General features: G+C 42.5%; 2 protein-coding genes across 6 annotated transcripts; one reads left to right on the top strand and one right to left on the bottom strand.

Annotated features, from left to right (window-relative positions):
* The first annotated feature begins 36607 nt into the window (after positions 1-36607).
* On the top strand, positions 36608-246561 carry ANO10 (anoctamin 10). Of its 4 annotated transcripts, none has more exons than XM_033402069.2 (13): positions 36608-36765; positions 42028-42180; positions 48938-49135; positions 50279-50413; positions 61893-62012; positions 64164-64733; positions 66136-66191; positions 68569-68643; positions 71507-71689; positions 82646-82837; positions 90309-90437; positions 188114-188230; positions 246190-246561. In XM_033402069.2, exons 2-13 carry the CDS (start codon positions 42042-42044, stop codon positions 246253-246255), a joined length of 1980 nt encoding a protein of 659 aa, XP_033257960.1. In that variant the 5' UTR covers positions 36608-36765; positions 42028-42041; the 3' UTR covers positions 246256-246561. The 4 variants fall into 4 exon arrangements, with proteins under 4 accessions (XP_033257960.1, XP_033257959.1, XP_033257962.1 ...); XM_033402068.2 differs by having other exon boundaries at positions 246187-246561; XM_033402071.2 differs by lacking the exon at positions 71507-71689 and having other exon boundaries at positions 246187-246561.
* LOC125960316 (uncharacterized) lies at positions 233750-245517 on the bottom strand. 2 transcript variants are annotated; one of them, XM_049693662.1, is made up of 6 exons: positions 245389-245517; positions 244692-244857; positions 244227-244373; positions 243045-243143; positions 242607-242719; positions 233750-241261 (listed from the first exon to the last, which is right to left on the bottom strand). In XM_049693662.1, the coding sequence occupies exons 1-6, from the start codon at positions 245409-245411 to the stop codon at positions 241165-241167; spliced, it is 645 nt and encodes a 214-aa protein (XP_049549619.1). In that variant the 5' UTR covers positions 245412-245517; the 3' UTR covers positions 233750-241164. The 2 variants fall into 2 exon arrangements, 1 of the variants encoding a protein (XP_049549619.1); XR_007469886.1 differs by lacking the exons at positions 244692-244857; positions 245389-245517 and having other exon boundaries at positions 233750-243143; positions 243238-244547.
* Positions 246562-255902: the final 9341 nt, after the last annotated feature.

Below are 255902 nucleotides of genomic sequence, written 5' to 3'. Positions count from 1 at the left end.
GTGTGGCCTGCCGCCGGCCCTTCCTCGCAGGTGGGTGGCCTAGGGGAGAGGGCGACCTTTAGTCAGTTGATATTCACTGATGTGCGGGACGCTACTCCAGACCCTGGAGTTACTGTAGTGACCAAAACCAGCAACTCCTGTCCACCCCGCGCTGTGTACACACGGGAGGAGTGTAAAGTGTCGGCGTTTAGGTACTTATGAGTTCTTGAGAGGACATCACTAATGTAAATATCAACACTTCTTGACCTGTTTTCAAGCCTTTTAACCGTCAGATACTACCTGCTTTTGTATTTATATCATTTTCTGCCATTCATTCATTTGTATTTACCGTTTGCCTACTATGTCCCCACTCTGTTCTAGGCGCTTAGAAACAATGGATTGAAGTAGGGCTCACTTCTTTACGGAGCCTACGCTAATATATTACCCTTTATTTTATTTTATTTATTATTATTATATTTTTTTTGCGGTACGCGGGCCTCTCACTGTTGCGGCCTCTCCCGTTGCGGAGCACAGGCTCCGGACGCACAGGCTCAGCGGCCATGGCTCACGGGCCTAGCCGCTCCACGGCATGTGGGATCTTCCCAAACCGGGGCATGAACCCGTGTCCCCTGCATCGGCAGGCGGACTCCCAGCCACTGCGCCACCAGGAAAGCCCTACCCTTTATTTTGACGCAGTTCATCCCTCTCCTTCCCTAACTCTCCTCTCTGTCTGCACCCTCTTTTTCTCTCCTCTGAGTCCCCCTAAACCAGACAGTTTCTATCACTCATCTGACACTCAGATTCTCAGCCTTGTCTACTTGTTGTGGCTTTTTAATGGACATTAATCAGTATTCTTCCAACTACACTGGAAGTTCCTTGAGGGTAGGGATGGTGTCTTCCGTGATTCGGGGGAAAAAAAGCAACTCATAATCCCTTGGGCATAGCAATAACTAATAAATATTCTTATTGTATTTGATCCAATTCATAAGTATGTTAGGGAAGACTAGGACATATGAAAACACCGTTCCAGGAATTCATGGTGTTGCAATGTGTCTGCAGAAACTGACTCTCGACTATCTCCACCTATCAGACCATATCCATACTGGGGACACCTCTTTCTATATGGGCCAGACAGGTAATTGAGGACTCTGCTGCGTGGAGTACAGTCCCAGCCCTGTGGTACTGAGTCCAGTATCAAAACCTAAGAATATGGCAGCAACTCCTGCAGCACCTTCAGAAACTTGGACTGGCAAGTATGCGCCCTCAAGACTTTGTGGACCTGGAGCCCACTCTCATAGATGCCTATGGCTGCTGCACAGTTTAAAAAAAAAAATCATTGATCCAATGCTGGAGTTTATCCAGAAACTGACAGAGCAGTGCATAGGGCTATGGGATTTCATGATCTTCCCCAACTCTGGGGATATCTCTGCCCAGGCTTCACTTTGCTGCTGGTGGAGGAGCTGTCCTTGACTATGGCAAGAAGAAGTCCAAGCTGGTGTCACCCAGCCCCTGGGTGCTGCCAGCAGTGGAGGAACCCCTGCTGCTCCATTGTGACTGCCACACCACCCTGGAGTTCCTGGACTGTGTCTTCTTGGGAGACAGTGAGACCAACATCTTTTGATGCAACCTGTACCTGGACAGCTCCTCCTATACCACCCTCAGTCACTGCTTGGCCAGACCTCCATCACTGCCTCCCTGTACTTTGGTGGTGCCCTGAGAGCACACCTCCCAGAGTTCCAGGCCAACCTGGTGCCCTCTTTCCAAATCCACTTCTTTTTGAGGACGTACTAACCAGTTACTTTGATTCAGCAGTACTTATGCTGGGGGATCACTTGCGCCTACTTTGAACTCTCTCTCTCATCAGATGGTCAGATGTGACACTCATCAAGGCAAATTCATAGCCTGCTCTGCCTGCGCTACCCCAGGGCTGTGGCGTCCAAAGAACTAATGCTGCAATTATACCACCAAGACCATTATACCACCATTATACCAGCGTACCATAGAAGGTGATGACTGGTGCCCCACTGGTGTCAAGATTGGCTTTAATTTCTAGCCCCTCAACAGTGATTCTCCAGGAGAAATGCTGAACACCACCACGGCCGTCAGAGAGGGCTGGACCTTTATCACAAGTCTGCCAGGCTAGCACTTGCAAATCAGAATGAGGATAAGGGCATGAAGGGTTTTCTGAGGACTTCGATGGCCTTGCTGCCCTGTAAATGTTGATAAAGTGCTGTCATTAAACGGAGTAAGAGAGCAAGTGTGGCAGGGAAATAATAAGGACGTGGGATAGTAAGGGAAAATGATAGCTGGATCCAGGGAAGGGCTGGATACCAGTCAGCTGTATGACCTGGGGAGGTTTGGAATCACATGATTAGGGCTTCTCAGACGCTAACCTGCATCCACACTTCCTGTGGATCTTGTTAGATGGCAAATTCAGCCTCTGTAGGTCTGGGGTGGCGCCTGAGATTCTGTGTTTCTAACTGGCTCCCAGTGATGCCTGTGTTCCGGCTGCTAGTCAGCAGACCACCCTTTAAATAACAAAGCTCTCGAGCAGCCCTGTCCACTAGAACTTTCTGCAATCATGGAAATGTTCTAAATCCCCACTTTCCAGTATAGAAGCCATGAGTCACATGTATCCACAGAGCATTTGAAATGTGGCTAGTGTGACCAAATTTTTCATTTTAATTAATTTAACTTTAAAGCCACATGTGGCTAATGCTACCATGTTGGACAGCAAGATGCAGATTTATGAAAATGAGAGTTTGAGACCAGACAATTCCCACGGTCCCATCTGATGTCCTTGTGGTTCCAAGATGTTGTTTTCAAAGTGTGTGTGGAGGGTGAGGATAGGAGTTTGATGAGGGGACGGATGTTAAAGTCTGGAGTAAAGCCTGAAGGGTTGGCAGTTCCACCAAATGGAAAATAGTTTGAGAGTTACCTGTTTAAAATGTAGAATATTTTGTCTTTTTGTACCTAAGTTGTCAAATGTATTGGCATAGGCTCTTTGTAATGTTGCCTAATGATCTTTCTAATGTTGTTAGGCTCTGTAGTGATAGCCTCTCTTCAAACCTGATATTGTTCACTTGTACTTTCTTTTTTACCCCTGGTCAGTTAGCTAAGAATTTATCAATTTTATTAGTCTCAAAGAACCAACTTTTGGTAATTTCATGGATTTTGCTTTTTCTACATGTGCTCAGGAGAGCTTTCCATATTAGTGCATATAGATTTACCTCATTTTTCTTAATTGCTACCACGGTATTTCATACTATGGGGGTACTGGAATTTATTTAATCATAGGCATTCTCATTCATTTTTCTTTTCTTTTTTTTCTATTAGAATACTGAAGGGAACCTCCTTTTACACGCCTCTGTATGCACGTGAGAAAGGCCAGGAGCTTCCCCTCCCCCGCAGTTATATAAATGGAATCATACAATGTATAACCTTTTGAGATTGACTTTTTTCCTCTCAGCGTAATTCCCCGGAGATTCATTAAAGTTGTCAAGTGAACGAATAGAATAGTTCATTCCTTTTTAGAGCTGAGTAGTTTTCCACAGTTAGTTTAATCAGTCACCTGTTGAAGGCCATCTGGGTTGTTTCCAATATTTTTGGATATTACAAATAAAACTGGCATAGACGTTTGTGCACAGGTTTTTGTGTAAACCTAAGGTTTTCATTTTTCTGGGATAACTGCCCAGGACTGTAATTGCCGGTCACATGATAGTTACATATTTAGATTTTTTAAAGAAACCACCAAATTATCTTCCAGAATGGCTGTACCATTTTCTGTTCCCAACAGCAAAATATAATTGATCTAATTTCTCCATATCCTCACCAACATTTGGTGTTGTCTCTATTTTTTATTTTAGCCGTCTTGATACACCAGTAGAAATGTCCCATTGTGGTTTTAATTTGCATTTCCCTGATGACTAGTGATGCTGAGTGTCATTTTACATGCTTATTTGCCGTATGTATGTTCTTTTCAATGAAATGTCTGTTCATATATGTCTTTTGCCCATTTTCTAACTATTAAGTTTTGAGAATTTTTAATATTCTCTAGCGACTAATCCTTTGTCAGATACGTGGTTTGCAAATATTTTCTCCCATATGCAGCTTGTCTTCTTATCCTCTTCACATGGGCTTTTGCAGAGAAAACATATTTTAATTTAATGAAATCCAATGTATTGATTTGTTTTATGGCCTATGCTTTTGGTGTTGTCTAAGAATTATTTGCCTAACCTGAGGTCCTGAAGATTTCCTCCTTTGTCTTTTTCCAAAAGTTGTATGGTTTAACATGTTACATTTAAACATTTAAGTCTATGATCCATTTTGAGTTAATATTTGTATAAGGCGAGAGGTTTAGGTCAAGGATTTTTGTTATTTGCCTACGGATATCCAATTGTTCCAACACCATTTGTTGAAATCACCAATGGTTTTTTTTAGTTTTTAAAAAATATTTATCCATTTTATTTTTGGCTGTGCCGGGTCTTAGTTGTGGCATGCAGGATTTTCATTGCTGCGCACGGGCTCTTTGTTGCGGCGCATGGGTTTAGTTGCCCTGCGGCATGTGGGATCTTAGTTCCCTGACCAGGGATCAAAACCTTGTGCCCTGCATTGGAAAGCAGATTCTTAACCACTGGACTACCAGGGAAGTCCTGAAATCACCAATGGTTTTCAATGTATTACTAGGTAGCCTCTTTTTTCTTTCTCCTATTTTTTTTCTTTTTTTAAAAATTGAAGTATAATTGATTTACAGTGTTACATTAATTTCTGGTGAACAGAATATATATTCTTTTTCCTATGGTTTATTCTAAGATATTGAATATAGTTCCCTGTGCTCTACAGTAGGACTTTTTTGTTTATCTATTTTGTATAGAGTAGTTTGTATCTGCTAATCCCAATCTCCTCATTTATCTGCCCCCCCTTTTCCCTTTGGTAACCATAAATTTGTTTTCTGTCTGTGAGTCTGTTTCTGTTTTGTAAGTAAATTCATTTGTATCATTTTAGATTTCCACATATAAGTGAACTACTTATACTAGGTAATCTCTTATGTTCTTATAAAGGAAGTCTGATGTGTGAATGATGGTAGGTGTTTTTCTGGGTTAGGAGATTTGTGGTGGTGCACATGGAGGTGGGGTGCTCAAACCCCTCTTCAAGGAAGGACTTATTACCCCAGCTGCTGTGAGAGTTTCAGTAGAAAAGCTCCCAGCTTACAGTCCTTTCAGGGAGCACATCACCTGCAGAGAACCACCTCACCAAGGTCATGCCCTCTGAGGAAGGCTCACAACTAATGAAGGATGGAGGTAGAGATACTAAAGGACCAACCATTTCCACCCAAAGTGAGATGATTCTGATGAGCCGTTTCTGCTCCAGAACCCCCTGTGGCTGAGGCTGTCTAGCCTACATCACGGCTCAAACTTCTCCCTCTGTCGGATCCCACTTTTCCCCCTCCTTTCCACAGGTGTGATCTTGAGGGCACTCCCTGAACATTATCTCAGAGACTGCTTCCTCCAGATTCCAAACTGTGATACTCGTTTTCATTTTTCTTTAATGATAAGCATGACATTTGGCTTAGGTACTGAGAATGGTGAAAAGGTTATAACTTGATGGTCTTTACACCAGTATTATAGGAATCAGTAACAACAGGAAAACTTGCATCAGAAACTCTACTCTCAAAACACACCACTGCAAAAAAGAAGTGAGCTGAATGGTAGGGAAAGGATAGGTGTGAGAGGTAAGATTAGCACAGGCACGCATGTGAGACAGATCACAAGCGAGATAGAGTAAGAGTTGCATGATGCTGTCCCCTCCTCTGTCACCATGGTTTATAGAGGTTCCAACACTAGAAAGGTAGATGTGTGGGTGAGTATCCAGACGTACAGCAGACCAAATCTCCCCATCAACGTGATCAAAAGTCAGGTGGGCATAACCCTTGAAATAATTTCCATGCTTATACCGGTTCCCATTCTAATGTGTTTCTGATACTTTTCATAACTTCTTAGGAAACCCAAATGTGGATAGAGAGGGAAGTCATAGACGTGATTGTCCAATTTCAACCTCAAATGCCATTGGAGTTGGAGGCAGGAAAGAGAGAGAGGAAAAGAAGCCAGAGGGGCTAGCATTCAATTTGCAGTCATGTCCCCTGGCCCCAGGAAATTTGAAGTCATGATGATCTGGGGAGAGAATTTTAATGGTGTCCCTTTTCTCCACCTTCCACTTCATTTGATTACAATTGAAGAGTCCTAGATTTTTATTTTCAGTAGAATCAGTGTTTTTAAAAAGGATTTTTCTCACACTATTTCACATCTTTTAACTTTTATTCTAGTTGTTTTTTTCTGATCAGTCCATGCTGAACTAATAGGCATTATCATAAACCAGGAAAAATGTTGCCCTCCAAACTGTTGACACTGCAAATGTCAGTGGCCTTTCTGTGTTTCAACTTCCAAGAGCAAAACTCATCTATGTAGTTATTATGCCACTGAACATTTTTAGCAGGGGCCGGTTTACACAGTAGTAGAAAGAAGGTGTTCATACCCATAATTCCCTCTGACATTTATGTTGCCTGTTTATTTATCCCCTCCCCATTTTGAAAATGCATCCTTCAGTGTAAAACAGTTTACTGAATATCCATTCTGTTTAGTCTGCACTTAGGGCAGAAAACAAACAGCAATGGGTGTCTTGGCTCTATTACATTTTCTGACAAGTGGGAAATATCTGTTTGTAATGCAATAAATACTTGGTTCTAAGTAATTCAGCAAACTGGCTTATTTAGCTTTAACTCTGAAGGGATGCACAGAGGGAACAATTTTCACCCATCATTGATTCCACACTGAAATATGATTGTATGTCCGCAGCTGGGGGGAGCTTTGTGGTGGTATGAGTGAATAAGCAGTTAATGAAAACGCTGTTCGGAGTCAGTGCAAAACTAGCAAAGACCTTACTGCTTACCTGGATGGCTAGAGCTGGCTCTTGTCGGTTCATGAGCATCTACTGTTAAATATTCAAGGGTTTTGTGGACTTCCCTGGTGGCGCAGTGGTTGGGAATCTGACTGCCAGTGCACGGGACATGGGTTTGAGCCCTGGTCCGGGAGGATCCCACATGCTGTGGAGCAGCTGGGCCCACGAGCCACAACTACTGATCCTGTGCTCTAGAGCCCACAAGCCACAACTACTGAGCCCGCGTGCCACGGATGCTGTGGGCTGCGCGCCTAGAGCCCGTGCTCCGCAACGGGAGAGGCCACCGCAGTGAGAAGCCTGTGCGCCACGGCGAGGAGTGGCCCCCGCTTGCTGCTGCTAGAGAGGGCCTGCACACAGCAATGGGGACCCAAAGCAGCCAAAAATAAATAAACTTTTTAAAAAAGTAAATAATTGTTATGGGTATTGTTTCTAAAAAAAAAAAGAAGTTTTGTGAGCTGGATGTTAAACCTTGTGGGACTTTGAAATTGGGAGTATTTACACCCCAGAAATTGGCAATCACTTCAAATCAGGGCTCTTTTTTTTTCTTTTGAGAGCTGGTTTACCAACACACCATTGCGTACTCTATCTCAGTGTAGGAGAATTATCAATACAAAGCAGATGGCAGGCCAAGAAATTAAGTTTTCACAGGGAAGGGGGAATAAACACAAGTCAACTAAAAATACACAAAGCAATGGATGACAAAGGTATAACAACGTTCTGTAAAGGTACACGGGTATAGATTAGCACATTTAAGCACTGGAAAGACAGAGACCTGGTTATTAGATCAAGCAAGTGTGGTAATGATTTATGAAAGTGAGTCTCATAAGGCTTGTTTTCTTTTAGGTTGAAATATACAGCACAGATCATAATGATTATCACAAAGTGATAACACGCCCACATAAACACAATCCAGATTATTAAGCAAATTTTCTAGGAGAAAAGGGGACTCTCTGATACAGATTAATGGAGTGGGCAATCCAGGAAGGCTTGCACCAGAAGAGATGGCTTGCAGCTTCACAACACATATCGAGCTTCAAGAATGTCACCTAGGCAATATAACCTACTCTGGATTTTTATTTTATTTTAATAGATGCTGCAAATCAGTTTATGAAGATTTTTTTTGCTGTGCTGATGAATATACGTTTAATAGCTAAATGTAGGGCTTTTCTCCTTTGAAATGTGAATGTGTTGCTTAGCTACCCTCCTCTGTTTTTTGTGTAGTCTCTGATTTACTATAATTTCTTCAGCTGCAGGTGAGGAAAATGGGCTGTTATTAAATATCTTCCGAGTTCAGTAGCACATGCAATGTGTATATTGCTCTCTGATACTTTCGTGTTATTAATGAATTAGTCTCCCAAAACTAGACATTTAAACTATCATTTATGTACATATGTGCATTATTTTCTTGGGGAGAAGTTGTATGTAAGGGATAAGTTTAGTGATGACACATATCTATATGAGAGTTAATCTATCATTTTTTGTAATAAAAATTTGTTTTTTCAGTACAAACCTTTCAAACAAAAATTACACAGTAACATGAGATTATGCTAAAATGATTTACCAAAATAATTAAACTCTCAAAAGTGAACCCATCTTACATGCCCAGTTTTCCTTCCTTGAGTCCAGTAGACCTTTCTGTTCATCACATCTGAATCTGGTCACAGAGCATTGGAGGAACATCAGAGTCCTAGTCAGTGGCTGCAATTGGTTATATTTTCATTAGTTTGCTTACCAGCTTACACTGGGGTTGGTCCCTATCTCACCTGAAGTATAATAATTTCTTGAGAATAGAAATGTGTCTTATACTTCCTTTACAAGTCCCAGAAGTACTTAGAACTTTATTGTAATCTATATACTGTGGGGACCAAATAAACCCTTTTAGTTGACTGAGTTACAAGCAGATTTAAATAACACCTGCAAGGAATTAAAAATGCTACCTGATTAAGCCAACTGATCTTTCCATCGCTCTCAACAGCTCATACAATTTCCATGATACAAAAGAGAAATCAGGGATTAGAGAGGTTCCATTGCTTACCAACAATTATACAGAGAGAACGAAGAGGACTTTTCTCTGTCTCTTTGTGTCATGTGTCCTAGCATGATGGTGGCTGTCCCGTGAAGTGACTGAGCTGATAAAAGGCTATCCCACCACACCCCCACTGCTAAGGCACTCTCCTGGAATTGTGTTTCTAACAGTGGTAACAGATTTGCATCTATTGCAGTGCAGTTGAAAGGAGCTAGCAATTACGGCTTTATCTATGAACCTGACAAGACTAGTTTTGTTGGCCTTCTTAGTGGGAAGCAATAACCACTGGTCTACCAGCTAAAGATACACTTTAGAGCCATAATGCAACTGTCACCAGCCAGAGACTCTGTTCCCATTGCCAGTCAGCCCATGCAAGTAATGCTGTAACTAGTAAATTAGAACAACTGAGACCTCAGCTATCCATTACATTTGTAAATCAATTATACACTTGGGCCATTTAATTATAAGAATGCTGAATCCTCTGTTTTTGCCCAGTTTCACTTCTGAGGATTGGAGCAGATGGATTATTTTTCACCCTAATTGGAAACTTGGAAATCAAGTTGGTGGAGTCATATAAACATTATGTAAAAATATCACCAAAATCTGCTAAATAAAAATGTAGGCTCTTAACCATAAATCTCCCAACCTGTTAGAAAATTAGGAATGATCTCCAGATTTAGGCCATAGAATTTCATTTAAAAATAAACTAAAAATTTGCTTTGATTATGATAGATGATAGATTAATATCTACAATAAAGATGTATGTAGATATAGCCACTGTTTTTTTCTCCTCATGAGTATCTTGTCAGCATAACATCTTTTTTTTGGTTGAAAATGAAAGAAAGGAAAAGAAAGCAATTATCTCTAGACAAAATATATAGAATCCTGGTTGAATTCCAAAGCAAGAGAGAATTTAGGTCTCTCACATTAATTTTTAACCATTTTAACAACTTACAGAAAAAGTAATTGCCAAGCTAACAATTCAATCCCCCAAATCCAGGATGAGATGTTTCATTCTCCTTTTAACTGTGATTCTTAATCTTTTCTTAATTTTTGAATTATCACTGCAGTTTAGCCTTTATTCAAGTGGAAGACTTTTTTTTCTCTTGCGAGAAAGAAAACAAAGAGACGTTAAGTACTTTTGTTTTTTTGGCTGTGTTGGATCTTCATTGCTGTGCACGGGCTTTCTCTAGTTGTGGGGAGAGGGGGCTACTCTTCTCTGAGGTGTGCGGGCTTCTCATTGCAATGGCTTCTCGTTGCAGAGCACAGGCTCTAGGCGCTTGGGCTTCAGTAGTTGTGACACATGGTCTCAGTAGTTGTGGTGCACGGGCTTGGTTGCTCCGCGGCATGTGGGATCTTCCTGGCCCAGGGCTTGAACCTGTATCCCCTGCATTGGCAGGCAGATTCTTAACAACTGTGCCATCAGGGAAGCCCAAGTACTTCTTTTTGAAGTACTCAAAATATAGGTTTAATTCCCAGACCAATGTTTGCACTTTGAAGAGCGTACAAATCAGGATTTGAATTTAAAAACCCTGAACCTATGACAGAAAGATAGTATTGTTCTTTAACATGTAAATAAACTACATTAATTTTTTTTTGTCATCTATGCATGCTCTTGCTTCTTTGGAGTTATTAGATTAAAAATGTACTCAAGGGGCTTCCCTGGTGGCTCAGTGGTTGGGAGTCCGCCTGCCGATGCGGGGGACGTGGGTTTGTGCCCCGGTCCGGGAGGATCCCACATGCCGCGGAGCGGTTGGGCCCGTGAGCCATGGCCGCTGGGCCTGCGCGTCCGGAGCCTGTGCTCCGCAATGGGAGAGGCCACAACAGTGAGAGGCCCGCGTACCGCAAAAAAAAAAAAAAGTAAAAGATACTACCTTTTTTCCCTCATTTTAAATTTTTTCTGCTGAAATACATATGCAGAAAAGTGCACAAAACAATTATCCAGACCAATGCTTTATCATAAAGCAAACTCTCATGAAACCACCACCCAGGTCAAGAAATGGAACATGCCAAACATCCCTAATACCTCCCCCATAGGCCACTCAGTCATTACTCCTCCTCTCTAAAGGTAACTCCTCTCTTAACTTACAATACCACAGTTTAGTTTTGCCTGGTCTTGATCTTTACATCAGAATATGAGCTTTGGTTGTCTGGCTCTTTTCACACAGCATTCCTTCATGTGACTACGGTTCCTATAGATGTTCCTATCCATGGTACAAAGACACCACAATGTATTGATCCAAGCAACTGCTCTTTCTTCAATGACTTGCTTTGTGACTTTAGATCTATTTTAATAGGTTCTTTTTAATATTAGCTTATGATCCTTCCTGTGCCTTGATGAACTGTCCATTCCCATAGAGTTTAAAAAATACACCTTAAGATAAATTCATCTTGATTGTTCGAATTCTCTAGAGGCAATTTTAAAGCTATTTCCAATATAACTTGTACTATTATGATAGTTCATATTGTTTCCAAGGACTATTTAAATAGCAGCGGTTGTGTGCTCTTACGGTGGGTTTTACCTAGGTGGAAGTGGGACCAGCAGGCAAAAGAGAAAGAAGAAAAATCAAAATATGAATATAAATACAAAATACTTATGTTTAACCCTGGGAAGAAACAACAAAATGTCCAGATTGAATACACATCTTATAGGAAAGAATTAAGGGCTGTGTAATTTGTTTAGATCTTCAAATTTTCCCACACGATAAATAAAAACATAGCTCTTTCAAAGTTGAAATTTGTGAGGCACTGACACTCTCTGTACCAGTTCAATTCTTTGGCTTCAATCATAGCAACTCCCTCGGGCCATCGTAAGCAAGAAGAAAGGTACCTGAAGGATACCAGGGGCTATAGAATAGATGGGAGGCTGGATAATGGGGTTAGAATAAAGGCTGTCCTAGATTCCAGAAAGATCCTCAGTAGCCATTTGATAGCAAGAAGAATATGGGCAAGTGCTACGAGTCAGATGGAATTAAATTAGTTTTCAGTCTCTATTCCTCAGCTCAAGATTCACATTCCAAGGCGGAAACAACGAATTGCTTTGACTTGGGTCAAATACCTTCCCTTTAGCTGGGCAGAGGGGGTAGTGGGAGGAGGAGAACTTCAGTGACAGCCCCACAAAACCCTATGCACTAAATACATACCTAAGAGAAATGAAAACTTATGTCTGAAAACAAAAAAAAACCCTATGCAGTAATTGAAGGTTAATCCTAATAAAGGAAACTGAGGGGCAGATAGGAAAGGGAAATGGATGCAAGGAAGCCCCAACTCTGTTTTCTTCTGGTAACTCATTTAAATCCTTTTAAACTAGTTTTATTGAGATTTAATTCACAAACCATAAGATTCACCCGTTTAAAGTGTGATGTCCAGTGGTTTTTAATATATTCATGGGGTTGTAAAACATCACCATTATCTACGTTTAGAATATTTTCATAGCCCCCCAAATGATTTGAATATGTGATTCATTTGGAGTTAATTTTTTACATGGTGTTAGGTAAGGGTCCAACTTCATTCTTTTGCTTGTGAATATCCAGTTGTCTGAGCACCAATTTTTGAAACAACTATTGCTTCCCCGTTGAATTTTCTTGGCATTCCTGTTAAAAATCAACTCACTGTAAGAGTAATGGTTTATACGTGCACTCTCAATTCTATTCCATTGATCTATATGACTATCTTTATGTCCGTACCACCCTCTCTTGATTACTGCAGGAAGTTTGGAAATCAGGAAGTGTGAACCCTCCAACTTTATTCGTCTTTTTCGAGATAGTTGGCTATTCTGAATCCCTTGCCTTTCCATATGAATATTAGGACCAGCTTATCAGTTTGTGCCAAAAAAAAAAAAACAAAAACAAAGGGCAGCTGAGATTCTCATAGAGATTACATTGACTCTATAGATCAATGTGGGGATATTGCCATCTTAAGAATTTTAAACCTTCTGACCTAAGAATGTGAGATGTTTTTCCATTAATTTAAATCTTCTTTAAAAAACAAGGCTGTTTTGTAAGAAATGCTGCCTTATTTATAGTCCTGGCCCCCTTTCAACTCTGGAGGAGTAGAACTAAAGAGAGATACAAAGCAGTCCTGCAACAGCCAGCTCTAGGCTGTGCTGTAGGAAGGAGGGAGATAGAATCTGTTTCTGATGGGTCAGGCCAGGAAGATTCAACCATAGAAAGGTTGAAGCCTGATTGGAAAAAATAAAAATATTTTTCACATTTATAACTCAATGGGTTAAGGCTTCAGTAAACCTGTTCGCACAAAGCTGAGTAGGAGAAAAGCTCTTCTGTCAAGAAATTCATCGGGCTTCCCTGGTGGCGCAGTGGTTGAGAGTCTACCTGTCGATGCAGGCGACGTGGGTTCGTGCCCCGGTCTGGGAGGATCCCGCATGCCGCGGAGCAGCTAGGCCCGTGACCCATGGCCGCTGAGCCTGCGTGTCCGGAGCCTGTGCTCCGCAACGGGAGGGGCCGCAGCAGTGAGAGGCCCGCGTACGGCAAAAAAAAAAAAAAAAAGAAATTCATCATCTTGCCTGCTCCAAGTGACTTTGCTAAGGCTGCCTCTAGCCCCTGTGACATCTCTGTGCTAGTTTAGAAGAAAAGCCCCATAGTTTCTCAAGACACTTTGCTTCCATCTTCAAAAAAATGTTGTAATAAATTACAAACCTACAACATCTACCATATGAACGGTGCCCCTTCCACTGTGATATAGAACGTGCAATGCACAATTGAACACGTGGCTGTTCTTAGAGGAGGAATTTCATGAAGTTTTACAGCATGTCTTTATGACATAAGCTTGTTATCGTTTTAGCTGGCTTTTTAAGTCATCTTGTGTAGGTTTTTCTTCTGTGCAAGATATAAATTCTGTGAAAGTGAGGACAGTGTAGGACACATAGTAGATATTTATTATTTGTAGACTTGGGTTGGATAGCACTGAATAAAGTCTTTTGCAAGACGTTATGAATGGTCCTTTTATCCTAAACTTCGTCCAAATTTCACATCCATTATTTCACCTAATTTTATTGACTTTCAAAAATATCACATTTAGTGCCAAACACCTTTTGTGCAAGAAGCAGAATATTAATTGAACACAGACTTGCTGACATATCAGAGGGACAAGGAATAAGTGATGGGATGAGCACTTATTATTCATTTTATCAAAACGTGCTGCCGGAAGGAGAACGCTGTTGTGTTTCTTGTCAAGGAAATTAACACAAGTGTTTGTTATTATAAATACAACTTCCACGAGTGATTTGGGGGCTGTTGACTTCTTTCAGAGATAGGAAAGTGCTCATTTATTACATTTTAATGTATTCAACTTAATGCACACTATTTATCAGACAGGAAATAAAAGAAGCTGAATTAACACAAAGTCAGAACACAGCTGCCTTAAGATAATTATTTAGGGCTATGGGGAAATGCTCAAAACAGCCTAAAACCTAGAAAATAATGATCCAGTACTTTAATTCTTGCATGTGTACTTTCCCTAAGCCCTACTCTAATCCCTACCCAGAAACCCTTTGATGACAGTCTTGCCTTTTACTGAAGCTATTTTTTTAACTTCCACAAAAGAATTTCTGATTGCATTTTTCCTGTAATTCTTTATGATTTACCCCCCAAAAGTTCAAGTTACTGCAGCTTGTCTCTTTTAAGTTTGATTTCCTGTTGCTTCTTTTTCTAATCACCCAAAAAGGTCACCAGAGGATATCCTTGATGATTTTGCTCTGTAAATCAATGGTTTCCCTCAATTTTCAAAACAGTTTCCTTTCCATTACTTGTTATTTTTCTTATCTTGCACCCACCATGTCCTTTTACTTACGTAGGACATTCCAAACACCTCTGTCTCCAACCCAGACAGTACAACCCTGTTGTACTTGGTGAATTCTGTGTTCTCACTGCTCAGCTCCACTACTTGTGAAATCCTCTCTCCTCATGTGGCGGTGTGTGTGTCAGTCACAGGATGATATGTATGTATATGGGTAAGAAGGACTTTGTCAGGTTATGTATGTGTACAGCCATAACAGGAGTCATGACTAACTCAAAGTGGAGTGGACAAGGGACTAGTCTCATAGGCAGACATCAGTACTGGATACTTTAACATAGGGTATGCATTCTTGTTTTTCTTCCCTAACAGATTTATTGACATATAATCTACATGCCATAAAGTTCACCCTTTGTAAGTGTCCAGTTCAGTGGTGTTGGGGATAGTCACAGTGTTACAGGCCTATCACCAGTATTTAATTTCAAAACATTTTCATCTGAACATTTGCATGTTCAAAAGAAAACATTAGCATCTCTCCTTCCCACAGCCGTAGATGACCACTGATTTATTTTCTGTCTCTACAGATGTGTCTATTCTGGATATTTCATACAAATGTTACCGCACAACATTTGGCCTTTTGTAAATGACTTCCTTAACTTGGCATTTGCCCATGTATATAACGCATCAATACTTAATTCCTTTTTATGGCCAAATAATATTCCATTGTATGAACATATCACATATTATTTACCAGTTGATGGACATTTGATTTGTTTCTGTTTTTTAGTTACTATAAATAATGCTAATAAGAACCTGCTGTATAAAAGAATAAATAAAATTAAATTTAAAATAAATAAATAATGCTGCTATGACCATTCATGTACACATTTTTATGTAGACACACGGTTTCAGTTCTCTTGCGTATATACCTAGGAGTAGAATTTCTGGGTTGTATAGTAACTCTATGTTGAGCACTTTGAAGAATAGCAAAAATATCTTCCAAAGCAGGCACAGCATTTTACATTCCCACCAGCAATGCATGAGGGTTCCAGTTTCTCCACATCCTCAGAAACACTTGTTATTGTCCTTCTTTTTGATTAAAACCACCCTACTAGATGTGAAATAATATCTCATCATGGTATTGATTAGCTTTTCCCTAAGTGCTAATGATTTTGAGCATCTTTTCTTGTGCTTGTTAGCTCTTTCTATATCTTCTGTGAAGAAATATCTGTGCAAATCCTTTCTCTTTTTTTTTTTTTTTTTTTTTTTGCGGTACACGGGCCTCTCACTGTTGTGTCCTTTCCCGTTGCGGAGCACAGGCTCCGGACGCGCAGGCCCAGCGGCCATGGCTCACGGGCCCAGCCGCTCCGCGGCATGTGGGATCTTCCTGGACTGGGGCACAAACCCGTGTCCCCTGCATCGGTAGGCGGACTCTCAACCACTGTGCCACCAGGGAAGCCCTGTTTTTAAATTATTTGTCTTTTTTATGTTGAGTTGCAAGAGTTCTTTATAAATTCTGGATATGTCTCTTATCAGATAAATATCCTGCAAATACTTTCTCCCATTCTGAGTGAGAGCTTTATTGATGGTATCATTTGTCACAAAAAAGTTTTAAATTCTTATGAATACCAGTTTATGTATTTTTTTCTTTGATTGCTTGTGCTTTTGTTGTCATATCTAAGAAACCGTTACCTAACCCAAGGTCATGAAGTTTTAATCCTATGTTTCTTCCTAAGAGTTTTATCATTTTAGCCCTTACGTTCATGTCTTTGATCCATTTTTAGTTCATTTTTTTATATATGGCATGAGCTAGGGGTCCAACTTCATTCTTTTGTATGTAGGTATCCAGTGGTCTTTGCATCATTTGTTGAAAAAGCTATTTTTCTCCATTAGCTCCGTTGCCAAAAATCAATTGACCATAAATGTAGGGGTATATTCCTAGACTCTCAATCCTGTTCCATAGATTTGTCTATCCTTATGCCCGTACCACAATGTCTTGATTACTGTAGCTTTTTAGTAAATTTGAAATCTAGATGTATAAATAAAAGAACTTTGTTCTTTTTCAAGATAGTTTTGACTCTTCAGGGTTCATTGCATTTCCATATGAATTTTGGGATCACTTGTCGAGTATTGTGAAAAAAGGCAGCTAGAATTTTGATAGGAATTGTTTGAATCTATAATCATTTTAGGGAGTAAAATGTGAAATGAGATGTACTTCCATTTATTTAGGCCTTCTTTAATTTCTTTCAATGATATTTTGTAATTTTTAGCATCCAAGTATTCAACTTCTTTTGTTAAATTAATTCCTAAGTATTTTATTTTTTTGAAAAATTGCATATGAAATTGTTTTTTAATTTCCTTTTCAGATTGTTCATTGCTAGCATATAGATATACAATTGATTTTTGTATATTGATCTTGTATCCTGCAACCTTGTATCCTCCTAACTAGTATAAGTCTTGTATTAATTCTAATGGTTTTATTGTGAATTCTTTAAGATTTTCAATATACAAGGTCATGTCATCTGTGAATACTTCTTCCATTTCAAAGTTGTTGTCTTTTATTTCTTTTTCTTGCTTAATAGCCCTGGTTAGAAATTCTAATACAGTAAACCTGTTAATAATGAGCCGATCACTAATATCCAGTGTAAACTTTAATACAGTTTGACAGTAAATAAATGTGAATTTTTTCAAGTTAAAAAAAAAAAGAAGAAATTCTAATACAATATTGAGTAGAAGTGGGAAGGTGGACTTCCTTGTCTTGTTCCTGCTCTATGGGTGAAATCATCCAGTGTTTCACCATCAGTGTGATATTCGCTGTGAATGTTTCTTAGCTGTCCTTTATCAGGTTAAGGAAATCCCTTTGTATGTCTAGTTTGGGGAGTGTTTTTATTTGTAAAGGCTTTTGCCAAATGCTTTTTCTGCTTCCACTGAGATTATCATGTGGGTTTTCCTTTTAATCTATTAATAATGGGTGTGTGTGTGTGTGTGTGTGTGTGTGTATTGGGTGGGCCAAAAGTTTCGTTCGTTTTTTGCATAAGATGGCTCTGGTAGCACTTAGTTGTCCTTTTTTAAATTATTAGTTATTTATTTATTTTTGGCTGCATTGGGTCTTTGTTGCTGCATGCGGGCTTTCTCTAGTTGTGATGAACGGGGGGTTTCTCTTCGTTGTGGTGCGTGGGCGTGTCATTGCCGTGGCTTCTCTTGTTGCCGCACAGGCTCTGGCACACGGGCTCAGTAGTTGTGGCTTGCAGGTTCTAGAGCACAGGCTCAGTAGCTGTGGCGCATGCGTTTAGTTGCTCTGCAGCATGTGGGATCTTCCCAGACCAGGGCTAGAACCCGTGTCCCTTGCATTGGCAGGCGTATTCTTAACCACTGCACCACCAGGGAAGCCCTGAAAAATGTGTCTTCTATTTTTACTTAAAAAACCAAAGGCACTTTTGGGCCCACCCAATATATATATATTATATATTATGTAATATATAATATATACATTATATGTAATATAATATAATATATATACACACTTTATGTATGTATGTATATTTTACAGATTAAACTACCTTTACATCCCTGGGGTAAATCACAATTCCTCATAGTGCATATTCCTTTTAATATGTTGCTGCATTTGGCTTACATTATTTTGTAGAGGGTTTTTATACATCTACATTCATAAGGGATGTAGGTCCAGTTTTCTTTGTTTTGTGATGTCTTTGTCTGGTTCTCTTATCATGGTAATATTGGTCTCATATATTTAGTTGAGAATTGTTCTTCCTCATATTTTTGAAGGAATGTGTAAAGGCGTGGTGCCAAAACTTCTTTAAAGGTTTGGTAGAATTCACCAGGGAAGCTATCTGGACATGGGAAATTTTTTAAATTACTAATTCAATCTCTTTACTTCTTATTGATACAGATGTTAAATATTTTCTTGAGTTAGTTTTTGTCTTTCTAGTAATTTGTACATTTCATCTAGGTTATCTAATTTGTTGTCATACAATTGTTCATAGTATTCCAATATTCTTTTTTATTTCTTTTCTTTTTGTAAATTAATTATTTTGGGGGGGGCTGCGTTGGGTCTTCATTGCTGTGCGCGGGCTTTCTCTAGTTGTGTGAGCAGGGGCTACTCTTCGTTGCGCAGCGCGGGCTTCTCATTGTGGTGGCTTCTCTTGCTGAAGAGCACGGGCTCTAGGCACGCGGGCTTCAGTAGTTGTAGCGCATGGGCTTAGTTGCTCTGCGGCATGTGGGATCTTCCCGGACCAGGGCTCAAACCTGTGTCCCCTCCATTGGCAGGTGGATTCTTAACCACTGCACCACCAGGGAATTCCCAATATTCTTTTTTATTTCCGAAAGGCTAGTAGTGATGACCCCTCTTTCATTCTTGATATTAATAATTTGCATCTTCTCTCTTTTTTTCTTGTAAAGTCTAGGTAATGGTTTGTCAATTTAGCTGATCTTTTCAAAGAGCCGATTTTTGGTTTCTTTGATATTCTCTGTTGTTTTTCATTTATCTATTCATTTATTTCCACTTTAATATTTATTACTTTTTTCCTTCCATTTGATTTTTGTTTAGTTTGCTCTTACTTTTTTTTTAATTTCTTAATGTGGAAAGTTAGGTTATTGATAGGAAATCTTTCTTCTTTTTTAATACAGTTAGTTACAACTATAAATTTCAGTCAAAGCATTAGCTTTATTCCATAAGTTGTGCTATTTCATGTTTTCATTTGCATTCACATCAAGTTATTTTCTAATTTCCCTTGTGAGTTTTTCTTTTATGTATAGTTATTTAAGAGTGTATTGCTTAATTTCCACATATTTGAGAATTTACCAAATTTTCTTTTTTATTGTTGATTTCTATTTTTATTACGTTGTAGTCAGAGAATATTCTTTGTATGTTTTACATTATTTAAAATGTATTGAGTCTTGTTTTATGACCTAGCATACAGTAAATCTTGGAGAATGTTATACGTGCACTTGAGAATAATGTGTATTCTGTTATTGCTGGGTGGAGTATTCTGTAGTTTCTGTTAGGTCTCATTGGTTTGTAGTGCTATTCAAGTCTTCTATTTCCCTGTTTATCTTCTCTCTAGTTATTCTATCCATTATTGAAAGTGGGATATTAAGTCTCTAACTATTATTGTTGATTTTCTCCCTTTGATTCTGCGTTTTGTGGCTCTCTTGTTAACTACATATATGTTTGTATGTGTTAAGTCTTCCAAAGGGATTGAACCCTTTATCATTGTCAAATGTCCTTCTTTTGCACTAGTAACAACTTTGGGCTTAAAAATCTGTTTTTTTCTGATATTAGTATAGCTATTTCAGCTCTCTTTTTGGTCTTGTTGACCTGCTATGTGTTTTTCCATCCTTTTACCTTCCATTTATTTATGTCTTTCAATGTAGTTGAATCCTGTTTTTGTACCACTTTTTGCCTTTTGATTGGGATATGTATTTCATTTGCATCCCATACTATAACTGATAAGGTAGGATTTGCATCCGCCACTTTTTCTTCTGCACGTCTGATGTCTTTTTTGTTCCTGTGTTCCTCTATTACTGCCTTCTTTTCTGTTAAATATTTTATAATATATCGTTTTAATTCCCTTATTTCTTTTACTGTATTTTGGGGCTATTTTTCTCAGAGTTTGCCTTGGAATTACAATTAACATCATAACTTAAAACTACCTAGTTTGGATTAATACCAACTTGATTTTAATAGTATACAAAATTCCAACATGGCTCCAATTAAATGTTGAACAAAACTCCAGCATAGCTCCATTCTCTCCCCCTTCCTTTGTCTATTATTGTTAGGCAAATTACATCTTTACACATTATAAGCACATCGACACAGTCTTATAATTATTGCTTCACAAGTTGTCTTTTCAATCTGAAGAAAAGTACATTTATACTGTCTTTTATGTTTACATATGTATTTACCTTTACTGGTGATCTTTATTGCTTCATGGGAATCTGAGTTCCTGTCTAGTGTCCTTTCATTTCAGCCTGAGGACTCCCTTTAGCATTCTTCTATGGTAGGTCTGCTAGTGATTAATTCTCTCAGTTTTTGTTTATCTGGGAGAGTCTCAATTTCTGCTTCCTTATTACAGGTTAGTTTTGCTGTATATAGAATTAGTTGACAGTCTTTTTTTTTTAACATCCTTATTGGAGTATAATTGCTTTACAATGGTGTGTTAGTTTCTGCTTTATAACAAAGTGAATCAGCTATACATATACATATATCCCCATATATCCTCCCTCTTGTGTCTCCCTCCCACCCTTCCTATCCTACCCCTCTAGGTGGTCACAAAACACTGAGCTGATCTCCCTGTGCTATGTGGTTGCTTCCCACTAGTTATTTGGTAGTGTATATATGTCCATGCCACTCTCTCACTTTGTCCCATCTTACCCTTCCCCATCCCCATGTCCTCAAGTCCATTCTCTATGTCTGCTTTTTTATTCCTGTCCTGCCCCTAGGTTCTTCAGAACTACTTTTTTTCTTTTTCTATATTCCATATATATGTGTTAGCATATGGTATTTGTTTTTCTCTTTCTGACTTACTTCATTCTGTATGACAGCCTCTAGATCCATCCATGTCTCTACAAATGACCCAATTTCGTTCCTTTTTATGGCTGAGTAATATTCCATTGTATATATGTACCACATCTTCTTTATCCATTCACCTGTCGATGGACAGTTAGGTTGCTTCCATGTCCTGGCTATTGTAAATAGTGCTGCAATGAACATTGTGGTACATGACTCTTTGAATTATGGTTTTCTCAGGGTATATGCCCAGTAGTGGGATTGCTGGGTCGTATGGTAGTTCTATTTTTAGTTTTTTAAAGAACCTCCATACTGTTCTCCATAGTGGCTGTACCAATTCACATTCCCACCAACAGGGCAAGAGGGTTCCCTTTTCTCCACACCCTCTCCAGCATTCATTGTTTGTAGATTTTTTGATGATGGCCATTCTGACCAGTGTGAGATGATATCTCATTGTACTTTTGATTTGCATTTCTCTAATTAGTTAGTCTGTTTTTCAGTACTTTGACTCTATCATTACACTGCCTTTTGGTTTCCATGGTTTCTGATGAGAAGTCAGCTGCTAATCTTGTTGAGGGTCTTTTGCACATGAGTTTCTTCTCTCTTGCTGCTTTCAAGATTTTCTCTTCTGCTTTTGACAGTTTAACTCTAATGTGTCTAGTTGTAAACCTCTTTGAGTTTGTTATAATTGGAACTGGTTGAGTTGCTTTGATGTGCAGATTAATGTTTTCATCAAATTTGTGACATTTGGACCATATTTTCAAAAAATATTCTTTCTTTCCTCCTTTTTTCTCTATGCTCACCTTCTGGGACTTCAATTATGTGTATTTTGTCCCTTTTATAATCATGGGAAATAGAACTCCTGGAACCTTCTGTTTTTACATTATATAATAGTGAGACTCTTATGATTTATTCCCAAGGTCAGTAGTCACTGAAACAAACGTAAGTCATAACTTTGAACATGACTCAGCAGTAGAATAATAAACCTCCCATGCAAGTTTCCCACTGGTCAACTAAGCAACTTATAACTGGCAGAGCTATTTGAAAACCTTTGCAAGAGTCTTTTAAAAGCTAAGTACAGAAATATCAGGGTAAAGAAGTATACTCAGGAAATAGCATTTGGGGCTTGGCTATAAGTGATGGGACTAGGGGTTTTGTTTTTTAAGCAAAGATACCAGAGCCTGTACTTGCTCCTGTCTGACTTCAAAGCAATCGTCCCAGAGAAAATACCAGCACAGAGCATTTTAGGAATGCTTTTTAGTGGAACTGTCTTCAGAGTCAGAGAACACTATCTTTAGTGTCCTAGGAGGAGTTCAACCTTAAGCCTTTGAAGATGGACTTGATTTGTGAAACCAATCACAAATTAGACCAGAGCCTTGTATAGCAAATTAGGAAGCTAATCAAGACAAATAATATCACAGTGGATTTCTAAATGAGGTGTGACCTAATTGAGTGTTTTTCAGCTTTACTCTGTAACATTTCTAATTTGGGGATGGTGGAATGGAACCATACTGCCTACCTTTTTGCTGATAGGTCGGTGTGTATTTGTGATGCCGTTGGTATATCAGGCTCTGACAGGACACAGACTGCATGCTCAAAGGGCAGAGAGGCATAAGTGAAAATGGTTTAGGAGGACCTTTTTACAGTGGTGTGGGCGGGACTGAGACAGCACCTGGGCAGGACAGAGCATGGATCTGGAACGGCTAGTGGAGGACCACGCATGTCTACCATTGTGAGCATTGTTCCTCTCCATTCCAAATAATGAAGGAGTGGTTCTATTCCACACTAGAGTTAAAATGTCTATTTGTGGATCTCATTTCTCCCTGATGTTTGTTCCTTAGTCTCTGTGTGCTGCATTATATCAAGTTAATGTCCAAAAATAAATCAAGTTATTCTATCTGAGGAAAATATGGGCTTTTTAATAAATGATGTTGAGACAGAGAGAAAGCCATCTGGAAAAGGATGAAAGTGAATCTAAATCTCACACTGAAATAAACTCCAAATGAATCAGAGACCCAAATGTAAAACATGAAACCAGAGACCTATGAATTACAGGTGAATTATTTTATAACCTGGAAGTGAGGAAAGCATCTCAAAATCTAACAGTAACACAGGGAAAAGACTGATAAACTTTACTACCTAAAAACAAACAAGCAAAATGAAACACCATAAGCAAAATCAAAAGACAAATGATAAACTGGGAGAGAATATTTGCAAGTTATTTCACAAATGAAGGCAAGTACACAAAGAGCTCTTAAAAATGGAGAAGTCCCATATATCTGGAAAAGACAAAAGCTCTTAATTCAAAAAGATACATGCTGTATAGCACAAGGAACTGTGCTCAATTTTTTGTAATGAGCTGTAAGGTAAAAAATTCTGAATCTAAAACTGAATCACTTTGCTGTATACCTGAAACTAACAAAACATTGTAAATCAACTATACTTCAATAAGAAAAAAAAAGATACATGTACCCCAATATTCATAGCAGCACTATTTACAATAGCCAAGACATGGAAATAGCCCATGTGCCCATCAACAGATGAATGGATAAAGAAGATGTGTTATCTATCTATCTACCTATACACACAATGTAATATTATTCAGCCATAAAAAAGCATGAAAAAAAAAATGAAAAAAAAAAAAAAAGCATGAAATAATGTCATTTGCAGCAACATGATGGACCTAGAGATGATCATACTAAGTGATGTAAGTCAGATAGAGAAAGACAAATATCATGTGATATCACTTATAGGTGGAATCTAAAAAAATGGTACAAATGAACTTATTTACAAAACAGACTCACAGACATAGAAAACAAATATATGGTTACTAAAGGGAAAAGAGGGGGAGGGATAAATTAGGAGCTCGGGATTAACAGATACACACTACTATATATAAAATAGGTAAACAACAAGGACCTACTGTATAGCACAGGGAACTATATTTAAAATCTTGTAATAACCTATAATGGAAAAGAATCTGAAAAAGAATATAAAAAAAATATATATATATAAACTGAATCACTCTGTTGTACACCTGAAACTAACACAACATTGAAATCAACTATACTTCAATTTTAAAAAATGGAGAAGCCCCAAAATTGTATAGAAATATGGACAAGAGTCATGAACAGAGAGGAATGTGGTAACAGAGAAAAATAAATGTGAACAGCGAGGAATATGGTAACAGAGAAAAATAAATGTAAGTCGCTCCTTACACATATGAAATGATGCTCGCTTTCCCTTATAATAAAAGAAACACAAATTTGAATTCTCCTGAATCTAAAAGTTTGATAACATACTCTGTTGAGAGTGGAAGTGCAAAATGGAACAAACCCTACAGAAGGGGATTTGGCAAATTTTAACAAAATTACATATGATTAACCTTTGACCCAGCAATCCCACTTTTAGGCCCCTACCCTGAAATTTCCATAAATTTGCACAAGGTTATGCAACATTGTTTGTAGTACCAAAAGATTAGAAGCAACCTAAATGTTCACTAACAGGAGAGTGGGCAAATAAACTATAGTTCATAAATGAGTTGGAGACCAGGCAGTCATAAAAAGACAGGAAAATGTGAACTGAAATAATCTCCAGAACATACTTTTAGATGAAAAAAGTTAACAAACCTCAGTATATAGAGTATGCTATATTTTGTGTTTAGGAAAAAAAGGAGGACAAGAATATATTTAGATATTTGCTTATATTTTCAAAAAGAAGCAATAAAAATGGTTACCTAGAGGAGATGGGAGGAATGGAGTGAAAAGAGAGTTGGAATTGATACTTCTGTGAGTTTGGTTACCTTCTCACACAGTTTTTCTCCTTTTTATTGATATACTTTTTATTATATAAGTTTCAAGTATACAGAATTATAATTTGACATCTGTATATACTACAAAGTGATTACCACCACAAGTCTAGTTACAATCCATCATCATATAGTTGACCCCCTCTTCCCATTTCCCCCAATCCCCTTTCCCTCTGATAATCACTGATCTCTGTATATATGAGTTTGGTTTTGTTTTATTTCGCTTGTTTTGTGTTTGTCAGATTCCACATATGAGTGAAATCATTGGGTGTCTTTCTCTGGGTGACTTATCTCACTTAGCATAATACATTCAAGGTCCATCTATGTTTTCACCAATGGCAGGATTTGATTATTTTTTATGGCTAATATTCCACTATATATATATAAAGAATATAAATAGAATGTAATATATAATATAATATAGAATATTCCTTATCCATTCATCCTTATCCGCATCTTTGTCATCCGTTCATCCATTGATGGACACTTAGGTTGTTTCCATATCTTGGCTATTGTAAATAATGCTGCAATGAACGTAGGGGTGCATATATCTTTTCAAATTAGTGTTTTCATGTTCTTTGGATAAATACTCAGAAGTGTAATATCTGGGTCATATGGTAGTTCTATGCTTAATTTTTTGAAGAATCTCCATACTGTCTTCTATATTGGCTGCATCAATTTACAGTCCCACAAACAGTGTGCAAGGGTTCTCTTTTCTCCACATCTTCTCCAACATTTGTTATTTCTTGCCTTTTCAATTGTCATTCTAACAGGTGTCAGCTGACATCTCATTGTGCTTTTGATTGCGTTTCCCTAATAATTAGCAATGTTGAACATCTTTTCATGTGCCTGTTGGCCATCTGTATGGCTTCTTTGGAAAAATTACTATTTAGGTCCTCTGCCCATTTTTTTTTTTTTTTTGCGGTACGCGGGCCTCTCACTGTTGTGGCCTCTCCCGTTGCGGAGTGCAGGCTCCAGACGTGCAGGCTCAGTGGCCATGGCTCACGGGCCTAGCCGCTCCGCGACATGGGAGATCCTCCCGGACCAGGGCACGAACCTATGTCCCCTGCATCGGCAGGCGGACTCTCAACCACTGCGCCACCAGGGAAGCCCCTCTGCCCATTTTTAGATCAGGTTGTTTGGTTTTATTTGTTATTGAGTTGTATGAGTTCTTTATATATTTTGCATATTAACCCCTTATTAGATATATGATTTGCAGATATCTTCTCCCATTCAGTAGGCTGCTTTTTTGTTTTGATGTTGATTTCCTTTGCTATTCAGCTTTTTAGTTTCATGTAGTTCCATTTCTTTATTTCTCCTTTTGTTTCCCTTGCCTTTAGAGTCAGATCCACAAAGATATTGCTAAGACCAGTGTCAGTGAGGTTACTGCCAATTTTTTTTTCTAGGCATTTTATGGTTTCAGTTCTTACATTCAAGTCTTTAATCCATTTTGAGTTAAGTTTTTGTGTATAGTGTGAGATAATGGTCTAGTTTCATTCTTTTGCATGTCATTGTCCAGTTTTACCAATGCCATTTATTGAAGTGACTTTCCTCTCTCCATTGTATGTTCTTTGTTCCTCTGTCATAAATTAATTGTCCATATATGTGCGGGTTTATTTCTGTCCTTTCAGTTCTGGTCCATTGATCTGTATGTCTATTTTTTGTGCTAGTACCATACTGTTTTGATTACTATAGCTTTGTAATATAGTGTGAAATTGAGGAGCATGAAACCTTCAACTTTGTTCTTCTTTCTCAAGATTGTTTTGGCTATTTGGGAGCTTTTGTGCTTCCATAAAATTTTAGAATTGTTTGTTCTAGTTCTATGAAATATGCCATTGGAATTTTGATAGGGATTGCAATGAATATATAGATTGCTTTGGGTAGTATAGACATTTTAACTATATGCATTCTTCTAATTCATGAGCACAGAATATCTTTTTATTTATTTGTGTCTTCTTCAATTTCTTTTATTAGTGTAATAGTTTTCAGTGTACAAGTCTTTCACCTCCTTGGTTAAATTATTTATAGGTATTTTATTCTTTCTGATGCAATTGTAAATGGAATTGTTTTCTTAATTTCTCTTTTTGATAGTTTGTTATTAGTATATAGAAAGGCCACAGATTTCTGTATATTGATTTTGTATTCTGTGACTTTACTGAATTAATTTATTAGTTCTAACAGTGTTCTTTTTTTACATCAATCCTGTGTCAAGTTCTTTAAACATGTTAGCATGGATAAGGGCAACAAATGGTTCCCTTCACTCAGTATGACAATCTCTAGGTCCATCCATGTCACTGCAAATGACATTATTTCATTCTTTTTTATGGCTGAGTTAATATTTCATTGTATATATGTACCACATCTTCTTTATCCAGTCCTCCATTGGTGGACATTTAGGTTGCTTCTGTGTCCTGGCTATTGTAAATATTGCTGCAATGATCCTAGTTCAGAATTATAACACTATAATAAGCCCCCTACATATGAATGAGTTCCATTCTGAGAGTGTGTTCGTAAGTCCAATTTGTTTGTAAGTCCAACAAAGTTAGTCTAGGTACCCAACTAACACAATCAGCCATATAAATAGTACTGTACTGTAATAGGTTCACAATACTTTTCACACCAATAATACATAAAATACAAACAGGGGCTTCCCTGGTGGCGCAGTGGTTGAGAGTCCGCCTGCCGATGCAGGGGACGCGGGTTCGCGCCCCGGTCCGGGAAGATCCCACATGCCGCGGAGCAGCTGGGCCCGTGAGCCATGACCGCAGAGCCTGCGCATAAGGAGCCTGTGCTCCGCAATGGGAGAGGCCACAACAGTGAGAGCCCTGCGTACCGCAAAAAAAAAAAAAACACACAAGAAATAATGAAAACATTTTTAATCTTACAGTACAGTACCTTGAAAAGTACAGTAGTACAGTACAACAGCTGGCATACAGGAGCTGGCATCGAGTGAGCAGGCAAGAAGAGTTACTGACTGGAGGAGGGAGAGGAGGTAGAGATGGTAGAGCTGAAGGACCGTCAGCAATAGGTGACGGAGGGCAGGTTGCAATTTCACTCATGCCTTACATGATTGGACATGCGACACACGTTTGCATCTTTGAAAGTTTGTAACTTGAAGGTTCACATGTAGGAGACTTACTGTATTAACAATACATTTCTGAGTGAAGTTTGAGATTTCATTCTATTCGTTTATCCGTAGATCATATCCCACAAAGGGTGGATAATCAGAGTACTGAAATAATTCTGTTCTCTGTGTAGCTATGTTGCCACATTTCAAATAAAGTTAGGCTCATTTGTCACAAATTGTTTTCCACTTTAGGGGTTTATTTTTATCTTTTTAAAAAATCTTTTGACTATGTAAGATATTTACATGATTCCAAAGTAAAATCTGTGTGAAAAGATGTCCTAGCTACAGTAATGAAGCAAGAAAAACAACAAAAAAAAATGTTATCCAAATAAGAAAGGAAGGAGAAAAACTGTCACTATTTACAGATGATATATAATATATAGAGAGAACCCTAAAGACTCCTAACTTCTCCGTGATTCTCTTGTTTTTAGTTGACACCTTTCCAATGGAGAAAGAGGCTCAGGTTTTGTTTTTTTGTTTTTGCTTTTTTGGTGTGTTCGTTTCTGCTTTATAACAAAATGAATCAGTTATACATATACATATATCTCCATATCTGCTCAGGTTTTTAAAAAGTTTTTGAGGCTCCCACTATATTAAACAATAAACAAAAAGTCAAAGCAGGGTTATAAAATGTTTAAATTGTTAATTAAATACTTTAAATATCCACATTTAATGCAGTGCATCCTTTAACACAAAAGTACAAGACAATATAATTATACTAATTACAAGATAATGAAAAATATTAAATTCATCATATATAACCATTACTGTTGTGGTCTGTTAAAGGGACACAAACTAAAAGTTACTTGATAGGCGTGTTCTTTCAATCCTGTGTGTATATCTCTATAACTACTTCTGTACCCTTAGAGATGATGTTTTGCTTAAATCTGGAGACTTTTGTGAATGTAGATTATGCACCAAAGGACTCCCTAGGCCCTGTTAATGACCCTTGTAGCAGGTGCAGGCATAACCCACCTATATTCCCTCAGGGCTGTCCAATGGACAGCACTGCATCTGGTAGCCTGAGGGTGCCTCTGGTGCTCCCAACAGAAACTTTAGCCAAAATACCAGAGAAGAAACCTCTTCTAGCCAGCAGTCCTCAGCCAGCTCCCTCATCCATCAGGCAGGAAACTGCGGTGTGTTCTCCACTGGCTCCCAGAGTTGCCCAGGAGTTTCAGCCCCTTCTACCCACAGAGCCACCTGCTTGACCACACCCCCTGCATTCCCCATCTCTCTCCTTCACTCCCCCACCTGTGCTCCCTGGCTTTCCTCCCAAATAAACTGCTTGCTGTGAATCCTTGTCTCAGGCTCTGCTTCTGGGGAAATCCACACGGAAACAACACTGATTTGGGTTTATGTTTTTTGCTTATTTGTTTGTTAAGCATTCACCACATGAAAATATTTACCTGTCACACACTGGGCTCCTCAAAAAGAAGGTGTCAGAGCTTCCAAATTATAGGAACAAAATAAACCCAAACTATAAGTCACGTCAAGTCAAAGACCTTCCAAACATTCCCTTTTTCTATTTCATCTATTTCATATCCCATTCTATTTCTATAGGTTAAAGGACTATATTTACTTTATAAAAGTCAGAATTCATTTTCGTCTATGGACTTAGGTGTACTGGACAATACTTAAATAGAAAGTAATATCTGTAGCATATATTGGAAGACGTCAGATGAAAGGATTTTAAATTACGTCCGGTATACATGAAAGAAGACAGAGAGATGGGTAGGGCTTTCCAGGCTTCAGCGCACCAACGTTTGACGTGAGTGATGAGCAACAGTGGGGGCTCAAGTTAGCCTTAGGCTCAGAAACTTTTGCTTGCCATGAAGGAAGTAGATGCCAGCGACAAGGTGTCCTAAATGATGCGTGAGTTGTTACACGTGGGTTCAGGACCCTTGTCTTGTGGTGGGACCAAAGTGATAATTTTTGCCGCACTCATGCCCAGGAAGACCATGATTGGCAGCAGCATCATGTCTGAGCCCTCACCATGAATGACTCCTCCTTCCATCCCTTAATTCCTCACCTACCTTCTGCCCAGCTCCATGGACTGCTCCTTGTTTCCCTATTGCATGATTTGCTTTCCTGCCTCTGTACCTTTGCTCACGTCTTCCTTCTTCCTAAATGCCTGTCTACTCCTCCACTCCCCACCCCCTGCCCAACACACGCATGTCCCCATCTCCTTTCATTGAAGTCACCTTGGGTGTCACACCTGCCGTTGATCCTCCCAGCAGTCCTTCCAACTCTGAGTAATTTATCCCTCCTCTGATCTCCTATAGTACATTTCTTTTTCCTGCTCTACCTGCAGTTGACACTTGAACAATACAGGTTTGAACTTCACAGGTCCACTTACACGCAATTTTTTCCCAATAAATATGTACTACAATACTACACTACCTGGTTGGTTGAATCTGAAGATACCAAACCACGGATACAGAGGGCCCACTGTAAAGCTGTTCACAGATTTTTGACTGCTGGTGGCCGTTGACCCCTAACCCCAGCGTCGTTCAAGGGTCAACTGCATTCTTTATATTTTAATTGTGAGTGTAGGTGCCTTGCTCCCCTACACGTGGAAGCTCAGTGAGTGGTCACCAGTGGGGAATGCATGAGTAAGGGAATGCAGGAATTTTGAAAGTCACTGGATGAAACTGGAGTATTTGGGGTTTTAGATTTTTTGGTCTGTCTTAATTTTTACTGTTTTTGGTGAGTGGGGATGTGTGAAGAAGGAAACAAGATTCTAGGTAAAGGAAACTTTTTTTTTTTAACTAAAAGACATGTAAAGAAGAAATCCAGTAATCTTTTGTCCTCTTATAAAGTGTGTGTAACTCTGAGGTTTGGCTATATGTGCAGGCTGTAGGATATACTTCCATTGGGAAAACTCATGAGTTGGGCTGGTAGCAAGGCTACTCCTAATTGTTGGGAGATAATTCTACAGGGGTGTGTGTCTGCATATCTTCTGAGTAAAGGCGCTGACATGTTTGTTCCAAACTATCTTTTTGAAGGATGTTTGCATAGCAAACGGCCTTGAGATTGAGCTGGTTTCTCCCTGTGGAGCAGAGGGAAGACCTGTTTTCTGTCTAGGATAATAAATATAACGTCTCCCTCAGGGGTCAAGGTTGAGCAGGCTTGCTACCAGCCCCTTAGAAGTCCACGGTTACCTAAACTCAGAGTTTCTTAGCTATGATGCAAACCTGATGAGTGTGTAGAATCCACTTGGGCTGCTCCGTATTGCTCCCATGGGACTTGGGGACAAGGGGAGCTGACACAAACGTGGAGCTCAGACTCATATGCAATGAGTAATAAAGTCCTCTGTCTCTGACCCAGGAGTCTCCTGTCTTCTGTTGGCATCTATGAAACTGATGAGTTAACTTACTAGCTCACAAGTATGGTAAGATGTCATAGCATTTGTAGTTCTTGACACTAATGATATAGATTTTGATGGTTGAAGATACTCATCTTCATCAAAATCTAATATTTAGGATGATCAGTTCTCCCCAGGTGAGCAATTTCATAGAGGAATTCTGTTACTTCAATGGCTTTATTCCAGGAGTGTGTTAGATACACAGAAGACACAGAAAAGACCTATGAGCCATTTAGCCTGCTCTCTGCTAAGACAAGAAATTGAAATAATTGTGTCCTTGGTTACTAGGCAGATGTCAAATGGTCATTTCTCTACGTTATAGGTTTCCAGTAAAAATAGAGTGGAAATAAAACAACACTTTCCCCAGAATATTCAAAATACTTATATGATCCTTCATCTACTCTAGAAAATAGGTGCTCGTATTCAACACTTACAGGAAGGATGGAAACAGTTTATATATTTCTTTCTAGGAGGAGGAGATAAGTCTTTCAATATGTGAAAGTAAATTTCTGTTTTTCATTTTTAGATATCAAAATGGAAAACATCAAAAAAATGTTTTGTTTAAGTCACCAGTCTGTGATTTTTTGTTTGTTTGTTTTATAGCAGCCAGAACTGACTAAAACACTCATCTTTGACAAAACAAGGAGACACCGAAGCTCCAAACCATACAAAAATGATGGCAGTGGTCCCCAGGACAGTGAGGATAAGTAGGGACACTGGCAGAAGTGGAGAGAGCACACCCATGTCATGAGAGCAGATCTCAGATGGGGCTGGTGGATACTCCAAGGTAAAGGGCTCAGGGTAGACGGTGCACAAAGCCAAATTCCAGCTAGAGGAGTGGCATGCAGAGAATAAAGGTCGAAGCAAAGAGGGCAGGGCTCAGTGAGGACACAGGCAGAAAAAACATATATTTGCAGGAAGCAGCCTGCCAACGAACAGGGAGAGGGGAGGACCGCACTGTGAGCAGCACTCCAAGCCCTCCAGCTGCCTGTTTTTTCACTGACGAGAAGTAAAGCCTGAATCAATTCATTCACCTAATACTGAGCCGTAAGAAAAACTCCTTCCAGCCAGGAACCTGGCCCCTACCAATATCTACATCCTGCAAGTAGCTCACGTGAGAGAAGGTGAGACAGAAAATAAAACATGAACAGGTAGCACTTCAAAAAGAAGTGAAAGGAAAAAAAAAAGGCATCAAAGAATTGAAGGAAAACTGGAAGAAGTCCATGAAAGAACAGACACTAAAGAAAACCCAGCAAGGGCCATGGAGAGCAGGAATGAAAATAGCAAAATAGAGTTTAAAAGGATTAGAGAGAGTAGGTTACACTTAAATAGGGAGATCAGAGTAGGACTCATTGAGGAAATGACATTTTGAACAGTCTTAGAGGAGTGAAGGAGTGAGCTGTTCCCTAGGAAAGAGTGAGCACCTTAATGTCAGATATAAGACAAGAAGGAAGGAAGGAAAATTATAATGGTTTTCAGATTATGGGACTGTAAAATTGGAGATCCTAATGGAATAAACCACTTATAAACTGCAAAAGATTTTATTCAGGGTATAAAATTAATATGCATAAATTAATGTTCATATAACAGGCAACAAGCAAATAGAAGCTATAATGGAAGAAAAAATCTCATTTACACTAGCAATGAGAAAGGTAAATTACCTAGGAATAAACTTCATAAGAAATGGGCAAGATTTATATGAAGAGGTGCTGGGTATAGGTGTTGGAAGCCTAAAAATAGCGTCAGTTTCCCTTGTTAGATGCACTCACTTGAGATCAGGTAGGTGGGAGTTAGGAAACCATCCTGCTGTGGCTCTTGGCCTTGCTACTGGAGAAGTAGGGTGTGGTTTCTTTGCAGCTAGTTCCTGTCTTTATTCTCAAGCTTCCTGGGTGTCAAGAAGCAGCAGTGATTGTGGCAGCTTCCTGATCTAACTCTGAGATCCTAGGATCACAGGATAAGGTGTCCATTCTCCACATTCAGCTAGTGGCTGTGGCTCCAGCCCTGGCATGGACCAAGTAGCCTCAAAAGTTGCAGCTCCCAGTTCAGCAATGTTGCTCCCTCCAAGATATACGTCTACAAGTGCTTTTCCAGCACTTCCTGATGATTCAATAAGGACTTAATTCTCTTTATTAAATCTCTTCCTGTGTAAAATACACAGAGTGATTTCTGTTTTCTGTACTGAAATTGGCCTGACATATTTGATATTGGAAGTGGTTGCAGAAATCAGGCCCTCAAGATGGGAATCTGGGATTGGATCTGACCCGGCTAGGTTTGAAGATAATGGTGAACTTGCCACCAGGGGAAAATGGGATACTGCAAATCTAGGGCATGCAGTGGAAAAAGTTCTGTAATCACCTGTGGTTGCCTGGAATGAACAGTTTACTGAAGGCAAGGAGGCTTCAGTGGCTGCCCTACCAGATAGCTATGATGGGAATGAGGGATTCAAGAACTTTTGGGATGGGTTGGCCTTTTCTGACTGTATTGGAGAGTTTAAAGAAAGAAAATGATATATTGTGAAAGTCCAAAAATACAGAAGTAAATTTAATTATGATAACAGTGGCATTTAAAATCAGTTGGGGAAAGACGGATTATTTAGTAATTGAGGTTGGGCAAATGCGTAGATATCAAAGTTGGATCCACTGTACTTAACTCACATCAAAACAAATTCCTGAAGGGTCAGATTTTTAAAGGAAAAAAGCAAAATCATGAAACATTAAGAAGAAACCATGGAAGGATTTTCAAAGTAATCTAAGAGAGGTGAAGTCCTTTCTAAGTCTAATATACCCAAAAGTAGTAAATAGTAAAACAAAAGCTTGATAAAAGTTGACCAACTGGAAATGAAAAAGGTCTGCATGGCCAAAAAAACAAAATAAACAACAAAACCAACCCAACAAACAAAAAATAAGCAAGTAAAACAGTGTAAGAAAAGTCAAAAGACATGACAAACTGAAAAAAAGTTTTGATATTCATTTCTAAGGAAAGGACCATTCTTACTATTATATAAAGTGTTTCTATATCCAGTAGAAAAGTGGACAAAATACATAAATAGATAATTCATGGCAAATGAAATACAAATGTGCTTTATCACTCATAATAAGAGAAATACAAATAAAAACATTTTGTCATTTATTAAATTGATCAGTTCCAGTTCTGGCTGAAATGGACTATGTCCACTGCAGCCTATGTCCACCACAGATGACTATTAAAACCTCTGGACAAAATATGAAAAAAAGGCTACCACAAGCTGGAGAGAGGGGTGAAAACTCCTGATTGCTTTTTCTTCTCCCCACTCTGTCCTGAGGCCACTCCCAGTCACAGAGCTTCCCTGCTATAGTACAGTGATGTGGATAACTAGACCCTGATAGAAAACCTGTCCCTCTGGTCAGAGGAAATGGGAAAAAGGACACATTGTACAGAGTATGGGGAGAATCCCTGTCGTTTTTTCTCTCTTTCCCCTCAATATTGTCCTGAGGGCAGCCCCAGTTGCAGAGAGCAGCACAACAGATATAAAGTATGGCAGACTCCAGGAGAACCCTATCTCTCTGGCCAGCAGAACTGGAAAAAGGGGGTTCTGGGTGTCACAGATTATAAAGGAAATACCCAAAAGGAGAGTGATGCAAAAGGGAATCCTTAATTCTGTGTAGTGGTTTGTTACACAGCAATAGCTAACTGATACAGGAATCCATGTCATTAACTGAAGTCTGCCCTTTGTGTTGTCCAACAGCTAATTTGTCATACTTAACACAAAGTTTTAATGTGCTAATTGTGGAGATGAAAGGAGACCATCTGTGTGAAACGCATTTTTAACATTTCCATTCAATCTTTTTTCCAATCCTTCCAGTCATATAAATATCAGAAGATGACATTATATGGAGGGATGGCCATAAATTCAAGGAATGAGAAGTTAGGAAGAGTGCAATTAAAAAACAAAAATGTACTGAGTAATCAATGTCTAAACCTGTTGAAGCGCATAAACAATTTGTCCAGATTTTCAGAAGAGAAAGAACTTCTGGCCACACCCATGATGGCCACAGGGGAACTGGCCAATAACGTTGTGAGCTGCGATGACAGGCATCTAGAAAGATCAACAAAGGGCCCCTCGCAAGTAATTAGGTTTCTGTGCCTTGCCCCTGGTCTCCCTGTCTCCTGTCTTGAGTCTGGAAGACACAGAGAAGGGGCAGAGGATGGAAAAGCAGACACGGCTTTTCTGGCGTTGTAGGACCTCGAGGCATCTGTCTAGACTGAACTGCGTGTACGGAAGGAGAAAGGGTTCATACATTGTTTTCTTTCCTTCCTTTGAGTTACTGCATGCCTACTGTGACTCTAACGCTGTTCTAGGCACTGGGGATGTATTAATGGATAAAACAGACAAAAATCCCTGCCCTTGTGAAGCTTACATTCTAGGGAAAGACTGACAATAAATATAATAATATAAAACGTTAGAAGGTGATGAGTGCTGTGGAAAAAAGAAATATGCTAAGGTAAGATAGTGGGGTAGGGAGGAGAGCAGGTATTAAATAGGATGGTCAGAAAGGGCCTCAGTGAGAAGGTGAGATTCGGTTCCCGCTTCCCGTGAGGGAAGGAAGGAAATAAATCATCTCCTTAATTAACGAAGAGCTTGCAAGGCACTGGGAACACATTCCCAGGGCACAGATCCCGAGGTGGGCGGGGGGATAATATATTGGAATTGGGTTTTTCACTGCCTGAAAGTGAATTACAACTAAAATGAGACTTGTTCTTATATTTGAAAGTGACAAGGAAGTTGGACTCTGGACCTTAAGAGACGGAAAAGAGGAAAATGTGAACGGACATATTTCCTTGCAGGTCACCCCTCCATACTCTCGGAGTGACAGCCCAGCCCCGCGAGGCCCCGCCTCTCCACCGTGGTGCCGCCCCCACGCGGAGTGACAGCCCATAAGGCACGCCTCTTCCTTAGCAGTCTCAGCTCTCACTCCCGGCGACAGCCAGACTAGGCCAGTCTAGTGTTTCTCTGGAGCAGCCTGGTCTCTGCCGGGAGTGACTCAGCCCTAAGCCCCGCCTCCCCCACCTCGGCCCCGCCCCCGCCTGCGTGCGAGCGCGTGTCGGCCCCGCCCTGCACGCCCGGCGCTAGGTGGTACCCGCCCGGCAGGCCGCGGCTCGCCTCCCGCGGCGAGAGTCGGTTTCCCGGCCTGGGGGACTAGCAGGCTCTCGGGCCCGCCCCCGAAGACGTGGAGTGCTGTGGCGGCCGGTGAGTGGGGGAGGGGACCTCGGACCCCCTCGCTTTCGGCAGCGCAGAGCCTGGGTCAGTGCAGGTGGTTGAGTCCGGGCTGTCGGGCAGCGGCGCGACGCTTCCAGTGACTCCTCCCGGCCGCCGCCCTTCCTTCCCGGGGTACCTCCCGGGGTTGGCAATCCCGGGAATGGGAAAGTAGGACGGGGAGGGACGCCGAGGTTGGGTGACGTTCGGGTGGGAGTGGCAGTCGCAGGTGGAAGCTGCAGAGGGCCGAGGTTGGTCTGAGGGTGGAGGGTTGATAGAAGAAAGTGGTGAAGCTGAAATCTGGTGGCTGGTGGAGTCAGGATGCGAGGGCTTGGGGGGCTCCAGAGCAACGGGGAATGAGATGAGTGGGGGTGGAGGAGTCGACGAAGCCTAGTGAAGGGCGTTTGAGAGAAGGACCAGCTCACGGGGGCCCATGATTCACGCTTCCCCGACTGTCCGGAGAGCCTGGAGCTTCGGGTATCTCGGCACGGGCGTGACGCTAGTGAGCTTGCGGGGTTGTGCTCTCACATCGGGGTGATCGGGTTTCCAGGCTTTCGACTGGGACACACAGTACAGCTGAAGTATTAGATGAAAGTCAGGGGCAATGCCTGGGACACCTGAGAAACGTGGCTGGAAGGGGTGCTTCTCCTATGGAATGCTTCTAATTTCCCTGGAGCCTTGGCGGCGCCAGCGTTGGTGCGGCGCTGTCTTCTGTGAAACCCTATTCCGGCAGCCCAGACGGTGTATGGAGGTCCCGCACAAAGTTCAGAGTTGAGGTTTTTATTCAGACTCAAAAGCAGTCGTATCACGTTCCCTTAAATCCTGCGGAGTTTTAATTTTAAAAATATCTAATCCTGTGGGGTTTTAAAAAAAAATTTAAATCTTTCTTATCTGGCTACTTTGAATTTTAAAGTCACACCGAGCTAGAGAACTAGATGTTTTCTAAGAGCCCATTCTGTGAGTATGATAAACAATTTAAAATTAGCCGTGGAAAGTAGATCGTATCTGTTCTGACCAGTTATTGCTGAAAGAATTGTAGAATTGCAGATGAAGAATGAAATTGAAAAGATTTAAACTAATGGAAAGGGATAGAAAAGTCCTGGTAAATTGGAGACTGTGTGTGCTTAAAAAACAAACTCAGTGAAACTTTTTTTCACTGTAAGAGAACTTGGAAGATAGAGAAAAGTATAAGAATGAAAATGAAAACTCCATGTAATTTCACCAACCCTAACATTTTTGTGCAATTCTTCTTAATTCTTTTTGTATTTTTTTGTGTATCTAAATGTACGTATTACATAGTTGGGGTCATATTGTTGTATTACTTTGTATTTTGCTTTTTTTCCCTTTGTATTTTTAGCATTTTCCTGGATCATTAAAAATTCTCCCTAAACATCTTTTTAAATGGTGGTATGTTCATCACGTGAATTCATTCTTTTATCACATATTAGCATTTCAGCTGTGTGCCAGGTCCTGTGCTTGGGGAGGAGATTCATTGTTGCTCTAGGTTTTCAGACATTATTCCAGCTCAAATAAGCAAAATCTTGGCAGTGTCTGGGGTACCAAGTGTAGAAAGAGAGTATGAGTGCAGCATCTAATTAGGCCTGGACCTGGGCTGTTGTGGCGAGGCTGTCTTCATTGTGTCGTGTCTCATCTCTCCTACACCTTCCTGTGGAGGCCTGAGGCCACGAGAGGTTCCTAGGTATGTTCCTCAGGGAATGGGCCTCACCAACTCCCCTACATTGTGGGTGTCACTGAGAAACTCTTTAGTGAGGGTGCATGTGTGCAGGGCTGATGTTTCATTCTCAAATCTGCCCTCATCTTAGGTGACTCTGAGAGACGGCTGCCCTAGGTCTCAAGGAGGACGGTCCCACAATTGCTCTCATAATTAACTGCCTCTAAGTTGTCTTACACCTTAGAGGGGGCCTCCGGAGGGGTCCTGTCCCTTCTAGCACTTGCCATTAAAATTGCAAGTTTTCTCCTAGGAAATCCCGCTCATCTTCCTCCTTGATCAGTGTGGCCCTTCATTTTGCTCTCACTGTTGTGTTCCTATTCTGCCTTACGACTGAGAGTAATTTTGTCATTTTGGATTGTGTTTCTCCTTGAGCCTGAAATAAGGTGATTCCTAAACACAGCCTTATGCACTTACTTATTAGTCTTTGAATTTATGATAATTCCATTGATGTTTTTTCTTTACCCAAACTCAGGAAGAGAATAAAGGGTCCCTTATTCTTTTTTTGAACCGTGATAAAATAATGTGAACCACCCCCCTCCATGCTTGAACTCCCAGTGAGTTTCTTTTCATATGTGCATTTCAACCACCAAGGTCAGGATTTAACCCTTACTATAGGCAGGTGATTCCAATAGCTAATGTAAGAGCCACAGGGATCCAGTTCCTTTGTAGGTCTCCTTTAGCCCTGGGTGCAGTTCAATGCGTGATTAAGAAGAGCAGAGTTTGAGATGGCTATCTACTGGTCCTGTGCGCGGAGCATATGGAACGTAGCTGCTCTGTGCTTTACAGTTATTGCTGGCTGCTGGCCTGGCTGACAGTCTGGATAAAAGGGGGAAATTGGCTGTGGAAGCAGAAATCATTCTACCCTCCAGTGCCCAGGAAGTCTGTGTGTTGAATCATTGCTTGTTTTCAGATCAGCCCCAACAGGAACCGTGAGGCCCTCTGCTGTGTCCACGCTTCAAGTCCTCATGCCCCCCCAGGTGGTATTTTGGTCCCATGTACTAGTCTAGTGTGCATGGTAATGGTGCAGCCAGCCTCTGTTAAGACCCTCCAGTGAAAGTGGATTGCAGAACTCAGGTTAGCCCACGCTGCCACGAGGCTTCTTATTTTCCCCACCTTACACTTGGTATTCACGCTGTTGGGCTAGCCAACGTGAAGAGGTGGGATTGGAGCAGGCCTGGATCACGCTGGTCGGTGAACTGCAAGAGTGATGTTGCGTGCAGAACACAGAGGGGGCAGGAATCCCCCAAGGAGAGGGCGTCCCCAGAGGTGTTACTGTATAGTGATGGAAATTCCCTGAGCAGAGGACACAAGAAGGAGGAGGGCACAGAGTTTCAGGGACGGGAACACGGGCAGTGTAAGAGAGGTTCCTGCCACTTAGGTCACCCAGCCTGTAAGTACCCTGTGGCCCAGTGGATGGCACAAGTGTGAAGCAGCTGAAAACAAGCAGTGTTGAAACTTCCAAGAGCATCTTATATACTGGAGCCTTGAAGTGGTTGAGGCTTACCAGGCTCCACTGAACTGCTCAGTGCTGGCACTGGGGTTAGTCTGTGAGACTCTAACAAGTGAAAGCACACAGCTCCACAGCTGTGGCGAGGCCAGCGTTACTTTTGATGGTGAGACTTTAAATTGGCTAAGTTCAAAAAAACGGGGAAAAAAGGTCTTTTGCATACGGTATGGTGTCATTCAAAGAGCATTGGATTTCAGTCTTATCTCTGTCACACTGGTTGTGTGACTTTGGGTTTTATTAACATGAAATAGTGTGGTCTTGGGACTAATGGACCCCTAAGGCTCCTTCTGCCCTAAAATTCTCTCCTAGTCCAACTTCTGCACTGCTTTTGCCAGTCTCATGGATAGGACGTGCCTAGGTCCCGAGTCCTTTCATTCTATATGCCATTAACTTTTACCCCAAACTAAACAATCTTTGAAGCTAGGCGACTTTTTGTATACAAAGTTAGTATGTTTTTAATCTGAGGAATAAAGCAAAATATTATCTTGTATTAGGTGATTTTAAAAGTATCATTTGGTCTCTACTACAGTGTATATTTTACACTTATGTTGAAAATGTGAGCCTTCTATTTTACGAACATAGAAGCCATTTTTTTCTAATCATAAGAGATACCTGCTCACTAAAATTCAAATCAAAAAGAAAAATGTAAAGAAGAAAATAAAACTCATCGTAAATCCTACTACCTAGAAATGGGGATGGAGAAATATATCTGACTAATCACTGATGGACTTTTTATTAGACACACATACCTACACCGTGACTAACACAAGTGTGTGTAATACTCTCATATCACGTGATGAATACATATGTATACACAAATGTGGTTAAGGATGTGAGCTCTGGCATCAGGCTGCCTGGTTTGGAAGCCCAGCTTCCCTGCTTGAGACGGCATGACGTGGACAGGCTACTTTTTACTTCTTTCACCTCAGTTTTCTCATCTGTAAGATGGAAACGTTAAAGTTCCTTCTTCATGGCGTTGCTGTGAGAAATGACTGAGGTAATTCACATAAAAATGTGTAGCCCGTGCTTTGATGCAGTAAATCCTCAGCAAATGTTAGCTAGTGTTGTCATTTTGATATTACTGTGGATGATATATATTCATAAATGGGGTCATACTTTGCATTTTTACCTTATAACGTGTTATGAAACATTCTCCATGTTAATTCAGTTGGATCTGTGTCCTAGTATTAATGGTTCTGTTGTATAGTTATACTTTATTTAGCCAGTATCCTGTTGTTTGACTTTATAGGAAAGAGAGGAAAGACAGAAAAAAAGAAAGCTGTAATGAACATTTATGTACATTTTTGATTTTATTATATGTTTGGTATAAATTCCTAGAACTAGCATTGTTCTGTTGAATGGTATGAGTATTTAATGTTGTTTTTCAGATTGCTACTCTGCTTTCTGGGAAGGTGGTATCAAATCACAACATCTGGATTTTGGCATGGGGCCTTTATGTACAGTTGGTAACAGATTCTGTACTGAAAAAGAGATAATTAATCCTTATCTCCTCCCAGACCGGGGCACGAACCCGTGTCCCCTACATCAGCAGGCGGACTCTCAACCACTGCGCCACCTGGGAAGCCCCATCTTGGCTATTTTTCATCATTGTTTTGTAGGGGAACACTATTTCCTCTGCCTAGAATGCCATCCATTGTCGATCTGGCAAACTCCTATTCATTCTTCTAAATCCTGTTCAGGTCACACCCTTTGTAAATACTTTCTTAGTCCTCTTGTGTGAACACATTTTACACTGTTATCCTTCACTTACCTGAATGTACCCTCTGCCTTATTCTGAGCTGCTTACGGATACGAGTGGTGTTTCCCTCGTTTTTGTATAGGGCCTGGCTCGCACAGGTGCTGTGAGCCATTTGGTGAGCCTGTCATGTAACCCATCTGGCTCGTGAGAAATTTTCTTCTGTCCAGGAAGCCAGAATTAGGTTTAATTAAGAGAAAATACAAATACAGTCTATATTTATTTTTCCCATTATAGCCCATCTTTGCTTTTTATTTTCAGCAAGTTTGTCAAAGATGAAAGTGACCTTGTCAGCTCTGGATACTCATGAGAGCTCTTTCACGCCTCTGGTTGTCATAGAACTTGCTCAGGATGTCAAGGAAGAAACCAAAGAATGGCTGAAGAACAGAATTATCAGTAGAAAGAAAGATGGAGGTGAGTAAAATAAATATCACTCAGATTTAGTCATGCCAGTGAGTAAAACTGTATTTTCAAATGTGTTTCACAGTTTTTTAACTGATATATTTTTAAAATGAATGTTCATTTCTTTGCTCTTTATTATTTATCTAGGACTTGAAAGGAGGTCTTAAATCAACATTAGATTGTAAGTCTCTCTTAGACCGTAAGCAACGTGAGTGGTTTTGTTCACAGCTACAAACTCTGTGCCTATGTACAGTGCCTGGTGCATAGTAGGTGCTTAATAAATATTTGTCAAATGAATGAATATCTTTGAGTATTATTTCTGTGTTGGTTATGGTGCTAAGGGAGAGAGAAACACACTTCTGCCGGCAAGGATGTTACTGTCAGGGTAAAGAGACTGAACGCTAGTTCCAGGAAATTGAGGGAACAGGAAAAAAGGCTAAGGAAAAAGCTCTTACAAAATACTGCATGATACTTAAAAAAATCGTTATGTATACTTGCTGTGAAAGTAAAGGGGGTCTTCCCTGGTGGTCCAGTGTTTGAGAATCCACCTTCCAATGCAGGGGACGCGGGTTCGATCTCTGGTCGGGGAACTAAGATCCCACGAGCTGCAGGGCAGCTAAGCCCGCGTGCCGCAACTACTGAGCCCACATGCCACAACAAGTGAGCCCGCATGCTGCAACTAGAGAGCCCACATACTCTGGAGGCCATGCGCAACAACTACAGAGCCCACGTGCTCTGGAGCCCGTGCGCTACAACTTGAGAGCCCATGCACTCTGGAGCCTGTGTGCCACAACTAGAGAGCCTGTGTGCTGCAACTACCAAGCCTGCATGCCACAACTAGAGAGAAGCCCGCGCGCTGCAACAAAAGATCCCATGTGCTGCAACTAAGACCCAACACAGCCAAAAATAAATAAATATTTTTTTAAAAAAAGAGAGAAGATGATAATTACCAATAGGAAGAATGAGGTATGTAACATTACTACAGTTTCTACAGATATTAAAAGGAAAATAAGGATGTGTAATTAAAAAAAAAGTAAAGGGAAGGACGAGGTGACACTTGGTGATGTTTTTTGGGGTGGTAAGTGATGACTTTATAGAAGAAGCCGAAGGTTAGCCCTCTCCTGTAGGGCACAGAAAGGGGGCTAGATCTGGGTAAGAGGGTGGAGGGAGTTTTACATGAGCAGACACTTCATAAAACTACACAAAACAACCCCTAAAACTTCACTAAGTCTCGAAACACTGGACAAAATGTAAATAAGACTCTTTTAAAAAACGATTTTGACTGTAAATGGAAATGCCTTCTTAAAAATAAAACTTTGTGTCAAAGTGGAATTTTTAATTTTTTTCGAACAATTGAACCAAAAAAAAAAAACCTTTAAAAAGAAGAATACTTGCTTGCTGAAGTCTGAGGTATTTCACTGGACTGGAGTCTCTTCTTTAAAATCCCTGTGGTTGGACTTCCCTGGTGGCGCAGTGGTTAAGAATCTGCCTGCCAATGCAGGGGACACGGGTTCAAGCCCTGGTCCGGGAAGATGCCACATGCCTTGGAGCAACTAAGCCTGTGTGCCACAACTACTAAGCCTGCACTCTAGAGCCCTCAAGCCACAACTACTGAGCCCGTGCACCTAGAGCCCATGCTCCGAAACAAGAGAAGCCATCACAATGAGAAGCCCACGCACCACAACGAAGAGTAGCCCCGACTCGCTGCAACTAGAGAAAGCCCGCACGCAGCAACGAAGACCCAACGCAGCCAAAAATAAATAAATTTTAAAAATAAATAAAAAATAAAATCCCTGTGGTGTAAGAACATTTGTAGTGTCTTAGAGTGAGAGAGCCCAGTGTATTCCCAGTCGTCTTCTCTGCTCTTTGTATGGCTTCAGCAAGGACACATGAGGATGGGGACGGGATGGCATCCTTCTACAATGCTGGGGCAGTTATAAAAGAACATTGCAAAAAAGTATTCTGGATCTTTCAGGTAAAGGTATTGGATTTAACACTCATATTTACTTTTATTCTCTTACAAACTCCTATTAAAATGACAATAAAAGGATCTTTTAAAAAAGACCTAAGTCCACATTGACAAGAAAGGAGAAGATATAACAGCAGCACCATTCTAGAAGCTAGTAAACAGGTGATGAGTAGCGAGTAACTTCTCAGAGTTGAGAAATCCAGAGCTCGAGCTGGCAGGGGAGAAAACTGAGATGCAGTTTGGTTTACACTGCAAAATATTCCTAAAGACTCAGGAATTAGAGACATTAGGGGCCTATAGAGGTAGAAATAAAATTGGTACCAAGAAAAAAAAAATTGGCTGAGATCTGTTTAAGAAATAGTCTGATCCCTAGGTCCCTTCTGTATTACCACCCCAGCAGAAGTCTCTGTTATTCTCTGGAGAGGGTCAGATGCATGGATTTTGGCATGGGGCCTTTATGTACAGTTGGTAACAGATTCTGTACTGAAAAAGAGATAATTAATTGAATCTTGTTACCCCTGTCCTCCATCCCACCAGTCTCATACCTAATTAAGTTTCCACAATGTAATCATCTCGGAAGGAGATTTGAATAATGTTTCCTTGAGGAATCTGAGCAACTCAAGACAAAGGTGCAGAAATCGAGTTGCCCATGGAAAGTAACCCAGCCAGACTACCTTGCATTAAGGGCCATTTTGTTAAATAAATTTATTTATTTTATTTTTTTATTTTTGGCTGCGTTGGGTCTTCATTGCTGGGCGTGCGGGCTTTCTCTAGTTGCGGAGAGCGGGGGCCACCCCTCGTTGAGGTGCATGCGGGCTTCAGTAGATGTGCCCGCGGGCTCTAGAGCGCAGGCGCACGGGCTTAGTTGCTCCGCGGCATGTGGGATCCTCCCGGACCAGGGCTATGACCCCGTGTGCCCTGCATTGGCAGGCGGATTCCCAACCACTGCGCCACCAGGGAAGCCCCAGAGGCCATCTTTGATGAGTTCCATCTAAACCTTCAGAACTTCTGTTCCACTTCTTAGAACTGCTTTCTTAAACATGAGCTTATAACAAAAGATCACCAAACATCTGAGGAAAATCCCTAACGTGAAAGAGAAAGCTAAAAAAGATAAAAGAAAACCATGTAGGAGAAAACGAAAAGAGAATTAAAAACTCAATTCTCAGCGTTATGAGAAGACAAACCACCTTACACATCAAGAGTAGGATATTATAAAATAATCATTTAGGAAAAAAAGCAGCTCATAAAATGAAAGTATGAGAGCAAAATTTAAAAACTCAGTAAAAGGGTTAGAAGACAATTTTGACAGAACCTCCCAGAAAGTAGAGCAAAAAGGTAAAGAATTGGAAAATCTAAGAGAAAAAAAATAGGGAAATTAGAGGACTAGTCCAGGAGGTATACCTCTGAATAAAAGTTCTAAAAAGGGAAGAGAGAAAAAGGAGAGGAATAAATCATCAAAGAGAAACTCAGGGCTGATGTGTGCTTTTTCAGACTGAAAGGGCCCATGCAATGCCCAGCACTGTGGCTGAAAATGGCATATCACTGGAAGGTTTCAGAACCCTGAGGACAGGGAAGATACTACATACTTCCAGAAAAAATAAAGTAGGTTAGAAACACTGGAAGCTAGAAGGCAGTGGTATAATATCTTCATTTCTGAAGGAAAATGATTTCAGTCCAGAATTCTGAACCCACCCAGCTGTCAACAAGGTGTGAAGGCGGAGTGAAGAGAGATTTCTCTAAGAAGATAATGTTAACAGCCTATCTCTCTTGGCAGTGTATTGAGGGAAGACTTAAATAATTGGCAGAGCTTGGGGGATTGAATTAGCAGTAAGTGCATAATAAACCAAGCATATGATAAGATACCAATTTTGGGGAAAACGGTAAGTTGTAGGGAAGGAAAATCATAGCATGTTGTAAGGCGCAACTGTAACGTACGTAGTCATAATAATGAAAATACTGTTCATGGGATGAGAAGGATGATATGACGATATTGTGAGAATGGGGTGATGGAAAGGGTGGGTGGAAATGGTGAAGGTGGGTTGGAAAGAGAGCTAAATCCTCATTTGCCAAGGTTTAAACAAAAATAAATAGCTCTATAAGCATGTTGTTTGGTGACATGAAAAGAAATCACAAAGGAATCACCTGAACAAGTTGAAAGTCATTGCCTTGGTGGGCGGGGTGCCGGTGCGGGGGATGGGGACTATTCTTCAGAACAAGGTGTTGACAAATGTTTCTCTGTGAAGGTTATACCCTTTGATACTCTTCTAGTGATGTCTCAGAGTGCCTTTCCCCTCTCACTCCGTGTCAGTTTGCGTTGTCCAAGCAAGAGATGCCAAACGGGATTATTTTATTTTATTAAAAAAATTTTTAAAAATTTTATTTATTTATTTTTGGCTGTGTTGGGTCTTCGTTGCTGCACGCAGGCTTTCTCTAGTTGCGGGGAGCGGGGGCTACTCTTCGTTGTGGTGCACGGGCTTCTCATTGCGGTGGCTTCTCTTGTTGCGGAGCACAGCCTCCAGGCGCACGGGCATCAGTAGTTGTGGCTCGAGGGCTCTAGAGCACAGGCTCAGTAGTTGTGGCGCACAGGCTTAGTTGCTCCGCGGCATGTGGGATCTTCCCAGACCAGGGATTGAACCTGTGTTCCCTGCATTGGCAGGCGGATTCTTATCCACTGCACCACGAGGGAAGCCCACCAAATGGGATTTAATGCATAGGAGGTTTGTTGAGGGGAACATCTGTAGAAAGATAAAGGGAGAAGCAGCAGGCTTAGACATTGAGAGCCTTCAGACTTTCGTGTAGGTCTAACACTTCAGAAAGGAGAGAGGGAAGAAGGAGGCTTGGATAGGAAGAGCCTCCGACTGCAGCACGGTTCTGAGAACGTATGAGCCAGGCCCAACATTGCCCTTTAAAGGAAACGCATGTTGAGCAGAAATGGCCTCATTCCAGTGTCCCCTGCGTGTTCAGCCTGTGGCTGGGAGCAGCTAGGGGAGCATGGTCTAGGTGTGAGGGTGCTGTGGCCAAAGGGGCAGCAGGAGGCTGCAGTCAACTCTGCTTCTCACAGCAGATTCTTTTGATGGGAGATCTGGGTGGAGCAGGGCACTTCCATGGCTACCATACCCACCAACCTAGTTTTTAACCCTACTTTTGATTTTTGCAGTGTGAAAAGTGCAAAGTAGCATATTGGTGTTGGGGTTTTTTTTTGTTTTTTAATTAAACAGAGCACCCAAATGGATTTATTCAGCTGACTTTTGTTTTCTAGCAACATTTTCTGAAGAGGTGACTCATGGACAGTGACACTTGAAGAAATTCTGTTACGGGAACAAAGGACAGATTTCTTAGGTCAAAAAGACTGCACATAATGCCCTACTCTTGGAGACTTAAAATGCAAATAAACATAAAATATGTTTTGAGTAATTTCACAGTAAAGAAATCTGTTCAACTTCGTTTAACCCAATTTTTTGATGGTATTTAATCACAGATCCCCTTTTCCCATGCAGCATCTAGTATGGGCCATCGAATATGCTTTGGGCAACACTATTGAGGTAGCATTTAAAAAGAGTGGAACTTTAGAAGGGAAAATAGAAAACATACATACAAATCAATGTGATAACTTACAGATAGGTTTGCAATTCGTATGTAAAATGCAACCAAAGTCCAAAGCACTAGCCCTTAATAGCAGCCAAATTAGCAGGACTCACTTTCAGAGAACATGGAGTTAAAATTCTTAACCGTGTGCATTTCCAAAATGCTGCTTCTCAAGAACACTAGGCTAATGCCCTATCCATGGAAGAGAAGAATCATACAAGTGTTTTTCTCTCTCCTTAAACACACACATTGCATTTATCTTAATATGAATGACATTAAGGATTTTATATTTAAGAGACATTTGTGTTTTCTTTAAATTGAATATATCTTATATATATATATCTTTTATTGTATTTTATTTATATCTTTTATTGATTTTTTTATTAAAGTCTTTAGTTCCTCTGTTGTAAATTACCTAAATAATAGTGCCATAGTACGTTAATCTGTTAATCCTTTGGGTAAGTGAAATATAAATTCTGCTATTATCCTGTTACCATCTGAGTAGTAGTTTATAATTCCTGTCAATCCTCTAGAGAGGACAAATAGTAAAGAAATAAATGTACCTTACAAAGTTTGATGTAGGTAGAAATTAAAAATAAGGAAAAAATTCCTTTTTCTCCATAATATTTTAAGTGAAATAATTCCATATACAGTATCAAATCACAATATCTACTCTTAACATTTTGTGAATCTGTTTAAGAAAAATACCTTTAAACGTAATTGCATGTACTTATGGGAAAAATCATTGAGAAATTATTTTGCTCTTTATTATTTAGTATTTAACGTTCACAAAATCTGTTGTAGTCCGATGTAATTGTGTTACGTTTGCAGCATTTTTATTGGGATATTTTATTTCAAATTAATTTTCTTAAATTTTGGTATTTTATTTTTATACTAAACTGTATCCTTTTGCTCCATATTTTTACTGAGAGCTAATAAATATTTGATTCTTGTCTCATATTCTAATTTGAGTAACTGGCAAGCCACTTATTATTCCATTTTCCAATTTTGGCGTTTATTTCCAAAAGCTATAAAGAACTACCATCCCCAGCTTACTTACATTTCTTATTTATTTGGAAGATGGATTTAAATTGTTAACATAATTTATTTGCCTTCTACCAAACTAGGAACATAATATTTATTTAGAAGGCTTTCATTTTTGAAACTTTTATGTTTATCTCTGTCTAAGATTGTGCTTATCTTTTGTTTCTGAAGGTGCTCAGCTGTTGTTTAGACCGTTGTTAAATAAATATGAGAAAGAAACACTAGAAAATCAGAACTTATATCTTGTCGGTGCCTCCAGGATTAGATTGTTACTGGGGGCAGAAGCAGTGGGATTGGTGAAAGAGTGCAGTGATAACACCATGAGAGCCTTCATGTATGGAACCCGACACAACTTCAAAGGTTTTGATGGTGAGTTCCAAGATTGCTTCTACCAGAATCAATTTATCAAAAAGAAGTTTTTGATGAATAGGTCAGGGGTCAGCAAACTTTTTCAGTAAAGGGCCTGATAGTAAATATTTTAGGCTGTGTGTACGATATGATCTGTCGCAGTTATTCAACACTGCCATTGCAGAGCAAAAGCAGCCTTCAACCATAAGAAGTGAATGGGTAAGGCTGTGTTCCAGTAGAATTTTATTTATCAAAGCAGATGGGGTAAGATTTGGGGTTTCAGATTTACTTTGTAACCCCTAGAATAGTTGAACATAAACTAGGATGACACATGTAACTTACATTATTCTACTTCATAGAATGGTGAGTGTTCACTGGATTGATACAAATAAGAAACAGAGTAGTATTCCAGTGTCCTATGATCCCCTATTCTGATTCTGTTCTGGCTTCAAAGGAGGTTCCAGAATAGAATGGTTTCTGGAAAGAACTGAGAAAGCCAGGGTGGCTGTGTTATCAGAGTGGGAGTTTGCTTTCAGAACCAAACTGGTCCCTTTCAGGGCTTTCAGAGTTAGAAGATGTGATTTCGACTTCTGCAGACTCACTCACTCTGGATTTTTATATATTAGTAAATAAATGATCAAGGTGAAATTCACCTCATTTGAGAGGATTCACCTGTCAAGAAACAACACTATTTTCTTATCAGACTCTCTTCTCCCTCATTTATGGGAGGGATGTTAAACTGCAGAAGGGAATGGCCTGGGCTTGAGAGTTTGAAGAAGGAGAATTTGCCATGTAGGCAAACTTCAGTTGCATCCCTAGTTAAAAATACTGTTAGAATTAAAGAATGTATTGCCTTCAGCTCATTGGTATTAAATGAGATCAAGCAAGTGTCTGCCATTTGGATATTTGTACCATATTATAGAATGATTAGTATAATAATTAAAGAATTATATATTATATGAAGGCATTACAGAATATTTTTATTCTTATAAAATATCTAAGGGGCTTTATGTTCTATTTAATTTGTCAGTTTTATACTTTGCTTACTCATGTTTATTATTTATTGTCTATATCATTATTTCATAATCCCAGGTTATTTGAATATTATTAATTTTATTTTGGCTATTACTGAGAAAATAACTGTAAATCTTTGTTTTATTTTAGATGATAATGATGATTTCCTCACCATGGCAGAACGTCAATTCATTATCAAACATGAACTTGAAAGTCTTAGAGCCAGAGATGAAAAAATGATCCCTGGTTACCCCCAGGCAAAGTTGTACCCAGGAAAATCATTATGTAAGTCATCGTATCAACCAGCTTCATGAATATACATTCTAATGCAATTATTTTTGCTTAGTAGACATAAATAACAAATTACAGAGGCTTTTTTCCCCTCTTACTGAAGAGCTTACGCAACTTTACAGTAACTTATTTTTCATAGTCGTATCTTTTGCCTTTAGACCTTAAGTGTATTGCATCTTTAGATCAATTTATTTGTTCTTTATGGTTCTCTGCTTCTTATTTACAAGGTCTCACAGCATTCAGTAAGCTTAAAATTCAGCGTGAACATATTTGCATATTACTCAGTTAAAATTAGCAAAGCTTACCTTATACCCAAACCTTGTAGTATAATGAAAATCTGTGGAGGAATAAAAAACAGAGACACGGTCTTTTCCTGAAGCTCTCTTCCCATCTCCTCTCATCCCACTGGGTATGAACACGTACAAACATAGAAAGGCTTAAGAAGATTCGCAGTGTGACATAATAGCTGAATGCAAATTAGCAGTTTGTAACTTTCTGATTTTGTGTAATTCCATTTGAATTTGCAGACTGAAAGTATTTACTACAATGTGTAATTCCAGATTTGCCTCAAACCCGGATAATGGCAAGGCCCAGAGCATTTTTGCTGCCTAAAATATTCTTTAAACATAGAGGTTTCTGTGTCCCCTAGTCTGGTTTCCTTCCAATAGTCAGTGTCATCCAGGAGGACGGATGTCCAAGAGTCAGCCCATATTCAAAATTTCTCACTTGTCACCAAATATATTTTAGATCTGGTTTGTTGAAACCAAGATCCAATCATACATCACCCATTTGGTTTGGTTATTATATCTCTTAAGTCTCTCTTTTTTTCTATTGTGATGAAATACATATAACATGTTATATATGATTTTTTTAAATAAATTTATTTATTTATTTTTGGCTGCGTTGGGTCTTCGTTGCTGCACGCGGGCTTTCTCTAGTTATGGTGAGCGGGGGCTGCTCTTCATTGCGGTGGCTTCTCTTGTTGCAGAGCACGGGCTCTAGGCACGTGGGCTTCAGTAGTTGTGGCACACGGGCTCAGTAGTTGTGGCTCATGGGCTCTAGAGTGCAGGCTCAGTAGTTGTGGTGCACAGGCTTAGCTGCTCCGTGGCATGTGGGATCTTCCCGGACCAGGGCTCAAACCCGTGTCCCCTGCATTGGCAGGCAGATTCTTAACCACTGCGCCACCAGGGAAGTCCCTATATATGATTTTTAAGTGTACAGTTCAGTGGTATTAAATACATTCATAAAGTTTTACAGCCATCATCACCATCCATCTCCATAGCTCTTTCCATCTTGTAAAACTGAAACTCTGTACCCATTAAACAATCACTGTCCCTTCTCGCCTAAGTTTTGATATCAGGAAGTTTTGTGTTTCTTTTTCGAGATTGTTTTGGCTATTTGAGGTTCCATGAAATTCCATATGAATTTTAGGATGGGTTTTTCTATTTTTGCAAAAGACATCATTGGGATTTTAATAGGGATTGCATTGAATCTGTAGATTGCTTTGGATAGTATTGACATCTTAACAAGATTAAGTCCCGAGTATGTGGGATGTGTTTCAATTACTTTATGTTTTCTTTAGTTTCTTTTAGCATTGTTTTATAGTTTTTATTGTAAAAGTTTTTTACCTCCATAGTTAATTCCTAAGTATTTTATTCTTTATGATGCTATTAGAAATGGAATTTTTTTCATAATTACCTTTCCAGATAGTTCATTGTTAGTGTATAGAGATGCAACTGATTTTTCTGTGTTGACCTTGTATCCTGCTACTTTGCTGACTTCATTTATTAGCTTTGACAGTATTTCTGTGGAAATTTTAGCGTTTTCTACATATAAGATGATATCATCTGTGAACAGGGATAATTTTACTTCTTCCTTTCCAGTTTGGATGCTTTTTGTTTCTTTTTCTTGCCTAATTGCTCAGGCTAGAACTTCCAATAGTATGTTAAATAGAAGAGATGACAGTGGGCGTCTCTGTCTTATTTCTGATCTTAGAGAAAAAGCTTTCATTCTTCCACCATTCAATATGATGTTTGCTGTGGGCTTTTCATAGATGGATTTTATTATGTTGAGGTAGTTACACTCTATACCTCATTTATTGAGTGGTTTTTTTTTTATCATGAAAGAGTGTTGGATTTTGTTAGATGCTTTTTCTGCCTCAATTGAAATGATCATGTGGGTTTTCCCCCCCTTCATTCTGTTAATGTAGTATATTACACAGATTGTTTTTAGTATGTTGAACCATCCTTGCATTCTAGAAATAAATTGCACTTGTCATGGTGTATAATTCTTTTAACATGCTGCTGAATTGAGCTTGCTAGCGTTGAGTATTTTTCCATCAGTGTTCATGAGGGATATTGGTCTATAGTTTTCCCTTCTTGTAGTGTTTTTGTGTGACTTTGTATCAGGATAATGCTGGCCTCATAGAGTGAGTTAATAGTGTTCCTTCCTCTTAAATTTTTGGGGAAAGTTTGAGAAGAATTGGTATTAGTTTTCCTTTAAATATTGGTAAAATTCACCAGCGAGGGTATCAGGTTCAGGGTTTCTCTTTGTCAGGAGATTTTTAGTTACTGATTCAGTCTCCTTAATACTTATAGGTCTGTTCTATTCACATTTTCTCTCCCTTCCTGTTTTAGTTTTGGTAGGTTTTGTGTTTCTAGGAATTTGTCCATTTCATCTAGGCTATCCAGTTTGTTGGTATACAAGTGTTCATAGTACATGCTTACAATCCTTTTTATTTCTTTAGAATCAGTAGTAATGTCCCCATTTTCATTTCTGATCATAGTAATTTATGTCTTCCGTCTTTTTTTCTCAGTTCATCTAGTTAAAGATTTGTCAATTTGTTTTTTGGCTGTGTTGGGTCTTTGTTGCTGTGCGTGGGCTTTCTCTAGTTGCGGTGAGCGTGGGCTACTCCCCGCTGTGGTGTGCGGGCCTATCATTGTCACGGCCTCTCCTGCTGCAGAGCTTGGGCTCCAGGCACATGGGCTTTAGCAGTTGTGGTGCGCGGGCTCAGCAGCTGTGGCTCGCGGGCTCCAGAGCGCAGGCTCAGTAGTTGTGGCGCACGGACCCAGCTACTCCACAGCATGTGGGACCTTCCCGGGCCAGGGATTGAACCCGTGTCCTCTGCATTGGCAGGTGGATTCTTAACCACTGTGCCACCAAGGAAGCCCCCAGATTTGTCAATTTTGTTGATCTTTTCAAAGAACCAACTTTAGTTTTCTTTAATTTTCTCTATTATCTTTATATTCTCTATTTTGTTTATATCTGCTCCAATCTTTTTTATTTTCTTCCTTCTGCTAGCTTTGGGTTTAGATTGTTCTTCTTTTTCGAGTTCCTTAATAGTAAAGTTAGGTTGTTCTTTGAGGTCTTTCTCGTTTTTTTTATTTATTTATTTTTTTTCGGTACGCGGGCCTCTCACTGTTGTAGCCTCTCCCGTTGCGGAGCACAGGCTCCGGACGTGCAGGCTCAGCGGCCATGGCTCACGGGCCCAGCCGCTCCGCGGCATGTGGGATCTTCCCGGACCGGGGCACGAACCCGTGTCCCCTGCATCGGCAGGCGGACTCTCAACCACTGCGCCACCAGGGAAGCCCTCTTTCTCGTTTTTAAATATAAGCATGTATAGCTATCAATTCCCCCCTTAACCTTGCTTTCTCTGTGTCCCATAAGTTCTGGTATGCTGTGTTTTGTTTTCATTCATTTCTAAGTATTTTCTAACTTCCCCTGTGGTTTCTTCCTTGACCCACTGGTTGTTTAAGAATGTGTTGTTTAATTTCCACACATTTGTGAATTCCCCAGTTTTCCTTCTGTTACTGATTTCTAACTTCATCCCGTTGTGGATGATTTATGATGGATGATGGATTTATGTGGATGATTTATTATGATTTATATCTTTTTAAACCTGTGAGGCTTAATTTATGACCTAACATACGGTCTGTCTTGGAAAATGTCCCATGTACACTCGGGAACTAAGAGTGTGTTGGTTCTTTACTGCCTGACTTACATGTAGACTGCATTTTGTAGTCTCCCCTGTCTCTGAGTTCTACTGTAGACATGTATTAAGGATGCTTTTGCTTGCTTTCCTTGTTGACCTGTATGGCTTTTAGGAGGTGTCTGGAAATCTGAGTGCAGGTACTCATCATTCCTGTTTGTCTGCATTTCCAGTTATCTGCATATGTCTGCATATGTCTGTAGCAGGTTGTTTTTGGACATATGTTCTTTCAATTTGTGGATTAAAGATTACCATGATTTCAGAAACATTTTCTTCAGTTACCTTTGAAGATTTCTTTGGCTGTATTTTCTCTCTTCTTGTCTTTAGGTATGCCTATTATATATATGTGAATCTTACATATTCTCTGAAATATTTTAAAGTTTTTATGTAATTGTCTTAGTCGTCTTCACCATTTTCTGGCTTTATTTGTTCAGTTTTTCCTTTTTCAGTAGCTTTTATTGACTTTGTATCTATAGTAGTTTTATTTTTCTCTTACTTCGCTTTTCTAAGCTCCCACCTTCAGCTCTGGTAGGTCTTCCTCTAGTTTTAATTTCAGAGATGTGACTTGCTTTAATTTCTTTAATTCCTTGAAGAATTCTATAATTTTTCATTACTTTATGCTTTAAATTTTTGCTATGTTTCTTCTCTGCCTTTTTTTTAAATGGTCTTCCTTTTTTCCCTTGTATTCTTGCATAGTTCTATGCCAGTTTCTTTGTGGTGTTTACTTATTTTTTAATGAGTCCCTATTTTTTTCAGACCAGCTATTTTGGGAGGAATTGTGTGTGTTGGGGAGAGGGGATGTTGGGGGCCTCCATTCGGGAACTGTGGTGGTCAGGAGGTTGGATTTTGCCTGGCAGTGTGCTCTCCTTGAGTCGTCTTAGAGCCTCCGTGGAGCCCTGTTTCTTATCAGGAGTTTTTGCTGGGTTTGGCCTTTAGGTCTGTCTTTGGCCAACAAAGACCCACAGCTCCTGAGCTGCTCACCTCCATCCCTGGGTTCCAGCGGGCAGCTCTTTTCCCAAGACGGCAGACCCACGCTTTCCTTCCTCCAGCCTCGTGTCTCTTGTCTGGCTGTGGTGCCCGGCAGGGAGCAGACACACGTCAGGGGTCTGCCAGGCGTCCCCTGTGCCTTCATTCTGGGCAAGGGGACAGTGGTTTCCTACCCCTCAGTGTCCAGGAGAACCCTGCCCTCTGCCTGCTGGCCCTGGTTTGCAGGGGCATGGGTGTTCTTAGCTTACCCTGGGCTGACTTTTAAGGCCACTCTTCAAAGTTTGTGATTTCAGTTTATAGTTTGTTTTGTTTTCTTTTGTTCTACTTTCATCAAAGGTAGGGTTTCCTTTTATGTTTCTTGTTTACTTTGTTGTTTTGAATTTGGCGTCATGAACAAGAACAGGGTAGGGGTGTCTTTCTGCCACCATTTGTTACCAGGAGTTACACATTCTGCTTTTAGGCCATTGTTTGGTGCCATTCCAAAATTTCAAATCTTTTTTTAACCTGTTAGTGGGAGGGCATGTTTTCAGACACAGCTGTGCCCTGTATCAGTTAAAAGGCTAAGCCAACTAAGGCACTGTCCTAATTGTTAATGTGAGCATCTCGTTTCTTCTTGTTCATCACGTTAATCAGACCATCACGTGGAAATCACTGCTTCCACCTGTTAAAGAGTGAGTGTATGCTTTCATCAGATGTGACTCAGGAGCAGCAGTTTCCCAAATGCTCCCTGTTGCTTCAAAGACATTTTCACTGAACGAAAACCTTGCCGAAAATATGTAAATGGATTTTTCTTGGGTGTGTAGGTAGCCAGTCTGGCGTCCTGAAGCCGTAATAGAAATAACTTTCTTGTGGGCAGGATGAGGCTTTTGTAATCAAGGATCCCTCCTCCCTCCCTTCCTTCTTCTCTCTTTCTTTTTTGCAGTAAGTATGAAAACAATAAAATCATCTCCGTCGGGATCGTTTGAAATTTTGTATGCCATCTGAGATAAGAATCAAATTAAAGTTGTAGAAGTCTGGATTTTGAAATTCTGCATTATTCTCTTCCTCTGTGTCTTTGAAAGTGTGATCATAATATTTGGTTGAAGAAGGAATGGTATATGCATAAAGTGTGAACTATTTTCAGAGTGCAAATTTTCGAATGAATGAAACTTAGAGTAATTTAAAATCCTAGATTTTCATGAAGTTAATCCATAGAAATGGAGCTGGCCAGGGCTTTCATGAGAGACACTCTCCTTTATCTTAGGTTTAAGTTAATTTTACACGCAATGATTATAATTTTATTTGTCATAATGTTGTGTTTTGATGGAAAGCTTTCATTAAGCAGAGAGCAGCTTGCGTGGTTGTAAACACGAGCTAGGAGCAGGTGACGGTGCTGTGAGTGCTGCATTTCAGGGCTCCCCTCTTCCATCAAACAGCAAACACGTGGAGAACTAGGAATTGGTTATACGTGTGTCTTAGTCATCAGCGGTCATCTTGAGGGGCATCTTCTTTCCAGTTTTCTGTGTGAGCTGTGATCTCTTCATAACCTCAGACTGCCTTTGCCTGTTGATTCCTAATAGTTAATAGTTATGCAAATAACCTAAGGAAAGATTTTCTTTAGAAGGAGGAGTTGAGGGAGCAGATGTGAGAATTTCTCATGTATTAAATTTATCCTAAGGGATATTATTTAGCTTAGGTAAAAGCTCTGTCTCAAAGTGTCTATCAGATGATTCTGATGTTTTGATTGATGGGATATGGCAATCTCATGGTAGGTCTTTAATACTATATTGTTACTCTTTTAGAACATTACAGTAACTACTTCTGAATATCTTCTATATACAAATGGTTAGATTTTTAGAGTGATCAGATATAATCTGTCTTCTAAAATTATTTATTGACCATATGAGGATAATAGAGTGGATGTCAAGTAAATATCATGTAGCAGCCTTGTGTATAAGACAGTGAAACCATCGATGTATGTGTGTGTGTATGTGTCTAGTGCCGGGTACAGCACCATATATCTATATATCTATATCTGTGTATCTCCACACACACTGTGTTTTGCCACGTACATACTTGCAGTTTTTATGTTAAGCAGGGATGAAAACAATGCAGGAATATGAAAATGTATTTTGAAAACACAGGTATCCCTGTGTAGCAGTTTTTTCCTCTTTAAGACAAGATTGGTCTGTTCACAGCTGAGAGCTAGATGCAGGCGGGCCCTGGGGCGGGGTGCTGGGCACAGCAGCGGCTGCGGGGGCAGAGGGACTCTGTCTTCACTGTGTGGCCTCCACTCCCAGTCGGAGCTGATCACCCCTCTGCTGGATTGGAGGCAGCATGACCCGCCCCTCCCCGCTGCACAGAAACGCCGGAAGGAGTTGTGGGAGGGATTTATGCTTTTACTTTTTTTTTTTTTTTTTTTGTGGTACGCGGGCCTCTCACTGTTGTGGCGTCTCCCGTTGCGGAGCACAGGCTCCGGAAGCGCAGGCTCAGTGGCCATGGCTCACGGACCCAGCCGCTGTGCGGCATGTGGGATCCTCCCGGACCGGGGCACGAACCCGTGTCCCCTGCATCGGCAGGCGGACTCTCAACCACTGCGCCACCAGGGAAGCCCTGTGCTTTTCCTTTTACGTCATGTTAAACAGACTGTGTTAGTATTGTTATTGCATTATTTAATTTAGAGGGTCCTACCCACAGCCAGGCTACTCTCCCTTGAATTAGATTTTGGTTAGTTTTGCTAAGTATTAAATGGCTGTAATAGTTATAACCCTAGTCCTTGACAGCAGACCATTCAGCATTCTTAAAGGAAGGAATCTTGGTTTGAATTGTTCCTTTCTTTAAATAGGCCTGCACAGCATCATATTTTCCTTTGAAGGTAAGGCTCAGTTTAATTACATGCTTCACTGACATGAGAAAGTCGAGGGATTGGAAAAAAAAAAAAAACCCTCTATTTTTAGAAGCTGAAACCAGAACCATGCTTTTGGCATTGATGGTGAAGAGAAGCCCAGTAGTTTAGGACTTGTGTATTATATTCGTTCTGAGTCCCTCAGTTTGCAGCCTTATTTTTAGAGGTATACAGGTGGCTTTTTATGCTTGTCTGGAAAGTTTTCTATAGCAGAATGGAGTCATTTCTTTAAAAAGAGCTTAGAAATAGTAAAATAATAATTTAGATATTATCAGTCAGTTCAAAGTTCAGAAACTTGATACAGTAGTTGAAAAGGATAGTAATAGAAGAAAGAATAAGGTACAGCTCTGCATCCCTAAATAAGGGCTAAGAATCAGAACCGGTGTGGGTGATTGACTTTCACTCATGTTAGCTGCAAAAAAACCCACTGAAACACTTTAGAATAAGTCACGTACCACAATGTTCATTGCAGCACTATTTACAATAGCCAGGACATGGAAGCAACCTAAGTGTCCATTGACAGATGAATGGATAAAGAAGATGTGGCACATATGTACAATGGAATATTACTCAGCCATAAAAAGAAACGAAACTGAGTTATTTGTAGTGAGGTGGATGGACCTAGAGTCTGTCATACAGAGTGAAGTAAGTCAGAAAAACAAATACTGTATGCTAACACATATATGGAATCTAAAAAAAAAATGGTTTTGATGAACCTAGGGGCAGGACAGGAATAAAGACACAGACACACACAATGGACTTGAGGACACAGGGAGGGGGAAGGGTAAGCTGGGACGAAGTGAGAGAGCGGCGTGGACATATATATACTACCAAGTGTAAAATAGCACAGGGAGATCAGCTCGGTGGTTTGTGACCACCTAGAGGGGTGGGATAGGGAGGGTGGGAGGGAGATGCAAGAGGGAGGGGATATGGGGATATATGTATGCGTATAGCTGATTCACTTTGTTATACAGCAGAAACTAACACAACATTGTAAAGCAATTATACTCCAATAAAGATGTTAAAAAAATATATTAAAAATGGACTTGACAGCACCAGAGGCTGATATAACTTAAACCATACACCTTTTTACCCTAGTTGTTGATATTTTGAGTATATACCTTTTTCAGTTATTGAGAAGGGGGATTTTATCACAACCCTAGCTTTTTTTTTTTTTCTTATTTTTTGCGGTACACGGGCCTCTCACTGTTGTCGCCTCTCCCATTGCGGAGCACAGGCTCCGGATGTGCAGGCTCAGCGGCCACGGCTCACAGGCCCAGCTGCTCCACGGCATGTGGGATCCTCCCGGACTGCGGCACGAACCCGTGTCCCCTGCATCGGCAGGCGGACTCTCAACCACTGCGCCACCAGGGAAGCCCAACCCTAGCTTTTTAAGACTTTTTTCCTCTGTATAACTTATGCATGAGATATAGTTGTAAGAGGATCCATCTATTAAGAATCCTTTTTCTTTTGAGATCCATACTTTTTCCCGAGTATTTTCAAAATCAATTTTATCTTTTCTAATCTGATAAGGACTACATTCACAAACAGCAGATATCAAAATCAGAAAAAAAACTTCCTGCTTTCAGCAATCGTTTGGTATGATTTTAACAATTGTGCACATATCTGAGAGAGCCGAACACATTTAACGAAAGACAATATCCCCTAGTGATAATATTGATAATTTTTCCTACTGTTAGTATCAGATATCTCCTCTTTATTATCCTTTTTTTCATTTCTAAGAAGTTAGGGTTTCTTTTAAATTACTCTGAAGATTTTATAATAGGGCATCTGTCCTGAGAATACCATCTTTCTTTGTTATATGCAGTATTTGTACATCAGATACTTAAATCATGTTTGTCTTCCACGCTGCGGATATTTATTTGCCGTCCTCATTGAAGGGCCTACTGCCTGATATGCTCATCACTTGTCTTTGGGAACAAGGTAGATAGGAGATAAGGAAGGCAGCCCTCAGAAGAGATGAGCTGATTAAAACAGCTGCTAGGATCTTGCGTGGAAAGTGCTCCGTCTCCCGCAATGTGGCACAGGGCATGCATTTGAGTTCTCCATGAACTGAACACGTTTCCTCTTAAAGACCTGAAGACCTGTCTACCCAGTGAGTCATTCTGAATAATTATGGATGAGAGAATGCCCAGTTTTCATTTATTATCATTAGGGGACACTGTCTTTGGTTAAGTTTGTTTGTCTCTCTGTAACCAACCTGGGTTCTTGGACCCTTCAATCAATAGAAATTGTGAAGAGGCCAGATGAAATTCAGGGAAGGCTTTATTGGGACTCATGCTGCAGCTCAAGGGAACGAAAACAAGTAACAGGTGCCCTTGCTTGTTCCTGGGGGGTGGGGGTGGGGGGAGGTACAAGGTGGTCCCTTAAATAGGGTGAGGCTGGGGGTGGATTGGTGGGTCAGGCTGGAGGCGTGGCTTAGGTTGTCTGCCCAGCGGCTTGGTGGTGCTGCGTGCAGGGGGCATGTGCAGTACTCTGCTTTTGCTCCCGGCTCCTCAGAAGTGGCAGTTGGTTTGTGGCCTTTTTGAATCTTATTTTTCATAATTTGCCCCAACTGCTCTTGACCTGCATAAGGTAGTTTTTAGTCCCTTATAATTTCTTCATATTCTGTTGCTGGAGGAGACATTTGTCCAGGTGCAAACACTCCTGTAAAGGGTCCCAGGTCCCAGCTTGTCTCATCTCCCAGGTATGTGCACAAGTGTTAAAATCATACCAAACGATTGCTGAAAGCTGGAAGTCTTTTTAAATTTTGATATTTGCTGTTTGTGAATGTAAGCCTTTGTTAGCAGATTAGAAAAGGTAAAAATGATTTTGAAAGTACTCAGGATCAGTAACAATGAAAGGAACTGAACATTCTCTTACCTTCACTGTAGTGAGAGGACAGATTGGTAAAATTTTTTCTAAAGGCTGTTTTGTAATATGTGTCCAAGTTTAAGATACATGTGCTCTGCTCTTGGAGCTAGCAATTCTACTTCTAAGTGTATGTACCAAGGAAATAGTTGACAGGTGGGGAAAGTTATATGTATAAGAATTTTAACATTATTTATAATAGTGAAAAAAGGAAACAAGTATTTTTCAATAGAGGATTAGTTAAATTATAGCACTTCATACAAGGGAATATTATGATGCCGTGAAAAAGGTCATTCATGTTCTATTTATATTGTCATTGAAAAATATTCATCATATACTACTACTACATGAGAAGATTACAGAATGATGTGTAGAGAATGATCCCTTTTGTTTCTAAAATAAATATTTATGGATGTATATTTTGAAGTCTGCTTATACACTAAATTGCTATTTACAGTGGTTATGTTTTTGTGGAAGGGAGAGAATAAACAAGGGCCTCTCTAAATTCTATCCTGTGCCTTTCTGTAAGGTTTAAAATTTTACATTGACTTGTATTGCTTTCATAGCCAAAGGAAATAGTAAAGATATTTACATTCTGAAGAACAGAAGAATACACACCTTGGGAGCAGGCAGGATAGCGTTGATCTCTGTGTAGACCTTCTCTCTTCCTGGAGAGTTTGGGTAGCATTTGATGAAGCGTTTCTTGAGCAATCTCAAACCCATCTCGCCTGTTCCTTCCACAGTGAGGAGGCTGCTCACATCTGGCATCGTGATTCAGGTGTTTCCACTGCATGACAACGAAGCCCTGAAGAAGCTGGAGGACACCTGGTATACTCGGTTTACCTTAAAGTATCAGCCCATAGGTATGTGTCAGCGCCTGCTCTCTTAGAGAAGAGGAAGATGCAGCAGTGGTGGTATCCCTCTTGGGTAGATACTTAACGCTGTGCTGGGCAGGGCTCACCAGCTGCATGTCGGCAAAATATTGGTGAGGGGGATAGAGGGGTTACATGACCTATTTGTTTATTTTATTTCTGATACCATTTGAGATGAACTGAATTACAGGCTGTTATTAAATTTCACCAACGATACAGGCAATCCAGAGTGGCCTTCATGACTACGTGTCAGATTTGTTGTAGAACATACTTTATAAGAATCTAGTTTGACCGTGATTATTTTGTGTTTGAAAATTTCTGTTTCTTTAGCGCTAATCAGTGGGCCAAGCTGCGTTCATTCTTAGTGGCAGACTAGCAGGCCTAAACGTCTTTTGAGGTAGTCTTGGTGTGCATTACTGGAACTGTGCATTTTCTCTGAAGACACTTAGAAGAATAACCATTAATTTATTCGGTGTGTGTTGAACATTACTCTGTGTAAACTTCGTCAATATGGATGTTCAAGTTTTTTTGGTTCAGTTACGTCTTTTAAGCAAAAGGATTATATTTAAGATGGTAGTTTTCACCAGAAGCATTACTATCAGTTTTTCTTTAAAGGATATTGCCTTTTTCACTTTGTTTAAAGGAATTCCTCTCAAATTTTCTTTCTAATTGCCATTTCTGAAAACAATTATTATAATATTGTAACAGTGAACATAAATCATTTTTAAGGTCAAATTTTGAAATTGCATTTTGAATTTTTTCTTGTACTCTTTGAAAGGAAAAATGTTTGTTTTTGATAGCTCCAGGTGATGTAATAGTCATTTTATGTTACACTTAGGACATTTTTTCACCTTGTTTAGCATTTAGGTGGCAGTAAATTTAAATATTGCCTCTAGGTCTTGTGAGTGGCTGTATCCAGGAGCTACTACTTAGAAAGTGAGGGGGAAAAAGTGAGTTGGTGGTGAAGGCTGAGCATGGGTGTGGTAGTGGTTTACAGGCCTCTGGGAGTGCTGGGACTGAAGATAGTAGCTGGGGCTCAGGAAAATTTTGAACTTCCCCCTGAGATCAAAAGAGAGAGGTGGTCTGATGTGGAGCCCAGGACCATGAGTGGCTTTTTTTGTTTTGTTTTGTTTATCTTTTAACCTGATTCTGATTTGAAGTTACCTCATCATACCCACTGTTTGAACATGCTCCTGAGTTAGTAGAAGAATTAAGGATGGGGGAAAATAGGACCCCTGTTTACTGTAACCCATCCACATAGACTGATCTGACACATTATCTTAAAAAAAAGAGAAAAAAACACAATGTTTTAACTTCATGTAATTAACCAAGAAATACTAACTCTAACTCTTACACCTCCCTCACCCCCTGCATCCCACCTTGGTCCCAGTGCAAGATGCTTTTGCAGTCTAGGCAGTCACCCATGTAGATGTGGCCGGCAAAGGACACGGTGTTCATGACCTCTTTTGGGTTAGCTAGCTGATGTCGCTTGGCCCTTCTTCTGCCCAGTGCATTTATCTGTAGGAAAGTATAGATAAATGTATTCCATGTATTCTAAAAGTTAATGTGTAGAATATTGTTTCGTGCTTTTGAATAATTTTTCTTCAGTGTATTGAAAAGTTTGCCGTGACATATTGATGAAAGTTTACAGCTTTGAGTAGTGGGGGCAGGTTACTATGGGTGAGGGGTCTTCTTTGAAAATAAGCTCTATAACTCTAGTATTAAAGTGAGAGAAAAGTGGGGAGCATAAAGTAAACCCCCAAATGAAGCTGGTTCATTGGCCACGGCTGAATTTAAACTAGGACCTTGGAGATTGAGGATGAGCCTGAGGTGAGTTTTTCATTGTGAAGAAGGCATCCACCAGATGAGAAGGTGAAGAGAAGCAGCCCCAAAGCAGCCCCAGCAGCCGTGGCCTGAGCCCTGAGCTGGGGGAAGTGTCAGGCTTATTGCTGTAGAGACAAGCGAGGTCTTTGTACTTCATGGAGGATGGACTTACCATCACACACCGATTGGGAAATAAGGGTTTTAAATGATCCCCACTTAAGTAAAAAAGTGAATAAGCTTACTTGAAGTGATTTTTTTTAAAAAAATCAAGTCTTTGCCAATTGGGACTTAAGGTCCTTTTTTTTCCTTTCGTTGTAGATAGTATTCGTGGCTACTTTGGAGAAACGATCGCTCTTTACTTTGGATTTTTGGAATATTTCACTTTTGCCTTAATCCCTGTGGCAGTCCTTGGGCTACCTTACTACCTGTTTGTGTGGGAAAACTATGACAAGTATGTGGTCTTCGCCTCCTTCAACCTGATCTGGTCCACAGTGATCCTGGAAGTGTGGAAGCGCGGCTGTGCCAGTATGACCTACAGGTGGGGGACCCTGGTCATGAAGAGACAGTTTGAGGAGCCCCGGCCAGGATATCACGGGGTCCTGGGTATCAATGCCGTCACCGGCAGGGAGGAACCACTGTACCCCAGCTACAAGAGGCAGTTGCGCATTTACCTGGTCTCCCTGCCGTTTGTGTGCCTCTGTCTCTATTTCTCTCTGTTTGTCATGATGATTTACTTTGACATGGAGGCCTGGGCCTTGGATCTACACGAAAACAGCAGGTCCGAGTGGACCAGTATCTTGTTGTATGTGCCCAGCATCATCTATGCCATCGTGATTGAGATCATGAACCGCCTCTATCGATATGCTGCCGAGTTCTTAACTTCATGGGGTAAGACTCAGTGCTTTGAATTTATGTCTCATTTGCCTATAAGAAATATTGCTTCGATCATAGGATTCACGTAACCGCTACCTTGCAAAGAAGATAGATGTTGCTCTGGGCTCATTCTAGAGACATAAGGAAAAGTCATCGGCTCTGGGAGCTCTGATGATCTCTAGGTCATGGTTCTCACAGCTCTCATTTATTGTTAGTTACTATGTTCTAGGTGCCCTGCTAAGCACTTTATCCATAGTTCCTCATTTTTACCTGCTCAGGACACCATGAAATAGAAGTTATTTCACAGTTTTATGGCTAAAGATACTGAGAATTAACAAAGTTTAGACAACAAATGGTAGACCCAGGCTAGTCCAACCTGTGCTCCTAATACTATATCGTGTTTTATGCTAAGGATAAAATCAGTTGAATTATCTCCACAATACTCTGGCTGAAAGAACTATGTCTGGGATCTGAAAACCAGTTGTGTAGTTGTGTGGGGCCTGCCATTGAACTCAGTGAAGGCAGGTGTTCTTGTTTGTCTCTGTAGTAAAAGAGGAACCTGGTTATAGTTTTAAAAAGGTCTTGATGGGCCATTCACTCATTAATTAATTTATTCATTCAAGCAAATAAATAGGCTATATGAAGCCCTAGGAAGAAGTCTAGGCCTTAACTTCATGGACCAGAAAGGTATTTTAAATTCTTTTTATTAGTCATATAACAACAGCTACCATTTATTTAGTGCTTTCCTTGAGCTGATGCTGGGGTTTGGTAGTATTTGTAATCCTGACGGTGACCCTGGGAGGAGGGTGGTGGCAGCCCTGTTTTGTAGGCAAGGAGGCTGAGTGTCAGGAGGTTAAGTGACTTGCCCAAGGTCAGATAGTGGCTGAGTTGAGGTTCAAATCCAGGTCAGCCTAACATTGCCTCTCTGTGCAAGGTGATACTTCTGTTCAGAATCTTCCTTTTTTGTCCTTTTGCCCTGCTGTCTTGGGACCTGCACAGTGTCTCCTTTTCTTAGGGTGGAAATTTGAGTTTCCTTTGAAGTTAATCCTTATAAACTTTATTTATTGCCCTACTCTTTAGAGATGGTTCTCAGTTTTACTATTACCACGGATACAGGGTCTTTTTCTGGTATCTGTGGGATCATTTGCCAACACTTACTGCATTTCTTTATTGCAGTAATATTTAAAAAATAATTTTGGACCACGGTGCCATGGCAGTATCTTGAAAAATGTGTCTTAAATTTAGTTTCTTTTTTGTTTGATGTTCTTGGCGGTAAGCAGTAGCCTGCCACGTTTACTGACTGAGGCTCTGTTTTTGAACATCTCTGCCCTCAGCACAGTCTCACTTTACTTCATGACAATGCTCCCGTTCTGCTTTCTTACCTGAGAGACATTACCTCTCCTTTTTCATATTTTAGAGAATCACAGATTGGAATCTGCCTACCAGAATCACCTAATTCTGAAAGTGTTAGTGGTAAGTAGATCTTTTATATACAAGTCCATTGTACTTTTGAAACTAACACATAGTACTTAATATTTAGGAGTATAAATATGAAGACTTGATTCTGATTTAAGGTATCAGGTAGTTAATATACTTTGTCCAAGTAGGCAAGGATCGATTAATGTGTGTTTACAGGAACGTTCAACAGTCTTATTACAAATGTGCACATGGTATAAGACTTTAAATGTAGAAATTAGTATTATAGCCAATTTCCAATTATTTAAAAAAACTACTTTATAGACATGTTTCTGTTATTTTCCTTTTGGTGACTTGGGTTTGAATGTTTCATTATTCAACAATCCTTCCAGTTATCCACCTTCTGTTTAGTGATGGAGCATTAAATTACTATTTTTTTTAAATTTTGTCTAAGAAATTTCCAAAGTCCAAGAGGTTCCCAGCATGTTTTGAAGAGTAGGAGGAAAGGGATGGAGGAAAGGCGCTGTGTAACCTGCTTGCTGTTTGTTTAAAGCGCACACATTATGCCTCTTCCCACCATTATTAGAAATAACAAAGAGGTAGCAGCCTGAAATCACCTTGTTTATCTGGAGATTACCTGAGTCGTCTGTAACATAGCTGAGAATCAAGAAAGAGTGCATAAGGAGTCCTCTGAACTATCCACTGGAATTGACTTAACCCAGTCCATGTACTTTTCTCCCAGGCCCTCGCTTAGAAAGAGCCTTTGTTCCAGCTGTAGGAGTCATTCTGAGAGGCTTGTTTATCTCGTTTTTCCATCCTTAAAGGACGAAAAACCACCATTAGGAAGGTGATTAGGTTTCTGGAAGTAGGTAAATTTATAGAGGCAAGAGCCCGGAAGGAAATGGAAAATTCTCATAAATAGGTAATGAGAATTCAACAATTTCAGCAATTTGGACATGAGAAAAGGGGCAAGCGGCCATCCACATCTAAAAAGGCTCCGAAGGCCTCACTCTAGCCGTGTAAAATAATTTATATTCAAAATGTTGGTGCTGAGTCAGCAAGGATGCTCCGTTCAGTGTTCTCTGTGTGAGAAAACAAGCAGGGGAATGTGTAATGCATTAAAAGCTTCATTCAGAAAGATCCCAATGTGGAGCTTTTGCCCTCAGAGGTAAAACACTCCATTTGTCTTAAAGAATTTAGTTATTTGTTAGACTTGATTATTCTCTGATGGTGCCAGATACAATGTCAGGTGACTGTCTTGTAAAGAGACTCATCCCTTAGAGTCTGTTCATCCTCCACTGTGTGTGCTAGGTCTCTCCCTTCCTTTTCAATCTCGTGCGGAGAGCGTTTCTCAGCCTTCCGAGCTTTTGGTTTTCAACTTCTACTCTAACTCAGCACCCCCATCCCTACGCCTACCTCCCCCTACCCTGTGGCCACATTGTGTTACTGCTCATTCTCTCCAGTGACTCCCCCTTCCCTCACTAATGAAGTGCTCATACTGTGCACAGAGCAGTCTTTTGTCTCGGAAAGTGATGCTGCACAGGAGGAGGTAGCCAGCGTGTGGCTGGGGCACAGGAAGGAAACCCATCAGTCCTGGGGGCGATTGCAGGCTCTTGAGCAGGGGAACTACTTGGAGAAATGGCACCTGTTGTGGTGGGATCTCCACCCCACTCCCTGCACCCCTACCCCTGAACCACGTGTCTGGGCAGGGCAGTCTCAGGCCCATGGTGGCAAAGATGCTGCCCGGGCCAGGCTGGTTGTTCTGGCTGATCTCTCTTGCTAGTGGCCCTCGGCTAGCTAGGTGTCTCTCTAGGGGGCGGGGGGATCTCAGGTCCCTTGGCACAGAGAGACTTCTGGGGCTGGACTGCTTGTTGGGGCAGGGCCCTCCTTTCTGGTGCTGCCTGGCCACCCCACCCGGCATCTCTCCGTGGGGCAGGGGAGTGGCAGGGCGGAAGGGAAGGAGAGCACATCCCCTCACAGCTTATTGTTAGTGGGGGTCCTCGTCAGTCTCCCTGTTAGTGCTGCTGGGCTTGCCTGTTGTCAGGACTCCTATTCTGAGCGGGGTGGGCAGGAATGTGTCTCCCTGCTGCCTGGGTTACTAGGTTGGGGGTGGGAGATGCTGGGCCTTGGACACTCTCTTTTGTAAGAAAGTAGTAGGGATGTAAGATGCGCTGGTGCTGTGTTGTTCCTTCAGCCCTGGGGTCCCAAACCTGATCTTTTCCCTCTTAGCACCTTTCAGAGCTCTCCTTTGGTTGCCTCTCGCGATATTTCAAGTTCATAGATGTGCTTAGCGAGGGGGAGTAGGAGAAACACGTCCAAGCCACCTTCTCTGGACCGGAAGTCCCTCATTACGTTTCTTAAATGCGATTTTTACAGTTGTAATGAAGTACTGTGATGCAGTATTAAATATTGCTATCTTTTTTTGTTTTTGCAGTTCAACTTTTTAAATTGCTTTGCCTCACTCTTCTACATTGCCTTTGTCCTGAGGGATATGAAGCTTTTGCGTCAGGTGAGTGTGAAAAACAGAAAGGTATCCATTTTTTAGGTTTTAGAGGTGGTTTCCTATATTCAGGTAATGTAATTGTCTTCCCATTACTATCTTTATAAATAAAATTATTAAATTTTGTGTACTTCTAAGCCCAGTTCTAAATAAACAACCATTAGCAATTGCACCGTGTATTATACTCAACTGGAAAGAAATTTGTTGAAGCTAACCAGCTTACAAAATAAATCACGTAGAGCACAAAATCAAATATAGAGTTCATATCAAAACTTGTAAAAGCAATTTTAACAGCAAAATGGATTCATTAATTGAACTTCTGTGTGTGTCTCAGGTAATGGTATAACCTTAAATAGTTCTTTCACATTTCTTTTTTTTTAAAATTTAATTTAATTTTATTATTTTTGGCTGCATTGGGTCTTCATTGCTGCGTGCGGGCTTTCTCTCGTTGTGGTGAGTGGGGGCTACCCTTCGTTGCAGCACGCAGGCTTCTCATCGCGGTGGCCTCTCGTCGCAGAGCACAGGCTCTAGGTGTGTGGGCTTCAGTAGTTGTAGCACGTGGGCTCAGTAGTTGCGACACTTGGACCCTAGAGTGTGTGGGTTTCAGTAGTTGTGGTGCACGGGCTCAGTAGTTGTGTCTCTCTGGCTCTAGAGCGCAAGCTCAGTAGTTGTGGCGCACGGGCTTAGTTGCTCTGCGGCATGTGGGATCTTCCCAGCCCAGGGATCAAACCTATGCCCCCTGCATTGGCAGGTGGATTCTTTTTTTTGTTTTTTAATAGACTTATTTATTTTATTTATTTATTTTTAGCTGTGTTGGGTCTTCGTTGCCACGCACGGGCTTTCTCTAGTTGCGGCGAGCGGGGGCTACTCTTCGTTGCAGTGCATGGGCTTCTCATTGCAGTGGCTTCTCTTGTTGTGGAGCACGGGCTCTAGGCGTGTGGGCTTCAGTAGTTGTGGCACATGGGCTTAGTTGCTCTGTGGCATGTGGGATCTTCCTGGACCAGGGGAGATGGGGTCAAATGGGATCCGTGTCCCCTGCATTGGTAGGCGGATTCTTAACCACTGTGCCACCAGGGAACTCCCACACATTTCATTTTTAAATTAATAAGTTGTTAAACTTTAGAGACCAGCAGATCCTATGCACTGCTGTATTGTTTCTGAAATGTTTAAGAAAGATGACATATTTTGCTGTGTTACCATTTCTGGATCACATGATATTAGTGGATCACATGATATTAGTGAATAATAAATTAAATTATTGCCTTCTAATTTCTCTTTTTTATACTTGAGCCAACTACCAGTAAGGGCTCTTCCTTCCTGGTTTTAATATACTGTGATTGTTAGCAGAATCTCAAAGCCTAGGCTTCTTAATCTTTATATGAGAGCTTGGGATCATTTTTCAAGGAATTTAAAAATTTGTATAACAGAGAAAGTTAAAAGATTTTGTAGTTACGGTTCTAAGAGCTTGCATAAAAGTAAAATTAAATATTGTGTTCTTAGTATTTAAAAAATTATTTTTGAAAATACTACATTTGAAATAGATAGGTTAGATGTACATACCTTTTCCAATCTCACCATTATTGTATTAGTGGGGTATGACTCCTCATTTCTTATACTTTAGAGAGTCTCCTTTATTTAACAGGGGACAGGGGGTTGGGGGAAGTCTCTTTAAAACATAGAATTTTTTTTTTTTTTTTAAAAACATAGAATTTTAATATCAGCTAAGGTGGTTTGTGATGAAAACACTGATGCCTATCTGGGGAAAGTGGAAATTGACACAGTACCTCTGGAAACTACTTGGGCAACTTTGCCAAGAACGTTAATCCGTCCCTAGTAAATCATCAGAGGTGGGGCGAAGATTCATGTACGTAGGTAAGGGGCAGCATTTATGATAGTCAGGGTTGGGAATAATACTTACATTCAACAACAGTGCATGAGCTAAGTAAAAAAGAATTATTCATGACATGGGAAAGTGCTCACAGTATAGTAAGTGAGAAAAGAAATCTACAAAGCTGTTTATATATAGGATGATTCTACTTTTATTTTTACATATGATTATAAAGAAATATTTAGGGGACTTCCCTGGTGGTGCAGTGGTCAGGAATCCGCCTGCCAATGCAGGGGACACGGGTTCGATCCCCAGTCTGGGAGGATCCCACATGCCAAGGAGCAGCTAAGCCCGTGCACCACAACAACTGAGCCTGCGCTCCAGAGCCCGCGAGCCACAACTACTGAAGCCCGCGCGCCTAGAGCCCGTGCTCCGCAGCAAGAGAAGCCACTGCAGCCAGAAGCCCGTGTACTGCAACGAAAAGTAGCCCCCCACTCGCCTGAACTAGAGAGAGCCTGCGCACAGCAACAAAGACCCAGTGCAGACAAAAAATAAATAAATTAATTAAAAAAATATATTTAGAATGTTAGTAGTGGTTCTGACATGGTTGTGGAATTAAGGGTGACTGTTTTTCTATCTTTTAAGTTTTTCTACAGTGAGGGAGGATATATTAATTTTATAATAATAAGTTGTGGCTAAACTTTATTCAAAGTTGGTGACATCATTTAGACTCACATGTTGCAGCCAGGATGAGATAATAAAAAACACAATTTCAAGTTAATTTGTTCTCCTACCGACTCATAACCAGTTTTTTATTATAATCTTATTTGTATTATAATATTTTTGTATTTTAGTCTGTCTTTCCTGTGAAAGAAAACAATAAATTAGAAACATCATTCTAACACCTAGCTTTTCCAATACTAGTTTTTATAACATAATAGTATACTATTTGTTGAAGATTCTTTTTTTTAACTGCATAATTATACACATGCTTTGGTTTTGTTAAGCCACGTCGCCAAGTATCATTTATGTGCTTCTCTTTAGAGCTTGGCTACTCTCCTGATTACCTCCCAGATCTTTAACCAAATTGTAGAATCTCTTCTTCCTTACTGGCTCCAAAAGAAGCAGCATGTGAAGGTAAAGAAGAAGGTGCAGGCTTTAAAGGCAGACATCGATGCTACATTATATGAACAGGTGGTTCTGGAAAAGGAAATGGGAACTTACTTGGTAAGTTTGAATATTGCTGAGTTAAACATTGATTGAAAGTGAATAACAGTCATGTCCAGACTGTATACAACAAATAAGTAGCCACTCATTGTCTCAGGTGTGACTATTTTGTAAGTGCTTTCCAGCCAGTTTCCTTACCATGAACTACTTTAAAGTTAAAAAGATGGAACTGTGTATCAAAATGCTGCTATCTTGAACCGGAAGTTATGCCTAACATCCAAAGGGTGAGTCCGGTGAATTTCGAGACTACTCTGCTGAGGGTGGTGGGAATGTTTCATAGGTGGCAGAGCAAGGGAGAGGTGAGGTGGCTGTGGAGCCATTGTTTGCTCTGGACACTTTAAACTCAAAGAAAAAAATTGAAGCCCATCGTTAAAAATGGAATGCCAATCTGAAGATTAATTTATAATATAGTTTAAATAGTGCTGTAGTAAATATAAAATAGTTCTTTTAAGACAGAGAATTTCTGAATTATTTTTAGGAACTCCAAGTAGGTCATTGGAGGTTCTTAAACCTAAACATGTATTCAGCAAATGTTTACTGAGCTCTGCCTACATTCAGTATATCTCTTTTGAGGGGGTCAGGTGTTGGGGTCATGTTTGCTTTAGGTCATTGTTTCTTATATCCTGTCCCTTCCTTCTGGGTGTGATATTCTTCTTAGTGAAATAGATCCTTTAGTGAGGGTCCATTATTGTTAAACTTTACTAGTCTTGGTTTTCATCACAAATGAATGAGTCTCCTGATGACTGAATTTCTTGGCTGACTTTCATAGTTTTTCTTGTATGCCTAAGAATTTTAGTTTGTATGTTTATCTTGAGCAGTTTATTCTCTCTCTCTCTCTCTCTCCCTGCTCGCTTCTCTGTCTTATTTTTGCAGTCCCCCCTGCCCCACCCCCTAGTTCAGAACCAGGAGTTTGTAGCCCAGAGCTCGCATCCCATCTTGTGGTGATGGTGGAGATTCTGCAGAGCCAGCAGGTAGCATGCTGTTGACCCAAGCTGTAGTTCCAGGGCAGCAGCTGTGGCTTTTTTCAGGCCCCTTCAAGGGTAGGGGCCACTGTTCTCACCCGTGGTTTTGCTCAAACAACCTGCTTCCAGATACACGCTAGAGGAGTGGTGTGCCTTTGGTTCCCCTGCCTGAAGGATTCAGATCCTGGCCACCGTGCCCAGCCTGTGGACGGAAGCCTGGCCAAGCTTCTGATTACTGTCTTGCACTTTGTTCCGTTTCTCGCTTGGGCGGCTGATTTTTTTGTTTTTGAGTGATGATATTCTTTTGATTAAAATAAACATATATGCACTAGCATTTTCTATTATTGCTGTGTTTGGGGGAGAAGATGATTCAGGGTATAAACTTACAGCATATCTCGACCAGCAGCACTGTTTATACATGAAGTATCAGAGAAACACACACGCAGGCAGTTAAGAGTTAAAGAAAACAGCACTTGGGCGCAACGTGCAGCCGCCTTGCCTGCGTTGGTCGAGTGCTGGCCTACTGTGGGTTACAAGTCAGTCTAATTCACATAGTGTCAGAAGCCTTTCCTCGCTTGTTCTGGGGGGTAGTATTTTGGGCCATATTTATTTTTTCCCTTCATTTTCTCACAGAAACTAAACCACCATTCTTTCCCCCGAGTTCTTTATTCCATCCCCTCTCTCATTGCCCCAGGCCCACCTGGAGCTCCCGGGTTTCCTGATTCCCCCTTCTCCCCTTCCTGTTTCAAAGCAAGCAAACCTCTCACGTCCTCTGCTATTTTTGTCCTGTCTCTTTCCTGCCCCTGCCAATTTCTTGAAATAATTCTTCTCCATATTGTCATCTCTACATCCCTCTTCTCTACCCGCTCTCAACTCTTCTTTATCTCTGAATCGTTTGGGCAGACAGCATCGTCCCCTAAAGTGACCAGAGCCAAGCTCGCAGTCTTCTCCAGACCAGTTCCTCCCCCTTTCCTCAGGCTCAGCGAATGGTACACAGTAATACAGACAATATGCCCTTCACAAAGCTGTTTTAATTCATCTAAGAACTGTATGCTGACAAAATCTTACATCTTACCTTTTTGATATTTCATGATATCCGATAATACGTTTATAAAGGAAGGTAAGGCAGGCACTGCTTTTCTCACGTTAATAATAGGCAGTTGAAGCTCTGTGTTATTTTCTTTAATTTATTAATTTTATTTATTTATATTTTGCTGTGTTGGGTCTTCATTGCTGTGCACGGGCTTTCTCTAGTTGCGGTGAGCAGGGGCTACTGTTCGTTGTGGTACGCGGGCTTCTCATTGCGGTGGCTTCTCTTGTTGTGGAGCACGGGCTCTAGGTGTGCGGGCTCAGCAGTTGTGGCTCGCGGGCTCTAGAGCGCAGGCTCAGTAGTTGTGGCGCACAGGCTTAGTCGCTCCATGGCAGGTGGAATCTTCCCGGACCAGGGCTCGAACCCGTGTCCCCTGCGTTGGCAGGCGTGTTCTTAACTACTGCGCCACCAGGGAAGTCCGAAGCTCTGTGTTATTAATCACCTGGTGACTAAATCAGAAACAAGATTCAAGACTTTGCTTTTCTCTTCAGTCTATTATTCAGCATGGGCTCTCTGATATGAAGTTAAGGAAATGGTATATTAATTTCTCTCACAGGCCCTGGGTCTGTGTGTGAATGCTGGGGTTAACAGTGAGTGCCTCTCCTTAGTAACTTAACTTGCTTGCGGGGCCCCGCGTTATCTGACTGTTTTTCCCTCCTCATCTCCTACAAGTTCCTCCTTTACTCTCTTCGTGGAAATGACATCAGGTTATTTTCTATTTCAACTCTCCCCATATATTTGGAAAGGGGGAGATGCTTTGGGGGCACATTTGTTCTAGATCATTGTTTGCTATGCACTCATCCTTCCCTCCGGGTATATTTTTCTCCTCACTGAAGCCAATGAGCTTAAAATTGTATTTTCTGTAATCGCATCCTGAGTGCTATATATGAATCTAAAACAATGTTGCCAAGCTTTGGGGAAAAGCAGTTTGAGACTTAAAAACCTTGATTCTAAAAAGTCATACTTGCTTACTTACTGTAGAAAACTTGGAAAACGTAGAACAGAGTATGAAGAAAAAGACATTCTCCATAATGTCTCCACCAGGGGTGATCCACTGGGGTCTCCCGACCCTGTTTCTCCAGCCACAGGGCCAGGGCTGTATAGCCCCTCTGATCTCACTGTGCGCTGCTGTTCCGTTCCTGCGAACAGTTCACGTGCAACCGCATAGCTGCGTGAGGCTGAATTTTCATGATCAGTATTCCAACTAGAGCAGCATGTTGCCACACAGCAAATGAGCTGACCTCTAGTGAGCTAGACATTGACGAGGTTTGCCAAAAACGTAATTGAGCGCCGCTCACCGCACTAGACATTTTTTGTTTTGGAAAACATAATGATTTTTCAAACAATATTTTATTAATGTTAATATGCTTTTTATTATTGAAATGAATCAATGAGAAATATTTTTTAAGTTCTGAGTTTTAATTTCTAACACAGTAAATAACACTAGGTATAATAACTCCCATGAACAAAAAGTCTTTGGTGCCCTCAGTGATTTTAAAGAGTTTAGGGCTTTGGAGACCTGAAAGTTTACAGATCTAGAATAATTCCCACTCGTTTTTGTTTTTCAGAGCATTAGCTTTCGTGAAGTGGATTTGTCCCATTTGTTACTCCCTAAGATTCAAGTTCAGCAGTTTTGGAGGTACACCTCCATTGTACCCCATCAGGACGCATTGATGGCAGGTTGACCCTTGTGATTGACTGGGTGACAGTTTGCAAAGGTTCTTTTTCACTTTGTGTTGAATAGGTTATCTGTGGTAGATTCTTTGAGACTATCCTATTCCCTATAAATGGTAGCTCTTTATAAATAGTTTCTAATCATTTGTTGCTGGCGTATAGGAATGTTGTTGGTTTTTGTATTTTTTATCCAGAAACTGCTGAATTCTCCTGTTTTTTTGGTTTTTATTAGGTTTTCTATGTAGACAGTTATTTCACCTACAAATGAATAATGGCTAGGGATTTCCCTGGTGGTCCAGTGGTTAAGACTCTGTGCTTTGACTGCAGGGGGCACGGATTCAATCCCTGGTCGGAGAACTAAGATCTTGCATGCTACATGGTGTGGCCAAAAAAGGCTATTTTTTTTTTTTTTTTGGCAGTATGCGGGCCTCTCACTGTTGTGGCCTCTCCCGTGGTGGAGCACAGCCTCCGGACGCACAGGCTCAGCGGCCATGGCTCACGGGCCCAGCCACTCTGCGGCATGTGGGATCCTCCCGGACCGGGGCACGAACCCGTGTCCCCTGCAACGGCAGGCGGACTCTCAACCACTGAGCCACCAGGGAAGCCCCAAAAAAGGCTATTTTTTAATTTTTATTTTATTGAAGTATAGTTGATCTATAATGTTGTGTTAATTTCTACTGTATAGCAAAGTGATTCAGTTATATATATATATTTTTTCATATTCTTTTCCATTATGGTTTATCACAGGGTATTGAATATAGTTCCCTATGCCACACAGTAGGACCTTCTTTATTCATCCTATATGTAATAGTTTGCGTCTGCTAATCCCAAACTCTCAGTCCTTCCCTTCCCCACCCACCTCACTAATGGCCATTTTGTTTCTTCCTGCAGTCCTTATACTTTTTATTATTTATTTATTTGGCTCACTAATATGTTCAGTACAATTTGGACAGAAGTAGTTATAACAGGAATCTTTATCTTGTTCCTGATTTTTTTTTTTTCTAACCGTTGAGTATTATGTTTGTTCCGTGTTTTTGGTAGGTAACTTTTTATCAGTTTAAGAATGTTTTTTTTCTCTTCCTTATTTGGGAAGAGTTTTTATTGTGGATGATGTTGAATTTTATCAAAAATTATTTTTTTTGCTTCTGTTGCGATCATCATGTTATCGCCTTTAATTAATATTTTCATTTATATTTGTAAGTTTCCTAATGGAGCACCATGTTTGCATTTAAATGATTAACTTCACTTGTTCAGTATTTTTTATCTACATTGTTATGTTGAATATGCTAATATTTTGTTTAGGGTTTGTGCCATTTGCTAGTAATTTTCCTTTCTCAGTCACTGGGATAGGGTCCCTGTGTTATTTATCGTGCAAAACTCTGTTGCTAATGCAGAGCCTGGCATTCAGCGGGTGCTCAGTGTAATGCTGCATAAAGAACAGTTTTAGGAAAAGAGCAGCCCAGCCCCTGCTGTCTGTGTGCTGCTTGTTGCCCTCATCCTGTACTTTATCCTCCTCACATACTCATCATGCGGAACTCTGAGACGTGATGTTTCTCCAGGGATGGTGTGAGGGGCCAGTGGGATGGATCCCCTGGAGCCTGAAACTTTGTGTTCGTACATTCTTAGAATCATCTTAGTAAGTTGGTGTTTTCTAACTTGCAGCTATTGGGGTAGATTGTCTTGTTTAATGTGTTTTTTAGTATGTGATTGTTTACTTTGTTAAAATTGCATTTTTTTTTCCCTCTTGCTGTTGGATTACGTCCCTGGTTTGCTGAATTGACTGACCCCAAAGTGCTCAGAAGTGTGAAAGTACTGATAGAATTACCATGTAAATTCTACACTCTGAATCCGCTTGTGAGGTGGGAACACAGAATGGGGGGGAGGGGCTCCCTGGGTGCTGGATGCTAAAAAGGCCAGGAAGACCTTTGCGTGGCTTCTGGAGGCTGCACCTGCTACATCTGAGAGAAACTGTCTACACATCTCTGCAGAGGCTCACCCTTTTATTTCATGAGCTGAAACAACACAATTTTGAAAGCTGAGCATAGGCTATCAGGATTTCTTAAGATCGAATTGGGGTAAAAATGGCTTGATTGCTAAGAGTTTCACTGTTGATTTCTTCACTCTTCAGAGAAGTAAATCGATGCCATATTGCTGGGCATATTTAAAAATCACATCCGTATGCTGCAGCACACATAAGGACATTCTTTCTGGAGCCAAATGCAACCAAAGAGTTGTTTAGAAACTGCTCACCACTGAACCCCCAGCTGAGCGTCAACCTGCCAGCTCCCAAAGCACATGTGTTTGGCATTGCTCTTTGGCAGGCCTTGCAAACAGCCAGTGAAACTCACTCAAAACCCCTGGGTTCACACTTCATCCAAATACCCAGAGCGTCTGGAAGAAGCACTTCCTGCCATCCCCAGTACTCTGTAATTATGTTTGAGTGTTTTTCTATTTTAGTAAAATATAAAATAAAAAAGGAAACCAACTAGAAGTAGAATCTGACTTATACTAAAGCTCTCAGCTACTGAGCCTAATATGCCTATCTCGGTGCAAGACTGACTCTGAGATGCAGTAATGCTAATTATAATTATTAATTTAAAATATTCATGTTGCTTTAAAATATTATGATGAATAGTCTTCTTAAACTGAAACTGTTGTTGCATGTGCACTGGATGATCATGAGAGCGCCTGAGGATGCTGGAAGTGGGTGCCTGTGGCTCCCTCACCCAATCACTGCACCACATAGAGTGCTGCCCAGCCCCTCTTGGATCAGGCTGTGAGCAGCAGGCCGTTGGGTCCAGTCAAGGAGTTACTCAGGTGACAAGTCAGAGTCACCAATGACCAGGCATCCCATTTCAATGCAGGCGCCTTTTTCCAGTTATTAAAGATCACGAAGGAACTCACCTCTTACCGTTTATATCTCTTACCTACAAATCAAGGGTATGTAATGACTTTTGCTCCTTTCTTCCTTTGGACTAAACCTTTTAAAGCACATCAGAAAGGTTTTTAAATATAGTTTCAGAGGGATTTCGTCATGCTTTCCTGGTTTCCCCCTTTTCTTCCGTGGACTCCTTTTTCTTTTTTGCCTCTGATGTGTCTGCTACTTCCACTAGGGCTATTCTGGGGAGCTTCCTTGTTACTAACAGCTTTTTTTTTTAACTTCTTTAAAAAGTTGAGGTAATAATTCACATACCATAAAATTAACCATTTAAAAATGTACAATTTAGAGGTTTTTAGTAAACTCACAAGGTGGTACAATCATGACCACTATCTAATTCCAGAACATTTTCATCATCGACCCCCAAACTCCCCATACCCATTAGCAGTAACATCTTCCCCTAGTCTGGCAATCACTAATCTACATTCTGTGGATTTACCTGTTCTCTGCATTTCATATAAATGAAATCATATAATAGGTGGCCTTTTGTGTCCGGCTTCTTTCTCTAAGCATAATGCTTTTAACGTTTATTCACGCTGTACCATGTGCCAGTACCCCATTCCTTTTTTTGTGGTTGAATAATATTCCATTGTATGGATACACTACGTATTGTGTATCCATTAATCAGCTGGTAGACATTTGGATTGTTTCCACTTTTTGGCTATTATGAATAATGCTATTGTGAACATTTTTGTACAAGTTTTTGTATGAACACATGTTGCCATATGCTAGGTCGTATGTTAACTCAACGTTTAACTTTAAGGAACTGCCAGACTATTTTCAAAAGTGGTGGTGATTCTATATTCCAACTAGCCACGAGTGGGGTCCCATTTTTTCCCACAGCCTCACTTTTTTTTTTTTTTTTTTAAATGATAGCTATCCTAGTAGGTGTAAAGTAGTATTTCATTGTGGGTTTACTTTGGATTTTCCTAATGCCTAAATATATTGTTCATCTTTTCATGTGATTTTTGGCCATTTGTATCTCTTCTTTGGGGAAATATATATTCACATTCTTTGCCCATTTTTAAATTGGGTCATCTGCCCTTTTGTTATTGAGTTGCAAGAGTTCTTCATGTGTTCTGAATATAAATTTCTTATCAGATATATGATTTGCAAATATTTCTTCCCATTCTGTTGTTTATCTTTTTACTTTCTTGATGGTGTCCTTTGATCCACAAAAGTTTAAAATTTTGGTGACGTTCAATTTCTCTCTTTTTTGTAACTTGTGCCTTTGGTGTCGTGTCTGAGAAACCATTGCTTAATCCAAGGTCAGGAAGATTTACTACTCTATGATTCGTTGAGTGCTTTTATCATGAAAGGGTGTTGTACTTTGTTTTTCCTGTGTCTATTGAGATGATTAAATATATTTATACATGCATACATGTATACCAATAAAACTGTTAATGTGGTGTTTCACATTGACTAATATTTATATGTTGAACCAATCTTACAATCCTGGGGTAAATCCCACTTGATCACAGTGTAAAATCCTTTTACTCTGCTGCTGGGTCCACCTTGCTAGTATTTTGTTGAGGATTTTTATATCTTTATTCAGGGGTGTTGGTCTGTATTTTTCTTATGAAGTCTTTGGTTTTGCTATTGAGGTTGTACTGGCTACACAGAATGAGTTGGGAAGTGTTTCTTCCTCTTGTTCTTTTTGGAAGACTTTGAAGAATTAGTATTCTTCTTCTAGTGTTTGAGAGAATTCACAAGTGAACTGTCTGGGCCTGGGTTTTTCTTTGTGCAAAGTTTTTTGATTGCTAACTCAATCTTTTTACTTTTTTTAGGTCTGTTTAGATGTTCTGTTTCTTCTCGAGTCACTTTTGATAGTTTGTGTCATTCTAAGAATTTACCCATTTCATCAAGGTTATTTAATGTTATTTTTGGCATATAATTGTTGTCATGTCCCAGGTCTCGAGTGAGTCCCTGGGGCAGGCTGCCAAGTAAGGGTCCTTGGCTTCACACAGGAAAGAATTCAAGAGGGAGCCATAGTAAACTGAAAGCAGGTTTATTTAGAGAGATATACACTCCATAGACAAGAGTGTAGGCTGTCTCAGAAGGCAAGAGCAGCCCTGAGTTGTGGTGATGGTTAGTTCTCATGGGCTGGGAAGTTTCATAGGCTAATGAGTGGGAGGAATGTTGTAGCTATCTTGGAGAAGCAGCAGGGATTTCCAGGAGTTGGGGCACTGCCCACTTTTTGGCCTTTTATGGGCGGCCTTGGAACTGTCATGGCACCTGTGGGCGTGTTGTTTAGCATATGCTAATGCATTACAGTGAGTGTATAATGAGGCTCAAGGTCTACGGAAGTTGACTCTTCCACCATCTTGGGCCTAGTAGGTTCTAACCAGTTTTTGTCGTATCCTGCTCTTAATGGTTGTATCAGTCTTTTAATGGTTTCACCCTGCCCCTTCCTTTCTGTCTCAAATTGTTCATAATTCTTCTTACTTATAATTCTTCCCCTTCCCCTTACTGACCCTAAAGGTCAATAGTAATGTCCCTTCTTTCATTCCTGATTTTAGTAATTTGAGTCTTTCTTAGTTTCTTGCACAGTTTAGGTAATGGTTTGTCATTTTTCGTTGATCTCAATCATTTCAAAAAACCGAATTCTGGTTTTATTGCTCTTCTTTGTTTTTCTATTCTTTATTTTATTTATTTCACTCTAATCTTTATTATTTATTTCCTTCTGCTTGCTTTGGGTTTAGATTACTCTTCTTTTTCCGGTTTCTTAAGATGAAAATTTCAGTTTTTTTAAGATCTTTCTTCTTTTTTAACAAAGGCATTTACAGCCATAAATTTCCCTGTGAGCACTGCTTTCACTGTATCTTATTAAGTTTTGGTATGTTTCATTTACCTCAAAGTATTTACTAATTTTTCTTGTGATTTCTTCTTTAACTCATTGTTTTTTTAGGAGTGTGTTGCTCAATTTTCACATAGTATGTGAATTTCCGAAATTTCCTTCTGTTATTGATTTCCAGTTTTATTCCATTGTGGTCAGAGAAGTTACTTTGTATGATTTTTAAGCCTTTTAAATTTGTTGAGAAGTGTTTTATGGCCTAACATGTTATCTATCCTGGAAAATGTTCCATGTACACTTGAGAAGAATGAGTGTTCTGCTATTGGATTGAGTGTTTTATACATGTCTGTTAGGTCTTTGTTATTGTGTTAGGGCATGCCTTCAATACTAAGCCAGGAAGTTTAAAATTCTGCCCTAGCGTTCACTTTCTGCTTGTGCAGAGCTTCAGGGTCAGTCAGAGGTGAGATCTTAGACCTTTCTCAGATCTTTCCTAAGCTTATGTGTGATCTTCTGCATGTGCCTCATCTTCTCAATTCCCAGTAAAATGTGGGAGCTTTGCAAACCCCCTGTGGATATCTCATTCTTCAGCCTTTTCTCTTGGGCTCCCTGGCTAGTCTGTTGTTTGCCCCAGCTGCTACCCTTTACCTGAAGCAGACTGATGTTAAAACATTCAATTAACATCCCTGGGGGAGGAGCCTTTAGTGCTGGGAAGACTCTGTGCAGTTAAATAGAGACAAGGCTTTTGAGTGGGGTCTTCTAGAGCCAGGTCAGATAATGATTTCCCTTTGGGAATGAGGCTTTCAAAGATCTGTGTCCCCACTCTCCTCGCTCTGGCGCAGGAATGCATGCTATTATTTTTCGAGGCTGCTACAGAACTCGGGAGCAGGATATGAAACTAGAGTAAGTTAAAATGCCACAAGGTTGAGCTGTTATTCTTGACTAAATTCTGCCCCGAATGCTGCAAGCCTTTAGTTAATTTCCAGAGTACTGAAAAAGTTGCTTTTGACAAATTTTGTCATTTGTTGTTTGCTTTCATGGAGATGTAAACTTCTGGAAGTTCTTACTCTGCCAGTTTCGCTGGCATCACCACCATCAGTTTTTTAATGGAGGGTCAGGGGCTGAGATGCTGGGGTACCCATGATGTGAAGGGACCATCATGTAAGATTTCTAATAATGATCCTGGATCATTTCTTTTTACTTGGTCAAGAGCAAACTTCTTTAGCTTTGCTGTTATTTACCTTAGGGGAAAAAAGGTAATAATCCAGTGATTCGACATGATATGAGCAGCTAAATCATTTTTTTATTCTGCATTTCAGGGACTTTAATATAAAATTGTCTTTGAATTTAAGTAAATTCTGTTGTTGAGAAGAAGGAATTGGGAGAAACTCTGAGTTTTTTTTTTTGGCTAGATGCTCATGCCTTGAATAGTATTGCAAAAGACTGTTCTTATTAAGTGATGTTAAAACAATGCCTGTTTTCTTCTTTTTTACATTTTCAGGGCACCTTTGATGATTACTTGGAGTTATTCCTGCAGTTTGGTTATGTGAGCCTTTTCTCCTGTGTTTACCCACTGGCAGCTGCCTTCGCCGTGCTAAATAATCTCACTGAAGTTAATTCAGACGCCTTAAAAATGTGCAGGGTCTTCAAACGCCCATTCTCAGAACCTTCAGCCAGTATTGGTGTATGGCAGGTAATTATTTGATAACAAATTACTTCTTTAAAAACAAAATGAGGTATTGTGATTTAAAAAAAAGCTCTATGGAGAGATTTGGGAAAACTGGATTTTATCCTTGCCATGCCACAAACTAGCTGTGGAACTTCAGGTGGTCATTAACTTTCTCTGGGCCATGCTTTCCTTGTTTTTAAAGTTGGGGGCGGGGATGAGCTACAATCTCCACGACTCCTTTCAGATGTGAAACTTTGACAGTTTTCTTGGAGAGTAGACAGCTGGGCCTCTGGTACCCACTGGTACTAATGAGGCCCTCCCCACTGCAGTGTCAGTAGAAATCACTGACACTGGACTTCTACTGGGGAGCCTGGACTTCCACTTCCACTCCTACCTGGCAGTAATGAGATTCCCTTTCAGATCCCTGCTAGGGTGGTCTCAGAGAAAGCCCAGTGGAGAGTCAAGACTTTTAATACCATCCAAGAGGCCACATGAGTGCACAAAGGAGGGACTTGTACCCCTCCATCAAAGGAGATATTAGTAGTAGTCTAGTGGGAAGCCAGAACTCTTGCCCCTCTCCAGCAATAATGACCCCACTCCCTACCTTGGGTGTCAGTGGTGTCCAGGTGGAGAACCTGGACTTCTGCCTCTACCTGCTAGTGACAAGATATTGGCTCCTGCTGGAGTGGTATCAGAGGAACCAACTAAAACAAAAGGTTATACAAAATCTGGAGTCTTATAACACCTACAGTATCGAGGTTTTTATTAAAAAATCACTCATTATACCAAGAACCAGGATGATACCAAACTGAATGAAAAAAATGGCCATCAGCAGATGCCACCACCAAGATGACACACACGTGTTGGAAATACTGGACAAAGATTTTAAAGCAGTCACGGTAAAAATGCTTCAACAAGCAATTACAAACACACCTAAGACAGATGAAAAAATAGACTTAGAACGTCTCAGCAAAGAAATAGACACAAAGGAGAATCAAATGGACATTTTAGAAGTTGAAAATATAATAAACAAAAAGCTCAGTGAATGGGTGCAGTAGCAGAATGGAAGGGATAGAGGAAAGAAGCAGGAGCTGGAAAATAGAAAAATAGAAATTACCTGATCTGAACAACAGAGAGAAAATAGACTGAAGAAGTAAATATAGCCTCAGAGACCTGTGTGACTATAACAACAACAACAAAATCTAACATTCCTGTTATTGGAGTCCAAGAAGGAAAGGAGAAAGAAGGAAGGGCTGAAAAGGCACTTGAAGTAATAATGGCCAAAACTTTTCAAACTTGGCAAGAGACCTAAAACTATAGGTTCAAGAAGCCAAGTGAACCCCAAACAAAGTAGTTCATGCCAAAACACATCATAATTAAACATCTGAAAACTAAAGACAAGGAAAAATATTCTTGAAAGCACTGAGAGAAATGACCTCTTACCTATAGGGGAAAAACAATTAGAATGACAGCCAGTTTCTCATCAGAAATCATGAAGGCCAGAAGAAAGTGGCACAATATTTTCCAAGGCTAAAAAATACTGTCAATACAGAATCCTATATTCAGAGAAAATATCCTTTGGGAAGGAAGGGGAAATCAAGACACTCTCAAGTGAAGGAAAAGTAAGAGAATTTTTTGCTAGCAGACCTATCCTAAAAGAATGACTAAAAGTTCTGTAAACTGAGGAAATGATAAAGGGACAATGTCAGGAAGCAAAAACATGGTAAACAAAAACACAAGTAAAAACAATATATTTTCCTTTTACTCCTGAGTCTTTAGAGTTATATTTGACAGTTGAAGCCAAAAAATACAACACTATTTAATGGTTCTAAGTATATGTAGGAAAAATATTATGACAATTATATTATAAATGGGGAGTGATAAAGGAAGGTAAGATTTCTGTATTTTACTCAAACTAAATGATACAAGTAGACTGAATGTATACATATATATACACACACATATAAAATATAGTATATATATTTGTGTGTGTATGTCTATATATAGAACAACCTCTAAAAAGCTATATTGTTTAAAAGATACACTCAAAAACATAGTTAAGTCAAAATGTAGTAAAAAAAAATGTTGAGGTAACCTACAGTAAGACAAGAAGAAGAAAACAGAGAAATGAAAACACAGAAAACGAAGAAATGGCAGACTTAAGTCGATATTTTGATTAACTGTAAAGGGTCTAAAGACATGAGTTAAAGACAAAGATTGACATAATGGATTAAAATGCATAACTCAACTATATGCCATCTACAAGAAACCCAATTTAAACATGATTAAGCAGGTTGAAAGTAAGAGGGTAGAAAAAATATATGTGGAAAAATTAATTGTAAGGAAGCAGGAGTGGCTATATTAATATCATATAGAATAGACTTCTGAGCAAAGAAAATTACCAGAAAGGAACATTCTTTGATGATAAAAGGGTCAAATTATCAAGACAATGTAGAAATCTTATATATTCAGCAAACAACAAGGTTGTAAAATATGTGAACTAAAAACATAGAACTAAAAGGAGAAATAGATAAATCCACAATTACAGTTAGAGACTTCAACATCCGTTTCTCAACAATTGACAGAACGCTGGATAAAAAATCATCAAGGTTATTGATGAACTCAACAACACCATCAAATTATGAATCTAATCCATATTATAGAACATTCTACTCAACAGTAGAATATACTGTCACCTCCAACTTGATAAGGAGCATCTATTTAAAAAAACTTAAAGCTAACGCCATACTTATTAGTGAAAGATTGAATGCTTTCTTTCTAAGATTAAGAACAATGCAAGAATGTCCACCGTCACTACTTTTACTGAATATAGTACTAGAAATTCTAACTAGCATAGTAAGGCCAATGATATCTCCAATTTACCCACTAGCTGATCACAGGTACATGAGCAAGCCCAGTCAAGGTCAGCTAGACCAGAAAAATTGCATAGGTGAGCACAGCCTAAATTGTCTACCTGCAGAATCATGAGCTAAGTAAATGGTTGTTGTTTTAAGCCAGAGAGTTTGGGATGGTTTGTTACACAGCAATAGCTAACTAATGTAGGAAGACTCAGTATTCTAAATATATCAGTTGTCCATTAATTTACAAATTAATTAATCTACAAATAAGCTTATAAATGTAGCACTATCCTAATGGAAGTTTTTCTTTTAACTAGGTAAACTTATTGTCAAGTTCACAGGGAAAAATAAATGCAATAGAATAGCAAGAAAACTCTAAAGAATAAGGGCAGGGACACTCCTTCCTACATATTAAAGCTTGTTATATAACCTCAGTTGTTAAAGTAGTGTAGTGCTGGTGCATCATTAGACAATCAAACCAATGGAGCAGGATTAAAAGTTCAGAAATTCAGTATATGATATAGGTGAAATGTCAGTTCAGTGGAGAAAATTATTGACCATCCACCAATAGTTTTGGGATAATTAAGTCTCCAAAGTGTGTGTGTCAAGGGGTAGTTTGCTCTTCAGAAGTTAAGAGGAAAAACGGCAAGACACAGAATGGGAGAAAATGTTGACAATACATTTGTCTGCCAAAGAATTTGTATTCAGATTATCTGAAGGACTCACCAACTCAATAATAATACAATTAAATGAAAACATGGACAAAATATTTGAAGAAATGCTTCACTAAAGAATATATACAAATGGCCAATGAGCTCATGAAAATATTTAGAATTAGCTACCAGGGAAATGCACATGAAAACCACAACGCAATAGCACTGTATACCTGTTTTAAAATTAAGAAGACTGATGATGCCAAGTGTTGGCAATGAGGTATAGTAACTGGAACTCTCATACATTGCTGATAAGGATGTACTATAATGGTCACAAAACTAGAATGCAGTTTGTAAAAAAAGTTCAACATACAGCTACCATGCCACCCAGCACTTCTGCTCTTAGAAATCCAGGGGAAATGAAAGAATATGTCCATACAAAGACTGCACAGGAGTGTCCATAGTAACTTTATTCACAGTAGTCCAAAACTGGAAACAACCCAACTTGCTGTCAATAGGTAAATGGATAAAAAAAATAATTATGGTATATTCATAAAATGGAGCACTACTCGGCAGTAAAAAAGGAATAAATTACTGATAACATACAATGTTAAAATCTGTATGCTGCTAACCCAAGATGGTGGAGGAGTAGGAGGACTTGGAGTTCATCTCTTTTCACAAATGCATCACAAATACATCTACAGATGGAACAATTCTCACAGAACACTGGCTGAACACTAGCAGAAGACCTTGGACACTGGAAAGGGCAAGAAAGATCCCCACATAACTGGGTAGGACAAAAGAAAGAAGGGAAAAAGAAGAGGAGAGGAAGCAGGATGGGATCTGCGCACTTGGGGAGGAGCTGAAGCAGAGGAGAGGTTCCTGTATCTGGAGAAGCCCCCTCACCGATGAGGAAATTAGTTGGGACAGAAGGGGATCATCTGAGGCTCTCAGAGGAGCATGAAACGGCTGGTCTGTGGCAGACAGAACAGAGTAAGATCTACACAGATTGTCCGTGCCACAGCCCTGTGCATCCCAGACTGGGACGTGAGTCCACCAGTGCACACGGGGGCTGAGAGCTGGAACGTGGGGATTGGAGAACAAACCCAGGGGGAGGACTGCTGTTGGCTGCGAGGAGACAGCCAGAGGGGATGGGAGAGAGGTAATCCACAACTGGGAATGCTTGTGGAGGAAACCCAGACTGCCATAGAAGCAAGGCGCCACTGTTAAGTGACGCGCAGGGGGTGGAACCACCATTGAAGCCTCTCTCTCCCCATGCGCTGGCCCCCTGCCCCGCCAAGTGCTAGGAAAAGCCCCCACCAGAGCTGACCTTCTCATGCCTGCTGCCAGGTGCTAGGAAAAGACCCCACCAGGGCTGACCTTCTTGAACCAGCTGCCAGGTGCTAGGAAAGGCTCCCACTAGGGCCAGATCTCTCACACCCATGGCTGCCAGCTTTCCCATACACTTGTCGCCAGCAGGGCCCCTGCAAACCAGGCAGCTGTGCCACCTCCACGTCCTGTCCTCACCGGGGCAGACATGAGTGCTCCAGGGCGGTCTCAGGAGCAGACTCCTGTGGATGGCCCATGTGCAGAGGTGGGGCTAAAACCACAGATGAGCCCCAGGGGCGGGGCGACTAAGGAAGAGGAACAAAAACCTTTCCATGCAGCTGCACAAACCGCAGATTAAATCCCTGCAATTGGCTTGGTAAACCCTGTGTCTGGAATATCTGAATGGACGAGTGTTCCCATAACTGAAATCAGTCTAGCTCTAGTTGCTGTGGACTTTGGGGACTAGTACGCATGGGAGTTGGGCCAGGTCAGAGTCTGAGCTGCCCCCACAGTGCCCACAGAGGGACCAGAGACTGACTTAGGGGTTTTGGAGGGCCTCCTGGGGAGGTGAAGGTTGGCTGTGACTCACGGTGGGGAGAAGGACACTGACAGCTGAGACCCCAGGAAAATATAATTATTACTCTTTTTTTATGTTTTGTTCCTTTCTTCTGTTTTTTAAATTTGTTTTTACTTTTTATTTAGTGTAAAAATTTTTAAATACATTTTTAATTCTTTTATATTTCTATTTCTGTGTTACTTTTTTGCTGTTCTGTTTTTTCCTTGTTTTTTTTCTTTCCTTTGTTCTATTTGTTCTTATCTTTTTTATAATTTTTTTTCTCATTTTTGTGTCCTGTTTTCTTTGCTTTTTCCTTCAGTTTGCATTCTGCTTTTTGTCACTAATATATAGTGACAAAAAAACAGATCAGTGTTTGCTTGGGACCAGGTATAAAGTGAGGGGTGGTTTGCTTGGGGCCAGGAATCTTCTGGCGAAAATGGAAATATCCTATTTGTGATGGTGGTTTCACTGGTAAATACACTTATCAAAAGTTAATGAAGTGTATACCATAAATGAGTACAATTTATTTTATGTAAATTGTAACTCAGTATAGGTGATATTTAAAAACCCAAAAGCTTAGTTAGAAATGTATTAAAAATGCAGGAAGCCAGACACTGTCATGTGCTGCCAATGGGAAAGTGAACTGGTCAACCCTGGGGAGTTCAGCTTGGTCTTATCTATCAAAATTATGAACACAGTGGCACCTTTGACTCAACTAGTCCACTTTCAGGAACTTATCCCACTTCCACACTTCTTAAATGACATGTTTGCAAGTTTACTAGTTGTAGCATTATTTGTAATAGCAAGCAATAAGGAAATGGTTACATTAACCTTGGTACATTGATGCAATGAAATACTTAAGCAGTTGTGACTTCAGTCTTTCGTTGCGACTTAAGAATGAGGGAGATCTTTGAGTACTGACACGGAATATCCTCCAAGACATTTTAAGTGACAAAAGCAAGGGGCTTGACAATGTGTATTATGCTGAGAAAAGAGTAAGAAAGTATATGTTCAGGTTTGCTTATATTTACTTGCATACAGTGTCTGGAAAGATACATAAGAAATTAATAATAGTGATTATCTTATGGGGAGAACAGGAGGTGACGAGGGGGAGAAAGGGGACAAGGAGACTCTTCCCTATACACTGATAACATTTTATTTTTGAACTAATTTATAATAAATCAATAAATAGAAATTTAAAGCTATTTTAAGATAAAGTCCTGAGTAGATTTTTTGTAAAGAAAACTGGAAAACTAAGAAGATTACACAAAGGATTTCTAAAATATTATAAGATGGTAGATATTCTTCCTGGGACAAGATTTTATTAAGTTTGGATCCAATCGTGTTTTGTTTTGCTTCTATATTTCTAATAGTTAATTGTATTTCTTAGAATTAGACATTGTTATTAAGTAGTGATCACCAAGTGCTGTACATAAAAAGAAAGAAAGAAAGAGAGAAAGAGGGAAAGAAAAGAAAGAACGATGGTCACAATGTTTCCATAGTCCATACTCAGTAATACACACCAGTTTCCTTCATGGGACCCTGGTTCAATCTACTTAGTAGGTCTCAGTGGGGCCTGGCATCTGTGTTTTTCTGAAGTTCTACAGGTGATTCGGTAAATGCCGCTAGGAAGGGATCATTATCGCTGGTGCTTTGGGTATGGCTGAACCAGATGTGGTATGTGGTCTGTCAAAGTAGAAGGACCGTTTCACGAAATGAATTCTATTTGAAATCATACCTAACTGTTTTTGAATGTGAAACATTCTCTCTGGCGGCCCTAGATTCCCTTTAGCTATGCATAGAGTCAAGTAACTTTAATAGTGTATTTTTCTTGGATGTGTTCCCAATTCAGGTCCCTGGCCACCTCCATTTGGGAAGATAGACATACTGTTTGGGATATTCAACCCAAAAGTAACTGAAATACCTCTAACAGTATGGCTTTTTTGAGCTAACGAAAATCATGGCATTATAGAGAAAAAGTTGTACATGTCCTTGGAATGTTTAGAACTAAGGAAAGACTTTAGATAATACGAAAAAGGATAAGGAAATATGGAAGCAGTCCTTATGGTCTTTAATTTCACATTTTCTTTTTCTTTCAGTTGGCTTTTGAAACAATGAGTGTTATATCTGTGGTCACTAACTGTGCTCTGATTGGAATGTCACCACAAGTGAATGCACTCTTTCCAGAGTCAAAAGCCGACCTCATTTTGATCGTAGTAGCAGTGGAGGTAAGTGAACATTTAGACCTGTTTTAAATAGTCTCTACGTCAGATGCCTGTGTTATTCTAAGGCAGTGATGTCCCTGGCTGTCAGTGATGGGCAGTTTAGCGACATGCATTTACTGGTAAGAAAGCAAAGTGGCTCAGGTAATAGGAACACATGAGGATCCAGGCTGTCCATTCCTGGTTATTGACAACTACAAAAAAGTCACCATGGTGCTAACAGGACTGATTTTTCCAGCCTTTGTGCTGGCCTGTCTAGCGTTGAGGAGATAAATCCTATTTGAAATAGAATTCTATAGATCTAATGGGTTTTTTTTCAGTCTGTTTGAGGGTGAGGGAATCTGTCACTTCCACTTTCTAAAGCAGATAAATCCTAAGAATGCTTTTTGATCATGACTTAAGTCTCATTTGCAATAGGTGTGGGATTCATTGCAAAACACTCTGAAACTCCAAATTGTAACGTGTAGGAAGACTCATAATTTCACATACCAAGTACAAGTAGGCTGTCTGTGTACTTTTTAGATATTTGTCTTGTTTATCATGTTTCTGAATACGGATTACCGTAACATCTTGAAAATTAAGCACTAACCAGTTTGCAAATGGAAGAATTTGCAGGAATTTTTTTGTTGCTAGTGATTATAGTTGTCAGGAATATTGTGATCTTTCATTTTTAGATACTAAAAAAATAGAGCAGTAGTGGAGATTTGTCAAAGTAGAATTTAGTAGGATCATAGAGCAGTGATTCTGGACTTAGGGCTGACCGTAAGAAATGGAATTGTGAACTTGTACATTTCTAATGGTGGCTAAAGAAATATATTCTCCTTTGCTCTGTTTGCTCTTTTAGTGTATTTGATAGGAATCTGTGTTCATGATAAAAGCTGTATGTAGAGTATGCATTTTGGAGAATGATTTTAGACAGCAGCAACTAGGAAGGGAAAGAATGGCTTTGCAGATAAAAGTAGGTCTGTTTTGAATTTTGTGAGTTGAACAGGATTTTGGAGAGCGATTTGCAAGGCAATTTATTACCTGTGGCAGTAAGAGAACAAAACAGAGGTACCTTAGACAGGGGATGGCCAGCTGGCCAGGCTCACAGTGCATCTTCTTGATTTAAGATATGGCCCTTAACTTTGCAGATCTTGGAAGTTGTCTTTGCCAGCACATCCAGAGCTAATAAGGCTTTGTGGCTGACTTACACTTAATCATGAGACTCACAGGGGACTGACCAGAATACCAGGTAGTTAATCTACCATAAGGAGACTTTTCCAGTGCTTATAACCGTAGGTGTTAAAGTAGAAGTGGAGGGTTTCCTTGGTGGTGCAGTGGTTAAGAATCCGCCTGCCAGTGCAGGGGACACCAGTTTGAGCCCTGGTCCGGGAAGATCCCACATGCCGCGGAGCAGCTAAGCCTGTGCGCCACAACTACTGAGCCTGTGCTTTAGAGCCCGCAAGCCACAATTACTGAGCCTGTGCTTTAGAGCCTGCATGCCACAGCTACTGAAGCCCATGCGCCTAGAGCCTGTGCTCCGCAACAAGAGAAGCCATCGCAATGAGAAGCCCACACACTGCAACGAAGAGTAGCCCCCGCTCACTGCAGCTGGAGAAAGCCCGGGCTCAGCAGCGAAGACGCAATGCAGCCAAAAATAAATAAATTAAATAAATAAATTTAAAAAAATAAATAAAAAAGTAGAAGTGGAATTGGTTGTTAGAAGATTTCTTGGTAAATTTAGAAGCAGAGCAGGAGGAGTATAATAGTCTTGAGAGACGCAGGATACCTGAAAACCATCCCTTCCTTCAAACAGAGCAGAGCACTTTCATGAGCCGGATCTTGGTGTCCATCGCCAACTTCTGAGCAATGCTGGATGATTTCAGTACTGCCCACTTCTTGATTTTGCCTTCACTTTCTCTAGACTTTCGGCTGGCCCAGTCTTCCTGAATATTCCCATTTAGACCACTGTCTTCTTTTGTATTGGTGATCTCTTAATCAGATAGCCACACCCTGCTTCTTAATTAATGTGGGAGATATCCTGGCCCATAAGACTGTCCTGTAAATGGCTAACCTCAAGTGTTGCAGACTGATTTTGCTGGTCTAATCCTCATGTATTCACTTAATCTGCAAGTTTTAACGTGTACTTTGTTGTTCCCCTGAGCTAACCCTTATGCCTCCTCTTAGATTTTTAGTCTCTTCATATAGTATTAAAGTAACTGTTTTACTGTCATTATCTAAACTGGTTCCTTAGAGTACAACAGAAATAAGCCTGTATTTAAAAATCTTGTGAGGAGAAACCTTAGGTTTTTTTTTTTTTAATTTTATTTATTTTTTTGGTTGCCTTGGGTCTTCGTTGCTGCGCGCAGGCTTTCTCTAGCTGCGATGAGCGGGGTCTACTCTTTGTTGTGGAGCGCAGGCTTCTCATTGTGGTGGCTTCTCTTGTTGTGGAGCACGGGCTCTAGGCGTGTGGGTTTCAGTAGTTGTGGCCCGTGGGCTCAGTAGTTGTGGCACGCGGGCTCAGTAGTTGCGGCTCATGGGCTCTAGAGCGCAGGCTTAGTAGTTGTGACACACGGACTTAGTTGCTCCACGGCATGTGGGACCTTCCCTGACCAGGGCTCAAACCCCTGTCCCCTGCATTGGCAGGCAGATTCTTAACCACTGTGCCACCAGGGAAGCCCCAGGATTTTTTTTAATTAAAAAGAAAATTTTAGATTTTTTTTTAAAGCTTGATTGAGTATGCAATGTAAAATTGAATAAAAGACAAAACGATCATTATTTTATGTTGGTAACTCAGTGTCATGTTACAACTTTTGTGTATTTACTGCCATCTAGTGTTTCCTTTAAAAACTCATGAGACTTCAACACTACTTTTATTTGTATAATAGTTGCAGAAATTTATTACAGACTGACCAAGAGAATAGCCTACCAGTATGTGAAACCATATGATAGAATCATATGAAATGCCGTTTTCTGGGTTAAAAATAGTCAAATATTGGGAATTTCATAAAATTCAGCCCACAGCATTAAGTCAGTATCTAAATAATTTCTCTTAAATAATCATCATTATCTTCACTTCTGAGACAAATTTAGCTCACTTCTTTGATGTAATTTCAAGGAAAGGATCACTATGTTAAATGCAGAATTACACAAAGATCTCCATTTCCTAAAAGATAGAAATGGCCTAAAATCCTCTAAATATCAAATGTTTGATAATCTTTCATTTTAGCGTTAAATGCATTCACAGTTTTCTTCTAATTTTACACTTGGCAAGACGCAGCAAACATATTGAATGCTAACAATTCACCTACTAAATGCTGTTCTTTTTCTAGGGTGAAAATGAATTAACTCACCTAGCAGTTGCACTGCATTTCTGATGATTAGGTTTTGGTGACCAGCAAGCCAGTCTGCACCATGCATGTTTCATTGGTAGTTTTAAAAATATCACTGAATTGCAGTTTATTTTACAAAAGAACGTAAGTTAGGTAATTTTCTGTCTGGTGCTGCTCAGAAACAGTTGATTCTCATCTCTTTGTAATGACTAAAGGTGTCTTCTGAGAGTGGACTGAACCCTTAGGGTTCTTTTGTGCCCCGACTCACAGGCTTTATTTTCCTGTTTAAAAAAAATTCGTTTCATACTTAAAGAAAAGTTGCAAGCATAATACAGATAATCTCTATATATCCCTTTATTAGGAGTCACTAATTTTGAACATTCTGCCGTATATGTGCTTGCTCTCTGTCTCTTGATTGATTTACATCTGTATTTGTATGTACATATAGATATTTCAAACTATCGAGATTCTGTTTCTGTACTGCCTCTTAATGCACTGTGGCCCTGGGCCAGTCACCTTGTCTTGTAAGCTCGTCTCCTTGACTGCGTATTGAGCCCAGTGCAGCATCCTTTCCAGGGATGCTCTGAGGAGTGTAGTAGAAATGACACATGTGTAACCCTAATCACAAGTGTCTGGGATGGAGCAGGTGCTGAACAAATTGCAGGTCTTGTTATCACTCTTACAAGGCAAGATACTGTACATGTAAAATGCCAAACACAGAGCTGGGCACTTGGTCAAGGTGCAGTGGATGTGAGCTGCAGTTCTAACCATCTCTGCAATGGCAGAATGAAGCTTTTGTTATCTTTATTATCATTCTATCATCATTTGTTAAGCAGGCAGTATAGCAGCATGGTAGTAGCTTGGGGTGTCAGAGTCAGGAGGTAGATGAATTAGAATTTCAGCTCTTCCCCTTAATCTCTGCACACCCTGGTTTCCTTAGACGTAAAATGAGAGCATTGGTATTGTACACAAGAAGTGATGTAACCAGGTCTGACACAGAGGAGGAGGTGAAAAAGTGATGCCTTCACAGTACCACCATTGTTAATGAGTTAATCCTTTAGCAGTTGGTTCATGTCTCCATCAGCTCATTCATGCATTTCCATGGGCTTGGTTCTTCATAGTAACACTGAATTGGTTTTGTTTGTGCTGAAGTTTCTTACTTAAGTATTAATTGCCTTCTCTTAGGCGCCTGTTTCCATCCCGTGATATGATTCCATTTTTCTTCTCTCTTCCTGGTCTTGTTCCCACATCTGAGTTCAGCCCTCCCTCTCCCACCCATCCATCACGCATCAAGTCTTGCTGATTCTGACTTCTGAATATCTGTTGAGTTTCTCTTCCCTGTTACCATTGGCATGGTTGGAGTTTAGGCTCTCACCATTTCTCATCTAGACTTATTTTTTAACAGCTTTTGGAGATATAAGTCACATAACCATACAGTTCACTCATTTCAGATATACATTGCACGCCTCTTACCTGGACTTTTACAGCAGATCCTCACCAGCCATCTGGTTTTCATGCTTTCCCTCCCCTGCCTCGTGCTCTCTACTTCTGGAGTGGTTATTCTAAAATGAAATTCTGATCACATTTCTCCTCTGCTTACAGAAGAAATGCCCAAGTTAAATATCAGGTTCTTTATAACCTCCTTTTCCCCTTCACCTCCCCTGCTGCCCCATCTCACCCTTGGACATGCCGGAGCCCTTCCTACAAGTTGCTATTAGCATTTACTAAAACTGTACGGCAGTCATGTATGTCTTCCACCAGACTGAGCTTCCTGAGAGCAGGGGCAAGGACAAGCACGTAATAATACTCAATAACTGAGAAGTGGCCATTGAATTACTTTAACTCTTTGTTTTCAAGTGATTAAGCAATCGCTTGTTAAATGTTAATGAATGAATGAGTCACATATAGTTGTTTTTTTTCTTCAGTGAACATACAGTTAGTGTTAGCTATTTGAGAATTAACTTCAACTTTTTAAATAAAGATTCTGCTCTACCTTTGGGAAGTACGCTAACAAAACCCCTATGGCAAAATATGAAAATTATGTTATTTATAAGAAAAGGTGAACTGAATTAGGCAGTATGGTGAAGTGATTAAGAACATGGGCACTGGATTCAAATCCTGATTCCAGTTTGACAGGCTATATGTCTTTGAACAACTTTGAACAATTCAGTACAATTGGTATGCATATACTGAATAAGTGCACGTGGTATGCTTACCACAGTGCTTGGCAACATGAAGTATTCAGTATTTGTTAGTAATTGTTGTCTCAGAAAAAAAGATCTGTTCTCATAAAAGTCTCTTCACCTGGTTGAAAGGTCTGATTAAATTCAGAGATTTCAACTTAAAAACTTGCCTAGGAAGGAACCCACAACCAACTCTCCACCTTCTCCACTTCCCAGTGTGGGACCATGTGTTGGGTTCCTAAGAAGGTAAATAAGGTTTTTGACCTTTGGATTAGGGTACTGGGGATGGAATTATTGAACTGGGTTTTTTCCTTCTTCCTTTTGCTTCATCAATTCCTGTGATAATCTTGGTAATTTTCTCATCTTTCTATGGGCTGCCCCCCTCTTCAGTTTGATGAAACATTGCTCTGTGTTCTCTTAATGGTGTGGGACTAATTAAAGACAGTCAAGGTAAATTCTTTCATTGGATATGTATTCATTGGGTGCTTACAATATGCCGGGCATTACCAAGATACAGCCCTGGCTTTAGAAGTGCTCACAGAGAGAATCCTCTGAGAGATAAATCAGTGCAGTAGAAGGCCTCTTTCCTAACCTTCCCCAGCTCTCTCCATCCCCTCCTGACAGACTTCCGACTGGCATAGACTCTCCCAGCTTGCTGGGTGGGAGCCATGGGCAAGATGTCCACTCGCTGAGTTAAGTGCTTACCAAGAAGCACTTTGTTCCCAAATCTGTTTATGTGTGGTATTCTCGTTACTGTGATTGGCATAATTTAATTAAATGGAATGAAAACTGATGAAATGTGTGTGCTAAAATAGAGAAAGCCGTCATTTCCGTGAAAACCTTTGGAAAGACTCCATAAAGACAAATTACTATCAGATGGATAAAGATGAGTCAATTATAAAAGATTAGGGAAAATCATAAAAAATATGGGCAGCTTCCAGATTCTGTTTTTATATTGCTTCACAAGTGTCTTTAAATTTTCACTCTTTGTTAAAGAAAACAAACCTGGGAATCTTTGACATTGTATCATGGGTGTTATTTATGCCTAGAAGACAGTGAGAAGCTCCATCACTGGATCCTACTCAAAGGAAAGGCCTTGGCTCCACATTAAAAGATTTGCAAATAAATGTATACATTTAAATGTTTGTTAAAATAAAATATTAAAGATAGGCATTTTTTTTAATGGGTCCTCATTTTAGCTAACTTTTTTGGTTAACTGAGGAATTACTGACCCAGGTGAGCTGCCTAAAGGAGCTTCTGTCCTCGGGGAATAGGGGATTAGGGGCCTGGCTTTTTTTATTTTTATTTTTTTTTGCGGTACGCAGGCCTCTCACTGTTGGGGCCCCTCCCGTTGCGGAGCACAGGCTCCGGACGCGCAGGCTCAGCGGCCACGGCTCAGGGGCCCAGCCGCTCCGCGGCATGTGGGATCCTCCCGGATTGGGGCACGAACCCGTGTCCCCTGCCTCGGCAGGCGGACTCTCAACCACTGCGCCACCAGGGAAGCCCAGGGGCCTGGCTTTTAAGTTTGTCAATTAACGGGAAATATTGGTTTGTTGAAGGACCCAGTGCCCTTCAAAGTGATGATTAGTATATAATCTGTTTAAATGTGACTTTGTTGATATCCGAGTTTTGCAAATTACTCTACATTCTTTTTTTTTTTTTTTCTTACTCTGCATTCTTTTAAGGTGATAACAGTGGTTATAACCTGTTTCTTATCCTGGAAAGTTTAGGAAAAGTCAGGTCTCTGAAAGAGATCAGTTTATACTCGGAAAGAAGTTGTTTTCAGATAAGAATTTTGGAAGCATTAAGAATTAGAAAGCTTGACAGTTTCTCTACACTCTTAAGTTATAATTTCTACCTTATTTAAAGTAAAATTGCAGAACATCCTGTATATCCATATTCAAACGTAAATACGCCAGATAGCCACAAAGAAAATGACTTGGGTTATTCGTCTTTGAGGACTGTCACTCAGGTCTCCTCTCTGTTGGCACTTTCAAAGCCTCCTGTCAAGTACCTGCTCCCTCTGATATCTCCTATTACATCCTAGCCTGTGCCCCGCCTTCAGCCACAGACCTGCTAAGTGCACTGGCTTCCACTCGAACTTACCTGCTGACTGCCTCTTTGCATGACATTGAACTTCCCTTTCTGATACATAAACCAGTTCACAGTCAAACTTGCCTCCTTTCTCTGCTTTTCTCTTTTATTCCTTTGGAGAATGGGAGATAAGAAAGCATTTTGGTTTCATTTTTTTTTCTAAGATGGAAAGCAAGTTGTGCTTCAGAAAATTGAGAGTAGACTTTAAGAACATAAGAAATCTCCACTCTTTATAGTATTGGATGGGATGTTGAGAAGTACCAATCCAAGGGGAATACATTTGGGGAGGCCTTGTATGGCAGGGGACCTCTTTTGAAGGAAGAGTGGGACATTGGGGCAGCTCCAGAGGGAGGAGTGACTTGGGAATGGTGTGGTCACAGGCCATGTGGGTTTGCTTAGGGAGAGTGAAGAGCATGAATTGGGGTATAGGGGTAATGGGTGGGGAAATGGGTGGAGGGCTCAGAGCTCATGAGGAAAACTTTACATTGCATGTACATTTCATTGTAAAGTGGTCCGTTTTAACATGCTCAGAGGCAGGACTGCAATATTCATTTCCCCTCATTAATGTCAACTCTACTTGGCTATTCCCAGTGATACATGAAAATGAATAGCTTGAAGATTGAATCTACCATATCTCCCCTCCTTTCCTTACTAGGGAGTAGGTGCCACATGTGGGTATGAGGAGGTTGAAGTGGGTTTATATGCCTGAGGAGGCTGACCCTGCGGGTGTAGACAGCATTGGCTGTCCTCTGCCCTGGGCCACACCTGCGCCCTCCTGTGTCTCAGTGGTCCCAGTAGCCGCCAGGTTTCTCTGCTCTTTCCACAAGGGTCCAAAAGCTGGAGTCTGCCACGACCTCTTTTCCATTGTCCTCCAATCCACCTTGTCTTTTTGGTTCCTGCAGTCCTGTTGGTTAGGTCCCAGTTCTTTATGCCTGCCAATCCTTATAGTTTATTTCTTCTGCCAGAAATACAAAACTGTCAGAATAGTTGTTCTTAAGGACCTGTTCTTTCAGCTTTCCATCTGTGCTTTCATATAACTTGTTTTATTTCCGTTTAACATGCTGTTTCTGGGTTGCTGGTCTACACTGGAAAGACAAAGAAGAAAAATTATACTCTTGCCCTCTAAGGAGACCTCAACTCACAGGCAGAGCATTTCAGTAGTCATTTTTGATGCCTATCTTCTTGCTTTTCCCCTCAATTAAAACAGTGCCTTTAAATCCATGTTTCTCAGCATCTGGACCCTGCTTAATCACCCCTCTCCTTTAGGAAAGTTCTCCCACATTAGCAGTACCCAAATCCAAAATGTTGTGTTTGTCCTCTAGGTCGAATCTCACTTCAAGAAACCCTTCACTGTTTTTTTTACACTGTAATTCTGTATCAAAGATTGAACCAGGTTTGAATATCATTTTTTAGTGCCATAGATTTTGATGTATTAATTGGATTTGGTGAAATGGTATCAATTTGACCAGTTAACGATTTTTCTAGTTATTTTTATATGTCATAATTACTCTTTTATTTTGTCGTTATTTCTGTTTTCCTTCTTCCACGCCCCTCCCACTTTAGTCTGTAGCCTAAAATGTTCAAAGGGGCTTTAGTGTCTTTTGTAGTCCCCCAAGGGGCTGTGTTCTAAAGACCGTTAAACTAGAAATCGCGTGAGAGTGTTTTTGCAGACTCCAAGGTGCTTATAAATGTAAGATGTTAATATTACCACTGTAATTTCTTCCTAGGTCATAAAATGTGTTCCCAATCCCATTATGTTATAAATGTTACTAAAAGTGGACTATTTTCAAAGATGTTAAGAATCATGAAAGGAAGGGAGAGAAAGATTTTAAATGTTGATTACTTTGTAAGAAAACGTCTTTTTATCTTACATATTTTAGTTGAAAGCCCTTCTCTTCCAATTGAAAGAATGTAAATGCCATGTTTTACACACACACACATTCATACATACATATATATAGATATATACATATATGTGTGTGTGTGTATTTTTTTAATAAGATATGCCTGTTCTGAGCCTGAAGATCAAGTTTCTCCTCTGGCAGCTTGAGCACAAGGTGGAGGACGAGCTGCAGAAAACGTAAAGACATGATTATCCCCATGCTTCTGTCAGTGGGCCCCAGCTGGGACCATTTCTGCATGTGCACTAAGATTGTAGTGCTTCCATTATCCTTTCTAGTTCAGCACTTCACGGGAAAACTAATTGGCACCATCTGTGCTAATAATTAAATCTGTGATGTGGTCACTGGTGCACAAGGAATTCAGGTTGAGGGAGTGTTTCACAGCAGAAAGGTGGTGGGATTGGAGCAGAAAAAGAATATAATTTATTAATAGTCTTTCATGATGAGTTGTAGAAAAGGAACCACAAAGAAAAAGAGCAGCTGTCTTTTGGGTCAGTGATATCCTTCCACTGAGGTTTTAGGAAGGATGGAGGAGCAGGACTATGGAGAGAGCTCATTGCAGTGTCTTCTCTTTGCTCTTACATCTGTCCTGTAGATTTTTGTCATCTGCATCCAGTCTAAATTCGAGCACTGCAGTTTACTGAGGGTGGTTGTCAGGGAGTTAGCAGTAAGGTGAATGACTACGAAGGTACAGCACAAGGGCATTTTTTGGAGTGACAGAATTGTTCTTTATCCTGATTACGGTGATAGTTCCACAGCTAAGTGCATTTGGTAAAACTTAAAGAGCTGTACACCAAAAGGAGTGATTTTTACTCCATGTAAATGAAAAAGTAAAATTTTAAAAGTATAAAAATTTATTGAAAAACATGCTTTGGAAAATCTTTTGTCTCTGCCTCAGAATATGTTCACGATGAAAGAAGTATTTTTTCCCCAAAAGTAATAAAGAAACAACCTAATACCAATTAATCTAAAATTTGATTTTACATAGCAAGTGGCTGTTTTCAAACTCCAAATAAGATTTCATAATTGAATTTTTAGAGATAGTGCTAAAAGGATTAAGAGAAGTAGGCTTTGGCTTTTCTTTTTTGAGCCCTCATAACTTTGTCTCAACATAAAAGGAGCTGCTCATCTTGAGTATATTTTTTGCTGATGAGAGGAAATTAATGAGGTGAGCCACAGTTCTCAGACATTGGAGAATTCACTGGTCATGCTAAGAACAAAAAGCATCAGCTGTTTTTATATTTTATTGTATTCAGACTGTTTTCTGAATGTGGGTCATGCAAAAAAAATGCAAACAATTATGTGGAAAGTAATATGCACTGCTCTTAAGCCTTTTAAAGGCACAAGGTATTCTTCCTGTGCTTCTAGAATCAGCAGGATTGTAGGACAAATAGGAAGCAGCACAGTAGGAACAAGTAAATGAGGGATGAAGATTGATGTCAGTTAGTGGAATCATTAAAAACCATAAAGTTTGTACTTGGTAATTTTTTTTCTCTGCCATCTATTTTCTTTTCTTTTCTATTCTATACATAGTATGAATAGTGTATATATGTCAATCCCACCTCCCAGGTCATCCCACACCCCCTTTCCCCCTCTGTTTCCATACGTTTGTTCTCCACATCTGTGACTATTTCTGCTTTGTAAGTAAGATCGTCTACAACAATTTTTTCAGATTCCACATATATGTATTAATATATGATATTTATTTTTCTGACTTCACTCTGTATGACAGTCTCTAGGTCTGTCCACGTCTCTACAAATGACCCAATTTCGTTCCTTTTTATGGCTGAATAATATTCCATTGTATATATGTACCACATCTTCTTTATCCATTCCTCTGTTGATGGACATTTAGGTTGTTTCCATGTCCTGGCTATTGTAAACAGTGCTGCAGTGAACATTGGGGTGCATGTGTCTTTTTCAGTTATGGTTTTCTCTGGATATATGCCCAGTAGTGGGATTGCTGGGTCACATGGAAGTTCTATTTTTAGTTTTTAAGGAACCACCATACTATTCATAGTGGCAGTATCAATTTACATTCCCACCAACAGTACAAGAGGGTTCCCTTTTCTCCACACCAGCATTTATTGTTTGTAGATTTTGTGATGCTGGCTGTTCTGACTGGTGTGAGGTGATACATCATTGTAGTTTTGATGTGCATTCCTCTAATAATTAGTGATGTTGAGCATCTTTTCATGTGTTTGTTGGCCATCTGCATGCCTTCTTTAGAGAAATGTCTGTTTAGGTCTTCCACCCATTTTTGGATTGGGTTGTTTGTTTTTTTGATATTAAGCTGCATGAGCTGTATATTTTGCAGATTAATCTTCTGTCACTTGCTTCGTTTGCAAATATTTTCTCCCATTCTCAGTTTTATAGTGTCTGGCCTTACATTTAGGTCTTGAATCCATTTTGAGTTTATTTTTGTGTACGGTGTTAGGCAGTATTCTAATTTCATTCTTTTGCATGTAGCTGTCCAGTTTTCCCAGCACCATTTATTGAAGAGGCTGTCTTTGCTCCATTGTATATTCTGGAGTCCTTTGTCATAGATAAGGTGACCATAGTGTGCGTGGGTTTATCTATGGGCTTTCTATCCTGTTCCATTGATCTATATTCCTGTTTTTGTGCCAATACCATACTCTCTTGATTACTGTAGCCCTGTAGTAGAGTCTGAAGTCAGGGAGCCTGATTCCTCCAGCTCTGTTTTTTTTTTTCCTCAAGATTGCTTTTACTATTGGAGGTCTTTTGTGTTTCCATACAAATTGTAAAATTTTTTGTTCTAGTTCTGTGAATAATGCCATTGGTAATTTGATAGGGATTGCATTGAATCTGTAGATTGCTTTGGGTAGTCTAATCATTTTCACAATATTGATTCTTCCAATCCAAGAACACGGTATATCTCTCCATCTGTTTGTGTCCTCTTTGATTTCTTTCATCAGTATCTTATAGCTTTCTGCGTACAGGTCTTTTGCCTCCTTAGGTAGGTTTATTCCTAGGTATTTTATTCTTTTTCTTGCAATTGTAAATGGGAGTATTTCCTTAATTTCTCTTTCAGATTTTTCATCATTAGTGTATAGGAATGCAAGAGATTTCTGTGCATTAATTTTGTACCCTGCGACTCTACTAAATTCATTGATTAGCCCTAGTAGTTTTCTGGTGGCATCTTTAGGACTTTCTATGTACAGTATCACATCATCTGCAAACAGTGACAGTTTTACTTCTTCTTTGCCATTTTGGACTCCTTTTATTTCTTTTTCTTTGATTGCCAGAGCTAGGACTTCCAAAACTATGTTGAATAATAGTGGTGAGAGTAGGCACTCTCGTCTTGTTCCTGACTTTAGAGGAAATGCTTTCACTTTTTCACCATTGAGAATAATGTTTCCTGTGGGTTTGTCATATATGGCCTTTATTATGTTGAGGTAGGTTGCCTCTGTGCCCACTTTCTGGAGAGTTTTTATCATAAATGGGTGTTGAATTTTGTCAAAAGCTTTTTCTGCATCTATTGAGATGATCGTATGGTTTTTATTCTTCAATTTGTTAATATGGTGTATCACATTGATTGATTTGCATATATTGAAGAATCCTTGCATCCCTGGGGTAAATCCCACTTGATCATGTTGTGTGATCCTTTTAGTGTGTTGTTGGATTCGGTTTACTGGTATTTTGTTGAGGATTTTTGTGTCTATGTTCATCAGTGATATTGGCCTGTTACTTTCTTTTTTTGTGATATCTTTGTCTGGTTTTGGTATCAGGGTGATGGTGGCCTCATAGAGTGATTTTGGGAGTGTTCCTCCCTCTGCTGTGTTTTGGAAGAGTTTGAGAAGGATAGGTGTTAGCTCTTTTCTGTTTGATAGAATATGCCTGTGAAGCTATCTGGTCCTGGAGTTCTGTTGGTTGGAAGATTTTTAATCTTCCAGTTTCAATTTCATTACTTGTCATTGGTGTGTTCATATTTTCTAGTTCTTCCTGGTTCAGTCATGGAAGGTTTACACCTTTCTAAGAATTTGTTCATTTCTTCCAGGCTGTCCATTTTATTGGCATATAGTTGCTTGTAGTAGTCTCTTATGATCCTTTGTATTCCTGCGGTGTGAGTTGTAATTTCTCCTTTTTCATTTCTAATTTTATTGATTTGAGTCCTCTCCCTTTTTCTCTTGATTGAATCCGGCTAAATGTTTATCAATTTTGTTTATCTTCTCAGAGAACCAGACTTTAGTTTTATTGATCTTTGCTATTGTTTTTTTTTCATTTCTATTTCATTTCTTTCTGTTCTAATCTTTATGATTTCTTTCCTTCTACTAACTTTGGATTTTGTTTGTTCTTCTTTCTCTAGTTCCTTTAGGTGTAAGATTAGATTGTTTATTTGAGATTTTTCTTGTTTCTTAAGGTAGGATTGTATAGCTATAAACTGCCCTCTTAGAACTACTTTTGCTGCATCCCATAGGTTTTGGGTCATCATGTTTTCGTTGTCATTTGTTTCTAGGTATTTTTCATTTTCTCTTTGATTTCTTCAGTGATCTCTTGCTTATTTAGTAGTGTACTGTTTAGCCTCCATGTGTTTGTGTTTTTTACATTTTTTTCTTCCCCTGTAATTGCTTTCTAATCTCATAGTGTTGTGGTTGGAAAAGATGCTTGATACGATTTCAGTTTTCTTAACTTTACCGAGGCTTGATTTGTGACCCTAGATGTGATCTATCCTGGAGAATGCTCCGTGTGCACTTGAGAAGAAAGTGTATTCTGCTTTCGGATGGAATGTCCTATAAATATCAACTGAATCTATCTGGTCTAATGTGTCATTTAAGCCTTGTGTTTCCTTATTAATTTTCTGTCTGGATGATCTGTCCATTGGTGTAAGTGGAGTGTTAAAGTCCGCCAGTATTATTGTGTTACTTTCGGTTTCCCCTTTTATGGCTGTTAGCATTTGCCTTATGTATCGAGGTGCTCCTATGTTGGGTGTATAAATATTTACAATTGTTATGTCTTCTTATTGGATTGATCCCTTGATCATTATGTAGTGTCCTTCCTTGTCTCTTGTGAAGGTCTTTATTTTGAAGTCTATTTTGTCTGATATGAGTATTACTACTCCAGCTTTCTTTTGATTTCCATTTGCATGGAGTATCTTTTTCCATTTCCTCACTTTCAGTCCGTATGTGTCCCTAGGTCTAAAGTGGGTCTCTTGTAGACAGCATATATACGGGTCTTGTTTTTGTATCCATTTAGCCAGTCTGTGTCTTCTCATTGGAGCATTTAATCCATTTACATTTAAGGTAATTATCAGTATGTATGTTCCTATTACCATTTTCTTAACGTTTGTGGGTTTGTTTTTGTAAGTCGTTTTCTTCTCTTGTGTTTCCTGCCTAGAGAAGTTCTTTTAGCATTTGTTGCAAAGCTGGTCTGGTGGTGCTGAATTCTCTTAGCTTTTGCTTGTCTGCAGAGTTTTTGATTTCTCTGTCAAATCTGAATGAGAGCCTTGCTGGGTAGAGTAATCTTGATTGTAGGTTTTCCCCTTTCATCACTTTAAATATATGCTGCCACTCCCTTCTGGCCTACCGTGTTTCTGTTAAAGATAAGCTGATAACCTTTTGGGGATTCCCTTGTATGTTATTTGTTGCTTTTCCCTTGCTGCTTTTAATATTTTTTTCTTTGTATTTTATTTTTGTTAGTTTGATTAATATGTGTCTTGGTGTGTTTCTCCTAAGGTTTATCCTGTATGGGACTCTCTGTGCTTCCTGGACTTCAGTGGCTATTTCCTTTCCCATGTTAGGGATTTTTTCGACTTTAATCTCTTCAAATATTTTCTCAGACTTTCTCTTTCTCTTCTTCTTCTGGGGCCCCTATAATTCAAATGTTGGTGTGTTTAATGTTGTCCCAGAGTCTCTGAGACTGTCCTCAGGTCTTTTCATTCTCTTTTCTTTATTCTGCTCTGTGGCAGTTACTTCCACCATTCTATCTTCCAGCTCACTTATCCGTTCTTCTGCCTCAGTTATTTTGCTATTGATTCCCTCTAGTTTTAATTTCAGTTATTGTGTTGTTCATCACTCTTTGTTCTTTAGTTTTCCTAGGTCCTTGTTAAACATTTCTTGTATTTTCTCCATTCTATTTCTGAGATTTTGGATCATCTTTACTATCATCACTCTGAATTCTTTTTCAGGTAGACTGCCTATTTCCTCTTTATTCATTTGGTCTTGTGGGTTTTTACCTTGCTCCTTCATCTGCAGCATATTTCTCTGTCTTCTCATTTTGTCTAACTTACTGTGTTTGAGATCTTCTTTCTGCAGGCTGCTGGTTCGTAGTTCCTCTTGCTTCTGGTGTCTCCGCTCGGTGAGTGAGGTTGGTCCAGTGGCTTGTGTAGGCTTCCTGGTGGGAGGGACTGGTGCTTGCATTCTGGTGGGTGGAGCTGGATCTTTTCCCTCTGACAGGAAGTGTCACGTCTGGTGGTGTGTTTTGGGGTGTCTGTAGGCTTAGTATGACTTTAGGCTGTCTGTCTGCTGATGGGTTTGTGTTCCTGTCTTGCTTGTTGTTTGGTGTGGGGAGTTCAGCACTGGAGCCTGCAGGTAGTTGGGTGGAGCCAGGTCCTGGAGTTGAGATGGAGACCTCCAGGAGAACTCTCGCTGATTAATATTGCCTGGGGCTGGGAATTCTCTGGTGTTCCAGCATCCTGGACTTGGCACTCCCATCCCAGAGCCTCAGGCCCAGCCCCCAGCCAGGGAACCAAGACTCCACAAGCTACACAGCTTGGCAAAACAGGGGAAAAATAAGAAAGGAAAAAGGGTGGGAAGAAAACAAATGAAGACAAACAGGCACACAAAACCTAAGACAAATTGTAAAAGCTAAACCAAACAAAGAAGCAAAGAAAATAACCAAACACATAGACGCACAAAATAAGAAAGAAAAACAGGGAAAGCAAAAAACAAAAGAACACCCAGACAAACAAAAGAATCCCCAAACAAAATCAAACAATTAAAAACAGAACTAACAAAAAATAAAAAACAAAAGAAAAGCCGAATGCAAACTGAAGGAAAAAGCAAAGAGAACAAAAGAAACACACAAAAACAATAAAGATAAGAGCAAATAGAACAAAGGAAAAAAAAGATAAAAACAAAGCAGAACAAAGGAAAGAAAAAAAAAAACACAGAACAACCAAGGAGTAATGTAGAAAAAATATATATATTAAAAAAATTTTAAACTAAATAAAAATAAAAACAAATAATAATTCAAAAAACAACAAAACAAAACATAAAAAAAACAGTGGTAATTATTTTTTCCTGGGGTCCCAGCTGTCAGTGTCCTTGCCCGCACCATGAGTCACAGCCAACCTTCACCTCCCCAGGAGGCCCTCCACAACCTCTAGGTAAGTCTCTGGTCCCTCTGTGGGCACTGTGGGGGCAGCTCAGACTCTGACCTGGCACCACTCCTTTGTGTCCTAGTCCCCAAAGCCCACAGCTGCTAGAGCTAGACTGGTTTCAGTTGTGGGAACACTCGTCCATTCAGATATTCCATAGATGCAGGGTTTACCAAGCCGATCATGGGGATTTAATCTGTAGAGTGTGTGGCTGCAAAGAAAGATTTTTTCTCCTCTTCCTTAGTCGCCCTGCTCCTGGGGCTCATCTCTGGTTTTAGCCCCACCTCTTCGTGTGGGCCACCCACAGGAGTCTGCTCCTGAGGTTGCCCTGGAGCACTCGGGTGTGCCCCAGTGAAGACAGGGCATGGAGGTGACACAACTGCCTGGGTCACAGTGGCTCCAGCAGCAACAGGTGCATGGGAAAGCTGGCGGCCACGGGCACAAGAGATCCGGCCCTGGTGGGAGCCTTTCCTAGTGCCTCGCAGCTAGCATGAGAAGGTCAGCCATGATGGGCTTTTATAGCACCTGGCGGGGCAGGGGGCCGGTGCGTGGGGGGAGAGAGGCTTCAATGGAGGCTCCACCCCCTGTGCATCTCTCAACAGTGGCGCCTTGCTTCTATGGCAGTCTGGGTTTCCTCCACAAGCATTTTCAGTTGCAGATTTCCTCCCTCCCGTCCCCTCAGGCTGTCTTCTCACAGCAAACAGTAGTCTTCTCCCTGGGTTTGCTCCAATCCCCACGTTCCAATTCTCAGCCCTTGTGTGCACTGGCAGACTCATGTCCCAGTCTGGGGCACTCAGGGCTGGGGCACGGACCATCTGTGTAGGTCTCACTCTGTCCTATCTGCCACAGACCAGCCGTTTCACCCTCCTCTGAGAGCCTCAGATGCTCTCCTTCTTTCCCAACTGATTTGTGTGTCGGTGAGGGGGCTTCCCCAGATGTGGAACCGCTACTCTGCTTCAGCTCCTCCTCCAGATCCTGTCCCGCTTCCTCTCCTCTTCTTTTTCCCTTCATTCTTTCGTCCTGCCTGGTTATGCAGGGATCTTTCTTGTCCCTTCTGGTGTCCATTGTCTTCTGTTAGCGTTCAGCTGGTGTTCTGTGAGAATTGTTCCATCTGTAGATGTATTCGTGATGCATTTGTGGAGAGATGAACTCCATGTCCTCCTACTCCTCCACCCTGTTGGTTCCGTATTTGGTAATTTTTAAACAAGTAATTTCAAATTAAAAACATTTTAAACAACTTGGAATATTAAACTTACTCCTGAGTTTAAATTCTATGAGGACTGTTTAAATAGTCTATAAAATATCCTAAGCCAAGAAGCTATTTAAAGGGTTAACCTGAAGAATAGTTTTTAAAATATAAAAGACTGGGGACTTCCCTGGTGGCCTAGTGGTAAAGAATCCACCTTCCAATGCAGGGGACACGGGTTCAATCCCTGCTTCGGGAACTAAGATCCCACATGCCGTGTGGCAACAAAGCCCATGTGCCACTACTACTGAGCTTGCGCGCCTCAACTAGAGAACCCACGTGCCACAACCTCTGGAGCGTACACGCTCTTGAGCACATGCCACAACTACAGAAGAGAAAACCCGCACGCCTCAACAAAGACCCGATGCGGCCAAATAAATAAATGAATGTTAAAAAAAAAAGACTAAATAGTATGTGATTGGGATCCAGTTGAAAGCTGATTTAGGGACTTCCCTGGTGGTGCAGTGGTTAAGAATCCACCTGCCAGTGCAGGGGACACGGGTTCAATCCCTGGTCTGGGAAGATCCCACGTGCCCCTGAGCCTGCGCTCTAGAGCCTGCAAACCACAACTACAGAAGCCCATGCGTCTAGAGCCCATGCTCCTCAACAAGAGAAGCCACCCCAATGGGAAGCTCACGCACCGCAACAAAGAGTAGCCCCCACTCACCACAACTAGAGAAAGCCTGTGTGCAGCAACGAAGACCCAATGCAGCCAAAAATAAATAAATAAATAAATTTATTTTTTAAAAGCAAGCTGATTTATCGGTTGGGTATCATGTATTTTCTGAGTACTTATGTTGTAGCTTTTATGCTTTAAAATAAGGGTCAGTGACTTTTTACAACTAGGGTGCCAAGCCCTACTTATTTATTCTTTTGGGAGAAAGAAGGTTTATAATCTGAAGTCTTTGGGAAGGGGTTTATCTCAAGCCCTTATCAACTGATATCATAGCTATTAATTCACACATTAGCTGAGATTAATGGTATTTGGATTTTCTGGATTTTCCTCCCTGTTCTTTTGGTCCACATATCACTAAAACTTACTGTCATTTGTACTCATCATAATTTACAGTGATACTCCAAGTGGTCCACACACTGGGCTGGGCTGGGAACTGTTGGTTAGTAGTTTGCAGAAAGATAAGGAGCTCATACCAAAATGTAAATTAACAGGCTGCTTCCTTCCTTGAAAATGTCTAGGTATGGAAAAAACTGTCAGTTGAGCTGTAAGTGTGCTTATTGACAGTTGATTTGCCTTCTGGCGCAAGTCCTTCTTTCCTTGTGGACTGGAAACAGTGCGCTGGCCTGCTCTGGTTTGTATCATGGCAGATGAATTCTTCTTTCTCTCCTTTCTAAGCGTGTCATTGGGTTTGGATAACATTCATGCTTCTGAGCAGGAACAGTGCCTGTTTTGTTGTTCCCATCTTGACTCTGAAACTATGGTGTTCCATTGTCCTACTCTGTGGCTGTCCATTTCCAGGTGGACCATGAGACAGTGCGTAGGGGTGGAGGACTGTCCTGCAGAGAGGTCACCTCTACCGTTTGGCTCTGCAGGTTGGAATTGTCCGGAGAGTTGTCTGGGTCAAGGAAATGTACTCTTTAGAGACTGTGCTGCTTATGACCTCAGCTGTTACCTCAGCTGCATTGTTCTCTTGCACGCACACACACACACACACACACACACACACACACACACACACACACACACACGAGTGAACAGAATTTTGAAAACAGCAGCAGATATTCAGTTGGGCATTGCAACCATTGAGAGAAAGAACCAGCTCCAAGCATTCCTTCTAGGCGCTTTTTGTTTTATTTGTATAACTTTTATTCAAGATTTTGGAGAAGCTGTTCTCTCCCATATACATCTTTTGTTTGGATGGTGGTACTTGGCCTCATCTTCCATGTGGCTTGATATATAACAGTATCTTTTTTTTTCTTTTTTTTTTTTGCGGTACGCGGGCCTCTCTCTCACTGTTGTGGCCTCTTCCGTTGCGGAGCACAGACTCCAGACGTGCAGGCTCAGCGGCCATGGCTCACGGGCCCAGCCACTCCGCAGCATGTGGGATCTTCCCGGATTGGGGCACGAACCCGTGTCCCCTGCATCGGCAGGCGGACTCTCAACCACTGCGCCACCAGGGAAGCCCTATAACAGTATCTTTTGATATGGTTTCACTTCTGTTGTTAGCTGGCATCATGGAAACTACAAAGCTGTTTTCTTACAGAAGTAATGATCTTCTTTATTTAAATTTTTTGGTGTTTATTCTTTGAATAGTAATGCATTTATATGATTTAGAACTTGAAAGGTCAAAAACACAGTGAAAAAAATCCCTCTACCTTTTGCTCCCAGTCAAACAAATTCTCTATCACGCAGCCAATGTGATAAGTTTCTTATATATGCTTCCAGGAATATTTAATGTGCTGATAAATACATATGTAAGAATAAGGATTCATGAGCAGAAGTTAGTGAATTTGTTTTACACCTGGCTGTTTAGTACAAATAAGAGTGCTATTGGTAATTCAAAAAATATTTATGTAAAGGAATGCATATGTGAGGACATCCGACGTTACTGAACTTTACAGTTTATGACTTGAATGGTGTTTTTGACCTTTTCAGGACAGTAGAAGTCCTTGCATCATGAGGAAATGACAGGTTGAAGGATAATGACTGGTGTGCTTGTTATTTCAGGTTTGGGTCAGTTTCACCTACAGTTTAGGAAGAGCAAAAGCTGCTTATTAATAACAAATATTTTGTCCTGCTTTTTGCCAAGGATAGTACCAGGATTGGATTGGGGCCAAAGCAAAGGAGCAGTCTATGTAGTTTGTGCGTTTTTAATAATTTTTTTAATAAGAATGAATTTCAAATAGATCACCGTGCAACTACGGGAAAAGAATCAGTTGCAGCAGTCTAATTCAACAAAAATGAATTGGATTAGGGAGTTTTCAAGGGTTTTTCCTTTATTAAATAAGCTTCATAAATTTTAAACAAACGTGAAATAGGTATAGTCTTTTTTTTTTTTACTTCTTTATTGGAGTATAATTACTTTACAATGGTGTGTTAGTTTCTGCTTTATAACAAAGTGAATCAGTTATACATATACATATGTTCCCATATCTCTTCCCTCTTGCGTCTCCCTCCCTCCCACCCTCCCTATCCCAACCCTCCAGGTGGTCACAAAGCACCAAGCTGATCTCCCTGTGCTATGTGGCTGCTTCCCACTAATAATCTACCTTACATTTGGTAGTGTATATATGTCCATGCCTCTCTCTTGCTTTGTCACAGCTTACCCTTCCCGCTCCCCATATCTTCAAGTCCATTCTCTAGTAGGTCTGTGTCTTTATTCCTGTCTTACCCCTAGGTTCTTCATGACACTTTTTTTCCCCTTAAATTCCATATATATGTGTTAGCATACGGTATTTGTCTTTCTCTTTCTGACTGACTTCACTCTGTATGACAGACTCTAGGTCTATCCACCTCATTACAAATAGCTCAGTTTCGTTTCTTTTTATGGCTGAGTAATATTCCATTGTATATATGTGCCACAACTTTATCCATTCATCCGATGATGGACACTTAGGTTGTTTCCATCTCTGGGCTATTGTAAATAGAGCTGCAGTGAACATTGTGGTACATGACTCTTTTTGAATTATGGTTTTCTCAGCATATATGCCCAGTAGTGGGATTGCTGGGTCATATGGTAGTTCTATTTGTAGTTTTTAAAGGAACCTCCATACTGTTCTCCATAGCGGCTGTACCAATTCACATTCCCACCAGCAGTGCAAGAGTGTTCCCTTTTCTCCACACCCTCTCCAGCATTTATTGTTTCTAGATTTTTTGATGATGGCCATTTTTTGATGATGGCCATTTCTAGATTTTTTGATGATGGCCATTCTGACTGGTGTGAGATAATATCTCATTGTAGTTTTGATTTGCATTTCTCTAATGATTAATGATGTTGAGTATTCTTTCATGTGTTTGTTGGTGCTATTTTTTGATGATGGCCATTCTGACTGGTGTGAGATGATATCTCATTGTAGTTTTGATTTGCATTTCTCTAATGATTAATGATGTTGAGTATTCTTTCATGTGTTTGTTGGCAGTCTGTATATCGTTTTTGGAGAAATGTCTGTTTAGGTCTTCTGCCCATTTTTGGATTGGGTTGTTGGTTTTTTTTGTTATTGAGCTGCATGAGATGCGTATAAATTTTGGAGATTAATCCTTTGTCAGTTACTTCATTTGCAAATACTTTCTCCCATTCTGAGGGTTGTCTTTTGGTCTTGTTTATGGTTTCCTTTGCTGTGCAAAAGCTTTGAAGTTTCATTAGGTCCCATTTGTTTTTTTTTAGTTTTTATTTCCATTTCTCTAGGAAGTGGATCAAAAAGGATCTTGCTGTGATTTGTGTCATAGAGTGTTCTGCCTATGTTTTCCTCTAAGAGTTTGATAGTTTCTGGCCTTACATTTAGGTCTTTAATCCATTTTGAGCTTATTTTTGTGTATGGTGTTAGGGAGTGATCTAATCTTATACTATTACATGTACCTGTCCAGTTTTCCCAGCACCACTTATTGAAGAGGCTGTCCTTTCTCCACTATGCATTCTTCCTCCTTTATCAAAGATAAGGTGACCATATGTGTGGGGTTTATCTCAGGGCTTTCTATCCTGTTCCATTGAGCTATCTTTCTGTTTTTGTGCCAGTACCATACTGTCTTGATTACTGTAGCTTTGTAGTATAGTCTGAAGTCAGGGAGCCTGATTCCTCCAGCTCCGTTTTTCATTCTCAAGATTGCTTTGGCTATTCAGGGTCTTTTGTGTTTCCATACAGATTGTGAAATTTTTTGTTCTAGTTCTGTGAAAAATGCCAGTGTTAGTTTGATAGGGATTGCTTTGAATCTGTAGATTGCTTTGGGTAGGTGAAATAGGTATAGTCTTTGACCTAGAAATTCTACTTTAAATAATTTATCCTCAGGAGAGAGAGCTTGAGGGTGGGGTCGCTTAGCTTCAGTGATACAGTTCTTTGGATGAACTTGCTTTAACTGTCCAGTTTTTCAACCCCCTTTTCACTCTCATTTTCTACTGTCATCCCTCTTTCTCCCTTACCTCTACTATCCCTCGTTTCTTCTGCCTTTCACTTCTTATTTCCATCCTCTGAAATGTATTGCCACCTCTTTTCTGCTGACAACCCCCTATTTTAGGCCTCCTTGTTCAGCTCTTCTCCAGCTGTTTCACTGAGGTCTTAAGCCATGTCTTGGGCTGGGAGCAAGCAGAGGTATATTAAGTCCTTCCTGGATTGGGGCTCTGGGTTTGGCCAGAGGCCATAAACACAGAACAGAGAACATCTGGCTGTTGTGGAACAGGAACCACTAGATTCCTAATCAGAGAGCAGTGCCTTTAGAGCAGGGCACATACTTTGTGTGAATTCTTCTTTTCCTGAGGACTGACAAAAGGAACTGAGCACAAAAAACTGTGTTTTTTGAATCCCTGGGTCAGTGATTCCCAGATGTTTGGAGGGATTGTTTTGGTTTACTCTTTGTTTTACTCTTTTGTGGGAAAAAGCATTAAAATAATGTAAATTAAATTAATTTTGCTTTGAATGACTATAAAGATGTAACGAGGGATTTTTGAAGGTGATGGAACTGATCTGTACCCTGATTATGGTGATGGCTACATGAATCTATGCAAGTTAAAATTCATGAAACCCTATCCTAAAAAGGTCAATTTTCTTATATAATATAAAAATAAAATTTAAAAACAAAATAACTTTGTTTAAATAATTTTATGTATTCCTGCAAATAGCGATATAACTTGTGTGTCATTAATTAAGGGATCACTATTATACTGGATGAACTGTCGCATGGCCCTGTCATAAATATTGGGATTACCCCTCCTTCCACAGACACACCAGCATGTATTTTCGTATTTAGTATAAAATCAGTTCCAAATTGAATGAAAATAGCAAGTCAGTGATGATGGCCCTTGGAATTTTTCCCCTAAATGCTTAGGAAGAATTTTGAGCCATTTTTAACTTAGCATAAATTTTGAGAATTTATATGCAAAGTTTAAGTGAAGGAAAAGCATTTGCAGTCATCGAAGCGTCAGTTACTATCGCCTGTTTATTTAGAGAGACTGAGTCCTTGTCCCTTTGACTATTAGATCTTTACTCTCCTCTTTGCATTATTAGTTTCTCTGGGAGTATTTGAGACTTTAATCATGGCTGTTTGTGATTCTGCTCTTCTTCTTGTTGGCAAGATACAGTTGATGTCACACATGGGGTTGCCAAATGAATCAGTAAGTTACTAGTTGGGGACATCTTCATGGTGTCTGTCAGTAACGAGGATTTCTGTTTATTGGGCAAAACATCACTGGACTTGTGACAGTGCTGTCAGCTGTTTAATTAATATGTTTTTAATTACCTACAGTAAACGATAGAATTGTGAGACCACACATTTTATTTTTATTTTTGAGACCTGCTATATGTATTTTTATAGTAGTTACAAAGCAGAAATATAAAATGTTAACTTTTCATATTTTAAAATGTTAATGCAAGAAAAAACTCTGCCGTAGACATCAAAAGATAGAGATTTTTTATCTGAGTCATGAGAGGCCCTTATTTTACTTTCCTTCTCATAAAACAATTTGGAAAATCTGGAATAATTTACAAATCTAAGATTAAAATGAAGTAGACCTTGGTGAATTTTTTGGATAAGGATTAAGCCAGGATTTGTAACTTTAAAGAATGTTAAAATTTTTTTCCAAAGTAAAATGGAGTTTGCTTTAAAAATACATGTTGGTTCTTGGGAGTCTGTCATTTTGTTTTGTCTTCAGAATACTTGAATATTAGTTAAACAGCATGTGGCTGAAGTCAAAAGTTAGAACGCCCATACTTGTGACTATAGACTTATTTTTTAAATTTTTTGCCCAGAGTTTATTAATAATGTGGCACATTTAGGTTTTAGTTAAAATTATATTCAGATTTTGTCTTTTAGATACATACATGCCACTTGAGTTTGAGACTTTTTTGTGACCTAACATAGGATCATGATTTTGAATGTTTCATGTGTGCTTGAGAAGATATATTCCCTGTTAATTAGCATGTAATGTTATCAATATCTATATCTATTTCTCCATAAGCTCCACCCTATTAAACATATTGTTTAGGTCTCCTAAATTATTACTTACTCTTTGTCCACTTGTCTTGGTTTAAGAGTGGTGTTAAAGTCTCCTGTTAAATAGTATGTTCCTGTTACAAAGCATCTACTGTTGTTTCTGGTTTATGAATGTGGTGCTGTGTTATTTGGTGCATAGAGATTCATAACTGCTGTGTTTTCATTTTGAATTGTGACTTTTAACATTATAAATATATTTCTTTGTCATTTTTGTTGCTTTTTGACCTAGATTTTACTTTGTGTGATATTTAAATTGTATTCCCTGCTTTCTTAATATTTCCTTTTTTTTCTAGAGTACCTTTATTTTTAGCCTTCCTGAATCCCTTTGATTTAGGTGTGTCTCTTATATACAGCCTAGAATTGGGTTTTCTTTTGTAAGAAAATTTGAACTATTTTGCTTTTAATTGGTGTGTTCAGTCCATTTGCATTAATTGAGATTCATGATGTGTTGGTCTCAACATTGTCATGTTATTTTACTTATATATACTATGGTATTATGTTATATTTACTGTGTTTCTTTCTCTATATGATCTGTTTCTTTACTCTCATTTTTCATGGGAAGTATTTAGGAAGGTTTCTCTTATACCTTTATAGTTTTACCTTCTATAATGTCCTTAATTCCCTTTGCCTTTACTTAGATTTCTACTATTTAGTTTGTCAATTTTAAATAACATCCTTTGATTATGTATTATCTTTTTGACAATTAATGTGTTCTCCTTTATCCTCTCATTATTTCAGTTATATTGTTCCTACTTTGTCAGAATATTCAGCATTTACATATATCTTTTTTCAGTCCATGGTAAGCAGTTAAACCCCTTCAGTGCTTCCCATCAGTTAACTATCTTGCCAAAGTTTCCCTATTCACCTCTTTTTCTATGAAACTTGTTCTCTAGTAAAGTGCTTCTCAAACAATAATGGGCATGTTAATCATTTGGACCTCTTGGGAGGGGCCTAGATTCTTATTCTTTACAAAGTCCCAGGTAATGTCAATGCTATGGGCCATGAATCCTACTTTGAGTAGCCAAAGATTCCTCAAGAAGAGTATTTAAGTTCTGAAATGTTTAAGACTGGTCTGTTATAGCATTTATGTTTGAAAGACAACTGGCTGGATTAAAAAAATTTTTGGTTAAGTTTTCTTAAAGTTTCTTGAAAATGCTACTGCATTATTGCTTTGGTTTATTGTTGTTTATAAACCTTATGTCAGTCTGATTTTTCTCCTTTTGTGTGTGACTTAGTCATTTTGCTTTGAGGCCCGGGGGTTTAGTATTACTTTTTAAATTTATCTTTAAAATCTAATCATTTTATAGGTATATTTCTCAGAGTTGATGGGTCCAGATCACAGGTACATGGTGGTCCTTTCAATGCAGTTTCAGGTTTCCTTTTATTTCAGGAACATTTTCTTTCTTTATAGTTTTCACTATTAATTGTGTTCTGTTGTTTCCTTTGTCTTCAGGGTCTCCGGTTATATTTATGTTAGATCTTCTATGCCTGTCTTTTATATCAATCACTTTCTTTCATCCTGACATCTCTTTATTTTATTTTTGTCCTCTAGGCTTTTTAAGCCTTTCTTCAATGTTCCTTACTATATTTTCATTTCCATCCATTCTCCCTTGGCCGCTTTGTAATTGAGTTATCATTTCTAAGATGAGTTTGTCTTTTTATTTAATTCTTCACTGGGTTTTCACTCTCACTTTATAAATTCCTGTTTGTTCATTTGATATTTCTGTTCTGAATTTTAAAATTTCTTACTTAAAGGTTTTCTTTCACATTTATATGTGCTTATTTAAGATTATTTCATTTAGATTCAGATACTGAGTTGTAATTTTCATGTAGTTCATGTTTTGTTTATTTGATTGACTTTTGTTTATTTTTTATTTTGGGGGGAACAAAATGAAAAATTGAAATATCTTGACTCTGAGTGTTTTATTCTTGTAGTAATTTTGTATAGGTGTTATCTGCTGTTTATTTGTTCATTTTAAAATGAATAATTTTCCTGGACTAGCAATAGTACTAGTTGGCAAGGATAAGAGGTTTGAGTGGTTAGTCAGTTCCTTAGTTCGAGAGTGCTTCCTTTTCTTGGTAGGGTAAAATGCCATTTTTAAAATGAGTACCTTCTTTGTGGTGAAAAGTGTGAGTATTGCTCTGGAGTATTTCTGCAGGACCATAATTTCTACCTTTTACTTTCTCCTTTCCCATAATTACCAGCTTCCCTGGGTGGCTGATCCTTCATGTAATCTTTCTCCCAGAAATAGTGCCTTCCTAAGATTACGTCTCTGGTTCTGTTCATTTTCAAGCCCCATCCTTTTGATTCTTCAGAAAACCTCTGATCACATCTGTTCTCAGTGTTTCCTCACTCACAGTAGAAATTTCTCTTTCTGGGGGTGATTTTATATGTGATCCAACACCATAAGAACTCTGTTTCTCTCTACCTTTTTTTTTTCGAAGTCCCTGACTTGACTTCCCACATAGCTGTGAGCTCTGGAGCTGGTCTTAACTAGATTTGGGTTTTTCCCTATTTTCATGTATCATGAAGTTGATAGCATTCCCCATCTTCTAGTTATGTTGCAGGCGTGAATAATGGATGGTTTCATTTGTTCTGTCCTCATCGATCTGTTTTATTTTTTTGAGGATGTATGGAGAGATTTGGAGTTAGGTGGCCCCATTATCCTGTGAGAACCCAGAATTCTGTAATAATACTTTATATCTGAAAAAAATCATATTTATTTTGGAAATTTTGGACAGTTTTAATATATAATTCATTTATGAACTAAAGAGTACTTCATTTCCTGTTTAGTTTACAGCATATTTTATATTATTTGGATTATCACTATACTTATCACTCTACTATTTATACCTAGTTTGCTACAAAGTCTATTCTTGTTAATATAACATATCTAATATAGCATAATATGATATATCTAATATGTCATCTATAAGAAGCATGCTAGGCATGTTGTAATGGTTTAATTGGATAAGGGGCATTTTTAAATTGAATTTTATAAACATATAGCCATTGAACAAGATGTGAAAAAAATTCCCAGAAATTCATTACACTTATGAGTCTGTGAATTTGTGAATTAAATCCTTTGTATCTTTGCTCCAAGCCATTAAAGAACAGCAGTGTGTGTGTGTGTGTGTGTGTGTGTGTGTGTGTGTGTGTATGTATGTATTATGTCCATTGTATGTATGTATTTTATAAACATACACTGTTTTTCCACACTTGTTGGAATCAAAAAGCAAGTTAGAAATTATTTTAAACCCTAAGAGAACTTAAGGGACCTCTACTAAAAACACACTGATAGAAGACTGTAGATGCTACACTCTATAATATTTGTAGGATATTTTTAAAATATAAATTTATTTATTTATTTACGGCTTTGTTGCTGCACGCGGGCTTTCTCTAGTTGTGGCGAGCGGGGGCTATTCTTTGTGGCGGTACATGGGCTTCTCATTGCGGTGGCTTCTCTTGTTGTGGAGAACTGGCTCTAGGCATGCGAGCTTCAGTAGTTGTAACACGCAGGCTCAGTAGTTGTGGCACATGGGCTTAGTTGCTCCGTGGCATGTGAGATATTCCCGGACCAGGGATGGAGCCCGTGTCCCCTGCATTGGCAGGTGGATTCTTAACCACTGCACCACCAGGGAAGTCCCAATATTTGTAGGATATTTTAAGTCAATGTTCATAATATTTTAGAGAGCTTTTTATTAAAATGTAACATACATATAGTTACTGGTTATGAGTGTCGAGCTCCATGGAGTTTCCAGAAGTGAACATACTCCTAAGACATAGAACATTTTCCCAGAAGCCCCTTCTTGCCCTTTCTATTACTCACCACCACCCAAAAGCACCCACTTCCCTGACTTCTGCTGTCATTTAGTTTTGTCTCTTTTAAAATTTTATGTGAATTACATCATACAGTATGTTCTATCAGTATGGTTTTCCAGTTGTCTCAGCCTGTTGAAATTGTTTCCCAACGATGCTGCTTTTTAGCAGTTTTTCCCTCCAACTTGTTAATTAATCATCTAGAATCACCGTGTTGGTGTGCACTGTGACACTCTACGTGGCTGGCAGTGAGCTGCAGTGCCCCACAGATGCACCATTTCTAGCATTATAAAAATAATCATAAACATTGCATCTGTAAATCCAGGGAAGAAATTGTCAAAATGATGGCTAATTAGAGAGATTAATAAAATATGAAGATATTTAAAGATTCAGTGACAGAACAAGGCAATTAGTACGTTGCTAATTCTGAAAGTGAGTCTAAAATGGAAGAGATAATGTTCCATTCCATATGTTAGCCATCTCCCTGACTGAAGAGATGTTGGCAGTCTTTTTAAAGCTTCATCGTTTTCATCATTCGATTGGTTTTATTTCCCTAAGTGTGCTGATTTCAGTGACTTTTTTAACTTAATGCTTTCTAAGTATTTTATGCGACTATGCTAGAGTATATTGAATGTTGTCATTTGAAGATAGAAGTGATAGCTCTGTTGCAAAACCAACAAAATAAATAAATCCAAAGTGCAGAGATGATGTTGGCACATTATAGTGGCAGCAGATCCTTGGATTTGAAAGGAATGGTTTCCAGACAGCCTGAGGTTTATATTGACCAGTCTCCATTAAGTTCCTCATAAATTGCTGGCATTTTGATGTTGAAGCAGAAGAAGAAAAGTTTGTAATGGTGAGGAGCAAATTTGAAAACTGGGCCCCTGTTCTTCCTAAATGCATCAGCTCCTGTCCTCTGCCATTTACAGTTTTATTTTAGGAACTTGGAAAGAGGAGAGGAGACAAAACATCTTTTCCTACTTAATAACTCTACTCCCTTTGCATTGCTTCCTCCTCACCAGATGTGGTTAAAGTGCTTTGTGGTATCGGAGAGGGCAAGGTCATTGGCCTCTGACCATGGGGTTGACAGTGTCCCGTGAAGGATGTTTACCCAGCGGATCTGGGGGATTGCACACCTTGTGCCAGGCCCTGAGCAGAGGCAGGCTTGGTCCTTGGCCTCTTGGATCCCTAACTAGTGTGGATACAAAGCACCAAATGGTCACACAGATAGATGCAAAATGGCTGAGGTGCAGAGTGGAGGATGGTTCTCACTCATGCTCAGATGGAGGATGTTTCTGGGGGTCAAGAGTGAAAATGAATTATGCAGTAACTGCAGGGTGCGGGGGACAGATCCTGGTAGCTTGGACCAGGGCGGGCAGTGGCTTTTCTGGAGCGACACATGTGGGAAGCAGTATTCAGAGGCCTCAGTGACGTGTTGGGTGTGGAGTGTGTTAGGGGAGAGGGGATGTCACAAGTGACCACAGGTGTCCAGCTTGGGTATCAGATGGAGAGCCAGTCACTGAGACAGAGGATGCTAAAAGAGGACTGTGTTTTGGCAGAAGATCCTGAATTTGCTTCTGGTCTCACAGTCTCAAGTATTTGTGAGACAGGCAGGAGGAGGCCAGTGGGCAGTCTGATGAGCCAGAAACCCATGTCTGTGAATTGCCTGCATGGGGAATCCATGCTCCCTTTTCCCTCCTCCTTGCTCTCCTGGCCCAACTGATGCACATGGGCCATGCACAGAGCACTTGGAGAAGAAAAGATGTATCTTGGGGAGACCTTCCTGGTCTCTGGGGCTCCAGGAAAACTGCAGCCAGAGTAGATAAGTGGTGTGTGGTGGACTACAGGTGCTAGAATTACCACTTTGAAGTCATGTCTCAGACCCTACGTGGAAAAGGGTTGGGTTAAGGGAGTTGGAGCACTGACTTAGAAACTTGACAAAACTGCTTCCTGAAATTTGCTTTGGATTTTTCCCCCGCCAAGAACCCAGGTCTTCAAAACTAGGTAGAAAATATACTCTTAATTAGAAACGTACTCACACAGCCATTACAGAAACTTGAAGTTTTATCATTATCTGTGTGGAGAACTGCTTAAAGCCTGGGAGGATGACTAAACATGATCCATGCACAGCGCTTGTTTGAGGTGAATGACTCGATTCATCCTTTGCTCTGAGAGATTGGTCTCCTGGTTTTCTTCCCCCCTCTTTGACCTGTGCCTTCTCCACCTTCTTCCAGGATTTCTCCTCCTGAGGACTCATCCCATTCCTCCTCTCCTGTCCCTCCTCACTCCCTGGGTGTCCCCTGCCCTGGTTTGCAGTCTTCCCTGTGACTTCCGCTTTGCTGCAGTACCCCCTGTTGATCATCCACCTGGGCATCTGCACCCAGACTGCCTCTACCTGACTGTCACCCGGTGCTCTCAGTCAGCCAGTCCAAAACCGCGTTCATCTGTCACATCCACCTGGTCTCAACCAGAAGTTGGAGGTGAATCACCCTCACTCCCCAGTCCAGCAGTCGTTTCATCTGGACTAAAGTCTTCTCCACTCACTGCCCCGTGTGTAGCCTTAGAGCAGGCCCTTGCCGTTTCTTGCCTGAGTTACAGCAAGTTCTTAACTGGCATCCTGGCCGGGGGCTCTCCTATCCATTCTGCTGCTAAATGGTTGTTCTAAAACACAAATCTGATCTCATTCTCTCGTTAAAAGCCTTCACTGGCTCTCCAGCATCTTCAGGATTCAAGTTCAGATTGAGTTTTGCAGGCCCCGGATGGAAGCTTGCAGCCCTCCCCAGCTGCTCTCCTCCCCATGCTTTATCATATTCAGCTCCTTCTGGCTCCTCCAAAGGATTGAGCTGAGCTCTTGCTTGCTTGGTGCTCTAGGTGGTGCTTCTTCCTCTAATGAGAACTCATTTCAGGCATATTTTGCTTGAAATGTTAATTTTGCACATTGGTTGGCCTGAAGACATGGTGCAGTGAACATGTCATTTTCTTTGGTCATTGAGTCTCTAAGCCCCCTTCCTGTGTCCAGAGAACCTCTGACCTTATGAGGCAGAGGCCCCTTCCCATTCTAGAAGCAGACGGTGCCAGATGCTCCCTTCGTGGCCTCCTCTGCTTCCAGGGCATGGACGTGGCACACGATACGTATTCAGCTGGTTTTAACCTTGCCACTCCAGACTTTGCACTGGAAGCCAGTGACCCCAAGAAGCAGGTACCATGCAGGATCCACTATGGGGAGGAAGGCTGCGGTGGTGTCTGTTGTAGGGGGTGTTCCGTCTATGCCCAGCAGCTGGGGCCCTGGCATCCTTACTGGATAAGCTCTGGGCGTGATTGTGGACATTGCTTCTGGCTGTGTGACAGCCACACCGGAGTTGTAGACCTTTTGGAGGGTATGTGAGCGCCTGGTACCCTTTTTTTTTTTTTTTTTTTTTTGCGGTACGCGGGCCTTTCACCGTTGTGGCCTCTCCCGTTGCGGAGCACAGGCTCTGGACGCGCAGGCTCAGCGGCCATGGCTCACGGGCCCAGCCGCTCCGCGGCATGTGGGATCTTCCCGGACCGGGGCATGAACCCGTGACTCCTGCATCGGCAGGCGGACTCTCAACCACTGCGCCACCAGGGAAGCCCTGCCTGATACCCTTTTAACACATACTTTCTTTGCTCAAGTAAAACAGAATTGGTGCTTGTGGCTTGCAGATAAGAACCCTGCTTGACTCAGGTAGATCTCCAGCATCAGCACCTGCAAGGACAGAGGGCAAAATGCCATTATCTGTATAACTGCAGTGACACATCCCCGCATTGCTACGGTACTAGAGATGGTTGAGCGTGTGTGTACTAATAGCTGTGGACCTAGTTTTAAAATATATATGTGTATATATTTTATTGTGGTGAAGTATATATACCAAAATTTGCCATTTTAAGTGTACAACTTCGTGACATTAATTACATTCACAGTGTTATGCAACCATCACCACTATAAATTTCCAAAAATTTTTTAGTCACCCCAAGCAGAAACTGTGTATCCATTAAGCAATAACCCCCCAGTCCCCTGTCGCCCAGTCCCTTCTAACCCCACCTTTACTTTCTATCTCTATGAGGGTGTCTATTCTAGACATTTCATAAAAGTGAATTTGTATAATTATTTGTCCCTTTTTGTCTGGCTTATTTTATTTAGCATAATTGTAATAATGCTTCAGTGAACATCCGCATACAAGTATCTGGGTCCCTGCTTTCAGTTCTTCTTTTGAGTATATGTCTAGGAATGGAATTGCTGGATCATATGGTAACTCTATGTTTAATGTTTTGAGGGAACTACCAAACTGTTTTCCACAGCTGCTGTACGATTTTACATTCCTACCAGGAGTGCACAGGGATTCCGGTTTCTCCATATCCTCATCAACACTTATTTTCTGTTTTTTGTTTTTTGAAATTACAGCCATCCTAGCGGTGCGAAGTGGCATCTCATTGTGGTTTGGATTTTTACTTCCGTGATGACTAATGATGTTCAGCATTTTTTCATGGGTGTGGAGTGTCTTGACTGTCTCAGTTGTGTCAGGATCATCTTGCTCAGCTAATCCATTTCTGTAACTGGCATTCTTCCTAGAAGTAAGCATATGGGTTCTCTACCATATATCATTTTATGGCCAGGCCCAGCTCTCAAACATAAAGGTCCCCTATAAATACTAGTAAAGGCTCGACAGTGAGTAGCATTTACAAAATTATCCCTTTTCTTCAAGCTGAAAAAGGGCTGCTATGCAAAACTTACAGCTAACATCCTACCTAATGGTGAAAGACTGTTTGCAGTTGACATAATCTAGTAAATAGAAATTCCTAAGGAATCTACTTAAAAAACTATTAGAACTACTAAATGAATTCAACAAGATTACAGAATACAAAAACAGTATAATTGTATTTCTATACAGTAGCAATGAACAAACCAAAAATGAATTAAGAACACAATTCCATTTACAATAGTATAAAAAAGAATAAAATAGAGGACTTAATACTGTTAAGATGGCACTATTCCCCAAACTGATCTACAGATTCAACACAATCCATAATAATATCCCAGCTAATTTATTTGCAGAAATTGATCCTAAAATTCATATGAAAATGCAAGGGACCCAAAACAATCTTGAAAAAGAAGAACAAAGCAGGAGGACTCAAACTTCCCAATTTCAAAACTTACTGTAAAGCTACAGTAATCAAGGCTGTGTGCTGACGTAAGAAAGGACATATAGATGAATGGAATAGAATTGAGAGTCAAGAAATAGCCCTCACACTTATGGTCGGTTGGTTTTGTTTTTTTTTTACGAAAGTGCCAAGATAATTCAATGGGGGAAAGAACAGTCTTTTCAAAGAATAGTGCTGGGACAACTGGATATCCACATACAAAAGACTGACTCCCACCTAACACCATGTACAAAAATCAACCCAAAATGGATCAATGACCTAAATGTAAGAGCTGGGGAAGAGGGACCTGCAGGATGGCAAGAGAGAGGATTCTTCCAGGCAAGAGAGGCCTGGAAGGAGCACGTTATCACTTCTACTCACAGTTTACCGGCTGTGAAAAATAGCCACGGCTGTTAGGAAACAATGTGGTCACTGGGAGGCTGGGAAATGTGGTCCAGCTGTGTGCCCAGAAGAAAGAGGAGATGGTTTAGGTGCACGGCTAGCCTTCTCTGTTACAAGGAGGTTGCCATTGATTAATCTCTGGGGTGTTTACAGTTTTGAATTTCTGTTCTGTATCGGCTCTCCCTCTTTGAGTCCTACACTTATAAGAACTGAAAAGAAGTAAGAACAGTTAACACTCAATTCCCTTTTCCTTGGATATGAAAAAAAGACTCAAGTTCAGCCAGCAAAGTTTTACACAGCAGTCCTGTTTGCAAAAAATAAATTCTGTGATCTTGTGCATCTGCGGCATGGTGCAAGCTTGAGACCATGATCATCTCTCTTGATCTCTGGCCTGTTTCCATGTGAACGGAAAGGATGAATGTGGTGCTCATTTATGGTATAGAAGCTATCTGAAGCTTTGGAAGATGAGCAAAGAATACCTTATAGGAAAAGCAAACACACTAATAATGATTCATAATGAAAACCAAGTGTATGAATTAGATTTCATTGAAGATCCTCTGGAATGGCCATCAGAAAGTTAGACATGTCTGCATTGGGACCAGAGGGTCCTCACCTCATCGTCAGGATCATGGGAGTTAATTTTCTCATCTGTCTAAGTCAGAGTCTCTTGAGGGCAACTGTTTTGTGAGTTTGTGTATATATATATATATATATAGTCAGTTGAAGAAGAAGTAATCCTCCAGCTATGAGTTTGTAACCAAGTTGTAATGTGCTTTGTAGATATGATTACAGAGACTGATGGAAGAGCTAAAGAGAAACAGAATTCCAGGGGCATCATAAACAAGGCCCAGTGTTGTTCATTTTTAGGAACCTGCACTCTGCAGTGTCTTGAGGAATCTTGCCTGCATATGATGTGATGGAATCCTGAGCTTCTCGGTTACTCCCCTCACCCCAAGCATACATCTGGTTTCTAACGTGTTTAAAATGTATGCCTTTATTTCTAGTTCTATGTTTAAGCCAAGTGTTGCTTTTTAAAAAAATCGTAGAAAGACTATAAACCAGTGCTGGCTGAAGCATGGTCTGCAGACTGGTGTTACTCCACAGAATGTTCATTGCTGGTCCACAGTGAGATAAGCACAGAAACAGAGGGTAAGCATTTAGAAACTTCTAAAGCAGTTTGACATTGCGGCTGCATTTAAGTGTACGATCAGTGGCCTCATCTTGTTGAATGGGGTATAAACCAGTTAAAGAAGTGTTCAACTGCGTGGAACTTGCGTGGTGAGCTGTGTGTTGTGCAAGCTCATTTGTCTCCTCTGGCTGCATAGCCCAGTGCCACAGACTGGGTGGCCTAAACAACAGAAATTTATTTCTCACCATTCTTGAGGCCGGGAAGTCCAAGCTCAAGGTGTCAGCAAGGTAGAATTTATTCTGAGACCACTTCTTTTGGGCTTGTGGGTGACTGCCATCTGGCTGTGTGCTCACATGCCCTCTTCTTTGAGTGCATTCAGAGGAAGGGAGAGAGAGAGAGAGAGGACCTCCCCCGCTTCCCAGCCACCTCCCGCACTCTTTGGTGTCAAGAGGCTAGTTCTGTTTATCAGAGCCCTACCCTTCTGACCTCATTTAACCCAGATTACCTCCTTGTAAGCCCTGTCTATCTCCAAATATAGTCACACTGAGTGGGGGAGGGGGTTTGGGGGCTAGTTAGGGCCTCACCATATGAATTTGGGTGGGACACGGTTCAGTCCAAGTGCATAGGACTGTAGATAGGTCCATAATGGATTGGGAATTTTAAAAATTGGTCCTTCATCAGATGTTTGTGAAGCTCTGCAGGAGACAAACATGGGGCTAATTAACCTAACCACAAGCAAATATTGCTAATATAGAGTCAGGAAACAATTTGCTTTAGCTTAAAAATGTTCGAATATCTATGAAATTTATGTATCTTGACGTTCAGTAAAATCGTTTTGTGTGAAATGTCGAATCTTTAGAAGAGATTAGATTAAAAACTGGGAAAGATGTATTGCGTCGTTAATTCCTGCAGAGGCCTGGGCTCGATGTCATTATAGCGCGGTAGCTGCTCTTGTAGCATAGCCGTCCTGTCTGTGAAGCCGACTCATAAATCTGTGCCCCCGTTTGTGGGCTCTGGCCTCTGGCTGTCTGAGGACACCTCCTCAGAGCCAGTCTGCCCACACCGCCATCTCAGCCGTTCAGAAGGGAGCACAGCATCCTCCCTGGGAGCCCCTGTCCCCCATGCTTGTGCTTTCTTCTTTCTCGGGATTTTAGATCTCAACAAACAGCATCATATCTTCATGATGACTCACTTTGAAACCAGGGGACATTTTTTACTTTTCCTCTTTCCCTTTGGAGATTTCTTTTGTCTACTACCTGCAGATTCTGCTTCCGGAATGACCCCTCCATTGGTCTCCTTTCTAAGGTGCTGGCCACCTCGCACCAGGCCACTGTTGTCATGCCTTGGTGGGGTCGTTCAGTGAACCCCTAACTGCTGTCCTTGACTTCAGTTTCTTCCTCTGCAGTCTCACGTTTGTAAAGCACAGTCCTGACTCTATCGCTTAGAATCTGAAAAGATTTGGCTTGTTTCCCTTTCTTAAAAAATAAAGTCCAGGGGCTTCCCTGGGGCCTCAGTGGTTAAGAATCCGCCTGCCAATGCAGGGGACATGGGTTCGAGCCCTGGTCCGGGAAGATCCTACATGCTGCAGAGCAACTAAGCCCGTGCGCCACAACTACTGAGCCTGCGCTCTAGAGTCCGTGAGCCACAACTACTGAGGCCCACGTGCCACAACTACTGAAGCCTACGCCCCTAGGGCCCGTGCTCTGCAGCAAGAGAAGCCACCCAATGGGAAGCCCGCACCCCACAACAAAGAGTAGCCCCCGCTCGCCGCAACTAGAGAAAGCCCACGCGCAACAACGAAGACCCAACACAGCCATAAATAAATAATTAATTAAAATAAAATAAAGTCCAGCCTCATTAGCAAGGGGTATCAGGTCCTCTGTAATCTGCCTCTTAGGTACTGTCCTTCCTCCCCGCTGTGCCATCACCCCAGCCTTTCAACATGCACACCACATGCATAGTTTGGTATTTTCCTGTCTCTGTGTGTTTCCCTAAATTTCCTTTGTCCTGGATTTTTCTCCCACCCAGCTTCTGCTTGTCACAGGACCCCTGGTCCTTCAAGGACAAGTTCAGACATGACCTTTCCCACAGTTTCCGTGGTCTCCCCATTTAGGATTAATGATTAATTAATGTGCTCCCATAACATGTTGTGGTCTCATGCAGTGTTCCACGGACTCCAGGATGGGACTACAGCTTCAGCTGCAGCCCTTCAGCTATGTGCTTCAACTTTTCCCCATGTCCAGGATGTGCCTTTCTTATTTCTGAGATTGGTGATTTGTATCTTCTCTTTTTCCTCATCAGTCTGGCTAGAAATGTATCAATTTTATTGATCTTCTAAAAGATCAAAAAACTTTAGTTTTCATTGATTTTCTGTATGTTTTACTGTTTTCTGTTTCTTTGATTTCTGCTCTGTTCTTTATTTTTTCTTCTATTTACATTGGGTTTAATTTGTTCTTTTTTTCCCCAGCCTTTTAAAAAAATTTTATTTATTTACTTTTTATACAGCAGGTTCTTATTAGTTACCTATTTTTACATATTAGTGTATATATGTCAATCCCAGTCTCCCAATTCATCCCACCACCTCCCCCCTCCCCCCTTTCCCCCCAAAGGTGTCCATACCTTTGTTCTCTATATCTGTGTCTCTGCTTCTGCCTTGCAAACTAGTTCATCTGTACCGTTTTTCTAGATTCCACATATATGCGGTAATATACGATATTTGTTTTTCTCTTTCTGACTTACTTCACTCTGTATGACAGTCTCTAGGTGCAGCCATATCTCTACAAATGACCCAGTTTCATTCCTTTTCATGGCTGAGTAATATTCCACTGTGTATATGTACCACATCTTCTTTATCCATTTGTCTGTCAATGGGCATTTAGGTTGCTTCCATGACCTGGCTATTGTAAATAGTGCTGCAGTGAACATTGGGGTGCATGTGTCTTTCTGAATTCTGGTTTTCTCTGGGTATATGCCCAGTAGTGGGATTGCTAGGTCGTATGATAGTTCTATTTTTAGTTTTTTAAGGAACCTCCATACTGTTCTCCATAGTGGCTGTATCAATTTACATTCCCACCAACAGTGCAAGAGGGTTCCCTTTTCTCCACACCCTCTCCAGCATTTGTTGTTTGTAGATTTTCTGATGATGTCCATTCTAACGAGTGTGAGGTAATACCTCATTGTAGTTTTCCTTTTTTTTTTTTTTTTGTATTACGCGGGCCTCTCACTGCCGCGGCCCCTCCCGCCGTGAAGCACAGGCTCTGGATGCACAGGCCCAGCGGCCACGGCTCACGGGCCCAGCCTCTCCACGGCATGCGGGATCCTCCCGGACTGGGGCATGAACCCACGCCCCCTGCATCGGCAGGCGGACTCTCAACCGCTGCGCCACCAGGGAAGCGCCCTCATTGTAGTTTTGATTTGCATTTCTCTAATAATTAGTGATGTTGAGCAATTTTTCATGTGCTTCCTGGCCATCTGTATGTCTTCTTTGGAGAAATGTCTATTTAGGTCTTCTGCCCATTTTTGGATTGGGTTGTTTGTTTTTTTAATATTGAGATACATGAGTTGTTTGTGTATTTTGGAGATTAATCCTTTGTCCATTGCTTCATCTGCAAATAATTTCTCCCACTCTGAGGGTTGTCTTTTTGGCTTCTTTATAGTTTCCTTTGTTGTGCAAAAGCTCTTAAGTTTCATTAGGTCCCATTTGTTTATTTTTGTTTTTATTTCCATTACTCTAGGAGGTGGATCAAAAAGATCTTGCTGTGATTTATGTCAGAGTGTTCTTCCTATGTTTTCCTCTGAGAGTTTTATAGTGTCCGGTCTTACATTTAGGTCTCAAATCCATTTTGAGTTTATTTTTGTGTATGGTGTTAGGGAGTGTTCTAATTTCATTCTTTTACATGTAGCTGTCCAGTTTTCCCAGCACCACTAATTGAAGAGACTGTCTTTTCTCCATTGTATATCCTTGCCTCCGTTGTCATAGATTAGTTGACCATAGGTGTGTGGGTTTATCTCTGGGCTTTCTATCCTGTTCCATTGATCTATGTTTCTGTTTTTGTGCCAGTACCATATTGTCTTGATTACTGTAGCTTAGTAGTATAGTCTGAAGTCAGGGAGTCTGGTTCCTCCAGCTTGGTTTTTTTCCCTCAAGATTGCTTTGGCTATTTGGGGTCTTTTGTGTCTCCCTACAAATTTTTGGATTTTTGGTTCTAGTTCTGTAAGAAATGCCATTGCTAATTTGATAGTGATTGCATTGAATCTGTAGATTGCTTTGGGTAGTATCGTCATTTTCACAATATGGATTCTTCCAATCCAATACCATGGTATATCTGTCCATCTGTTGGTGTCACCTTTGATTTCTTTCATCAGTGTCTTACAGTTTTCTGCATACAGGTCTTTTACCTCCTTGGGTAGGTTAATTCCTAGGTATTTTACTCTTTTTGATACAGTGGTGAATGGGATTGTTTCCTTAATTTCTCTTTCTGATCTTTCATTGTTAGTGTATAGGAATGCAGGAGATTTCTGTGCATTAATTATGTATCCTGCAACTTTACCAAATTCACTGATTAGCTCTAGTAGTTTTCTGGAGGCATCTTTAGGATTCTCTATGTATAGTATCATGTCATCTGCAAACAGTGACAGTTTTACTTCTTTTCCAATTTGTATTCCTTTTATTTCTTTTTCTTCTTTGATTGCCATGGCTAGGACTTCCAAAACTATGTTGAATAATAGTGACTAGAGTGGACATCCTTGTCTTGTTCCTGATCTTAGAGGAAATGCTTTCAGTTTTTCACCATTGAGAAAGATGTTTGCTGTGGGTTTATCATATATGGCCTTTATTATGTTGAGGTAGGTTCCCTCTATGCCCACTTTCTAGAGAGTTTTTATCATAACTGGGTGTTAAATTTTGTCAAAAGCCTTTTCTGCATCTATTGAGATGATCATATGATTTTTATTCTTCAGTTTGTTAATATGGTGTATCACATTGATTGATTTGCATATATTGAAGAATCATTGCATCCCTGGGATAAATCGCACTTGATCATGTTGTATGATCCTTTTAATGTGTTGTTGGATTCTGTTTGCTAGTATTTTGTTGAGGACTTTTGCATCCATATTCATCAGTGATATTGGTCTGTAATTTTCTTTTTTTCTAGTATCTTTGTCTGGTTTTGATATCAGGGTGATGATGGCCTCGTAGAATGAGTTTGGGAGTGTTCCTTCCTCTGCAATTTTTTGGAAGAGTTTGAGAAGGATGGGTGTTAGTCCTTCTCTAAACGTTTTCTAGAATTCAGCTGTGAAGCCATCGAGTCCTGGACTTTTGTTAGTTAGAAGATTTTTAATCACAGTTTCAATTCATTACTTGTGGTTAGTCTGTTCTTATTTTCTTTTATTTTTGTGCGGTACGTGGGCCTCTCACTGTTGTGGCCTTTCCCATTGCGGAACACAGGCTCCGGACGCGCAGGCTCAGCTGCTATGGCTCACGGGCCCAGCCGCTCCGTGGCATGTGGGATCTTCCCGGACCAGGGCACGAACCCATGTCCCCTGCATCGGCAGGTGGACTCTCAACCACTGTACCACCAGGGAAGCCCAGTCTGTTCATATTTTCTATTTCTTCCTGGTTCAGTCTTGGAAGGTTATACTGTTCTACAAATTTGTCCATTTCTTCCAGGTTGTCCATTTTATTGGCATAGAGTTGCTTGTAGTAATCTCTTAGGATCCTTTGTATTCCTGCGTTGTCAGTTGTAGCTTCTCCTTTTTCATTTCTAATTTTATTGATTTGAGTCCTCTCCCTCTTTTTCTTGATGAGTTTGGCTAATGGTTTATCAATTTTGTTTATCTTCTCAAAGAACCAGCTTTTAGTTTTATTGATCTTTGCTAGTGTTTTCTTTGTTTCTATTTCATTTATTTCTGCTCTGATCTTTATGATTTCTTTCCTTCTACTAACTTTGGGTTTTGTTTGTTTTTCTTTCTCTAGTTCCTATAGGTGTAAGGTTAGACTGTTTATTTGAGATTTTTCTTGTTTCTGGAGGTAGGCTTGTATTGCTATAAACTTCCGTCTTAGAACTGCTTTTGCTGCATCCCATAGGTTTTGGATTGTCGTGTTTTTGTTGTCATTTGTCTCTAGGTGTTTTTTGATTTCCTCTTTGATTTCTTCAGTGATCTGTTGCTTATTTAGTAACGTATTGTTTAGCCTCCATGTGTTTGTGTTTTTTACATTTTTTCCCCTGTAATTGATTTCTAATCTCATAGCATTGTGGTTGGAAAAGATACGTGATATGATTTCAATTTTCTTAAATTTACCATGGTTTGGTTTGTGACCCAAGGGTGATCTATCCTGGAGAATGTTCCATGAGCACTTGAGAAGAAAGTGTAATCTGTTTTCAGATGGAATGTCCTATAAATATCAATTAAATCTATTTGGTTTATTGTATCATTTAAAGATTTTGTTTCTTTATTAATTTTCTGTCTGGATCACCTGTCCATTGGTGTAAGTGAGGTATTTAAGTCCCCCAGTATTACTGTGTTACTGTTGATTTCCTCTTTTATAGCTGTTGGCATTTGCCTTATGTATTGAGGTGCTCCTTTGTTGGGTGCATATATATTCATAATTGTTATATCTTCTTCTTGGATTGATCCCTTGGTCATTATGTAGTGTCCTTCCTTGTCTCTTGTGAAGGTCTTTATTTTGAAGTCTGTTATATCTGATATGAGTATTGCTACTCCAGCTTGCTTTTGATTTCCATTTGCATGGAATATCTTTTTCCATCCTCTCATTTTCAGTCTGTATGTGTCCCTGGATCTGAAGTGGGTCTCTTGTAGACAGCATATATACGAGTCTTGTTTTTGTATCCATTCAGTGAGCCTGTGTCTTTCGGTTGGAGCATTTAATCCATTCACATTGAAGGTAATTATCAATATATATGTTCCTATTACCATTTCCTTAATTGTCTTGGTTTTGTTTTTGTAGGTTCTTTTCTTCTGTTGTGTTTCCCACTTAGAGAAGTTCCTTTAGCATTTGTTGTAGAGCTGGTTTGCTGGTGCTGAATTCTCTTAGCTTTTGCTTGTCTGTAAAGCTTTGGATTTCTCCGTTGAATCTGAATGAGATCCTTGCTGGGTAGAGTAATCTTTGTTGTAGGTTCTTCCCTTTCATCACTTTAAATATATCGTGCCACTGCCTTCTGGCTTGTAGAGTCTTTGCTGAGAAATCAGCTGTTAACCTTATGGGAGTTCCCTTGTATGTTATTTGTTTTATTTTTTGATTACACATAGTTTGATTACTATGCGTCTTGGGGTGTTTCTCCTTGGGTTTATTCTGCCTGGCAGTCTCTGCGCTTCCTGGACTTGGGTGGCTATTTCCTTTCCATGTTTGGGAAGTTTTCGACTATAATCTCTTCAGATATTTTCTTGGGTCCTTTCTCTCTTCTCCTTCTGGGACCCCTGTAATGTGAGTGTTGTTGCGTTTAATGTTGTCCCAGAGGTCTGTTAGGCTGTCTTCATTTCTTTTCATTCTTTATTCTGTTCCATGGCAGTGATTTCCACCATTCTGTCTTCCAGGTCACTTATCCATTCTTCTGCCTCAGTTATTCTGCTATTGATTCCTTCTAGTGTAGTTTTCATTTCAGTTATTGTATTGTTCATCTGTTTGTTTGTTCTTTAATTCTTGCAGGTCTTTGTTAAACATTTCTTGCATCTTCTTGATCTTTGCCTCCATTCTTTTTCCGATGTCCTGGATTATCTTCACTATCATTATCCTGAATACTTTTTCTGGAAGGATGCCTATCTCTACTTCATTTAGTGGCTTTTCTGGGGTTTTATTTAGTTCCTTCATCTGGTACGTAGTCCTCTGCCTTTTAATTTTGTCTGTCTTTCTTTGAATGTGGTTTTTGTTCCACAGGCTGCAGGATTGTAGTTCTTCTTGCTTCTTGCTGCCTGTGCTCTGGTGGATGAGGCTATCTAAGAGGCTTGTGCAAGCTTTCTGATGGGAGGGACTGGTGGTGGGTAGAGCTGGGTGTTGCTGTGGAGGGCAGAGCTCCGTAAAACTTTAATCCGCTTGTCTGCTGATAAGTGGGGCTGGGTTCCCTCCCTGTTGGTTGTTTGGCCTGAGGTGACCCAGCACTGGAGCCTACAGGTTCTTTGGTGAGGCTAATGGCGGACTCTGGGAGGGCTCACACCAAGGAATACGTCCCAGAGCTTCTGCTGCCAGTGTCCCTGTCCCCATGCTGAGCCACAGCTGCCCCCCCTACCCCCGCAGGAGACCCTCCAAAACTAGCAGGTAGGTCTGGTTCAGTCTCCTATGGGGTCACTGCTCCTTCCCCCGGATCCTGATGCACACACTACTCTGTGTGTGCCCTCCAAGAGTGGAGTCTCTGTTTCCCCCAGTCCTGTTGAAGTCCTGCAGTCAAATCCTGCTAGCCTTCAAAGTCTGATTTTCTGGGAATTCCCCCTCCCGTTGCCGGACCGCCAGGTTGGGAAGCCTGATGTTGGGCTCGGAACCTTCACTCCAGTGGGTGGACTTCTGTGGTATAATTGTTCTCCAGTTTGTGAGTCACCCACCCAGCAGTTATGGGATTTGGTTTTATTGTGATTGCACGCCTCCTACGATCTCACTGCGGCTTCTCCTTTGTCTTTGCGTGTGGGGTATCTTTTTTGGTGAGTTCCAGTGTCTTCCTGTTGATGATTGTTCAGCAGTTAGTTGTGATTCTGGTTCTCTTGCAAGAGGGAGTTAGCGCACGTCCTTCTATGCCGCCATCTTTAACCAGTCTCTCGGGTTTCATTTGTTCTTGTCTTTCTAGTTTCTTAAGGTGGAAGCTGAGGTGTTTCCTCCCAAGTTGTGCTTTAGCAGCAACCCACAAATTCTGGCAAATGTCGTTTTCATTTTTACTCAGTTCAAAACATTTTCTAATTTTCCTTTTGATTTCTTCTTTTTCTTTTAAATTTTATTTTATTTATTTTTATACAGGCGGCTCTTATTAGTTATCTGTTTTATACATATTAGTGTATATATATATGTCAATCTCAATCTCCCAATTCATCCCACCACCACCACCACCACCACTCCACCCCCGCTTTCCCCACTTGGTGTCCATACATTTGTTCTCTATTTCTGCCTTGCAAACTAGTTCATCTGTACCATTTTTCTAGATTCCACATATATGCGGTAATATACGATATTTGTTTTTCTCTTTCTGACTTACTTCACTCTGTATGACAGTCTCTAGATCCATCCATGTCTCTACAAATGACCCAATTCCGTTCCTTTTTATGATGAGTAATATTCCATTGTGTGTGTGTGTGTGTGTGTGTGTGTATATATATATATATATATATATAGCACATCTTCTTTATCCATTCGTCTGTCAATGGGCATTTAGGTTGCTTCCATGACCTGGCTATTGTAAATAGTACTGCAATGAACAATTGGAGTGCATCTGTCTTTTTGAATTATGGTTTTCTCTGGATATATGCCCAGTTGTGTGATTACTGGGTCATATGGTAATTCTATTGTTTGTTTTTTAAGGAACCTTAAAGGAACCATACTGTTCTCCATAGTGGCTGTATCAATTTACATTCCCACCAACAGTGCAAGAGGGTGCCCTTGATTTCTTCTTTGATCCATAGGTTATTTAGAAGTGTGTTATTTTTTTTCCAGATGTTCGTGGGATTTTCCGGAAATGTTTTGCTGCTGATTTCTAGTTTAATTCTATTGTAGTCAGAGAATACACTTTGTCTGATTTGAATCTTTTTAAATTTATTGAGACTTATTTAATGTCCCATAGTATGGTCTTGCTTGGTAAATGTCCCACGTGCACCTGAAAAGAATGTGTATTCTGCTGTTGGTGGCAGAACGGTCCATAAATGTGAAGTAGGTAAGTTGGCTAATGGTATTAAGTCTGTATCCTTGCTCATTTTCTGTCTACCTGTTGTATCAGTTGATGAGAACAGTTTTGAAATTTCCTATTATAATTGTGTGTCTATTTTTCCTTGTAACTCTATCACTTTTTGCTTCCTTTAATTTGAAGCTCAGTTATTAGGCCGTTAATTCTTTTGTCCTCTTCATGAATTGATGCCTTTATTTTTATATGACCTCTTTATCCCATGTTCTTTGTTTTGAAATCTGCTTTGTCTAATGTTAATATAGAAACTCCAGCTTTGTTTTGACTAGTGTTACATGGTATCCTTTTTTAAAACATCCTTTTACTTTTAATTTATTTGTGTCTCTGTATTTTAAGTGTGTTTCTTTCAGGCAGCATATGATTAAGTCTTACTGTTTGAAATAATCTGACAGTTTCTGCCTTTTAATTGGGCTATTATAGCATTTATATTTAACCTGGTTATTGACATGGTTAGATTTAAGCCTGCCATCTTGCTATGTATTTACTGTTTGCCCCATCTGCTGTTTGTTCCCTTTTCGGCCTTCTTATGCATTTATAGAGGTTTGTGTGTATGTGTATGATTCTGTATTTTTCTCCTTTGTTGGAATTAATAGCTATAACTCTTTGTTTTATTGCAGTGGTTAGTTAGGGCTTATAGTATACATCTTTATTTTATCACAGTCTACAGTATATCAAGAGATATAGCACTTCATGTACAGTATGAGACCCATTTCCCTTCTCCTTCTTAATTATTTTCTGGTACTGAATCAGGACTCTCTGAGTGTTCTATCTGATCACCCCTGAGTTAGGTTTTCTTATCTGGCTGGTGGACAGTATATACAGACAGTATTCCAAGTCCTTTGTAAGCAACAGGCACTCTTCCCTCCAACCCATTCAGATGTTGCTTTCCTGGACTGCAGGTGGTTTCCTCACACACGTGGGCTGGTCATTTGTCCACTGAATACTTGAGGGACGCTGGCTGCGGGCCTCACGAGATGTCTCTTTCTGTGCAGTGCTCTTCTCTTTTGTAGTCACCCTTCAGACAGTTGGTACCATTTTCTCCCTGGACTCTTGCCATAACTCGGGGTCTGCTGGGCTCAACCTGGCCTCCTCTCCCCATGCTGAGGCCTGGAGACTCTAGGCCATAAGCTGAAGTGACTGCACGCTCACCTTGTTTCCCATCTCTCAAGGACCACGGTCCTTCATTGCCTGATGTCCAGGGTCTTGAAGAGTGTTGTATCATAAAATTTTGGTTGTTGTTGTTTCATGTGGGAGGGTTATTTCATCTTGGTGGAAGTTGAAGTCACCCATCAGGGTATTTTTAATAAGTAAGAGTGTAATGTTTTCAATAAAGATAAATGTGTAAAAGAATGAAAATAAAATCTTTCCCATTTCCGTAAATGGCAACTCCATCTTCCTAATTGCTAAGGCCCAAGACCTTGGAGTTGTCCTTGACTCATCTAACTCCAACCCCAAATCCCAAAACTTGTTTACTCTGCTTCAGAATATATCCCGAGGGACTTCCCTGGTGGCGCAGTGGTTAAGAATCCGCCTGCCAGTGCAGGCGACATGGGTTCAAGCTCTGTTGCGGGAAGATCCCACATGCCGCAGAGCAACTAAGCCCGTGCACCACAACTACTGAGCCTGCGCTCTAGAGCCCACGAGCCACAACTACTGAGCCCACGTGCAATAACTACTGAAGCCCACGCACCTAGAGCCCGTGCTGTGCCACAGGAGAAGCCACCACAATGAGAAGGCTGCACACCACAACAAAGAGTAGCCCCTGCTCGCTGCAACTAGAGAGGGCCCATGGGCAGCAACGAAGACCCAACACAGCCATACATACATACATACATTAAAAAAAAAAAAAATCCAGAATTACCACCTCCACTGCTAGCACTGTGGTCCAGTCACACTCTGTAAATGTGGACAGATTACTGAACTTCTTTGTACCTCTGTTCCTGATCTATAAAATAATGCATGATAATAGTTCCACCCTTATAACATTGTTAAGGAGAAAAAAATAAGTCAGTATTTTTAAAGGGCTTTGAACAGTGCCTGGCATTATATTATATTATGTTTATTAAATGAAAAGGGGCAGGTCTGGGATTCTTTCTTGTGTCTGGGCTGGCTCCTGACGTGCTGATCTTCCATCTTACCTCTGCTTTTCTCCTGTGCCCAGAGCTATGGTCAGTGCTGGAAAATACAAAACAGTGAGAGGGTGGCCCCCTTCCCAGAAGACACTTGCCAGTTAGTTGGGTGACAGAGCCCAGAGGCATGAAGCCAACAGTAAAGCTGGTAGAATCACGCGCTGACGTGAGTGAGACGTCGTGGGCTGTAGCCATTTGTCGCGGCAAGCATGTTCTCCCATGGGGGGCTCTCACCCTTCTCCCCACTCCCACTCCAGCCTACAGACTGGGCAGTTCTCTAAGGAAAGCACAGTCGGAGCTCGTGACCCCCTGGGTTTATGTGACGAGACTGTGCTTCTTTGCAGTTTAGTTTAGCCCTTGCCCCATGGACCTCATTGTCCTGTGCCTGTACCCAGGAACACACCTTAGAGGGGGGCAGTGCCCCAGCGGCCATGAGGAGCTAGTGCCCTGACCCCCAAGGGCACAGTGAAGAGCCCCCCACACTTTGTGAGAGGTTTCTGAGTTCAAGAAGGCATTTTCTCCCTCCAGAGAAGCCTGCAGGTCTCGTTCTTGTCAGACTACAGACATGAGCTTCTCCGATCCTCTCAGGTATCAGGGCTGGTTCAGGCTGCACATCTGAGAACTGAAAGTGGGAGCTGTGGTGGCAGCCCAGACAGGAAGGCCAGTGACACTAAAAGACGAGCAAAATCCTGACTCTGTGTGTCCGCAATCATGATTTACAGGTGAAGAGAGAAGCTTAGGGTTATTTTATAAAAGATTATTTTCAGGCAGAGATAGGGATTAGACATTAGACAGACATTAATTTAATATGGAAGAGTTTACGCAGACTCCACTCTTGGACTAAATAGAATTGGGAATGTCAGTCTAGAACTAGGACCTTGTTAAAACATTTTTCTGAGATTTTGCAGATACTGTCAAATCAATAGCGTGATATGTGGGCTATATTTTGTGAATTAAAAAAATTCGAATTTGTGTTACTAGAGCAGCAGTAAAAAAGCTAAAGAACCATAATGTATAAGTAAACTATGTTGGAAATATAATAATACTTTTTATTTTGTGCATGTTGCACTCTGTTATTACCATTAACTCTTTTTGCACTATCTTCATATCACTTAAAAGCTCTAGTCTTTAAAAATGAAATCATGAAAGTGATCATGAAATTTTGAATGTTGCATATAAAAATTCACTAATTGGTCACAACCAAACTATACCATTCTTGCTTATTAACAATTTTAATTAAACCACAAAATGGGATAAACATTATGTAGTTAATTTTTGTCATCTTGAAAACAGTATGATTGTACTGAAACAAAATATGATTGTGTCCAACTATTTAAAAAAGATAACCTTTTTTCCATTCTAGCTGGAGATATGAATAGCACATTGTAATCTCTGGCTGACTTAGTAGGATTATTGGAGAGTTTTAATGTAGATCTAGTGGGTTTAATTAACTTTCAGTTGAATCAAATACATTTTCCAACTCTGTAAGCTTGCTGTCTTGCACATAGTGAAAAATTTAGTTAGGTCCAAGGCATTTGGAAGAAGGCGCCTAATCAGACCATGTCAAGCTAATGACGTCATGATTTTTCACACTGAAATTTTTGAGATAATTGTAGGTTCGCATGCAGTCACAAGAAATAATATGCAGAGACCTGTGTACCCTTCCCCCAGTTTCCTCCAGTGGTAACATTTTGTGGAACTACAGAGCCATTTCACAAGCCAGGATATTGACATCGAGACAACCCACTGATCAACCCGTTTTACTTGTACTCACCTGTGTGTGTGTGTGTGTGTGTGTGTGTGTGTGTGTGTGTTTAGGTTTATACAGTTTTATCACCTGTGGAGGTTTGTGTATGCACCATCACCGTCAAGTTACAGAACAGTTCCATCACCATTAGAATCTTGTCCTTTTAAAACCACCGCCCACCCCCCTGCCACCTCTTACCCCTGGGAACCACCAGTCTGTTCTCTATTTCCAAAATTTTGTCTTTTGAAAAAGTGTTATGTAAGTTAAATCATATAGTACATACCCTTTTGAGATTGGCTGTTTTCACTCAGCACAGGTCCCTGGAGATTCATCCAAGATATTATGTGTATCAATAGCTGTTCCTTTTTATTACTGAGTAGTTTTCCATGGTGTGGATGTGCCACAGCTTGTTCAGCCATTTACCCACTGAAGGACATCTGGGCTGACTTCAGTTTGGAGATACTACAAATAAAGTTACTATGAACATTTTTGTACAGGTTTTATGTGAACATGCTTTTATTTCTCTGGGTAGATGTCCAAGAGTAACATTGCTGGGCTGTATGGTCATTGCATGTTTAGTTTTATGAGAAACTGCCCACCTGTTTTTCAGAGTGGCTGTAGCATTTTACATCCCCACCAGCAATGTATGAGTGATCCAGTTTCTCCACATCCTTGCCAGGATGGTGTCATCACTGATTTTTATTTTAGCCATCCGCATAGATTTGTATTGATACCTCATTTTGGTTTTAATTTGCATTTTTCTGATGGCTAATGATGTTGAACATCTTTTCAGGTGCTTATTTGCCATCTCTGTGTCCTCTTTAGTGAATCGTCTGTTCATGTCTTTTGCCCATTTTTAAACTAGGTTTCTTTTTTTAAACAGTTGAGTCTTAAATGTTCGTTATGTAGTCCTTTGTTGGATGCGTGGTTTCCAAATATTTTCTTCCTGTCTGTAGCTTCGCATAAGCTTTCACAGAACGAAAGTTTTCAATTTTGATGAGGTCCCCTTTGTGACTTTTTAATGTTTGGTCTTTTTTGAAAAAATAAGGAGATGTACCTTTAGTAAGATTGGAGCATTTTTCTCGTTTAGTTATTTTTATTCTATTTTATTCTCTTCCTTCGTTTCCCCCACTTTTGTTTTCTCTTAAGCATCATAAATATTTTCTTGGTTACGAAAAGTATTGTATATTATTCAAAGTATAATTTATTTCCAGTGTTCTTAAATAAATACCTTTACATTTTTCTCCTACCCTTTACAAACATCTAGAACATTTCTTCCTCATTTGACCACATTGTTTGTAAGCATTTGTTGGTGACGGTTTATTCGCTTCAGTATTCACATGCTAACTGTAGAATCTTCCCTTTCTTTTCAAAACCAGACCCATGTGCCAGTGGCATTTCATTTTTATCACAGTTAATAGTGACCGAGCGGCTCCCTAGAGCCCACAGAGGAGTTCCCTAAGTTTAATATATTCATGTTCTCTGCTTAGGAGAAGGCCGTCCACATCCATTGGGATTTAGAGACAGGCCTTTCCTGAGTGTCCCTGGTTACCGAGCCACCAGTGACTGTTCTGCACTCCAGCCACCAGCAGAGATTTTTGTTTCCTTTCCTCAGGCCCTTTGTAAAGGGCTCAGTCTTAACTGTGAGGACATCCAGGCAGTGCCGACCCTACAGGGAGGGGCTGGCGGTGGCAGGGGTCGTGCTGGGGTCCCTCACACACTTGACTGTCTGTGTGCGGTGCTGGTTGAGGAAGCAGTCTGGGCAAGGAGGGTCCCGCATGAGCCCTGCACTGCGGTAGGGCCTGAGCCTCGCTGAACCCCTGTTCCTCCCTCCTGTAAAGCAGGGCTGGGGGGACTACAATACCCACCCTGCTTCCCTCAAACATCATTTCAGAAAAATTCTCTCCTCTTTTTTCCTACCTTACCTGGACTCTGATGAGAGGAAGAAGAAAGTACCCAGTGACCTTCCCTGCTGCTAGGGATGCAGAGAGAAACTGTTCATTAACTCTTGGGCGAAAAAGTAACAACGTCAAGTCTATTAGGGAAAGAAAAAAAAAAAAAAAGGCACTGACATACTTTGTCTTCTTATGAAACTGAGGTGACCTCTAGACTCTTCCAGTAAATAGGAATTGTAACTCATTCAGTTAATTCAAGAAGGATTTATTAGCACCTACTCAGTGCCAGACATTTTTCATGGCAGAGATGACACAGCAGCAAACAAAAAAAAAAGAAGAAAAAATTCTGCCCTCATGGAGTGTATTTTAGGGGGGAAGATAGATAATGAATAAGAAAATAAAGTATGCAGCACAAGTGAGTGGTAAGTACTAAGGGGAGAGATTAAGTGAGGAAGGGAGGTGGGAGTGTCGTGAATGGGGGTGGGGATCCAGTTTCAGGGAGTTCAGTCTGAGGAGGCTGCCCAGAGAGGGTGACACTGACTCGGCATCTGGAATGGGACCCGGTGGTGGACCTGGGCCTGGCGTGTTCAAGGTGAGCAAAGAGGCACGTGTGGCTGGATCGGAGTGATCGAGGGGAAGCGTGGAAGGAGATGAGTCCAGAAATACAGCGGAGGGGGTGGCAAGGCAGATCATGCAGGGCTTTTCAGGGCAAGGGCAAGACTTTGGCTTAACTCTGGGTGACGGGAGCCTCTGGAGATTCTAAGCAGGGGGTGGGTGGTCAGACTTACGTGTTAATGAGGTCACTGTGGCTGCTGTGGTGACAATAGTGGGAGGAGGGCAGAGGCATAGAGACCAGTAAGGAGGCCGTGGCAGTGACGTAACGACCAAGATGATGGCGTCTTCAGCCAGGGTAGGAAATGTGGAGGTAGCAGAAGTGGGCGGGTTCTGGATGTATTTTCAAGGCAGAGCCAAAAGGCATTGATAACAGACTGCAGGTGGGATGCAACAGAAGCGAGGCATCAAGGATGGACCCCAGGTTTGGCCTGAGCAGTTTAGAGAATGGAATTGTCACTTCTGAGATGAGAACAACATGATAAATGAGTTGTGGCTAATAAGATCTAGGTAATACTGCAAGAGCGTTTTCTTTTTTTGAAAAGTGGAGGATTAACAAGCATTTGGTGAAGTGTATTAAAGTGTGCTCATTTTAAATTGCAGTTTAGCAGGAACACTATCTTAAATATATTTTATTCATCATAAAAATGGAAGGAATGGTTTTTTCTTGAATTATTTACATGTTAAATTCTTTACCTTTTCTAGCTGTTCTGAGAAACAAGGTACATCTGTCTCTGCTACAAATTGAAACATAAACTTCATTTCTTCTACAAGTGTACTTTATTCCTATTATGCATATTTGTAATATCCTGGCCCTGTGGGAGGAATAAAAAAGGTATAACCTCTGCCCCAAGGGACCGTATTATTTTGTTAAACATAAATACAAGATGGGGAAACTGCAGAATAATGACCAGATAGAAACAAACCCCACTGGCTGACGGTTTTGGTGCCTTGACTCTGTGTGTATGTATGTCACCTGCTCTTCTGGAATATTTGTCACAAAATGACAATGTTTTGGTTCTATGACCTGAAAGATGACTGACTGAAAAGAGCATGTGAAGAAAATGTCTTAGCTCGCTCCTGGTGAGTAAGAAGGCCGGGTGAGGTTTTGCAGCACACCTCTGGTAAAGGGCTTTGATGCGGCATAATTTGGGGTGTCGCTGTACGTGAGTAAACCCTTGGCGATGATGGCAACTCGTGAAAACACATGCTCCTCAGTCAATCCACGAGTGACGTAACGTCCAGGGAATCCAGCCTGTAGGCAGTCTTCGAGCTAAGCTGGAAAAATTCTCTGGTAATTAAAGCAATTTTAATTTGATTCTGATCTTCCCGTTGCAAAAATATGTGAGAGAGAATTTTATTCTGACCAGGGATCCGGTATTCAACATCTTATAGAAATTACCAGACACGTTGGATTTAACTATATTTATTTTCAACTATAAGTGGCACTTTTTAGCGTAAACCTTATACAGTATTAAGAAACCCAGTTACCAGTCACGGAATTTTACTAATGCTGACACCGTCTCATACTGCGCCAGAAAGCTGCTTTTGTGTTCACGTAGTCTATCTTAGTTTCACTAAAACAAATCAGAGAAACTGTCATTGTACTTAGAGAATTCAGAAGAACTTCATTCAGATTTTTACTGTTATCTTTGAAACAGACTTTGGACTATTTGAGAAACTGATTCAAGAATAATTTTCTGAGAAGACTTTCTCCTCTAAACTAGGTGAAATAACCTGATTAAAACAACAACAGCAGCAGCAAAAAGAACACCTTTCTTAGCAGTGGCAGAAAACAGACACCATCACAGCCAGAGCTGTAATCAGTTAGGTACCAATTACATTGCCCACCTGTTTCATAATTGTTATTTACATTTCTTAGTGGAGGGATTTCATGCTTTTTCCCTTGGTTCCTCTATGTTTTTTGTTTGTATTGATTTTTTTTGCACCTATAGATCCCCAACACTTTGTTGTATCGTTATGTAACAAGACTCAAAGCTTCAGTGCAAATGGCAGCCATACTCAGTTTCGCTAAAAAAAAAAATCCCTTTACCTCAGCCGTAACACCGCCTCACGGGAGTGCAGTCTTTAATAGGATGCATGACTGGTCAGTGATGAGAACTTTCTGTACCTGACAGCACTGAAAATATCACGCGGACATAACTCTCAGAGCAGCCGCAGCAGCCTGCAGACTGAGGCCGGATTACCCAGAAGCCTGTTAGCAATGAATCCTTTTTAGTTTCTTCAGAGATGATTTCATAGCCATGTGAGAAAATTAATTTTTTACGTCATGGTACAGCTCACTTCCCTTTGCCTAATGCAGGTCTCTTTTTCCGGTCCCTTCGCATCACGTGGCTTAGCTGTGTCTGTCCCCGAGCTCTTCATTCACTGCTGCTTAAGCTTCTGATTGGTCTTGAAGGGAGCGGATAAACTTGCTTTGTGACTTGGGAGCCATCACATTTGGTCTCTGGGCCTACTCCCCTCTCCTCATCTACTGGGATGACTGTTTGCAGTGAACTATTTGTTAGATTTGGATTTCCCAAGAGGAAAGGAACTAGGCGATACAGAAAATAAAAATAAATGACCAAAATACGGCAGAAACATCCTTTTAAGGATCTGAGGGTATGTAAAGGTGTTTTAAACCACTAGAGGGAGCCCATACTGTTCTGATTTCTGAATCCTATACCGTTTATCTGTTGGATTTTTTTGGCTGTAGAAAAGGATACCTCCAGCCAGTGGTTTACACATCTGTGATTTCAATGGTCTTCTTCAGTTTGCTTTTAAGAGGAAAAGGGAGATCACCAGATCAGAACCACTGTCTACACTGATGTTCTTGTCCCCCTGTGCTCCATGTCACAGAACGTGATGCGGGTGAAGTAATTTGAGCGAGGACCCTGCACTGGCTCTTTGACGGGGGTCCCTGGCTCTCCTCCGTCTTCCCCATAACACTCACTGTCATCTTCCACGCCCCCCTCCCCAACCCAGGCAGATGTAGTCGTTCAGCAGACTGTCAGTCATGTGTAGACATTACACGGGGCTCTGGCCAATTGGAAGGTGAATAATACAACCGTCTCTCTCATCAGGGTAGGAATCTTAGTCTTAGGTGTTGTGTTATGGCCTCTTTCAACCTTTCCTCCCTTTGCTGTCCTCTGAGGAGCTTTGTCCTCGTGATTTCTCAGATATCCTTTACCTCTTCAAATTCTTTAGGTTCTCTATCTTTCCATCAATGGAGTTGTGTTTGTGTTTCATTGTCTGGGTGCGTGGAAAGGATTACTCAAAATACTTGTGTCTTAACATTCAAGTTACTAAAACCCTTGAATGTAAAAAAAACAGTGTTTCTTACACTCAACTTATAAAGCTTACTTTGTTTGTAAACCTAGTAAATTTTACATGAAATCATCCTCACTTTTATTTATATTTTGATTAATATTCAATAAACTTATAAATAAACACATTAGGACTCCCTAAACTATTAACCCCAACACAAAATTAGTTAACATTTAAACTTAATTTGCAGACTTCATGTGTCTGACTCAAACCTGTCAAAGCTTGACAAAGCATCCTTGGAATCTAACAAGCGGAATCTTCTGAGCGTCAGGCAACTCAGATAAAATACAGCTAACCCATAAAAGTCGTAGATTAGATTCTGTTAAGCATTTCAAACATGTTAAAAGAAGGAAGCACAAGATTGCCCAGTAATTTTTAAAAATGTTGTCGCACCCTTATGATAGGACTTACCCAAAGTTGTTCTATCTATTTCATCCCAGGTTCCTCACTCACCTGCCGGGAACAGAATTACTCTTTCTGCTGTAACCCATACAGCAGCTGGGGTTATAGCTTTGGTGAGGCTGTGCCAGGTCACAGGGCTGGGGATGCTTCCAGTTTTCTACCAAAGCCACAGTTTATTGAACCCATCTCACAGGAATGGTCTTACAGTAGTAAGACTTTGTTCACCTTTTTTAAAAAAAAATGTTTGGAATTTATAAAATTTTATACTTCCTACGCCAGCGTATGAGTAGTTCTTCACTGAGAAATTTGAGTTGATTCAGTTTGTTGTTCCCCTCCCCCCATAAGCCTTTTACCCACGCTTCACCTGTTACTTGTTTCTTTGGCCACCATTCTGCATTGACCTATAGGAAGTCATATAGATCTGGAAGCTTATCTAAACCTTCGTAGCTTATGCCAATTCAGAATACATACACTGAAAAAGCTAAGATATTTATTGGGGTAATTTCTGTAACGGGGGTGTGGGTATGTGTGCATGTGTACCTGTGTGCATGCCCATGTCTGTTCAGGGTCTAAAAGACAAATTCCATCTTCAGGTTAGTTACATCCAGGGGTGGTTTTGGTACCAGTATCTGTAAAGTTATAGCTTAGGATAAAAGCTCAACAGATTATACCACCTCATTTCATTGATTCTAAGGGCGCATTTTTTCACATTTTAATGTCTCTGAAATTGGCGGCCTTTTACAGTGGCTGTCAGCAGGTGGATGCCATGAGATGGTTGCCATTGTCAGTACATGGGCACATTGAATCTTACTGCCGGTAGTGTGATTTGGCAACTGTAACTTCTCATGGTTTCAGCCGAAAAGCTGTTAAGAACTCTTTGAAAAAGGGGCAATGAGTCCTGGGTGGTGCTGAATACCTTACTAGTATAAAGAAAAACTTTAAAAATAAATTTGTATCCAACAACTACTTGGCTGTCTTATTAGTGATGATTGGTTGTTCGTTGTATCTTGAGTTTATACTCAGATGATGTTTTCTCTTCTCTGCCAATACTTACACTATTTATTTTATATCTTGTTGCATTAGCTAGGGCCTCCAAAACAATATTGAATAGTAAACACCTCTGTCTTAGTCTTGACTTAAATGGTAGTAGCCTAAGTATTTCACTGTTTAATAAGATGTTATAGGTTTGTAGTAATGACCTTGATCTTATTGAAGTATCTTTTTCTACTTCTGTTTTAGGTAGTTGTTAGTTTACATGCTTGTTTTAGTTAGGAATGACTATTGAATTTTCCCAAATGATTTTTTAGCCCCTGTGTTTTATTGATATGGTTTTAATTTTTTTTTACTTTAAGAAAACGTAAATGTAATAAATTATGTTGACAGCTTTCCTAATGGTGAGTGATTTCTGCATTCTTGAAATAAACCCTGCTTGGTCATTTTATATTATTCAGTTAATTCACTGCTGGATTCCATTTACCAGTAATATGTGTGTGTGTGTGTGTGTGTGTGTGTATGTGTGTGTGTGTGTGTGTGTGTATATATATATATATATGTGTATATATATATATATGTGTGTGTGTATATATATATATATATAGGACTTTGGCATCTATATTTATAAGTGAATTTGGTCTTTTTTTAAAATCAGGTTTTAGTATTAAGTAGATTCTAGCTTCTTTGAATGAATTGGGGTAGCTTTTCGTCCTTCTCCATGGTCTAGACTGGTTTGGGTACATAGCAAGTACCTGTTCTCTTATGATATCTACTGCCCAGTGTTAATAAAGTGCGGGGTTTTACCAAGCTTTTAATCTTTACCATTGTTATTTTAAAATATAACCTCATTGCTTTAAAGGATGATCTCTAAAATTCTTTTTTCCCTGTCTCTTCCAAACTGCCAGGATATGGGTTCTTTTAATGTTTTGCTTCTCATTTTGTTTGTGTTTACGGGAAAGTTTTAGAGTTTCAATAACTCTAAATAATTTCAGGCTGAATGCTTATTGCAAGAGGAGGGAACAAATGAAGGGAAGAGCTATATATACACCATCTAAAGCTTTTGCTGTTAGAGATGTGAGTAGATTTAGTAAGAAAAGGAGAACAGGGCTGGAAGTCAAAAGCCTGCTTCCAGCCCCAACTCCCTGAAAACTGGGTGATGTTAAGCAAGCCTTCTCTGAGCTTCAAGTTGTTTTTTCCTCATCTATGTGTCATGTTGATAACTGCTTAATACAGTTGCCTTGAAGATCAGAAGAAGTAGTATTCAAGGGCTTCCAAATCCTTAAAGCACCGTATTGTTGCAGAAGGTACTTTATGGGATTATTCATTTTTATGTGGGATTATGATTAGTTATAATAGAAGACCTCTTCAGCAAAAGGAGATTTTTGTTTGTAAATGTTTAGGTAGTTGTTTATTTGTTGTAAGACAGTCTTTTTTGATGAGGACCACTAATGACCATGAGACAATAAAAACAGGTTTTAAATTGTATTAAGTAATCTCAATTTTTAAAGATGTTACATTACGCCAATGAGCCAGGCCCAGTAACACTTTAATTTCCTGGCGCCATTAGCAACATTAAGAAAGTGAAAAAAACACTAGCTCATTAATTTTGGGGGTGTCACTATACTTTTCTTGTCCTCATAGAGAGAGAAAGACTTTTTCGCTGACCTTTATTTAGTCACTTGGAAGTAGACACCCCCTTTTTTTTTGGTAGCAAAATGCTTCTTTAACACACACACACAAATAATTTTCTCTAGCATGTACTTAGAATATTAGCTAATTGAATCACCACATGTTTTGAGCGCCTGAAATGAAAATTATTGAAGAATTCGTCCTGTCAGCCTGTGTGCTCTCCACAGCATTACTGTGAAAGCCTGCTGCTTCCTCTTTCACCCTTGGTGTCTTTAGTGGTCCTCACACCAGGTCCCTACTCAGCAGTGCGATACGCTGCAGACACGGAAAGTCCAAATACGTGGCCAGCTGGTCATACTGTTGGGGGAGAGTGCAGTCCTTTGTCTGTAATCAAGCATGGATGACATTGGCTTATGAGTCCGCCGAGCGGTGCAAGGTGCCAGGGCATTGATGTTAGTCGTTCGTGTCTGTTGCGTGGTTGGCAACCAGGCCAAGTGTTGAGTGTCGCCCCAGGGTGCATCCACAGGGGCTGTTAACGCGAGTCTAGTGTGGCTGCTTCTTCAGTGAAGTGCGAATGAAAAGAATAAAACCTGTCACCTGAAGGAAAAGTTGTAAGATCCCCCAAACACTGTAAAAATATATGGTTACTAAGCTCACTGAGAAAAAGGCCTAGGGCCTGGAAGCAGACCTTTTTCACTCTGGCTCGAGTCACTTAGGAGAACATTCTTTCCACTACCAGTGAACAAACAAAGACAAAGAAGAGAATGAATTTTTTTTCTACAGAATGATTGTCTTGCTGGATTTTTGCTTTATGGCATTTGGTGCTGATCACTCATCCGCGTGCAGAGCACAGGAAGCTCAGAGCATACAATCATTTGTTCCTAAGAGAAGATATAATTCAATAATTCTTGAACATGGCCCCAAATTGAATCTCTTAAGGCATAAATTCAATAAACAGTCTCTTTCCCTAACGTCGGTGTCCTATTTATTGGATTGCCTGTCCATTACCCATTTCTTCTGGAAGCTGGCCTCCCTGGTCCCTAACTCAGTGGGTGCAGCCAGGGCTCCCGGTGGGAGCTGGGCCCCCGCCCCCACCCTGTTCCCTGCCCAGTGGTGAACTTGTGAACACCCAGCCCAGGCTCCTCTGTACGACCTTCCTTGGAGGGCTTGGAATGGCCAGCGGGGGGCGCCCGGCTTCGTCTGGCTGCTCTCCTGGCTAGGGGAGTTAACTCAGGAACTATTGTTCCTGGCCGTTTGGGTTGCACATTTGGGGAAGCAGAGAGGGCCCCTCAGGAGGCAGAGAGCGGCCAGAAGTAGGAACTCAGAAAAGCAGAGACGCAGGGCCCAGGCCTGGTTGTTAGCATGTTCATCTGAGTGTGTTGTCCACTGAGATGCCCATTCCAGAGGGCGGGGCTGTCCTGGGAGCAGTTCCTGGAGCGGAGTTGTTCATGAAATAGCTGGTTTCACGCTGGGGGCAGGTGGCATACGTCGGATGACTGTTCTCGTGCTTCTAGCCCTGAGTTACCGTGGTTCTCTACAGGCACAAACTGTGTCTGCCTTAGTACTTGCTATAACTTAAAAACTAGATTTTACACATTTTTCTGCTTATAATCGACCACACGCTCAGTTTCCTTTTCTAATTGTACTTTATTTTTGAAAGTAGCACATACTCATAATTTAAAAACCTGAATATTCTCTTGAGAAGTAATAACAAAATAACAGGTCACTTCCCCTTTCTGATTTCCTAGAGTCAGTGACTTAGCATTTTCACCCTTTCTTCTGCTGGTTACCTGTACATTTCCAAATAGTCTGTTTCTAGTGTTACTGACTCCCTGCTGTGTAACATAAATGCTTTTACACCCACCACATACTTCTTTTTTTTTTAATTTAATTTTATTTATTTTTTTATACAGCAGGTCCTTATTAGTCATCAGTTTTATACACATCAGCATATACATGTCAATCCCAATCGCCCAATTCATCACACCCCCACCCCCACCACCCCGGAGCTTTCCCCACTTGCTGTCCATACGTTTGTTCTCTGAGTGTTTCCGCCCCCTTTTAAAACTAATATCCTGTATTTCTTTTCATGAATGCAGTGTCATCTCTCTGAAGTTTTTTTCTGTTCCCTGCCTGGTCTCTGTCTCCTGCTCCCCCCTTTCAGTGTAGTGGCATTTTCCGTGGTATGGTCTCTGGAGACGAAGTCTCTTGTCTTTCACTGGGCTGGAGGCCTGGCTCTCAAGGCTGGGAGAGAGGGGCCAGCGGGGAGGCTCCTGTCCTCCTCCTGTCCTCCTTCAGCTGGCCCTTCAGAGGTCGCAGAGCCCTGTCTCCCATACTTCACTGGGGTGTGGGCACTGTGGATGGTCATTTTAGTGAGAGTTTTGAAGGAGAGGAGAGTAGAAATAAAAGTTCATCTGTTTATTCCAGAAGGCTCTCAAATCCCAGTATTAGATTTTGATTTTAACCATTTGGTAATTAGCTTTTCTCGTACATAGTCTATTTAATACTGTTACTTAGAAATGCCTGCAGCCGTTGACTCCCCACCCGCCAAGCTCTCTTCGGGTCAGACGAACCAACCCCATTTTACTAAAGGTCATTACTTCCGTGGTTCTTTCCTTATCATTGAGCCCTAGGAATTTGTTAATTTTGGCAACATTCTTGAGTTTTAGATGGGTCAGCTTCTGAATTAATTAGCATCAACATTTAATATTTATTTTTTATTTCTACCTGTACCTACTTGAAGAAGAAAGTAACAACAAAGTTAAAAATATGAGTAGGATAATGAGGTTAAGAAACTTTGATAGACTATCTGGGATGAAAGGGACAGTATGTTCTTACTTATCCACAGAAGACAAAATATTTAATACAGTTGGGCTTTAAATCTTGCCCTTAATTTCTCCTGTCAACTGAATTAAAAAAGGAAAGGTAGTACATCTTTTTTTGTTATTAAGCAAAAGAAAGCATAGAAATTCTTGAGACAATTTTTAAAAAAATTAAACTCAAAGATGTTAATGCATGGTAAGCACTGTTTTGAAGCATTAACTTAAAAAGCAGTTACTGCTTCCCCAGAGACTAGCTGTGGTGAAGTAGCTTCAGGACGTTCCCACCCTCACCCACCTGTGCCTGTGCTGTGCAGGTTGGCTGTCACCTGCCAAAGTCAAAGGCTTCTGTGCAAGTGGAAGTGCTTCTCCTTTTCGTGCTCGTAAACAGCAGCAGGCACCCTCTGTGTTGAGATTATACTTTGTCCAAACACTGAGGCCACGTCAACCCATCTTCCTGGGTGCTTTGCACATGATCACACCCCAAGTTCGTCTGACAGTCAGGGAGCTGTAAGGACATTACCGATAAGGGGTGCTTTGCCGTCAGACCACGCCGGCCTGCTCTGAGCTTACCACAAATACAGTGTTGTGGTCCAGCATCTGGAGGAAGCATTTGAGCCTTGGATCTGTGTTGAGATTGTTTCATTTGATTCATGAGTAACTTGTATGTGATAATATGGTGATCTAACACAAAAAATAACCATCAGCTGGTCTTAACTATGTTCTTAGTAAGATGAACTGGAGGGTCATAGTGGGTGGATCATGTCCTGTTTCATTTTCTATCCCTACCTCCTAGGAAAGTGCCTGATATATGGTAGATGCTTAATAAATGTTTGTTGAATAAATAATTTATAAGTTATTTCCATATTGATAAATAAAAAGGAAAACATACTATATCTTTTCTGCATATCTGGATAAATCTCAGCCAGTGCAGTGCTTTTGGTGTGCCAGCTTTCTTAACAGTTTGTAATACTCTCTCTTCTCAATGGCATGTAATAGGTTGAGTCACCAATTTTAATCTGAGGGATAATGAAGGATTTCTCTATTTCCAGAACAGATGAATACAGGACTTGTCTCTAGGGAGAGCAGTGTAGGATGGGGGTAGGAGACAGGTCAGGAATGGACGGAAGATCTCCTTCTCAGTGTACCCTTTGTGTATTTTTAAAATCATGTGTACACATTACTTTCTCAAATGAAAAAATATCTGACCCATGCTAAAAGAAAAAGAGTGCTATTATTTGTGCCTAAGCTGAGGAGAATGTACTTACCCTGCTAATTACATAAATAGTTGGGCAACAGCTGTGTAGCTCGCCTTTCAGAGCATACCCAGTTGTTCTGGGGACTGAAAGGTTTATCAAGGAGACTTTTTTTTATAGATTGTTCAGTCAGTTGGTTATTACAACATAGTGAAACTCTTGGCTTTTCTCTGGGAAAGACCCCAAGATCTGCCCACTCAGGAGATCTGCCTCTGTTGAGTAGACCAGGGAAGCTACTTACCAATCAGAAAGCGGGTTGCCATCTTTTATTTCTTCTTCCAAAACCCATAGTGTCGTCATCCATGTATTCAGAGCTAGACTTTTTTTTAACAGTTAATCTTAGGTTATCTTATCATTTTAGTGTTTATTAGTGGTACAGTTTGCTTATACACATTTCCACAAAGTGATCTAACTCAGGATTTCCTGATAAGATGGTGAGGTAAGGGGAGAAGATTACAAAGAAAAAGAAAAGTTAGGGGAAAACTCCACTGGTACAGAAACAGTGAGCTAGTAGGGAAGTGTTGCCCACTGCATCCCACAAGCAGTGATGAGTTTTCACCCGCCACAACACATGAAGGAAGGAAGGACAGATCAACTACAGGAAGACACCAAGAACCAATCTGTGACTTCCCTTCCTGAGAAAGTTGGTGCAGTGTCATGAGAATTAACTTTCGCAGATTCTAGCAGACCACTACAAACCCTACTATCTGGAGAGACAAGAGCTGGCCTAGGAGAAGCAGGGGCCATTTCTACCCCAGGATTCAATTAACATTCAGAGACTTGGCACAAGGATACTGCCATGATAAACCAAAGCTTAGGGACAGCCATCGGGTCTACCAACAGTTATTTAGTTATTTTATGAAGCTTTCTTTTGTCCCCACCCCCCTTTTTTTTCATCCGTGCTGCGCAGCATTCAGGTTCTTAGTTCCCCGACCAGGGATCGAACCTGTGTCCCCCTGCAATGGAAGTGCGAAGTCCTAACCACTGAACTGCCAGGGAATTCCCTCCTTTTGGTTCTTAATTAAATGTGATTAAGTACATGACAATTTCAGGGAAAAAGTAGATAAGCTAAAAGAAAAATACATCACTCAAATCTAATACCAGAGAAGACCACTTAACAAAATAAAATAACAGTGAATAAGCAGTGTATCAAAACATCTGATTTTAAGGTAAGTCAGGTAGAATAAATGGTGAAATAATGGTCATGAACATTTTTGGAGAAAATAATGCAGTGGAAGGGGTTTTTCCTATCATATGTTATAAAGCTACAGTCACTAAAAAATCATGGTACTGACACCAGAGTAAATAGAGAAATAAATGGGACAGAATAGAAAGTCCAGGAGCTGTCAAAGTGTAGATATACACAAATTTGGTATATGTTACGGTAGGTATTTCTTGTCAGAAGAAAAAGATGAACTGTTTATTGAATGGTGGTGGGACAACTAGCTAGTCATTTAGGGGGGATAGTTAAAGTTAAATCCCCTCTTTTAATTATATATTAGATGTAAATTCAGTAAAATTAAGGATATAAATATAAAAGTGAAACCAATTAAAGTACTAGAAAGAATTATATGAATATTTAGCTGATCTTTGAATGGGGAACCCTTTTACTATAAGAATGACACCAAAGGAAGAAACTATAAAAGACTCACAAGTCCTTCACAATGTTGAATGTAAGGTTCAAGACCGAAAAGGAGCTATTTGTCCAACATTAGACAGTTGATTAAATGTTGGCCTCTCCTATGGTATACCTTGCCTCTATGAAAATAAAACTGTATATAAAGCTTTATTATTGGGAAGAGGGCCATGATATAATGCTAAGTGAAAAACTTATAAATGTGTATATTTACATGTATGCATTTCTATAGGAAAAGGCCTGATGGTTCTAATCCAAATGTTAATAGCAATATTTTTTCTTTGGCTATGAAGATCTGGGTATTTCTTTCCCTTTGAATTTTCTGTGTCTTCTTTCCTTTTTTTAAAGTTGTGATTATATGTTTAATTAATTTAGTTTAAAACCAGGGGACAAAAAAGTTTTACAAAATAATTGGTGATAATAAAATTGGAGAGAAAAATGGAGATTTAAACTACCCTTTTGACTAGACTAGATAGATTTCTTAGAAGGATTTTGGGTATCCTCTGTTTTATTGCATAATAACTGCATTGCATTATATGGCAACTTGAATCTATAAATAAATAAATAAATGCAAATTTGTTTAAGCATAAAAGCCAAATGTATATATTGCTTCTAAAATAACTCTAAAAGATTGTATTTTTAAATGGTGATTTCTCTTATAGTTGATACTTGATTTATATATACATTCATTCCCTTTAACCAGTCTTTGTTTTGTTTAGTTTCTCTGAATTAAGAAGCAAAGAGCTGTATTAACATACAGAGGTATTATAGTGCACCAAAATTAGTGAATGTGCCTCTGAATGAAAGCTTTGGTGTAGGCAACTTAAAATGTTTTTAAGTCAAAACAGTAATCAAGGAGAGGTTGTTTTAGCTCATAGTCTACCAAGAAGCTTTCTGCTGCCAACAAGAAAACCCCTCATTTCTGGAGAAATGTTGCCCCTTCTGCTTTGAGTCCGCCAATAGTTTATTGACTTGGAGGAAGAGTATTGTTTTTGGATAATTGAGTCTGGTAGATTCTTTTGAGCCCACCAGCTTTCTCTCTTGAGCCATTGTGTTGACAATCTTCCATTAAGAAAAAGGAAGAGATTAGAAAAAATAGAGTGCAAATTTTCTCTGTACTGAAACCTCCCCCTACCCTTTAATCCCTGGTAACCACTGATCTGTTCTTCCCTACAGTTTTGCCTTTTCCAGAATACCTTATGAATGGAGTCATATAGTATATAGCCTTTTGAGTCTGTTTTCTTTCTCTTAGCATAATGCATTTGAGATTCATCTGTGTTATTGCACTTATTAATAGTTCCTTCGTGTTGCTGACCAGTATACCATTGTGTAGGTGTACCACAGTTGGTTTGTTTCTTCGGTAGAAGAGGGAGATTTTGATTGTTTTCAGTCTTTGCTGTTTTGGATAGAGCTACTATAAGCATTTGCCCAGAGTGTTTTGTATGAAATAGGTTTTCATTTGACTTCGGAGTGGGAATGCTGTGTGATAAGGGAATGTTTGAATTTGTTGAAATGTTGAAATGTTGAAATGTTTGAAATTGTTGTCAAATTGTCAGTTGCTTTCCACAATGGCTGTAACATTTTGCATTCTTACCAGGATGTGTGAGTTCCAGTTGTTCCACATCCTTGTCAGCACTTGGTATTGCCAGTTTTTTTTCTCTTATCCATTCTAATAAGTGTGTTGTGGTGTCTGCCCTTGTGTTTCTCTAGTGACTAATGATGTCAGACATGTTTGTGATCACATATTTTGTTTGATGAAGTGACCATGACATTGACTTATGAAGCATCTAGGTCAGTTTTCCTATAGACCGTTCCACAATGTGGATCTGTTCCTTAAGGTACATATTTTTCTCTTTCTTCTTTCCTCCTTCCCTCCCTCTCTCCCTTCCTTCCTTTCCTAAAAACTGGTTCCTCTGTTCTTATATTGGAAATTAGATCTAGAGACTTGATTAGATTAAGTTCAAACAGTTTTGCTGAGAATATTTCATGAATGATGTATATGTGAAGGATTTAAAAAAAATGAATTGGAGCAGATTCAAAGCCACACCTTGATGCTGTCACTCACTGCATTGCAGCAGCTTCCCTAAGGGTGAGAAGAGCTAGAATGATGTCCTTGACTATGTAAGAGGCACAAAAGAGATCAAACACAAGTGGAAAGTTTGGATGTCAATCCAGAGGGAGCAGTGGAGGGTATGGGTCCAGGCAGGTAGTGGGAAGAAGTGGTGATGGGAGCTCACACATGTTCTCTTCTGAAAGCTTCTGTTCTCTCCATGAAATCGCAAGGTCAGTGCTGAAAATGAGGAAGTAGAGAGAGGTGTTAGATGTTTGAAGAGAGAGGAGAAAGTGTAGAATCGAAGAGAGAGGAGAAAGTGTAGAATCAAATAGGAGAGTGGGAGATTGAATGGACCAGGGAAAAATACAAACTCCAGGCCCTGAGAGCCCTCTTGAGAGCATGAGTTTGAAGCGGGGTCAGTTGAAGTTGTGTTTCTTCCTCCAGCCATTGTCGTAAGCATGTTAATAACTAGAGCCGTTCCAGTTAATCGTGGGCTTTCACTTTTGGCGATTTTATCAAAATGTGGGAGTACCCATGGAGTGTATCAGTAACACTGGTTACAGTGTGGAATTTTGACATCCTTGATGTTCAGGCAGGTGGCCTGAACACCCATCCTCTGCAGGAGACGGGCATTAAGAGGCTTCAGATCAAGAGCAGAAAATCTAGAAATCTAGACTTGCAAGGAATATTCCATTTCCTAAGCATAGAATTTTGAAATTTTGAAACTTAGTACTCCCAAAATAGACATTTTATGGTAAGTAAAGAAAAAAATAAGGGTTTTATTTATACTTGATTTTTTTCCCTTAGTATTGCTTTTTAAATTGGATATGCTTTTTCTGTTAGTTAAACCTGAGATTGAATGTTTTATGGTACTTTAAATAGGTTTCCAACTGTGGGAAAGTGTTTTCTGAACATTTTCTGGGCCATTACAGCAGTGTTATGTAAGAGTGGAAATCATTATAACAAGTTGCATGGGGAACCATGTGCAGACATGCCAGGTGCTCTGGGGCTGATCTCTCCCTGGTCTTTGCTGCTCCCTGTGCTCAGTCACTCTGGGTCCTGCAGAAGAACCTGCCATTCCTCCAGGGCATTTCCTGTTGGAGGAAAGTCTTTGGGTTAGAAACGGTTCCTTCATCCATCCTTTCAGCGTTTCCCAGGGGCCCGTGTGCCCACGCTGTGCTGCACACTGGGCATACAGTGGTGACTGAAACAGTTGTGGGAATTATGAAATTAACTTGTACAATAGAATAGACCAGTGTGGAATCCTTTAGAATTATCTGCCCATCCAGCATAGTGCCCACAGCTAATTTTTTAAGCAGTGATATTACAAAATGTATATGAGAAGGTGCTGCTAAAAATTACAAGACATCATAGCCAAGGCAGGAAAGTAATTAATTTTGCTCTGAAGTAAACAGCTTGTGGATTGAAAAGATTTATAATTAAAAGTTAAAATATGACCCCAAATACTTACATTACACTTCCTCAGGCAACTCAAAAGAATACCTGTGTTTAATGCTAAGAAGTCCATCACTATGATGAAAGTTAATTAAAGTGTCAGTGTTTTCCCATGTAGTTTCATAGCTGTATATTGATGGAAGACTGTAAATTGCTCTGTACCTTTACAGTTTTGTTTGTGCATATCTCAATCTGACGTTAATTATTAATTACTACTATTGCAGATAAAATTAGAAGAGTTAAGCATTCTCTGCATCATTTTGTTATGTAGTATTTTAAATTAATTTTATTGAGGTACAATTTGCATACAATAAAATGCACCCATTTTAAATGTTCAGTTTGATTGGGTCTTGACAATTGTATACACCCGTGTAAGTACCACCACAAAAAGATTTAGACGATTACCATCACTCCAGAAAGTTCCTTCCTTTCCCTCTGCGTTTAGTCCCTCGTACTCCCTATCAAAGATTATCATTGAAGTGCGTTCTATCACTATAAATTGAATTGTCTTTTCTATTCATATAAATGGAATAACACAGTGAATACTCTTTGTGTCTGGCTTTTTAAATTCAGCATAATGCTTTTGAGATTCTTCCATGTCGTTGTGTATAGTGTCTTTCTTTCTATGCTGAATAGTGTTTCATGGTATGAATATACCACAATTTTCTTATCCACTTATCAGTTGATGAACATTTTGGTCATTTCCATATTTTTACTATTATGAATGAAACTGCAATGAACATTCTTTTTTTTTTAAACATCTTTATTGGAGTATAATTGCGTTACAATGGTGTGTTAGTTTCTGCTTTATACCAAAGTGATTCAGTTATACATATACATATGTTCCCAATCTCTTCCCTCTTGCATCTCCCTCCCTCCCACTCTCCCTATCCCACCCCTCTATGTGGTCACAAAGCACCAAGCTGATCTCCCTGTGCTATGAGGCTGCTTCCCACTAGCTGTCTATTTTATGTTTGGTAGTGTATATATGTCCGTGCCACTCTCTTTGTCACAGCTTACCCTTCCCCCTCCCCATATCCTCAAGTCCATTCTCTAGTAGGTCTGTGTCTTTATTCCCATCTTACCCCTAGGTTCTTCAGGACTTTTTTTTTTTCTTCTTAGATTCCATATATATGTGTTAGCATACAGTATTTGCTTTTCTCTTTCTGACTTACTTCACTCTGTATGACAGACTCTAGGTCCATCCACCTCACTACAAATATCTCAATTTTGTTTCTTTTTATGGCTGAGTAATATTCCATTGTATATATGTGCTGCATTTTTTTTTTTTTTTTTTTTTTTTGCGGTACGCGGGCCTCTCACTGTTGTGGCCTCTCCCGTTGCGGAGCACAGGCTCCAGACGCACAGGCTCAGCGGCCATGGCTCACGGGCCCAGCCGCTCCGCGGCATGTGGGATCTTCCCAGACCGGGGCACGAACCCGTGTCCCCTGCATTGGCAGGTGGACTCTCAACCACTGCGCCACCAGGGAAGCCCTGTGCTACATCTTCTTTATCCATTCATCCGATGATGGACACTTAGGTTGCTTCCATGTCCTGGCTATAGTAAATAGAGCTGCAATGAACATTTTGAATTATGTTTTTCTCAGGGTATATGACCAGTAGTGGGATTGCTGGGTCATATGGTAGTTCTATTTTTAGTTTTTTAAGGAACCTCCATACTGTTCTTCATAGTGGCTGTACCAATTTACATTCCCACCAACAGTGCAAGAGGGTTCCCTTTTCTCCACACCCTCTCCAGCATTTATTGTTTCTAGATTTTTTGATGATGGCCATTCTGACTGGTGTGAGATGATATCTCATTGTAGTTTTGATTTGCATTTCTCTAATGATTAATGACGTTGAGCATTCTTTCATGTGTTTGTTGGCAATCTGTATATCTTCTTTGGAGAAATGTCTATTTAGGTCTTCTGCCCATTTTTGGATTGGGTTGTTTGTTTTTCTGTTATTGAGCTGCATGAGCTGCTTGTAAATCTTGGAGATTAATCCTTTGTCAGTTGCTTCATTTGCAAATATTTTCTCCCATTCTGAGGGTTGTCTTCCCATATTAGGGAAGTTTTCAACTATAATCTCTTCACATATTTTCTCAGTCCCTTTCTTTTTCTCTTCTTCTTCTGGAACCCCTATAATTCGAATGTTGGTGCGTTTAATGTTGTCCCAAAGGTCTCTGAGACTGTCCTTAGTTCTTTTCATTCTTTTTTCTTTATTCTGCTCTGCAGTAGTTATTTCCACTATTTTATCTTCCAGGTCACTTATCCGTTCTTCTGCCTCAGTTATTCTGCTATTGATCTCATCTAGAGTATTTTTAATTTCATTTATTGTGTTGTTGTTGTTGCTTGTTTCCTCTTTAGTTCTTGTAGGTCCTTGTTAAATGTTTCTTGCATTTTCTCTATTTCCAAGATTTTGGATCATCTTTACTATCATTATTCTGAATTCTTTTTCAGGTAGACTGCCTATTTCCTCTTCATTTGTTAGGCCTGGTGGGTTTTTACCTTGCTCCTTCATCTGCTGTGTGTTTTTCTGTCTTCTCAATTTGCTTATCTTACTGTGTTTGGGGTCTCCTTTTCTCAGGCTGCAGGTTCGTAGTTCCTGTTGTTTTTGGTGTCTGTCCCCAGTGGCTAAGGTTGGTTCAGTGGGTTGTGTAGGCTTCCTGGTGGAGGGGACTAGTGCCTGTGTTCTGGTGGATGAGGCTGGATCTTGTGTTTCTGGTGGAGAGGTCCACGTCTGGTGATGTGTTTTGGGGTGTCTGTGGCCTTATTATGATTTTAGGCAGCCTCTCTGCTAATGGGTGGGGTTGTGTTCCTGTCTTGCTAGTTGTTTGGCCTAAGGTGTCCAGCACTGTAGCTTGCTGGTCATTGAGCGAAGCTGGGTCTTGGTGTTGAGATGGAGATCTCTGGGAGGTTTATGCCATTTGATATTACGTAGAGCTGGGAGGTCTCTTGTGGACCAGTGTCCTGAAGTTGTCCCTCCCACCTCAGAGGCACAGCACTGACTCCTGGCTGGAGCACCAAGAGCCTTTCACCCACACGGCCACTCAGAAAACGAGGAAAAGGGGGAAAAATACTATATCTTGCACCCAAAGTCCACCTCCTCAATTTGGGATGATTCGTTGTCTATTCAGGTATTCCACAGATGCAGGGTACATCAAGTTGATTGTAGAGATTTAATCTGCTGCTCCTGAGGCTGCTGGGAGAAATTTCCCTTTCTCTTCTTTGTTCGCACAGCTCCCGGGGTTCAGCTTTGGATTTGGCCCCGCCTCTGCGTGTAGGTCGCCGGAGGGCGTCTGTTCTTCGCTCAGACAGGACGGGGTTAAAGGAGCAGCTGATCTGGGGGCTCTGGCTCACTCAGGGCGGGGGGAGGGAGGGGCACGGAGTGCGGGGCGAGCCTGCGGCGGCAGAGGCCTGCGTGACGTTGCACCAGCCTGAGGCGTGCCGTGCGTTCTCCAGGGAAAGTTGTCCCTGGATCACGGGACCCTGGCAGTGGCGGACTGCACAGGCTTCCCGGAAGGGGGGGTGTGGATAGTGACCTGTGGTCGCACACAGGCTTCTTGGTGGCGGCAGCAGCAGCCTTAGCGTCTCATGCCCGTCTCTGGGGTCCGCGCTGATAGCTGCGGCTCTAGCCCGTCTCTGGAGCTGCTTTAAGCAGCGCTCTTAATCCCCTCTCCTCGCGCACCAGGAAACAAAGAGGGAAGAAAAAGTCTCTTGCCTCTTCGGCAGGTCCAGACTTTTCCCGGACTCCCTCCCTGCTAGCTGTGGTGCACTATCCCCTTTCAGGCTGTGTTCACGCCGCCAACCCTAGTCCTCTCTCTGCCATCCGACTGAAGCTAGAGCCTCAGCTCCCGGCCCCCCCACCCGCCCCAGCGGGTGAGCAGACAAGCCTCTCGGGCTGGTGAATGCCGCTCTGCACCTGTGCGGGAATCTCTCTGCTTTGCCCTCCGCACCCCTGTTGTTGAGCTCTCCTCCGCGGCTCGGAAGCTTTCCCCCTGCGCCACCCGCAGTCTCCGCCGCGAAGGGGCTTACTAGTGTGTGGAAACCTTTCCTCCTTCACAGCTCCCTCCCACTGGTGCAGGTCCCGTCCCTATCCTTTTGTCTCTGTTTATTCTTTTTACTTTTGCCCTACCCAGGCACGTTGGGAATTTCTTGCCTATTGGGAGGTCTGAGGTCTTCTGCCAGCGTTCAGTGGGTGTTCTGTAGGAGCAGTTCCATGTATAGATGTATTTCTGATGTATCTGTGGGGAGGAAGGTGATCTCCGCGTCTTACTCTTCCGCCATCTTCTCCGACTGCGCTTGCGTCTTCTTGAACATTCTTGTACACACTTTTTCATGTATATATGTCTTCGTTCTCGTGGGTGAAAACCTCAGAATGGAATTGCCGAGTCGTATTGTTAAGTATATGTGTCACTGTATAAGAAATTGTCAAACTGTTTAACAAAGTGATTTTAACATTTCACACTTCCACCAGCAATGGTTGACAGTTCCAGTTGCCCCAAATCCTTGCCAGTATTTGCATTTGTCAGGTTTTTTCTTTCTTTGTTTTAGCCATTCTAGTGGATAGTGGTATCACATTGTGGCTTTAACTTGCATTTTCCTGCTGACTAATGATGTTAAGCACTTACAACTCAATATGAAAACAAATGCACTAAAAAAATGAGCATGATAATTGGATAGAACATTGACAAAAGATATATATAAAGTGCTAATAAGCACATGAAAAGATGCTCAACATTATTAGGCACCAGTCTAGCAATCTATAATAAAATATGGCCAAGTAGGGTATATTTCAGTAATGCAAGGTTGGTTTTACATTAGAAAATTAATTAATTTGTATTTATAGAGTTGATTTCCTAATATTATGCTAGGGATTTTTATTTTTATGCTAGTGGAGGATATTGGTCTATAATTTTCTTTTCTTGCGATATCTTTGTCAAGTTTTGGTATCAGAGTAACACTGTCCTCCTAAGTGTATTGTCCTCCTCTTTTTTTCTGAGAGAGGTTGTATAGGGTTGGTATTATTTATTCCTTAAATGTTTGATATAATTTCCCAATAAAACCATCTGGGCCTGAGAAGTTCTTAAATTATAAATTCAATGTCTTTAATAGATGTAGAAAGCTGTTCAGAGTTTCTGTTTCTTCCTGATACTGTAATTTGTGTCTTCTTTTTTATTGTTAATCTGTTTAGCTAGAGTTTTTATCAATTTCATTGATCTTTCAAGAACCAACTTTTGGTTTTATTGATTTTTCTCTATTGCTTGCTTTCTATTTTACTGATTCCTGCATTTTCTGTTAATATTTTCTTCATTCTGCTTAATTTGGTTTAGTTCTTTCTCTAGCTGCTCTTAATTCTGTTTTATGAATTTCTTACCCTAGATTCCCTAGCTCTTCTACTGAAGTTTCCATTTTGACAAACATTTGGTAATTTCCAAGAATTCTTTCTGGTTTTCCAGTTTTTCCTTTTTCATGAGAGGCTGTTCTCACTGTATGAATGCAAAATTTTCTTAGTTCTCCTTGAGGCTGTTATCTTTTTTTGAAACTGTATCTTCTGTTCCCTGAATTACCTGAATTATGTTTTCTCTGAGGTTCATTTTCTTTCTTTCTTTCACCCTGGGGTATGTGTCTGTCTGTTTCTCTGTTTTTATGAAGGCTTTTCTCAAGTGTCTGGTGATTCTTGGCTATCTGTTTATAGTATATACAGTAATAACTAAATAAATTAAACAAATTAAATTTGTAATGGGAGTTCCCTGGTGGTCCAGTGGTTAGGACTCGGTGCTTTCACTGCTGTGGGCCTGAGTTCAATCCCTGGTTGGGGAACTAAGGTCCTGCAAGCCACGCAACGCAGCCAAAAAAAATTGTATTTAGAATTCCTAATAGTCTCGAGGTGTGGACCAAGGGTTCACATAGAGTGTGCTCATGTAGCAAACCGTGATGGTGGCAGAGTCAGAACTAGTCCACCAGCCTGGAATTCAGTCCCTCCTGTCCTGGCTAAGCCCCCAGCAACACCCACCATCCAGGGCTGAGCTTTTCCAAGGCCCAGAAGGTAGCCTTTCACTTACAACGGTTGGAAGGCTGAGTGGAAGCTTCTGACAGGCACGGACGGGAGGCACTCACCAGCCTCTGGTGCCAGCTCAGAAACACCTTTCTCAGGAGGGTCCCAGGCGGAACCCTGCGGTTCCGGCACACTTCTCAGCCAGGTCACCTCTTTGCCCACACTCACCACTCCCTGCTGCGAGCTTTGCCCACAAGGCCTTCTTCCATTTCAGCCCCCACACGGGTGTTTCCACAGGCCCTCTGGGACTATATTCCATCACCAACACACCTCTTCATGGACGACTCTGTGTGAACCTTGCCCCTCCCTGGTAACGCCACCTTGTCTGTCACCCACCGAACGGGTGGTGCTCAGGTTTGTTGCCCTCCCTTTCCTGGGAAGTGCATGGGGTAGAGCTGGGATCCGAGTGCACGCCCAGTGCTTTTCGCTCAACCACACTGACTCCTGAAGGGGTGGGAGTCGTGGCTTGCAGCAGGATAGAACAAAGATGAAGCGACACGGCAGCAGGAGTGGGCCAGGGAAAGAAAAAGAGAAGCACCACACTAGGTGGAGAATGACAGGGCCAGACAGCCATCGCTCTTGGAGCCGCCAGAGGGCCTTCAGGTGGGGTTCGCCCACCTTGCACTGAATGGTGCCGCCACTCTGCTCGTGTGTTCTTCGGTTCTGCCTCGTTCCATGCAACTCGGATGCTCAGAGACTTTGTCTCATGCCTGTGGAAACATGGATTCAGAAGCTCACGGCATCCAAGAGATTGGTTCAAGACTGATGGGAGATTTCATGCTCTGTGTTTCCTGTCTACTCTTTCATTTGTTGTTAATGAGAATTCATAATTCATGAGAGAATTCATGTAGAAATATTTTCTATGTAGAAATACTTTCAGAATATTTCCTGTTACAGTAAGTGAAAGGAGGGTGTGGAGGAATTTTGTGGAGCATATCAACTTATTTCAACTTAAATTCAAAAACTTTTCAGGGCTTCATTGTTCCTTCTAAGAACAGGAAAGCACGTTTAGTGGAATCTTTGTTAAACTTCTTCTTAGAACAGATTTTTTTCTAAAGTGTGTCTGTCTTAGCCCTTAAAGGAGATTTGGCTGCTGGACAGATCTTGTTGAACAATAGTCACCATTGTAAGGGCTTTCTTGACAAGGACTCCGGGATCAGCATTTGTAACAGGTCTCCAGGGTTTTCATATTTCTATTTTCCAAGTAACAGAGGTCATATGCAGCCCAGTGTGGATTCGTTGTAATCGCCCCTTTTATAGGTAATAAGCTGGGAATGAAATGAGAGCTCCTGACCCTTCTTCCAGCACTCATTCATCCACTGTCTTTGTTGCCAGGAACTCAGTGTCACTCAGAGAAAAGGAGGCAGAGAAACTTGAGCGATTGTTCCAAGATCACACAAAACTCCCACAGGAGTAGGAATGATTGATCAGATCGAGAGCCGCTCTGGCCCCAGGTCTCCCATCGTATAGTCTCCCCGGAGCACCAAGCCTCGTGAGTGGCAGCTTCTCACAACACACAAGTTCATTTGATTGCCACCTGTGCTGATCTCCTCCTCGCAGCAGGTTTTTATTTTAGGATGTAATTTGTAGTTTAGAGATGGAGAGCAAAAAGCGTGTTAGGAACTAGGAGCCTGTAGGAGACATATTTATTCTACAGCGAAACACGAGCACATTTTTGCAGTCAGCTCTGCCTGTCGGGGTGAGCTCGGACACATGTGGATAGCAGTGTCGGCTGTGTGGTATTTCGTGTGCTAAGCTACTCACCACAGTGGCAAGTTCAATTCTATAGGAGTCTTTTATTCTACTTTTCTCTCTGAATTTATTTCAAAGCTTTACTGTCCATTAGATTGAGCATGAGCTAATTTAGCTTTCTAGTTCCTGTTAGATACCGTCCCTACATTGAGATAACGATTGTACCAAAATATGGCAGGTTTACAGAAAGGTGATAGACTGTTGGGTACATTGTCACGGTGCATCATAGATGTCTGTGGAGCGTGATTTACAAGTACTGGAAATACTGGAAAGCTTCAAGTACAAAAAATCCATACTTATTAACTGCTGTTCCCTTCCCCTATGACCACCACCACCTCAGACACACAAAATCAAGTGGATGCTACTCTTTAATTCACGGCACAGGCATCTTTGCTTTTATTTTATTTACTCCCACTTCTGTGGCCCTTCCCTGGGATAGGCACCCACACTGGCATGTTTAGTGTATGTCCCTCCCCGCCACTTGTTTAATTAAATTGTGTTGTCTGTGTGTGTTTGTTAGTTTATGTGCATGGATCTGGGCTCTGAATCTCTACGTAATTATTTTTTGCTCACTGTTATGTTTATGATACTCATCTATGTTGTCATATATAAATCTGGTTCATTGCATTCTACTGCTGCATAAATGTCCATCGTTTGAATGTACCAGAATTTATTTATCCATTCTCCTAGTGATGGACACCTGCCTCCGGCCCTTTGCTCCTAAAGCCATTGCTACATGAGACTGCACAGCCTGGTCTGTGCTCCCTCGTGGATGTGTACACGAGCTTGCACTGAAGCGCAGGTGGAGAGAATGTCCAGGTCTAGGAGGTGTTTAGCATTCTGAAGGTAAAACTGAGTGCCACCAGTGTAATACAGAACTTTTGGAGCTTTCAAATATATACATTTTGTATAAAAGATGACATTCAGAAGTTCAGTTGAGATTCCTGTTCATTATAAACTGCACTGTCTGAAGATTCTATTTTCGTAGCGGCCTTTTTCTTTTCTCCTAATGGCTCTGCAGGTGTTGGTGACTGTCGCTCCTTGCTGTTGTGGCCTCTCCCGTTGCGGAGCACAGGCACCTGCTTCCCAGGGAGGGAGCCAACCCGAGTTATCTGAGGAGTGGGTAAAGTAGGACCTTGAATTCTATTTAAAGAAATTAATTATTTCATTATGTAGCGGGGACTTGAGTGTTTTATTTTTAATGTTAAAAATTCTCTTTGCTTTTCTTCATCTCCATGCAACAGAAATTATAATGAACACAATTCTTTGTTCCTGTTGCACTTGGACCTTGCTGTGGAATGGCTGTGCTGGAGCACATTGCTCTACAGAGTAAATGCTGCCTCGTGGACCACAGGACATTATAATTTGCTTTATATGTGTTTTTTTCATCTTTGTGCCCTAAGACCTAGAGTCAGAGTCTGGTGCCAAAAATGGAAAAAACGTTTGGAACCAATGTTTGATTGATTATGATGTTATGCTTGGAAATTTTGCACACACAGCTTACTCAGAGAAGATCAAACAGGCAGCGCCCATGCAGTTCTGGGAGGGGCCCTCAGATGGTAAAAGGGGAAAAAGAATAACCAGCCAGTCAGATCAGTTAAATTCAGCTGACCCTAAGAGGGATCAGTGGGACGGAAGATGCCCAGGGAGATGGCCCTGTTATTCCGCCAACCAGCCGATTTCCAGTATGCATCCTTTCTCCCCCAGGTCACTCCCCCCCTTCTTTGGGCACTTAAGGGCCTGGCTGCAGACCCCTCTCTCTAATATATATCCCTCTCCATCCTGCACTACCATAGCAGCCAACTTCTTTAACCCCTTTCCTGACCTGTCTACCCCCTGACCTCAGCCCCTCACCTCCAGGCACCCTTGACCTTGTTCCCTCCGTACAGCCATGTGACTGGCTTCAGTTTAAATTCCCAGTCGCTGACCTCAGTGGCCCTCCATGCTGCCTGGCAGTTGTGCATATTTTCCTGGTGCATTAGCTTTCCTGCTCACCGAGATGACAGTTTCATGCCTTCTCCTCGCTCAGACCTCCAGCACCTCCTTCCCCTTCCTCACGCTTGGCTGATGACCATGCTTCTCACCTTACTGAGAAAACAGAAGCATCAGATGAAAACTCCCACCACCTGTATTACTTGCATTTGTCCCCATGTGTTTGGCCACCTCTCCGGTAACTGCGAGGGAACCAAGTCTAAGGACACCTCCCTGCTCGTGAACTGGGTCCCATTCTCACGTCCCTCCAGCAGTGCCCCAGCAGTCACCCCACTCTCGCGTACATCATCTCGTTCCCCCTCTGTGGGATCATTCCCATCGGTGCACGCACGTGCCAGTGTTTCTCCCATTTTGACCTCACATCTCCCTCCAATTTTTGCCCCATTTTTCTTTAAACAAAAGTCCTTTTAAAAAGTTGTCCATGGGCTTCCCTGGTGGCGCAGTGGTTGGGAGTCCGCCTGCCGATGCAGGGGACACGGGTTCGTGCCCCAATCCGGGAGGATCCCACATGCCGCGGAGCGGCTGGGCCCGTGAGCCACGGCTGCTGAGCCTGCGCGTCTGGAGCCTGTGCTCCGCAACGGGAGAGGCCACAACAGTGAGAGGCCCGCGTACTGCCGAAAAAAAAAAAAAAAAGTTGTCCATGATCACTGTCTCCAATTATTATTCTTCATTTTCTCTTGAATCATCACTCCACCTAAATGCCACTTCCCAAGGTCACTAGAGACCAGCAGGCTGTTAATACACAGTCATCTCTATTTTTTTTTTTTTTTTTTGCGGTACGCAGGTCTCTCACTGCTGTGGCCTCTCCCGCTGCGGAGCACAGGCTCCAGACGCACAGGCCCAGCGGCCATGGCTCATGGGCCCAGCCGCTCCGCGTCATGTGGGATCCCGCGAGACCGGGGCACGAACCCGCATCCCCTGCATCGGCAGGCGGACTCTCAACCACTGCGCTACCAGGGAAGGCCCTCTCTCTATTTTTTTTTAACCATTTGTTTCTCATCTGACTTGACTCCCCTCTCCTGGAAACATTTTTTTCATTTGGCTTCCAGGACCCTATGATCACCTGCTTTTCTTCCTGCCACTCTTCTTTAGCTTGGCAGTTCCACTCCTAGGTGTATGCGCAATAGAAATGTAGTAGTTTTTATAATAGCGCCAGAATGGAAACAACCCAAATGTCCATCAGCTGATGAATGGATAAGTAAATGTGGTTAATCCATATAATGGAGCATTATTAGACAGTAAAAAGAAATGAACTGCTAACACATGCTGTACAATATGGTTGAAACTTGAAAACATGACGCTAAGTGAAAAGCCAGTCACAAAGGACCGCATATTGTATGATTCCATTTATATAAAATGTCCAGAATAGGCAAATCTATAGATACAGAAAGCAGACTAGTGATTGCTTAGGGCTCAAAGGGATAGGGGATATTTAAGGGATGGTGGCTGAAGAGAATGGGTGTTTATGGAGGTGTAAGGAAAATGTTCTAAAATTGACTGTGGTGATGGTTGCGCACTTCTGTGACTATACTAAAGGCCATTGAATTGTACACTTTAAATGGGATAATGATATATCACTAAAGCGGTTTTTTAACAAAGGAGAACCAATTTACAAGCCTAGAGTGTTAGGTAAGTTTGTTTTAGAATTGCGTTTCAGCCTGTTTTATTAGTAATGAATTTTTAGCCTTTGGGGGTGGATTTTTTTTTTAATTTTTAAATTTAAAAATTTTTATTGTTTAGCATCTTTATTGGAGTATAATTGCTTTACAGTGGTATGTTAGTTTCTGCTGTATAACAAAGTGAATCAGCTATACATATACATATATCACCATATTTCTTCCCTCTTGGGTCACCCTCCCACCCTGCCTACCACACCCCTGTAGGTGGACACAAAGCACCAAGCTGATCTCCCTGTGCTATGCAGCTGCTTCCCACTAGCTATCTGTTTTACGTTTGGTAGTGTATATATGTCCATGCCACTCTCTCACTTCGTCCCAGCTTACCCTTCCCCCTCCCCATGTCCTCAAGTCCATTCTCTACATCTGCGTCTTTATTCCTGTCCTGCCCCTAGGTTCTTCAGAACCATTTTTTTCTTTTTAGATTCCATATATATGTGTTAGCATACGGTATTCGTTTTTCTCCTTCTGACTTACTTTACTCTGTATGACAGTCTCTAGGTCCATCCACCTCACTACAAATAACTCAATTTTGTTTCTTTTTGTGACTGAGTAATATTCCATTGTATATATGTGCCACATCTTCTTTATGCATTCATCTGTCGATGGACACTTGGGTTGCTTCCATGTCCTGGTTATTGTAAATAGAGCTGCAATGAACACTGTGGTACATGACTCTTTTTGAATTATGGTTTTCTCAGGGTATATGCCCAGTAGTAGGACTGCTGGGTCGTATGGTAGTTCTATTTTTAGTTTCTTAAGGAACCTCCATACTGTTCTCCATAGTGGCTGTATCACTTTACATTCTCACCAACAGTGCAAGAGGGTTCCCTTTTCTCCACACTTGAGGGTGGATTTTTAAGTAGGAAAAATAATTTAGTATCAAACCTTAGGGGTTTACCACGTCGCCAAACTGCCTTACACCATTGGGAGTAGAAAACCACTGACAACAGAAAGCCACTTTCATTCACTTGCTCTGGCTGTACATCTAAGAGTTCCAAAACCCTTTCGTGATCTTGCAATTCCAGCTCCCTGGAGTAAGGATGGAGCCTCCCAGATGCCTTGCTACCAGTTTCCTTGGGAAGCAAACTCTGAGAGGAGCCTAGTATGCAGGACATTCATTAGGGAAAGCTCTTGAGAATCAACACATGAAAAGAGGAGAAAGAAGCAGGAATGAGCAGAGGGAGAAGGTGGGCAGCAGTGCAGTCTCAACGAAGACCTCTGCTGATCCCACAGGGAGCTCTGAAGCTGGGCTGGCCGTACACAGTCGTCCCAAGTTGGGACGAGGTGGCCAAGCTTTTGGTCACCACTCCTCATGAACTAGTCATTGGGTGCAGGCTGCCTCAGGTGCAGGGGGTGACCATCAGCAAGGTGGGTCTCTTCAGTTGAGGTGTGCTTCCAGCAGCTGGGGGAATAAGTCCTGATGGGGCATGTGGGTGGAGTGTCCCAGCATCCTGTTCAATTCCCTTACATTCTGAGTGTTGCTCCTCTCAGAAGTCAACTCCCTAAGCACCTATTTCTGTGAGAATGGACTTAGGGGACGTAGCCCAGAGTAATGTTGACATTGCAGACTTCAAATTTGTGCTGTGATATACTTTGAAAATAAGGAAAGTTTCTTATTATATTGGTCTTAATTTTAAGACTACATAGTATACTACTATTAGTACTGTGTATTATAAAGCCTAAGCAATAGAAAAGAATACTGGACTTGTCAAACATATAATCCATTCACAGAAGTTTTTCAGAACTATTCCACAGTTTAATAGAAGTGCTTTTTAACCTGTTGCTCTGTTGCATCACAAGAGACTACATAAATGTTCTCATTCACATTTTCTAATGCACAGTATTATGACTTTAGCTCATGTGGCTTGAGTATTTTGTTCAGGAATCTTATTTCAAGTTTGTCACTTGATTTTTAAAAACAGATCAAAAATGGCAAAGTTATTAATATAAAATTTCTTTATCATAACCAGGGAACTCTCTAAGATGTCTGCATCTGGTAAGGGTAAAAAGCCGGATATGTAATTTTTCACCAACTCAGGGATCAGATTTTCTATATTTTTATTTTACATTCACAGACATGTAGACAACTGTTTTTCTATTTGACTCAGAAAACAGTGGTAAAAACTAGCAGATCAAAAGTCAATTGCTTACCTATATACCAGAAATAAAAATTGGAATTTGAAATAAAAAACACACCACCACTTACACTAGTACCCCCCCAAAGTTGAATTACTTAAGTATAAATTTAACAAAATATGTACAAGATCTTGATAAGGAAAACTATAAAACTCTGATGAAAGAAATCTAAGAAAATCTACCTGTCTGGATAGTCCATGTTCATGGATGAAAAGACTCAAGATTGTTAACGTGTCAGTTTTTCCCCAACTTGATCTATATATTCAGTGCAATCCCAATCAAAATCCCAGCAAGTTATTTTCTGGATTTCGACAAAGATTCTAAAGATTTTGTGGAATGGCAGAAGACCCAGAATAGTCAACACAATAATGAAGAAGGAAGAACAAAGTCAGAAGACTGACACTTCCTGATTTCAAGACTTACCATGAAGCTACAGAAATCAGGACAGTGTGGTATTGGTGAAAGAAGAGACCTTACACCTTTCACAAAAATTAACTGAAAATGGATCAGAGACCTAAATGTAAAACACAAAACTAAAACTTCTAGAAGATAATACAGAAAATTTAGGTGACCTAGGATTTGGCAAAGACTTTTTAGGTGCAGTTCCAAAAGTATGAAACAAATAATTGATAAGATGAACTTTTTAAAAATTACAGAATTTCTCTGCAAAGTATAATTTTGAGAGACTGAAGAGACAAGCCACAGACTAGGAGAAAATATTTGCAAAAGACATGCCTCCTAAAGGACTTGTATATAAAACATACGAAGAATTCCTAAAATGTAACATAACAGCCCATAAATAAACAACCCAACAGTTTTTTCATGGCTGGTGGGATTGCAAAGTGGTACAGCCACTTGGAAAAGAGTTTGGCCGTTTCTTACAGAGCTAAATATAGGTTTACCGTACATTCCAGCAATTGCCCTGCTAGATATTTACCCAAGTAAGTTGAAAACTTACGTCTACACAAAAAGCTACACATGAATGTTTATGTCAGCTTTATTCATAATTGTCAAAATTTTGAAGCAACCAAGACATCCTTCAGTGACTGACTGGATAAACAAACTATGGTACATGTATACAATGGAGTGCTTTCACTGTTAAGAAGAAATGAGCTATCAAGCCATGAAAAGATATAGAGGAACCCTAAATGCGTATTACTAAGTGAAAGACACCAGTCTGGAAAGGCTTCATGCTCTACGAGTCCAACTATATGACATTCTAGAAAAGGCGAAACTATAGAGACAGTAAAAAGATCAGTGGTTGCCAGGAGTTTGTTAGGGAGAGAAGAAGGATGGGATGAAGAGGTGGCCCACAGATGTTTAGGGTGGTAAAACTATTCTGTATAATACTGCAGTGGTGGATACACGACATTATGCATTTGTAAAAACCCATGCAATGAACCTGAATGTGAACTATAGACCTTAGTTAATAATAGTGTATCAATATTGGTTCTTCAGTTGTAACACATGTACCACACTAACACAAGATGTTAATAATAGAGGAAACTGGAGGAGTGAAGGGTATATGGGAACTCTCTGTACTTTCTATGCAGTTACTTTGCAAAACTAAAATATCTCTAAAAATAAAATCTCTCAATAAAAAGTAATAATAAAAAATCATTACAGTTTAACATGTTCTAGTATAAATTACATTAAATTTAAGCCAGAAGTCAAGTTCTTTGTACTTGTACAGAATTTAGCGTACTTTCTTCTTCCTCTCCTTCCTTTTCCTCCAATCCCTCAGTCTTCTCCGATGCTTTTCATTGTGAACAGAAAGTTCACAAATAAATAAAAGGCAAGTGGCTGTTAAGCATAGAAATAGATACTTAACACCACTGAGTAAGAAATGCAAAGTGAAACTAAACTGAAATATTAGTTGTCACCTATCACTGTTGCAAATCCACAAGAGGGATATTACCCTGAGTCAACAGGCTGTGGGGAAGCAGGCACCCTCATACGCAGCGGCTAGAAGTGCACACTGGCTCAGCACCACATATGAGACAGTTTGGCAAAATCTACTTAAATTACAACAGCTTTGACCCAACAATTCTACATTTGGGAATTTATCCCACAAATATAATTGCATGTGTGCAAAATGATAAATGTGTGGGGATAGTCATTGCAGCGTCCTTAATAATAACAAAATATTGGAAATAACATAAATGTCCATGACTGGTTAAGTAAATTATGGCTGCTTTCTATGTACAAATATGAAAGCACTCTAATATTAATAAGTACAAAAATCAAAATGCAGAACACTTTTGCTGTATGTTCCTTTCGTGTAAAAATGGAGAATAACAATAATATAGTCCTGTTGACTTGAAAAAAACCACACACAACATAAGAGCTGTAAATTGAGATTATCCAGTGTTTTACTGAGGATTATGGCCCAGGGATAGCCTCTCAGATAGCTCTGAGAAACTGTTGTGAAGAGGTAATGGGGGAGGTCATGCACAATACCGACCAGAGTTCTTGGCCTTCCCCAATCAATAGAAATTGATAAAGGGCCAGACAAGAAATTCAGGCAAGGCTTTATTGGGGCTCCTGCAGGGAGAAAAACAAGTAACAGGCTCCCTTGCTCACTCCCTGAGGGGGGGCGAGCTGGTTCCTTCCATGGGGTGAGGGTAGGGGTGTGTCCAAAGGTCGGGCCAGAGGGTTGGCTTAGGTGTTTTGCCCACCCTTTTGGTGCTGTTGTGTGCAAGGGGCTTGCACAGTACCCTGCTTTTGCTCTCCATACCCTGTTTTTGCTCAGGGCTCTTCAGGAGTGTCAGATGGGTTTTTTTGGGTCTTTTTGTATCTTGTTGTCCACAATTTGCCCCAACTGCACATGCATGCAGTTATTTTTAGTCCCTTATAGTTTCTTTGTATTTTGTTACTTGGAGACATTTGTCCAGGTGCAAGCACTGCAGCAAAGGCTCTCAAGTCCCAGGTCCCAGGTCCCAGGTCCCAGCCTGTCTCGAGCATATAGGTGATCTTGGCTAAGGATAATCAAGGTATCAAGGTAATCAAGCACACATCTCATTACAAGGTTGCTGCTAGTCACAGGGAACAGGTATCTTAGTGGTTTTAATGCTGGTCTAAGTGTGGGAAGATGTGAGAATCGAGGTTCATAAAAGATTTCTCCTGAAAATGTCCATTTGCAGGCCTATTCTGCCAGTATTCCCAGAGCACTAAGCGCCACATTCCTGATCTGTGCCATTCCTTTCAGGGTGTGTTGAAGGTCAGTGACTGCGGTAGCAAATGACTTATCAATAATTCTCATAGAACAGGATGGTGAGTCACCTTCTTTAGTTGGCGCTTGTACATGTAGGCACTGGGCACAGCAGGGCACTGGGCAGATAGATGCAAGGGCAAGAAGGAAATTTTTCACTATATGCCTTTTTCCCCCTAACCATGTGACTATACTGCCTTCAAACATGCATTTCAAAAAACAAAGAATTATAAAACGTGAATATTTACTATAAACCTAGAATACCTAGGAAAAATTGCTTTTTCCTATTGTCAAACCTTAGAAATTATTTTTATCTGTATGAAAATCCTTCCCTTGGGTGTTTGCAATATGGTGAGTTGTTAAAGTTATTTTTTAACTGTGAGGGTCGTTTAATGTTCCCAGTGAAAACCTGACTTTGCCACAAAAGTAGTTCAGATTTTTTTTTTTTTTTTGCTTTTCTAACAGTAATGTTCATTAAGCATCTCTAGTCAATTTAAGAAGAGAAAAAGTAGCAAGATAGTATTTCCTTTCAGAAAGTATGTCAGTGGAAAATGTAAAATTTTATCTTCGATCTGTTTTTTAAATGTGTAGCTGTAAAAAGTTCTAGCCCTTTTCTTCTTTGACACCAACTCCCTATTCAGTTGTATTAAGTTATTCTCTTTTAGAGCAGACTTTCCAGTTGGCTTTTTTTTTTCCCCTCCTCTTTCTTCTACATCCACTGCCTCTATGCAACTACTTTTCTATTTCCCTTGCTCTGGCAAAGATGTAAAATGTGACACTAAGGCAATACCTGTCAAACAGGATATTGCTGCTGAGTTCTCCAAGGAGTAGGTATGGATACGGTATCTTAATGAGCCCCGGAAAACGAAAGGTAGGAAGCATTCCTTGCTGAACTACATGGGCTCTTGAGCCCTAGTGTGTAATGATCTTGAGAGCTATCTATATAAATTATTTGGAATTCTTCCACAAGGGAGGTTAGTCTCTTCTCCCCATTTATTTATTCGATCATTTGTTTGTATCAGTATAGGCTCATGGATATTTATTTTATATTTTGGGATATCATCCAATACTACTTTATTTTGTTGCTCAAATTATTCCAGCTTTGGCCATTGGGGGCTCTTTTGGTTGGCTTTTGAGTCTCTTTGACATACCCCCATTGTGTGTGTGTGTGTGTGTATTTGCTTTTTGAGCACTCCCTTATTTTCTGTCACTATAAGATGTTCCAGACTCATTTTATATATTTCCTGCCCCAGTCCTAGAATCACCCAGTTCTCCAAGGAGCTCGGGTTCTTTTTCAATTGGAGAATGGTATTAGAAACCAAGAACTGCATGCATCTCTTTATTTTTAACCTATCTTGAGTCCCTATATTTAAGATGTGTTTCTTGCAGACAGCATATGGTTGAGCCTTGCTTTTTATCCTCTCTGATATTCTCTGTCTTTTAATTGGTGTATTTAGACCGTGCATTTTTTAAATGATTATTGATGTAGTTGGATTAATGTCTACCATGTTTTTCAGTTTTCTGTTTGCTACATTTGTTCTTTATTTCTTTTCTCCCTTTTTTTTTCCTGCTTTCTCTGGTTTTACTTAAGCATTTTGTATGATTCCTTTTCATCTCCTCTCTTAGCCTATCAACTATACTTCTTTTTTTTTTTGCGGTTTGCAGGCCTCTCACTGTTGCGGCCTCTCCCGTTGCGGAGCACAGGCTCCGGACACGCAGGCCCAGCAGCCATGGCTCACGGGCCCAGCTGCTCCGCGGCATGTGGGATCTTTCTGGACCAGGGCACGAACCCGTGTCCCCTGCATCAGCAGGCAGACTCTGAACCACTGCGCCACCAGGGAAGCCCAACTATACTTCTTTTTAAAAACATTGTACTGGTTGCCATAAAGTTTAAAATACACATTTTAAGCTAATCTAATCCACCTTCAAATAGTACTATACTACCTCATATGTAGTGTGGTACATGTATACCTTATAATAAAGTATTCCCAATTCCTCCCTCTTGTCCCTTAAAACATAGCTATCATTCATTTCACTTTTCCATATGCTATAATCACCTAATAACTGTTATTGCTTTAAACAAGCAGTTATCTTTTAGATCAATTAAGAATAAGAAAAATAAAATGTTTTATTTTACCTTCATTTGTTCCTTCTCTGACACTCTTTATTTCTGTAGATCCAGGTTTCTGACCTACGTCATTTTCCTTCTGCCTGAAGAACTTCCTTTAACATTTCCTGCAGGGCACATCTGGTAGCAGTGGGTTGTCATTCATATTCATTCTCGCTCTCTCTTTCTCTCAGACTTCTGGAATAATAACTTATGAAATAATAGAAAGTTTTTACTTCTCTTTCACCTTTGAAAGATAATTTCAGCTAGAGTTTATATCTCTAGTTCACTGGCGATTTCTTTCCACACTTTGAATATTTCATTTTATTCTCTTCTTGCTTGCATGGTTTCTGATGAGAAGTCTGCTCTATTTTATTCTTGTTCCTTTGTAGGAAAGGTGTTTTTCTCCCGTCTTCTCAAGATTTTCTCTTTGTCTTTGGTCTTCTGCAGTTTGAATATAATGACTAGGTATAGATATTTTAGTATTTACCAGCTTCATGTTTTATGAGCTTCCTGGATCTTTGATTTGGTGTCTGTCGTTAATTTTGGAAAGTTCTCAGCCGTTATTTCTTCTGCTCCATTCTCTCTTTATTCTCTTTCTAGTGTCACAGTTATGCACGTGATACACCTTTTTAATACTGTCCCACAGTTAATGGCTAATTTCTTTTTGTCCATTCTTTTTCTCTTAGCATTTCATTGTGTGAAGTTTCATTTGACCTATCTTCGAGAGTGCTGGGTTTTCCTCAACTGTCTCCTGTCATCTGATGAGCCTATCAAAGGCATCCTTCATTTCTGTTAGTCTTTTTGATTTTTAGCATTTCAGTTTGATTGTTTTGTAGATTTTCCATTTCTTTGCTTACATTATTCATCTGTTCTTGCATTTTGCCTACTTTTACCATTAAAGCCCTTAACATATTCATCATAGTTATTTTAAATTCTCTTCCTGATAATTTCCAAATCTGTTATATCCAAGTCTGGTTCTGATGGTTTCTTCAGAGTGTTTTCCTTGCCTTTTGGCATGCCTTGCAATTTGGTGTTGAAAGTCAGACATGCTCTATGGGGCAGCAGATGAGGTAAATAATAGACCTTTAGTTTGAGAATTTACATTAATCTGTCTAGGAGTTGGGCTGTATTCACTGTTTATTCTGGCTATAGGTACCAGAGGCTTTAAGTTCCTCTAATATCCTTGTTTTCGTTTCTCCTCTTTACTATGGGCTTCCCTATGTTTTCCTCCTTAGGGAGAGTCTGTGTCTTACAGCCCATGTAACTATAACCCACTGTTGTTATACTTGAGCCCTGTTGGTGTGTGAGAACATGTTGGGGAGGGGACACATTCTGTAATCTTCCAATTAAATCTCAGTCTTTTAGGGGGGGCACTGTTTCAGGACAAGTGTTCATCCCTGGTATAGCTTTTCCACCCATCCCCATCCCCTTCCCCTTCTCTGTCTGCAGAGTTCCCGGTCTATTTCCTTGAAACCCTGACCTCTGTTGACTTGTTATGTTTTTGTCTTTATTTCTCCCTAAGTGAGACAGGATGGCTGGAGGGGGCTGGAGCAGGGAAGAATTTCCCTATCCCAGTTGAAATCAAGTTTCAGAATTTTCCCTGGCTAAGTCCTTACCCCTGGAGGGTAAGCCATTGTTATGGAGAAGGTTCTGAATAGTATTTCCTCATGCCTGTTCTTCTTCTCCTGCAAGACCCATGAGGGGATCCTTCTTGTATCCTCACCATGGGAACCTGATAGAGTTCCTGGAGGGAAAGCCTGTGGAAGTATGGGGACCCCCCTAAGGCAGCAACCCATAGGGGTTTCTCACTCACGCTAGTCTCACTCAACCACTAGCAATTCATCAAAATTACCAGTTAAGTGTTCCTGCTAGTTTATGGCTCCAGCAGCTTCTGTTCCAGCTTCTGTTGCTTTATCTCTCTGGATACACCTGTCTCTCCAGACTTTTTGGGGTGGTGGTTTGTCCTCACTTCTCAGACAGGTCAAAGAAGTCATTAATTTTCAGTTTGTCCAGCTTTTTCTTGTTGTATTGACAGGAATGATGTCTTCCAAACTCTTTACATGTTGGAGCTGAAACCAGAAGTGCTTGTAAGTCTTTTTTGAAGCGTTTTATTAGGTTTTGTATAAATTTGTCAGTTGCAGAAATAGTAAGTTGAAGCATATGTTCAGTAGTAAATATGACAAATCTTGCTTCAGGGAAACATATAAAGCAGAATGTTTCAATAATTAAGCAAACCAATTATTTGCTCAATGACAGTGGCAGTGAAAAGTCCACAGTGGGTTAGGCAAAAATCTAACCCCCCACCCTCTCCTGCCCAGTCTTTTAGGCTTTTCTTCTTTGCAGATTCTGAGATGCAGTTTAGGACCTTTCTGTCATCCATCACCCAGTTAATTCGCTGATGCCACTGGGATGGTTTGGTGCTTGAAATGTAAAGCCCATTATATTCTGGCACAAGTTCTCAATTTAGAAGTATATTTTTGTTCGAAACATTTGTTCAGAGTGAAAACTGCAGACAGTGACATTGTGGCCTTCCACAGAACATTAGTATATGCATATAAGCAGTATTAACTGAATTGGAATGAAGACTTATGAAGAGCAGAATTAAGAGTTACCATCTTTTCATTTATAAACAGATACGATCTGATTTTTATTATTTTTATTTTTTATCGTTTGTGGTATGCGGGCCTCTCACTGTTGTGGCCTCTCCCGTTGCGGAGCACAGGCTCTGGACGCACAGGCTCAGTGACCATGGCTCACAGGCCCAGCCACTCCGCGGCATGTGGGATCTTCCCGGACCAGGGCACGAACCCGTGTCCCCTGCATTGGCAGGCAGACTCTCAACCACTGCACCAGGGAAGTCCTGGATCTTATTTTTTTAATCCACTCAGCTTCTCATGTCTTTTGATCAGGGAATATAATCTATTTACATTTCAAGTAACTACTGGTAGTAACAAAATTATTATTGCAATTTTATTCATTTTTTCTGTATATCTTATAGTTATTTTGTCCTTTGCCTCTCTTGATGTACTCCTTTGTGTTTTGTTGATTTTTTTTCGGAGTGACTTGTTTTTGATTTCTTTCTCATTTTTCTTTTATGTGTTTTCTATAGGTATTTCTTTGTGGTTATCATGGAGAGTACGTAAAACATCTTATAGTATATATAGTAATCTATTTTAAAATAATAGAAACTTCAGTCATGTACAAAATGTCTACTCCTTTACATCTCCCCTCCAATTTGTTATTGATGTCACAAATTACACAATTTTATAGTTATAGTTATTTTTATGAATTTATCCTTTAAATTCTATACCAGAATGAAAAGTGATATACACACCACCATTACTGTGTACTGTATTTGTCTATTTATTTACCTTCACCAGAAAGCTTTATAATTTTATATGCTTTTGTGTTGTTGTCCAGCATTCTTTCCTTTCAGCTTAATGGGCTCCCTTTAATATTTCTTGTAAGGCAGATGTGGTGGTGATGAATTCCCTTAGCTTTTGTTTATCTGGAAAGGTCTTTATTTCTCTTTCATTTTTGAAGGACAGTTTTGCTGGATATAGTATTCTTGGTTGGCAGGGTTTTTCTTTTAGCCCTTTGAATGTATCCTCTTACTCCCTTCTGGCCTATATTTTTTTCTGCTAAGAACTCTTCTAATAATCTTACGGTAGCTCCCTTGTACATGATGTGACACAGTCTTGCTACTTTCAAGATTCTCTCTTTGTCCTTTGATGGTTTGATTACAGTGTATCTCAGTATGGGGTTCTTTGGGTTCATCTGAGTTGGAGTCTTTTGAGTTTCTTGAATTTGGATGTCCAATTCATTCCTCACATTTGGGAAGGTTTTGACCGTTATTTCTTCAAATAAGCTCTCTCCCCCTTTCTCTCTCTTCTCTTTCTGAGATTCCCATAATGCATATATTGGTAATACTTGCTGATGTCATTAAGTATCTTGAGCTTTCTTCATCTTTCTTGATTCGTTTTTCTTTTTGCTCTTCTGACTCAGTAATTTCAGGTGACCTGTCTTAGAGTTCATGGATTCTTTCTTTTGCTTGAACAAGTTTGATGCTGAACCCATATAGTGAACTTCTCAATTCAGTTATTGCATTCTTCGGTTCCAGAATTTGTTTAGTTCTTTTTTTTTTTATATATAGTTTCTATCTTTTTGTTGGTATTTTCATTTTGTTCACACATCATTTTCCTGATTTCGGTTACTTGTCTGTGTTCTCTTATAATTCACTGAGCTTCTTTAAGATGATTGTTTTGCATTCTTTGTCATGTACTTCGTAGATTTCTGTTTCTTTAGGGTCTTTTTTTGAGATTTATTACTTTCCTTTATTGTGTCATATTTCTGTTTGTTAGTGTTCCTTGTTATTTTTTTGCTGAGATTTGGGCATTTGAAAAAACAGCCATCTCTCCCAGTCTTCACAAACTAGCTTCATACAGGCAAAGACCTCCATCAGTCAGCCCAGCTAGAGATTCTGGGAATGTCTCAAACATTCTGGAGATGTGTCTTTTCTAGGCTTGTGCATGTATTTTCCCAAGTAGGGAAGTCTGCTGGTTTCTTTTTTAGGAGTTTGTAATCTCTTCCTCCCTCTGGTCTCTGTCTTCAGTACTGCAGGTTCTCTGGTATTTCAGCAATCTCTCCTTTGTTTTTATTGGCCCCCCAGGCATCCACAGTATGCAGGATCCTCTCCAGTGCCCTGAGTCTAATGAGACAGAAACCAGTTCCTAGGGAAGTCCCTTGAAAAGAGGGAACGTACATTGAATGTATGTTACACGTCTCTATTCACAAGTTGGGTGTTTTCTCCCAACTGTGCTGAGCTGTGCCAGCTTGGAGGAAAGGTATCATAGGTGAAATCCAACAGCTTTTCTTACTCCCTTACTCATTCTAAGGCAGCTGTTTTTAGCTTTGTGCTTCCCTAGAGTACTGTAGCTTCTTAGCTGTTTTCTGAAGTTCTCATGAAGGCTTTTTGGACTGTATGTTGTTCTTAAGTCAGTGTCTCTGTGGGGGAACAAGGTTTGGGACTTCCTATCCTGTCATACAGCTGACATCACTCTGGTCTCCAAGTCTTTAAATAAGAGTCTGGTATGACCTTAGGCTCAGCTTCTCTCTTGGGCCTGGCAACCCCACACAAGGAACTCTCCCAGAAGATCACATGCTTTCTTTAAAGGGCAGGTTTTCGGCTTTAGTGCAAGAGTAGAACTTGCAGTCAGTCTGTTATAAGGTGGCATGAGAAAGGGCTTCCTATGGCCCCAGCTTTTCTGAAGGTAGTTCTTTAATGCGTTCACTTTGGTGCTGACTCCCTGCCCCAATCCTTTCCTTTTGTGGGGTTGAATCTGACATCTTCTTCTGAGGCTCCTTTGGGAGGACCTGCCTTTGTCTCAGGAGACTTGAGCAGCACTTTCCACTCCATAGGTTCTATATTCAGAAGTTCTGGAAAATTCTCTTGTTTTCCAGTCTTGTTCTTTTTAGACTATATTTCTGTCATTTCAGGGGACCCTGGGGAGGTAGAAGAAGTACATGTGCATGCTTGATCTGCCATCTTAAAATGAAAATCCCTGATTTTTTTTTCCTTAAGAGCCTAATTCCATAATTTTTTTCAATCTCAGCTTCACTAATCATTTCTTATTAATTGGTACTTCACATTTAGTTTGTCTGATAATCAGCAGAGGATGCTTTTCTGAAGGACTTTTCTTTTATTCAGTGAGCTCTGAATGGAAAGAGGTAATGTGGCAGACCTACCACTGTAGAAATCAAATTAACTTTTCAGAATTCCATGAATTCAACTCTAATTTGCATATTCTATTTCAGAAGAGACAGGGTTGGGGACACACTGCTACAAACACAGCTGCTACTGTTGATCATATCATGAATTTTCTAGTTTTTTAAAATAAAAGGGTTCCTCTCACTCTCTGTGCACCTGGCACGAGACTCCCAAGAGTCTGACAGCCGTGCAGTGACCACAGGTGAGCGACACAGTGATGGTGGAGTGGGCAGTACTTTACCGCTGGCACCAGAAAACATGTAGCTTCTGAGTGTCAGTTTTCTCTGGTCCCGTTCTTTTTCCCTTTCCCAACCAAGACACCCTATAATCATTACCTGAACTATAGTGTCATGGGTAGCCAACTTCTTCGTATTTATTAGTTTAAAAATTCTGCCCATCTCCCCACCCCACCCCTCACTGTTTCTCTTCTCCTTTACTTTGTTTAGGATAAATTTTGTGAGTTTCACTCTAAAGGAAGATCGTTGGTGAAGAATCACAATCATGGCCCGTAAAATGTCTTCTCTTTTCATAAAGAGGCTATGAAAAGCCAACCCAGCTATTCATTTTGAGTGTTTTTCTTCAAATCTGAGCAGATTTGTATTTTATCTTAGGCTTTCTCTTATTTATGAAAACAAGTAAAAATAGCTAAAATTCTTTTCACAATTTTTTTCCTCTGTTCAGTTAGTGTAAAGTAGTTCCCAGCCTTGAAACAGATTTTCTGTATGAAAAATATAAACGAGATTTTAAAAATTAATCTTTTGAAGCACGGTGCTATAAATGTTATTTAGGTTTCTAGGCTAGACTACAAAAGCTTATTTAAATCCATCACGATGCTCAACTTGAATTCTGGATCCTGGGTACAAGAACCCACTAAGAAGAAAGAGGGGGGTAATGTATCCCTTCCTGATCATTCAGACAATGTTGGTTCCTCTCTGCTTCTCTTTACCCCTCTTCCTTGAAGCTGCTACCCTGTGTTGCCTTCCCCGCCCCACCCCCAAGGTCTCAAGGTTATCGGGGAGGGGGAGGACAGAGAGAGAGTGTTTGCTAACGCCAGCTAATTAATTAACAGGTATCTGTGAATAGTGATGCTTCTTAACCCTGCCAGAATAGTTTCCCTTTTTAAAGATGGTGTGTGTTATGCCACATAAACCTAAAATTGGTGAAACTTCTGAGAGTGTAGCAAAGTGGGGGGAAAAATCAGTGTGACAAGGTTTTGATAGGTAAGGTGGGAGGAGGCCACCACTGAAGCAGTCTGGCCCTGCATCCTTGTGCTCAGTCATTTGCAGAATGTGTGATTGCTTTTGCCAGCTTCTTGGACTCCCGATTAAAAGCCAGACTCTCTGAGCTGCAGGTTGTTTGGTCTGGGTCTGTTTACTGGGCATGTGGGCAGTGGTGGCCAGGTGGGTTAGGAGCCTGGCAGGGCACGTGTAGTTCGTTTTTTAAATGAGTGGAATCCCTGCGTTCTTTTTCACATAAGTGTTTTTTACCTCGTACAAAAGTAATGCATGTCTGTTAAAGACTAAAGACAAAGAGGTTGCCCAAAGTGCTACCATCCAAACAAAATTTCATTGTGAAGATGTTGATATTTCTTCCAATCTAGTTAATAAAGTTGGCATTTTTATTTTGTTCTCTGAGACACTTTTTTCTTTCTGCTGAAGATTATGATTATCTGTTTTGAGGAAAGGATATTTAATGATGATTTGCGATTAGCTCTGTGAAAGAAAAGTGAGAATGCGATGTGTAATTCCCACCTCTCCTTCCTCATTTTTAAGTATTGAATTGCATATTCTAAGCAATAAATGTGTTTTAAAATTCTTAAGTCTCAAATTAGTGCCTCGTGGTCAGCTCTCTCTCCTCGACAGGGACCACACCAGACCCCCTGTTTATGGCTAAGCCCCTGCCTGGCCCAGCAGCCTGGCTCTGTGCCTTGGAACTTCTTCCAGGAGCTTCACCTTTGGCCATTCTCTTGGTTCCATCCCAAAGCATCTCAACATGTTTAGGACTTATGCCTTTAAAGAACAAACACCTGGCCAGCACAGGTCTCTGTCCAGGTGCCCCCTCGTCCCTCACCCCTCCTTTGCAGGAAGACTCTCTGAACCCTGTGGTCGGCACCTCCCTCCTCCAGCCTTGCCTGCCAGTCCCTTCCCAGCCCACTGAGTCCTGCTTCTGCAACCACTCAGCCGAAGCCACTCCCACCAGGGTCACCAGAGGCCTCCGGGTGGATAAACCTATATGTTCCCCCTCAGGCTTCATGTACTTGACCCTCCGACACCCTCCTTGACTGGCTTCTTTCTCTCCCCTTTGCTTCTGAAACTCCAGAACCTCCTAGATTTCTGCCAGTTGCCGCCTGCTGCTTATCAGGCTTCTTGCTGGCCCCTCTCCCTCGCTCGTCATGCATGTTTCGGTTCCCCCACTTCCATCCTCTGCCATTGTCTTGCCATCTCGTCTTTCCTCTCTCTCACCACACAGCCTTGCAAATCTCGTCCACTCCCATGGCTTTATCTGCCGCTTACACACATACAGCAGTGACCCAAATCTCTGCCTCCTTGCCTCCGCTACCGTACTGCGTGCTGGACATGTCCACTTAGACACTCCACAGACATCTGAAAATCCACAGCCCGCGCAGACCCCTTCTCCCCTCTGGCCTGCCCCCCGTCCTGTGCTTATCAGTTCAGTGCGTGAGTCATGGCGGTCTGGCGAGTCTGCTGCTAACGAGCCCTCCAGTCACTCCTGGAGCTTCAGCCCCACTGCTCTAACGCACACTCAGGTCACCCTGCTCACTTGCCTGCACTTCCACACTCGTCTACGCCCCTTGCCACAGACAGAGAAATCTGATTGAGTCACTCCTGCGTACATGCTTTCAGCGCCTCCTCTGCTGCCTGTGTGCCCGGGCTCCTGGTTGCCTCTGCAGCCCCTCTCTTTTCAGCCCCCATCCCTTTGTCCGTTTGCCCTCTCTCTGGAAGCACTTCAGCCCCCTCTCCTTGCCTGGCTAACTCCTTCTCATCCATCCTGTCTCTGTTCAAACTTATATCTTCAGGAAGCCCTCTCTGACCTGCTGGTCCAAGCGCTCGTGGTCTCATGTGTGTACCCTGCCAGTAACACTCCCGCGTGGCGTTGTGATGGCCTGTCCTTACCCATCTCCCCACCTAGACTGTGCACCAGGACATCAGCCCTTTCGCTGCAGTGGCCAGCACAGCAGTCATGAATGGAGCGATGGACACAGGGCTACTGCCCTGCTGGCTTCTGGTGGCGTGGGAACCAGTGAAGAGTGCCGGCTCTGCAGCTTGCAGGGCTCTTCAAGGAGCGTGACCCTGGGGTTGTTACGTGGGACGTGAAAAGCTTGAAATAAGCAGGTCTACTAGGAACTTTTTTGCAAGTGTAGTTCCAAAGAAAATGATTTCTCTCCATATGGGCTTTTAAAAGCATTTATTATAGAATATTTGGGGGGAAGTAAAGCATAGAGAACCACTCATAAAAGCTCGTTGCTGCATAAGTGTTTTAACCATGTTAAAATGACTTCCTGTTTTAACTAAAACTGTCTAATGAATACCAACGTTTTTTCAATTCAAGAGAGCTTTATGAACATTTCCTATGGAAACTATGAGCACCGAGGTCTGTGGCAGCCTTGCCCAGTCACCCAGCAGCCAGTCCTGGTTCCCAAAGAAGAGTTGACACATCTTACAGGTCCCCTGTAAGGGAAGTGCTTGACAGGGTCTCCTTTCTCAATAATTCCTCCCGAGACTCCAGAGAAGAGAAAATGGGGACAGATTTGCTAAGAGAGATGGGATGGGGCCAGTGACCGGGTCACGGTGGGGCTCTGGCAACTTGAGGACACACAGTTTCTGAAAAATACGGATTTCTTTCCATTCACTAATTTGTTTATTTCTTGTCTAACAATTCTACTGAAGAGGTTAAGTCTTATATAAAGTTATATCTCAGTGCTCCAGTGGAATGAAATAATGACACAGTGTAGCTCTTTCTAAATTATTCATTTGTTCTTTGTTGATTATCTGCAGGTTCCTGTTAATTCAGTTCACTTAGTTCAGAATTATAACACATGATGTCATCTGTTTTCCCTTCTTGTTTTCACACTGTAGACACCTAATCAGTATCTTCCAGTGCCTGACTGCCCATCCCTGGTCCGCTCCAGATCTCCTGCTAATACCAGGCAGTGCCTGGCCTTCCCTGGGGTTCTGCCGGTTTTCAAGTTTTTGTATTGAATTATTGCTTGTTCCGGCACGATGTTGATTTCCTTCATTATTTCATGCTTCTCCCAGGAGATGTCCACATGTTATTTATCCTTTATCCCCCTTTTGAAAATATCACAGTAAGGAATTCACTTATTTTTTTTCAGCTGTCTTCCTTTTCTGTCAATAATTCAATGCAACATTTCTTACAGCCTGTTCCATCTCCTTCACTGATTTTCTTAATGCCTTTTAATTATTTCCTACCTTTAAAATGTATTATCCAGCCTTTAATATTTAGTAATTCGTGCTGTCATCAAAGAGGCAACTTTAAGGATCATTCAGCTTCCTGTGGGTCTTGATCCTGGGTCACAGGATGGAGGCAGAATTAGAGAAGCATCGAGTCGAGGCTGTGCATCTGAGGAGCAGGCTTACCAGGGGAAGCAGTCCTGTTGGCTTATTTCTGCAGAGAAAGGAGCATAATTATAAACCTCATATTATTAAGTTAGAAAACCTCTGTATGGTGTTGGTGTAGAAGGGAAATAAAATAGCCAGGTTCTAAGTTTCCCATGTTATAAAGGATACATTTTACATAATATAAAGGATACACTCTCCATTTCTGTATACATTTCTGCCTCACAATATGTGGAGTCCGCAACACAAGGTAGCACATTGCAGTCGATCAACTCATCAATATTTATTGATTGTCATTTCATGAAAGAAACTGCACCAGACACTACTGGGGATGCAGAGGATACAAGGCACCAAAAGGCACACGCACGTTCCACGTAACTCAGCCTGAAGTACAGCACAGGGGAGGATGTTGTTACACAAAGAGCAGCGTTTGGCTCTGCACACGTTGCACACTAAATACATTGGGGATTAAGACATGCATTAAAAAAAGCATTTGGTGGGAGACTTCTCAGAATAAACTTTATTTTTCACTGAGAGTAGTATATGGTATCATTTTAAGGGAATAACTGATTTTAAAAGAATAAAGCAAAGTAAGTCCATAATTCTTGAATGGGCCACAGTGGGATGGATTAAATATAACTCATGGACCTGGTTGATCTGTGATACATCACAGGCCAGTAATTAGAAGTGACCCAAGATTAACGAGAAGGATCACGGTGCTGAGGTGCTGATTTGTCTCCTCACCCACATGGTCTAATGTGTCCCTGTAACGTGTGCTCTTTCTTGTTTCCAGCACGCACTCCTGGCTTTGAAGTTCATCCTTGCATTTGCCATACCTGATAAGCCACGGCATATCCAGATGAAACTGGCCAGATTGGAATTTGAGTCTTTGGAGGCACTCAAGCAGCAGGTAAGGGCAACTGTCCTGAAAATAAAAATGTATTTCTTTAGCAAATGCCAGGAAACATAAGTCAGAGAACTCACTCTCAGCTTTTACTTCAGCCTTGAAGTTACCAGTTTAAATAAGTATAGAAGATTGCAGTTTTTTAATTTTTACTTATTTATCTTATTTTTGGCTGCGTTGGGTCTTCGTTGCTGTACGCGGGCTTTCTCGAATTGCGGCGAGCGGGGCCTACTCTTCGTTGCGGTGCGCGGGCTTCTCATTGCGGTGGCTTCTCTTGTTGTGGAGCACAGGTTCTAGGCACGCATGCTTCAGTAGTTGTGGCACATGGGCTCAGTAGTTGTGGCTCATGGGCTCTAGAGCACAGGCTTAGTAGTTGTGGCTCACAGGCTTAGTTGCTCCGCAGCATGTGGGATCTTCCCACACCAGGGCTCGGACCTGTGTCCCCTGCATTGGCAGGCGGATTCTTAACCACTGTGCCACCAGGGAAGTCCCTCAGTTGTGTTTATTTTTTTTAATTTTTATTTCGCATTGGAGTATAGTTGATTTACAATGTTGTTTGTTTTAGGTGTACAGCAACCTGATTCAGTTACACATATCCATATATCTATTCTTTTTCAGATTCTTTTCCCATTTAGGTTATTACAGAATATTGAGCAGAGTTCTCTGTGCTATACAGTAGGTCCTTGTTGGTTATGTATTTTAAATATAGTAGTGTGTATATGTCAATCCCCAAACTCCCAATTTATCCCTCCCCCTACCTTTCCCCTTTGGTAACCATAAATTTGTTTTCTAAATCTGTGAGTCTGTTTCTGTTTTGTAAATAAATTCATTTGTATCATTTTTTTTTTTTGGATTCTGCATATAAGTGAGATCATATCTTTGTCTTTCTCTGACTTACTTGACTTAGTATGATAATCTCCAGGTCCATGCATGTTGCTGCTGGCATTACTTAATTCTTTTAATTGCTGAGTGATACTCCATTGTAAATATGGACCACATCTTCTTTAGCCATTCATCTTTCAATGGACATTTTGGTTGTTTCCATGTTTTGGCTATTGTAAATAGTGCTGCTATGAACACGGGTGTGTGTATCTTTTTTTAAAATTAATTAATTAATTAATTTTTGGCTGCATTAGGTCTTTGTTGCTGCGCGTGGGCTTTCTTTAGTTGTGGCGAGCGGGTGCTACTCTTCGTTGTGGTGCACAGGCTTCTCATTGCGGTGGCTGCTCTTGTTGCGGAGCACGGGCTCTAGGAGCACGGGCTCAGTAGTTGTGGCACACAGGCTTAGTTGCTCTGCAGCATGTGGGATCTTCCCGGACCAGGGCTTGAACCCGTGCCCCCTGCATTGGCAGGCGGATTCTTAACCACTGCGCCACCAGGGAAGCCCGTGTTTATAGGCTTTTTGCTGATGGCCATTCTGACCGGTATGAGGTGATATCTCGTTGTAGTTTTGATTTGCATTTCTCTAATAATTAGCGATGTTGAGCATCTTTTCATGTGTCTCTTGGCCATCTGTATGTCTTCTTTGGAGAAATGTCTATTTAGGTCTTCTGCCCAGTTTTTGATTGGGTTGTTTGTCTTTTTAGAGACGATTCCAGTTTAGGATGGCATAACAAAACCAAATTCCTAATAATATGAGCAACAAATAGGTTTAAAGAACTAAACTAAGCAAAACAAAAATATTCAAGCAATGTTAAATGAAGACTAGAGCTGGCATTCAGCAAAAGAACCAGACAGAGATTTCCAAGAATCTCCCTGGGGCAGGTCCACAGTTCCCAAGTCTACCTTCTACAGAAACATTAGGGGAGGAGAAGTGAGGAGTTGGAATCCTGAATAATATCTCACAGAGCACGAGAGAGAACGGGAGAGTGTGGGCAGAAGCAGCAAAAAATGCCGTGGAGGTAGAATCCTCTTCCTGATGATTTACACATTCTACCAAAGGGTCCCCCCCACCCCTGCCCCCAAAAGAAAGAGAGAATTTAAAAAGCCATGCTGGAGTTCACCATTTTGGTGATTTTCTACCTGTAACAGAACGAGAGTCGGGAGACAAAAGATCCCTAGATGCCCAGAGCTGGTCATCTGCTGTCATACATAGGAAGTTAACGAATGAGAAAATCAGTAAGGCAGAGTCATCTGAGGGGACAAGCTCTGGGTCCAGGACCTCTCTGACCCACGCAGTCCTGTATGCTTCCAAACCACCTTTTACAGGAATTTTTCCTTTTATATTTGGGGAATTGGGAGAAAAAAAAACCTTGAAGAGGACCCACTCAAGCCAACCTTCTGATAGAAGCCAGGGCTCCAAGGGTGGTGCTCCAGATAGGGGAACCCCACATTGGGGCAGAACCTGACCCTGATTAGGTGGGGTGAGCCCAGCAGAATAAGACTTGTGATCAGAGTACAGAGAAGAGGGAGAACCCCGGGTCCACCGCGTTTGCTGTCCTGATGTTTGTCACAGTGGGTGAGGAGACTGAATTAGCTGTGTTTCCTAACTGTAGGGCCTGTGGGCTCTGGGCCTGTGGGCTCACCAGTGTGTTTGTCTCTTAGATGGAAACGCAGCGTCATGCTCAGTAGTGAAACACCAGCAACATTCACAACAGTGTCAGGAGACCCATTATCACTACTGACGTTTAGCATGGTTCTGGAGGCGTAATCAATGTAGTTACACAAGAGGAAGAGATAAGTTCAAGGAACCCGGAAGAGGCAACGTTATCATTACTTGAAGATTATAAGATTATGTGTCTGAAAGTCACAAGATAAATTCTTACAACAACAGGAAAATTTGAAAAGAAGCAGGTTGTAAAGTTTGTCTAAAATCATCTGTTTCCTTTCAAAAAAATAGTAACCAGTTTGAGAATATTATTGAGAGAAAAGTCCCATTTACAGAAGAAACCAAAATAAAATCTGTAGGTGGTAATTTATGAAAACTATGTGGATAATCAATGTGAAGAATATTTTTTAAACTCTACTGGGATCAAAAGATTCAATCTTGTGAAAATGTAATGCCAAGTCAAATATATAGAAATAAACATTTGAGAATAGCAAGGAAACTTCTGAAAAAGAAGGAAAATGAGGGCTCTAGCTCTGCCGTATTAAAGTGTATTTTGAATAATTCAATCGTCATGGTAATTAAGTCCATTTTGAATGAGGGGAGAAATGGACAGGTCAGTGGAATAGATCAGAGATTCCATAAATGGACCCAAATAAAAATAGGACTTTATGGGAAAAGTGACGTTTTATGTCAGTAGGAAAAAAGAAAGATTGTTTGTTACATGGTTTGATGATGACAAACAGTTGTTTGGGAAAATTATTACACTTGATTCGACCTCATTTCTTATGTACCTCTCTCCCCTCCACCCAACAAAGTTCAGATGGTTGAGAAATTTAAACGTAAAAAACTTAAACCATAAAAGGTCTATTAAAAAGCATGGGTACTTCTTCCAGTGGGAAATGCCTTTCTAATCAGGACACAAATCCCCGAATTTATAAAGGAAAATATTGATACAGTAAGATACAAGAAAATTTTAAACTTCTGTACCACAGAAAAAAAAAAGAAAATTGAAAAGATAAATTGGACAAACTGGGGAAATAATGTGCTCAGCTCTCACTTGGAGGAGAGGGCAGAGAGGTAGGATGGACGGGGAGGTTCCAAACAGTCTAACGTTCCTTAGACTCTGCGAGGAACACAGACTGTTATGAGGGCCTCAATGTTGAGATTCTCAGCTTAGATGAGTCCTCTTTCCTGAACATAACCGCCTGAGCGCGCTCGGGCGTCCTGCTGGTCCCTCCTGGCTGTCCATGGCCACACCTCCTCACCTCTCACAGGGATCCTTCTTCCACATTGCAGAAGGAAGCCACACCTCTCACCATTTGGAACCCTACCATGTGCCTTGTCCCCAGAGTTACCCCCCCAACCAAGTAACAGAACCTTTCAAAATGGAGGTGTCGGGCTAAGCTGCATTCGATAAAGGCACCCCAGTCTCCTGCCCTCCATCCCCTTAAGAAATGCATTTCCAAAATATAGCTGGAAATTTATGTTCAATGTTTATCAAAATGTGTACTCTGTTTATATAATTATTATCATTTATGCACCAGTAATAATTGTAATGATCAGTCAGTCCAGAAGAAGATTTTAAATACCTATCGTGACACTTCTGGTCATAGGGAATTTTAAAGGCTTCTTAAGTTTCAATTTTGAGCATCTAATGATTGCAGCAAAGTATTAGAAAGAGATTGATGAAGACTTTCAAGCAAAACAAAAATTTATTAAGTTAAGATTCTTTGGGAGAAGTGGAAAGAAAATATTACTTCAAAGAAGAAAAAGAAGGAAAACCAAAATTTTTACTATTAATTGAGAGCATTCATGTATCTTTTGAATGGGTGATGGTGGATATCACGTCACTATAATGTTCAGCATTTCTTGGATATCTTTAAAAGAGTGACCTCATAGTTTATTTTTAAGTGTCAGTATTTACAGTATGCTAGAAAATATATTTTTGCAACTGTTTAATTTATGATGAAAATTTTAGATGTCAACTTAAAATCGTGTGGGAGGGCATTTGGCGTCCAGAAATTTTAAGGGTTATGTAAGCAAAAAAAAATTTGTTTTAATTGAACAGCATTGTCTCTGGAAGAGTTTTGGTAAATCAGGTTTCTCCACTGATTACATTTCTAGTGAGGTTTTAGAGATTGGGGCAGGCTGGCCATGTACACACCTTCGTTCCAGGTCAAGGCAAGGTCTTGCTTCATGTTAGGAAAGCTTTCCTCTCCTCTCACTCAGGATTTCACCCTGCCATGTATTTGTCTAAAAAGCAAAGGGTCTTTCTCGATGTTGGATATGACTAACGTGTCTCTTGTTACTAAACACGTTTACCTGAAAGTCCTACTTCAGAGCTGTCATGTTTGCTTTGGAGGGACTGGTGGATATTAGTGTTTACTATGGATGTGACTAAATAACCTCCCAAGTCATCTCAGCTCCTAGATTCCCGTATCTTCAGATACACCCCACCTGACAGTAAAGCAAAGTCCAAGGTCGACGACAAGTTTTGTTTATGGTCATCTTCACTGGGAAATGAAACATTGACCAAAATTCTATCTTATCTTATATAAAAAAATCTAAGTGATCGTAAGTCTCTTTGGGGTGTTTTCTCCTGAGGACACAGATGTGATTCTCTGATTGACATCCCCTTCTAAGAAAACGTGATTTTGGTGCCGATTTTGCTGTTAAGGTTCTGGTGGGACAGAGATGTCCAATACGTGTCCACTCAGTATATTTATCAAATGCCTCCATAGAAGGGTGTTCCTGGCTTGCGCTAATAGGTGACTTAAATTTGTGCACATGCAGCTCCAGTGTCTCGGATCCATCAAGTAGGCAGGAGGCCATGATGAGTACTTGTGGTTTCCTAGGGCCTTGACTGCAAACCCAGGAAAAGCTTTCCTCTTCCCACTTACCGCCACTGCTTGTTTTTGTTAAAATTACAATCTGAGAATAAAAGGTCCAGAGTAAAACCTGGACAGAAGGTCTTCTTTTGCTCACTCTCTCTCTCCTGCGGGCCCAGGGCTTTGCTGCATGGTTGACACTGCTGCCCGGGCCACCCAAGTTCATGCTGCTGCCAGTCGGAGACAAAGATTTGCTTCACACTTCCTCTTTAGTCTCACTGTTCAGAGGTCCTGAAAAGTCTGAAAGGTCCTAGGTATGGAAGGTCACCCACTTTGTGTGCTTTTCAAAAACGCAAATTCACTGGCGTGTCTTCAGTTTACTTGCTCAACTAGTGTCATTTCTAGGATATAGAATTTTTTCTTTGCTTTTTATTTTTTTTTTAACTCTGACATTTAACTATCTGCTTTGTAAACCAGTGGAGCCTCACCTCCCTGGGCTATTCCCATGGACCAAAGGCAGAGAGAGCTTCTGCCATGTCTTCTGGTCAGTTGTGGACCGTGATCAAAAATGGAGTCACGGAAAACATATTTAAGAATAGATCCCATTAATGCCTAGCCTGTCCCCAGACTCTTTCACTGTGAAGTGACTAGAAATTGACGACAAGCTCGTCAATAGAAATGATTACTCATGAACAATTACTGTATTATGTTTAATTTGTATTTGAATTGCTACCTTTCAACCCAGTTCCCATTTTATGGACAAAATGTGATTGGGAAATGTAAGTCATTGGACAGTTCTTAAATCAGGCTGTGCATCTTGAAAGTAGAACTTGCAAAAAATGCATGAGGCCGGGCCACACACCATGAAGACTGGTCCCCTGAAACTAAGGTGGAGCCCAGATACCTACATTTTCAAAACTCCTCCCATTGCTCCACACCCCTTCCCTCAACCCCTACCTTCCAGCAGAGATGGATCCCAAGCGCCGTCAGGTGAGCAAGTTCTGGGCCAAGTCCTGTCACAGGGAATGAGTTGGGTAGTGTCTTTGCACCTCAGCTTTTTTGTTTTATAAAATGAAGGTCAGTGGGAAGGGCCAGAAATGCAGTTGTTTGACCCAGCACCCAAGTGATTCCAATGCAGGAGCCGTGGAGCCCACTGGGAGAAGTGCTCTGTGGTCCTGGCTATTCCTCCAGCTCATGGCAGGGAGGGGGCCGTGGTGAGTGTGGGAACGAACATGGAGAGGAAGGGTACCCAGGGCAGTTATTTTTTCGGTGTCAGATGGGAAACTGTGGCATTTCTAAATGTATAAGCAAATGAGATATACTTGAAGGTGAGAGGCGAACTGGGGAAAATAAAATTGTTTGCTTTGCAAAGGGCATTTTCAAATGATTAGACTTCAGTTAGTGAGACCTTTACAGAGAATTCTAGACAGTAAATATCATCCTAGTGATGCCCTTTTATTTCTTTTCAAATTGATGTATTCAGCTCTCAGTAGTTTTAAGATCCAGTTAAAAATAGAAAGGAGTCTTATCCAGGTACCATTTGCTCCCTGGATGGCCTGGAGCACAAGGACACAACATCTTCAGTACAGCCATACCTCTGGGCAGCCAGCCCTCTCGGGAGCCAAGCACCCACAGAGGCCAGGGAGCTGGTCCAGATGGAGCCTTTGAGAAAGAGAACAGCCTCAGAAGTCAGTTGAAAGAACAGATAAGGACTCTAAGAAGACACCACATCGCGAATTATGGCCCTCAAGGGCTGCCAATCAAACGTGAGACCCTTGACCAGCAAGCCCGTTGGGCCAGCCTACATTATGTACTGTCTTTGTTTTCTAGGGTTAAGTATATTTAAACTATTTCCAACATTTCCCAAGAGCTTCTGAAGCTTTCTTTCCCTGCCTATTTGTGCTCTCAAGTTATGGTAGCTAGATACGCATTTTTAATGGAAAGTTAAGAGTTTCACAACATAGAATGAGGATGCTAAAGTATTTGACCTTTCAATAGGTAATCACATGTTGATCTGCCAACTTGTAGTTCGGAATGAAATCTTGAATCCAGATAAAGAATTGGCTTCTGAGAAAGCCAGTGGCAGGCAGTGCCGGAGCCTCGGTCCTTGGGGAGGGGATGGTTCATTTCCCAGGGCCTCCAGTCAGCCCCCGCCTAGTAAGCTCAAAGTAAAGGTAAACTGAAGTCCACAGTGTTGCCAGAGTTCAAGCGGCCCCTCTAAGCTGGCGTCTCCCTCTCTCCTGTGTCGGGAGTTTGTCTCACAGCCCTATGCAGCTTCAGGGCAAGCGGCTTGACCCTCCTGTTTCATAATCTCCCCAAACAGTCCTAGCACACATGGGCAGAGTGAGGCTGCAGTGACACAGCGTAAGACACACAGTGTGAAACAGGGCAGCGGCGGGGAGATGAGTTTGGTGCTGGAGGAGGAGGACCACCTCAGGCTTGAGTGCCCTGCATCACTGGGCAAACCAGGAGGGAATTCTGGGATAAAATGGTACCATAAAACCAGATGGGATGGCAAATCAGAACTGCACCTTTGCAGCAGTCCTACCTGTTTTCATGACCCGAACACAGCTGGGCAGTAACGATGACAGGGGCGGTAACAGATGGCACGCAGTGGGAGGGCACGTGAGCCAGGCACCATTCTAAGCCTTCCGCGTGGGCTGGGACTCCTAACGGCAGTTCTCGGAGGTGGGGTCTATTAGCCATTTATTTGCACTTGGTTTTTCACACAGTAGATTTCTCTCTAATTCATAAATGATAACTGTCTTCAAAGTGATTAATGCACCAACAAATACTGGCTCCTGTGCACCTCCTGAGTCCCTTCTGCTGTCACTTCTTTTTTTTTTTTTTTTAACATCTTTATTGGGGTATAATTGCTTTACAGCGTTGTGTTAGTTTCTGCTGTATAAAAGAGTGAATCAGCTGTATGCGTACATATATCTCTGTATCCCCTCCCTCTTGCGTCTCCCTCCCTATCCCACCCCTCTACGTGGACACAAAGCACCGAGCTGATCTCCCTGTGCTATGCGGCTGCTTCCCACTAGCTCTCTGTTTTACATTGGGTAGTGTAGATATGTCCATGCCACTCTCTTATGTCGTCCCAGCTCACCCTTCCCCCTCCCCGTCTGCTGTCACTTCTCCCTTACTTTTGGGTCTAGCAGGATTGCACTGCTCATGGATCCCCCAAGCACCCCTGCTGTAGCGTAACCCTGACCACCCAGACACCTCTTCTCCACCGTCAGTGGCATAGACCCTCCCTCCTCAGGAGAGCGGCCCTCTGCTGTGTGACAGAGGGTCCTGGTGCCCGTTTCTTTGTATCCGCCCCTCTGCCCTTGGCCAGGTGATGCCTTCCTCACCCCTGCGTCTCCTCACCCAGCACAGGGCCTGATGCCCAGTCGACTCTGACTAAATCTCCACTTAATCAAACTGAGTTTGTTGACTCATACATAGTTCAGAAGCTAATATATTAAGTAAATGACAAATGATGTCCTTGGACAAAAAAAGAGGAATCTTAAAATAGGTACTCGGGCAAAAATGGAAACAGTTAGGTCATACTCCTTTCTGGGATCACTAGGGAAGAGAATGCATTCTGAGGAATTACATATGAGCACTTTAGAAGGACTCTATACGTAGCCTTGATGAAGCACGAATCCTATTTTTTTTTTTAAAGACTGTGATTGATATCAGTAAAAAAGGGTGGCTCCCAAAAGACCATAAAATAACCCCAAATCAAGCCAGATAGAATTCTAAAGTAGTTTGTACTTTGCACAGATTCAGACTCTGGAACAATCCTGTCCTTACCACTGTTGGTTAGGGTTTTCTTTTCTCTGCGTCTTTTGTTTTCACTAGAGAAAAAATGATTTAAGGTTCACGGAGGCATCCAGACGTTAAAGTAAGATGCTTCACTAAAAGCTCTAGAAAGCCTCTGATCATTTTTGTCTCCCTAGTAAACAATCTATATAAATTGCTACTTATCTCATCCCCCTGGCCTTCTAGGCAAAATTTAAAATTTGTATAAGGACATGGCCAAATTAGAACCAGATTCATTTTCACTTGTGGAAATTCCTGAAAAGGACATGAAACAGAATAAAGTGTAGCATTTTCCTAGTCACCATAGGAGTAGATGAGAAACAGTGTGGGCAGAATGGGCCTGGGAGCAGAGATCTATTCCACAGAGAAGGGCCTCAGCTTCACTGTATGGTGGAAGGGATGCCCTGTGCTTTGGACCATGTATACATATGTCATTAAAATATGTCTGTATTTGTAAAGAAAGGAATTCACCCTATAATAAATTATTCTAGAGATTTCAGAACGCTTAAGGCTATATGTTTAAGAAGAAAAGAAAGATACATTCTGGTAAGTTATTCAAAGTTCTAAGAGTTCCAATCTCAGATTCTGTACTAGATTAGTAATTACATTGCCTTGAGGGCTGATGTGTGTGAGAGCAGGTCTTCCTTCTCCAGGTAAATGCGTGAGCTGTTAGTTGTGCATCTATTTAACTTTTTTAAAATATATATACCAAATGTTCTGAGATATTAAAAGACTATATTTTTGGCTTCATCAAGATCAAAGATATTTGTCTGTGACTACAGACTAGAAGCATCTTAGAGACAGGATTACTCCAGACACAGAATTCATATTTGTTGAATGAATGAACTTGCCAAATGAATGAGTCAGTAATTAGATGATGGGTCACAGCCCCATCCCTTTGTGCCTTTTTCTGTTATTAAATTCTAGTCCTTTGGCTTTGAAGTTGTCCTCTGTGTGTTAGATTTGAGATTGAGGAAACCATCATTGAGTACTTATAGTGTGGCTTTTTTAAAAATTACTTTCATTTTTAATTACTAGTAAATTGTTAAAATGGAAAACCTCTTTTTAAGTATAATGAATAATATTCATTTCCGTGGATTTCCAATGCTACAGAATCTCAAGGATATGATTCAATATTACTGTATCATGTAATGAATGTAAACCAAAGAGACTGGGCTGAAAATACAGTGATTGATAGGCTAGGAAATTTAGCCTTTAAAGCAAATCCCTAAGAACAGCACATATAGTGATTTGCTTCCTTCTCCTAAGGACGGAATGCAGAAAAGCAAGAAATGTTTAGATTTAAGAACTTTTTGAAATACTGTTTTCCACTGATAATGGCTCTAAGAACATAAGTAGTAAATTCTACTGAATTCATAATAAGTCAAAATTAAAATACGGGTATTAAAATTCAGCAACAGATACTGAGTACATGCTATGATCAAAGCACAAAAATCGGAAGTATCAGAAATTCCTGTCATTCCTATAATTGTCAAATGGTAGAGTTGAAAAGCTTTACAGAAAAGATCCTGTCCCAAACGCTGATTGTACAGACTAAGGAAAGGGTCATTAACTGTGGGTGTTGGCTTCCAGCATGGTCCCCAATGATCCCTGCCTCTTGTGTTTACACCCTGTGGAGTCCCATCCCACCCTCTATCTTGGTTGGTCTGTGTAATCAATAGAGAACTGTAGAAGTGTTGGCATGTCTCTTCTGAGGCTAGGTCATAAGAAAAACACTGTGGCTTCTGCCTTCTTCTCCCTCTTGGATCACTTGTTCTTGGGAAGTTAGCTGTCATGTCGTGAGGACACTCAGTGTTAGAGGAGGTCATCCAGAGGTCATGACTGCTGGTCGGCCCCAGAGACGGACATAGGCAAGCAAGGCTCCTTACCCCCTCCCCTGTCCTTGGGGTGTACGTTCTGCCCACCATTCCCACACTAGGAGCTCTTTCAAGGACGTAGCCCTGAAGGAGTGATTTCTCGTTGAGACCATCTTGTGCATGGGACTGAACCCAGTTAAAATGGCCACTGTATAAACTTTTAAGGTTCTGGTGGGCTGGTGCACAGATCTACTTGTGTTACGGTCGCCCGAGACAAGTCTTTTATATAAGTCCCTTTGTTTATTAAAACTGCCCCCTACCAGTCTGGAGTCTCTTTCTTCAGTCTCTCCTTGCCCTCCACTTGAGGGTGCGTTTCGAATTTCACCCGAGGGACTCCTGAGATTGCAAACCAACACTCAAGCCACCAGTGGAGAGGCCCACATGACTGGGAACTTGAGCAACCACCAACAGCCGCGTGAATGAACCATCTTGGAAGCAGATTCTCTAATCGAGGGGTTGGCAGACTTTTTCTGTAAAGAGTCAGATAGTAAATATTTTAGGCATGTAGGCCATAGAGTCTGTTTTGCAACTACTCAGGCCTGCTATTGTAGTGCAAAAGCAGCCATGGGCAATATGTAAATGAAAGGGAGAGGCTGTGTTCCAATAAAACTTTATTTACAAAAACAGGCAGTGGGCCAGATTTGGCCTATGGGCTGTATCTTGTCATCCCCTCCTCTAGCCTCAGTCAAGCCTTCAGATGACTGCAGTCCCTCTGCCTGTGTTCTGACTACAGCTTCATGAGAGGCCTTGAGCCAGAGCCACCCAGCTGCTTCCAAATTCCTGAGAATAAATACTGTTTTAAGCCACTAAATTTTTGAGTAATTTGTTACACAGTAGTAGATAACTAATGCAATAATAGGTAACTAACCCAGTAAAGAAGGTTGACTGACAGATGAGCCAACTTTGTGAGTTGATAATTGTTGAAGCTAGGTGGTGGGTAGACCCATGGAGTTTCATTATATTATTCTCTCTACTTTTGTGTAGTAAAAGGTTAAAGGGGTTAAAAAAAAAAAAACAGAAAAAGAAAAGCTGTTAGGTAATTGTCTAAAATCAGAGCAGCAATAAATCCTGAAGCCTGTGCTACGCACCCAGGTCTCTGGCTCTGAACCCTGTGTTCTCTTGGCCCCCTCTTCCTGCGTAAAGAGCAACCAGCAAAGCTTTAGCTGTTTGCCTGTATTTTTCCATCAGTTGTTTACTGCCCTAGTACCTCCAACTTAATATCTAAGATCGTTCTTTGGATTTTTACCATTGCTGTTGTTGAGCCATCTTTGAGACTTACACTTCTTGATCCCTCTTTCCACTGTAGACTTTAAAATCAGTCATTACTTAGAGAGGGAGCCTTGTTCAAAGATCTACAGAGTCCAGCCTCGGTGTGGCCTGGGCTGTAATAATACTTACATGTTACCTTCTTATTGAGCTTGGCTGTCAGCGGAGCACTAGCAAATCCGTTCTCTTAATGAATCCTAACACAGCCTGGGAGGGTAGGCCTGGCAGGTTTCACTCTAGCATTTTATAGATGAGGAATCGGAGAGTCAGCAAGTTTAAGTGATCAGACGAAATTCAGCTGGGTGCACGATCTGGCTCCTAGTCCAGTGTTCTTTCTTCCTGCCTCTCCCGTGCGTAAGGAGAAACAGGTAGAATTTGACTTCAGATAAAATCAAGTCACTGTGTGAAAGTGCGCCGCACAGGGCTTGGCACATAGTAGGTTCTCAGTGAGTTTACCTTCCCTTTAAAATCCCTTTGAGGGCTTCCCTGGTGGCGCAGTGGTTGAGAGTCCGCCTGCTAATGCAGCGGACACGGGTTCGTGCCCCGGTCCGGGAAGATCCCACATGCCGCGGAACGGCTGGGCCCGTGAGCCATGGCCGCTGAGCCTGCGCCTCCCGCAGTGGGAGAGGCCACAACAGTGAGAGGCCCGCGTACCGCAAAAAAATAAATAAATAAATAAATAAAAATCCCTTTGAAATTGGAAATCACCCTGATGGGGTTTTAATTGGCAGTATAAATAACTTAATGTGTTAGCTACATGAAATAGATACTTGAAATAACCTGTCTTTTGATTTATTGCGTTGATCCCCAAAATGGTTCATGTGTTGGATTAAGAGAATGGGTCTAGATTATTCTGTTCCTGCAGTTCCCTAGGATAACCATGAAATAAGATTTAGTGTTGGATTTCGAACATCTTATGCTTTCTGTACATTTAACCAGATGTCCTTGGTGATGACATTTACAAATGAGATAAAATTTTGTGAACAGGCGAAGAAAGTGGTAGGAGAGCAAAGAGCAGAATACCAGACCTGATAAAATGCAACTGAATGACGAAATTCAGTTCAGCAGGACATCATCTTCTCTTTCCTGTTTCTTTTCAAAAATCTTTTTAATGTTGTGTTTTCCTATCCTAAACACGTGGTTGGGAGGAAATGAATTTTCCCCCCATAAATGTTTGAGTTTTAATTTCCTTCCTTCCCCCTCCTCCCTCCTTGTCTCCCCTCCTTCCTCCCTCTTCCTTCCTTCCTTCTTCCCTTCCTCCCTTCCTTTCTTTCTTTCTTTCTTTCTCTTTCTTTCTTTCTTTCTTTCTTTCTTTCTTTCTTTTTCTTTTCTTTCTTCCTTCCTCCCCCTTCCTTCCTTCCTTTCTTTTTCTTTCTTTCTTTCTTTCATTCTTTCTTTCTTTCTCTTTTCTTTCTTCCTTTCTCCCCCTTCCTTCCTTCCTTTCTTTCTTTCTCTTTCTTTCTTTCTTTCTTTCTTTCTTTTTCTCTCTCTCTCTTTCTTTTTTCTTTCTTTCTTTCTTTCTTTTCTTCCTCCCTCCCTCCCTCCCTTCCTTCCTTTCTTCCTTTCTTCCTTTTCTTTCTTTCGACAATCCTTTCAGATAGAGTCTACAAGCACTTGCTATCTGCCAGGTAACTTTGTTATCAGGGCTATAACTTTTAATTCTTCATCCCCCCCCCCGCCCCCCACTCCAATTTGGAGAAAAAGATCTTTTATTCGTTATTTGGAAAATAAATGAATCTTAAGTTTCTCTCCAGGTCTTCGTTCAAGTTGCTTAAAGCAATGTCCACGTGGATAGATTTGCAGGCTCTTTTGTTTGAATTGTCTTGGAAAAAAAATGATAGGCATATTTTTAATTTGCAAGTCTGGTTTTAGTCACAGGCACTAGAGAAAATGAGCTGCCAGATGTCTGGGAAGCACAACTCCAACCCCGTCTACTTTCACATGTGATAAATATTGTTTTGGTTAGAGACAGAATAAATCCAGGTTGCTTTTTTTGACTTCTTGGACTAATGGGTTCACCTTTTTTTAAGGTATGTTGTAGAAAACCATTTGCAGAAACATCAATCTAGGTTGTTTAAACTTTATTCAGGATAGCTGTGAACAAATCAGTTCTGAGAAAATGATGTATGATTAAACAATTACAATCAGAACAATTCACTAAGGAATTGTCATTTTTACTCACAGTGTGTACCAAAACATTGACCTTAAATGAAGCATTTAGGACCTCTGAGGACATAAAATGTGCCAGGAGCAGGACGGGTGGTTTGCATGCCTTGGGTGTTAAGAGAACAGCTTTTGGAATCAGGTATACATGTCTCAGGAATCCCAGCTTTACCATTACTGAGTAACCCTGGGCAAGTTACCAAACCTCCCTGGGCCTCAGTTTGATCCTCTGTAAAATGGGCATAATGACAGGAACAAGCACATGGGGTGAGCAAGTAGAGGGAGGCCCAGGCCAGCACCTCTAAGTCTGTGGCTTTTCTACCATTTTCCACCATAGAGCAAATAGGTATAAATAACAGAATTCTTAATTGAGTGCAACGCAGAAGTTCTTGACCATTAGGAAATAAAATCCTCCTTTTTAAAATTCTATCTGTGGAGATCTTGCATAAGAGAAGTAACTACCTTCTTTGGAGATTTCCCTGCTTTCTGGCAATGAGCAGTCTCAGATCCCTCCCAGCCTTCTGATTCCTTAAAAATAGTTGCTATCCAGCTATATTTTAACCCCAAGCAGGTCATACTGAAATGCTAATCAACCAAAACTAATTTGGATTTTGAGTGAATTCTGGAAATGAAGAGTGCTGGCAGGTTACTGGACGGTGGCCTTCCTTCAGAAATTACAGTGGGGCTCTCCTTGAATGGTTCTTCTTGGGCTCACGCTTGAAAGGATAAGTCTTTGCTCTTTCCGTGGCAGAATTCACTGAGTAGTAGATGTGAAATAAATTAGAGCCTAGAGTTTGTAACAAGAATAGTGATATTAGTTCAACGTGATAGAAGTTGATAGAGCTCCAGGTATAGCATTCTGTAGAATCTTTGCGTGCATGTCAGTCGCTATTTGCCTTTCTTTTGCCTCCTCCTCTCCCACTCCCCATCTTCATCTCTTCTTTTTTCTTTTTTCTTTCTGTTTTCCAAGAAAGGAAAAGGGCGCAGTGCACAGAGTAGCCATTCTTTGAATTTGATGTTGTCCAAATACCCTCCTTTCAACCTTCGTTCTTCGTCCTTGTGTTACTGTTTGCATCCTCATTTTTTGGCTTCGTTTCCCTTTAGCAGATTATCCTGCTTTTCCTTCCATTTATCTTCTCATGTGCTCATGCATCCCTTTTTATTCTGCTGGCTCTATCTTCCAACCTTCAAAGCACTTGGTCTCACACCCTTTCCCGGGATGGCCACAGGCCCGGAGGTCTGTGCTGTCAGCTGGCCTTCCCGCTGGGGAAGCTCTCTGTTGAGCATCACGTCCCTCACAAAGCCTGGCCTCTCTGAATGGTGGGGGGGCGTGGGGTTGGGGGGCTTCAGAGCCCTTCCATCTCAGCTGCCAGCGGCCCACGCTGGCCAGGCGTGCTCGGTGAAGCCCTCCCGGTGCCTCCGATCCCCACGGGGGCCAGGGGGACATACAGGCTACTTTCCTGGTAAGAGCAGGTGAGTTGAAAATGGATCTGATTCAGACCCTGCGGTCAGGGATGCAGCCCTACAGCCAGTTTAACTCACTGTTCTCTGAAGAAAATGGTCTGCCTCTGTCAATGATCATAAACGAATTCACTTTTAAATGCTGCTACATTAGATGGCAAACAAGGAGCTTGTCTTTAATTGAACTGGAACCTAAAAGTACATGCATTCTACGGGGGAGAAAACTCTCTGCGCATCCTACCCTGTGACCTCTTTTATAGACAGAGATAGGCACAGAAAAGTAGAAAGTAGGATGAACGAGAAACAAAAAGTGGAGCATTTGAGAGCTCTACCAGAAGTGGCCTCCTGCCGTGTCTAGACTGTTGTAATCCCAAGTACAGGCCTTTTTTATGACTCTAGCATAGTAAAGATTTTGTTTGAGATCACAGTGCACATAATTTTCATTGTTCAAACAAGGCAGGGAATAAAGACAATTGTTTGCCTTGTGTATGGCTTCTTTCATTTGATCAGAAGAGAGGACTCTCACTGTGACTGAGAAGTGATGCCAGAAGGCCTCACCATAGACACAAGCGGTCGATTGAGAAGGGCTGAGTGCCCTCCAGAGCTGGAACTGTGGGCTCCGTAGGGCTGGCTGGGAAGTGGGCTGGCGCCCGGGCCACTGTCTGTTCTCAGCCGCTATCAGCAGTCACGCCTGAAGCGGCAGAAACCACCAGGAGTCTGGGCTGCCATCTCTCGTGGCCTCCTTTCCACGTTCTCTTAAAACTCCCTGCTGCAGCATGTCTGATGTGCCACGTTACCCGCCACTCCTTAGGCTCCCTCAGATTCCTGTTCAAGCCATGTGTTCTTGGTTGGAGGGTGGATACGCGGTAATGAATTAGTATTGCTGTGTGAGGGCAGAGTGGGTTTGATTTTCATTCACGTTTGCTTGTGTGACCTGGTTGCTTTTCCATCCCTGGATTCAGGAATCTTCCTTGAGCCGTCAGTCATCAGCTTGTGACAGCCCAGGTGGCCCTGTTATTTGGACTTGTCAGTTTAAAATACACGCACATGGGAATTCCCTGGCGGTCCAGTGGTTAGGACTCTGCGCTCTCACTGCCAAGGGCACGGGTTCAGGGAACTGGTCAGGGAACTGAGATCCCACAGGCTGCTCAGTGCGGCCAAAGAAAAGAGCTCCACTCTTGCCAACGCCCTGGGCTTCTCACTTAATCTGCCTTCGCCTTGTCGGGCACCTATTTGCATTCGGAGACTCAAAGTAATTAGTCCTCAGCTGGAAGACTGTTGCCAGAATCAGTGTGATCTGCTTTTGAAGGGCTGGACATAAAATGGGGAGGCAAGTTTCTCATACAGGAAAATTACCGGACAAGAAGGTAGTATGGCCCCAGAGTGGCCTGTGCGACCCTTTGATTCTTAATGTAGCATCCAGTAAATCCTGGATTGACGTCTTAGTCACACTGCATTTATGCCTTTCTGGCTTTCCGGAGCCAGCTCCCTTCCAGCATGACTACATGCAAGTGTAATAGCAAATCAAAGCACTTATTGCTTAAGGCTGTAGACGTGATGGTTGAGGTAATAATTGGTTTTCAGTGCACACACCAAAAAAGTGTACACATACCGGCAATCTGCTGAAGAACCTTGTCATGCTGTTGTTACAGAACGTTTTTTTACAGGGAAACCAGTAAGGAAGGTGTTAGCTTCTGTTTATCATATCAGAGAAGAGTTATTCTTCAGACCCCTTGGAATCATATTCTCCACCTGGAAACAGTCACAGAAAACATCTTTTTCACAAATATAGCCCTGTTGTACTCAACGTACATTTTCTCATGCAAATAAACGCAGTGGGCTGGTGTAGATTTTTCTGCATGTTCAGTATTGGATGAAGCTAATAGGATGTAGTGGGCTTGGTAACGTTCCCATCTTGGTAGTTATATAAACGGGACCCTCATTGAAAAGGCACAGTGTGTTTTCTTATGGTTTTGAAGAGCACATCAAAAATAGTTTACTATGCTGCAGGCTTGGAATGTCTATTTTTTTTAAGAGAATATAAATGCAGAAGGACTCAGAATATTGCAGTCACAGAAGGTTCCATTATAATCTAGGTAATGAAATTCAAGTAGTATTGCCCTGCAGAATCAGATATGGGGCCAGCAAGAAAATGTTAATGTTTTAAAATACATTTTAAAATGACAGTAATAGGATATATTTCAAATTACTTAGAGGAAAAATCTTTTTGCAATAACTTCTTAGTAAAATACAGTTGAAAATCAAAACTTGAACAACATTCTTTTTGTTTTACCTTTTTCTCAGCATATGTTAAATATGGAAGATTTTGTGAGGCAGGGAAAGGTTACATAATCTCACAGAATGTAATACGTTTGACTGTTCATTTTCCAAAGCAAATAGTATGGTAGTATCCCAACTTCTCATCTAACACAAATGAAGGACTCAAATCACTCTCTTTCTCCTTCCAGTTTTCTTCTTAAAGGATGGGTCTTCATGAGTAATAATGCTGTAATGCTCAAAAAAGAAAGAATAACATTCAAATGTAATGTAAAAAGTTGTAAAAAGTCAACCCCCCCTTAAAGACACTTAGCTTTGATAGTGCTTTTTCAGTCCAGTATTTTGTTAACATGACATTTACCCCGAGTGTGAGATGTGAATTAGGTAGGTTAGTTGGTTTTTATCTGACTCATGGTTTAGTAATGTCACATGTGTATGTTTTTTGTTTTTTTTTTCTGGTACGCGGGCCTCTCACTGTTGTGGCCTCTCCCGTCGCGGAGCACAGGCTCCGGACGCGCAGGCTCAGCGGCCATGGCTCACGGGCCCAGCCGCTCCGCGGCATGTGGGATCCTCCCGGACCGGGGCACGAACCCGCGTCCCCTGCATCGGCAGGCAGACTCTCAACCACTGTGCCACCAGGGAAGCCCGTGTATGGTTTTTTGTTTGTAATTGTTTTTTTATTGTATATTAAAATTAACTAGTAAAATCCATTCCAGCTCCCTGCAGTAATTAATTAAAAGTAACATGAAGGGCTCCCCTGGTGGCGCAGTGGTTGAGAGTCCGCCTGCCGATGCAGGGGACGCGGGTTCGTGCCCCGGTCCGGGAGGATCCCACATGCCGCGGAGCGGCTGGGCCCGTGAGCCACGGCCGCTGAGCCTGCGCGTCCGGAGCCTGTGCTCCGCAGTGGGAGAGGCCACAACAGTGAGAGGCCCGCGTGTCGCAAGTAACATGAACTACATTTTATGTCTGGGGAAACAGGATTCTGAAAGATAGATGCTCAGGTACAGAGGAAGTAAGAATAGCCCTTCCTTTCTTCCTGATGGCCACGGCCCCAGAGTCCTTCATGTCCAGCCCTCTTCCATGGATGCTGGATATTTGGGCAGTAGTGGTGGTGATGTGTGTGTTTAAATCAGCGTCACCAGATACTGTTGAATACTTCATAGTTAAGGTAACTTGAAAGCAAGAAAAGGCTGGTGTTGGACAGATACTGTAACCAGTCAGGAAATATCTTGAGCTACAGAGCTCTTACCCCGTGATCTTGTATCTAGAATCCTCAGCCAGAAAGTAAAAGTGAAGAACCGGCAGGAAGGAGACCTAGTCCTCCTCCCAGGGAAGGGTGCCCAAGTGGGTCTGTTCAGGGAGTGAGCAGGGAGCACTGTGGTTTGCCTCACTCACCCAGCAGGTACTTTGTGCATCTTTGCGCCTAAGCAGGGCTGTGAGTCAAACACGGGGCAGTGTGAGAGGAGCAGATTTGGACCTCATACATAGTTGCTGAAATTGGGAGAGCTGGTTATAATTCTTCACTTGCCAGACCCTTAAATTATACCTTGGAAGTCCTCAAAGGAGCAAGCACTTAGGTTGAAAATCAAACCGTTTTCAAAATCACAATGTACATTTCTGGTTTCCCTTTTGTCTCTCTTTTCTTTTAGTGCTTTAAAAAGTACAGAAATGATCATTCTAAGGATTATAATAACATAAGCCAAACCGCTAAGATATACTTAATAAATGAACTATGTTTATAAGTCAGTTTTTAGAAGAACTGAGATGATTCTTTTCCATCCATGGGGAACTCTCTCTGACCAAGGACTGCTCATTACGGTAACAAGCAGTGTTTGGGGGTTTCCTCTGCTAGCGTTAGGAACTCAAATCCCTAACTTGTGATTTTAAACGGTATCTGGACTTTGCCAGTATTTTTTTAGTGAGACTTTCTTTTTAACAGGACTGTTGACGGGCTCCCCCCTCACCCTGGGGTGCTCCCCTGCCCTCTGACTGGTCTCTACCTCCCTCTCTCCTCTCTGCAATCCAGTTCCCCCTTTGCTGCCACAGCTCCTGTCCCAAATGTAAGTGTGACTCTGCGTCATGCTCTGCTCAGAATCTTTCAGCATCTCCACATTCCTCAAGAGAATCCTGGCCCCTCGCCATGGCTGCGTGTCAGCCCGATCTCCCTGCTCAAGCCCCTCTGTCGGGCCTCACAGAACTGCACTCTGATCCCAGCACACCCCTGTCCTGTTGCCTTCGCACGTTCTCTTTACTCCACTGCTTCCCTGCGTCCCCTCGTCTTCCCGGCAACACCTCCTCCTCTTTGAAGACTCATGGGTCGCCACCACGGGAAGGCTGTCCTTCGTGGGCACGGGTCCCGCCCCCGTGTGCTCTCTGGTTTACATACCTGTGTCCTGAATTGGCCACAGCCAGAGTGTGGCTCATCTATGTTTGCTTAGTACCCAGCTTGTCGTGGGTGTGCCTTAGAGAGCGACCTGGTGATCCCGTGTTTGCGTTATCTATTCCCAAAGAAGGTGATGCCGTTATCTTAGTGAAGGCTCCTGAGGGACAGGCCCTGTCCCTGGGAGTCAGAGAAGAGTGGGGTTGGGAGAGGAACGTTTTATTTGGAGTTAGAACCCCTGCAGTCAGCTTGGCATGCTCCTTGGGTCAAGTGACCTTGACCAGCCTTCTAGGAGTCTATGATGCTGAGGCCTGGATTCTGGTCTGAGATCTGGGTGGAGAAGCCATGCAAGCTTTGGTGAGTCTCCCAACTGTGGCTTCTGTGTCCCCGTCACTAAACTGATGGCGGGACCAGGCGATCCCTCAGGTGCCCCCGTTGCTACCGAGCACATCCTCTCATGGAGACTCGGTTTGCACACTGTGGGGTGGGGCGACCCCCCAGGCTTCTCCCTTAGGTGTTCAAACGATAGTCGCATGGTCAACTGCACCGTTGTCCAAAAATGCCTGTGTTCCCATAGACGCGGAGGGAATTGGGATGTCGTACATGGAATTTAGTGTTCACTTCGTCTTTTTTGCTCCGTGGGTAACGAGGGATATAAAGCAGCAGTTTGCTTTTGGGAGAGACGTCCAGGACCCCTGTCTTTTTAGAGTGCATTCTGCATACTTTAACTGTCATGAATTGGGTGTCACATGATTTGTCACGTAAGCCCTTCAGTGTCGTTAATAACTGGTGTTCCCTACCAAACGTAAGGTAGATAGCTAGTGGGAAGCAGCCACATAGCACAGGGAGATCAGCTCGGTGCTTTGTGACCACCTAGAGGGGTGGGATGGGGAGGGAGACGCGAGGGGGAAGGGATATGGGAACATATGTGTGTGTGTGACTGATTCACTTTGTTATGAAGCAGAAACTAGTACACCATTGTAAAGCAATTATACTCCAGTAAAGATGTAAAAAAATAAATAAATAAATAACTGGTGTTCCTATCAGCCATGATCTGTGTGTGAGACACAGTTCTGCAAGTACTGCTGCCTTATCAGCATAACAGTATGATGACTGTTTCAAACTTCGCAATAAACAGGTAATGATGGCTGCTTTTTTATCTTAAAGGTTTCAGTATTGCGGCATTTAAAAACTGGCCTCTAAAAATGCGGTCACGATAGTGGTAACTAAATATCCCACTGATTTGTGAATGAGTTGAATGTGGTAAGTGGATGCATTTGCATGTCGTGTGCCTTTGCTGTTTCCGTCTTGTTTCGGGGGGTGCGAGCTCTCCCTCAGCGAGGACCAAGTGCAGCCTGCCCTCCACATGGCAGACGTGTCCCCACGGGATCAGGAGCCCTACGTCATCCTGCTCCCAGCCCACCTCCGTCTAGAGGCCCATTCAGAAGGTGCCGGAAGGCGGCACTGAGTGGCTGCCATGGCAGGTGGGTTGCTCCTGCTTCCCGAGGGCTGCGTTTCTCCAGCTGTGTCTGGTGCAGCGTCATCACAGGCACGGTGTGCGGTTAGCCTGCTCCATTGTCATGATTTCTTTTCTTTCTCCTTTTCCACAGTACACTTTCAAGAATGGTTCAAATTATTTCATCTTAGCTACCGTGCCACTTGAACTAAATTAGAGGAAAATTGTTTTTCTCTTCAGACCCAAAGAAGTAGGTAATTACCTTTGACAAAATAGCTGACGAAAGTATAGCAATATCAGGTAAATTAGCTATGGTAAGTATACGTTTTAGGTTCTTTGGGGAAAACCTACAGGTAAAAAAGTGTTAAGGAGTAGTTTGTCAGTCTCTGATAAATTAACAGAAAGCTTTGAATCTTGATAAAGTCATACCACAGCGGGGTCACAGAAGGGCAGTGGGACTTCCTGGGTGAAGGTGGCCAGTATCACATCATATATATGTGCCTCCTCCCTGTAAACTGCTTCAGGAACCCACGGGCCCTTCTTCTGATTAAGCTACAGGACCCTGTTTACCCCCAGGATTCCTCCAGGTGGGACTGCTTGGAACTCTAGTGTTTAGAGGTCACCAAAGGGGAGAGGTTCTTAAAAGTTAAAGCCACCAGAATCCTGCGAAACCAAGAAGTTTGCCAGAAGAGCCCGGCAACACACGGGAGTTTTAATTTGCCTGAGATCGAAAGCACGTCAGGTCAATCTGCAGACGAAAATTATGGCCCACATTTGAGACATTTTCTAAATCTTCCTTTATTTAAAGCCATAAAAAGTTTGGAGACAATTTCGGCTTGACTGTTTCATCAAGAAACGGTCATCGAGAACGTAGCGTAAATAGCTTCTCCCTTGGGTGCTATGTTTTCTATTGTTCTGTAGCCATGAACACAAGCTTAGTGGCTTGAAACAATACACTTTTGTCATCTTACAGCTTCTCTGGGTCAGGTCAGGACACAGCTCCACTGGGTCCCCTACTCAGGGTCTCACCAGCCTGCAGTCAAGGTGGCGGCCAGGGCTTTGGGCTCATCAGAGGCTCGAGTGGAGAGAGATCTGGTTCAAGCTTCCTAAGGTTCACAGAACTTATCTTCTGTGGCAGCAGGACTATGAGGTCCCTGTCTCGCTGGCTGTCTGCTGGGAGCTGCTCTTGGCTCCTGGAGGCCACCTCCCTTCATTGCCCTCCCCACAGGCCCCTCACAACCTGGCAGTTACTTCTTCACAGTTGGCAAAGAAGACTCTGTGCTTGGAGCCTCTGACCTCACGGGCAGCCTAAGCCCTCTTTTCTCAGGTAGACTGCCTGTCTCCACGTCACTTAGTTGTTCTTTTGGGGTTTTATCTTGTTCCTTCGTCTGGAACATATTCCTCTGCCCTCTCACGTTGTCTGTCTTTCTGTGTTTGTGGTCTCCGTTCTGCAGGATTGTAGCTCCTCTTGCTTCTGGTGTCTGACCCCATCTGGTTCTGGCTTCTTCTTTGTCTTTGGATATAGAACATCTTTTTGGTAGGTTTCAGTCTTTTTCGTCAATTGCTGTTCAGCAGTTAGTTGTGATTTTGGTGTTTTCATGAGAGGAAGTGAGCTCAGGTCCTTCTACTTCGCCATCTTGTCTCCAGCCTGGCTCCCCGGCCTGGTCTCCCTCCCTGGGGGAGGCACCAGCCCATCAGCCATGGGTCTCCACAAGGTGCCCTCAAGATGGTCTGCAGGGCCTGCTCCCAGTGCCAAGGTCACGGTCTCGCAGAGGCACCCATCCTTGGATCCCTACGCTCTCTTTTAAAGGGGTCTCAGCTTGTTAAGTGCAGCCCACTCAGGATAATCTCTTCTTTGGTTAACTTGAAATCAGCTGATGAGGAATGTTATTCACATCTACACAATCCCTTCACCTTTGTCATGTGATGTAACTATCACGGGAGTGACGTCGCATCCCCTTTGTCATACTGTGTTGATTAAAAGCAAGTCCCAGCTTCCACTCACTCTCAGGGGAGGGGATGGTCCAAGGTGTGGACACCAGGAGATGGGAGTCACTGTGTGGTGGGGGACCTAGTATACACCCCAGGGTTTGCACACCAGAGACACTCAGTGAACGTTTATTAAATTGAAAGATTCTATTATAAGCCATTTATTTGGGATGCAGAACACATGTTCTAATAAGAAGAAGAAAGTGATCATTTGTAGTTAAGTTTATAGGTGAGCTGACCAAGCCTATTTAAAACGAAGTGTGGCTAGCCTAAAATATTCCAACGCGATTTACCTTGGGTTTGGAATAAGCCCACGGGATGTGCAGTATGGGAGAGGTGCTTCTGAGGCTCAGGGACCTCCTGCCCGTCAGCGCCTCGCCACACCCACTGCAGTCCTGTTGGGCGATAGGTCACATCTGCTTCCCCTTTGCCACAAACCTGGAGCAGCCCAGCCTCTCGTGCTGCCGTAAGCATCTTCCTGTTGCACCCACGCACCCCCGGCCCAGCCCAAGTCCCCTCTGTGCCCAGGTGACCTTTCTCCTGCTCCCCCAGTCAAAGCCATTCCCCTCGGTAAGGCTCACCTCACCAGGTATTAGACTGAGTGGGATTAGCCTGAAAGCATCAGGTGTGGAGGAAGACCAACCTCCATGGCTCCTCTCTGATAGCTGATGCTGGGTGTTGCCGTTTCCCTCGAAAATGTAAAGTGTCAGTGGCGCTGCTGTGAGTTGCGTGCGGTGCTCTGGGTGCCCCGTGCACAGCTGAGAGCTGTGGCTCCACCCTGGCGGGACCCGCCACCCCCCACTGCCCACTGCTGAGCACTCGCTGTTTGCAAGGGTGAATGTTTGGGCTGGGACGGCGAGTGGAGGAAGAAATATGCCAACCAAGGACTTGAACACTGAGTAGAATGGATTAGAGGCTTCACAGACTCTCCCTCCGGAGAGGACAGAGGAGGCATGTTTAATCCTGGGTTGGTGTGGAAAGTGGCCGTTTGCCTTAAGACAAAACAAGCGTCAGCCCTGGCATCCTTCTAATTTGCCTGGAGCAGAGCTGAAATCCTCAGGAGATGGCGGGTGAGGTCTTGGTGATCTGCTGATTTGTTGTCGAGCATTTCTTCCCACTAGAGACGTCAGCTGTCTGACTGTCCTCAGTGAGGACACCGAGGTGTTTTTAGATTGGCTTGAAGAGAAACATGAATGCTAGTCACGTGTCCCGCCGCAGCAGTCCTCCTCCGGCTGGCCAAGGGTCCCCAGGGGTGCTGGCTGCCGGGTGTGGTGCTAACAGGGCCAGGATGTGGGACAGTTGTGGGATGGGGGGCTTTGGAAAGGACCAGGACTCCCTCAGCCTCCAGCAAGGTGATGGTGTCTCTACAGCACACATAGGGAGGGCTGCTGGGGGTGGAGGAATTGGCACGCTGGTAACCGGTTCACCCTGGAGCCCCATGTGGGCGATTCTACCACTGACATAAAGTTTTAAAATGTACAGAGTAATTCTGTGCACCACTTAGGCGTAATACATCAGGGGGAAGACAACTACATGGGAATGATAAACACCACATCCAGGAGAGTGGTCCCTTCTGGGGGTCGAGGGTGGAGGATGAGACCCAGAGGGGTCTCCGGGGTGGGATGAGTTGTATTAGCAATGTTCATTTCTTAAAGAAATGGGGACGGGGTGGGACATGGGGATCATATAGCATTTTTTCCAATGCAGTGTCTTTGTGAAATATTTTATAATTTTTAATAGAAAGAGTAATACTTCATAGATTTATGAAAATTAGGTTGTTTTGTTTGTGTTCGTTTGCTTTAAGGGAAACTAGCCAGGGAGCAGGTACATCAGGCACCCATCTGCGGTTACGGAGTTGTATAGCTGCCGAGGTGAGGGGAAGGCTGGGTCTGGGGGTGCTGGAGGCTCTGTGCCCCCAGTGCCGCTCTCACCCTGGGCACAGTGACACCCCCCTCAGAGCCGGACTTCCTCTTTAGGAAGAAGGGGTGGTGATGCCAACTTCTCAGAGCCACGGTGCAGATTAAGAAGAAACAGCAGTGCCCACGCCTGGCGCTTACCACAGAGTAAGCGTCAGTTAAACCTGCCTCTCAAAACGTGATGGCTTTTGGACGCTGCTAAGGATGCTAGGGAGGGACTTCCCTGGCGGTCCAGTGGTTAGGACTCCGCACTTCCACTGCAGGGGGCGCGGGTTTGATCCCTGGTCGGGGAACTAAGATCCCGCATGCCCCGTGGCATGGCCGCCCCCAAAAAAAAATGCAAGGGGGGGAAGGTTAGGAAATACAGAAGGATATTTGTATCGATCTTATTTCTTACATGTATTATAGAAGTACCGAACATTTTTACTTTTATGGAAGGGACTCCACTCTGTAATTAGAACAAAAAAGCAATCACGTAGAATAGTGCCAATTTCAATTCATTTATTTTTCCAACCTGAAAATAGTCTGGATCTTTTGTAACAGTCCACTTTGCCCGAAACAAATTGCAACTGCTGGTCTGTGAAATCATTGAACGAATTAAAAATGTGTGTAAACAGCCCGATCAAAACCAACAAGAGAATCTAACGGCAGAAGCAGGAGCCCATTAACAAAAGGAGTGAGTCATGAAGGCTATTTGTGGTATATTTTTGTGTTTACTTTTTCCCCCTTTTAAAAACTTTAATTTTTTTTGTTTTTTTTGCGGTACGTGGGCCTCTCACCGTCGCGGCCTCTCCCGTTGCGGAGCACAGGCTCCGGACGCGCAGGCTCAGCGGCCATGGCTCACGGGCCCAGCCGCTCCGCGGCATGTGGGATCTTCCCGGACCGGGGCACGAACCCGTGTCCCCTGCATCAGCAGGCGGACTCCCAACCACTGCGCCACCAGGGAAGCCCCCAAAAATTTAATGTATTTTTATGCAGAGTGATTTAATGACAGAACTTCAGTCTAAATAGGAAGCTGAAATTTTAGAGTTTTTTATTTTGTTTTTTGAAATGAAACTGTGTACTGCTTTGGATCATGAATATGATGGAAACTGCATGTTTGATGATGCTGGTCCCTGCTACTCCACCCCAGCAGTTCCTTGATAAATGCTGTGGCTAGCCTGTCTTAGTGCAGAAAAAAATACTATAGAAACTTAAAAAAAAAAAGTCTGTGGGACCAAGATTATTGATACATTTAAGGACAAAACAAAATCTTTCAATGTAGTTTTTTAAAACTTAGTACTACTAAGTACTGGGTCGATATTACAAATATATACACATGTGTACTTTTCTTCCAGAAAGTAGATTGAGGCAGACTCAAGTCCATCGTGAAAGATGGTTGAGGAAAAGAAAAAAAAGTTCTTGACATGACAGACTGTGGGCTTGACTCTTGCAAAGTCAGTCACGCGTGGCTTGTGGTTTCTAGCATCCCTAGCTGTGCCCATGCTCGCTGGCTCCCCTTCCACAGAGCTGTAGAGCCAGAAGACCTCTTTTAAAGACGCAGTGTTCTCCAGATGGAGAATGAGACCACACAAGCTCAGGACTTTCCCAGGCTTCCCGGCCAGCCAGCTTTCTATATGCAGTGTGACTGGTCGGCCTGGTGACCTGGCCAGCTCTGCCGTCTGTCTCCGGGGATGACTTAGTGGACGTTCCATGGGAAAGTGAGTTCGCACGTCCCTGACACTTATGACCATCAAGTAGGACTGCCGAGCTCAAAACATCCCATGTACTTCTGCCTCACCCAAAGACCATTTCAAACAAAAGGAAAAATAAGAAAAGCATAATGCATTAAAAATCTCGGAAGACAAGAGAGAGTACCATCAGCTAACCAAAAAAGGCTGAGAAGTTTCTGTAAAAGAGAAAGCAGACTAGGAAAGGGTGACAGAGAACTAGAGCAGAGACGCTGCAGGTGCCTGCTGGGGGCTGAGCGCGGCCCCACGGTGGATGGGGACACGGGGAGCAGGCCGGCATTGGGCGGCTCATCACAGGAACTCCACTTCCCCAAAGAGAGAAAATTAGGGCGGCTTAGGTAGGCAAGGAGCTTTGGAACTGTGAGGGATGTCCAAGTGACTCTGGACTTCCGTGAGCCACAGGGAGGGGCCGCAGGCAAGGCCATGGTACCCGGGGCTGGAAGATGCTAAACCTGCGCCCCCGGGGCTCTCGTTGTGGCTCCTCGCGGGCTGCAGGTCACCTCCTGCCGCCTGCACACACACCCTAAAGAGAGAGAGGCTGGGGGGTAATGCGGTCTCTGCTTCCACAGAGCCCACACCCCTCCCCCCACTCAGAGGGGAGGGCCAGGTGGAGACAGGTGGGACCAGGAGAGAGGACACCCCCGGAGGCTTTCCATTCTCGTCACCTAGTCCCTCTCCCAAATGTGAGTAGCCCACCAAGGATCACCTAGTCCCTTCTTTGAAAAATGTGAAGAAGCCACCAGGGAGCATCAGAAATTTGAAGAAAACCAATAGTATGAGAGAGAGGCAGACAGCCTGTACTAATTTTTGACAAAGGTACGAAGGCAGTGCAGGAGAAAAAGCTCAGTCTTTTCAACAAATGGTGCTGGAGCAATTGGACATCCATGTGCAACAAAATGAACACGGACCACATTTCACGTCAACATGGCCCGTAGACTTAAGTGTAAAGCCCAAAACTATAAATCTGGGGGAAGAAATAGGACAGAATCTTTGCGACCTGGCATTAGGCAGTAAGATTTCTTAAGCTCCTAAAGCATGATCCATAAAAGAACAAATGGATAACTGACACTTCATCAAAATTAAAAACGTGCTTTTCCAAATCTCATCTATACAGTGAGAGAGCTAGAAGAAAAGCAGACGAATCTGCTGGAAAACGGTCCTAGGAGGGACCTCTGGAACACTGATGGTTACTCTCTCTGGGCTGGAGACGTGCTGTGTCAGTTGAGCTGCCTGGCCCCCTGCTCCACCGGGTGGGAACAGAAGCAGGTGGCAAACAAGTCCAGAAAATCGTAGTTTCCTGAAATCAACTGTTTTTAGGGAAAGTCACTTTGGATGCCAGAAAATATGGAAATGGAGGGGATTAGGAGAGCAGTGGTTTGGTGCCAAGCAGCCCTGGATTTACAGCCCACTAAGCTCATTAGCCGCAGGCGTGGGACGCCAGCACAGTTACCACATCTGTGGGAAGCATGGTGAGAATTAGAGGCGGGGAGGCCACGTGACCCCGATGCCAGCACAGGTGGCCCGCAGCGAGCCCCTCTTCACTCAGGTGTGCTGAGTGACGGGGACGCCTCTTGGTGTTCCAGGCCAGCGTGGGAGCCAGTTCTGTCAAATGTGGAAAGTGCATGCAAGTGTAAGATGGTTTGTTTTGTTTCCTATAAATTCTCACTCATCTCCTTGCTAGAAGAGAAGGTCTAGGCTTTAACATTTCAGAAGGGATTAAACATTCCTCTGCAGGATGGAAAAAATTCAAGAAGGAAGCCAGGAAAACAAACATCCCGAGGAGGCCTAGAGTCAAGAGGTGAGGGTGGAAGAATTTGACACGAGGGAAAGGGAAAAATGCAGAGCTACTGTTGGAGTATTTACGACAGATGCTTTCCCCGTAGCGGGTGACTCTGGCCTGCTTGAGAGACAGCTGCACACCAGGCCTGAGAACAAGAAGCAGCATCATAGCCAGTCGGAGGACACCTGCTACTGACCACATGGGCTACTCGCCCAGGTGGAACCAGAGGACGCGAGTACAAGGCTCGTACTGCCGAGTGGAAAGGATGTTGTCTCTTCAGCACGTGTTTCCGAGATGGGAAAGCAAATCTGCCAACACCTGTAACCCTGCCAGTTACCCTAAACTCCCCCTGATTCTCTTGAAAATGAAGTGTGATCGGAAAAAACAGTTATCGTAACCTGTACATCCGCACCTTCCCCTGCCAGCTCGGCCCCTAGGCTTGTGTGCAGAGCAGAACTCTGGGGTGGACAGAGTACTGAGGTGACAGGCCAGCTTGCTTCGCAGATGAGCGCAGATGAGGGAGGAAGAGATCTGGAAATGGAGGAGGGAGCAGAGACCAGAGCCTGGGGACGCTGGACTGAGGGCACTTGGGGAAAGAGACGGGTCGCCTGAGGTGGGCCGTATTGTGGGGCCGAGTGAGACAGGCCACAGCGGGCCAGCTCGCGGGAGGCGCCTCCAGTTGCTTCTGGACTGTGTTGGAGCCGTGTGTGTGTCAGAGAGAGGCCCGGAGCTGCTTCCCTGTGTGCAAGAGAGGTCAAGCCTTTGTAATGAAAAAGAAAGAGAAATAAGTAGCTGCTGGGAATGTCAAAGAACATGATTTGGGTTTCTGAACAAGGCTTAAAATGTCATAGTATAACTAGCAATCCATAGAAAGTACCTCAGAGTACACCAAAAGAATGAGCGTGTCAGAAAACTGGCTGGTGGAATCAAGAGAACTTTATAATTTAAGGGAGAAAAACATGCCCAGACACAGCCTTCAGACTAGGCGGAATTATAAACAATAGATATGACACATTTAGTTGAGAAGGTACCCAGTAATTTACAGGAGAATGTAAGAATGATGAGATTTAGGAACTTTCATAAGCTGGGATAGTTCTGCTTTGTTCCCACATAAAGAATAAAAGTTATTGAATGAACTCGAAGTGTAATACAACAGTTAATCCCTATGTGGGCCTGGCCCAGGGTTAGGGGAACAGCCGGTGATGTCATTAAGAAACTAGGGAGGCCTTCTCTATCTTCCCACCCAGCCACCCTCAGTGTGTTGGCTTTCGTCATGGTCACAGGGTGGATGCCAGAGCTCCAGGCATCACATCTTCACACACATGTCCAAAGGCAAGGGGATAAAAACAGTGCTGCTCTTCAGAGTCTCTTTATATTAAGGAAGAAAACGTTATCCAAAGTCCACCAACAAGACTTACCCTGAAGCCCCACTGGCCAGGATTTAGTTACTGGTTCATGCCCTGACTACTGAGGAGACTGAAGGCACCTGGCATTTTCAGCTTCTAGGGTGAAAGATGGGCTCTTAAAGGAAGGGAGGAGCAGAGACGGGCTGGGAAGGGAAGGCACTGAGTAGCAATAGAAGGGAATACAGCTTGTTCTGATAGTTTTTTTAAACATTTTATTCGCTATTAGAATATAGTTGATTTACAGTGTTGTGTTAGTTTCAGGTGTCCAGCAGAGTGATTCATTTATACATATAAATATATCCATTCCTTTTCAGATTCCTTTCCCATATAGGTCATTACAGAATATTGAGTAGAGTTCCCTTGTTGGTATCCTTTTTGGTTATCTATTTTATATATAGTAGTGTGTATTTGTTAATTCCAAACTCCTAATTTATCCCTCCCTCCGACATTTCCCCTTTGGTAACAGTGACAATTTTACTTCTTTTCCAATTTGGATTCCTTGTATTTCTTTTTCTTCTCTGATTGCCGTGGCTAGGACTTCCAAAACTATGTTGAAAAAAGTGGCGAGAGTGGACATCCTTGTCTTGTTCCTGATCTTAGAGGAAATGCTTTCAATTTTTCACCATTGAGAATGATGTTTGCTGTGGGTTTGTCGTATATGGCCTTTATTATGTTGAGGTAGGTTCCCTCTATGCCCACTTTCTGGAGAGTCTTTATCATAAATGGGTGTTGAATTTTGTCAAAAGCTTTTTCTGCATCTATTGAGATGATCGTATGGTTTTTATTCTTCAGTTTGTTAATATGGTGTATCACATTGATTGATGTGCGTATATTGAAGAATGCTTGCATCCCTGGGATAAATCCCACTTGATCATGGTGTATGATCCTTTTAATGTGTTGTTGCATTCGGTTTGCTAGTGTTTTGTTGAGGATTTTTGTGTCTGTGTTCATCAGTGATATTGACCTGTAATTTTCTCTGGCAGATTAAAGTTTTCAAGAAGCTCTGAGTGTCAGGAAAATGCACAGCTAAGGGGAGCTGCATGAAATGAAGATGTAAAGGAAAGATGAGGGGAAGTTGGGGGGATGTGCTGGATGAAGGGGCCCAAAAAGATCGTAGTAGGCTTCAGTGATGACGGTCCAAAAGGACGAGTTAAAATTTAATCAGGATCAACTGAAGGTCTTGCTTATCTTTTTAGAAAAATCAATCACAAAAGTACAGGCAAAAAACATCTGACCAGACCAAGTACGTGTGAAAAAAGTAGGCCTGTCTCCTTAGCTGCAAGTCCAAATGAGCTAGAGGAAAGGCTGCCAGAGAAGCTTATAACCAGAGGCTGCAGGAAGAGAATAATTTCCAGAAGAGGCACAACCCCAAGGCCTCCTGGGCCCAGTCCTGTCTCCTGCCCAGTCTCTTTCCCTGGATTTCTCTGCCACCTTCATTCTTTGGTGTCACCCTCTCACTGCTCAGAAAGCTCCTCTCGGTGACAGCTCAGCACGTGCCTTCCCTCATTTAAAACTTGGTCAGGTGCTGGCTTCTCCAGTCCTCCCTGACCCGTGGCCCCCAGGCCCTAAGTAGAGTCGACCACCGACACCATGTTTCCCCACCACACTCCTGCCTGTAACACTTACCAGCCCCTCAGCCCTGCCCATCTCGCGGCTGGGCACAAGCTCAGCTGTGAGGGACTCAGGATACCTGGTGCCTGTGTAGTGCCGAGCACGAATAGTAGGTGTTCATGACTGGTCACTGGTCTAGCGAATTAATAAGTGAACGTTCCAGTGTGTTCTGAGCACACCAAGACTAGTGTCTCTCAAACTCTCAAGTGCCCGTGGGCTCTTGTTAAAATGCAGATTCTGATTGAGCTGGTCTGGGACGGAGCCCCAGATGCTGCATCAGGACGGGGTCCCAGGTGAAGCAGCTGTCGCTGCTCCTTGGACCACACTTGGTGTGGCAAGGACCAGAGTGTCGTTAAATTCCAGGCACTGCATTTCAGTAAAGACATTGAAGAATTCAGGAGTGATCAGAATGCTCTGATACTGGGGGAGGATTGTTTTCTGTCTCTCTGTTTTAGGTTCTTGTGTTACCAACTAGTGATAATAATAGCAGCCGGCTCGTGGAGTTACCGCGAGGCCAGTTGGCACGAGGCTGGTTGGCACGAGGCTGGCAGAGTGACAGGCGCACAGTAAACAGTAGCTGCTCTCACTGTTGTCATTTTTGTTACGACTCCAAAAGTGGGACCTGGGACCTGGCCAGAAGGAACATTGGGATAGATGTGGCAAACTATAAAGAAGACCTTCCTAATCATCACAGTGAACCAGAATGGGGAGGGGAAGGGTCTGCTTTGTGAGGGGTGCCCTCCCTCTGACTGGGAATGTTCAAGCAGACTTTGCTGCCCAGCTTGGCAGGAGGGCCGGCGAAGGGCCGATCAGCACAGTCCCTTCCAGTTCTGCTTTGGTATGGAAGGGACCTGCGTTTATAGAGACACATAAGGGAAGAAGCAAACGAGCAGCGCTTTTCTCCCGTGGTGTCCGTCACTCAGGAGCCAGCTCTTCCAGAACCTTCATGTTGTGACTAACAGGAGGGTTTTGTTTGTTTGCTTCCCACAGTTAGAGAAGGTGATGTTGAAAACTAGGAAAGGAGTCAGAAAGAAATGGTAACGTCCCCACATGGTAACTGCAGGAGACAGAAGACCAGGGTGACTGCAGGGAAGGGGGGTGGCCGCGGAGAGTTGGCCAGTGGTTGGCAAAATCAGTCCTTGCACAACGGACTGTGCCTCTATCCCTGAAACACAGGAAGCCACTGAAGGGGCTCGAGCATCTTCACATTTACATTAGGTTACAGCATAGAGGACAGATTGGGAGGTGTAGCCAGAGAGGATACAAGTGGACCAGTAAGGAGGTTGTGCCATCGGTTTCCATGATGGGTTCACGTGGAGGTAGTCAAATGTGGAGAAGTGGACAAAGCTGAGAAATGATTAGGAGATGGAGTCAACCACACTTGGTTTTCGGAGGCTCCTTAGCTGTGCATTTCACTAATTGGGAAGATAACCTAGCTTCAGAAGATGATCTTAAATTTAATTTTGTCAGTTTAGAAACATCCAAGGGAAGATGGCAAGCAGGCATTGGTTATGTGAGTGTTCAGTGAGTTTAGAGGAAAGTCCGGGCTGGCAATAGAGATGTGTGTGTGCTCTGCCCGTAGACGGTGGCCGAGGCCATGGTGTGTGTGATCTCTCTTAGGGAGAGCATGTCGAGCTGCCCTGTCTATGGTTGCCATTAGCCACCTGCGGCTACTGAAATTTAAATTGGTTCAAATTAAATCAGATGAAAAATTCAGCTCCTCAGTTGCACTGACCACATTTTGAGTGCTTAATAAATCATTCCCAGCATCACTGAAAGTTCTGTTGGACAGTGCTAATCTAAAATGAAGCGAGGGCCTAGAATTGATCTTGGAGGAACGCCAGCTGTTGAGGGCCTGCCAGAAGAAGACCAGATAGAGAGGTGTGGGAGGGCAGGAAGGCCAGGTGGGCCATCACGTCACAGAGTCAAGGGCAGAAGTGTCAGGAAGGAGATAGTTGCCAAATGTCAGCTGCGGCTATGAAAGCATCAGATGAAGACCGGGGCATGCCCCTTGGATTGAACCACACGGCACTCAGGGTGATCTTAGGTTAATAGGACCGGGAGCCGATTTGGAGTGGTTGGGAAGCGAGAGCTGAGAAAACAATCAGGATAGACAACTCTATCAACAAGTTTGTCTGGGAAGGGAGGTGAAAACTACAGTGTCAGCTGGAGGGGAGCACGTGGGTAAGAGGTGGAGGGGAGGGTTTTGTTTATTTGTTTAATGAGAGAAGCCAGGATGTTTAATAGCCTATGAAGAATTCTAGGAATTTATCCCCGAGATACACTCACATGTTCATAAGGACGCGCACACACCCGTAACCTAAACATCCTGGCTTACAGGGGGGCTAGTTAAATGAACCGTCCTGTCCATACAGTAGCATTCTTGCAGATATTCAAAAGGAAAAGAACTTTCTACAATTCCCGATATAGGGCCGTCTCCAAGATTTATTTTGCAAGATGCAGAATAGGACATATTATGCGACCCTCTGTATTAAAAACAAGAAAGTCGATATTTCAGAAATACCCTACGCCGATATTTGGGGAAAAAAAGACTTCTGAAAGAATGATCACGAAATTGGTAATGTAATAAGAGGAGGGACTGGGGCACAAAGATGGGGGTGAATTTTTTTCACAATATATTTTTTTAGTGCTTGATTCTTTTCAACTAGGTACGTGCATTTTAAAAATAGAAATATCTTTTAAAGTCGTTCGGAAGGATTCATTTGAGAGAGAGGTTGAGTAATCAGGAGAGGAGAGAGAGAAGTGACCCCCTCCCGCCTCTCTGGCCAGGACCCCTTGACCCTTGATTATGCCATTGACCAGAGCTTTATGAAATCAAGCATATTTTTACTTCAGATGAAATTTGGCGACGTTCCGTCTTAACCATCCCCTATATCTATTGCTGGAGAACAAACGACCCCAGAACAAACATTCACCCCCTCACAGTGTCTGTATCTGCACGTGGCTCCTGGGTGCCTCTCGAGGCTGTAATCAAGGAGTCGGCCAGGGCTGCAGGCATCAGGGCTGACTGGGGGGACACCCCTCCCCAGCTCACAGCCTCTGGGCAGGGACATCAGTTCCTCAGCACGTGGGCTGCTCACACCGGGCAGCCGACTCCCGTCAAGAGCCAGCAAGCGAGAGAGGGAGCCCCCAGGACGGAAGCCGCAGCCTCTTTGTAACCTCATCTCGGAAGCGACGTCCCCTCACTGTGCCGTGCTCTGTTGTCTAGAAGTGAGTCACTGGGTCCAGCCCACAATCTGGGAGAGGGGCTTCCGCAGGGAGAAGGAGGGCATTACTGGGGGCCCTCTTAGAGGCTGCCCACCACCTGTCCCCCAGTTCAGCTCAGTGGAACGCTTGCTGATATGCTTCTGTTCTATCGCAGTTCATCAAAATCATGTCTGCCGTGAACACAAGGGAAGCCGTGCGTTCATCACTATCTGCTTTTCCTCAGAATAACCAGTTGTTCTTTTATCATTCTTTAGTAATGCTTTAGGGACTCCCAGCTGTTTTATACTTTGTGGATTCCATCAACTTGATAAAATTTGGGAAGTTTGATAAAATAGGAAATGACCGTCACTTCACCCTTCAAAATCATTAGGGAACATTTTCCTATACTACGTAAGAAAAAGGCCTTGTTTTTAGGAAGTATATACTGATGTAACTAGGGGCAAAGGGGTGTGTTGTCTGCCACTTACTCTCAAATGAGTAAGAAAAAAATAATATAAAGAGAATGATAAACAGGGAAAAATGGAAGCAGTTGGTAAATCTGAGTAAGCGTATTTAAGATCCTTACACTATGCTTGCAAATTTTCTGTCAGTTTGAAATAATAGCAAAATTTAAAGTTTGGAAAAAAAATTCTCAGGCCCCTCCGCAGACCTGCTAAATGAAAAGTGGGAACTCCTCTTATGAAAGATCCTCAGATACATTCTGATTACTGATCATCAAGGTTTGGGTCTCACTGCCTGAGAGCCCATCTCACTCTGCTCTTAAAGCTGCTGCGTAGGGATTTCCCCGGTGGCGCAGTGGTTAAGCATCGCCTGCCAATGCAGGGGACACAGGTTCGATCCCTGGTCTGGGAAGATGCCACATGCCATAGAACAACTAAGCCCATGCGCCACAACTACCGAGGCTGTGCTCTAGCCCGCGAACCGCAACTACTGAGCCCGTGTGCCACGACTACTAAAGCCTGTGCGCTCTAGGGCCCATGTGCTGCAACTACTGAGCCCACGTGCTGCAACTACTGAATCCCGTGTGCCTAGAGCCCGTGCTCCGCAACAAGAGAAGCCACTGCAATGAGAAGCCTGTGCACCGCAAGGAAGAGTAGCCCCCGCTCACCGCAACTAAAGAAAGCCTGCGCGCAGCAATGAAGACCCAACGCAGCCAAAAACAGCTGCTGCGTAGAGCATCTGAAATCGCCAAGTGGACTTTTGCGTCTTTGGTAGAGGAGGTCGTCCACGGGCTGGTGTTCATCCCCTCACCAGCACCCTTGGCTCTCCTTCAGCGGTAGAATTGGCTCTCTGAGGGACGGGGATTTCGATGGCACAGGGGACTCTAATTTTGAAGCCTAGGGAAGAAAGGAGCCCCCTGGGATGTGTTCGTGGTCGCTGTGAAGGGTAGATGCAGTTGGTCTCAGCACAGAGCTGTGCATCCGCCCCAGCCTGCCTCTTGGGCTCCCCCACAATTCTGGGCCACATCTTGATCAGCCCCGTACAGGGGCCCTGGCTGAGCTTATCTAGTGAGTGACCCTGTCCTGGGGAGCCCACCGTTCGGTAGGGAAGCCACAGGCAGCCCAGGGGGAGCACAGGGTGGGGCCTGGCAGCCTTCCTGTGGCAGGCCAGGGAGGCTTCGTGGGAGGTGTGACACATGAGTGGCTTTGAAGAGCAGCAGGAATTCACAGGTGCATGTAAAGCCGTGGGACCCTGAGACTAGTCACCTGCTGCCAGGTCCCTGTGCTGGTCCCGGGGGTCGGGAGTGAGTGCCAAGCACGGCCTGCTGCCCCGCCCTCGGGGCTGAGGGCGGTAGGGAGGGGACTAGAGAACCAGGAGAAGAGGCCCGCGAGGTGGGTTCAAGGGCCAGTCCGGTGTGCCAACCTGGCCGGAAGCCCAGGGGTCTCCCACTCTCTCCCGGGGGCTGCAAGCTCTTCACAGCATGAAGCATGCTTAGCTCAGTAGTAGATGCCACCAGAGGGGTCAGTGGGGCTCTGCTTCCCGGGGGACGGACAGCAGTCCCTGGAGGGCGGGAGCTCCAGCGCTGTGGGGTGAGCTTGAGTTTGCACCTGAGGAGGGCCTTGCTTGGAAAGAGCCGTCATCTCATTGCGTTGAGGCCTTTGGGCCCTGACTCACCTGCTGGTTTGTGTTGTTCCATTGCCCTCGGGCACGTTTTCCTCTGTGGTCCCGGTTACTCCCTTCCAGCCCAGGACACGTGGCTGCTGGGCTGCGTGCGCCTGGGGAGTGGCTGGCTTTTCTGGCCCGCCCGAGGGAGCCTCGATACCGGTGCCAGTTCCTTTTGGAAAATAGGAGCGGTGGGGCTTTGTCCCTGAGCTTATGTTATTAATCATTATGGATGCTATTCTCGTCCCTTCCAATGGTTGTCATGCCCTCTTAATTAAACCTGTATGAGTAAGAGCATTTATCTGTGTGGCTTGCCACGTACTTACCTGGAATGCTTGGTTCAAAGGGTAAAAGAATATACATGCCCACAACCTGGAACAACTGCATAACTGTTTGGTGCAAGCTTGTTTGTTTGACTTGTCCAAAACAACTTACGGAAACACTGGTTTGCTTCCCCCTCCTAGAGCTGTGTCACTTAACTGTGAATCAGCTGTGGGCTTTGCTAGGTGACTCAGAATCACTTCACCCAAACCTGGCCGCGTGCTCCTGAAACATCTATCCCATCTCCTCTTAACAGAATGACTTGCAGGTCGTACAGGGTAACAGGCAAAAATCATCTGTAGTTTATGACTTTTACCAAGGGATTCCCTGTTAGCAAACAGCTTCTCTCTTATGCTTTCTGCTCTTCTTGGCTTCATGCAACAAAACAGCATTAATGGTGGAGGAAGAACTGAACAGTTGAAGACATGGTTAATTCAACACCTACTGGAAGGATCAGCTTGTGTTTCTAAATAACAGAGCAAGGAGGTTGAGTTCTGACCAACTCGAAACACTGTGACTTTTGGTTAGAGCCTTTGTCAGAACCCAAGTATGAGGCTCAAGCAGGGTTGTGCTGGCTGACAGCTTAACCTGAATGGTGACTGGGATCCGTTTTTCCAAAGGTTGGACTAAAGAGAACACTGATCACGTGGGCTAGATGCTGTCTTTCTAGAACTTTCCAGTCTCTGAAAAGTGTGTCATGGAATCAGAGAAGGAAGCCATTGCTGCTCTCAAAGCATAAACTACAGGCACGTTTTAGACTTAGAAGCGGCGAGTAGAAGCAGGTGGAATTGGAATGAAGCTTCTTTGCTGAGGTGATTTTAGGAGCCTCACGACGTGCGTTTTACTGCTGCTTCCCGTTAAGTACACTCTTCTGAATGTGCCTTGTAGATAGAGCTACAATATTTTAGCCCTAGCTTTTACTGTCTTTCTGAATTCACAATTTTCTTTTCAGTAACGCACCTGAATTTTGGTAATACTGGCCTCACCTAGAGAACCAAGAACATCTTCTAAATTCACCCACATGTGTTTTGGGCCTAAGAAAAATCAGAACTTTTCTGTTTCCATTGGGTGAACAAAGTATGACCCTGTGATATTACATCCAGAATAATAAATTTGCTTTTACTATATTTCCATTATTTTGGAAAGAACCGCAGAGATCCTTGGGACTGTGGTCAGAAACAGAGACGAGCTCATGCACCTGCACTGTGGTCTCGCAGCGCCTCGCTCTGACCCACTTCCCTCCCATCCGGGCATCCTGGGAGCATTGCCCTTCAAGGCCGAGAGGGGCACGTGTGTAATGCACTAGGCAGTCAACCCATGATTGATTCCATAATTAGTTTCAGCGAAATTCTGTAATCACTGCAATTCTGAAGATCCCGTCTCAGCCCATCTAACACCGCACACGCCACAGGCCAAGTCTCGCCAAAGCACTCGCACACCCAGGAGAAGCCCACTGTGGTTTGAGCAGGCTGTACTTGGGGTGGGGGGTGTCAGCCACAAATGCTCCGATTTCTTCATGCAGGCTCTGGGCTCTGATCACACTGGGATCTCGGATTCTTTGCTCTCGAAGACCTAGAGTACACGTCTGCAAAGAATTCATTTCTACTTCACAGACGAAGCTGTGCTGCTGTCCTCACGCAGGTGTTTCTGTTGTGCACACACGTCGTTATGGCCTGTTCCTCTAAGAAACGTTAGCATCCAGTGTCAGATGTCAGTATAAAAGGGGAAGTGGGAAACCCACAGATATTTCCCCTGCGGTTCGGTGCTATGGGGACTCCGGACAGATTTCAATGGCCTGTTGTCACCAACTGGGACAGCATTGTGTCACTTCAGTTCTAGATGTCAGAAACAACTGACTGGCTGCCCGGGTGTGTGCAGGGCCCTGTGATGGAGCAGTGAGGAGTGGGCCGGGCCAGTGCCATCAGCCTGTGTGGCTGTCGGCACTGGGCACAGGGCCTGCCACTCACCCAGGAGGGATGCAGGTGATGGGGAATTCAAGTGGAATGAAAGACGTAGGGGTGAAGCAGGAACTAATCCTACTTCATGAGGCTTAGAGGTGGGAATCAGTGGGAATTATCTGTTCTGAGCAAAAGGAAATCAAGAGGATGAAGGTTCGAGTCCCTGCCTAGCACTTAGGGTGTTTTTCTTGGAGAAAAAGATCATGCATGACCATCAGCTGTTCCTGGCTCCAACTTGACCCAGGCAGTGCCACTCGGCAGCCACGGGCACCCAGGTGGCCATTCCTACCCGCCACGGGACAGGACCCGCCGCCCCGGGGGTGGAGGGACATGTTCATCTCTTGGGCATGGAGGCGATAAAATCCCAGTCAATATTATGATTATTGGCTTGGTTTTGTCATAATGTTGACTTTGAGATATTAGATGACACGAATGGAGGACATAGATGTTTGTGTTTATCAAAGGGCCACACCCTGTTTAGGTGGGGAGAAAACCCAGCACTGCTGGGGACGATCCCAAGGGTGATGGGGAACTCCAGTGCTTTCTCTGCAGCCCGAAGTCGTGCCTGCATTTTACAAGGGCTGACGGGTGAGGCGTTTCTGCAGGCGGGAGCCCCCTCTGCAGGGAGCAAGGGCCCAAGTGCCTGCACAGGCAGGTGCCCAGAAAGGGGTGCAGACACCGTGGGCACAGATGCAGCCACTCACACTCTCCTGCTGTCTTTTTCCTGGTGGTGACCATCAGTGTTTTCTTAGATTAGACGCTATTTCCCCTTGATATTAAGAAAAATGTTTATTTTAAATTAAAAAAATTGTTTTGGTTGAAACCCTGGTGTGGGCAGTGGACTATTTCCTACATTTCGTTTAGTGAACTGTTTACCTCAGCCTTTTATTTTTCTAAACTCTGGGTTTATCTTTCATGCCGCAGTGAAATTGCATCCCCTCGTACTCTGAGACTCGGGACTCACTGAAGGAGCCTTGGGGGGGTTCTTTGGAGCCTCCCCTTGTGGGTCGGTGCCTGTTATCCCTCTGTGTCGGTGCCTGTTCACATCCCGTCCCCCAGCCTGAGCCCTGAGCCCTGAGCCCTGAGCCCTGAGCCCTGGAGTGTTCTTGCCCATCAACTTAGGACACATTAAAGATGAGGCCTGACCAAGGTCATTGTCGCAGATTTGGCTGGTTACAGACCCCTCTGGGTCTCATCTCCCAATAACCCGGGTGACCTGTGTGCTACGCATGGGGCTTCCTGACCTCGACAAGCTCGTGCTGCAGGAGAACACTGCCCCCGTCCTTGGCTCCCAGACAGGAAGGGAGAGGTATGTTGCAGGCCCAGCACACCCTTGCTCGCAGGCCTCTGCCTGCATTCAGATCAAGAGGAGGCTGGTTCCTGAGCATGTGAGGCTGTGAAGTCTTGTCCAGGAAGCACTTCCTGCAGAACAGATGCCGCTGGTCATCTGGATGAGCTGAACAACTGGGTCAGTGTCCTGGTAGCATCAATGAATGGGTCAGTGTCATGGGCTGATGGTAACATATCAGATTGTCAACCTCTCTCTTCTGATAGACCGTCACCCAGGACCATATTGTAGCAGAACCTGGACAGAGGATTTCCTCCTGCATTTCAGTTTGCAAAATAACATCGCACCTAGAGATCTAGTTACTATACTGAGTGATGCCTTTGAAAAAGTAACTCAATTTTTAAAAGAAACTTAGTCATCAGTCCTCTGATGTGGGGGTAAACTGATCACTATACTATTTTTACATGAATACTTGATAAAATACGAAATGCTCTTTTCCCTTTCTTCCACAGAATTGGTGTCGCCTTTGTCTTTTCTGTCCTGCCATCTCGGGTCATCCCTGTCATGTCGCTCTTGCCTTTGTCACCTTCTTGTGTGGTCACAATGCACATTACATGATGTGATGTTCCAGAAGTATCCGTTGTGGTTTTTATATATATATGTGTATATATATATATATTTATATTATTTTTATTTCCTTATGATTAGTCATAGCTTGTTTTTGATCTTAGGGACACTGATTCTTTTTATTTCCAGTTACACTTCTCTCATACAAATTCCGTCTGCCTTCTGACCTGATCCTACACGGTGGGACCAACTGCTCTGGGCCCCGGAGTGGCCAGTGTTAAGGCACCGTCAGCCGAAGCCTGGCCTCGAGCCACTGCTCTATTGTCCCCCTTTGTGGATGTCCTCCAGAGCCCACAACTCTTCTTCTCCACTCTCATATCTGGATGTTTCCAGATTACATCCGTTCAACTCAGCTGCCTCTTAAGCAGCATCCGTTACCACTTTTCTCTCCTCATCTAGTAAAGGAGATGTCGCTGATCGTAACCTTCCTTGTTCTTGGATCATTCGTGAACATTTCTACTCCCTCTTTGCGTGTTTAGTAAATTGCACTGTGTTGCCAGGTTTAGGTTTGCTCATTCTCTACATTTCCCTCTGTTGGAGTTGCTCTCTTAAGCTCTTCACCCATCACTAGCTTTCTTTTCCATGTTTTAGCTGTTCAAGTGCTTGTGATTTTGCCACCTAACTTTCCCACCACATTTTCCACACTTTCTTGTTCTTTGCCTTTGGTTAGAAGCCTTTCTTTAAAACATACTCACACGGATTTCTGTTTATTTTTTAATTAACTCTTAAACTTCCTTTCCAGAATTTTAGGCAACTTTTAAAATCTTGCTTAAATTTGTGCTTAAAGGTCAGAATAGGGTAAACATGGTGTGTTCTAGAGCCAGGTTCCCTCGGTTTAGAGATTTAGCTGAAGCAGAAAAAAGTCTGAGCCAGGTGGGACAGGACAAGATTTCAGCCTCACCAAGAATTTCCAAAATACAGGCAGACCTTCACAGGATGGAAGTGTGGTCCATCCAAATCCGAATCTCACAGCACAGGTGAACCCAGTGGATAATGGGGTGATGTTATAATAGTCCCAAACCAGCACAGAGTCCGGACGCACCATCAGGCAAGAGCCAGGCAGCCGCAGGTCAGTAGCCTGGGCTCTGGAGCCACGTGGCCTGGGCTCAAACCTCCTCTGAGCTGTGTGACCTCGGGCAGGTTTCTCAACCTCCCTGTGCCTCAGTTTCATCTTTAAGTTGTTGATAATGGTGTGCCTCTCGTCGGGCGGTTACAAGGAGCAAATGAGTTAGTATATGTATAGTTTAGAACAGCGCCTAGTAGGTAATGTAAGTGGTGGTCACTGTAAATTAAGTTACATGCAGGTAATAGAATGTAGCAGACTTTAAAAGTTATATCAACAAAGCAAGCTTGGTTAGAAGTGCAGGAAATGGGGAGGGGGGAGGTCAGTAACCAAGACTCCCATGAAGCTGGCACAGAGGAACGTGTATGAAGCACAGGGACTCGGGGACGCTGCCTGAGCCCCACAGCCTGCAGGAAACAACCTGTAGGGAGTGTGTCCACCCCACGCTAAGGCCCGGGAGCCCAAGGAGGGGCTTGTTACACTTACCACTTAGTGATTTCATGTGGATTTTGGATAAATGGGAAGGATCCCATGTTAGGGTGCCCATAACTTGGAGAAAATATTAGCACCCACTGGTAGAGTATGAAAGGACAGCAGTGATGAGCAGCTCTGATGAGGGCTTTTCGCTCCTAATAATGTTTCCCAAACCCAGGGAGGTGGGTCAGCCTCTCCTCAGTTTTGCTTTGTCATCTTTTGTTAGTGCCTTGCAGCCACCTGTGCACCTTTGGGCCTGTAGCACTGGCAGATCTGTAATGATCTTAACAGCCCTGACTGGCTGTAGCTAAATCAGATGCGCAAGCCTCCCTGCTCCAGCAGCGTCAGCACAAGTGCACACCTGAGGGTGGTTGAGAAGCAAGCCTCTGGCTTCTGCAGGGCCCCTCACTCTCAACTGAAAGTAATTTGCATTCTCAAAATATCTGCGAAGTTTTCTTTTAAAGTGCCTTTAACTTTCGGAAATTTCAATCTGAAACCCAAATAATATGCGGAGAACACAGGCTCAAAAGGTGACGTTTCAAAAAATTTATTTATTAAACTACAGTTCATTTACAATACTGTGTTAGTTTCAGGTGTACAGCTTCAGATTCTTTTTTCAGTATAGGTTATTACAAGGTATTGAATATAGTTCCCTGTGCTATACAGTAGACCTTGTTGTTTACCCATCCTACATATAACAGTTTACACCTGCTAATCCCACACTCCCAGTCCTTCCCTCTCCCTTGGCAACCACCAGTCTGTTCTCTATGTCTGTGAGTCTGTTTCATAGATAAGTTCATTTGTGTCATATTTTAGATTCTACATATAAGTGGTATCACATGGTATATGTCTATTCTGATTTACTTAGTATGATAATCTCCAGGTCCATCCATGTTGCTGCAAATGACATTATTTCATTCTTTTTTTATGGCTGAGTAGTATTCCATTATATATATGCACCACATCTTCTTTATCCATTCATCTGTTGATGGACATTTAGGTTGCTTCCATGTCTTGGCTATTGTGAATAGTGCTGCTGTGAACATTGGGGTGCATGTGTCTTTTCCAGTTATGGTTTCCTCCAGATATATGCCCAGGAGTGGGACTGCTGGATCATATGGCATTTCTATTTTTAGTTTTTTAAGGAACCTCCATATTGTTTTCCCTAGTGGCTGTACCAATTTACATTCCCACCAGCAGCATAGGACGGTTCCGTCTTCTCCATACCCTCTCTAGCATTTATTATTTGCAGACTTTTTAATGATGGCCATTCTGACCAGTGTGAGGTGACACCTCATTGTAGTTTTTTAAATTAATTTATTTTTGGCTGTGTTGGGTCTTCATTGCTGCGCACGGGCTTTCTCTAGTTGCGGCAAGCAGGGGGCTACTCTTGGTTGTGATGCACGGGCTTCTCATTGCAGTGGCTTCTCTTTGTTGCAGAGTGCAGGCTCTAGGTACATGGGCTTCAGTAGTTGTGGTGCGCAGGCTCAGCAGTTGTGGCACATGGGCTTAGTTGCTCCGCGGCATGTGTGATCTTCCCGGACCAGGGCTTGAACCCATGTTGGCAGGCAGATTCTTAACCACTGTGCCACCAGGGAAGTCCCCTCATTGTAGTTTTGATTTGCATTTCTCTACTTATTAGCAATATGGAGGATCTTTTCATGTACCTGCTGGCCATCTGTATGTCTTCTTTGGAAAAATGTCTATTTAGGTCTTCTGCTCATTTTTGATTGGGTTGTTTGTTTTTTTGATACTGAGTTGCATGAGCTGTCTGTGTATTTTGGAAATTAAGCCCTTGTCAGTCACATTGCTTCATTTTGTTTATAGTTTCCTTTGCTGTGCAAAAGCTTATAAGTTTGATTAGATCCCTTTTTTTTTTAAATTTCTTTTGCCTTGGGAGACCTAAGAAAATTTTACTGCAATTTATGTCCGAGAATGTTCTGCCTATGTTCTCTTCTAGGAGCATTATGGTGTCATGTCTTATATTTAAGTCTTTAAGCCATTTCGAGTTTATTTTTGTGCGTAGTGTAAGGGTGTGTTCTAACTTTACTGACTTACATGTGGCTGTCCAGCTTTCCCAACACCACTTGCTGAAGAGGCTGTCTTTTCTCCCTTGTACAGTCTTGCCTCCTTTGTTGAAGATTAATTGACTACGTGTATGGGTTTACTTCTGGGTTCTCTATTATGTTCCATTGATGTTATGTGTCTGTTTTTGTGCCAGTATCACACTGTTTTAATTACTGTAGCTTTGTAGTGTTGTCTGAAGTCTGGGAGAGTTATGCCTCCATCTTTGTTTTTTCCCTCAGTTTTGCTTTGGCAATTCTGGGTCTTTTGTGGTTCCATATAAATTCTAGGATTATTTGTTCTAGTTCTGTGAAAAATGTCATGGGTAATTTGATAAAGATCACACTAAATCTGTAGATTGCTTTGGGTTGTGTGGCCGTTTTAACAATATTAATTTTTCCAATCCAGTAGCAGGGGATATTTTTCTATTTCTTTGTATTATCTTCAATTTCATTTATCAGTGTTTTACAGTTCCCAGCATATAGGTCTTTCACACCCTTGGTTAGGTTTATTCTAGATTTTTTTTTTTTGGCGGTGTGGGGGGGGGACACACTATTTTAAATGGAATTGTTTTTTACTTTCTACTTCTGATATTTCATTGTCAGTATAAAGAAATGCAACAGATTTCTGTATATTGTTCTTGTATCCTGCTGCCTTGCTGAATTAATTTATTAGTTCTAATAGTTTTTGTGTGGAGTCCCTAGGGTTTTCTATATAGAGCATCCTTTCACCTGCATACAATGACAATTTTACCTCTTCCCATTTTATTTCTTTTTCTTATCTGATTACTGTATTAAGACTTCCAATACTATGTCAAATAGAAGTGGTGAGAGTGGACGTCCTTGTCTCATTCCAGAATTTAGCAGGAAGCCTTTCAGCTTTTCACCATTGAGTATTATATTGGCTATGGATTTGTTGTAAATGGCTTTTATTATGTTGAGATATGTTCCCTCTGTACCCATTTTGGTGAGATTTTTTATCATGAATGGATGTTGAATTTTATCAAATGCTTTTTCTGCATCTATTGATGATCATGTGGTTTTTTACCTTTCTTTTGTTGATGTGGTGTATCACATTGGTCCATTTGTGTTTCGAACCATCTTTGTGACCCTGGAATGACTCCAACTTGATCATGGCATATGATCCTTCTTATGTGTCATTGGATTCTGTTTGCTAATATTTTGCTGAGGATTTTTGCATCTATATTCATCAGAGATATTGGCCTGTAATATTCTTTTTTGGTAGTATCTTTGGTTTTGACATCAGGGTGATGGTGGCTTCATAGAATGACTTTGGGAGTGTTCCCGCCTCTTCAGTCTTTTGGAAGAGTTTGAGAAGAATAGGTGTGAGTTCTTTGTATGTTTGGTAGAATTCCCCAGTGAAGCCATCCAGTTCTGGACTTCTGTTTGCAGGGTGTTTTTTAAATTACAAATTCTATTTCATTTCTAGCGATCAGTCTGTTCAAATTATCTGTTTCTTGATTCAGTGCTGGCAGACTGCATGTTTCAAGAAACTTGTCCACTTCTTCTAGGTTGTCTATTTTGTTGGCATATGATTTCTTACGGTTTTTTGAATTTCTGTGGTATCAGTTCTTATTTCTCCTCTTTCATTTCTTATTTTATTTATTTGGTTCCTCTCTTTTCTTTGTGGTGAGCCTTTCGTCTTCTCTTTTCTTCTTGATGATCCCTGGGGGCCAGAGTTTGTTGATTTTGTTTATCCTTTCAAAAAAACAGCTCTTGGTTTTTTATTGATTTTTTTCTATTTTTTTTCTCTCTTTTATTTCCTCTCTGATCTTTATTATTTCCTTCCTTCTGCTGACTTTAGGTTTTGTTTCTTCTTTTTCTAATTCTTTTAGGTTGTCTATTTGAGATTTTTCTTGTTTTTTTGAAGAAGGCCTGTATCACTATGAACTTCCCCTCTTAGGATTGTTTTTGCTGCATCCCATAGATTTTGTATGGTTGTGTTTTCATTGTCATTTGTCTCAAGGTATTTTTTAATTTTCTCTTTGATTTCATCACTGACCCATTGGTTTTTTAGTAGCATGTTGGTTAGTCTCCATGTAGTCATTTTCTTCTCATTTCTCTTTCTCTGGTTGATTTCTAGTTTCATGCCATTGTAGTCAGAGAAGATGCTTGAAATAATTTCTGTCCTTTTAAATTTGTTGAGGCTTGTTTTGTGCCCTAGTATGTAGTCCATCCTAGAGAATGTTCCATGTGCACTTGAAAACAATGTGTATTCTGGTTTTTTTAGACTGAGGTCCTGTAGATATTAATTAAGTCTAACTGTTCTATTGTGTCATTTAGAGTCTTTGTTTCCTTTTTGAGCCTGGAAGATCTGTCTACTGATGTCAGTGGAGTGTTAAAATCTCCTACTATTACTGTGTTCCCATCAATTTCTCCTTTTAATGTTTGTTAGTATTTGTTTTAATGTATTTATGTGCTCCTATATTGGATGCATTTATATTATATAATATTAATAACAAGAATATTATAATAAGTATAATATTCTCTTCTTGTATTGATCCTTTCATCATTTTATAGTGTCCTTCTTTGTCTTTCTTTATGGCCTTTGTTTCAAAGTTTATTTTGTCTGATATGGGTATTGCAACCCTCGCTTTGTTTCCATTTGCACGAAATATCTTTTTCCATCCCTTCATTTTTAATCTATGTGGATCTCTTGTAGGCAGCATGTTGTAGGTTCTTGTTTTATTATCCAATCTGTCACTCTATGTCTTTTGATTGGAGTGTTTAGTTCATAGACATTTAAGATAATTTATTGATAGGTATGTATTTATTGCCATTTTAAACCTTGTTTTCCAGTTGATTTTGTATTTCTTCTTTGTTCCTTCTTTTTGTTTTTCCTTTTGTGGTTTGATAATTTTCTTTTGTATTACACTTGAGTTCTTTTCTTATTGGTTTTTGTGAATCTATTGTATTTTTTTTAATTTAATTTTTTTATACAGCAGGTTCTTATTAGTCATCAATTTTATACACATCAGTGTATACATGTCAATCCCAATCGCCCAATTTATCACACCACCACCCCCACCCCCTGCCACTTTCCCCGCTTGGTGTCCATATGTTTGTTCTCTACATCTGTGTCTCAATTTCTGCCCTACAAACCAGTTCATCTGTACCATTTTTCTAGGTTCCACATATATGCGTTAATATATGATATTTGTTTTTCTCTTTCTGACTTACTTCACTCTGTATGACAGTCTCTGGATCCATCCACGTCTCAACAAATGACCCAATTTCGTTCCTTTTATGGCTGAGTAATATTCCACTGTATATATGCACCACATCTTCTTTATACATTTGTCTGTCGATGGGCATTTAGGTTGCTTCCATGACCTGGCTATTGTACTGGCTATTGTAAATAGTGCTGCATTGAACATTGGGATGCATGTGTCTTTTTGAATTATGGTTTTCTCTGGGTATATGCCCAGTAGTGGGATGGCTGGATCATATGGTAATTCATTTTTAGTTTTTTAAGGAACCTCCATACTGTTCTCCATAGTGGCTGTATCAATTTACATTCCCACCAACAGTGCAAGAGTGTTCCCTTTTCTCCACACTCTCTCCAGCATTTGTTGTTTGTAGATTTTCTGATGATGCCTATTCTAACCGGTGTGAAGTGATACCTCACTGTAGTTTTGATTTGCATTTCTCTAATAATTAGTGATGTTGAGCAGCTTTTCATGTGCTTCTTGGCCATCTGTATATCTTCTTTGGAGAAATGTCTATTTAGGTCTTCTGCCCATTTTTGGATTGGGTTGTTTGTTTTTTTAATAGTGAGCTGCATGAGCTGTTTATGTATTTTGGAGATTAATCCTTTGTCCATTGATTCGTTTGCAAATATTTTCTCCCATTCTGAGGGCTGTCTTTTTGTCTTGTTTATGGTTTCCTTTGCTGTGCAAAAGCTTTGAAGTTTCATTAGGTCCCATTTGTTTATTTTTGTTTTTATTTCCGTTACTCTAGAAGGTGGATCAAAAAAGATCTTGCTGTGATTTATGTCAGAGTGTTCTTCCTATGTTTTCCTCTAAGAGTTTTATAGTGTCTGGTCTTACATTTAGGTCTCTAATCCATTTTGAGGTTTTTTTTGTGTGTATGGTGTTAGGGAGTGTTCTAATTTCATTCTTTTACATGTAGCTGTCCAGTTTTCCCAGCACCACTTATTGAAGAGACTGTCTTTTCTCCATTGTGTATCCTTGCCTCCTTTGTCATAGATTAGTTGACCATAGGTGCTTGGGTTTATCTCTGGGCTTTCTATCTTGTTCCATTGATCTATGTTTCTGTTACCGTATGTTTTTAATTTGTGGTTACCCTGGTTTTCAAATATGGTAACCCATAACTATAACTGCTTGCTTTAGACTGATAGTCATGAAAGCTCTACACTCTAAAAGATGTACATTATCCTACTACCCTTCTCCACATTTTGATGTCCATTTTACATCTTCATGTTTATCCATTTGCTGTTCCTTGTAGTTGTAATCACACTCAGAAAATTTAAAAAAAAATTTTTTAATCTATGTACTGGCTTATTTAACTGACCTTCAATCCTTTTATATATCTGCCTTTCCTATTGTGATTTTCCCCTTTCTTATAGGTTCTTGCTTCATTTCTATTTGAAGAAGACCTTTCAATATTTCTTTTAGGATAGGGTTAGTATTGCTGTATTCTTTTAGTTTTTGATTGAGAAATTCTTTATCTCTTCTTTTAATCTAAATGATAATCTTGCTGGGTAGAGTATACTAGGTTGCAGAGTTTTCCCTTTCAGGACTTTGAATAGAGCTTGCTACTCCCTTCTGGCCTGCAATGTTTCTGTAGAGAAATCAGTTGATAGCCTTATGGGGGGGGGTTCCCTTGTAACTGACTCTTTTTCTCTTGCTGCCTTTAGAATCCTAACTTTTGCCATTTTAATTATATGTCTTGGTGTGGGACTCTCTGTACTTCTTGTCCCTGGATATGTTTCCTTCTTTAGGTTTGGAAAGTTTTCAGCCATAATTTCTTCAAATACATCTTGATCCACTTTTCCCTTTCTTCGCCTTCTGGAATTCCTATTATGTGTAGACTGGCACACTTTATATTATCCTATATGTCTCGTATGTTGCTTTCATTTTTTTCATTTGTCTTTCTGTCTGCTGTTCTGTTGGGTGACTTCTGTTATTCTTACAGATCACTTTTCGTTCTTCTGCATTAATTAGTTTGCTATTTATTGCCTTTAGCTCGGTTTTTATCTTGGCAATTGAGTTGTCTAATTTTGATTGTCTCTTTATGGTTTCCAGTTCCTTGTTACAGTGATCTCCATTTCTACTGATAGTCTTTCTTAATTCCTTCAGCATTTTTATTACCTCCTTTTTGAACTCAGCGGTCTGGTAGACTGGAGAGGTCTGTTTCATTGTTTTTTCTTTCGGGGACTTCTTTTTTTCTTTTAATTGGGAGTACTTCCTCTGCTTTGTCATTTTACTTTCATTTCTCTTACGCTAAGAATTTAGGAGAAACAGTTACGTACTGTGGTCTTGAAAGGCTGCTTTTATGTGGGAGCATCCCTTTGTAGACTGTGTAAGTCCAATATTTTTGATGCGAGGGCTACATTTGGTGTGGATGCCTGCCATGACTTTGCTCAGAGTGTGCTGGCCACTGTCCCCTTGATAAGGGGTGTGTTTGGTGCTGTGGTGACCAGAGCCTGCACTGGATATTGGGCGGGGCTTCCTCTTTGGTTGTCACAGCCCTGTCGGGGGTAGGGCTTGCTCCCCAGTTGTTGGAGTAAAAGCCCCCAGGTCTGGTTCTAAGCTGCAGTGTGAGGTAGGTGAGACTGGAGCACTCCCCCTGGAAAGGAGTTGCTGGGTGTTCCTCTGCAGGACCTGTTTGCTGGGACAGGCAACTCTGTGACACCACCCATCACCTGGTGTGCACACCCACAAAATCAGCCTACCCTCTACTGCCAGAGTGCGTGCGTCGGCTCTGCCTGCCTTCATCACGTGCACACTCACAAAGTGGGAGCTCCGGAAGCTGTGCCCGCTGCGAGCATGGTGTGAATGAGGCTTCCATGACGGACCCACGCTCTGTCCCCCACACACCCCCATTTGCGGCCTGGACCACATCCTAGGCCCTTCGGGCTATGTCCAAATAGCCAAACCAAGTCCTCTCCTCGAGTCTGTCCGCTGAAGCCCGAGTTTCAGCACCCAGGCACTGCGCACACCAGTAAGTGCGTGTCTTGGGCTGGGAAGTGTGGTGACGTGGCAGCAGTCAGTGTCGGTTCCTCTCTATCCTGCTTGTAAGCAAGCCAGTCTGTGCACACTCCTCTTGGGCAAATCCCAGGCTCCTGCAGCTACCTATCTGTCCTGGCTGAGCTCCCAGCCGGCGAAGGAGGTTCCCAGGGTAAGGAAACCATTCCTCTTTCATGGCTCCCTCCCAGGAGCACAGGTCCCACCTTGATTCCCCCGCCTTCTTCCCTTTAGTCTTACCAGGTTACATGGGGATCTTTCTTACAGCTTCAGTTGTATGAGATCTTCTGCCCGCTTCCAGTTGGTATTCACTGTCTGTTCTTTCAGGCGACTTCTCTTTTTCTTTTAATTGGGACTGCTTCCTCCACTTTTTCATTTAGCACTTTCAGTTGGTGTTCTATGAGAATTGTTCCAGTTGTAGATGTATTTTTGACGTATTTGTGGGGGGAGGTGAGCTCCACGTCCTTCTGCCCTGCCACCTTGATCTCCTCCTCCCAAAAGATGATTTAAGAAGTAGATATTTTCTTTAGGTTGAACTGACATTTGTCTTCCCCGGGATCAGCTCATGCAGTTAATGAACTCGTGGACACTGGCATCTCACTGGTTGGGTGAGCTGGGCCTGGCCACCAGGTCTGGGAGCTGGGTTTGGACCTTCTTGGAGGAGTCTTGGTTTCCAGCTGGGACCAAGATGATGATCTGGCAACTCTCCTGGTGGCCCTTGACTTTCCCCTGTCATCTTCTCGCCACCCAGCTCTACCTGCATACCACCTTCCCTTCGCCAGAACCACCCCTCAGGGCTTGGGGGGCTGAGATTCCTGTCTCCACTGGGTGACATCCTGAGGGGCTGGACCCAGGTCTGCACTGTTACCAGGGCAGGGAAACCATCTGGAACTCCACAATCCTGAAACTTCTGACACACAGCCCATGTTACGGTGTGTTTCCTATGACCCTATACGTGTGACGGGCACATTTATGGTCCAGAAAGTGACGCTGACTTCAAGAACATGAATGTGTCTCGTTTACGCACCCACGAGAAGGGAGGCTTTACCTGTCTGTGCTGTTCTCGATGAGGTTATCGGCTGAGCTGTCAGCTCTGGCTGCTGCTGTAGGCTTGGAGCTGGGCTTGGTTGCTCTTCCACAGGTATCTGTGGAGCACCGACTTGGTGCCGGAGCTTCTGCAGGCCCTGGGGGCAGTCAGGAGACCAGGTATTAGATGGGATAGAATGTTTAAAGCAGAAAAAAACACAAAGTTCACATAGACAATGAAAAACCAGATGGTCTGAGTGGAGTGCAGGAATTAAAATAAAGGGATGTGACGGTGACGGGAGACTCCTCTGGGGTAAGTGATTTGGGACGGCTTATCTGGGGGAAGACAGGCTGAGGAGCAAAGCTCAGTGGCAGGGCAGGCGAGGCAGATGGTGATGAGCCTGCGGGAAGGAGGAGCTAGACTGGAGGCAGCGGGGCTGTGAGAGAAAAGTGGAGGCTTGAGTGTTCATCTCGAGTCTTTGGGAAACCCCTGTAGTGGCATGTTCTGGTCCCGTTTTAAAACATGGCTTGGGCTGCGTTTGTACAAGCGTGGGAAAGTTTGGGAGGTGGTTTCGGTGCAGCAGGGGCGACAGCCCTAAGGTAGGAGTTGGGAGGAATGGGGTGTGCTTGGCAGGTGGAGTCGACAGGACCCGATGGGGAGGGGCAGAGAGTCATCCAGGGTGACGTCTGCAGTTTGGGTCCGAGTAGCCGGCTGGTAGTGGTCCCTGAGATGGGGGCGACTGGGAGAAAAGTTGGCCGGGGTGGGAGGTGAGGGATTCAGAGCGCTGGCCTGTTTGGGTGTCAGCAAATCTCACACTTCTACATTTTGTCAAATGGTAAAATGAACCAACCCCTCCAGAGGGAGAGGAGGTGGATGTAACTCCCCGCTGGTGCTGTCCCTGCACCTTGCTGCTCCTCCACCCACTGCTTGGGGTTGTCAGAGCCTGATGGCATCGCCAGGCCCAGGACAGATCTGGAATTTTTAACTGTTACTTCCGAACGTTTTCAGCCAGCCTGCTGCTTGTTTGAGGAACTTTCCTCTAGATCTAACAGACAAAAATTGTTTTTGTGAAAATGCGGTACTTCAAAAGGCCTGTTCTCTACTTCCCTTTTCACCTGAATTGCCAGACCCTTGCTTAATTTTGCCCTAAGTACATTACCTCAAACAAGTGACAGGATAGAGGAGACATGCTTGTGGTTGCCGGGGTGGATGGGGAGGGAGGGCACACATGTGCACGAGGGAAGCGCCCGCTCCTGCTGGCCCTGCCCACAGTGGGTGGGGCTTCCTTCCAGGCAGTGGTTCTCTACCCCAGCTGTGCGATAGAATCATCCAGGGGAGCTTTGCTAACCCCCAGGCCACACCCCAGCCCATTAAATCAGGACGGAGTGGGGCAGGGGAAGTAGGGATGGGTGATGGCAGTGCTGTCACCGGGACTGTGCACCTGAGGCTGGCGGGACTCAGGGACCCTGGTCCCCCAGGTGCTGTTGCTGAGCTGAACTGACCTGAGAACCCAGTTCATGTTTGAGCTGCTGTCGTGGGATGAGACGGCCTGGCCGCAGAGGCCCTCAGCCTGGCTCCAGCCGCTCAGCTCCACACTCAGAGAGACTAGAGTCCTCTAGCAAACAAACAGGAAGAGATGAATGCACAGGTTTGGCCTGTCCCCAGCCAAGACCTGCCCAGATAGAGTCCTTCTGGGCAGGTGGTTGTTGCTTTGGGGGAAGGAGTAATGGAATAGCTGCTAACAGATTGAAAATTGCGCAATACTGTAATCAACTGATTTCCTGAGCGATGTGAGTAGAAGGATCCCCAAACTGATTATGGGCTCAGCGAGGCAGAGTCTCTGCTGCGAGCCCGGGAGGATGAAGCCCCGTCTGAGGACTGCAGGTCTCAGAACACACTTCTGTACTTCTCCACAGGGAAGAAGGGATCTGGTTACTCACCGTTTCTCGGGTTAAGCTGCATGTCTGGCCAGCACGCGTAGTGATTCGGTTCCTGTTGCAGGCAGACCTCCGAGATACCCTGGGCTTGGTTCCAGGCCACTGCAATAAAGCGAGTCATGTGAATTTTTGGTTTTCCAACATATAGGAAAGTTATGCTTACACAGCATTATGTCTATAAAAACAGTGTACATACCTTAGTTAGAAACTAATGCTGTTTGAAAAATGGCACCAACAGAATTGCTCAACACAGGATTGCCACAAACCTTCAATTTGTAAAAAACTCAATTTCTGTGAAGCACAGTGAAGCAAGGTCCACCTGTATAACCATTGCTAATAATGATGCCAGAAATCAGTCTGTGCTTTTTAGAGAGTAATTTGGAGCGTGAGTGTTTTAATGAAGCATGAGTTGAGGAAAATTTCGTTCTCTCTTCATTCTGGTGCTTTTTATGGGGAAGAAGTCAGGACTTTTATCCTGCTTGTATTTTTAATAAGGTTTTGATCGAAGAATCCCCAAAGAAGCCAGTTTTTTCACCCCACCCTCCAGGCGGGGCAGCTAAAGAGAAGACGCCAAAGAACTGAGCTGCAGGAGGCAGCGTGAGGCCCTGAGGGGACGGCGCCTCCCCGCCAGAGCACACACGGTGGCCTGGATCTGCCCAGCATGGCCCGCGACGCCGGCTTGCGTGCTGGTGAAGGATGGCAGACAGCAAACCAGTGACTCCCCGCCCTGGGTTTGTCCACGGAGAAACTTCGAGGGCTTGCTGAAAGTTCAGAGAGTCCTGGGTCCCTCTACAAGCCAGCATGACGGCATCTTAGCATCTCGGGGAGGTACCAAGAGTCTGCATTTAACAAGGTCTCAGGACCCTTAAGTGACCACAGGACCAAATGATCACCAGGGTTCCTTCAGAGCAGCAATTTCGTGCTTCTGGAGTTAGTTCTGCCAATGCCCACCATTTCACCAGTAGGCGAGGATGTGGAAAGCTTCGCTGGGGCGGGGGGCAGTTGCATTACAAGTTACATGACCACACACTGAGGGGATCCAGACCCAAGAGCAGTGGGCAGCGGCCGGTTGACCCAGGAGAAGCTGTCTCGAGGCCAGATGGCATCTGACCCCATCTTTCAGGCAGGAGCCGAGCAGGCCTGCCCCCCATTTGTGCAGGAAAGGTTGCAGTGTCGCTCACTGACCTCAAATCCAGTTGAACTCTTCACCTCAGGCAGGCGGGCCGTTGCAGTTTGTTTCCTCTTGGCTGCTGGGTTTCTTCTTTGGGCTTTAGCTGCAGGTCTTAAGTTCTGGTCCTGCTCCCTGCCACTTCCCAGGGCCTCGGCACTGTGCTGAGGAAGGCCAGGTAGAGGTCATGGGGGCATAATAAGCCTTCCCGCCCCCCACGGGCCACGTTGCCTTTGGGGATCACAGAGCTCTGTGAGGCAGATCGAGCCCTGAGGGACCCAGCCATGGGACGGCTGGGGTGGGGGGGTGGAGTGGGGTTGGCTCGACCCAGAGGCCTGGGGGCCTGTCACTCTTCAGCTTCAGAAGCAGCCTTGCTCCAGGACAGGCGAGGAAAGGGCACGAGTGGAGACAGGAGCTCCTGTGTAGACTGCCTGAGGCATGAGGGGCGGGGGGGGGGGGGTGGTCCCTGCCCCGGTTCCTACCTTTGCTTCCAGCGGCGCAGTTAAGTGTAGATGAGCCTGTGATATCCAGGAACCTCTACCCTTAGGAGCTGCCCTCAGCAGGGCAGGCACTGCGGGTGGGCAGTCGTCCAAGCCCAGTGGGTTCTGAGTCTCTTCCCCGGCCTGGGCCAAGCCCCCAACCTGGGACCTGAAAGAAGAGGCATCTTCGAGAAGCTAGGTCACTTGGGGCTGGGTCATTCAGGGCAGAGGGCCCGTCAGATGGCTGCCCTCGGCCTCGCAAGGTCTGCGGGACGCTCTGGCCTGACGCCAAGGGGCTCCCCCCTCCGCAGCCACGCACGCAGGGTGGGCTGTTTGCAGCTCACAGGGAGCCTCGAAGGCTTGTGGAGGGCAAGTGTGGCTGGTAGATTCTGTGACAAACTAGGGAATGTCGTATCCTCATTTTGATGCTAGTTTAGTTAAATTTATGTCGCTTTTAGTTTCTTACGGTTACTTGTCAAATCAGGAAATAGATTCATCTTCTGTGCCTCACCCTCTTTCTGTCTCTCATAAATAGACATGTTTGAAGGTCTCGTAAGTATTAAATGACACCAGCTGCAAGAGTCTGAAGTGCATCTGGGGGGAAATACTACATTTTACATCAGTAGTTGACAGTCGAAGTGGGCTCGTGAGAGGACGGGAGACATGAGTAACAGAAAAGGTAGCAGAGGCAAAAACTAACCTCTGGGGGCATTCGGGTGGCATGGCCGTTCTGCTTCTCCAGGTTTGTGAACTAAATCACACCGTCTCCGCCGTCCTGTCAGGCTGAAGGTCGCATAAACCCCGCAGCTGAGGGGTGCCTGCTCTAGGCCTGCTCAGAGGCTGCGGGAAGAGCCCGTCCCCATTCGGCACCTCCCCCATCAGGAGCCGTCCCCCAGACCTAGGCAGGCCCCTCCCCAGCCCAGATGGACAGGGGCCAGCTGCCGGGAGCCCATCTCGGCACGGCCCTGCGGAAGGCAGAACAGGCTAGAAGAGAGGAGGACTGACCGGAGTAACGGGGGGCCTCCTGAGATGCTACAGGCCTAAAGGAGAGGGAGGGAAGCAGGTTGCAGCAGGAGGCAGAGGCGTTTGACTTGCAGTCTGTGAACCGGCCTCCTCTCCCCGAAAGCCGGCGGGAGTGTGCGCCGTGTCCAGCCCGTGTGGTGTTTGGGGCTCCCAAGAGGGGCAGCCAGGTACCCGGGCACCAGCAGCGTTTGTGCTCAGAGTCTTGTTTTCTCCCTAAGTAAATAGCTGTTATCAGAAATCTCCGTGTGTATTTTAAGCCAAATCCCAAAGGAGTTATTCATTGGTTCAGTACCCAGGGCAGAGCTCTATGCACGCTGTCCAGCACCCAGGGCACAGAGGCGGCCGGGGCCCCGGGCCTGGAGCAGCAGGACTCCCGCCGCCCCGGGGCCGTGATGCCGGAGCGGGGCCTGGGCCGCCCCTGAGGCGCCACCGCCCAGCCTCACGTGACTCAGCGTGTCCTGTGTTCTCTCAACAGCAGATGAAGCACGTGGCCGAGAACCTGAAAGAGGACTGGAGGGAAGGCGGGAAGGAGGAGGCGCCCTGAGGGCCGGTGGAGCCAGCGGGCGCCCTCCCCGCGCGGAGCCCTGCACGCACGCACGCACGCACGCACGCCGCCCGACCTTGCTCTGGAGCCGCCGCTGCCCAGCCTGGCACGTGGGCGAACCGCCAGCTCCCCGGGTTGCCCTCACGGTGACCGTCGGGTCGGCAGGCGGGGCGTCCAGCAAGGTGGCGTTGCCGACGCTCGACGACGCGAGGTGCCTCTCTCTGGCTCTGTCCTGCTCTATGTTCACAGACCCTTTATTCACGGAACAGAGGTCACCAAGCTATTAAAGGCCTCATGCCCGCCTGACGCCTCCTTCCGTGTGTGGATGGAGCAGCCCGTCTGCTCCGAGCTGGGTCGTGGAAGGGGGAGCCGCCAGGGCAGCCGAGGGCCGGGCCCGCCTCGAGGCTGGGCCGCTTCCAAGGCGTGCGGAAGCCCCAGGGGTCCTCGGGAGGTTCTGCTGCCGCTGGGCCTTCCCTGGGGGTGCGCGGCAGGGGCCGCTGGGCTACCTTCAGCACAGCCGGCCGGCTGGGCCACAACTGGGGGGGGCTGTCCCGGCTGTGCCCGCAGGGGTGCAGCTCCCTCGCCAGCACAGCAGCCCCCATCCCCCCGGAAACCGCCCTCCGGGCTCCTGGCTCTGGTCCAGCCCCGGGGACCACCCCGCTCGGGCCAGGCCTGGCTTCCTTTCCCACCAGCTGCTCAAAGTGCCCCAGACAACAGCCAGCCCCGCCCCACTGGGGCCCTCATAGCCAGGACACCGGGCCCATCTCGGGAAGGCCGGGAAGGGCGGGCAGGTCTAGACCCGTGTCCCTCGCTCCGAGCCCGGCCCCTCGGTTCCCTCCTTCACATCATGACTGGGGTGGCCACGGCAGGCCCGCTCCACGCATGTTTTTGGAAGCCCAGCTCTCCCGTCTGCTCCGCGTGGTTCAGCGGGTGCTGCCAGACTGTCGTCTTTGCCAGCATGGACGCCTGTGGTCAGCCTTGCCCTGCCCCCTTGGTTGAGGCCTTGCATGGCACAAGTACTCACTGGTGGTTCCGTGCTCGATGGACACTTTCTAGAGCATTCTTGTGTCTTAAAACACCAGGGAACGGTAGCCGCCACTCCAGTCCTGAGCCGCCAAGAGCTTCCCTGCAATTCCAGCCTGGGCGCCTGTGTTTGCTGGGAAAGGAGAAAGCTCAGGTGGGTCCTTGGACCCAGCTGTCTCCCCCAGATCGGGTTTTGGGGACCAGTCACATGAGTGCAGTTGGGTGTGAGGCGGTGGGTTCCGGGTGGACCCCATCAGCTCACCTCCCCACCCACGGGCTCACAGCTGCTCTCCAGGCTGGCCCTCCTCGCCCTGCGACAGTGCAGACCCCGGGCTCCCTGCACTCACGACTGTCTTTCCCAGAAGCCTCCCCCTGCCCTTCCTCAGTCTGACGCAGCAGAACCACGTCACTTACCCAGGACTAAGCCAGTCATGCTCGGGGGAAACGGGACCGGGTCAGCCTGGACGCAGGGACCCACCTCACTGGGGCGGGCTCCTGGGCCTCGGGGAGGAGGAGGATGGACGTGGGAGCCGGTCAGGTGGAGACAAGAGGGAGGCTGGCAGGAAGGAGATGCCACGTAGGCCCGCTAGGCCCCCGGAACTCCTCTTTGTGCCCCAGCGCTCGGAGTCGGTGGCGTCTGGCTCGTGGCAGGTGCCCAGGAGCAGGGGTGGAAGAAACCAAGGTGTCCTTCACTGCACGTCTCATAGTCCCTCGTCACCCTAACTGGCCTGAGGGAGACACCCAGGATGACACTGCCCACCGCCGCTCACTGGCCCCCGTGCGTGAGGATGCCCGGCAGCGCTCCCCCGGCCTGCTCCCGCCCCCGCCGCCCCGCTGCCCTGCTAGCCCTAGGGTCCTCGTGCCCCACCCCCAACTCAACTGCACTGCTCCCCACTTCTCCCAGACACCCCGAGGATTCCGGCCGCGGGAGAGCCCTCCTCTCGTCGTCCCTAGCCCGCCTTCCCCCGTGGAGTGGACAAGAGCTGCAGGCACTGCCTACCTGGAGCAGGTGAGGCAGGAGCCCAAGCCCGGGTAAGAAAAGGTGCATAAAGTGATGGCGCCAGCAGGAGGCTGAGGCAGCAGTGTCTCCAGACCGAGCAGGGAGCGGGCGGCCGGGAACCCGGTCTCCTGTGCACACAGCCCGCCCTGGTTCTCAGGGCGCGTGAGGCCTTGCCCACACCGCAGTGACCGCAGGTCTTTGGACCCAAGCCCGGTCACCAGACGGCTCTCGAGGAGCCGCTGCGTGGGCAGGTCCCCAGAGAAGAGCCTCAGCACCTGGGGAGAGCCGGAGACAGGTGATGCCCCCATTCCTGCACGAGCCCCATCCCGCTGGCCCTGCTGGGAGGGTCCCAGCGAGACGAGGCGTGTGCAGCCGCAGAGGTGGCCCTCACTGGGCGTGACGCTCTCTGGGGCAGAGCCAGGCCGCAGCGCCGCTCCTTGCCTGCCGTGGCCTCTCCCCTGACTACCACCCTCCCTCAAGCCATGAAATACAGACTGTCACTGCGTCCACAGATTGCCAGTGCGCCCTGGCCCAATTCACTTCTCAGCCCAACTATCCCCTCTCACGCCACCAGTATGACATTCAGTTCTGGGCCACTGACAGTCACTGGGCCTCCGGGGGCAGGGGCTGGGCCCGTGCCCCCCACACAGGCGCCCCCTTGCTCTCTATGGTCAGCCTGGTGGGCCTGCTGCAGGCGGGGGGGCAGGCAGTGGACCCTTCTCTCCCCGCTGGTGGCCACACTGACTCACTCCCCACCAGCGGCTCCAGAGCTCAGACGTGAGAACAAATCTTTATGCTGCTGACTTCTGGGAGGAAACTAGAAGCAAATGGTTAGGGATACCCAGCCCTACAGTGAAGCCGGAGGCCACTTCCCTCCCTGATATGCCCTCTGGGCCTCAGTTTCCTCCTATTGTCCCTATTTTATAGATGAGAAAACTGAGGCACAGGGGGCTTCGGGGAATTCACAGCAGCGTGGCCCACATCTGCCAGGACGGTGCTTGCAGCCTGTACCAGGCCCTCGGCCCCAGCTCTCTCTCAGCCCTGACCCTGGAGCTCCTGCCCTCCTTCCAGCAGGAAACTAGCAACAAGAAGATGGAAGACCAAAGGCCACAGAACAAGAACCCTGGGATCCAGACTCTTCCTGACCCAGTTTAACCCACGGCCCTGCAAGGACAGCCCCCGGCACCGGGCAAGCAGCAGGTAACGGCGAGCTTCTTGCCGGTCAGCCGAGTCCGAGGACTGCCCTCCGTGCCCCGCCCGAGGGTGGCCTGAAGAGAGGGGACCTGACAGAAGTGGAGCCACCAGCACCTTCCAGGGCCACCAGGGACTGGAGGAAAGACATGACCCCTCTGCCGGGGCAGCTGTGTCCTCAGGACTCTCCAGCCTGGGAGCACCCTTGCGTCACCACCACGAGGGGCCACAGCCTCTGCAGAGAAAGGAAGGCGCTTCCCCGCGTCCTGACAAGAGGCCCGTCTGTGGTCGCTGGTGTCTGTACAAGCAGGCACCCGGGAAGGCTATGGGACGCTCCTCCTCCCAGCCTCCTAAGAGTCAAAGTTAGGAGGTCTTGCGAGCTAGCTGGGGCCCCAGCCAAGCCCTGCACTGGGTGGGCAGTGAGGCTGGCATCAGCAAGTGGGCCTCAGAGAGTGGCCGCAGACCCCAAGAGAGAACCACCTGCACCCTGTTCACTGCAGATGCTCGGGTGCCACCACCCAGGCCTGAGGAACGGGGTTCTGGCAGCTTGGCCTGGGGCTCCACGTCTGTGAGGATGCCTGCAGTGGACGCTGCCACACGCTGCACGCTCTGGAGTGTGAGAACTGAGGGGAGCAGAGGCCCTGCCGGTTTCTCCCCAGGAGGGGCCGCAGAGCCAGCCTCCTCCCCTGCTGCCTCGTCACCACGTGCCAGGTGGGGGCCCCCACGGTCTGGCAGGGATCTGGAGCAGCAAGCACCTCCCTCGCACTGGATAGGCACCCCTGGGCCTGAACAGGACCTGGGGCAGAGGAGCAACGGGGCGCAGGACCAAAGAGACCTTCCAGTTCCAACACCCGGTGCTGGCATGCCCCACAACCCTTTGAAAGCCCCTGGGATACCTGGGCAGGTCAGAGGCAGAGCCGCCACCACTCAGGAGGGAGGGGACGCCAGGCTTCTTGCTAACTGGTCTGTGAGCCTCACGTGATCCACTAACGTAAAAGAGATACGATGGCATTTTCCCTTGAGCTTGTGGCACAGATCACGCAGATGACACGTGGCCTCCTCTCTGGACCTTTCTGGCTGCTGGTGAACTCCCTCGGGGGACGGGGAGAACGCGGCACAAAGCATCGGCATCACGTGGCTCCTTCCGCTACCCACTGTCTTCTCCTGTGCACAGCCGAGAGCACCGCGGCCCAGGCAGGAGGACACGGGAAGGGCACAGCCGGGTGAGCCCAGGTCTGCTGACCCCCGCCCCGCCAGGTGTCCAACAGGCCCAAGGTGTGAAGGCAGTCATCTGCTCAGGACCAGGAAAATCATCAAAGTGCCGAACAAAGGACCAGAGGGCAACTCAGTAGTGCAGACACAGATCCACGCTGCCCTTTACACAGCTGCCTGGCTCAAAAACAGGAAACAAATATGTTTCCACGCTAAGGGAGGCTAAGAGCCACTTACAGTGATCTCTGCCCCTCCCATCCCAGAACACAAGGCCGAACACTGGCACCGCAGATGGAGTCAGCTAAATAAACGGGGAGACCAAGCGAGGTACCAACAACTGCCTTCCAGGACCCGCCCGACTGCCCGCCAGCCGGGGCGCCCTGCCTGTGCCCTGGACGAGCAGCCCCTGGCATTTGGGCCACAACTGAAGGAAGGATGCAGGTAGGGATCTGCGTTAATAACCTGAACCGACCCAGTGATGTGCTGACTCCCACCTGAACCGTGTGCCCACTGGTCCAGGTATTTGCTGTGCTTCCTACACAAACACGCTGAAGGTACCGACTCCTTAACACACCACAGGCATCCCGGGGCCGAGAGACGCTTCTTCCTCGGTCCTAATCTGCTCCCAGACAGTGGGTCCCAGGGAAGCTTCGGCACGCTGGAACCCCTTGGGACATGTTGTGAGACCAGGTCTCAGCCCCTGATCCAAATGCCTTCCCATCACGAGGTGCAATGAGCTGCCCGACATGGTCTCATCTGTGTGTCCGCATCCCTCAGGACCAGGGGTCTCACAGAATTTGGAATTCTTTCAGGTATTAGAAGGGTAACAAGATGCACAGACATCTGTTATGTAAGAGCTCCAGTGTGGTTTAAAGTGAACCCACAGCCTAGTGCTTTAATACTGCTTTGCCCAGCCCTCTGGAAGGTCAGAGGTCATCCACTGTCTCCCCTCGCCGCATGCAGCCGGGCAACCTGAGGGGTGGGCTCTGGGGTCGGGTCAGCGCCGTGCCTGTGGGCAGGCCCTGTACCCTTCTGAGCCCCACAGCCCGCCTACCGGTCCCTTCCCGCGGGGCGCTCTCAGAGTACCGCCCACACACTCACCATCACCGCGGCCACCTCACTGCCGACACTTCTCAGAGAGGCCTCCTCAGGACCTGCTTCCACCTCTCGTTCTCCTCTGCCTCAGAGCTGTCTCTGCTGCTCAGAGACCACAGCCTCAGTGAGCAGTTCTTGGGCTCACCTGTCGCTCTCCCGCTCGGTGGCCTCCACTCCTTGTCTCCCTGATGCCTCCTCTCAGCCCCACACTTGAGGCGGCCCCTGGGCTTCTGTCTCTGGCCTCGGCTGCTCTCTCTGGGCCTCTGCTCTCGCCAAAGCCTCCCATCCTCGTGGCTGAGATCACCTCCTTCATACCTGCAGAATACAGAGCTAACCCCTCGGCCAGGTGCATAACCTGCAGGGCCCAGTGCATCCCCCTTTTCCAAAGTTTCAGGAATTTCAAGACAACAAACTAAGAGCAGTGTTAAGCAAGAGAGGGCCCTTCTAAGCGGGGGCCCTGAGTGACAGTGGGATGGTGAGTCTGTCTCCTTTCCACCCTAACACTGATGTTCCACCTGGCAACAATCTTTCTAGCCATGCCCCGCAGTCCTCCAGTTCTTCCAGTCTTCCAGTCCAGAAACCCTGGAGTCCCTGTGACCCTTCTCTCCCAGCAAAGTCCACAGGCTCACAGGGACCGATGACCCGGATCCTACCCAGCTCAATTCTCTGCCTCCTGCACTCTCCCTTCCTCTCCTGGCTCACCTGTCTTGGAACTCTCCTGGCCCTCACAGCAGTGCCCTGTGACCCGTCACCACCTCTGATGGTCATCTGGTGCTAATTTAAATCCCTGTTTCTTCCCCAAGGGCATTATGAACTCACAAGGACCAAGGTTCTGTGTTTTCCCTCTTCTTGACTTTCCAACACGTAACGCTTTGCTGGGAGAGAGGTGTTCGGGAGTCGGGGATCCTCAAAAACACAAACGACTCTCTAGCAGTCACAGTGTGCTTGGCTTCCGTCAGCTCAGGAAAGGCTAGATCCGGGCTTCCCTGGTGGCGCAGTGGTTGAGAGTCCGCCTGCTGATGCAGGGGACATGGGTTCGTGCCCTGGTCCGGGAAGATCCCACATGCCGCGGGGCGGCTGGGCCCGTGAGCCATGGCCGCTGAGCCTGCACGTCCAGAGCCTATGCTCCACAACTGGAGAGGCCACAACAGTGAGAGGCCCGCGTACCGCAAAAAAAAAAAAAAAAAAAAAAAAGAAAGGCTAGATCCCATTTCCCCTTCTCAACTATCCCTCACCAGATCCAGAAGCCTGAGGAACCCAGTCCCTGCTGGACTTCGGGCCAAAGGGGTAGCCTGAGGTCTGGCATATCCTGCTGCACAAGGAGTGAGCAAGAACTGGAATCTGCCGTCTTTGACTGAGAGCGATCACTACATGTGCGTGAGAAAACTACCTGGAGCTGGAGAAAGAAGCCCCCCGGAAAGCAGTAGACTGACCAACGCTTAGAACTTACACAAAGCTGAGAACAGTTCATGCTCCCACCAGCCAGAGTGCAAAGAGTTCGGTAGAGTGCTTAGAAGGGTACCGCTTCAGTGGTGGGCCAAATTAGCCCTGAAGACTGCTCTGGATCTGTCCTAACACACTTTAAAAGCAAGACCCAAAAGGATCCAACTGATTCCAAGTAACCCTATGCCAAAACGAAACCCAGCACTTTTTACATGAATACAAAATCCAGCACTCAACAATGTGAAATTCACGGTGTCCAGCACTGCAATAAAAAAACTGTCAAGCTAGAATTCTATACCCAATGAAAACAGCCTTCACAAATGAAGTAAAAATACCTTTTCAGACAAGCAAAAGCTGTCAGAATATAGTCAGCAGACCTGCACTATAAAAAATTTTAAGTTCTACAGGCAGAAGGAAAATACCAAAATGTGGATCTATACAAGGAAATGAAGAGTGACAGAAATGATAAAGATGTTGGTAATATAAGACTATTTCCATGTTTCCTCTCTTAAAAAGAAAACTACCTAAAACAAAACTGTGTATGCATATGTAAAAATAAAATGATTGACAACAGTACAAAGAAGAGAAGGAAGAAAATGGAAGTATGTAGTTGTAAGGTTACGTTCTATAAAAAAAATAAGAGGCACACAGCCAATAAAAAGTGCTTAGTTAAACCAAGAGAAGTTACTAAAAGAGGGAAAAAGAAACAGAACAGATGAAACAAGTAGAAGCAATTAGAAGGTGGATTTAAACTCAACCATGTTGATAATTACACTAAATGTAATTGGTCTAAGTACTCCAAATAAAAGGTAAGGATTTGCAGACTGGACAAAAAAGCAAGACCCAACTACATGCTGCCTACAAAAAAACAAACAAAAAAACCAAACTCCTATTTTAAATATAAAGATACAGATAGAAGTAAAATACACTCCCACAAGTCAAAAAGAGTTAGAATGGCTATATCAGTATCACACAAAGTAGACTTCAGGACAAAAAATAATTTACTAGGTATAAAGAGCAACATTTCATAATGATGAAAGGGATCAATTCATCACGAAGACTTAACAATCTAACAACAGAACTTCAAATTTCATAAAGTGAAACTGATAGGACTGAAAGGAGAAATAGGCAAGTCCATAACTACAGCTGGATTTCAACACTTCTCTCTCAGTATTTATATAATGAGACAGAAAATCAGTAAGGATACAGAAGACTTGAATACCATTATCAATCAACTTAATTATTGACATGTATAAAACATACAGAACACTTTACCAGCAAGAGCACTTCTCAAGCACTCACATAAACATTCACCAAGATAGGCCATTAGCTGGGCCATAAAACAAATTTCAGTAAGCTTAAAAAGATTTAAATTACACAAAGCGGGGGCTTCCCTGGTGGCACAGTGGTTAAGAATCCGTCTGCCAATGCAGGGGACACGGGTTTGAGCCCTGGCCCAGGAAGATCCCACCTGCCGCGGAGCAACTAAGCCCGGGTGCCACAACTACTGAGCCTGCACTCTAGAACCCATGTGCCACAACTGCTGAGCCCGCGTGCCACAACTACCGAAGCCTGTGCGCCTAGAGCCCGTGCTCCACAATAAGAGAAGCCACTGCAATGAGAAGCCTGCACACTGCAACAAAGAGTAGACCCCCTCACCGCAACCAGAGAAGGCCCACGCACAGCAATGAAGACCCAATGCAGCCAAAAATAAAAATAAATAAAATATACTTAAAAAAATAAAAATTACACAAAGCATGATTTCTGAACAAAACAAACTAGAAATTAGTAACAGAAACTTATGTGGAAAATCTTCAAATGCTTGGAAATTAATCACCTTTCAAAACATAGCATGATTTAGCTTTTAGAAGGATCACTCACAATGCTGAATGGAAAACAGATGAGAGAGACAAGAGGCAAAAGTGATGAAACCCTTTAAGAGGCATTTTATAGTTGACCAGATAAGTGATGATGATGTTCATGGACCAGAATGTCAGGAGTGGAGGCAATGAGGTGTCAATATTTGAATGGTGAATAAGATGCGCTCATGGATTGGATGCTGGGATCAAAGAGTGAGGGTTGACACCAAGATTTTTGACTTGTGCAAAACAAATGAAGGTTTAAAGTTGTCAGTTATGAGATGGGGAACATTAGTAGGGTAAGGATTTGAGGGGGATTATGAGTTTGGAACTTGTACAAACTGAGGTGCTTATCAGACACATCCGAATAGAGAAATCAAATAGGTAGTTGGAATCTGGTGTTCCTGGGAGACATGGGCTAAGTATATTTCGGGCTTCCATCAGCACATGGATGTTAAGGATCAAGAGACTATGTGTAGATACAGAAAGGATCTAGAATCGAATCCTGCAGTATTCCAAGTTTAGTGGTTGGGAGAACGTGGAGCTAGTGGACTGAAGAGCAGCAAGGCAGAAGTAGAGTCCTGAACAACGTGAAGTTTGCAAGGAAGAGTGATCAACTCAACAAATGCTAACGTGGGACTGGAAGTGACCACGGATTAGTGTTTGTCTGGCTTAGGCTGGGCTGGGAGTTGAGGGGAAAGGGAGAATGTGCTAACAGGTACAAGGTTTCTTTTGGGGTTTATGGTAATGGTTGCACAACTCTGTCAATATACTAAAACCCGTTGAATTGTACGATATAAATCAGTGAATTATGCGGTATGTGG

This window comes from Orcinus orca, chromosome 10 (assembly GCF_937001465.1).
Source record: "Orcinus orca chromosome 10, mOrcOrc1.1, whole genome shotgun sequence".
NCBI lineage: Eukaryota > Metazoa > Chordata > Mammalia > Artiodactyla > Delphinidae > Orcinus > Orcinus orca.
The sequence above is the reverse complement of the archived record's forward strand: the minus strand, read 5'-3'. Positions and strand labels throughout refer to the sequence as shown.

Coding starts and splice junctions, on each gene's coding strand:
- ANO10 (XM_033402068.2), top strand. CDS start 42,042: ATGAAAGTGACCTTGTCAGCTCTGGATACTCATGAGAGCTCTTTCACG. Junction 90,438..188,113: donor TGATCGTAGTAGCAGTGGAG/GTAAGTGAACAT, acceptor TCTTGTTTCCAG/CACGCACTCCTGGCTTTGAA. Junction 188,231..246,186: donor TGGAGGCACTCAAGCAGCAG/GTAAGGGCAACT, acceptor TTCTCTCAACAG/CAGATGAAGCACGTGGCCGA.
- LOC125960316 (XM_049693662.1), bottom strand. CDS start 245,411: ATGCCACCCGAATGCCCCCAGAG. Junction 244,858..245,388: donor CCACCCGAATGCCCCCAGAG/GTTAGTTTTTGC, acceptor CTCTTCTTTCAG/GTCCCAGGTTGGGGGCTTGG. Junction 244,374..244,691: donor CTGCGCCGCTGGAAGCAAAG/GTAGGAACCGGG, acceptor GGCCTTCCTCAG/CACAGTGCCGAGGCCCTGGG.